The sequence below is a fragment of the Podarcis gaigeae genome (genome assembly GCF_964106915.1).
Source record: "Podarcis gaigeae genome assembly, chromosome: 6".
NCBI classification, from domain to species: Eukaryota; Metazoa; Chordata; class Lepidosauria; order Squamata; family Lacertidae; genus Podarcis; species Podarcis gaigeae.
The window spans coordinates 69,742,128-70,030,456 of record NC_139682.1 but is presented as its reverse complement, the minus strand read 5'-3'; the positions used below and the strand labels follow the sequence as shown (position 1 = coordinate 70,030,456).

At 42.2% G+C, this 288,329-nt stretch overlaps 2 protein-coding genes and 1 long non-coding RNA gene across 3 annotated transcripts; 2 read left to right on the top strand and 1 right to left on the bottom strand.

Annotated features, from left to right (window-relative positions):
* Positions 1-57,178: 57,178 nt before the first annotated feature.
* On the bottom strand, positions 57,179-58,439 carry LOC310847474. Its single transcript, XR_014565826.1, has 3 exons — positions 57,971-58,439; positions 57,500-57,594; positions 57,179-57,344 (listed from the first exon to the last, which is right to left on the bottom strand). It is a non-coding gene; the product is annotated as an uncharacterized lncRNA (long non-coding RNA).
* Positions 58,440-59,105: 666 nt separating this feature from the next.
* Positions 59,106-228,553, top strand: COL24A1 (collagen type XXIV alpha 1 chain). Its single transcript, XM_083743163.1, has 60 exons — positions 59,106-59,720; positions 74,816-74,880; positions 81,340-82,634; positions 87,707-87,760; positions 91,368-91,421; positions 94,841-94,894; positions 95,708-95,761; positions 100,817-100,861; positions 103,089-103,142; positions 107,259-107,303; positions 109,069-109,122; positions 110,306-110,350; positions 114,181-114,234; positions 118,136-118,180; positions 122,230-122,283; positions 122,390-122,434; positions 122,887-122,940; positions 124,051-124,104; positions 125,378-125,431; positions 132,158-132,211; positions 140,623-140,676; positions 141,491-141,535; positions 143,856-143,909; positions 145,590-145,634; positions 162,552-162,605; positions 165,407-165,460; positions 166,225-166,278; positions 168,746-168,799; positions 174,295-174,348; positions 174,997-175,041; positions 175,163-175,207; positions 177,886-177,939; positions 182,172-182,225; positions 183,015-183,068; positions 183,955-184,008; positions 186,922-186,975; positions 187,628-187,735; positions 191,383-191,436; positions 191,642-191,749; positions 192,850-192,903; positions 193,758-193,811; positions 197,224-197,280; positions 198,409-198,462; positions 199,808-199,861; positions 200,018-200,071; positions 203,287-203,340; positions 205,990-206,097; positions 208,116-208,223; positions 210,257-210,364; positions 210,454-210,507; positions 210,970-211,032; positions 211,885-211,938; positions 212,453-212,488; positions 217,182-217,217; positions 217,309-217,335; positions 221,137-221,202; positions 222,674-222,842; positions 223,659-223,768; positions 225,076-225,291; positions 227,418-228,553. The coding sequence occupies exons 1-60, from the start codon at positions 59,665-59,667 to the stop codon at positions 227,562-227,564; spliced, it is 5,070 nt and encodes a 1,689-aa protein (XP_083599289.1). The 5' UTR covers positions 59,106-59,664; the 3' UTR covers positions 227,565-228,553.
* Positions 228,554-233,133: 4,580 nt separating this feature from the next.
* Positions 233,134-273,857, top strand: ZNHIT6 (zinc finger HIT-type containing 6). The gene is made up of 10 exons (XM_083743572.1): positions 233,134-233,283; positions 235,525-235,590; positions 235,686-235,792; positions 237,373-237,458; positions 240,692-240,795; positions 247,042-247,110; positions 247,880-247,960; positions 248,154-248,234; positions 267,437-267,561; positions 273,456-273,857. Exons 1-10 carry the CDS (start codon positions 233,222-233,224, stop codon positions 273,518-273,520), a joined length of 846 nt encoding a protein of 281 aa, XP_083599698.1. The 5' UTR covers positions 233,134-233,221; the 3' UTR covers positions 273,521-273,857.
* Positions 273,858-288,329: the final 14,472 nt, after the last annotated feature.

The window sequence follows — 288,329 nt, the reverse complement described above, 5'->3', positions numbered from 1 at the left end:
AGCAGCAAGACCCTGGGGTTTGTTTAAAGCACTGGTTTGATTATACAAGGGCAAAGAAAATGATCTTTACGTGGTGCCAAAAAGACCACAAAGGAAGTGCCGCGAGGGAGGCTATTCAATCACCTGGGTATTCAATCATCAAGGAGGCGACCTGCCTCACAATTTATGTGAGAGTTTCTAAATATTTAAGGTCCAAGTCTGAACGTCTTCCGGAAATAGGAGACCTATGTGTTCAAACTGTCCTTTACGACTTGGGGATTTAACTAGGAAAAGATAAGAAACTTCTGGTGAATTTTGATCAAATAAGAAGGGTATTTTACTGCGGGAGGACGTTGCTTCTGTCACCTAATCTAAGACTTTCTCTTTTTTTAAGCTAGGTTATTCAGTTCTGTGTTGTGTTCTTTTATCGCTCCCAAATGGCTAAAGTCGGTAAAAAGATTTTAATGCTAAGCCAAGACATGGAATTTACTTTATATCCTCTGCCTGATGTGTTATCATAATGAACTGAAACACCTACTGTGTGAACAAAGCAACACAAGGAGAGTTTCTTTTCATTATTTTGTATTAACAATGGCTGGCATGTTCTGTGCTTTGAAAAGTACCTTTTAGTTGGCCTTTTTACTGTCACCTTACAGAATTCAAATGAGCATCCCTACCTGTATCTTTCATGAAAGATGCAATTCTTGACTGATAGGTAAAGGTAAAGAACCCTTTCTTTTACCTTTTTGTTGACGCCCACAGCAACAGAAATCAGTTAGGAACATTCATAGTTTTTACAGCAGCGGATGGCAATCTTGATACAGTTGTGAGCTACGTAGAAGGAAAACAAAATTGAGACGCTATTATCTTAGCGCTTAAATGATTTCCATTGCCTCTTTTTTCCAACCAAAAAAGTACAGCCATTTTCTCTCTCTGAGATCAAATGGATCCTTCATGTTAGACCCACAGGACTCACTGTATTTTGTTCATGGATCCTGTAGCTCTTTTAACACACTAAAGTACTTCTCAAACATTCAGAAGGCTCTTAAACTAACTGCTTTAAGAGGGCATAATCTCTGGGGGGAAAGACTGGCCTGAATAGATGGAAATTAGCATTTAGCCTAGTGTTGGGTTCTATTAGGGTTGTTCAATGAAAATTGCTTATTAACGATTACATTTCTTCCAAATTAAAATAATTTTAAGTTGTAACACTTGATGGAAAACAGGTGGTGATTCCCATCCTGTTCCTGTAGATATTTTGTTTAGTTTGCGTATATGAAATACAGTCAAACCTTGGTTGTTGAACGTAATGTGTTCCAGAAGCCCGTTCGGCTTCCAAAATGTTCAACAACCAAGGCACTGCTTCTGATTGGTTGCAAGAATTTCCTGCACTCAGCAGAAGCCGCATAGGATGTTTGGTTTCCAAAAAACGTTCAAAAACCAGAGCATTTACTTCTGGGTTTTCAGTGTTTGGGAGCAAAAACATTCCAAAACTGAGCCATTCGAGAACCAAGGTTTGACTGTACTAATGCATGTATCCACGAAACTTAGTTTTCCTTGAGGCTCTGTTGGCCCTCCGGAGGGTCTGTGAGAAAGCTATTTCACATTGGAAGAGAAAATGGGGCGACTTATTTTCTGGTTCTCTTGCATCCAGTGAGGGGGGGTTCCTAAGGAATGGGAATTTTGTTGTTGACTTCAATGGAATGCGCATTGTTGATATCCCTCTTCTAATACGACCCATCTTCTCATGGTAGAGGACGTACACATTGTTTCCATTGTTAGTTTTGTACGGCAGCCATAACATTGACTTCAACAAAATGGGCCTGCCCTCTTGATCTGAAATATTTTTAAACCATTTCTAAACTCGTCTATGCGGGCCTCAAGAGTGCATGGTAAGTGTTGAACAAACATAACTTCTCAAGAAAAGTGTGAGAGAGGTGCTTATGAAACACTGGAAGAGCAGACGAGATAAGGAAAATGTGTCCATGGGGAGAGATTTTGGACTCTTACTGAGTAAATTATGTTTCATACTTCTAGAGCAGGGATGAGGGACCTGTGATCTCTCCAGTTGTTGCTGGACTTCTCCTCTCATCAACGCCAGCCAACATTGCCAATGGTATAAGCTGGGCCAGTATTTTGCCCATCTTGTTCTAACTGATGATTTCAGGGACCTTTTGTATATGTAACATGTTCTGCCATCCACCTATGCAAACCCTTTAAGTGTTCCTATTTTCCAGGGACAGTCCCAGATTTACAGATTCTCTCCCAGTTTCTGATTTGATCCCAGAATGTCCTGCTTTTTCTTAGGACCTCCCTATTTCCACTGGAGAAATGCTGGAGGGTATGGAATTATGTGACCCTCGAGCCGAGGAGATAACTGTACAACCCTTAGAAGACATCTGAAGGCAGCCCTGCACAGTTTCATTAGGTTTTTATGTATGTTGGAAGCTGCCCAGAGTGACTGGGGCAATGCAGTCAGATGGGAGGGGTATAAATAATAATGATAATGTTGTTGAATAGGACGTCCCTATTTTCATAGGAGACATGGAGTGTATTCTGTGGCACCTCCACTAAATTTGTAGCTGAAAGAATATATTTCAATGTGTTCATCTGCCACCATGACGGCTAGAACTTCTTTCAAAATATATACAGTGGACGCTCGGGTTGCGAACGTAATCCGTGCGGGAGGCACGTTCGCAACCCACAGTGTTCGCAACCTGCAGCGCTGTGTCTGCGCACACACGGATTGTGATTCGGTGCATGCACAATTTAGCGCTTCTGCACACGTGCGACTGCGGGAAGTAACCCGTTCCGGTACTTCTGGGTTTCGGCAGGTCCGTAACCCAAAAAAAACACAACCTGAAGCACCTGTAACCTGAGGTATGACTGTACTAAGATTGGGATTATGGGGTTGCTAACATTCTGCAAAGCAATGACAGTCCGTTGTCCACCAATTGGTTGCAAATACCCGTCTACAAAAGGGTTTGCTTAGATGCATAGTAATAGAGTTTCCAAAGGCAAGTTTCGGATTTTCTATAAAATTATGGAGTTCTGTCTCTATAGTCTAGCAAACCCCCCCCCCCAAAAAAGGGAAAGACAGTGGTTGAAATATTTTGATTGGAAGAAGAGAAGTCAGCTCATTATCACATTGCTTCACCCTCTGCTTGGGAAGAAGGGAGTTTGAAGCTGAAGAATGCTCATATGATCATATGCTTTTGATTTGTTCAGTGTCTGGGAAAACGGAATTTAAAGCAGAAGCCCAAGTCTCTTACGGCAACTGGGGGCCCTGTCCTCTTTAATCCTGCCTGCCAAATAGACTATTACTAGTGTTTCAGGATTGATACGGAACTTTTATCTCTATTTTCTATCCGTGGCATGAAGCTGCTATAAATCTTATTGTAAGAGTGACTCCAGCCAAATAATAGAAACTTAATGGCTTCTCTCTGTAAATGTGCTGCCTCAAGGAATTTCTTAGAAGGCATACTAATCCATACTTGAGTTCCTTGCATTGAGATCATCTTGCGTAGACGATTAGCTCAAGGCTGCCAGGTTTTCCTTGAATAATCCGCTAAAGATTCTGAACATTGTCTGGAACAAAGCTCTGGATATTCAGTCAGATTTAAAGAGGACCTGTCTATGAGTAATTCTGTTACATATTACTGCAATGCATCGTATACGGGACTGTGTGTGTATGTTATCCAGAAACTTCAGTTGGTACAAAATGTGGTTTCTAGATTAGTAACTTGGGCAAGGCAATATGAACACGTTGTAATAATACTTTACCACCTCTGCAGCTTCTTGGTCTGCTTCCAGGAGTAATTCAAAGTTTGGTCCTATTCACTGCAGTTTTTCTAGAAAAAGAGGTGCCAGAACTCACCATGAACCCCTCCCTTGTTCTCTTATAATAGCAATGGTGCCCACCTGAGAGGTGCCAGAACTGAAAAAAGGCCTGGTTTTGACCTTTAAAGTCTTCCACAGTTTGGGTCCTTGATATCCGAAGGTTTCCATCGCCCCATAATTTATTGGTTCGTTTGTTTTCTTGCATTTATTTCCTTGCTTCCTTCTACCATGGATCCCATGGGGTGTGTGCATCCAGACCCAGACCTGCTACGCTTCCCCAAGGTAGTAACTTCTGTACCTTCAGATCATACCAGAGACCATACTTACCTGAACTCTGAGATACGATAGGGGGCTATAATACGAAGGCCTTCTCAGTAGTTGCCCTTTGGTTGTGGAATGACTTAACAAATCCCTGGAGCAGTTTTGTAACTTTTTGTATGTGTGTTCTTAATAAGGTGCAGAATAAATATTTGAATGATTGGTGCTTTTTAAAAAGGAAAACAGCTTCTTGAAGCACAAGAGATGATAAACAAAGCATGCAATTCATTGATATATACATGTCATTGTTTTTGAAACAGGAAAAAACAATTCGTCCCGTTGGCAAAAACTCTTGGTTTTAATTTTGCATCTAAATGTACCCTGTGTTGAAGCCACAACTTCATGAGGTTTTCAGGGCACAATGATGCAGAAAAGAGATTGAAAGAGAATAGCAAAGGAGACTAGCTATTCTTTGTTATCTTAGTTGAAAACAAGAGCTCCTAGCCATCTCCCAAAGACATGTTTCTTAGCTTATTTGTGCCCTGTATTGTTTTATGTGTGGCTTTTCACTCCCAAACGATTACTGCTGCTTCCTGTTATCAGGCGAGTGTTTCTTCACTGATGTCCTGAGTGATTGGGGCTGTGAGGATACTTTCTAGGTAGGGAAGAGACATATGGTTAACAGAACTAAAATTTTCACCACAAGGCTGGAAAGTCACTGAGTACAGATAACATAATAGCCCCACTACTGAGTTCCACCTCATAATCCATACTGACTTTTGGAAAATATCTGACTGTGATTGATGCCTTTCTCCTAGCTCAAGATTAATTTAGTGACGTTAACTTGACATCACTTGAAACTTCTTTATTATGGGCTAGGAGATCAAAGCCCATTAATCTAAGTTTAAAACATCCCATTCTTGTCCTAGAAACCAGAGCCTCTTGTATGGCCTAGAAGCAAATCCACATATGAGCTTCTAATTATCCCTGTGATCCCTGTGACGCAGGTGACGCTGTGGTCTAAACCACTGACCCTCTTGGGCTTACCGATCAGAAGATTGGCCGTTCGAGTCCTCCCAACAGGGTGAGCTCCCATTGCTCTGTCCCAGCTCCTGCCAACCTAGCAGTTTGAAAGCACACCAGTACAAGTAGATAAATAGATACCGCTGTGTCAGGAAGGTAAGCAGTGTTTATGTGCACTCTGGCACTTGTCACAGTGTCCTGTTGCACCAGAAGCTGTTTAGTCATGCTGGCCACATGACCCTAAACGTGGACAAACACCGGCTCCCTCGGCCTGAAAGCCTTTGACTGGACTTAACCGTCCAGGGGTCATTTACCTTTACCTTTTTTATCTCTGTGTATGTATGTTTATATGTATGCATCATGCTTTTCCATGGTAGAGGTTGGCTGTAACGTATGGAAGGAACTAGGAGGGCTTCCCTCCCAGGTGCTAACTAGGCCCAAATATATTTTAGCTTCAGAAATGAAATTGCATCAGGTGTCATTTTCTGGACCCCAAACTGGAAGTAGCCAACAAACACTGCTGAACCTTTGATTCCAAGTCTGTCATATAGAACATCAAGGACGATATGGGTTCTACATGGACTTTGAATTGCGGAGTTCAGTTATACTAAATCTGAACACTGAAATCCCATGAGAAGCTGTTGGAGGTACCTTTAGTGCAACATGTTGAGTACAAGCAACTGGTTCCATGTACAGTGGTACCTCAGGTTAAGTACTTAATTCGTTCTGGAGGTCCGTTCTTAACCTGAAACTGTTCTTAACCTGAAGCATCACTTTAGCTAATGGGACCTCCCGCTGCTGCTGCGCTGCCGGAGCATGATTTCTGTTCTCATCCTGAAGCAAAGTTCTTAACCCAAGGTAATATTTCTGGATTAGCGGAGTCTGTAACCTGAAGCATATGTAACCTGAGGTACAACTGTATTGATCTAGAAGGCCTTCAGGAACCTTCTGGTAAGAATAATATAATTCTACCTTCTCAAGGTGAAGGACAAAAGCAAATTTCATTTTTTTAAAAAAAGGATGTGTGTGTGTGATTTTAATAGCTCAGGGGGGGGGGGGTGGACCTAGAAACTCATGTGGAACTGCATTTAGTGCACACTTAGTTTTTAAGGAAATCTCTGGAATCCTTCATGGCTCATCCATACCATCTAATTTTTGAGTAGTTTTTAGACACCCAGCAGCCACCTGCACGACTTAAGGCCTTCTCCACCAAAACAGTCATGCCAATCCCTCTTTTTAATTATCACCGCGACCGCATGATTATTCTTGGTCAAGGCACTTCCTTACAGACTTGGAGTATGCTTATCTGTGGTAACAATCCACTCACCAATTTACCAACCCCACCCTGAAAAGCGGGGGGTGGGGGTGGGGAGGAAGCCATTGTGAATTATAAACTACAAAAAGTAAACATGTATTTTTAGCAGCTTTAATTTACAGTCCTGGTTTTAAAGGAGGGGAATGTGTGTGTTTTTTCGACAGAAGCTAAATGCTAGGTTGGCAACTTTTAGGTTATTCTGAGAAGGCCGAATGTGGTTGCAGGATATTTTGTAAAGATCCAAACACAAGGGTATGCTGGAAAATGGTGCGTTATTTCTTCCCTCTTGAAAATAGGTGTAAATAAACTGTAGAAGTCAAGAGAAAAACTAGGAAGGGGTACCTCTGTGTGTGTATGAGAATGAGAGGGAGAGAGATCAAAGTCAGTAATACTGCAATAATAATGCACTTTCTGCAGACTCTTATTTGCAGGGCACATAAATCCAGGGTCAAAATTGGGTAAATATGAGGCATTCATGTAGAGGCATTTGACACCTGCGCAGTCCACTCTATTGATAAGAAGTACTTTTTGCACCTGCCCTCTCTGTGGTGTAAAGAGGGTTTAGTGTTTCGCATACCAGTGGAAATCATTTCTAAGTAGGACACAGCCCTGAGACTTGGAACAGCTATGTGTGTCATTACCTGTCCCGATGGACATGAGTGATGGATGCAGGCACACCTTAATACCGGCCTGCTTACCTGAAGAGAAACAGCAGCGATGCAAGAGCTTGAGTGGTGCAGTAGCTATTAAGTCATCTTTCCTCCCACTGCAAATACGGTAATTAAGAGTTGAGAGAACCAGTAGGGTATAATATTTCATTTCATTTCACATTTAATTTGTATACCGCCTTTCTATCTTACAAAACACAAGGCAGTTTACCGCAACAACATGCACACGCATTATAATCCAAAACAAAGTCATAATAGAACATAACTTTAAAATGGAACGACTTAGATCAATTAAAGTAATGTTCAATAATTAGTATATAAAAAAATCTAGTACAGTGGTACCTCTGGTTACGTACTTAATTCGTTCCAGAGGTCCATTCTTAACCTGAAACTGTTCTTAACCTGAAGCACCACTTTAGCTAATGGGGCCTCCCACCGCGCGATTTCTGTTCTCATCCTGAAGCAAAGTTCTTAACCCGAGGTACTATTTCTAGGTTAGCGGAGTCTGTAACCTGAAGCATATGTAACCCGAAGTACCACTGTACACAATAATTCAACAATCTAGAACACAATAAAATGAACTCTCAAACCATCAGCAAATAATAAACTAAAATTCACTCTTAAGAATTACAATAAATAATTACTAAACTAATATCAATAAAAGTTAACTGCAAGTCACAAATGCATAAAATACCACAATAGATACAAACCATGTAAAAGAATCAAATTAATATGTAGCCTGTTGGACTATTTCTGGGAAAGCTTGCTGAACATGGGCTAGTCACACACCCTCACCCACATGTCCCTCACAAGGTGGCTGGGAGGATAAAAGGGGGAAACTCCTCTGAAGTTCTTGAAAGCAGGGTGATATAAAAACCTAGTTGTGTACTTGAAAGACAGGGATTTTACCAGTTCGGAAATCTGTTACAGTTCAGGTCAGTAACTTATTTTTTTAATTTTTGGAGCTGACTGAAGGCTGAAGGGCTAGCCCATTGACTCTTCATCAGGAATCAAGGCACAGGGAAAGGTCTTTTTTATTTTATTGTGCTCCTTCCCTGTGAATAGAAACAGAAGCATTGGGCAAGTTCTCCATTTACACACCTCCAGAGTTCATTCAGATGCACCTGTGTCTTAGCACATGGCCAGATGTTTTGGGGGCTACAACTCCCATGATCCCTAGCTAACAGGACCAGTGGTCAGGGATGATGGGAATTGTAGTCCCAAAACATCTGGAGGGCCGAGTTTGCCTATGCCTGCTCTGAGGTGTAAGGAGCAGCAGGAGTGGCGCTCTAGGAGGCTGAGGCAGGCAAGAGCCCCCAGCTCAGGCCAGGTGGGGCTCGCTAGCTCTGGGAGGAAGTGTGTGATTCTTCAGCTGGAGTAGGCTCAGCACAGGTGAGGGTCACCTGCCTCGTCAAGCCCAGATGCTGCAATCAGCATGCAAAGTACAAAGGGGAAGCAGAGATGAGGTGCTGTGTCTGCTCAACTGGTCATGCTGAAGGACCTTGGCTTGGAGGCTCCTGGACCTCTATGAGATGGTGCTTTGGGTTTGATTCTGGACTGTGTTTCCTGACCTTTGGACTTACCCCGAACTGTGTTTCCTGTCAGTGGAACTTGGGACTTGACATACTGCCTTGCTGCCAGGTAGGCCCCAGGGGTTCAGGACATTGGGAGTAACCAAGAGGGTAATTTGGTTGTGATTTGAGGAGGAAGGGGTGGGGTTAATGGGAGGCATTGAGGCACAGAATAGATGGGCAGAGTGCCAACCCTGTGCCCTGACGTCTACATGCCACTAGCTGCACCAGATACCTAAAGCCAGCCTAATCCTCTATTCTCAAAGCACTTTGCTGCTCTGTGCACTGTGCTATCTGGGACACCTCTTGAATTGATGCCCAGTCCAGTTCCCCCAAGCCATAACCGTGGAGAGGGAGGAAAATCCCTATGACTCCTCCACCCAAATCCACATTAAAGACTCCTAGCACAAAAGCCTCTTGTCCAGGGGCACCTCTCTCATGTCTTACTAGTTGCCAACACTAAAGGACGTAAATTGATTCTTGTTTTACCAACCTCATTGCCCTTGCTGCAGAACCACCACAGCCATCATTCTGAAATTTGGCAGTGTTCATCATCTGTAAATGTTAACCAGTTTTGCTCCAAATAAAATAAAAGTAATTGACATTTCCTTTTGTGTGGGGGAGGGGGGATCAAAATGTAAAACTGTCCAACACAACTCTTGCTTGATGTGTTTGCAATTTGGCTGGCTTCATCCAATCTGAAGGGTCCAGTATGCATGAGAATATATCAACTTCTGTCAAAAGTGGGGGGGGGGGAGTTAGTTTGCTTTGACTCCCCACTTTAATGGTTTCATTTTTCATGAAGTGAATTTGAATTCTGTCCGTGAGCTGACTCAAACATGTTACAGTGTGCTTCAAGATAAGGTGGGCAGCTTCCTGAATCTGGATTCAAACTAAATATCGTGGCTAGTGTACAGAAGGGTAGAGTTTTGCCAGCTTCCTGCTGCTGTGGTCGGCACTTCAAATCTGCACAATGGAGTGAGCTCCCATTGCTCTGCCCCAGTTTCTGCCAACCTAGCTGTTCAAAAGCACACTTTGTTGTTGTCGTTTAGTCGTGTCCGACTCTTCGTGACCCCGTGGACCAGAGCACGCCAGGCACTCCTGTCTTCCACTGCCTCCCGCAGTTTGGTCAAACTCATGCTGGTAGTTTCTGCCAACCTAGCTGTTCAAAAGCACATTAGTGCAAGTCAATAAATAGCTATCACTGCGGGAGAAAGGTAAACGGGGTTTCTGTGCGCTCTGGTTTCCGTCACGGTGTCCTGTTGCACCAGAAGCGGTTTAGTCATGCTGGCCACATGACCCGGAAAGCTGTCTGTGGACAAACGCCAGCTCCCTCGGCCTACAAAGTGAGATGAGCTCCACACCTCATAGTCACCTTTGACTGGACTTAACCGTCCAGTGGTATTGCCTTTTTACTTTACCTGTGCACGTATGCACAGGATTGTTTTGTTCAGGCATAATGCATTGTCGTTTTTCAGCCTTTTTTGCGACAGCTGAATCTTCTTTAACTGTTGGGTGGGGATTCTACTCAGTCGGTAGACTTTTTTATCTCGGGGTCGTGGGTTCAAGCCCCACATTGGGCAAAACATTTCTGCTTTGCAGGAGGCTTGACCATATGCTCCTCGTGGTCCCTTCCAACTCCACAATTTGATGATTCTGTGGTAAAGCTGTGAAAAGTATTGCTGGCAGAAAATTGTAATGTGGTCTGTGAGAGCATATAGATGGCAGAGGTGCTTAAAATTAGATAAAAGGCAGCTTTAAAAAAATACACGGACTTGCATTCTTCATTTGCTAACTAGAGTAAGTGGAACTGCAGTTAATACATTTAATGATGCTGTCAAGCTGTTATCCAAATGGTAAGATTCCTTGCTGAGCAGTTGAGGCCTATGACATCTTATTGTGAGCAGTGAACCCTATTGTACTAGCATGAATTTCCTGAGTTTTCCCTGTACAGTATGTAGTTTGTTAGCCTTGCACAAGCACAAGGCTTTGGTTTCGGGATCCAGAAGTCTGGAATACATCATTTTTGTTTAGCATTTCTTGCACTGGAGCTGATTAATCATTCTTTGAACTAGATTGTTCCCATAGCCACACGCTGCTTATAATTAATTTTCACATAACTGATCGAAATGCTGTTTAATGCAAACTTGTGCGATACTTAGCAAGCCTTTGGGTGGAATTTTGCTATACAAACCATTTCTCTTCTGGAATGCTTCAAACGCTAGGAAATATTTATATATGTATATGTTTTATTGTGAAGGGTGTCTGACATGGGAAGATGGATTTAGAAAAATTTCCTCTATATGCATATTTTTTTTTTATTGGTGAATATCCACGTACAGTTGTTGATTCTCTTGTAACTGTGCAATATTTTCTTTTAACCATTGTAGTGGTGGTTTTGTGGTCATTCCTCTGGCAAATATTTATGGTTGAGATAACTGGCAGTGCAATTTGCTACCATGTGCCACACACTGGTTGCTCCTACAAGTGCTCCACTTGTGTGCTATGAAACACTACTGCTTTGGGGACGATAACAGTATATCTTAATCAGAAATGTTCATATTCTAGAAGCAAACTCAAATTCTTTAAATGTCGCATATTTAAAAAGCATTAAAAAAAATATTAGGTGCAACAAATCAGTGCTACAGCTGAGCTGATGATGCTTCTGACAATTTAGTATTAAGTTATCTTATCAGTGTTGAGAATTTTCTACAAACTTTAGAAGGGGATGTGGCTGCTGATGCATACTGGAGAGAACATAGTCCCTTGGACTTCACATCCACCAAAAGATATTACACCATGATGGTCATCCTAAACAGGACTCATGCCATCAGAATCTCCAGTAACACATAGCACTTTTCAGCATTATTTAAAAGATTATTTGGTCAAAGCACATTGTGACCATCTGGAAGAAGACCTCTTGTGATTTCCCTCTTGCGCAAGGTGACCAGATAATGAACATACATAGTGGCACGTCCAAAATTAGGTTTGAACTACACACCTGCCCTTGGCCCAACTACCAAGTATGGCCATACTTTTGAAATTAGGAACAACATATGTACAGGGTTAGGTGAATCCCTTTGAGAAGAACATATTGCTGGCAGCTGTGTTATTATTGAGGCACGGAAACGTTAAAAGCTACTATATTTGGATCTCTCCTTTTTTAAAAAAAAGTATGCATGGGTGTTTTTTTTAATCTTAAGGCAATTTTAATCCATATGGGGTAAAATTGATATCTCCTCAGCATCTGTAGTTGGGTGTACAGTGGCCTTTTTTGTTCACACAAGGGAGGTTGTGTGTAGCTTATTTTCCCCACAGAGGAGTTTGGATTTGATATCCCGCTTTATCACTACCCTAAGGAGTCTCAAAGCGGCTAACATTCTCCTTTCCCTTCCTCCCCCACAACAAACACTCTGTGAGGTGAGTGGGGCTGAGAGACTTCAGAGAAGTGTGACTAGCCCAAGGTCACCCAGCAGCTGCATGTGGAGGAGCGGAGACACGAACCCGGTTCACCAGATTACAAGTCCACCGCTCTTAACTACTACACCACACTCTCTCTCTTGGAGAGAGCTTGGAGACATGACCGTGTGAAGATACTAGTGTGAGCTAGCCACACAGCAGCTGTCCTTTCCATGATAGCAAGTGCCCTTTTTAAAATTCTCCACAGAAATGGAAATTGAGGAGCAGGACAAAACTGATTATTGCATGGTTGGGCAGGGTGGCTGCAGTGAAGATGACTGAGTGAATATGGACTGAGAAGAAAACTCTTCAGCGTCAGCAAAAAAAAAAAACCCAACCCTGGTGAATGGTTTTATCAAGTCTCAGTTGAGGAAATCAACCCTCTATAGCAGGTATGGCCAAACCCGGCCCTCCAGATGTTTTTGGCCTACAACTCCCATGACCCCTAGCTAGCAGGACCAGTGGTCAGGGATGATGGGAACTGTAGTCTCAAAACATCTGGAGGGCCGAGTTTGAGGAAGCCTGGTTTAGGAATGCTGACTCTCTCATGCCAACTTAAACAGCTAATACCATCATAACCCCGATGTGGATTGGGTGTCCATTGAATTAGGTAAAGAGGGACAACCTTACAGAACATTTCCTTTTTGTAAAAGTAACACTGGGGGAGATAGGAAACACATTTATGCAGGCAGCCTTAAAAATTGGGAGGAAATACGTGCACATTTTGGCACCACAAAAGTTGCTGCTTTGACCCTTTCTGGACCACCTGTAATTTAAGGTATACTGACAAATATGCTCAGTAGAGAGACTAGGAGCCCAGGGGCTTACTTACACAGGATTTTGGATTTATTTTAAAATGGTTGCTTGCTTGACAGGAAGCAAATGAAAGGGAGGTGTGAACTAACTGGCTACAGCTGGTGCAGATCCAAACAGTTAGTCAGGCAAGGAAGAAGCCCTACATTGTCTAACGCTCTTTGAATGCCTTTCACAGGATAGGCCATCAAGGCTATCATGGCATAAGAACATGATTCACTTGTCTTAATATAAAACAGATTCAACATTTCTTCCCTTAAAAAATACCCAAAGGGCTTCATTTTTCATAATTTGGAGCATCTCTGGAGCTAAAATGAGAGGAATTAAAGGAACATTTTGTATTTTATGCAATCAGCAAGTACCGTATTTTTCGCTCTATAACACGCACCCGACCATAACACGCACGTAGTTTTTAGAGGAGGAAAATCCGTAGGCATGCCACCCGTAGGCATTCCCTCCATAACACGCACAGACATTTCCCCTTACATTTTAGGAGGAAAAAAGTGAGTGTTATGGTGCAAAAAATACGGTATATATCTTAATGCATCAACCAACAGTCTGAGAGGCAATACTAAGAAGCACCGTGCTATTTTATTGATATAGATATAGTGTAATACTTTACGGAACAGCATCTTATTAGCATTGCTAACTACAGATGATGCAGGAATTTGGTTGGATTCACATTTTAAAATGAACCTCATCTGCACTTCCCAAAATACTGTACGACCTGAAACTTGGCTATCCTCCTTTGGATTTTGCTGCACTCTGAATTTTGCAGTGCAGTCCAGGAACAGCAAAATGTGTGCAGAAAGGTGTATATTAAGGGGAAGTGTATATAAGAATGCATATGATAATGAATATAGCATACAAACATGCATTGTCCCATTAAAAAATTTCACTAAAATTTTGATAAATTTTCATGAGGGCTAAGGAAAAACAAATCACAAATTGGTGCAGAAATGGGGGAATTTAAAACGGGGGGAGGGCTAGAAACTGAAATACAGTGGTACCTTATGTTACATACGCTTCAGGTTACAGACTCCGCTAACCCAGAAACAGTGCTTCAGGTTAAGAACTTTGCTTCAGGATGAGAACAGAAATCATGCTCCAGCGGTGTGGCGGCAGCAGGCGGCCCCATTAGCTAAAGTGGTGCTTCAGGTTAAGAACATTTTCAGGTTAAGAACGGACCTCCGGAACAAAATAAGTACTTAACCTGAGGTACCATTATAAACCAAAATTGACAGATTTGTCTATCATTATTCCTAACCCTACACTTGCATTCTACATACATGAAAAGAATGACCTTTCCAAATGTATGCAATTTCCAGGAAAGAAAGTGAATGGAGGCGCATGTTTATGTGGTCTCCATTTTGCAAATAAATAAACACACAACATATTTCCATAGTGTGCTTCTTATTGCAGACCCTCTGCCTAGCTGCAATTTACATGGTCTTCATTGGGACCAGATGCCTTTACAGAAATTCCTCGTTTGATTATTATCGACACCCAATTCCTCCAGACTTCAGGCAGCCATTATGCACAATTAGAGACACTGATTTGTGTCTGTCCTGAAACTCATTTATGTGCTTCCCAAACTTGAACAATGGTTGCGGTGACTGCCAGAAGGAAAGCCTGAAGTGATCCGTAATATCTAAACATACTCATCAGCACAGGATGAAACTGCAGACTCTCCCTATACATCTGTTTTTGAAAATAAGTGATCTCACACATGTTATTTTGGAAAGTCTAAAATGGGCTGACAATTTCACATTATGATTTTTTAAAGTACAAAATAGGAGACCTGCTCCTAAGAATTAAATTCTGCCTCAACACACAAATGGCTATTTCTCCAATATGAGCAAATTTTTCCCCACCATCAAGACTAGTCCCTCCCCTCCTTATCATGTGGGAGCCAGGGATACAGCTGCATCCATGGGTTTGTCCGCACTTCCGCTGATCTGTTTCTAGAAAATAGCAAACCCAATTGTTTGTTCCAATTCAGCACTAAAGATCAGCTTTTATTGAAGAGTGTGCACTCTCTGTGTGTAGATGAATGGACATACATAGTCTTAGATGCTGAAATTTCATCCATGTAAATCTTCACGATGCCAGTTGAGCCATATTTTAAGGAAGCGCTTTCAGGACCCAGGTTTTGTAGCTATCCAGGACTACTGTACCCAATAATAGCAGCATTTTAATCTGGTGGCTAGTGCCAATTTCTGCCTTCTCTGAGCTTTCAACTTCTTCCAGTCAATAAAGCATAATGAAGAGGTTGTGATCTCATACTACTGGGAAGAACTCCAGATCAAAGAAAGCCTTTTCATGTTCCCTTCATTTTGTTATCCAAGCTTTTCATTCTATGTTCTGGGAGCCATAGACTGAAAAGCTTAAATTAACAGTTAAGTGAGTTACTTTGACAGCACCAAAATCCTTACGGCGCTTACTTCAAAGGGATGAGCTGTCCGATGGGCTGTATTTAAAAGTAAGCCTAGCATCCTCATCAACCTTTTAAGTGAGGTGCATTAAAATGTATATTATATACACAATGTGCTTTAGGAAGTTAGAGATATTCTCTTGGAAATTACACTCTTGTTACAGAGAGTAGGGTTGGGAAAATAAAATCTCACATCATGCTCAAAGCTGCAGCCACCTGTATATTATTCATACTACCGTAATTTATGTTTAGTGAATTGAAACTTCCTGACTTTTTGTTAACCTTCTGCTGTAGCAGTAAATAAATGTCTACTGGAAATATATTTCCCTCTTCAAGGGCCTTTATTGACAAGTGGCAAGGCATAGGACACACCCTGGGTTGACCTTTCCTGTGTAGAGGAGTCAGACCAATGAGGAACTGCTGCTATTAAAAACACTTGGATTGCATACAGATTGATAATCATTTACCACCTTCTGCTCTATACTATAATATTACTGGACCTCTCTTTCAGACCCTCCAAGTGTCCCTATTTTCCAGGGACGGCCCTGATTTAGAGAAGTCATCCTGGTTTCCGATTTGATCCTGGAATGTCCCGCTTTTCCTTAGGATGTCCCTATTTTCATTGGTGAAATGTTGGAGGGTCTGGAGTTATCTGACCCCCCAAACCATCTGAAGGCAATCCTGTATAGGGAAGTTTTTTAAAATGTTTAATGTTTTATTATGTTTCTATATATGTTGGAAGCCACGTAGAGAGGCTGGGACAACCTAGGAAGACGTGTGGGGTATAAATAGTAAAATGATCATTATGGAATGGGAAATTTTGGAGGGTATTCTCTTTTTTCTCTCAGATTTTGCACGTGTAACCATATTGTTCCCTCCATTTCTGGTGGTCAGGATTAGGGTGCTGTTGCTAACATCACCCATTTTCAAAACGGAAGTATCATAAAATTTGGGGGACACCCAAAGGTTGCAGAACTGCAATTATTTAGAAGGAAGAAGAAGAAGAAGAGGAGGAGGAGTTTGGATTTGATATCCCGCCTTTCACTCCCTTTAAGGATTCTCAAAGCGGCTAACATTCTCCTTTCCCTTCCTCCCCCACAACAAACACTCTGTGAGGTGAGTGGGGCTGAGAGACTTCAAAGAAGTGTGATTGGCCCAAGGTCATCCAGCAGCTGCATGTGCAGGAGCGGGGACGCGAACCTGGTTCACCAGATTACGAGTCCACCACTCTTAACCACTACACCACACTGGAAGGAAAAGACAACCTTAAATGGGGAAGAACTGCAACAGCCCAATGAGGACTGTGCATGTTCAGAGGCCACAGCTACCTGACTCTGGTTGGTGGCAGGACAAAACCAGGAAAATGAGGGGGAAAGGAATGAAATGGCTGGAATCCTAGGCAGAAAATCCCTCAGCACTGCAGCATTTTGTTTCAGATCCAGGTTGTATTGTCTCGTCTTTCCCAGGATTGTAGATGCATATTTTTGTGTGTTAAGTTCACTCTTATTGGTGAACTTAACTCGGTTTCTATAGGGGGGTAGTTTTTTTCTGAGCAAAATTGTGCACTTAAAAATTTTGCATTGTTCTAAATTGAAACAATTCAGTTTTGAATTTCCATAGATCTTTAAATGTATTGTTCCAACTTTGGAAAGCAAGACTTGGAGGAAAAGAGAACTTGCAAAGCCCCAAATGAATATTTCTTCCCTTCACATTTAAGCTGAAAATCATGCTGGTAGATAAAGGGTACACACACACACCCCGATGATGCAGCAGCAGTATATGCAAGATATAAACATCAGTGTAGCTCCTGCAGCTGGAGATAATTTTCTCAGTTTGGCAAAGTACCCATTTTCAAACTAAAGCTCTTCATTCGTGATCTTCCTTTATTACTCAGTGGAAAGTCCCCAAGGATGGATGGAGCTATGAAGAACATCAGGTGAATTATAAAACACTGAGCATACTTGGTCACCCGAGCGAACAATATTTGGTTGTTGTGTGTCAACAACTAAAAACATCTGGAGAACCACCAAGGATGGGTATTACAGGACAAGGGCAGGCCCTTACCTTAGGTAGAATGAGGCAACTGCCTCAGGCAGCAGATGCTGCTGGGTAGTAAGCAGCAGTAAGGAACTGAAGAGCAGACTTGCGTGTGGCATGTGGCTTGCCCTGTACCACCAAACTAGCCTGCTTCCCTCTGGTGCAATCCAGGATGCTGTTCTGTTGGCAGTACTGAAGAAATATTCTATCATTTTTGCTGAAGCACAACCACCACGGCTTTTGCGAGTGTGAGCCCTGTCTCACTAACCTGTGAAGGTTGTTTAAGGGTAGGGTCACAGCTCAGTGGCTAGAGCACCTTTTGGCATGTGGAAGGTCACAGGTTCAGTCCTTGGTATCTCCAGATAGCCTCCCCTCCGACTCACATGGGGGCCGGGAATGGAACTTGTTCTTCATTTCTGTGGTGTATTACTTCCTTATCTTCACTATTTTTACTGGGGGGGGGGGTGTTCTCCTTGCTGTTCCTCAACAGTACATTCCAAAGGGAGTGGTACAAAAAGCAGAGCAAGCAGTACATGACCCTCTTGCCTCGGAGTAGTGGCTGCTGGCCTAAAATGGCTTTTGTGTGGTTCTGATTCTCTTAAGTTTCCACCTGCTTATTATTTTTTTAATTGTTTATGCATTTTTACAACTGCCACATACATCATGCGATATTCATCATTTACCCCTTATCCTCAGACTTCCCAGTCCAGCTCTCCTTGGCATTCTAGGTAGTCTTTTGAGGGCTGCATATTCTATTCTTCCACACATTTTGGTCTCAAATCTTACTTTATTCAGTGCTCATATGTTCATGCCTACATGTAGGTTAAATTGACTTATTCCACCCTCTAAGATACTCTCCAAAACACTTCCGCTCATCTCTTATCCGTGACTGATCTTTATTTCTTAATTCTGTGGTTGTTGTTACTAATTCTGTGTATTCTATCAATTTCTACAGAATATAGTTTCCACCTGATTTTATCCCCCTAACAACAACCCTGTGAGATAAGTTAGGTTGTGACTGATCTAGTGTAATCCTTTCTGCTTACCCAGGTCCAAGGCTGAGGGAAATTATGGGCTCTGGTCTCCCCAGGCCTGAATTTGAAAAACTAATTCTGAATGGAAGACGAACAATTTAGCTATGTAAATATATGAGTTTAGGAGTTTCGTTCTCTTGGCCCTATCCCTTAAAATGATGTGTGCCTTTGTGAGTCTATATAACTTTTTCCACACATAGCAAGGTGGAATAATTATAGCCCAAAGACTGACGTATGAAATTGGAATTGGAACTGTTCCATATTTATTACATTTGAGCGAATAAAGGAGGACTGCCATGTTTGAGGTTGCAATCCCATTTCCCATCAATCTCGGGAAAATACCTTCCCTTTTAGAAATAAATTTGAATGTCACAAGCAATGCCTCTGTTTGAAGAAATGTGCATAACAGAAAATGAATTCTAACAACTTACTCGCCTTTCAAACCTGGAGTTGCATGTTGCGTTATCCTTTCTGCTCCCTGCCTCTTAGCTGGATAATTCCAAGCTATGGGTTCTCCAGTTATTAATCAAATCCCAGATGCAATAAAAGGGCATGTCTTACTAGTGGATTGTTCCTGTGCAAAAGGTCTAATCACAGAAATTGTTTGGTCTGAAAATGGTACATCAGAGAACATATGGTATAAATTATACCACAAGCCCGAAACCACTCTTACATTTTAAAATCTACTGGGGTCAGACCTTCACTTTAGAGATGCTCTGATGTTTCTGCCTTAGTCTGATGTCTCCACTAAACACATTACTTTACAACGAGAGGAGCTATGCCTTCAAAAAGGTTTCTGTAAGAAGTGGCATTTTTACTAGCTCTGCGGAGACAAGGTTGTGTTGCATAAATCATTGCACCTGTGACATGGATAAGATTCACTTGAAGTATTACAGATTTCTAATCACTTATCTGTTGGTGGGGGTGGGGGGAAGGGATCACTCCATGTGCATTGTAACATGTGAAGACTGTATGCATATTAAGGTAAAGGTAAAGGGACCCCTGACCACTAGGTCCAGTCTTCGCCAAATCTGGGGTTGCGGCGCTCATCTCACTTTATTGGCCGAGGGAGCTGGCGTACAGCTTCCGGGTCATGTGGCCAGCATGACTAAGCCTCTTCTGGCGAACCAGAGCAGCGCACGGAAACGCTGTTTACCTTCCCGCCGGAGCGGTACCTATTTATCTACTTACACTTTGACGTGCTTTCGAACTGCTAGGTTGGCAGGAGCAGGGACCGAGCAACGGGAGCTCACCCTGTTGCGGGGATTCGAACCGCTGACCTTCTGATCGGCAAGTCCTAGGCTCTGGTTTAACCCACAGCGCCACCCGTATCAAGCATGCATATTAGGGATGAGTGAAATGGTCAGTTTTGTTTTGTCTCAGTTTCTTACTTTTTCCGCTCGACTTCAGTTGTCTATATTTCCAAGGGCTTTTTAAGGCCTTGTGATAATTTAGCATGATTTTGGTTCAAATTTATCCTCATATATATTTTGCCCAATATACACATTTTTGCAAAGCCATTAGCCTTATAGGTTACATTTTGTATGCTGTTTTCACCAATATATGCCTTTTTATGCACACTTTATGCTAGTATATGCACTTTTCTACCCATTACCTGCCTGGAGAACTGCATTGCAACATTTGGAGAAGTGTGGAAATACTGTGCTTTTGTTTGCATATTGTTTTTTAAAGTGTGATGTGATATTGATGTGTATGCATTAATGAAATGCTGTAATTGACTGAGGGGGAAATCCTGTGGCACTTAGAAGGGTAACAAATTTATAGTAGCATGAGCTTTCACATGCAAGACTCTCATTGATTGGATTCATGCATCCCCAACTGATGTATGTGTGAACCTACATGGAAAATGCAACCTATTCAGATTTTACCTTACTGTAAACTTGTGGTCTAGGGACGTGGGTGGCCCTGTGGGTTAAACCACAGAGCCTAGGACTTGCCGATCAGAAGGTTGGCGGTTCGAATCCCCATGACGGGGTGAGCTTCTGTTGCTCAGTCCCTGCTCCTGCCAACCTAGCAGTTCGAAAGCACGTCAAAGTGCAAGTAGATAAATAGGTACCGCTCCAGCGGGAAGGTAAACGGCGTTTCAGTGTGCTGCTCTGGTTTGCCAGAAACGGCTTAGTCATGCTGGCCACATGACCTGGAAGCTGTACGCCGGCTCCCTCGGCCAATAAAGTGAGATGAGCGCCGCAACCCTAGAGTCGGCCACGACTGGACCTAATGGTCAGGGGTCCCTTTACCTTTTAAACTTGTGGTCTAGAGTCTTACTCATCACTGTTCAGGAACTATCTGCAACAGAGCCCAGAATGAGCTGAAATATCTGTGAGTTCTGCTGTGTTTGCTTCACAAAGTATATTTTGCATTAGACAAAAAGCATTTACAAATCAGGTTTCACAACCTGGATATTTTCATTAGGCTTCTGTAAACAGAAAGTTGATACGTCCTATTGATCACTTCACCAGGTGGTAAAATGGCACATTTGAATGCTTTTGCAACATAAAAACTCCATGCACGAGAAAGCGTCTTGAGGAGAAAGCTCTTAGTATTGTTCACTTCAGTTTCACAGATCTACCTAGAAGCAAACCATTCACCAGTTATAATCTGTACATCCCACTTTAAGAACCAGCGGTTTAGATAAATAGGTAGAATAACAGAAGCATCAAATATAAACCCAATTTCCCTAGTTTACATCTGTTCTACAGCCACAGCCTGAGGAACTACTTTTACAGAAATAATGGCATAAAATTATCAATTGAGAGCTCATTAATTTAGCAAGATGAATGTGCTGTTCTGGATAAAGGGCTGTTACTAACTGATCCGAAAGTATGTCCCTGGGTTCTCTCCTATTTTTTCCGCCACAGTAGCAGCAGCAACAACAAAGGAATTAAGTAATTGCATCAATGTTCCCCAAGCAGAAACAAAAAGAGAAAGCATCTGAAAAACCCAGGTCAAAACGAAATGTCATTTCCCCCCTATTCTGTTCAACAGCTTAAGTAAATCCACTTGTCCCTCACATCTGGTATATACAAATTCATAATATCTATATACACACACGTACATCCTATGAGACTTCCACATGTTACTTTGAAGATGTGAAAAGTGGGTGTTGGAGCATTTTCGGCTCTGCGACTGGCTTTTAATATTTACCACGTGTAAAGCACCAATCAAGTAGATAACCTGATGGAGGGCTCTGTTGTCTGGGAGTTGGTTGGGTCAGGTGACAGTAAATGTAATCTATTCCTTCCCCAGCATTAGAAATCCACAGTGCTGAAGAAGAAGAAATGATATCTAGGGGTTGTTGTCTACCCCCGGAAGAAGCCCTAAAGACAAGCAAAAGTACATCTAGTTCCCATGGTGAAATAGGTTAATGACTTCTGAATGTGTAAGAAAGGAATGGAAAAAGAGTTAAGGAACAGCTGCTGGCAAGTTACTGTTTTAGAGTTCAGCCACTTTTAGCCAGATAACCACCAGCAAACGAAACTACGATAGTATTTCAGAAGCGGAAAGGGGGCAATTAATCTACCAGTGACCGGAGTTCTCTTCACATCCACATGGGCTCTGAAGCAGCAACTACAGTGACTTTTGACTCTTTGTCAGAACCTGAAACTCAGTTCTAACAGGGCCAAACAACATGTTGACATTCAACACAATCCTCAATTTATCTGGTCTGCTTTAGTATTTTTTAAAAATAGTAGCTTGCTGCTTCCCTCCTGGAAAAATTAGCAGCTTTGCGGGGGGGGGGGGCAGTTTTAATTGGAAATGTAGCTTAGGAAAGGCTAAATCTTCCCTCCCCATTTGGCATTGTCCCAATTCTTACTCTACCCTTGCCCCGCTGCAACTTTTGTTAACACACCCATACAAATACCGTATTTTTCCGTCTATAAGATGCCCCCATGTATAAGATGCCCCTTATTTGGGGGTACTCCAATTTAAGAAAATGGGGGGAGATCTATCCGTGTATAAGATGCCCCCAAATTCTGGACATTATTTTTTAGGGGTGAAACCTAGTCTTATACACGGAAAAATATGGTACCTTACATGCGATCATACATTTAATGTTATGTAAAGTTTGGCCCTTGGTCAGATATGTGATCCTTTGTCCAAGATGTAGATTTGTGGGGCCTAAATTAACTGCATCTCTTAAACGTCGGAATTAGAAGTTATATAATATACCACCATTAGTGAAAATTAGATCTTATTAACACATGCCGATGAAAATGTGGTTCTTTTAATTTATATCTAGATGGAGAACAGGCTAATGTCTCAGGTGATAATTACAGCTGAAGCTAATTTGGTGGGAAAATATTTGGCTGATTCATGCACGCATTCAAAAAAATCATCTGAATTTCCCTCTTGCCCTCAGTTATGGATAATGTTGGATTTAGGGCTTTTTGTGGGAAGCAGCGATAGTTTTATTGTACTTGGCTGTAATCTATCAGGCCGGTAAACACCTTCATTAATACTTTTCCTGGTGGCATCTTTTATCAGTTTATTATTTTTTAAATAATGAGCATTGAATTGGTGTAAAGATGCCTTTTAAAAACCAAAACATTCGCAAAACAGTGCATAATAAAAGCAAATTAAATAGATTTCAAATGGTTTTAAAATGGGATATGAAGATAAATTGGCAGTGTGTCAAGTTCGTGGTCCTGAATCACCAATGTTTTTCGGAAAGTTGTAGCTACTCTGAAACAGCAGGAGCTTCTGAGAATGCTTCCACTCTATTTACTATGGAATAGCCGCAGTTTGCTCACTCAGTTTTTACAGGGCATCTGCATGATGTCATAAGCAAACCATTCATCTGTTGTGTCAGTTTTGTTGCGGAATCTGTCCTACTTGGAGGCCACAGTGGGATCCAATGGAATGAAGGATGGGGCTTTAGAAACACAATAAGTGATAATATTTTCTCTGTTCAGCTTCTTTTTCTCTTGCACACAACTTTAAAAAACCCCAACTTTTTGAACTCAGTGGAATAGCTGCATAATTCCTCCAGGTGCACATAAGTTTAAACCAGCCATGTCCTCCCACGTAGGGTACAAGTCTATATTCACCCTGAAGCATAAATTTGGTGCTTTAATATTCAAACGCCCAGTGTGGGATTCTAACTCTTCAGATGACTGTCTGGGGACGGAGTTGGAAAAGTAAGTATTTCTCAGTGTACTTTCTCAAACGCTTCCTGTGCTACAAGGCTGCCGTTGTGGATGGTGGGCTTTAGGAAACAGCTTTCCCGTTTTCAGAACAAAAATATCCACCATAAACTTTGCAGTAGAAAAAAAGGAGAGCGAAAACAGGAAAATGCTGGAGCTAGTTGTGTTTAGGAAAGAAGAAAGGATCTAGACATTACTTTTGGTACTATGGGTCCACATGGAATTTTCAAAAATGCCATGAGTGCCAGTCACAAAATGGCTGCCATTGGAGCATGGCATAATGCAAAATGGCTGCCATATGAGAGGCAGGACAACAGACAGGTGTGGGAACACAGCCCTCCTGCATCAGCCACCCATCCATAGGGGGGAAATGGACCTGCGTCAGCCACTGCTGTGCTCACTTACTGAGAGAAGCTCTTTGAACCGCCCCATTGTTCCCAACAGATGGGAGGATGGGTGGCAAATCCTGGCACCCAGTGAAACGTGGGGAAGCTTAAGGGGGTGTATTCAATATACAAGAGGTTGAGGCAATCCAAGTGGGAACTGAGCAGGAAGAGCAAACAGTTGCTTGTGCATTGTGGATTTTCTGAAGGGAATATTTACTGAGATTGTTATTTTGCGGACATCACTGGAGCCACCAATGGGGACACAGCTGACCTCTGGGGTATTGCCTTCATGCCTTGCTTGTAAGTTGCCCTGGACTGTCTGGCTGGGCGCTGACAGCCCTTTGCTTTTGATGCAACAAGGCTCTGGATAATTTGGCTTTAAGGTAAAACTAAGAGAACAGATCTCCTCTGAAGGTCAAAGGTGCCCTTAGGGCAGATCCCTAAGTAAATGACCAGCAAGCAGTAGTCCTCTGTTAGCTTCAGAGGCCACTCATTTTTACCCAGACTAGGGCATTTATTGTTGAGCTAAGGGGCAATAGATCACACCTAGCTATAGTATGCTCAGTTGTTCATGTGCTACATATTTCTCTGCTTTTGATTTTTATGCACCGGCACCTATGCCAACACACCACATTTGGACTCTTCACAAAATATCCAGAAATGGTACATGGTGCTGTCTATGTTAGCTAATGCTTGGACAGGGGCCAGGATAAAGATAAATGGGAGTATTATTTTCATAAATATGCCTTTAGCCTACAAAGGGAGCTAAAATGAACTGGGATAACCCCACTCCATAACAGCATTTTTTTATGATGGATGAATCCTATTCTGATTTACTGTTATGAGGTGCGTATGCCAGTAAAAAACACTGTAGGACATTCATATCAAATACGCTCAGATTAAGTGAAGTCCAATAAATCAACGCCACGCTACAACCCATGGGAGATTTATCCTCGGATTCTCCATTTCAGCCATGAATAGATTTCATTCACTGAAAAGATGATTAGATTGGGCTATTGGATATGTAGCCAAGGATGCCATAGACCAAGTATATCAGATGCATTAAAATATTCATTTATGGGGATTTTAGTTGGCTAATATTTACTTTCCTTGTCATTGACTGCTGCCAGTCATTCATAGCCGCCCGTTCCTGAGCTCGCTCAGTTGCTAATAAAAACGCGTCCTGCTTGCCAGTAGAGAATCTTCTTACATCTGCAGAAAGTTAGCTGCTGTGAAATGGAGAATTGTCATAAGTGAGTAAGTTGTTAAGAAAATTGTGGGACAGATAAATTGGCAAGGCTCACACATTTCATATGGATGAGGCATCGCAAATCTATTTGGAAGCTCTTCCATTGTCAGCTTTTCAAGGCAAAGATACAAACCCCCTTCTGAATTCATATTCTGACTGTGTGGAGGAAGAGCAGGATTGTGCCCTGTTGCCCTGCCCCCAACTCCCACATGTTCAGCCAGATGTGAGAAGGGGCTCTACGCATCTCCAGCTGTACACAGGAGGGGCTCTAAGCACAGAGTAAGCACACAGTAGGGCATGCCCCAAACAGCCACCCAGCTCACCCAATCCGTTGACAAATGGCAGAGGGAACATGCCAAAGGTTTGAGGTGGTGGTGGTGGAGGAGTATTGGAGCAAAACAGTATCTCGTTTCAGGGTGGCAGAGGGAGGGAGGGGGCAATTAAGGGGGCTTTCTTAACATAGCATCTGCAGGTCTTCTCCTTATAATAACACCACTTTCAGAGTGGTAGTAGTAGCCAGAGCAGAACTTCAGCCTCTATTCGCCCCACCAGAGGTAGATTTAGGGGAGAGTGACCAGTTCAGTCCCACTGGGCGTGGAGCCTTGGGGGTGCTGTAACTATTATTTAGAATGGAGCATGAGAGGCAGGGGTGCCAAATTTTGAGACTTCAAGGTCCGCCATTCCACAAGAACGCCTCAGTCCTCTGCAGAATGATGGTAAGGTAAAGGTAAAGGGACCCCTGACCATTATGTCCAGTCGTGACCGACTCTGGGGTTGCGGTGCTCATCTTGCTTTATTGGCCGAGGGAGTCGGCGTACAGCTTCCGGGTCATGTGGCCAGCAAGACTAAGCCGCTATTTATCTACTTGCACTTTGATGTGCTTTCGAACTGCTAGGTTGGCAGGAGCAGGGACTGAGCAACGGGAGCTCACCTCGTTGCGGGGATTCGAACCGCCAACCTTCTGATCAGCAAGTCCTAGGTTCTGTGGTTTAACCCACAGTGCCATCCGCATTCCAGAATGATGGTAGCATCAGCAAAATGAGACAACATGTTTCACTCCAGCCTCTGCCATTGAAAATTGCACCTGTTTTAGGCAAGACAGTGGTTTGGAATGGACTTACCCCAGTCCTAATACAGATCCTTTGTGTGTACAGTTGTTTGCATATAGAGTTTGGGGGGGGGATAGTGAGCGGGTGCAATCTCCACTCATTATGTGCACACATGGAAATGACAGTGAGAAATAGACTTGGATCTGATCAATTTTGAACTGTGCTTAATAAGAACTGTATTTATGAATCCCCCCCTGAATAGGTTATAATTGACTTTTATTACATGGAGACTTTGACTGTATTGCAATTTTATTAGAAAAGTTAATGATGTTTCCCACTTGCTGCTTATGGTGCAGTAGTTTTCACACTTTATTCCTGGGAAGGCCTGGGATTCCTTGGAAGCTTATCTCAAGATCTTCAATTAAGAGATCAACCACAACAGTTGATCACACAACAGAAACAATTTCAGCTCAGTAGAATTTCAGACAATGCAGAAAAGGTTCCCTGTAGGTGCAGCACTTGAAAACCTTAAAAATAAAACCAAACATCTAGTAGGACACAGAAGTAGCATGAATATCATACCTCTTTTGAATCCAAAGTACTGTCTTATTTCAGCCATGAAAAATAAAACAAAGGCTTGTTTATACGTTATAATCAACCAACTCCTAGACTCGGTAACATATTGTATTACCAAGGTCTGTTTATATATTATAATCAACCAACACAATACACAGCAAGACATTTTATTTCGTGAGCCAATCTCCACAGTTTTGGCATACAAATTTGGCATGACCACCCACAACGAGGCAGGAAAGGAGTTTGATTGTTTTGAAAGAGAGACTGAAAAGTATATAGAATATGCTCATACCTGCATGATGCTCTGCTTTATGTAAAGTATTATGGTCACCTTCTTAGTGGCAGACCCGTACCCAGTAACTAATGTGTAAATCTGTTCATGTTTTCAAGCTGTGATTCCACTTTCTGTTTATTAGAAATGTGTTCAACTTCAGTCACTGAGATCTACTTTGAAGTTTGCCTATCTATGGGTGTTCAAAGTGTGCCGTATCATTTTCCTCAATAGCACACATAAGGCATTACTCCGCTGAAGTGAAAACACTGAAGGCTGCAATCCAAGACATGCTTATTTGTGAGTAAGTTATGTTGAACTCAGTGAAACTCATGAATGTCAGAATGATTGCATTGTTCTGTGTTTGTGGGAGTGGTTTAAGAACATGCTGATGCTACTGATATTTTTTTAAAAATGCATATATAGTACTTGGCTAGACTGTGTGCATATTCCTCCCCCCCACCCAGGGTGATTTTTTTTGTATAAATGCTTTAGCTCAAGTTATTAATTAGTTTTATAGTATTTAACCCGATTCAATGCAAAAAATCTTCCACACTCTCATGGTCCCTTCCAGCGCTACAGTTCCATGAATCTATGTTATGTATTTTTTGTTTGTTTATTTCTATATTGTAAACCGCCCTGTGACTCTCACATAAAGGGTGGTATAGAAATTTAATATATAACCACCACCACCACCAGAATGTTGTCTCTCCCAGCTGTCTTTCCTTCTTATTTTGGGCTCATTTCAGGACAAGACCTGCCACTTGGCAGAGAGAGGTGACCACTAAAAACAGCAGATGCTGGAAGGTGGGGGAATAGTGTGGAGGAGAGAGCCTTGCGCATTTTGCAGCTTGTCCTGCTAGCCTGCTGTTGTCAGGAATGGCAGACACTCTGTACATGGAATTGCAGGCGGGTGTTGCCATCCTGTCCACCTCAAGGAGCCAGGCCGGCCCACTCACGAGGCAAGGTGAGGCAACTGCCTTGAGCAGCAGCCTCCTTCTAGCCACTGAGGAATGCATCACCCACAGCTACTGCAGCAGTGGCGCTCCTCAATGCTGCCTCTACTGCGGCCTCTTGGTGAATAGGAGGAGCTGCTGGTCTCCTTCCACCCCTAAGGCGGAAATTGCCAGGGGCTGCCCTATGGGGACTTCTGGGCTCTGCACCCACCCTGCATGATTCAGAGTGGGCCCCTTCCTCCCCCCTTCCCGCCCCTCGGTGGCCTTTGATTCTCACTTCAGCTCAACTGGTAAATTTGATTTCCCACCTTTTTCCTGATGTAGATCTTCACACACTGCTTTTTCGCTGGCAGGGGGTGTGCACCATTTTGTGGTTTGCTTCAGGTGCCCAACTGTCTTTTTTTTTTAAATAAATATTTATTAAAGTTTTTTGGTACAAATGCACAAATAATAAACAACATTACTTATATCAAAACGTGGTTTCATCACTTCTTTGGACTCCCTCACGTCTCCCGCTCCCACTTACATCGTTAAAAAGTTTTTCCAAGCAAATTATCAACTTGTTTACAATCTTATATCCACTCGTTTAAGTACAATCTAGCAATTCTCCAAAAGGTTTATGTTTTCTTTAATCTCACTTATCATCAAGTTCAAATCTAATTTAGTGGTGGCCAATTATTTATAATCTAGCATCCTTCTTAACACTCAACCAAATTACAATGTTTTTGTAAATACGTCTTAAATTTCTTCCAGTCTTCCTCGATCCTCTCTTCTCCCAGGTCTCGGATTCTGCCAGTCATCTCGGCCAGTTGCATGTAGTCCATCAGCTGCATCTGCCACTCTTCCAGTGTGGGTAGATCTTGCGTTTTCCAGTTCTTAGCGATGAGTATCCTTGCTGCCGTTGTTGCATACAAAAAAAAGTTCGGTCCTTCTTTAACACCTTCTGGCCGACAATACCCAGAAGGAAGGCCTCTGGTTTCTTAGTGAAGGTATACTTAAATACCTTTTTCAACTCATTGTACAGGTGCCCAACTGTCTTGGGTTGGCCCTGCAAGCAGCAAAACATCAAGAAAGTCTGCTTACCATTATCCCCATCACTGTGCTTTGAGGCAGCCGGACTACTAGATTTATTATGTAGTATGAGAAACTATCATAGTCAGCTACATTTACCTACCTACCTTTTTTCAAACCAAAATCTGCATTCTCATTTGGGCTGGTTTCTAGACACTCCTGCACCTTTCTCTGCCCAGGTAATCGAAATACATTATCAGAATTATGGACATATTCCAGCCAGGCAAAAACACTCAAGGAGGACATAAAAGTAAGTCTGGTGAAGGGTGTAGCCTGAGGAAAGTCCCAACAGCTGGATAGTGAGGCCTGTGGGATGTATTTGCCCCATGCTGAGCCTGAGGTTCCCCACCAATGAGCTACATTCGTGACTTTGCTTCTCTTTGAGGCAGAAGTCATGGATGCCACCTGTTGCTTCAGTTTGTTTGGCCTGGGAACTGACCAGTACCCTGGAGGGGGAACATATGGCATATTCCTCCTGAGCTGTTCCAGGTCAAAATGCAGGTTGAGGGGGTCATCTGTATGTCCGAATGCTCACTCACATGTTTAAAAAAATCAACCCTCTCTACGCAGAAATCTTGATGTCAAAGAGAAAGCGATGTCAGAGAACCCTTCTCTTTGAGCTGCTAGCTTTCACACAGTTTTTGACACGGAGATTTATCCCACCTTGGGGTCTTCAACCCATGTTCTGTCATGGTGCGTTCCTGAGAAGTGTGTGTGACATACTTCTTCCCACCCCACTCCACGTGCCAAATGACAAAAACATGAGGGACGGAAGTCAAGGATTTCTGCATTTTGAAATGTACGACAGAGAAAAGTTGGTCACCACTTTAACACTGAAGACTTGTGTTGTAGTGTTCCAAAAGAATCAATTGGCCCAAATTATTTTTTGTTTCGTGTGTGTGTGTGTGTCTGTGTGTGTAAATGTTCACCTTTTGGATGGTGGTAGAAAAATTCTTCCCCAAAGAGCTGCCTGGCAAGAGGCAGAATTTACTTGGACAGCATTTTAAAAAAATATATGTGAGAGAAAAACAGAAGCTGCCTTGTTGTTTCTTTTGTTTCAGTGGATGAACCACAGTCTTTTCCATTTCCTCTTTTAAGTGAAAGCTGGAAAATACATCAGGAAGATAAATTCATTCGTTTTAGAAGTATTGTTCAAGCAGGGAAATAAGATGGAAAAGTAATTTTGCCGAGTGTATGAAAGACGTTGTGCGGGCAGTTCTGCCGTTGAACATTCCAGTGGACTATTGTTTTGTATGTTTTATTGGTTTTGCAGTCTTGTTTCACTTGTGGAACTCCAGCAAGCATATATGGTTGGAAATGTTTTGTGCTGCATTGGTAATTTGCTGTTACAAATACAGTAGGTCAGTTTTTGGTTGAAGTTCCAGGTGTATATAAGTTCCATATGCAGGAGCCTGAAGGTCAGCCAGTTGAGTTCCTAAGCATTCGGGAAAGACATGGCATTTTAGACCTTGGTTATGCACATCATAATGCATTAGGTACACTATGCCAGTTATGTTTTTAGGTCGAATTACACATAAGGTAAAGGTAAAGGTACCCCTGCCCGTACGGGCCAGTCTTGACAGACTCTGCAGTTGGGCGCCCATCTCACTCAAGAGGCCAGGGGCCAGCGCTGTCCGGAGACACTTCCGGGTCACGTGGCCAGCATGACATCGCTGCTCTGGCGAGCCAGAGCCGCACACGGAAACGCCGTTTACCTTCCCGCTGGTAAGCGGTCCCTATTTATCTACTTGCACCCGGAGGTGCTTTCGAACTGCTAGGTTGGCAGGCGCTGGGACCGAGCAGCGGGAGCGCACCCCGCCGCAGGGATTCGAACCGCCGACCTTTCGATCAGCAAGTCCTAGGCGCTGAGGCTTTAACCCACAGCGCCACCTGCGTCCCTTCGAATTACACATATGGAGAAGCAAAATGGGATGCTTCAAGTAAGTGAGCTATATTTGCATTTTATAAAACAGCCTACTCTATCTTTGGACTACAACTCCCATCTTCCCTGATCATTGGCCAAGTTGAGCAAGGCACATGGGAGATGGAGACAAATCCCCTGTCCCATGAGGTTGCCAGCCAGCCTAATCTGGAGAACATAAATCCATTCTTAACACTGGATGGTTTCCTTAGCAAATTCTGTTGTGAAAGCATGATTTGTCTATCAAATACCAATAGAGAATTTCCACAGCATGTAAGTAGACTAGCATATCCTTTCTGCTGTTTGTTCTCTGTCTCTCTGTCTCTGTCTCTGTCTCTGTCTCTGTCTCTGTCTCTGTCTCTGTCTCTCTCTCTCTCTCTCTCTCTCTGTGTGTGTGTGTGTGTGTGTCAAATAATAAATACGGTAAATAAAATATTTAATACAAATGTAGCATTTCAGTTTCAGCAAGGCTTTTCAGACACCAGATTTAGTGACGTGTATTAAATGTGCGACGGCGCAGCAGCAGCAGCAGCAGCAGGAGGCCCCATTAGCTAAAGTGGTGCTTCAGGTTAAGAACATTTTCAGTTTAAGAACGGACCTCCAGAACAAATTAAGTACATAACCAGAGGTATCACTGTAATCCTATGCCAGACCCTCCAAGTGTCCCCAGTGGCGTAGCGTGGGTTGTCAGCACCCGGGGCAAGGCAAGTAATTTGCACCCCTAACCCGTGGATTTGCGCCCCCAACCCTAACCCCCAGATGTTGCGCCCTGTGCGGCCGCCCCCCCCTGCACCCCCCACGCTACGCCACTGAGTGTCCCTATTTTCCAGGGACAGCCCTGGATTTACAGAATCTGCTTGGTTTCTGATTTGATCATAATGTTGGAGGGTATGTTATTCACATTTAATCTGAAGTAAATCTTGTACATATTATCAGCTTGCATGCAGTTCCTTTAAAAGAAACAGCTATGACTCAGGAGGCCAGGCTTTGGAGAACCAAGTCAGAGGTGTGGCCTGGCTGGAGGAGTTAATTACGACTCTGTGCGGCCTCCCAGGCCGCATCAAGATCAAGAATAAAATTTGATTTACCATTAACTCAGCTTCTTGTGAGTTCATGCATAAACTGCAGAAGACAATACTGTACAGTGGTACCTCGGGTTAAGAACTTAATTCATTCTGGAGGTCCGTTCTTAACCTGAGGTACCACTTTAGCTAATGGGGCCTCCCGCTGCCACCACTGCATGATTTCTGTTCTCATCCTGAAGCAAAGTTCTTAACCCGAGGTACTATTTCTGGGTTAGTGGAGTCTGTAACCTGAAGCGTCTGTAACCCGAGGTACCACTGAGAGAGTTGGATTTGATATCCCGCCTTTCACTCCCTTTAAGGAGTCTCAAAGCAGCTAACATTCTCCTTTCCCTTCCTCCCCCACAACAAACACTCTGTGAGGTGAGTGGGGCTGAGAGACTTCACAGAAGTGTGACTGGCCCAAGGTCAACCAGCAGCTGCATGTGGAGGAGCGGAGACGCGAACCCGGTTCCCCAGATTATGAGACTACCGCTCTTAACCACTACACCACACTGGCTCTCTGTACAAGCCTCATTAATTTAATTGAGCTTACTCCCAAGTAAGTGTGTACGGGACTGCAGCATAAGGACATTGTAGAGTAAATCTCTGTCACTGCATCCTTTTGTTGTTTAATTATGGTTCTCTCATACTCATATAGTTTTATTTAATTGAATGTCTTGCTTATACATAAAGGCCTGCTATATTTTGTCCTGGTTGTAAGTAAATTATTCAGTTATTTTCCATTCGCAAGGGCTTTCAAAAAGAAAAAGGATGCTCAGTGAAGAAAACCTAGCACTAGAACCTGCTCTGAGTCCAGAAGAAGGTGTCAAAAACAACAAGGAAGTGTGTGCGTGTCAACATACATATCCTAATTTTTCTCACCTCCTGCATGAACAGAGCTCATAAGGTAGATTTGCTGCTCCTGTCAACTTTGAAACCAACGAGTAGGAAAACCATGTGTAAGTGTTATGCTTTGCCTAGGATTCTCATGACATAGGGCTCAGCCCAGCAATGAGTTAATGTCCTATTGAAATGCAACTGAAGCTAATAAAATGAGAAATGTACAAGATGTGCACAACCCATCCTTTCCCCATTTCCTCATCCCTCCTTTGTTTCCAGCGACTTAACGCAACAACCCCCAGGAGACATGTAGAGCAAAATTAGGCTTTTGAAAAGAAGGCTCTGAACTCTGTATTTGCATTCACCTCCTTCTTTTCAAGGACAAAAAAACCCCCAGTTCCTTTCTAGAAGATCAGCTGGTTTGGGGTGATGGCCAACAAAACATACTCAAAGTAGAGCCAATGAAATCAACATGCTAGTCAATGGGTCTACTCTGAGTACATGGAGACACACAAGTCAATGCACACATGTACCCAAAGCACTAGTTCAACTGTCCTAAGGGGGAAGCACATTCAGATGTTGGCTGAGAAGATATGGGACGTGATGCTCCTGAGGTCTCGCTGGATGCTGAAGAGGAGCCAGCACTGCACCAAGGTCCAGAATCTGTGTGGCATCATGGTCCAGAAATGCATCAGCAGGGATCTCTCCAGGTGCTGAAGGTAAGCCTACTGAAGCTGGGGTGGTGCAGAGGGAGCAAACATAGCAATTTGGTTTATTGGAGAAGCAAACTGGTTCCCGTCCTGTGCCAGGTAGGGGTCCATGCCAGAGGTAGGGGTCAAGACATTTGCAGACGGGCCACACTGGAGACATCTCCAAGACATCACGGGGCAAGTTCTTGTTGTGAAACGACTGGCTGTATTGAAAATGGCAGCCCAGGAAAACTTGCCACACTGCAATGCTTGGGGCATCCCCAAAATGGCAACAGCTACCACATACCTCCAGATAGTCTAAGAGGACATGGTCAAGAGCACTGTTCTGGATGTACCCTGATTATGTCATCACCCAAGATGCCCTCAGGATGTGCTTGGAAATGGCTGTAGCCACAGGACATCGCTGGTGGTTTTCTGACATGTCACTGATGGCAAAAGTATACCTGATATTCTGCTGGCATAACAGCCTTCTGCCACATCCTAATGCTTAATGTTTTACATTTTATTACATTTTTTTTTGTAATTTTGCTGGAATCTGCCCAGAGTGGCTGGGGAAATCCAGCCAGATTCTTCTTCTTCTTCTTCTTCTTCTTCTTCTTCTTCTTCTTCTTCTTCTTCTTCTCAGGAAGCAGATCTCAAGTATAGGGTTACATACTTAACCATCTTAACCAGTGTCATTTAAACTGTGTTTATATCGTTACCGTTGTGGGCTTAAAAAAAAAACTTGTAGCAAACCTGGGAGGAAACATTATTTTTGATGGGCTGGATCATTTCAAATAAATAACTTAAGGGCTGCAGTAGGATAGAATCTGGACCCAGTAGGGCATAAGATGGGGCCACAGGGTTTTGGGGGTCAACTTCCTTTTCTGCCGTTTGGCTAGAAGTCTCCAGGCAATCTGGTGAAGCTCTGTGTGATTCCTCATTGGTTCTTTCTTTTGAAGGAGGAATCCGAAACCAAACTGTATGCAAAATCAGCTACTGATTTTGAACTATGCAAAAATTTATCACAACGGAAAACAAGATTTCAGCAACCCATGAGTCTTCGTAGTCTCCAGACCTACAAAAAATTGTTATGCTGTGACCCATTCACATCCCACTATAGGAGTCCATCAGTTTAGTTTAGTTTAGTTTAGTTTAGTTTAGTTTATGAACGCTGAGCAGTCCAGATGCAAACAGATATGACACGCCTGTGCAGAAAATCTTGAAACGTCAGCCTCTTTTAAAATATACATATAAATAAATGCCGTAGGCTTTGAAAGATCTTCTATGCATCAAAGCACAGGGCAGGTTATTGCAGGTTGAAATACCTGTGGAAAGTGGATGTGCTTATTCAGTTCACTTAGATTTAGCTTCAAGTATGATGGAAGAGTGAAAGGGAAGGAGAATGAACTCCAAAAGCACTTTATAATGTCAAGGGGAAATTATTTCAAATTCGGTATAATTTGGGCTATTACAATAATTCATTCTGCCTTTGTTTATTGCTGCAATATATTATTTCTCAATTATTCATCCAGCTTAGCTGTTTGTTTATATAGTCTGTAACTATATATGTGTGTGTACCTTGCTAAGCAACTTTGATATCAGTACCTGGGTTCTGAATTTTCGTCCTTTGTGACACAGTTCTAAAACATGGCTAAGCTCATTAACTCATGGTTTTGGATGATCTTCCCCAGCTTTGTAAACCATGGTTTATGAAGCCAGGACTGAGCGAGGGCTCCTTCCCTCCCATGTCAACTTTGGGACTTCTTTCCTGGCAAGTGTAAAACCAGTCCCCCATCACGTCTGAATTGGGCTACTTCAGCTTAATGTCACTTAACCATGTGTGAAGCCCTAAGCTTTGGCTCCCTCCCTCATCACTGCAGTTAGAAGTGCAGGTCAGCAGGGCTGGGAGAAATTCCTGCCTAAGAGCAGGAGAGGTGCGAAACTTAGTTCACTCTGGTTCAACACTTTTGGAACCATGTATACAAATCAATGGTCTAAAATCATCCTGTGCATCTTGTGGACTTCTTTGGTCAAGCTTATTCTTGGGAAATGCTCATGAAAATTAGTGGCATGATTTCCATTTATAACTGAATCCTGGATATATGCAGCCCAAACATACCATCATGCATATTTATTCAGAGGTAAAACCAACTCTGTCCAATAGGTCTTATATCAGTTGCTGTGTAGGATTCTTGCCTTTGTTTCACTAGTGCGCATTATTGAGACATTATAAGATGTTAACATTACTTCCTAATTATTTGTAGTCCTGTACTATGGGGGCATTCAACGTTAATCATCCTTTCTCACCTTAATTTTATATTTCAGGGCTTATTTATTAAGACCATTTTTATACCACTTGATAAATAGAATGATGTCTAAAGCGGTGTGCAGAAACATTAAAAAGCTGTGTGGAACAAAACCCACAAATATTACAGGCACATACAGCAAAACAATCAATGCAAACTACTAAGAACAGCAGTGAAAATTAAAGTGGTGGTGAATACAGCACAAGACATCATGGGCTGTCCCCTGAGTTCGCTAGATGTCATTGCGGGAGACCGCTGCCTCAGGAAAGCGAGAGAAATTCTTAGGGATGACTCATATCCCGGCCAGCACCTCTTTTCACAGTATAGTCAGCTGCACCAACAGGTTAAAGAACAGTTTTTATCCATGGGCTGTTGGGCTGCTGAATGAAAAAGAAATATATTGGTGCAATAGACTTCTAACAAGCACACATAGTGCAAACAAGACTGAGAGTATGGGGGGGGGGGCTTGTTTAATTTCGTTTAATTTCACTGCACGCAGGTGGTGTAGTGACAATAAAGGTTTGTTTGTTTAAAGAAATGCAGTAAAGCATTGTAACATACAGAAAGCAGTGCCCAGTTCTAAGGACCGTCTTGGCTGTGAGTCCTGGAAGACCTGCTCCCTGCCTTGTAGGCCATTTTCCACTTGGCCTCAAAGGCAGGTCATCCAGCCTGAGCTTCCACAACCACCAGCCACCATGAACCACCATTGGCAGAACTGGCAGCAACAGCAGCAGGTATGTTCCGTGTTTATGGTAGTACCTTTTCTGCTTGTTAGTTGTGCTATTTTAAATGTGTATTCTGTAGTTGACCTCAAGTGTAATGTTTTATACTGAAATCTTTAAGATAAAAACTTAGTTTCCTGTTAAATATGTTGCTTTGAATGTATACTTTGACTTTCTTCAGTAAAGTTGTATGCTTGATTGTTTTATTTGATGTTTTAGTGTGTTATAAACTGCTTTTGAGATTTTTTTTCTGAAAAACAAAGAGGTATAGAAATGGCATTAATAATAATAATAATAATTGGGTAACCTCACAAGATTAAAGTTCTTGTAGCTCCACAAATCTAATAAGCACATTTTGGATTGAAATGCCAAAGGACCAGTGCTTCATAACACAAGCATAGAAAAAAATGATTTTGGTTTCGGAGCTACGTGGCAAAGTTAGCTCCTCGTATTTTTGGGGGGGAAGAACATGATGCAGTGTTCTCGTTGGCTTCTACAAAACCAGAGTTTCTCATTCAAAGTTAAACTTTGTAAATCAGTTAATCAGTATATAAGAAGCAGAATATGAACCATTAATTTCAAGTCAAAAAGTTCCCACATCAGTTGTGTTTCGCTTCAAATACAGCAATGGCATGGAAAACATGTAAAGAGAAAACAGCTTTTGGGAAAGCCAAAAAATACATCACTTGCAAGAAAGCCAGCCTGTGCATTCTGCTATGTTCACAAACTAATTTTAAAATTGTGAAGTGAAGAATATTGATTCTGAACACTGCAAGGTAATTGTTACTGTAAGCTCTCTTTTTTTGGCTTTAAATAGAGGAAACCAGGATGCCACTAAGTTCCACATGACAAAAGGAAGCCCTTATATCAGGTATAACCTGTGGCCCTCAGGATATTGTTAGACTACAGATGCTGTTACCACGTGGGCTGTGGTTGATGGGAGTTGGAATTCTACAACTCCTGGAGGGCCACATGTTCCCCAACCTTGCCTGATATTGGCAACCTTCAGTCTATGCTTGTGCATTTCAAAGTATATTCCGGCGAGTTTAATGAGAGTAAGTTCTATCTGAGCATGCTTGGCTTCACAGCCAGAGCGTGCCAAAGGGAACACTCTGAAAGAGCTTGATGCAAAGACCAGCCATAGCTTAAGAGCAAAGTAAGATTGCCAACTGACAAGAAAAAAATTAATAAATTGGCTTCGTCCTTTATTAGCACCTTGATCTACAGCCACCAGTCGCTGGAGCTTTGTACAGCAGGGTGATGAAAAGGATTGCCCGATAATGACTACAGATCAAACTGCTGTTTAAAAGACATAGGCGGGGGAGCCAGCTAAAAAGTTGGCAGCCTTGGAGCAGAGGCAGTTCCAAGTGTCAAGGAACATGGAATGGGTATAAGGTGCCTGCATGAAAGTAGAAGGATTGCCTCTTAGCAACTGCTGTTTAGCTCAGCTGTTAAGACATTCAGTAGCAATGTCCTAATGTGCTTCAAGAGCCGCTTGCTTACCAAAAGCTTCCAGATGAGTTCATAACGAAGAGATATACCATCCACAATTCACAAGTGGCCCCTTTGTTGTAGCTTCCTTTGATAGATCGGTCCAGCCACATCAGCATTCCGAACGCTTGCGCTGTACAAATGACCAAGTTGAAAAACACAGTAGTGGGAGCCAAGAAAATAACTCGAACGAAACAGCAAGGCAAGCAAAGGCCAAGAAACGTAAGACGGGCTCTGTGAAAAGTATATGGTACACCTAGTCAGGCACTAGTAGGGTTGCCTCTTCCAAAGCCTATGATCTATCTTGTACGCTCTACAGCATCTATTTGCAGAGGTACTTTTAATGGAACAAACGGAAGAGAGACAAAAATGAGGACATCTGCGTCAAGGTTGTGCTTAAAATATCTGCCTGTGTCATAAATGTGAAAGTGATCTTAAGAGACCAGCCCACATATGATGGGAAAACAGGCATTTTAACAAGCAAACACCCTGTCTTCAGAATATTATGAATACTTAATAACAGAAGTACTGTAGGCAATATACAGTATTCTGTACTGTAGGAATACTGTAGGAATATACAGTATTCTGTGCAGAAATCTGAAGACTGTGGTACTGGGGGAAACCTCAGCTTCATGAGAATCTTGATTTCCAGTTTGTTGGTTGGTTGGTTGGTTGGTTGGTTGGTTGGTTGGTTGGTTGGTTTTCAAAAGCCTGTTTCAAGTCTTTTGGTTGTAAAGAGGGGTTTAAAAATGTGTGCATGGCAGTGCCTAGCGAAACCTTAGAAACAAGAGATTCAGATTGCCAGTGTCAGCATGGAACTGCTCTCCACAGCTTACCAGTATTATCTCTCCCGCAATGCTATGGAGCTAAAGAAGCCAATGAGAGCAGAAACGTGAAAAACAAATGCTTAATTGACATCGGACATTCACGTCTCAAAAACAAACATTTCAAGGGCAGCACTTGTGCTATTTGGTGCAAAGTTTTGTGTAGCAAACAGCCTTAGATTATAGAAAAAGTATATGAATGCCCAGGCAGGAGGCACTAGGCATATGAAACTTTCAGATCACATTTCCAGATTGAGTCTTGGTGCTGAGCAAGAAACCAAGCAACTGATAGATAGATGTGGGTGGGGTTTTCCTGTTCCATACTGCGGCTCATAAGAATATAATGGGGGGGGGGGACACAGCATCTCAACTCGATCCTTGTAATTTTCACCCAAGGCATTCCCCCTAAACACCAGCAATTTCCCATCTTTTGGCCAGAAGTTCTTGTTTTTTTATGCTGAATGATTACTTGAAGCCATATTTATCCATTCTTATGAACCCGCCATATGGAATTCATTTGAAGCCGTGGCTGTATTTTGCACTGGCGAATGAAAGCTCTTTTGCTTAAATTATGGCATTTTATCTGCAAAGTAAATGTTAAGAGCGAACGCTGTGCTATTTTGGGGCTCTTCCTTGATAACAGGTTCTCCCTCTTACAGCGATGGTGGTGAGCAGATGTGGCAACCCAAGGGCTCAGCAGCAGCCTGATCCTGTACGTGTTTATTCCCAAGGAAGTCCTGAGCACAATGGACTGAATCTCCCATGTAAGTGTGCATAGGACTGAATGCTAAATCTTTGGGAGTGGGACTATATTGTGTTGAGAACAAGTGCAATGAAAGTATTTGCATTTCTTGGTAACGATGCCTCTTACCTTCTTAAAGGTAAAGGGACCCCTGACCATTAGGTCCAGTCGTGGTCGACTCTGGGGTTGCGGCGCTCATCTCACTTTATTGGCCAAGGGAGCCGGCGTACAGCTTCCAGGTCATGTGGCCAGCATGACTAAGCCACTTCTGGCGAACCAGAGCAGCGCACGGAAACATCGTTTATCTTCCCGCTGGAGCAGTACCTATTTATTTACTTGCACTTTGATGTGCTTTCAAATTGGTAAGTTGGCAGGAGCAGGGAACGAGCAACGGGAGCTCACCCCGTCGCTGGGATTCGAACCGCCAACCTTCTGATTGGCAAGTCCTAGGCTCTGTGGTTTAACCCACAGCGCCACACACGTCCCTTACCTTCTTACCCCATCCTATTTTGTAAATCAGCTAATAAAGGACCAGACCATTACTCCACGTCAGCTACAAGCCCACATGTCCCCTGATCTTAGATGCTGAAGTTACCATGGTGGGGGAGCAAGTTTAGCTCCCATCTCAGCTGTGTTCCTCAAGAGTATCACCCTTTACTTTCTTCCATGTAAGTGAATGGTTTCTATATTTCTAGAAAAAGAGGTGCTGGAAACCACCCCCCTCTTATAATGGAGGTGCTGGAACTAAGTTCCGGTGAGCTCCTGCTGGGGAAAAAAGCCCTGGTTGCTTTCTGTTCTGCAAGGGAAAGTAATGGGGGGAAGGTGGGGAACTGCTAGTGTAAGGACAAAATCTGCCTCTCCTCTCCTCAAACCAGATGTTCCTTTACTGATAGAAATCTCACAGAGGCATGCACTCAATGTGCCACTCTTCAAATGCCTGCCACAGACGAGAAGCCAATAAGGACAGGAATAGATCTAATGGGAATGATTGACAGGGCGCGAGACTTTGGTTGAGGATTAGGATAAATTCCTTGATGGTCAGAACAATTTGATGACAGAACCAATTGTCTAGAGGGGGTGGTTGTGGTCATTTCTGTCTCTCACTGGAGATCTTCAAGCAGAGCCAGGGCAGCCATCTCTTGGGAGGAATGCTCTAGCTCTGGATTTCCTGCATGATGCTGAGGGGGCAGGGTCAGACTAGCTGGCCCATAAGGTCCTCCAGCTCTATGGTTCTAGGATACCATCCATAGCGTCTGAGGGACCTCACGCTATTCGGGCCCTCCTCTCAGACACTTTCTGTCTGTCACAATGAAAACGTGATGCTGTTGCTGGTGATGTTGGAAGCTACAGAAGGTTCTGCAGCTGTGCATCCCGATGCTGGTTTCTGGGTTTGCTCTGCATGCCAGCTTGTGCTGCATGACCTTGCTTTAAATGAGCAGTTATAATAACTTTGACTTATGATAGCAATTTAAAAACAAAAACAAAAAACCAAGATGGTGCCAAAGGACCATTTTTTCTGTGCAGCTGCTTCGCTCTTAGCATTTCTTTAAATCTCATGAATACAACTGGGATTTTTAAAGATAGTGGAAGTTTAGAACTGAAGCACAAAAGCATTCTAACTAATAATATAAGAGAGGTAAAAATAGCAATCATCTGTTGGAGCTGTCTGCAGTCTGCTGCCTTCAAATCTAATAGTGAGTTGCCTGGGTTGTCAGCTTTAAAACAACAACAACAAAGACTGCTTGGGCTCCTGTGTCCTTAGCAGTAGCTCAACAAGAAGAAAGAAAACAGCATAATCTTTTCCCATCCCTTACATCTAGGTGTCAGGGACTTCTTCGACTACAGTATTAGATTTCTGTGCCACACGGCTATTTTTAAGGCCCGAAAAAGGGCAAGAAATTAGTTACATGCAGGATTGCTGGATTAGAAAGCCTGAAAACTATCCTGACCTGTTGCATATGCCCAGAACCACAATAGACATAGTTGGGTCTATGCAGGCTTATCTGCATTCCTCTTATGCCTCTGCTTTCCCCCAGAGAAAACAGCTTTTTAGCACTCAGTTGGAACAAACAGCAATTTGGGTTTTCTCCAGATTGATGTTTTCTCTGATTAAACACTAAAGAGTGGGTTTTCCCTGCGAAAGGAGCAGGGAAGGGGGAAACTACTTGGACCTGTGCTGAGAAAACAGGGGCATGCGGAAAACTGCATGGACTCATGTTTACTAGGCACAGGGGAAATGGAAGTGTGGCCCAATCCTTAGTTTCAGTTTCGGCTCACCCATACTTCCACAATCCTAGAAAACATGGGTCTGAGCAGTTTTCTGCTTGTCCCACCACTTCCTGATTTAACACTAAATTTGAGCAAGCATCAGTCTATGGAAAACCCAGTTGACATTTGGTTCAATTCAGCACGAAAGAGACTGTTTTCCCAAAGGAAAGTGGCAGGACATGTGGAAGTGTGGATGAGCCCTTTCTCCGTTTCTCATTTCCTAGTCTTCAGTTCTCCACATTTCCACATTGAGTTTGCAATTTTTATTTTTTTATTTCAAAACTCGCCTGAAAATTCATCAGTAGATTACTCATGGTATGCATATATGTGTGCAATTTTGCCCAATACACACATTTTTGCAAATAGGTTCCTCCTACTATAATGCATTTTTAGATGCTATTTCACCTAACTACGTATTTTAATTGCACACTTTACCTTCGTATATGCATTTTTTTACACGTTACTTGGCTGGAGCGCTGCGTTGCAAAATTCGGAAAAGTGCAGATTTTGAAAGGTGGCTGTGTTACTGATCACACACATTGTTTCCGAAAGTGTGAATTAAGTAGATATTCCTTTAAATGCAAACAGAATTGAATTTTATTCCCCATCCCAAATGCATTTGTAAGTGATATGGGCTAATAGTGAGAATGTGGGCTATATGATCCCAGAATCAGGGCCATTGTATGTTCGTAACTGCATATAGGAATGGATGGAGTTCATCTGCCTGTGAGTCCTCAAAATGTAGTCTTATATCTGGCCCATTTCCACCTGGCTTGGGGAAGATGGAGTCCTGGCCGACCAAATTTTTGTTAGTTTGCTAATGTTAATATAACTACTATATTTACGAAGCATAATACATTGCATTTAGATGGCTTTTGGTCCAACTCAGTAGAGATCTTCTTACATTTTTGGTATTCACTGAAGATTACTTCCACGTAAACTTGAATATTTACTAGGGAGTAAATCCTACTGAAGACTATGGCATTTGCTTTGAAGGAAACACACATGGGATTGTGGTGTTGCACTGTGAGTCTTTTTGGAACAGAAATTGCTGCTTCTGCTAAATCTGAAGAATGGATTCTATTAGCGACATACTTCCAACAATTTGCAAGAATCCTGTTGGGAATGACATCAGCCAGTGACTGTAAACACCACGAGGACATGAGCCCTCTTCAGGCGGAGTGTCCGTATTAATTTAACTCACAAACAGATTGCTGCAGGTGGGGGGTGAGCACTCCAGCTCTGCTCCCTGTTGCTATTCTTGACTTTCTGGAATAGGCAGCCTCTGATACACATGAAGGCTGCCAATGTGTTTAGAATCCTGTTTTGCCTATGTTCTCAAATGCACAGGGGTCCTTTGTGAATACAAGGTGCTCCCCATTTAAAGATGATTGTCTCAGCCCAAGCCACGAAGAGCCATGGGATGACAATGGCGGGCAGAGCGAGCATGCTCATTCCTGTGGTTCCTTTTACTTGTTGAGTTAATTTGAAGACTGAATGCCTGAAGAGATCTGTGGGGTGGGGGAACCTGAGCCACAGCACATGTTTATTCTTCCACGTGGAAGAAAGCATGCTCCGTGAATAGTTTTGAATAGTAAGGAAGGGCCATATCTCGGTGGAAAAGGACAAGCTTGGCATGCAAATGGTTTGAGGAACAACCCCCGACATCTCCAAGTGGGGTTCAGGAGACTCCTGCTGGAAGCTATGGTGAGCTGATAATGGCCAGGATAGATGATATTGAGCTAGATGGACTTCAGTACATGGTATCTTCCTACGTGCTGCAAGTGTTTGTTTTTGCTGTTAAGAGCACAGACTGGAAAAACCCAATGCTTGCAATGTCTTTGTAAGCTGCTCTAGTGCTGGAGGCATAATTTCTATAAATTATGGTGAACTTAGGAAGAAATCATATTACAAGACAGAAGATAAATTGACTAATGGATAGTAGTAGCATCTAGGAAAATTATGTGATGATTTACAGATTGTTATGATTAAACATTTTCCCCTTGGCATGCCTTACATTACATATTTACCTAAAGAGCACTGAAGTGCAAACTCTCTGCTTGCTCTTGGCTATAGGAGTGAGAAGCCCTCTCCTTATCTCCTTGGTATCTCAAAAGCTTCCTAGTTTTCTAAATATAAGGTTTAAAACGTTTTCCTCTTGCTTCCTGGAAGCAACAAACTTTGTAAAAGATGGAAAACTCATTAAGCATTGCAATGTGTGGCTAGAGTTTCTTCTCCTTTGAGGTCAGTGAATGGGCAAATCCTCTATAGTAGTTTATGAATATACCTACCTGAAATGCATTATACAGAAACTTGTTTTCGGGATCCGTTCCACCAGCCTTAAAACTAAGAGGCTCTGCAATGCTTAGAATTGAAGATAATTGTTAAGTGGCTTTAAATACAGCCAATGTTAAAACCATGCTTAATTGGAAGTGCATGTCATTGGTGTTCTAAGCCACTTACTGCCAAGTAAACATGCGTAGAAATGCTGTGCCTTATCCCCATATTTGTTAGCTCTCTCTCTCTCTCTCTCTCTGAGCTGCTGCAGTTGGCTTTTCTGCAGAAAGAAGTGAGGCAGACCTAAGACCCATCTCCTCTGTTCTCTCAGTGGCCAACCGGATACCAATGGGAAGAAGCACACAACCAGCACAGAAGTCCATTCCCTAACATCTGTTGTCTAGAGGCACATTGCCTGTGATACTGGAAGAAACACAGCCATCACGACTAGTATCTACAGGTAGCCTTATACTCTATGAAAGTGGTGCATTTAATGGCCTTATGTTCTCAACCAACGAATAAATTACCTTTGCTAAAAGCAAGACAAGTCATGTCCAAGTGTAGGGCTTCCCTCAGGAATTTCCAGGGTACAATCGTACTAAGTGTTATGTACTGAAGTTCTCACTCTGGGACAGCAGGGGGATACTGTAGATAGTTATGCAAATGAAGGATCAAAAGTGATGTTCAGTGATTGGATAGTTTTAGAAAGTTGTTACAGTAACGTGGTACTGGAGCTCTATATAAGCAGGCTGACTGAGCCCTTCAGTTCAGTACTGTTCTGGCCTCTGAATAAAGAAGAGCTGTTTGAAGAATCGCTGTGTCGTCTGATATGTTCACCCACAACTTAACACTAAGTCTCAGTCGCATGGCCTTCTGAAAAGGTTGGTTCCTTTTCCTCTGCTCAGCAAACTGACTCGCAAAGACACAAATTCAGCAAATTGTCTGTGATAATGCAAACTCAACTCCATATGGTAAGCCAGTGGAGTCATTTGTCTGCTGTAGACATCATCCTGAACAGTTGTTTCGGGACAACTCCCAGATCCTCTTCACATGTCTGCAAGAAGTTCGGCTTCCCCTTCTGTTTTAGATTAACTACAGCTGGCTGTGTGATCTGAACCTGGAGGAACAGTGGTTAATCTCAGCTATGGTTTGTTGGAAAAAGCCAACTTCAAACCATAGTTTAAGACAGTGTTTCCCAACCTTTGGTCTCCAGCTGTTTCAGACTACAATTCCCATCATGCCTGACCACTGGTCTTGCTAGCTAGGGATGATGGGAGTTGTAGTCCAAAAACAGCTGGAGACCAAAGGTTGGGAAACACTGGTTTAAGAAACTGAGTGGCTTTTAACAAAACCTATTGAAGATTAACCACTATTTGTCCATGTTTGGATGAAATGGAAGACGGAGGTAATCTAAAAGAGAAAGGAAAGCTTCTGAATACTTCCATGTGGCTGTACCAGAAAAGGGAAGGGGGTGTGTGGGAGTCTAAAGCTTAGCTTGTCCATGTAATGCTAAACCATGGTTTAGTGATAAGTGTAACGGGATAATTGTGTAACAACTGACTCTGAGCCCTAGTTTTCAATCTGCCAAATGGAAATAACAGAGGCAAACCCTATGGAGCTGATATTTGAGCATGGCTAATCAACTGTAACAACTTTGCAGCCTATATTGTTGTCCTGTTGTTTTGCAATTTTCAAAAGTTATGCAAAATTTAAATTTGCAAGTTCCTCAGGGCAAGGACACAATTTTATTTTATTTTTGCTTACTGTCGTGCACTATGTAGAGTCATGGTGCTAAAGCAGAATGCTCTTAAAATTACAGTACTGGAGTTGGCCACCCATATTTTCATAGTATGATTTCATTCTTTGTGTGAGCCGGGAATTGGTTCTGGATTTCCTAGTATGGCTACCAGGACAACACCCTGGCACAAAAAGTGAATGCCATGCAGTCGCAGCCAGGAAGAAATTCAGACCCACTAATAGAACATGCTTGTCGTGCCTAAATTTGGCATCACACCTACACAAAGACTTTGCTTCAACAATGCCACACTTTGCTTGAACCTATAGTTCGTGACTATTAAAAGGTCACATTTTTAAAAAAGAGGTTTTTTAAAAATTTCAGTCCCTCAGTTTGTGTATGTGCTCCAAAGTTACTTAACACTTGTTTACTCCTGTTTTCCTAGCGTGAAAATGCTCATCAAAACTTTTTGAAGTGTACTTTTGGGCAGAATCAGTATCACTGGTGCAGACGAGTAGGGCTTGCAGCAAAATGTTCCAGTGTATCCTACGCTAAAAGGAGTGTTTCTGCTCGCAGTTCCAGCCAACTATTCCACTGAAAATCCCCTTGTTTTCCCGATTTTTGTTTTCTTACTCACAGTCAACATTCCATGAGTACTCAGCAAGCTCAGTTTGCCCCTTGGGTTTCTTAAAAAAAGTTTTATTATTGTCATTATTTATGTAAACCTCAATGTTACTATTGAGCATGCCAATATGTCTATTTTGTTTCTCAGTGGCCCTGTTTTGATCCATTTCTGCTGCCACTCACCATCTGAGCTTGCTGTTAGGAGATATGATGCAAAGGCAGAATGTCAACGTATTTGGCTTCCACCTTGAGGCGTCAAAGGCTGGTTAAGGCTTTTCCTTTGCAAAGTGAGGCTGGAATAGCATGATTTCCAACAAAGAGGGGGGAGGCCAATTTTCCTCAATAGCTCCCCACAGCTGGAGTTCCAGAACCACCCTTCTGTTGCAAACATGGCCTGGGATATGAGCTAGGAACAACCCAGTTGACAGTTGTTGGAGCGGGGGGCAAGTGCCCTCCTCCCACTTACGCCTTCTCAACTGGCAGTTGTGCCCCCCTCAGCCCTACTTTTTAAATGTCTGGACTGTCACTGAGGGCACAGTGTGAAGTGGAATGTATATTTCTGCCCTTAGAAATGTGTTGGCTTTTCAGACTTTTTATTAAAAGAGCTGCCTAGGAAGTCTAGGATTTGAGATGATTATTATTATTCACAAACTTCCAATTGTCTGTCTGGTATTATGCTTGGAGGGGAGGGGAGGACCTTTGTCCCAGAAAAATCCCAAAAGCAATTAATTGATAATGGGAAACACATGGAAAGGCAACTTAAAAATAAAACATGACATCCATAAAAACAGAATGTTTGCTGTATTTACTCATTGCAGTTGTGATGTGGGTTGTTGTTGTTGTTGTTGTTGTTATTATTATTATTATTATTATTATTATTATTATTATTATTATTTGCATTACTAGCAACTGTAATCAGGCCTAATTGTCCTGAATGGTGAGACTAAGGCACAGAGAAACACTGGCTTAAAAAAAAAAAAAGATTTTAATTTTTTTTAAAAAGCATGTGCACCACATTAGTTCTTTTCACAGTACCCCTCTTCACAACTCGCTCCAATGTGGTAATCACGAGTGCCCCTCATAGTGAGCTGCCAGTTGAGCGAGCAAATGTGGTTACATGATGGATGCCTTCATTTGTGGTACCCAGCCTTGTCGTAAAAAAGTCTGTCACTTCAATTAGTTGTGGTTCCCAAACCTGCCTCCATCCATGTGTCTCCTCAGGAACCTTGCGAGGTATCTTGACAGAATCTTTGTGCTATAGGCGATTTGTGAGGCACTAACCAGGTCTGTTAGACTTTACCACTGTCCCCAGCGCTCTTTTCTGGCTCTGTAAAGGAAGGAAGGGATATCAAACGCTGGTCAGGATGTCTTTCGGAGTAGCTGGCCTGCCATTGCTGATCTGATTGAGGAACCCTCAGCAGGTTTGCAAAGAATGGCCAGAGCTCCTAGGTGCATTCTGAAAACAACTTTAGACCACAATATTATATGTAAATGTAAAATTTAACATGTTCTTGTGAGAGCAAAATGGGTGGACTGGGTTGAAATGAAGCACTCTATGACTGGGTTTTCTGTAGATATCCTGGAACCCAGGGCATAGGCAAACTTGGGGGAGCATGACCAATTCACCTGCACCGAGCCAAAGGACACCACAACAGAAGGCGAGAGGCACTGAACTGTGGCATCACACTGAGCCCCACTGATACTTGAAAGCCCAAAGTCCGCCACTGCCCTGGGGGCAACACTCATATATGTTCTTTGAATGTTTACCACGTATGCTCTTTGAACAGAGTCTGCAAACTTGTTTCTTGACAGTAATATTTTTGGGGATGGAAAATCTACAGTGGCATATAATGGAGTCACAGTCATCTAAAGGATGAATTGGCATTATAAATGAAAAACCAGGGAGTAGCCTCTATGGCTTATAGCTGGGAAATGGTTTAGCAGACTAATTTGAAACTTGGCAGCATATGTGAGGTAAATTTGAGGACAGTTCACACCAAACTGGGTGTAGAAAAGATAATAAATGACTTGTTATGAATGAGTAAAATGTTTCATGAAAGACTTTGGTATATGGAAAAGCAGTGTCCCTTTCAACTCTCTGTGTGGATGAGCCCTAAGTCTAACATAACCACACAATGTTTGTTGTAAGGATAATAGGGAAAAACAATACCTTGGGTTCACTGAAGAGAAGGCAGGATATAAATCTAATAGGATGATTATTCAGGTCCTTCTAGAAATCTATATTTGGGTGGTGTTGGTGTTTTGCCAGCTGCATTCCCTCTCCATTAGATGTTAACTTGATATCATGCTGTTGCCTCTGAAAAATTCAATGGGTATTTCTAAGGAAGGACTGAAATGTGATTGGGACATGAATTGGCTAGATAAATCCTTGCTCTCCTGCCTCATCAACATTCATCAGTTTATCATCTGGCAAATACCCTTGACCGACTTCTTTCTTCTTCTTCTGTGTAACTTGTTGGGTGTTTGCCTAGGTTTCTCATGGTTCCTCGTAAGGCACATACTATGTCATCTCTCAAATGAGATCTGACAGGTTTCCCACTCAAGCGCAGAGCTGCTTCCATGGGATGGTTTGCATTAAGGGCGCATCAGTCTTTCAGCAACGATTTTGTTTGTAGCTTTGTCATGGACTTCTCCTTCAGGAGCGGTTTTCTGAATGTATTTTGGGGGCAGCACATTCTGGCTTCCTTCTTCTTTCTCAGCCTGAGAAGCCTTGTGGCATAAAGCCTTCATTCCACCTCACAGTTTACTTACCCATCTCCCCCCCTACGCTTTCCCATTTCGCTCCCTGTCTACATTCCTTCATTTTCTGTAGCTGCTCATCTTACAACATTTCAAGACTGCATAGTTATTTGTGGCTTGGCCATTTTCTTGCGAGCTATACGCCACCTCAAGTTCAGGCCTATAGACGACTTCTATATTTGGGTTTTCAAGATGTTCTACTGCCCAGGCGGGTTGGCCATGCAAGTTATCGGGCAACTAGGTGATCAGTTGAATGGTTGGAGCTCAATTGAGGCAACAGCTTTTTGCCTTACTGCAACCACTTACAGTATGTTCCCCCAGGTGCCAGCTGGTCTCCAAATTGAAGCCAAGGCTCACTTGATCTCTAAATTAGAGCCACACCCACATGCCACTTGATCCCTAAATAATAACCATACACACAGAGACCAGCCAAGGCCTGGGTGGGCACTATAGGCAGATCAGATGGAGAAGTTGTTGGAAGTCTTGAGATGCATAGCTAGTGAGGAACCACCAACCTTCCTAGATGCTGCTTCTTTTGCCAAGCTATTGGTCTTCTTTCAGTATTAGACTGATAACTTTCAAGTTATCTGACCTACTTTCCTACTTCCTTCTTCATCTTTGTGTGTGCCTCCTGCTGAGATGAAAGATGGCTCTTTGTATTTTCTCCTTAGTTAGATAGAACTAGGATATTTCCTATGAAGGATGTGCTCCTGTAATAAACATAGTTTTCTCATTTCCCTAAATACAAGAGCCACAGTGCAATTATATAGAGAGCAGAGTGGGCTTCTTCCACTGGGATCTGGTATTCTGTTCAGCTTCTGTGAGCATGTTAACAAGTCAACGCCATGTAGCTATGGCTGTCAATGCATGAAGTGTTAAAATATCTGCAGAATGCTTCTCCTTTGTGCTCCAATGAAGTAAAGTTACTAATTGCTTTTCATCTGAACTGATAATGGTGCAAAAGTCTGCTTTAAAAATGGTAAGCCAGAAAGCTAAGAAGGGTGATAAAATCAGTGATCACTTGCAGCATTAAACCTAGCGCTCCAGAGAGGAGTTAGGAGTGCAAAAAATAGGCCAAAATATGAGACCAATTTGTACATGTTCGCTTATCTTTAAAGATGGGAATCTAGAAATAACCACTATACATTAAATAGAAATACAGTATGTCTGCACCATTGTTGGGAAGACTATGACTGCTCAGTCTGCTCTATAGATGGTCATTGTTGCTAGGCAACACCACATCCTCTGCTCTCCTCTTCTGATGGTTCTCCATCTTATTGGGCTTGGACCAGGCAGCCTTTCAAATAAACAGCTATTTCAAACTGAGGACTGTCCTTTGTAAAGTAGGATATGCAGTCACCCTAACTTGCAACCTTTCTGGATTTAGGAATAATAGGAAAATGCAGCTGTTTGAAAGCACCGCCTTTCCCTTCATTCTATGAAATACTAATACTAATACGAGCTGATGTAATCCATCAGAGCTGGTCTAACCCATGTGGACTGATACAGTGCAGTCATGTTAGGGCTGCACCTCAGCAGAATCAAATGATGCAAAACATCCATCCTGCAGTTCATAACTAGCAAACCAGAGAGAATTGGCCTAGCTCAAGCACTCTCCCTGATGTATTGGTTTCCTGTGTTTTGTTTATGCACCCCGAGGAAGTCTCAACCGTGGCAGTGTAAGGAACACTGGAACAGCTGCCATGACAGGAGATAAAATGCATAGCTGTGCAACGTATATGAAAATTTAGCTGAAAGAGGCCAAAGGGAAGTTGATAGGTTTTGGTTTTTTTTTTAATGCCAATAGGCCTTTGCAACTGTTTAATTAGCCAGTCACTTTAAAAATTCTATTTTTATTGGGGAGGGTTTGTACACTGACCTTATATTTTATGATATGGTAGTATAGAAATACTTTCATAAATAAATGAATAAAATAAATCCATCCCAATGGCACTTCCTTGACTGTAGGGAGAACATTATCTTCCTCCAGCTAAGGTTTTTCTAATCGTTTCCTTTTGCAGTTGGCTCAATTCAACCCCCAATACACAGGGTGGTTTTTTTTTTTTTGTAAAACTGAAAACATTCAGATCCATTAAACAGCAGCCTAACATGGTACAGTCCTACTAAAGGTGTCCAGCCAGATTATTCTGAATGTGCAGACCACTTTGTTGCAGTTTTCTTATTTCCACAAAGCAGTGAGTACGAGAAATATTTTAGGAACCCATATAAGCTTAGCGAGTTGTCATAAAAGACATGGTGTAAAGCTTTCCATTTCTTGGATTTCCTCAATCCATATTTGATAGACTGGTAATATTTTCTTTAACCAAAGCAATCAAATATAATTTCTGGCTTTCCCTTACATAACTTAAAATAAATATTGTGCTGCGTTACATTCCATAAATCTTGGTATATGGCCTAGCCCTGTATATTGCAGTATTCAGAGGAAATACTTTTTTTTGAAGTAGCTTCAGTTTCCTTAGGATTCCTCTGCCAGACATCGGAACTACAGCAAAAAAAACCCATACATGTCTGTCAGGGAACTGCCATCGGAAGAACAGGTGGTAGAAAGGCTCCAGGAGAATAGGAGAGACTCTGCAGCAGAAGAGGGAACCAGTAGGGGGAGAGCAGGAGCTCAAAGGGAAAGGGAGTCGGAGGGGAGGCTCTGGGATACTTCCAGTGAGAACAGTGAGGAGGTAACAAGACCCCCTTTAGGAACCCCCACCCCTCGCCGGAAGCTGTCACGCAGAGAGTCCAGGAGGCGCATGTCCGTCAAACAGCTTTTATGTTGGAGTAAGTTCCGTAGACGCCCACTGTCGGATTCTACCAGCGACTGACGGAGACATGCTTTGGGGGCTCCGTTAGAGACTCAGGTTGGCTGACCAGCCAAAACCCGGAGGGATCAAGCTTTACGCACAAGCAGCTCATTATCCCATCACAATGTCTATATAGAAGTCAAATATTTATTACATGCTTCTTGGACTGATGGGCTCTACCATTCCATTCCCAAAGGCGCATTATATTTTTGCCTTATTTAGGGAACTTGCAATGATTCTGACTATAATTTCCTACTGTAGTTTCTCATGTCAGTGATAATACTTTTCCACGAACCATCACACCTTAAAAATCTAATTACTTACAATGCTGCTTGTTTGTTCATTTGAAGAGAATATTGGTACTGCCTTGGCTGCTTTGCAATCCCAGGTAGATGGCTCGTGTTCCACAACTCTTCAAAAATATATGATATATGTATATCCAAATTCAGCATTCTTTCTTTTCCATTGAAAGAAAAAATTGCAATCCCAAGAAAAGGGATCATTTCTCATAAAGAAGAAGTACTAAGAGTGGCACAGTGACACTGGGGGCGGAAAGGAAATCAACCAAACAAATGAAACTAAAATATACGAGACACAGGATGCTCGTAGAAGCATATCTTAAATTCCGGTATGTGGAAATGGGCAATAATAGTCCCTTATTGAATTTCTGACATGGTTGTTGCTCTTTTCTATGGGAACATCCACTGCAAATTTCGCCAGGGCAAGCCACAATGGAACTTATGGGTGCTACCATGCTTTCAGTGGCAGCCAGCAAGGTAAGTGGTAGTGCCCGGAACTGTTGAATGGCTGCCCTAGTTGTGCCCTAGCACGGTGAATCGTCAGTTCTGTTGCTCCCCCGATGGCAGCCTCATTTACTGTCATGGTGTTTCCTGAGTTTCAGATGGAAGTGAGCGTTTAATGTGTGAAGTAGGAAGTAGGAGCTGAAATCTAGTACGGTGATTGGTCAGTTTTGTTGTTACCACCCCCAATGGCAGCTTCATTTCCTTTCCTGGTGTTTCCTGAGTCTCAGACAGAAGCGAGGGTTTAATGTTTGAAGTAGGAGTTGAAATGTAGCATGGTGATTGGTCAGTTTTGTTGCTACCACCCCCAATGGCAGCTTCATTTCCTTTCCCAGTGTTTCCCGAGTCTCAGGCGGAAGTGAGCATTTAATATGTGAAGCAGTGTGGAATGTGGATGTGTAGAGTTTTACTGATGAAAGTTTGGCCTCATTGAGGGGCAGTATTTCAGTATGAGTAGGAAAATTACTAACTGTTTTTTATCATCACAGCCAGCAAAGAAGTGTAAAGTTAATGATGACTCTATAAAAACAAAAGATGGGATAATGCTATTATGCATGTTCTCTCTACTTTTGTCCATTTACAGTATTTATTTCCCCCGATTTGAACTATAAAATGGTGATTTTCTTGAGTCAAAATGAGAGTACCCCTAAAGGTTTTTGTTTTAGAAAAAAAGCACTGCTGATAGTCACTGCAAATCAGGGTGTGCTTGTAACTAGTACAGTGCAGATGCACACCTACACTAAATCCTGTAAGTATTTGTGTTTTTACAGCATGCTGATTCAGTAATGTCCACCAGCAAGGGCTTCATGGGGCTTCCTCAGCTGCTTTTTTACATTCCCCTTGTTTCACTGCTGCTGTTGCATTTAACTAGGGTGTGTAGAGGAGGTCTTCCTAGTAGGTAAAGGTAAAGGGACCCCTGACCATTAGGTCCAGCCGTGGCCGACTCTGGGGTTGCGGGGCTCATCTCGCTTTATTGGCCGAGGGAGCCGGCGTACAGCTTCCGGGTCATGTGGCCAGCATGACTAAGCTGCTTCTGGCGAACCAGAGCAGCACACGGAAACACCGTTTACCTTCCCACCAGAGCGGTACCTATTTATCTACTTGCACTTTGATGTGCTTTTGAACTGCTAGGTGGGCAGGAGCTGGGACCAAACAACAGGAGCTCACCCCGTCACAGGGATTAGAACCGCCGACCTTCTGATCAGCAAGTCCTAGGCTCTGTGGTTTAACCCACAGCACCACCTTGCCCTAAACCATGAGCTGCCATGTTAAGTACTTTTAAACCATACTGATTTCAAGGAGATGTACAGCTCAATCCTATGCTCATACAGCAGGAAGCACGTCAAACCAGGAAGTGTATTTATGATTGCAACCTTCAAGATGTATTTAATTCTCTCCCATAAAAACTAGTGGAGATTAACTTGGGTGCACCAAATCCATGTTTTTCCCTTTTCCTTCCTGTGTTTCAACTGATTTGAGAAATAGCTGTTCTCATAACTCCTATAACGTTATTAGTATCGGAGGTTCTGTTTATATAAAGAATTTAGTATGTATGTGGTAGAAATATTTCGCAGTGGGAAAAATAACTGCGTTGCATGCAGAGGACATTTTTTAATGTTCACCATGCACATAAAATCCCTCATGCAGGAAAATATGCTGAAGTCAGTGGGAGTATTGTATTAATAAGGGTTTGTTATGAATATAATGTCTGTGGATTTGGCAATCTTTTTGTCACTACTGCTTTTATAATGTACACAGGGCCCTCGCTTGTATTGTTTAACTTTTTCCTGTGCATGTTTCAGGGGACAGAAGCCTCTGAGACAGAATTATATAGAGTTTCACAGTAAAGATAGAAGCACTGGAAAAATCAATTGAAGTTAAAGCAGCAGAAAGGGAGAGAAGAGTATTGTGTTTCTTTTGGCACAGTGTTACTCCCAAATTACATCTGTTCTTCGAACATTTTCCAGAAGGAAGGTTCTTAGATCGTACCCTAATTGTATTCAGTAAAAAACCTCCATTCCATCATCTTTTAAATTCCTCTCTACATTTTAGCGCCAAGCTTTGCTGGCATACCCCAGAAAGAATAGAAGCTGCCAGTCCTTTGGAATCACACTAAATAAAGAAGCCCACATTTTTAAGCCTCTTGTCTCTGTTTCTTGGCTGAGTGCAGCATTGCTGATCGAGATTAGCAACTTACAAACAGAATGTTCTATTTATGGAGAGCGGAAAATGCTGCTGGTGCTGGTACACTGAAAACTGAAAAAAGCAATAAGGATAAAATAACAAATATTAAAATACTGATTTAAAATGCAGAAAGGTGAAACCTGCAATAAATAAATAAATTTGGGGGCCAGTCCTGGGAAGTGAGCACATAGAGATACTAAGTGACTGTAGAGCAGGGATGGATAACTTGCGGCTTTCAAGACTCCAGTTCCCATCAGCCCCTGCCCATATGGCCTGTTATGTACTGAAGTTGTCACCCTGGGCCAGCAGGGGGATACTGTAGATAGTTTTCACTCAGGTCCACATATGCAAATAAGGGATGGAAAGTGACGTTCAGTGATTGGATAGTTACAGAAAGTTGTTACAGTTGCGTTGTAGTGGAGCTCTATATAAGCAGGCTGACTGAACCCTTCAGTTCAGTTCTGTTCTGGCCTGTGAATAAACAAGAGCTGTTTGAAGAATCGCTGTGTTGTCTGATATGTTCACCCACAACTCAACATGGCCAACGGTTAGGGATAATGGAGTTATAGCCTGACAACATCCAAAAGGCCACAGGTTCCCTGCTCTAGTTATAGAGATTTTAAGTATCTATATTGCTTCTTCCAGTTCCCTTAGGATCTCAAATTTCAGCAACACCCTGTGCAAGGCCAAAAGTTGGTCAACCCTGTCCCCCGCCTTTTGTCTTCCATTCTACATCATAGTTGCTTCACCCCTGAGACTCTGCACCCAGTGTGAATGAACTGGTTGCGCTCCCCTAAATCTGCCTCTGCAGTTCCTTAGAGGAAAAGGGCTCCCTTTCAGATTTGCAAAACTTGGGAGCAAGAGCAGTGTTATTTATTGTCCTTTAATGCTGGCAGTATCAGGGTATGTTCGAACCCATGTAAATATGGTAAGGGGCTGGCAGATGTTTGGGAATGGATGAGGTGTATGTTTCTCTTTGAATTTCTGTGGTAAAGTGTTCTTACAGCACTCATCCCTTGGTCATTATCTTCATGAATGTCTGAATGTGTTGCGAATGCAAGCAAGGTGGAAGGAAATTGACATGTTTAGCTTTGGGGAAAAGATGGACCTGTGTGGACATTGACAACCCAGACTTTTCCCAAGGGGTGACCTAGCTACGTTGATGTATAATCTACTGATCTGTGATGCATTTTGTACTTGTTTTATGAATGTAAACTTGTTGTTGATCTTACGCTGCTCACTGCTATGGTATTTTGTTTTCTTCGTGTTGGTGGGACAATACGTTTTGCAAATAAACCGTTTTCAAACATCTAAAAACTATCAAAGCAGAGTCTGTGCCAAGTACCAATGGGTCACAATGAAAACATAGGTTGGATATACATTTTCTAATTTTAGGAAAGGCTGAACGGTATAGTAGGAGCCTGTCCATATGGTTCTTTTAGTGTGTTAGATGAGCAATTTGAAGAGGCCGTGGTTGCCATTTTGCTTGAAGTGAGGTAGTCATGATTGTAATTTGTTGGTCTGAATGCCAGTGAAAAACTTCTGAAAGTATCTTGAATGATGCTATGTTGACATGTGATATAGTTTTATGGCGAAATGCTCAAACCAAAATTACCCCTGCAATAATGTCAGTCCACTTCTTGGCATACCAGAAAATTGGCTCCGAATTATGTCGAGAGCGACTGAATCTCCCGTTCTGCAGCTTTTAAAGAGGCAACAAAATGATTACCTGTCAAAAAATGGGGTTTAAATCTGGGGAGCCTTCACAGAGACCATCAAGCTTCACCCCAAAGTGCCAATTCTGTGAAGTTCACTTCTGTGACTATTTTTCAACTCTAGTTTTATTTTTGGACTTCTGAGAATATTTTAATAGGCAACAAAAAGAAAAAGCAATTCACTACTTTCAGGAACTTTTTGCCCCTCTAAAAAACTTTCTGGTAATTTTATACTCAGAAATCCAAGAAGTTTCTTCTACAACATTTAATGATAAAATTTACAACACAGTATATAGCTCATTTTTTTAACCATCCCACTTTTACGTGAATCGGAACATTTCGGAGGTGTTGCAGTGAGTGCACTGAACCTTTTAAAATCTCTGATTCAAAACACATCGAGAAGAACCATCTTCTCATCTCCCCAGTGGCGTAGCGTGGGTTGTCAGCACCCGGGGCAAGGCAAGTAATTTGCGCCCCCTAACCCGTGGATTTGCGCCCCCTAACCCTAACCCCCAGATGTTGCGCCCGGTGCGCCCGCCCCCCCTGCACCCCCCCATGCTACTCCACTGCATCTCCCTCTCTGCTGGAGATCCAACAGCTGCAATGAAAATTATTGTCAGATTTGCTGACACCTTTATTATATCGTGACATTTCCCCCCCCCCTGAAGTAAAACAAACACAGTAGTGCCTCGCAAGACGAAAAGAATCCGTTCCGCGATTCTCTTCGTCTAGCGGTTTTTTTGTCTTGCGAAGCAAGCCCATTGACAGCTTAGCGGATTAGCGCTATTAGCGGTCTAGTGGCTTCTAGCGATCAGCTGTTAAGCGGCTTATGAGCGGATCAGCTGTTAAGCGGCTTAGCGGCTTAGGAAAAGGGGGGGGAGCGGAAAAAAAACCCGCGGGAACTCGCAAGATTTTTTCGTCTTGCGAAGCAACCCCATAGGGAAATACGTTTTGCGAAGCGCCTCCAAAACGGAAAACCCTTTCGTCTAGCGGGTTTTCCGTCTTGCGAGGCGTTCGTCTTACGGGGCACCACTGCACCACACTCTAAGGTAGAAGTACCCCTTGTATACATTGAAAGTGAATACAGTATAATTTTCATCTTTATCTTTTAGAGATGTAAAATATTAACATGCTGAGTCTGACTTGAAATACGGATTGTTTATGTGCATATTTACCTCCACCACCCAAGCTGGGGGGGGGGGGGGACCCTGTGTTGACACACAGTGCTGTGAGGAGAGCCCTCAAATGGACATTTTTCCTTAAAGAGGGTGGCCTTTAAAAAGCCCCTTTCAGTAAAAAACAAACAAACGTGAGATACAAAATGGGAGGCTAGAAAAAGAACTAATTAATGGTAATTGCGCCCGGGCAATAAAAGTGCAACCATGGTTATACATATTCAGGGCTGGATTTAGGTTTGATGAGGCCCTAAGCTACTGAAGGTAATGGCGCCCTTTATATGTCCAGCTGTCCTTTGTCAACAACAAATTACTGCTGTTTTTTGTGTTGAATATATGCTATATGGTACTTTATAGACCTAATAGGTATCTAAAGCCATTTGCACATGTTGCTGTATGTAGGTTTTATTTTATTTGTTTTTGATCTTATATTTTGGAAATGTACATCCACTGGTTTTTTCCTTTAAAAAGTTTTTGGGCCTAAGCTAAGGCTTGTTTAGCTTATAGGTAAATCCGGATTCCTTAGCAGTTAAGACTCACTGACTGAACTCGGTGAAAAGGCGCTTTGGGGGATTGCAGCCTTAAAAAGGGGGCGCGAGCCATATCAAGGCGGCAGCAGCAGCAGACCTGGGCTGCTTCGCTTGCAAAAGCGCTATCCCTCCAAAGCGGGACACAAAACCGCCGCCGTGAGAGCGCGTGCGTCCAACCCTCTTTGGGTCCTGCAATAGGGGAGCCCAAAGTAAGCAGCAGCAGCTCCCGGGCTCCCCTCAGCGGCGGCGTCGGGCCGCCCACCCAAGCCATCCCGAGTCAGGCTCTTGTCTCTCGCTCTGCCTCCTCTGCTTGGCGGCTGCCGGGAGGCCGGGGGAAGAAAAGAGAGATGCGTTTGATGATGTAATCGCCAGTCAGTGAGCGGTGAAATTTAACACCGAGCCGCGGTGGGGAGGATTCGCTTTGCTTTGGGGTTGGCTGCTCGCTCTGCTCTGCTCCGCAGCCAGAGGCAGAGTCTCCTTTTCAGCTCCGGATGCCTGCGCTGTTGCCATTAGAAGCTGCAGAGAGAGCAATTTAAAAAGTTTGGTGGGTTGGGGTTTTTTTTTTGCCTGCGCGTTGCAGAGCTCCCCCCCCCCTTTTTTTTGCCAGTCTGGACCTTTGCTGCAGCTGTTCCCCCCCTTCCGTTGGCCAAGACCTCGTGCAAAAAGCCACCCCGCCGAAGCCCCTCACGCCAACCACCACGCGACACCCAAACAACAGCGCCCGGGCGGCCGCCGGCGAGGCACGCGCGAGGCGCCCCCTCTCGCGCCTTTGCCGAGCTGGCGCTTCCCCGCCATGCGGAGCGAGACCCGCTAGGGCGACCTTCGCGCAAGCAGCAGCAGCAGCAGCAGCTCCTCTCTGGGCGGAGCGGAGCCGAGGAGCGGCGCCGGCGTTTCATGGACAGTACCTGAAGCCCCTGGCTGTGAGGAAGCGCTTGAGGAGGAGAGGGGGCGCCCCGAGGAGAAGAAGAAGAAGACAGCCGCCTTCTGTTTTCGGTTAGAACTTCGCTGCCCGGACAAATGCATACAAATGCCTTTAGGAGCTCAAAGGACAAGGAGTGGAAGCATCTCTCCCACCGCGAAAACGTGAGTTTCAGGCAAGGGGGAGCGGGCGGCCGCTTGTCAACGCGGTGGCCGAGCTGCGGGTCCCGGCTGTTGCAGCGACGAGGGGTTGGGGGGGTGCCTGCTTATGATGGGGGTGTGTGGACAGAGGAACCAAGTCCCCCCAGTGAAATATTTTGAGGGCCCTCCCCCCAAAAGTTGATGGCCATTGGCATGGCCATTCACACGGTGTGCGTGCGCCCTGACTTGCGATGATTGTGCGGGGCGGGGCTTTATTTTATTCAAGTTGGCACGAATGAGTTGACAATGGTCAACAGCAAGATGCTCGTTTGTTGGAAGATCTCCGTTCTCCTTGCCCGGCGAGGCTGTTTCTGGACTTGATGTTTTAAAGCCCTCGTGGGGGAAGGCGGTTGGCGCGTTTCCCATTCCTGGAAGGAACAGGATGCCGGGACTCCCAGGTTTCCCCCAGCTGTCCCTGGGAGTTACCAGGTCCGCTCATCTGCAAGGAGACTCTAGCTTTCTTGGTTGACCTTTTCCCTCGTTAAACCAGAAGGAAACAGGGATCTTTTTTTGCATTTTTAAAAAATATTAATTCTGTTTTATTTCTAGCACCAGATGGGCTCTGAGTTGGGAAGCAGTTGATTGATTAATGATGAACTGGCAAGTATGTTTGGGTTTGCTGAGAGTAGACTTAGGGAGGAAGCATCTCTTTTAACCAGAGATGTCTCTGGTTGCCCTAACCACAGCATTCTTCTCCACAGTTTGCCAGCTCTCCTGGATAGTCTACAAGGACATACCAGCTCTGCAGAGAAGCAGCTCCCAGAATTAATATTATTCCTGTTGGAACTGGGGACAGACTTGTGTGTGTGGATTCCAGCTCCACAACCAAGGTCGAAAAGCCACCCCCCCCCCCCACTCAACATCTACCACTCTGGCAAGACCTTGCTTACATTGATCCCGTGAACCATTAGATTAGCAGATCTGTCCCAGTCACTACAATGGAGCATAATGATTGTCCCCTGATTTCTGAACACTGATGCTCCCTAGAGCCAACACATGAATTTTTTTAAAGAAAAATCTTTTTATCTTTGGACTTTCTACCTACCTAGGAGCAAAAAATTGCCCTTTCTTGCCCAGTCTGATGAGGAAGGGCCTATCAGGGTATAAGGACAACATGCCACCCATGTGGGGAGGCTGCACATCCCTGTGCATGTGTGAGATGTTCATGGTATGAGACATAATGAGGGTGAAGTTGTGCCTTTCTGTCCATCCTCCCTGGAAGGGCACAGTTCATGTGTGTTATTTTTAGAGAAGGAGCCATTTGGGTTCCAAGCAGATTTGGCAGCCTTCTAGGAGACTTAGCTGCCTGCAGACACCCGTCTTTCTTTCTTTTAAGAAAGAAACAAAACCCTTGTTTTAAACCAATCATTATTTTTATTTTTTTACTGGTGATCTGGGGCTATTTAAAGTTCCTGCGTTCATGAAGCATGACAGAAAAGCACTTGCTTTCCCATCTGTGCAGCCCGGTTTTGGGAAGGAAGCAAAAGGGCACCCAAGATGACTGTTATTGGGAGAGGAAGGAGAGGTTTGGAGAAGGGTTGCTTGTTTGTACATGTGTGAGAGAGAGAGGGAAAGAGAGGGGGGGCAGGGAGGCAGCTGACTGGAAAACCTCTCTCCCACCCACCCTCTTTTGCTCAATTCACAGGCAAGTGCTGCATTGAGAGGTCAGGTTGCCAAAACTTAGCTTCAATCCGCTTCCCTAGTTCATCTTTAGTAATAATCTTTCTCTTTCCCTGAAGGCAACAGGAGCAAAGAGGCATTTGTTGTTACTTGTGATGGATAGGACTACTTAGTTAGGTTTGACTTACAGGCATGAGAAATCAAGGTGATCTTCCTGGATGCAGTTTGATTTGCCCTGGGCTTTTGCTCATTTTCTGCTTAGAAAATCAACAGGCTCTGCCAAGCAGCCAATTCTTTTAATTTAATACAGCAGAGTCTCTTGGGGCAGCTCTCTGTAAACAAATCCCTTGGCGTGCGAGGTAGTCTTTCCACGGAAGAGCTGGAGAGCAATTTGCTTTGTTGAGATTTGCAAGGCTGACTCCTTTTGTTTTATGCTTCGCTGGTCTGAATTTATTCTTCGTCAGATGTGTCTGCTCTTTAAGGCCCAGTTCTCATTGAGGTAGTTAAACATGGATCTGAAGAGGAGCACTTCAAATGACTGAATGTCCTTTCAACCAGAAAAATAAAAAATTATGGGAGCAATAATTTTAGCGGAGAGCTCTGGCAATCATTCCATAAGCATAAGCATTTCAGCCCAAATAAGTACCTGCCCCTTAGGGACGTGGGTGGCGCTGTGGGTTAAACCATAGAGCCTAGGACTTGCCGATCAGAAGGTTGGCGGTTCGAATCCCCGCAACGGGGTGAGCTCTGGTTGCTCGGTCCCTGCTCCTGCCAACCTAGCAGTTCGAAAGCACGTCAAAGTGCAAGTAGATAAATAGGTACCGCTCTGACGGGAAGGTAAACTGCGTTTCCATGCGCTGCTCTGGTTCGCCAGAAGCAGCTTAGTCATGCTGGCCACATGACCCGGAAGCTGTATACCGGCTCTCTCAGCCAGTAAAGCTGTCTGCGGACAAATGCTGGCTCCCTCGGCCAATAAAGCGAGATGAGCGCCGCAACCCCAGAGTCGGTCACGACTGGACCTAATGGTCAGGTGTCCCTTTACCTTTAGACTTACGTGGGGCTTAGTCATACGGCCACATGACCTGGAAGCTGTACGCTGACTCCCTTGGCCAATAAAGCGAGATGAGTGCCGCAACCCCAGGGTTGGTCACGACTGGACCTAATGGTCAGGGGTCCCTTTACCTGAGTACCTGCCCCTTAGGAGCTAGATGTCTAATTTTCTACGAGCCAGTCTTCCAAAATGAACTTTAGATTGAATACTTGACTAGCCTAGCCCGGTGTTAGGCTAAGAGATGGTGACTGGCCCATGGTCACCCAATGAGCTTCCTGGCTGAGTGCAGAATCAAATCTTGGTCTCCGAAGTCATAGTCCCACACTCTAACCATTATGCCACACTGGCTCATTGCCTGCAGATAGTGCATGGGCCCAGCAGATGATGGTTATGATAGGATTTGGATGCAGTCTTATCCCACAAAGGCTAGTGACAGCAGGGCAGGGATTTCAGATGATGAGTAAATGCGAGGGGATCGTGTTAGCCCCAGCTGATGCACGTGCAGGGCGCAGGTTCAGCTGCCATGAGAGGGAGCCCTACATGTGTATGCATGCATGTATGTGTGTGTGCATGTATGTATGTATGCATGCACGTAGGGCTTCTCTGACTGAGAGAGGGGTTCCCTGGTCGGTCAGTATCCTGCATGTATGGGGGAATATCAGTATGCACTTAGATCTTGTTCTCATGGCCATGTGGGGGTCTGTCTGAACCCTCCCAAGGTTTTGGGAGAACACCTTGGACTCAGCTATACAGCTGCAAATATAATGTTTTAAGTGTGTTTTAAGTGCATTATACAAATGGGACACCAGATGGCGCTGATGAGCTAACGACAAATTCCACAGGTTTTTAAGAATGGTTATTTAAAAAAACATTTGCACAGTGTTTTTTATATGTGTGTTGTTTCAGCCCTTGTGAATTTCACCAATGATGGTAAAATTTACCCCCACTTAAAAAAACCTGTATGTATCCACACAATACAGGAGGGATAGCTAACATGGTGCCCTCCAGATGTTTTGGCCTACAACTGCCATTATCCCTGACCTTTGACCTTGCTGCCTGAGGCTGATGGGAATTGTAGCCCAAAACACCTAGAGGGCACAACGTTGGCTAACCCTGTATAAGTGCTTGTCAGGGCCGGCCTTACTGTTAGGGAGTTGGACAGCCATCCGTGGCAGCAACAGTCCTTGGCAGATCATGGCTTTGTCTGGGCTCCCTAAGCTGGTCTGCTGCCCCAGATGTGGTGGTGGAGCTGTCCTGTCACTAGTGTTGAAGTAAGATTCAGCTGCTAATTTATTTGGCTTCTGCATGTGGAACTAGGAGGAGTTGCTATCTTGTCCTTTGCCTCAGGTCACAAAATGTGTCTGTCCTGATGGTTGTGATTACTGGTAATGGATGCTTCCAGATAGGTCTTTATTATGGGATGGGAGCTCATCATGCTTACCTTTTTTCTATAACATCAACATAACATCATTGGCGTCAAAATGCCAACCCCTACTTTGCCTTTAAGGGTGGCGCTGTGGGTTAAACCACAGAGCCTAGGACTTGCCGATGAGAAGGTCGGCGGTTAGAATCCCCGAAACAGGGTGAGCTCCCGTTGTTCGGTCCCTGCTCCTGCCAACCTAGCAGTTCGAAAGCACATCAAAGAGCAAGTAGATAAATAGGTACCGCTCTGGCGGGAAGGTAAATGGCGTTTCCGTGCGCTGTTCTGGTTCGCCACATGACCTGGAAGCTGTACGCTGGCTCCCTCGGCCAATAAGGTGAGATGAGCGCCGCAGCCCCATAGTCGGTCAAGACTGGACCTAATGGTCAGGGGTCCCTTTACCTTTACCTCACTTTGCCCTTATTTAATCTGGATTTAACATTTCTGGGGGAAAGCTGATTGGTTAACAAAAAAGCTTTTGCCATTGACCTGCTTGTGATATCTGTCCAACTTTTTGCAGTATTAAGCTTCCATCTGGAAACACCCCCAGATCTATGGGGCAGGGTGTATTGTCAGCAGATACCAAGAAAATCTGTTTCTCACGCTTTCTGCAGCATATATTGCCAGCCCTGAGAATTACTGAAGGATTTGGTCATGTAAATGACTGTTTACGTTTTTGGCAGTGGCTAAAAATATTGGCACAGCTATAAAAATAGTAAAATACTGTTTATGTTATAACTTTCTATATGCAGGATGTTGTTTAGACAGTAACAGTCCTAAAACCTAGGAGCCATTGTGGACTGAAGACTGAATATATGAATGCGATGGCTGCAGCCAAAAAAATGGCAATGCAGTAAGCCCCTGCAATCTGCATGCATTTAACTTGTGCACATTCAGCTTTAGGCACTTGGCCCCCCAAAATGGGGGGGGGGGGTTAAAAGGCGGCAAGGCAATTAGGGAAAATGAATGTGGCAATCCACGCCCCCCGCCAGGAACCCAGTGAGTTTTGACTATACAGTGGTACCTCAGGTTACAGACTCGGCTAACCCAGAAATAGTACCTCGGGTTAAGAACTTTGCTTCAGGATGAGAACAGAAATTGCGAGGCGGTGGCAGTGGGAGGTCCCATTAGCTAAAGTGGTACCTCAGGTTAAGAACAGTTTCAGGTTAAGAACGCACCTCCAGAACAAATTAAGTTCTTAACCCAAGCTCTTAACTGTACATGCTTTTGGCTTTAGGTACAATCCCTGGAACGTAACCCCGACATAAGTTGCTGGCCTACTGTACTGTTTTGGGTTACATTAACAAATGCATTATTTAAAAAACAAAACAAGAGCTAACAGAAACTTGGGTAATTGGTGGCTTGGGAGCTCTCAAAGTTTTCCATCACACTTCCAATACTGGACCCACCCCACTGCAGTGCAAGCTGAGAGCTTTACAACAAAACAAAAGAAGCAATCTCCTTGCCTTGTGAATAACAAAGCTCTATGTGAGGAGTGAGGGTGTTAAAAAATCATTGACTTATGCTTAGCTTGTGCAGGAGTGAGTCAATGAGTAAAACCATCTCAGCAAGCACTAGCTCAGTTTGTTCCCATGTCATCCTCTTAGGACGCGGGTGGCGCTGTGGGTTAAACCACAGAGCCTAGGACTTGCCGATCAGAAGGTCGGCGGTTTGAAACCCTGCGACGGGGTGAGCTCCTGTTGTTCCGTCCCAGCTCCTGCCCACCTAGCAGTTCGAAAGCACGTCCAAGTGCAAGTAGATAAATAGGTACCGCTCCGGCGGGAAGGTAAACAGCGTTTCTGTGAGCTGCTCTGATTCACCAGAAGCGGCTTAGTCATGCTGGCCACATGATCCGGAAGCTGTACGCCAGCTCCCTCGGCCAATAAAGTGAGATGAGCGCCGCAACCCCAGAGTCGGTCACGACTGGACCTAATGGTCAGGGGTTCTTTTACCCTTTCCTTTACATCCTCTAAGTAAGGTGCACATATGATAAGCCCCTGGCTTAGGGTCATAATAGGGAGCATGCAGTCACAGCCTGCAGCCATTAAAGGCATCAGGGTCTCGACAGCCTGCTTCAGACACCTGCTTATCCTTTCCCGTCCCATGTCCTATGTCGTGTTTCCACATGCAACACATACTGCTAGCCATCTGCTAAATGCTCATGGCAGAAGCTCTTCATTGCTCCTTCTGACTTGCTACCTGTCCTCTGAGCACCCTGTTCCTGCCAGAATGAGCACTGTTTCATGATGGCAGGAGATCACAGAGGTGCAGCAATGGAAGGTAGAGATTTTTATTTATTTTTTACCAGGAGCATGGAGAAAGCCAGGAGTAGGCAAGTGCTGAAGCAGGCTCTCTTGTCTGCAGTATTTATTAGGGGGAGGGGGTCTCGTCCCTTACAGAGTCACAAAGAGGCAACATACGACCCAGTTCTCATCCAGGGGCTTTTTCCTATATACATCTATCATCTAAGTTGACACCATGCAGTTCAGTATTTCATAACTTGCAGCTGAAATGTGCAAACTACCTCCATTATATATAAAAAAAGAGGTGGCTGTTTGAAATTTGCTATCTTTCTATGGTCTTTGATCCATGATTATTGTTTCATACATACAGTTTGTGATTTGATGTTGCAGTGATGACTGTGCATACACTTCTCAGAGCGAGTATGTTCATCCAGTGGCGTAGCCTGGGAGTGCCCACTGGTTGGCCCGAGTGCAAAATTTGTTAGGGGCGCAAAATTTCAGCTACACGCTTCCATCGCTGGGCTCTGTTAAAAACAGCTTCTCCATGCAAACCAGGAAGTGACCTCTCCAAACAATGGAACAACTTTTCTTAGCTCTGTGGCTGCAATCTCCTGGGTGACGTGGATGCCGAAGGCAGTCGAATGTGTATATATACTCTGTCCGTTTCCCTCCCCCCTCTTTCCATGACCCAGGACACTGGCAACCCACACTACGCCCCTGTCCATCTGAGGGTTGAATAAACGCTATCAGTCACCTCAGAGTCATATCGTAAGTCCAAACGAAGAGTGATGGCATATAAAGCTTGGTTCGATAACGTTTCCATATAGCTTCATGAACATGGCATATGACCAACTACCATTTGTGGCAGTGTTGCTTTTAGGTATTTAATTGAGAAATAATGTGGCTAGATGCACAAGAGGACAGGGCTTCTAAACTCCTAGTAGCTGAATTCCCTTTTTCTGCGTGACTATTAATAGCGCAGGAGCCTTACCTACTTTCATATCTAGTTGCCCCGATGAGAAAGCATTTGGAAATCACAGTGAATTGGCAGCACAGTGCTAGAAAAGGTTGGGTTTGATATCCCACTTTATCACTACCCTAAGGAGTCTCAAAGCGGCTAACAATCTTCTTTTCCCTTCCTCCCCCACAACAAACACTCTGTGAGGTGAGTGAGGCTGAGAGACTTCAGAGAAGTGTGACTAGCCCAAGATCACCCAGCAGCTGCATGTGGAGGAGTGGGGATGCGAACCCGGTTCACCAGATTACGAGTCCACCGCTCTTAACCACTACACCACATTACTATGTATGTTTGCTCCTAAGCAAGTTGTGCTGTATTCATTCGGGCTTGTTTCCAAATGCCATTGCAGCCATATTGTGCCAGCTTGTTCATGCTTACTCAGAAATAGGTTCCATCCACTATGTTCACTGGAGCTTTCTCTCAAGTAACTGAGAACATAGGAAGAGCCCTGCTGAATCAGAGCAGCATCCCGTTCTCACAGTGGCCAACCAGGTACCTAAGGGAAGCCAAAAGGCAGGACATGAGTGCAACATCATTCCTCCTACGTCTGCTTCCTAGTGACTGGATTGCAGCCTTGTTTTACCTGCATTCTTGTTTTCTAGTTTTAGCATTTAGGCTAAAGCATTTTAAAGCGCATATCTGCAGCAATAACCGATTAAAACCAAAACCCAGACTCTTAGGTTGCTAGCAAAAAACTATGTGCTACACAGGAGGGTTTCCAGGGCCACATACTACCCACTTGTGTTTTGCATATGAATGTTGACAGCTAACCATTGGGGGGGGGGGAATAAGAGCCTGTATGGAATATTAGGGAAATGCTCTCTACAACTTTTCCAGCCAATTCCGGGGGGAAATATTAAGAGTTTATCACTTTAAGCAAAAACGCAAAGAGGCTAAACTGTAAATGCATATGAAGTGAAAGATGAAGTGAGTATCCTTTCCTATACAATCTTGCTTCAAATTGCATTCCCCTCCCCCTGTGCTTTAGAGCCCGATGGAAAAAAATGTTCTGTAGGTAGTGGGGTTTGAGCAACTGCTCACTACTTAAGTAGCTGTGATGGGATTTGCTCGTCATTTGTCTTTCTGCGTACATCTTTCTCCAGAGACCCTCTGATAGTTTCCTGGCTGGTTTTGGGGCCTTGCAAATTGGGTCCAGATGAGGAAAAGATTTTGAAGTTGGTGTGCAAAAGGATGTGTGTTTGTGTGTGTGTGGTGGTGGTGGTGGGGAGAGGAATAATCACAAGCGTGTTTATAGGAACTGTGAAAGAAATGGCCGGGATGAAGTTTGGCTTTTGGGTAAGCGGGTGAGGTGGGCTACAGCTTCTGAGAAGCTGCAAACAATTTGCAGATTCCAGGCAGGGAAACCATGAAGCCGAGTTTGTGAAAGGTTAATCTGGACCACCCTAAGCATATTATCCCATTGTTGATGTGTGGTCGTCATCCCCTGCTTCCCAGTTTTTTTCTGGGCTCAGTTCAAAGTGCTTGTCTTGACCTTGAAGATTTAAAGATCCTGAGACCTTAGTGTCTAAGTTTGGTCTAAACTAGGACCACTTTCCACACATGGATATGGCCATCAGCTGAAATTATCTCTGAAATTACCTTCTGAGATCAGGTGGCAGACTATCAGACAAATCTGCACAGATATAAGACTATAGAAAATGAACTGTTTTGCAATGTGTCACAGTAATTGCGTTCAAGTTTCATTCAAGCTATCAACATGAAAGGGACTTATTTTTTCCTTCTCTTTATTCCCAACTTACAACTGTGGAAAAAGAAATAATACATGTATTCATGGGAAGAGATCAGTTTTCTAAATTGATTCACCTTCTGCAGCTTAAGGAATGGATTGCCAATCTTTAGAAATCCCTGAACTGGCTACCTTTTGTTTGTTGTTTCTTGTAAGTTCTACCTCTGTTCTTTATATTAGGCAGAAAAAACTGCAGACCTTGAACATCTATTTACCTATCTTTCTTTATTCTAGAGTTGAGTAACTCATGGCCAAGTGAATTTTCAGAAACCTTACAAGGGATAGATAGATAGATAGATAGATAGATAGATAGATAGATAGATAGATATAGATATAGAAAATCAATTTTTTTCTGATAAAGATAACTCTGACAACAGGAAACAGATCAATATATCAGTTACGATAGGACATTAGGATTTTGTGGGGTTTGTTTATCAGATCTCTTTGATTGGTTTATTTTATAATGCAAAATGTAGCATTACTAATATTCAGTCATTCTTAAATCTGGCATGGGCTTTTGGAATTGTTTGATTTAGACTGCCAAGCAAAGTATGAGTTATTAACCAGGACTGAATCTTAATTACAGGGTAATCAGTATTATGCTTGTTTGTTTTTAAGAGGCACATTTTAGCAGGTGCCGTTGCCAATTTTGAAGTACTGTACCAGATTTCATAATTTCCTTACTGTAGCCTTGTTCTTCAGAAGTTCTGATGTTGCAGTCTATCTTTATACAAGGATAATAAATTTTTCCTTCCCTGCCGTATCTTGATAACTTATTTTTTAATAGCTGCTTCTCCACTGGCCCACCTTCTTTATTTCCAAAAAAATACATTGATTAGCTTCTGACCCTGGGTTTTATTCTAAATCACATGCCGTTTATTAATATTTCACCTAGTAAGGACAAGCAAAGTTCATATAACAGTTTGCAAGAGAGAAGCAAAGGATTCTGGGAGTTGACTCATGCATCCTGTCAGGCTAACACAGCCTTCTCCAGCCAGAGCCCCACAGATTGGCCAACAGACACCAGTTGCCATTTGAGAAGGAAGAAAAGAATGAGGGAGGCAGGCAAAAGCAACATCAGTCTGCTTCCGTCAGACTGGTTTTCAGGTATAAAACATTCTCATTATATTCAGTTTTGGAAGGCTCAGAAATATACCTATCTAGTGCCATTTTTAGCATAAAATGAACAGTTGCTTTTCTTCCAGTTTTCTGAATTGAGAATTGGCCGCTGAGCATAAAATATCATTTTCAGTGTTGCTTTCTCTCCTGGATTTTAGTAGGACGACTTTTGCAGCCAAAAGAGAAGGAGCTACACACTTGGTGCTGCACAGTTTCTTTCTTTTCTTTTTTAAAAAACCTTTTAATGTTGACTAGAGACAAAACAATGTCGAAGGAAACATTATTCAGAGCCTATGCCTTGGTAATTTGTAAAAAGTTCCCTCTGAAGTATAACATCTGCAGCAGGTGTGTTTTCTCATATCAGATGTCGAAGGGAAACCAGACAGAATGAAGTCAGCTGGAGCAGCCTCTCAGGAAGAACTTGTATAGTAAAAGTGAATTATTTACAGTACAAGAATGGTTTTTTTTATATTTCAGGTTGCCAACAGTTTTTCGGAAAGTTTTTGTTTTTTTTAAAGCTGTGTGAGGAATAGAAAGGTGAACTTGCATTAGCAGCGATAACTAGCAGAGCCCTCAACTTGAAAAATTTGCTAATACTTCTTGTATTTAGACAGAGGTGGTGGTGGTGAATATTGTGTAGAAGCAAACAACAAAACGTTTTCTGGGGAAGCCTCAAATTGTTATTTGTTTGGGGTAAACACTTATAAAATTATGTTGGCAAAAGATTAGAAGGTGAATCTTGCCTTGGCATGGAAAGACCCTGTTTGAATGGAATGCTAAACTATGGTTTATTGCAGAGTGGCTAACCTGTGGCTCTCCAGGTTGTTGCCGGACTCCCAAATATAATCAGCCCAAGCTGTGAACAGGAATGATGGGAGTTGTAGTCCAGCAACATCTGCGGGGCCACAGCTTAGCCACTAGAATTATGCACAGAAGTCAGTAGGAACCTCACTCATAGACTGCTCCTCTTTTCAAGATTGGACACTTTTGTTTTTGCTTGTTGTTACTTTAAAATGTGATTTCTTCAAGCCAGCCGCTATCAAGTTGTTGTTTATGATCCCGACTTGTTCTCAAACTGAAGTTTCAAGTAACCAGAGTTTCCCAGGTTTGGCTGCAACAAGGAACTGTTGTTAGCTTCACAGTGGAAGCAGATACTTCCTGTCTCCCCACCTTCTTGGGAGTGGGGAGGAAAAACTATCATGCAAGCCCATGCCTCGTGCATTTAATGCATTTGAACCTAACCATCTGCACTCTTGCTGCTGTTAAAGATGTAGGGACAAAGCCAGTTTTTATTCAGAATGGAAGCAAAGATAATTACAAAACGCAATATATGTGCAGCCTGATTTCATGCAGATTTAGGTAGGTAAGTATAGTTTTCAGTCAACTATTTTTCTCTTCACTCAGGGCTGATTCATGTATTACATTTCACCTTCCTTGACTAGTAACACTAGTATAAGATGCAGAATAACCTCTCTCTTGTGAACAGCTGGATGCATTTTTGTTTGATGTCAATTTCACTCCCCCTCACAGGTGTTCATTTTTGGAGAGTGCATTTCTTTCACTCAAGTCAGTCTGAAAGACAAATAATACGAAATTAATAGTGACTTGGTCATGCAAAAATAACGTTGATACATATCTTAGGACAAGGGGATTAGAATCCGCACTGATTGAAAAATAACAGGATAGATAAATTCAGAGCCTGTTCACTATTCAGGTAACCATCTGCGCAGGCAATAGCTACAGGAAATTTTTTACTCTGTAGACCTTTTGTTCATGGATTTTTATGGGACATAAGCCCTCGTCTGAAATGCCTCCCCCACTGCCTGCTTCACTCCCAACATTATTATCCTTGCTGGCTCCACCCCTTGACTTCTATAGGATTGGTGTGAGGTGTGAACAAGGAGCTTATTTACATTATACCTGAAGGTCCTTTATACCTGAAGGAGCATTCTCCACCCCTATCATCCAGCCCAGACACTGAGGTCCAGAGCCGAGGGCCTTCTGGCGGTTCCCTCACTACGAGAAGTGAGGTTACAGGGAACCAGGTAGAGGGCCTTCTCGGTAGTGGCGCCTGCCCTTGGAATGGCCTCCCAGCAGATGTCAAGGCAATAAACAACTATTTTACTTTTAAAAGACAACTGAAGGCAGCCCTGTTTAGGGAAGTTTTTAATGTTTAATGCTGTATTGTTTTTAATATTCAGTTGGAAGCTGGGGAAACCCAGCCAGATGGGCAGGGTATAAATAAATTATTATTATTATTATTATTATTATTATTATTATTATTATACAGCTGTTGTTATTTATTAATTTGATTTATATACTGCCTTTCATGCAAAAATCCTAGGGCGGTGTACAACATTAAGAACATGTTTTACAGAGCATCAAGAATAAAAACCTAATAATATAAACCATAACAGACAACGTAAATAACAAATTAATCATCACAACAGTACCTCCCCTTCTGCAAGACCCAGAGCAAACGGGGGGTGGGGGGCTGGATTCTGCCTTGGAGCACATTGCTGTCTTAAAAACGCAGCTCGCTGTTCTTTTTCTCCATTTGGATCAAAATCAGTTTGACGGGGGCGGGTGGTGGTGGTGGAGACAGTTGAATAGGCAGCATTCCCAAGGATAGTGCCAGACTGTGGTTGGCACCCAGTGGGTGCAGAGTCAAGGGGCTCTTGGGAAGGGTCCACAGCAACATGGAGCAAATGGGTCAGTGCGTCTGGCTGTTAACTGGAAGGTTGGTGGTTCAAGCCCACCCATGGATGGCTGTAGGCAAAAGATTCCTGCATTGCAGAGGGTTGGACTAGATCAGTGTTTCTCAACCTGTGGTTCCCCAGATGTTGTTGGACTACAACTCCCATCATGCCTAGCCAGCATGACCAGTGGTCAGGGATGATGGGAGTTGTAGTCCAACAACATCTGGGGAACCACAGGTTGAGAACCGAACCTCGGGTACCTTCCAATTCTACAATCCTATGATTCTATGAAATGCTTTGTGTGTAGCAGACCATGTGTATTCATTATAGTTTGCTTTGTACTTTCCATGGTATCAGTTGCCTTGGGTGATGTTAATCGACCAGGCTGGGAAATGGTCAGGGTATTTTGCCTTGCTGATGCTCATCCACACGGAACATAGCATAAGCAAGTGCTGGTCTCTTTCTTCTCCTTCTTGGATCATTATATGTAAGTGTTTGCACATCTAGCTGCCTTCTTCCTTATAGGAGCATTAAAAGAATAATAATTCTATGAAGGGATAGGGTAAATTAAGGTTTTGAAATGAAAATATAATAATAATGATTTGTGGACTTAAGGGCTGTCACACAGAAGAGGGCAAAGACTTGTTCTCTGCACCTACAGGGGTCAGGGATAAACCCGATGGCATCAAGTGACTGGAGAATAGCTGTCAGATGCTGATGGTGGTTGCTCGTGAGTAACCAGACAGGAATCCGACCTGTCTTTTACAGGTTTTATTGTGCAAACTATTTACAGTGCAGATCTACAAAGTTCATGTCCGTCTTAGTCACTTGCAGAATACGGGAGTGGCCCCTTCCGGCTTCTCCCCCAACATAAGAACTTTGGCACCCCAAGCCTCCTCCTCCCCTCCTTGCGTTTCACCCCTCTGTACAAGCTGAGCAACGGAAGTGGCGTGCATCCCTCCTGGCCAACCTGGCAAGGTGAGGTGCTGGGGCTCTTAGCAGCATCCTCGAGCCCTTTCCTCTCTTGGCTGGCCCCTTCCCTCTCTTCTCCACTGGAGGTGTGGCTTTTCCCACCGCTGAAACAGGAACTGCTCCTCAGGAGTTTTGGAGGGCCCCCCCCCGTATCCCAACAGCCCCCCTGCTTCCCTCCCCTGTTCTGATGGCAGTCCCCTGACAATAGATTTCAGTTGAACATTAGAGGAAACCTGTTTCCAATCCAGTGGAACCAATTACGTCAATGGGTGGTGGTCTCTCCCTCACTGGAGGCCTTCAATCAGAAGCCAGACACCCATCTATTGGGGATACTCTAATATTGGATTTCTAGAAGGTGGACTAATGGCTTTTTCGACCCCTTCTACCTCTGACTCTTTGGCTAAACGTTAACATTTTGTGTAACACAAACACTAATGCATATCACAGCTGGGGTCCCCAATGTCCTCAGCCTCAGACAAACACCTTCTTTGGCATCCACTAAGGCCTCTGTCCCTTTCAATTTTATACTGTATATCTCTTTAAAGAGATTGAAGGTTTGGGGGCTTATTTGTTTGTGGTGCTTACTGCTTTATCATTATGGTTCGTCTTGCGGTGCCACCTAGGTCTTTTGCCTTTTATCTGAGTGGAATTCTGAGCTTCGCCCATGTTTCTTCTATGAAATGGGCATTGTGTGACACGCAGAACTGTTTCTTAGATTTCCAAATGTGTCCCGGGCCCAAAAAGATTGGGGGCCCTTGTATTTAATGGTATGATGGCTGCGGGATTGAAAAAAGCCCTGACACAGTGTGTAACTATGGATATATAGCACACAACCTCACAATTCTGCTGTTCACTGTGCTTGTTCCAAATGAGGAATTCCAAAGAGAAGAAATATAAGAATAAGAGATGCAGGTGGTGACGGATAAAATGACACCTGTGAGAGTGGGGACAGCCAGGAATGGTGGTGGAGACGTAACATGTTTACCCATCACTAAACCAACATGTGGTCTTCTGGCAAAACTGGATACTGACCTGGAAAAGCCTAATAGAATCTGAGAATTGGGTGGTGAATAAATTGTTTCATACCTAAGGATTGTGCATCACTTATTAGGGATAAAACATATACTTTTCTGTGTGTTTAACCTGATATTATTTTCTTTTTTCTTTTAGGAAAACCCTCCTCCTTTTTTTCGCAACATGTATAGCTGTGGGTGCTACACAAATACGAGAAGAAGGTGAGACATGTTCCTGATTTTATTATAGAATATTTGAATTATTTTCCTTTAAAAGAGAGAGAGAAAAAAATATATATATGAAGGATTCTGGTAGTAATGACGTGAAATTCAGTTTTTCAAAGACCTCTAATGCCAGATAGTTACAATAGGAGCAAAAGTTTAAAGAAACCAGTTTAGGAAGGCTGACCTTTTCAAAATTACTCAGATTTTCTGTCTGTGAAATTGCATACATATTTAGGCAGACTCCTTGCAAAAAGGAAGTTTTGTACATTGTAAAGGCTTTGATTGTGACTTCATTGCACGTGGGTGTATTTGGGGGTGGCAAACCGAAGCCGGATTACCTTTGCACTTCTTGGGACTCTCCAAAACAAACTAGTTCACATAATAAGTACTTAGTCTGAACTTGCATTTTTAAGGCCAAAAAAGTAAACTTGCTTTTTTGGCTTATTTCCTCCACCCACAAATTTTCAGACGCAGCTGTTGGCTAAAAAGCAACTGATTGTGCTTTTGTTGTTGTTTGTGTTTATTCAGAGGACTAATGAATGGGACAGATGGCTGGGCACTTGTTCTAACATCTGAAGTTAGCATCTGTATCTATTTTAGCAGCGGCTAAAACCTGTGCTGGGGTTGTCATCTTTGAAACAAATGAGCTGGTTTGCATGGAACACTAAGCCCAGGACGGCGAACCTGTGACCATCCAGATGTTCATGAATTCCAACTTGCATCAGCCCTAGTCAGCAGGGACAATGGGTTGGAATTATGGGACTTGTAATCTAGCAACCTCTGGAGGACCACAGGTTCCCCAAATCTGTACTAAGCCAAGCTGAATGTTTGAGTGTTAGACTTCTAGGAATGAGGATTGTGGCTGCTGCATTCCTCCTCTAGTCTAGCTGCAGCTGCCCTGCCATGGTTTGTCTCATCATGTCTGAACCCAGACTCATGGTTTGTCTCACTCCAGATAAGCCACAAGGAAGTAACACATGTTTATCTGGAGGAAACAAACCATGGCTTCATTCAACAGCAGGACCCAGAGGAGGAGAAAAGTGGCTGCAGTCTCCTCTCTCTCAGAGCTTACAAATTTGCACTATCCTAGTTTGACTTAGTGTATCATCCAAACCAGCTCACTGTGAGGCTTCTGCTATTTTATGGTAGCTACTCAGGTAATAGTCACATGATGAAATACGAAGAATTTTAGAGGTGATCGAGAAAGACTCAAGTTCGCATGATAAAACTGTTCCTGGACTGTACAAAATTGGTCTTCTAGTAGTTTTGTTGTATGGAGGACAAACATAGAGAGCCAGTGTGGTGTAATGGTTAAGAGCGGTAGACTCGTAATCTGGTGAACCGGGTTTGTGTCTCCGCTCCTCCACATGCAGCTGCTGGGTGACCTTAGGCTAGTCACACTTCTTTGAAGTCTCTCAGCCCCACTCACCTCACAGAGTGTTTGTTGTGGGGGAGGAAGGGAAAGGTGAATGTTAGCCGCTTTGAGACTCCTTCAGGTAGTGATAAAGCGGGATATCAAATCCAAACGCTTCAAGCATCCTGCTCACTGAAAGGTTTCATGTCAGGGAGACACAACAACTAAGCTAGAACCTTTCTCCCTGACGGTTAGCTTTCTACATTTAGGAAGTTCCTTTCCCCCAACCATCCCTACCAATCTCATTTCTGTTTGTGCCATAGCTTCTGGATTTTAAACTTGAGGACAGGGACTGTCTTGTTCATGTCTTGAAGCTGCTCTGGGAGACTATTCAACTGCAAATTTTGTCATCATTTTTTGCAGCTTGGCAGCTCCAGGTTTTTAAAGTCAGGGCACGTAAGCAAGGTAGTTGGTTTTGGATATTTATCTTGAATTTATCACACGCACCTGTGTTGTTCAAAGCATTATTGCTTAGCTCAAGCCCTTTAGATGTGATGGGCTGAAAACCTGTTCTGTCATTGGGCATCTGGATTTCTTAGGTTATTTAGAATAGAAAACTTTCAAAATACAGGAAAAACTGGAGACATGTGGCACATATAGGGAGAAAAAGAGTTTGATGGCTTCCCTGACTGTACTTCCTTGACAATGCACGGGGTGTTTGAGGGATAAGATGCAGCCCTCTTACCCTTATCCCCCTATGATTTAGGGGAATGATTAATGGGAGTCTGCAGGCAAGCATAGAAGAAAGTCTCTCCTGGACTTGAAACAAGCCATTTTCAAGATGACAAATCATAAATATATGTTGCAAGGAGATTGCCTGTCCTTTGATTTCTTTCTTCTTTTTTAAATTTAGAGAGTAAATGAAATCAGATGCCGACATCTGTGTGCGGGAAGGAATAACTGATCATTAATGGGGGGCAGGGGGGGGGGATGGCCGCTGGAATGAGGAGAAAGCAAGTGGATTACATGTGCTGCAAAAGAATGCATTCTGTTAAGTGTCTTTGAACACTGTTATATTTAGAAAGAGCTTTTGAGCAGTGTGGATGACGTGGTTATAGCTTTCTGCACATTTGCCTCAGGCTCAAAGGCCTGCCCGAAGCAACAGTGTGGGTCGTTGCTTTGAGGTGATCGCCCTCACATCCCAAAGCTTGCTTGCGCATTCATAGCTGGCCACATGGAGGAATAATCTGCTTTCTGCATTTGCGGGATCGAAACACTGTGCTCTTAATCAGAAACATACCTGTAGTGGGGTGTATGGGGTGTTAGGGGACGGGTAGTACCTCCAGTGGGGGGCACATCATGCTCCTTCTGGGGTAGTTTGCCCACCTTTGGCCCCCACCCTGCACTCAGCTCCCACCTTTGTTTCAGAGAAACACCTTCCACCTTCAGAGAGGCTTATATCATCATTATTCAGGAAACCTCTGTTTGCCTCCACTACTGATCTCACAGTGATGTGAGGTGGAGAAAAATCTGTTTCATAAGTCCATCAGTAACAATGAATAGATGCCAGTTGCAAATAAATGCTAGGCTAGCTGGTAAGTTTGATAGTTTTTAGCTTTGTTGACTAAATACAAGTAAAAATAAACAGGGTAGATCAGGCCATCAGAAAATTTTCCTGTGCAGGTTACCCTAATTTGTATATGAAAATTTTCTGGAAACATTTTCTGGGGGGGGGGGGACCCTGTATAAATGTATTCCTGACTCTTTTGAAAATCACATTTTCAGTTTAAAACTTAAATTTAACCATATGTAATTGTTTACGTAATAATTTTAATTCTTTTGTTTATTATGTATTATGTTTTTGGTTTACCTTATTATTATTATTTTTTTGTAAACTGCCCTCTGACTAGTTGTGGTGCAGAGTAGTACAAAAAGATCTTAGTAAGTATCCTAGTCAATATCTTAATTGGATTTAAAATTGGTATTTATGTACGTAATTGGGTTTTTAAAAAATAGATAAAAGGAAATGCAGTTGTTTAATATCATGTTGTGAAATCACTTTGAGAGTCATAATAAGTGATTCAAAAATGAAATACATAATAAATAAAAATATACGAGGGGGACCTGCAACAAAATGTTGCAGCATGGGACACTCTTTCTCATGATGCCAGCCAGCTACTAACCAACGATGTCCCTTTTTTGTACTTATTTTTGCAAAGTTTGGTCCCCTCATCCCAAAACGTTTCTCATTCTGTTTCGTCTTGAATCCTGTCAGCACTTACTAGTGCAATTTGCTATTAGGAAGAGGGAGAGATTGGTATGTTAAATTTAGCATTTATTAGGGTTACCCACACCCCATAGAGCGGAAAATACCATATCAGACTTGGAACAAAACTTCTACTGAAAAACCCAATCTATGCTTGATTTGGCCTCCGTAAAACAAAACAAAAACAATTAAAAAAAAAAAAACAACACAAAAATAAATTGCAGCTAAGCCATGATCATGCATGGAAGATTTTGGCCTTCAACTTATAACATTGATTTCTCACTGTACCATAACCAAGTCTACAATTACTGCAGATTAGACTATAGCTTAAATAAATGAATTGTTTTGCAGCTGGACATCCAAAAGAGTTGGCAGATGTGTAACCCCACCCCCACCCCCACACCAAATGATAGGACTTCCTGTGCCTCAGGCCATGCCGGCTGCTTGCCATTTGTAAACTTGGCACCATTGTGCACTCCTTAACATGACTAGAACCACTGCAAGGTGTGTAACTAATTTTCAAGATGTACAGCACAGTCAAACGTATGCATTCTGTGCCAATTTTTAAAAACCTTTCCAGAAATGTCTTCGATATTTGTGTGCATATGTGCACATTTTTGCTGGAACCAGAGCCAAGATGTGTCTGCTCTTAACATTTGCTAGTAATATCTTTGGTAAACAGAGGGAAGGCAAGTTGGGAAATGAAACCTAATTTCTTGGTAAAGTCTGTGGAAATCCTTATGTTTCAAGGACTCTCTTGACTTAGCTTTGGCTTCGACTTGCTTTCATGCTGACAGAGACTTGACCGTTCATCAGCACTTTAATCCTGAGGTAACATCCTGCTGTTCTCAGAACTCAAAGAGGAATTGATCATGTAAAAACCCTTCCTGCTTTGATACTATGAGATGGCCTAGCAGCTTTTAGGATTAGGTGCCAGCTGCGATGCCATTTTTGGGACTTAAACACAGAGCTGCTACTCTGCTAACGTGAGTCAAAGCAACATTTAATATGTCTGGTCCAAACAAGTTGTGAGAATGGCAGATCCATGTGTCAGAAGCAGGTGGCCATTTCTTTCCTATGAACTAGGTTGGAGATAGAAGATGTCAAGCACAAGATCAGTGAGGGAGCTGGATTAGAGTTAGAAGTGACCCCCCCCCAAGAGCTATCTAATCCAATCCCCTGCAATGTAGGAATCTCAACTAAAGCATGACAGATGGCCATTCACCCCTTTAGCTTTTCAGTTTGTTCAAACATGTAGTACAAACTCATACTGGGTTGCTATAGAAATAAAGTTCTCTGATAAGAACCTGCTGGGCATGAGAGAGAAAATTTTCTTCCTGAGGTATTTCTTTTGGGGGGTGAGAGGATGTACCTTATTTTTTTGTGGTGGTGAGAAATCTTACATCGCTTCACAGCTTCTCATTCGGTGTCAGTGAAAGAAACTACGGTGCATATTTTGTGGAATTCTTAATGCAGTACAGTGGTACCTTGGGTTACATACGCTTCAGGTTACATACGCTTCAGGTTACAGACTCCGCTAACCCAGAAATAGTGCTTCAGGTTAAGAACTTTGCTTCAGGATAAGAACAGAAATTGGGCTCCGTCGGCGCAGCAGCAGCAGGAGGCCCCATTAGCTAAAGTGCTGCTTCAGGTTAAGAACAGTTTCAGGTTAAGAACGGACTTCCGGAACGAATTAAGTACTATTAACCCGAGGTACCACTGTATTGAAATCTGTCTTTAGTAGTAAAAATAATGGGCTCCCACTGGGGGCAATTATGGCCACCAGCTTAGATGGGTTTAAAAGAGGATTAGACAAATTCTTGGAGGACAAGATTATCAATAGTTACCAGACACAATGGCTATACTCTGCCTTCACACTCAGAGACGGCATGCTTCTTAATAGTAGTTGCTGGAACCCACAGGAGGGGGGAGTGCAGTTGTGCTCACATCCTGCTTGTGAGCTCTCCACGGGCATCTGGTTGGCTGCTGTGAGCCCAAGATGCTGGACTAGGTGGGCTGCCAGCCTGATCCGGCAAAGCCAGGCATCCCTAAACTCAGCCCTCCAACTGTTTTTGGACTACAGTTCCCATCATCCCTGATCACTGGTCCTGTTAGCTAGGGATGATGGGAGTTGTAGTCCTATAACAGCTGAAGGGCCGAATTTGGGGATGCCTGGTCAAAGCTATTCTTGCATTGTTGTTGTTGTTGTTGTTGTTTTCCTAGGGTTTAGAATCCAAAATTGCCTGTCAGTTTAATATTCACCAAATGCGGGCCTTTCTAGTTATGAAGTCAGATTAAAAATGTTGTCGAAAGACCAGCAGAATTCTGAAATTTTGAGGGCGGGTTACCCTGTTTAAAACAAAAACAGAATTGACTTAGATGAAATTTTAATGTTTGAAACTAGTCGGGAAGATCATTAAGTAGAATTGTTAGCCTTGTGCAAGGGTCATGGTTATGGTCAACCATGTGGAAATAACATATTGTGGTGGCATCCACAAAACCAGGAGAGATGCCTTCGTTATATGTATGAAATATTGTTATGAAATACTGTTAGGCATACATTATTCATATGAATTCATACCACACCTTCTGCCATTCTCTTATCCTGTGTTTGAGCTGGAAAACCCTCTCTTTGCTACTCACTTGGAACAAATGGCAATTCTGTTTGCTCCAATTCAGCTTTAAAGAGTGGGTTTTTGTGGCGCTTCAAGTGTGGACCATGCCTGGAAAGTGTGGAGGAAAAGAAGGTGTGGATAAGCACAGAGTTAATATAAAGCATTTGAGTAAAATTAAGAATGAAGTTGTCTCACCCCTTCCTTTCTCTTTCCTCCCCTAGGCATAGATATTCTTCATCATTTAGGCCTAAGTGGGCAAGCTCTTCATCAACCATCAACAGGGACTGCACAGCCTTTGTCACGTACTTCATTACCTCAGGGGGTTCACCTAAGTGCCTCAGGAGTTGTTTTGTCCACAAATGCAGCTATTGAGGTGCCTGTCTCTCAAGTGATAGCATCACACATAGGCTCCCAGTTCACCGTTTTGGTTAGCTTGCGTTCTTACGCAGTAAACAATGCCTTTCTTTTCAGTGTTAGAAATAAAAATAGACTGCAGTTTGGTGTCCAGTTGCTCCCAAGGAAGATAATGGTGCATACTGGAGGAAAGCAGTCTGTATATTTTGATTACACTGTTCATGATGAGCAGTGGCACACATTTGCTATTGACGTTACGGAAAAAGCCGTGTCCCTGTATACTCAGTGTGGAAGAAAGCACTTCAGCAGGGAGACTGTTTCTAAAGTACAGCCGTTCGATTCGCAGAGTTTGTTTACTTTAGGAAGGATGAACTCCCATTCAGTCAACTTTGAAGGAATAATTTGTCAGCTGGACATTATCCCCTCTGCACAAGCCTTGGCAAACTATTGTAAATATGTGAAACAACAGTGTCGTCAAGCTGACACATACCGGTCTCAAACAATTCCTCCAGACACATCCCTTGGGGTGCCGCCAAGCAAACCGTTGGATGAAGAAACCCAACCGGTTTCCATGCCATTGAGTACAAGGAAAGGAGAACCAAACCTTCGTAGCAGCAATGGCGCATCAGTCCACATGCCACCAGAACCCCTAGAGACAACCTCTCCCCTGACACCTCGTTTATTAGGAAATGGTACTGCATTGGAAATTATACCGGAACCAGATGACCAGGGAATTGTGAAAGCATCAAAAATTCCTCAGCAAGATGCCAGCAAAAAGAAAGATGGCTTCCAGGCTCTCACAAAATTGCCTCCAAACCTTACAGATAATGCCACAGGTGATACAAGCAGGAAGACCTACCCCGATCTGCTGTTTTCCATAAAGCAGACTAAAACCAAAACTGGCACATCAAAGCAGTATCCATATGAACCCGTGGAGCTGCAGCAAGTTTTAAACACAACATCATATAGGGCTTCTGATTCCACACCTTTCGATAACCAGCTTGGTTCAAGGGACGAAGGGACATTTCCGATTGATGACACTTACAATGCAGAAACCAGTTATGAACTTGATATTGACGGTTATGATTACGACTATGAAGAATTGGAAAGGATGTTTGAACTCGAGAATCTGAGAGGGCCTAAAGGAGACCCCGGGCCACCGGTAAGTTGTCTTGTTTATGTTCCTTAATAAAATGCAGCAGGAGTTCGCAGGTTATACACCATAGTGACTCAACAAATTGACGCAGGAATTTCCTGTGGTTTCAGTTTGGTACTTTAAGCTGGAGGTATAAGAAATAACCTTGAACTTGTGGTCCCTGATAAAAGTAGGGTTTGTTGCTGTGGATGCAGAAAAAGCATGTTGAGGCAGAGAACTAAACTGAAGGTTAGAGGAAGAGGCTAGAACCTTTCCTCATTTATGACATTCCACTGTTTGAATGCTAGAAGCCTTACGGTCAATGCCAAATAAGACACTTACTTGGCACTAGGAATCTGCCAACTTAATCTTGATAATGTTGTTTAATCTATAACATGGTTTAATACGTGGAGGGTACCTGCTCTAAGGGCTGGTTCATTACATTCTTAATGAAGTAACACCTATAATGAGGTTACTCCACTCTTCTTTGAGTAGTCTTTTCTTCTTCCAACTGATGAAGTTGCTTCATCCTAATGAAGTTGTCCCATGCAAGGAGGTGCAAGGAGCTGTCACTACAGGGAACAAGGGAGGAAAATAGGCAGGGAACCTTTTTTTGTTATTTTTTGTGGAAGATGAAAGTGCTGTTGTAAAGGTGAGTTTATAGTGGCAGCAGAATGTGCTTGCCCAAAGTTAGACGCAAGGTGAAAGCCGAAACAGGGCACAGAGACATGGTTGTCTAATTTGCCTGTAGTTGGTGTTGGGAATGAAAGTTATTTTAGGCATAAGGACAATTCAGTACACATGATCCCTCCTTACTGGATCATTTCTGAGATAGATATGTAACTTCCAGGAGTCTGCTAGATCAGTGTTTCCCAACCTTTTTTGGGCAAAGGCACACTTGATTGATGAAAAAAATCTCGAGGCACACCACCATTACAGCCCCGTGACGTCAGCGCGCAGCGTCACGCCGGGAGGGACGCACGAAAGTGTAAGTTTCAATTTTTTCCCCTCCCCCTTGCCGGGGAACCTCCAAGCTTTGGGGGTGGGGGGGGAGGAGGCAGCAAAGCGAGGGACTGAGGGACTCCTCCAACTCCTCCTCCTGCTCGTCCACGGCCAGGTAGAGCCGCTTGAGGCGCCGCTTGAGCTCCTTCTCCTGCTCGTTCAGGGCCGGGTCGCCGCCGTGAGCGGAGGCGGCGTGGGGGACCCCGCAGGTCAGGGCGAGTCGGCTCGTCTGCTGCCACGACAGGAGCAGGGCGGGCGGCGAGGGGGTGGCTGGGTGGGGAAGATCCCCCTCGGATCTGCTCCCTCTCAGGCTCGGTCGGCGCTGTCACGAAGCGAGACGAGGCTGGAAGGCGCCGCTCTCCTCCTCCCTCCGCAGCAAGCGTGGCCTGGCGCGAATCAAATCGCCGCTCCTGTCCCGTGCGCTCAGGTGGGCAGCTCCAAAGGGGCGCCCCCGTGCGCCGGCTTGGGGTGGCTGCCCAAGCGCCTTCTCTCTCTCGCCTCCTCCCACGAGTTCGGGGTCAGCCTCCCGCTCCTCCTCCGCTTCCTCCTGACAGCCGCCGGGGTCTTTGGTCGCCGCAGCCTCCCGTCCAAGAAGCACCTTCGCCCAGGCAAGGACGCGCGCGGAGCTGGCGAGCGCCGAGGGGTGGGGCTCTCGCGCCCGCCTCCCGAACCAGGAGGGCCGGGTCGCCGCCGTGAAGGAAGGGCGCCGGGGCGCTGCTGCTGCCGCCGCCGCTCCCAGCAGGCATGGGCCCAGCTGAGGCGGCGGCGGCTGTTGTGGTGGTGGCAGCGATAGCGGGTGGAGGAGGGAGCGGCGGCGGGGCCGAGGTGGCCGGCGGCGGCGGGGGAGGCGGCGGCGGGTGGAGCAGGAGGGCGGCCGAGGCCGGTGAGGGAGTAGGGTTGCCCGGGGCTTGAGGAGCCGTCGCCGGGAGTTGCTGCTGCTGTTGTTGCTGCTGCTGCCCGGACATGCCGGCCTCCTCCTCGTCCGCTGTCTCGCGCTCCTCCCTTTTGCGCGCGCTGCCCCGCCGCCGCCCCATTGGCCGGGTCCTGTCAGCTGATCCTGTGTTATTTCCTGTGTGTGTGTGTGAGGGGAGAATGGAGAGAGAAACCTCGGCACCACCACCGCGGAGCCGCCCCCGGCTCGACGCGGATCCTCGCCGCCGCCGCCCCGCCTCTCGCCGCCCGACTCGCGGCACACCAGGCAAGGTCTCGCGGCACACTAGTGTGCCGCGGAACACCGGTTGGGAAACACTGTGCTAGATCATGTATAGGGAGTCTTTTGCCCCCCCCCCCATGTTGCTGAACTACAGATCTCAGCATCCCTTTCCCATTGGCAATGGTGGCTGAGGGTGGGAGTTGTCGTTTGGTGGGGGCCAAGCTACCCCACACATATTCTAGGTTTCTAATTCTCTAGTTTTGTGTTCGGGTACTTTGTGCGGCTTTTGAGCCACTTGTCAGAAGTCTGCATTGTTTGATATCAGGACAGTTGCTAAATATATTTAGTTCCATGGCCTACTGGCCTACAATAAATTGCTTCCCATTCTACAATTGCCAGTAAATGAGTCCTTCTGTTTTCACTCCTTTTTGCTGATTCATTTGGTTTCTAGACTGCTAACAGTGTATCAACCTTTGACAAACTGGACTCTAGTTTGTGAAAGCTTATGCCAAAATGCATTTGTTAGGCTTTAAGTGTTACACAATACACTTTTTGTTGTTGCCAACAATGTAGTCCATCTCTGTTTTATGAAGATACAACTCTGTCACTCCTAAGTCACTGAGTGTGTACCAGTTTCCTGTGTACCAGTTTCCTATTAATACTTGTGTCAGAAGAGCACACCTTATAATGTGCAGTACAAGGTGATGTGTGTGTTTATGTACTGAGAAAAGTACAGAAAGTGGATATCCCCAATGGTTTCCCTGTGTTTTTATGCATGCAGACTGAATAAATTTAAGGGACAGAGGCTGCTTTTCAGTTAAAGTCTTTTTAGCATCATATCACTTTACAACCACAGGATGAAATCTCTAATTTGATCCACAGGCAACCAGAAAAGTGTCTATTTAAAAGTCAATGTTAAATGAACAGCAGCTATTTAAATAATCATTTTCAGAAAGCTTTTGTGATATATTCTACATGTAATTATGTTTTTTGTGTTATTTGAATTTCTCGACAGAATCATTTTAAAGTGTAGCAATGTATCTCTAAATATGAGAGAGAGAGATGTGAAGAATGTTTGTTTCAGTTCTAGGGCTTTAGTTTATTCAGGAACACTGAAAACAGAAACGTTTTAAGCTTGCAACTATAGCTTTTGTTTTGTATGTGATGTGTATTTGCTAGAAATCCAGACGGAATTCTGCATAGCAGTGTTACTTCTTGCAGCCACGTGCAGGAAGCATGATCAGAGATGTTCAAAAAATTAAAAGCAAACAAACTAATGGAGAAACCAGATGTTTCACTGAGATTTGTCGTGTACATAGCAATAGTACGTGATTGTTGATGGCCAAAAACGAATTTCAGCTCCCTTTCTGTTCCGCTATTGAGTTAAAGTAGCATAGCTAATTCAGTTCACCTTCCTCCTACTCTGTCAACATCTTTACCAAATGTTTGCAACACTAATCTTCGGCTAAAATCTGTTGCCTGGACATCCCACTGAGGAAGATTCAAGCTGGCTTTGTAAGAGACCTGTTACTGGTGTATGCATTCTAGCAGAGACCACCAAGGCTGCCCTAGTACCTGAAGCTAGTTGTGCAGACACGTAACCATGCCAGGAGAAGCAATTGGGTGGGGGGGGGGGGGAGTGGGAGAAGGAAGCAGTTTGCCTGGTATTGTTATAGGCTCTTGTCCTCTGCTCTAAACCAAGTCACACATGTGCTAGAATGGAAGGGATGGAGTTGGAGAGTGGAAGCCCGCTCTCTGCTGCTTGCAGGGTAGATTCCTGCAGAATCAAGCAGGTGTTTCAACTAGGAGGAAGCTGCCCTAGAGCAAGTCAAACCATTTGGTCCATCTAACCCACTACTGCTAGGTTTGTTTTGCTGCTGAAACCCTGAACCACCAGGGACCTTGCAGACACCCCTCCCTGGCAATTCATAAGACCTTCTGAGAAGACTTTGTGGTCATTTGACGACCACTGGATTGTCACTTGGTGACAGCACAGAAACACATCTTCTTGGTGGTAGCATCTCCCCTATGGAGACCCTCCCTTGCGTAGCTCCAGCTACCTACCGGTAATCCTTTTAGTTGAAGATGTCAGGGATTTGAACATGGGACCTTATGCAGGCACCGCTGTATTGTTGAGTTGCCACTTGCTCCCCATTCCCAGTTGGGGCCCTTAATCTCTGCTTCATCTTGCAGAGAGCTGCTGCTGCTGCTCAGGGATAGATCTCCACAAGAGTAAGAAGTGACCAAGAGTCCTAGGCAGAAAATGGCAATATCCCTCTTAAAGAAGGAACACAAAGACTGATAATGCAGGTGTATATGCACAGTTGTTCTTGGGCAGCTTCCAGTCATAGGTCCTTGTTTTGCAAGAGTGGGATTTGGGTCGGGATGAGAGTGGAATGTGATCTTCATTCTGTGGTTCTGTATTAACTTTCACAATTCAGAAATTTGATTTTTCTTATCCCTGTGGCATCTTTAAAAGGGGGGGGGGGTAGATGTTCACAGATTTAAAACCTGCAAATGGACCTTTTAAGCAGAGGTTGAATAGCCACCTGCCATGTATAGTCTAGTTGAGTTTCCTGCATTGCAGGGGTTGGACTAGATGATGCTCAGGATCCCTTCCAACTCAGTTCTGTGATTCTATGATTAAACATTTCACAATCTTAATCTCCATATGGTGGCCTCCAGATGTTTTGGACTATAACTCTCATCAGTCCCAGCCAGCATGGCCAATAGTTAGGGATGGTGAGAATCACTGCAGTGGTTATGTCCAGCAATGCCTTTTCCTCTTTCAAAGAACACACAGTAAAAATAATCTCATGCAATTCAATGTGTCTAAATGTTGTCGAAATAGGATGTGTTGAGTTACACTTGTTGCCAGAGTTCATTCATTTGTTTGATGTTAGCTTTAACCTGTTTGTTTGTTTGTTTGTTTGTTTACCTCTAGGGACCCCAAGGTTCTCCAGGATTACCCGGTCCAGCAGGGAAAAGAGGTCCGAGGGTAAGTAAAGGCTGATCTGTTGTTCCTAAAACATGATCATTAATGATCAAATGGGACGCTATAACTCTGACTCTTCTCATACGCTCATAACAAATTAAGTGCAGAAAACTTTGTTGTTAATTATCATGATATGGCATGTGTTGAAATAAGAAATATACAAAGCAGTACTTTTTGCTTTGCACTTCCACTGAACGTTGGTTTGCTGCTACACTAATCCTTATGTTTTTCAGTCTTCTCATCGTCTGTGACTCTGCAACCTAAAGGTCATGTTCATTTGGTTGTTGGAATGAAGGGGAGTGGGCTTCCTAGATCACTGCATTCCAGAGCTAGAGAGTAAAAAACAATGAAGGAGGAATTATCCACAGCTGGAGAGAGGAAAAGCTGCCTTAGGAATATATAGTGTACCTTCTTAGCAGGATAATGCAGTCATACTTTGAACGACTGCAAGAAAATTCTACCCCTTCTAAATACCCCTTGAAATACCCAGGATTGTACCCTTTCAAAAGAAAAGCCTAAATTCTGTTTCAACGCAGCTCATTTTGCAATTATAGAAATTAAGCAAAGTTCCATTAAAGCACATAATGTGGCTTACCTGACTTAATGCAATATTTGGTAGATTTTGTCTCTGAGAGCTTTGAATATTTGGGCAACACTTGGGGGCAGTGGTCAAATTATTAGAGGAAGTAGGCTCTTAATGAAATACATTTTCCATGGGCATCTGGTTTGCTACTGTGAGAAAAGGATACTGGATTGGAAGCCCCCTCTTATAAACTTATGCTCTTAAGTGGAGAAGGAGGGAATGAGGGCCTAAAATTTGGGGAAAGGAGATCCATTAAATAAGTATCCTGCTTATCCATTAAACAGTAATCTTTGATTTGTATCCTTTGCCCAGTTGGGTCAATATGCAGCCACTTTAGTAGTCCAGTCAATGTGGAGATGCCTTTAGTTAAAGTTATGTATTTCTGTCCATTTCTAACGTAAAATAAAACCTCACCGGTTTATGGAATTTCTCACATGAAAATGAAGTTAAAGAACGCTTTGATGATTTCACACAAAACAAGACAAGTCAAAAAATTCTGAAGCATTTGACAGCTGTTTACTTGATCTTGTTTTTTGCCTATTCAAGAGCGGCTGTTTTTAACAATGCAATTCTGAGTATGTTACATACTCCAAGGTTACTTTTATTTCAGAGTAACACTTCCCACTTCTGAAACTGCAAGTTATAGCACTTTATGAACCTTTTTCAGCAGTGCTTTTTCTCTTGTACATCCCTGGGTTATCCCTGAAATTTCCTTTAAAAATCCCTAAAATTTACCTGAATATGTCACAAATGGTGTGACCAACATTTCAACGTTCCAGTGGCAAGACCGTTAGTTGCAAATGAGTTGACATATTTAAGAAGTACCTTTCAGCATGTTATAATTAGCAAAAACTAACTCATCAAGTAAACAATGGCACTGATGCAGAGATTCCCACGTGTATTGGCAAGCTGCATGTGAAGATCTCCTTGCCAAATGACTGAAGGTGTCAATTTTGGCAGCCCTTATTAACTGCTGTAAGGAGAGGGAAGAGAAAAAAGATTCCAACAACGTTCAGCAGTATCAGAGTTGGCTGCACTGACTGATTATTTGGGCTGAGCATATGTGGTGCAGAAACGCACATGGCGCAGAACTCCACAGCACTCTCATTGCATTTGGACCCATTCCTAACAGGTGGCCTCTATACAAAGGAGTGTGTTTCTGCAATGGATTAATTAATCTTTCTGGATTAGCATAATGATCTGGAATTTTTGTGTTGCTGAAATCACTGGGACTTGATTATTTCATCTCATTTTCATAAATCAAGACTTGCACGAGTGTGTGGAAAGTTACTTGAACTAGCATAAGTGAAACATATCCAGAAACTGAATTGAATATGTTTGAATAGCACCTCTGTTCAAACATATACTTATATTTATATACATCACAAATAGAACTATGGGGTTCTACTTTTCTACATACTTCTATTTGGGTAGGAGCAGAACACTTCCTACTGACCCCTCTCTCTATTTATATTTTATTTTTACTGGGGGGAAATATACAACATGTTGAACCTCTGATAATTTATCATTATCTTGCTAATTGTGTTTTAAGTGCACCTCTTACATTTGACTTCCCGTAGTATGATTTTCTCTGAAATGTTAAAATGTTTTTTGTTAACTTGTGTTGTTTTGTGTTTGACTTTCTTCATTGATGTTTTATTCTGGCTTCTTTCATTTGATGTTTTAATGTAGATTGTAAGCCCCTTTGAGGTCCCCCCCCCTAAAAAATATAAAGCGGTATGATAATGATAATATATTACTATTTCTCAGTCCCGGGCAGTGTGGTGGGGCTGTGCCATTCATCTGACCTCTCTCTGACTGAGTTGGTACTACTTGGGCAGAGAAGGGGAGGGGGTGTCTCAGTGCCATCGTGCCAGTAGGAATGCTAGGTTGGCTCCTCAGGCACTTTTGCACTTCACTGTTTCCCCCTTTTCTATCCAGCTTTCAGCGGCGACTTAGCAATCCTACTCTCCCACCCACTACTGCTGCTACTTCATTATCTATTACTTAACGTGGTGGGGGCCAAGTTGAAAGTTAAATAAATCCCTAGGATCTTGCTGAGCAGGGTGATGATGCAGGGCCACATAAACCAGCCATTTGCGTATTGGAAGAGAATATGTAGAAATAGCTGAGGGTAGACTGAGAGACTGAAACAAGGGCTGAGCAAGAGGTTGGTCTCTCTACTGACTTGACAGTTGAGGGTGCCATAAACATGGCGGCCTCACTTAGGCCCTACTTTGTTAGTCAAGGAGGGCCAATTGTGTGAATGGAATAACCCCGCTTTGCCTGTTTTCCTTTTATTTATTGTACAGCTCTATTCACCAGTTAAACAAAGAATAGCTAACCAGTGGAAACTAACAATCTAAAACAAACAAACAAAATTCATTGTATGAAAATCCAACCCAATCAGGCAGCGGTAAAGAAATCATATATTGTTAAATCATACTCTAGAGAAGACCTCTGTGGATATGCTGCTATATATTTTTTTATTCTCTTCATCTATTTGTATTGCTTTAATACATGAAATATTGCAAATATTCAGCATGTCCGTTTTACTATGCTTATCAACCGAGGCCCTGAACCAGTTGCTCGTGCTGTAAGAGGCTCTGTGAATGGTGTATAGAAACAACTATTTCTCAGTGGTAGCTCTCAGGCTTCCCTCTCCAGAGACATTTGCTAGATGTCCTATGTTCTTTAAACGCTTAACTAGTTTTGAGTTGGCATTCAGTCTGAGAGGGGAGAAGGGAGAAGCTTTCGATAACTATTCTTTTGCTGCAGTTCACCTGATGTGTTTTATTAGGATTTTTCTTTTTAAATTTTTTATTATTACTGCATTTTTATTTGAGTATGTTTCATTGGCTGGCCTGGGTATTTGAGGTAGAAAGGTAAAGTAGAGAGTTTAAATGATTTTTTTTTTATTGAGAACTGTTTTATTGGGTCTATTGAACTAATGATCTTGTTATTTTTTACACAAAGCACTCCTTTACTCTTACTATTTTGTGTAACCTTTCCTCTCGCTTTCTGTAGGGTATTCCAGGTCCACACGGGAACCCAGGGCTACCGGGGCTGCCTGGTCCCAAGGTATGCTAACACATGAACATAACTACTGTGTGAATCCAATGCTCTTCCAATATGTCCACGTTTGGAATGGTTAAAACCTGCTTGTACTGAAATTAATGAGAGTCATGTATTTGGTTTATAAATGAAGTCCTGACTATAAATGGTTCTCAGCAAATATAGCTAGTAAACAGAAGTGTAGTAATAATAAGAAGAAGAATAAGAATAAGAATAGGAATAAGAATTTAGTATTTATACCCCACCCATCTGGCTGAGTTACCCCAGCCACTCTGGGCGGCTTCCAATCAAGTGTTAAAAACAATACAGCGTTAAATATTAAAAACTTCCCTGAACAAGTGCAAGACTGAGCGCAAACAGACAGTACTGTAGAATTCAAAAAAATGCCCAAAGATTTAAATATTGATATGGATTTTGCTCCTTTAAGTCATCATTAATTTTTGTAAGTGAGAACCGTTTCAGATGGAAAACGTCACCAAATTGCGTCAAAGATTCAGTGGCAGTTAAACTGGAAAGACAATGTTAAGCTTTGATAGATTAAGGCCTAGTAAGCGACTCCGAACTCAAACCAGAGGAGCGCAAGCTACGTAAATAGTTTTGGACAGATTTGTGCCATTGTGGAATGCCTTCAGCTCATATTTAGTTATAACAGTTTGATAGATACGTTGGAGGGGGTGGGGTGGGGGGAAACGCAGCCCCAACCATGATTTGTTTTAGTGTGATTCCTCATGGCAGGAATCTGACCTGTAGTGACAGGTGTTAAAAATTGCCCCGGGCCAAGAAAATATATCAAATAAGGCTCTCACAGTTTGACATTGTAAAACAAAGTAGCCCATGATTGTTGGGGCGCCCTCTTATTAGCATCTGGTGTTTTAAGAGCAGGTAAGTGGAATATGTAAAGTTCACTAGTTCTATCTGCGTGGGTTTTACGGTGAGTTAAAATATAGACAGACCAATCGGAAGCCGTTGAAAGCTGCTTGTTGGACATATGCTATGACGTTCTTTTTCAGTGACAAGGTCGCTTATATTTTGAGGCGAAACATTGGCTTCACCAAAACCAGTGTTTAAGGCTTTGTTGGTTCTAACATTACCGTGTGTTTGTTTGTTTGTTTGTTTGTACTTAATTAGTTCAGAAAGCAAGAATTGCTTTGTACTTGCTCCATGGGGTTTTTGTGTCTTTTGAAATTCCAATTCCTGCTGAATTCTTAGTCCAAGGGTATTAATCATTCACACATTAATTATTTAACACATTAATCTTCAGTGGCTATATATTTTATATGCATGGCAAATCTTTCGATAAGGGTCAGTATACAAATCTAATAAATAAATAAATAATGGCAAAATAGCAGCTGGATGGTAGATTACATGGATGATACATTAGCAAAGAATTGGAAGAAGAACCTACACACTAGGCCTTTCTGCACTTACCAATAATAAAAATTATAATAATTTATAATGGTATAGTTGCTGGTTGTTGATTTTTGGGAGTTTATTGGCATGGTGCCACACAATATCATCATTATTCAGCTACTATTAATGTGCTAAAAAAAAAACACACCCCTGTTTTTTCTTCTACTGCAAAAAATCCAACATTTGTGAAAGCTCAATATTTTCATTTCATTTGTACAAGCATCACGCCCCCCTTCTGTGTGAAGGCAATGAGAGGTGATAGCTATTGTTTTAGAGACATCTGTTTAATGCCGCTTCCCTTTGACTGGAGCAAGCTGTCAGTTTGCAAGCTATTTAGTTCAGAGAAGAGATACAGCAAATTGTGAATGGAGTTCAGGGACTAGCTGTCGCTCAGGCAGACACACATAGTTCCTCTCATCTGAACAAAACATTCTAGGGCAAACTAAATGTACAAAGAGTCAAGTCCCACTACCTTCCATTTCATTGCTGCCCCCTGTTTATTGACAGCGGACTGAGGTTAAAACTTTCAGGGGTTACTTAGGTCATTTGCTATCATGCATGTAAGATTATGGTGCATTGTATAGTTTTATTTTTGGTCTTATTTCTGGTCTGTTGCCTAAAATAAATAAACTGGTTAATGCGAGGTTGAAACCTGGATGTTGGCACTTTGCCTGCTATAGGAGGGAGCAGGAAGCAAGTTGTGTTGTTCCTTCTCATCCTTTACTGTTTTTTGATTGACATTATTACTATATCCTTCAGGGGTTTTTGTTCCTCTTTAGTACTGACAAAATCCATCAGCTGCCTTTTTTCAGGATTTGGACGTATACAAAACAGAACATGTCATGGCATATATATTATTAGAATGCAAAACAAAGCAACATGTACTCCTCCTTCTATGACCCAAACCCAGGAAATAACACAAGAAGAAAAAGTGAAGAATGGTGATTGAGTTAGTTAGTTAGTGAATGAGAGAAGGAATGGGGGGAAAACACCAGAGACATCAAAAATAGGCAGTGCTTTTTTGTGACAGTAGTCACTGTCAGCACCTCTAGTTTGGTTGCTCATGGCAGCCATTTCAGGCTGGCACCCACAGCACTTTTATCAATATATGAGTAGTGGCATCTTTAAAAAAAGCAAAAAACCCCAATGAGAATTAGAATTCGGACCAAACACCATTGAATGTAGTGCAGGCATTGTGCCTGTTGTTTTATCAGATGTTGCTTCTGCCTGGTAACTGGTGACTGTATCACCAAAACTCACATTGAGGAAGTTGTAGCTCCATGGAGAGCTAGTATTGCCTCAGTGCCAGTTGCTGCTCAAATTACTACTAATAATTACTACTAATACTGATTCAGGGTGCCGGACGCTTTTTAATCACCCCTGTTCTTCCAATTGTAATAATATGTAGAGACTTAATGGTGTAGTCTTATTCAGATTTACTTATTGCGTTCAATGGGGTAACTGTGTTTGGGATTGCAGTGTGTTCTTTTACCATGTTGCCTATTCAACAACTATGACGAAATGTGTGTTTCAGATAATTTCTGGTACTATATTGGTTAAGTTTAAACTAGTTTGCAGAGGCCAGAAATAAATACTTTGCAGCATTCTTGTAGGTGTGAAACCCAAGTCATCCATTAAAAAAAAAAAACTCCAGAAGTTCTGACAAGGTAAATGCATGTGTAAAACCATTGATGTATGGCATTAATTTTGGGACACAGTGGCCTACTTAATTAGTTGATTTCCATTATACCATAAAAAAAATATATCGTAATTTTATTAATCTAGATTTTCAAGGTATCTTACAAAAGAGAACCATGAAACAAATATAAAACAGATCAAAAACATCAGAAACAAAAACTATCATAGCAACAGTAAACATAAAAAAGTAGATATAAAATCAGTTAAAATCCTGGGGGGCACGTTTTAGACATTATAATTATCCGTATCTCCTAAGTAATGATAGCTATCATATGTTGTTGTTGTTTTCAGCTCTTTATTTAATTTCTCAACCACAGGGTCCCAAAGGTGATCCAGGATTCTCCCCAGGACAAGCAAAACGTGGGGAAAAGGTAACTAGTTTAATTTTTTGAGAGCCATCTCCACAAATGTTTGAAATCTTGCCGATATTCTTGTACTCATGACATAAAATTTAAGTCTCTCCTGAATGTTTTCAGTAATAAACTACAGGTAGCTTGTATATACTGGGTGATTTGCAGATTGGAGGAAAAGATTTATATTTTATTGTTAGATACAAATCAGAACTAGTGCCAAAGTCAGAGTTGTGTTAAAGCAGACATCAAAAGCAGGTGTGGAAATACCCTTTCTTGCCTCGAAGCTCCATCTGAATCTGTATCTGGAAAGCCTAATAACCCTAGCTACATTTTTCAGAAAAATGGTGCTAGATCAACTCAAATCTTGTTTCAATATGTTCAACGGTGCTCGTGTAAATCAGAGTTCTGAGAAAATAAGGTGGGATGGTGGGCAACCTAGCTAAGTCGTATAATGCATTCTTCATGTGCAGAAAAGCTCCAGGTTCAATTGGTAGTCTCTTGCTTGAATAAGTATCCAGGTAGCAATAGAAAAGAATTTTTTCCTCACTGGGAATGCCAAGGATTGAACACGGAACCTTCTGCATGCAAGGCATGTGCTGTATTGCTGATGATTTACACCGGTTCTGTGCATTCTGAATGGTGTTGTGTTGGTTTGCTTGTGTTGAACAGTCTGGGGAGGTGGGAGACTCCTGTGGTGACTGAATGGCTCTATCTTTAGGGAGGGGAACATAGTGGCCTTTATCCCGTCTTCCAGCCTTAGACATGCTATGATTTCATCCCTCCCCAATATTGTGACAGGTAACAATAATTGTTTGAATTCTGAAATTACAGGGCGATACAGGACCAATGGGCTTGCCAGGCCTTGTAGGCATCAAAGGTGAAAAGGTAAGGTGTTTTTTTTAAAAAAATATTATTATCATTATTATTATCATCATCATCATCATCAACTTTCAGTGCTATTACTAGAAGTCTACAAACAGAGAATGCTTGAGGCTTATTTACACACAGAGTTTCAGTGTGTGGAAGGATTTCCTTACAGATCAGTGAAAAGCTGTCCATGAATAAGATTGCTAGTAAACAGAGCTTTGGATCAGAGCTCTAGTTACAGGTAGGTAGCCATGTTGGCCTGTCATAGTTGAAACAACATTTAAAAATTCCTTCCTGTAGCACCTTAGAGACCAACTAAGTTTGTTACTGGTGTGTATCTGAAGAAGTCTGCATGCACACGAAAGCTCATACCAATAACAAACTTAGTTGGTCTCTAAGGTGCTACTGGAAGGAATGTATTTATTTTGGCTCAGAGCGTAATTGTTCAGTGACGATTGTGGCTCTCAAGTCTTGATCAAGATCTTTTTCCAGAAACCTTTTAAAAAATAATTTGCACAAAACCCAGTCTACAGAAATGTCAATTTTTTTTTAATGTGCCAACTTCGGAAAACATGAGATTGTGGGAATTCAGCAAGTGGAATTTGTTCTAATATTTGATTTTGCAGGGATGTCCCTTCTGTGACTGATTGCCATGGGATCCTCAAGCTTGTTCTGTTTTAGCTTTTGTCACAGAGGTTAGGTAAATGAACGCTTATGGAAGGCAGTCTTTCCACTGTACGCGGCAGCAAACAAGAAATGGAATCACGGTTGTTTTAATTTCTCGGCACTGAAATTTAGTGCTATAGTCATTCACTTTGTGCCACAGTTGACATGCTTTCTAGGCTGGCAGCATAGAGATCTTTGCCACACCTGTGTACTAATTTAGCAAATGATATCCATTAACTTTGCTATGAGGAGCTGCTTGTAAAAAGTGAAGCATTTTGAACTGAACAAAACTACAGTTCTGTCCTTTCCCATTTCCTCTACCATCTGAGTAGAAAATAGCAGGGCCGCCTGTAGATTTACTGGAAGTACGTGCTGCAGTGGTCCTTTAAAAGTTCCAATGTAAGTTATGTTCTAAAACCACAGGGGTGATGCATGTTTATCCATCGAAATAGCTTTCATACATCACAAGAACCAAAATCTTTTAAATGTGCTTTTATTCACTTTACCATAGAGTTTGAGCAGTAATTTCTGTAGTAAAATTCTTTCATGGTGCCTTGGCTACTGTAGAAAAAAAATTATGAAGTTCAAATATGAGGGGTGATGGGAAGATGAGGAAAAAGTTATTGGCTAAACCAAGAAAGTCCAAAATCTGTTTCAGGGGCCTAATCTGACTGGTTTTACCCGGGTCTTGTGGCAGTTTATTTATTGGTGTCAAATCCTAAAAAAGCTCAACAACTTTGGTCGGCCCTCACGCTTGTTCACTTCTGGCCCTCTTTGAAAAAAGTTTGGGCACCCCTGGGCTAAACAATAATAACGTACAAGGAAATATGTTCTTATTGTTAGGCTTAATGAATCCAATTAAAACATGTTGGTGACCATGCTTTTGTCTCAAGATCTGTTAGTCTGCTATTTATTTTGAGACATAATTTCAAAACTTCCTCACTTCCAAAAACAACGCATGTAGATTATCCCAAAATGGTGTGCGCTGACTAAGACTCTTTAAGTGATCTTAAAGAGAAATTTGATATCATCTCTGCCAGATTGAGGTATAGGCTGCAATAGTCACAAATGTGATTTTATGTGAACACTTCTCTATAGTGTCGTCCTATCCTTCAGTCAGTTTCAGAACCTAAAAATGTACTCCACATGGACAGATTTTTTCCCCCTCCAAAATCCTAACATGCCCATTTCTAGTTGCAAATGGAAAATGTGGATGAGCTGTTGATGACATGTTGATGAAGTGTATATACATAAATAGAGTTCATTTTCCATTCAGAGTAATGCAAGAAAACACACACAGACAAAAGTATCCTTCAATGCTTCTTTATATTGTTTAAGCCAATACATCTGCTCTATATTTTGGCAAAAACCGACCTACTTTTTCATGATTACAGCCACAGTAAACTGTGAAATTAATTAACCACGTTGCAATTAGTTTATTTTAAAGGTTGCAGACATAATGCAAATTGATATGATCATATTTGTCAGCACGTGCTCCTTTCTTTGCTGACCAAAATAGTTCTCTTAAAGAACCTAAAGTAAATTTAAAATCTGTCTCCTCAAAGCAGCTTTCCCTTGCCTCTCCAAAAGCTAGCCGTGAGAGTCATAGAGGAGACGTTCCCAGAGAGGAATTCAATGCTGCATTAAGGGCTGCAGCTGAAGTTCTACAGTATATGTGGAAGGCATGCATTTGGGGTTCTTTGGATGTAATTTGGGTGCACTTTTCCTCATGCTGGATGTGAAGTCTGGGCTCTATAGACAAAGTTGGGCTAGTTTGACTGTAAGAAGCATCTAAATCAATTCTATGGAAGCCATAAAGCAGCAATTCAAACGTACCGCTCCTCACTGTCACTTCTAGAATCTATTCCAGACACAGAACAAATATAATATGCTTAATTAAGCAGAACTGTAAGCAAGAGATGAGTTAGCATCTTGAAATATTACAAGACGGAAGCTTAATGTGCAATTGTTACATGGTGGGGGAAATGTTCAATTTGTACATTATCTTGTAAGTAAAACGTTTTAATGTAATTTAGATTTCTTTTTTTACATAAAATAATCATGAAATAGAAATAAAATGTTCACTATCAGTTGCATACATAGAGGTGTTTGGTTGTGTGTGTTTTTTTAAAGTCCAGAAAATTACAGCCCAAATTATCTAGTTTCAGGGACACTTCTGTGCCTGAATAGAATAGAAAAGTTCAGTGGATGTGCAAAATATACCTCATTTTACGTAATCCGTTTTGCAGTTCACACTTATTTGCATGTGTTTCCTGGTTTTGTTTCCTTGGGGGTACTCCAATGAGAAGGAGCTGAAACCTAGACCACTCACTTTTTTTTTTACCTATTGCGCTAAAAAAGAAACTAGCCTTTTTTATATTGTGGCTGGCTTCATGTGTTCTCACTTCATGTGTGTGTGTGTAAGGACTGGTTGTCAGCACCTGCAATCCTTGGGTGTCTGTCAGGGCACCGGTATCCTGGCGGGTCCCACTCCTGATGCCTGCCCTGGGCCCCTTGCTACATTTTTTCAAGGAGCACTGGGCAGCTGCCATTTTGATTTTCCACAGTGTCTCCCAATATAGCATGTAGCTCCAGGGCATCATGAGATGTGAAAGTGGCCCAGCCCCAGTGAGATGGTGCTGTTTCTGCTGCCTACCAGTGCTGCCAGGTATGCCTGCCAGGGTCACCAGTAGATGGGAGAGGGGTACATCTGTTGTAAACAAAAATTTGCCCTTTTCCCTTATGGGGTATCCAAGAGCCCATATAGAGTCCTTACATAGGTTCCCTATTGGTAGGAGAAAATAACAGAGGCCAGCCAGAGAATATTGAGAAGCAATGCAGCTAGTAAGCGTGATCTTTATTGATATGTTGCAACAGGGTGCTCCCCTCACACGCAGGAGAGGAGGAGGACCCAGAAAAATGGTGTGCAAGGCCTTATAAAGACTTTTGAAATTCCCATCCTGTAGATCAGGACCACCCCCAGAAACATCATACATTCATCACAGAAGGGGTATAACCTAAGACCACCCCTCAGATACATCACACCTACATCACAGAAAAGGCGGTCCAAAATAGAAATTTTAATATTGTTTTTCTCCTGTTTTGTTTATCTCCTGTCTGGCAGGTTAATTGATTGGATTTCCTGGGTAGCCTGGCCATTCTTTTGTAGTGATAAATATTTAGTTCCTGGGCCATGTCACAGGCTCACACCTTATTCAAACACAGACATACCCTTAAGCCAGGATTTGTGAAGGAAAAGACAATGGGGAGGCTTTTCCACTTTGACCATGCAGAGAAAACATTTACTCAGTTTAGGAATCAAAATGGTTCCAGGTTGGCCTTCTTGTGCTGATCTATGTATGTGCTTGGTTGGTACACTTATGAACATTACCATATATCTAACACCATAAAATTCCTATTACACATCCAACAGCCATTTTGCCCACCACTCCAAAGCTAGCCGTGTGTGTGTGTGCGCGCACACACACAGCGTGCATGCGCGCACAACACAAGGCAATTTTTCTACCCACAGTTTGAAAGGTGCTTACAAACAGAATGGATTTTGTGCTTTTTTGTGTACAACTGCTGCAACATACCTTGGGCTCTTTTGTATGGAAGAACAGGGAAATTCGTGAGATGAGCAGGTAGACCCTACAATGGAATGAATTCCTTCTATTCTATAAGAATAGAAATAGCAAAGTATTGATTAGAGTGTAATTTTGGTTTTTTGGGTGATCATAAACTTTCTCAACTCACATTATTTTCCCAAAGCCAGACAGTAAAATTTACAGGTTTAGTTCACTTTCTTAAACAGCAATAATTCTCTGTAATACAGTTTAGAACAATGCTATTTAAGTAGTGAGACAACAGCTTGCATAAGCTGGCTTGCTGAATATTCCAAATTTATTGGAATATTGATGTTTTCTTTTATGTGTGTAAAATTATCTTAATTAATCTCTTTTCCTAGATAGCTTTTTGGAGCTGTCTGTGAAAAACTTCCTTATAGTTACCTCACAGTATTACTCAGAGTGTTGCGAAAAGATTTGGAATGGGGGAAAACTGCCTGGACCAGATCCAGCATTCAGTAATTACAAGCAGATTGCTCCTGGAGGTCTTTTTCATCTACATGTTACTTAATGCAAACCTCTGCTTGATTTCAGGTTGGCATATCAAGAAGTTGATAAAGAGTATGGAGATACAAGTCTCTCCCCATTTCTTACCAGTAGACTTGTCTTTTCAGACGCCAGCTGTTAAAACTAAGCTATATTGATATCAGAGGAAAATAGGCTTGGCAAAATTTTATTTGCTTAAGGGTGTGGAGGGGAGGAGGAAGCAGAGTGCCGATACCTGATGTGTGTGCATGATCATTTCAGCATTCATTGAAACATTTATCTTTCATACCTGTAGGGTCCCATGGGGTATCCAGGACCACCGGGGCCACGTGGGGAGCAAGTAAGTAGTCCAGTCGCAATCTGATGCATCTCCTATAATGCATCTCTCGTTTAATAAGCACTTTGTGCCAGAGTTTGGGAAAGTGAGGCTGATACCATAGGCAATTTTTGGAGGAACCAAAGTTCAGTGGTAGAGCATCCTTTGCATGAGTAAGGGGCCAATTTGAATCTCTGGCAATGCCAGCTAGAAGGATTTCAGGAAAACAGGACTGGGGAAGATTCTGGCATCTGAGCACCACTGCTAGCCACAGTAGATAATATTGTGCTAGTTGGACCAACCTTCAGATACTTCAGAGACATTTTAGGAATACATGATGTAGCACAGTGGTAGCCAAACTTGGCCCTCCAGCTCTTTTTGGACTACAACTCACATCATCCTTAGCTAACAGGACCAGTGGTCAGGGATGATGGTACATGTAGTCCCAAAACAGCTGGAGGGCCAAGTTTGGCCACCATTGGTGTAGCAGATGATGTATTGTTGGGTGGTAACTGGAATACCACTCAGTGTAAAATGGCACTCAATGGGAAAGGCTGAACCAGTGAAGAGTAAGACCTTACTTGGATTGGAGACAGGGATTAGTTATGGTGCTGTTTATTTGTTACTGTTTTGTCCTCGATCGGGGGGGGGGGGGGATGACATTTTTCGGCCCTGCAGGTCAAATAGGACAGTTGGGCAGGGCTGTCCACCTGTCAGACATCTGATGTGACTGGGTGCTTTGAAATTCCAAATTTGGGATGTGCACTCAATCCATCAGGTTTTGTCTCTGCTGCCCATCAGATGGTTTCCCTAGCCATTGCACCATTGGGAGCACACTTTAAGCCTCCCAAGTGTGCCTCTTCCTGTGCCACATCTGATGTCATGTACGATGGCAAGTGTGGTTAGTTGGGGAAAAACCGCCTGGTGGGCCAAGCTTGCCTGTGGACCAGAGATTAATTAGCCCTGCCCTGGATGGAGGTGGCGAATGAGCTGGTTGTAAATTATGCTTAATTCTGCCTGGGTGGGCTATTACTATTATTATTTGTAGACCAGAATTTCTTTTTGCCTGAGAATCAGCTGTGTTATCTGTATGAGAATAAGGTTCATATGTGGAAAATTGGTAAGGATGTATCTGGGAGACGTCACTGTGTGTGAAACAGGTGAGATCACCTGCAACTATTACATATTACCTAGGTTCCCTTCGCAGGGCTAGACTGGATGCAGGGAGCACCTATCTAGCAGGCAGCTTCTATCCCCAGTTAGTCAAGTTAGAATATTTTCCTGTCTTTAAGCATTTTACAATCTTCTGAAACAGCATTTTCATCAGCGGCAGACAGTGTTCTGTGGCTGCATCACTCACATGATCTCTGTTCAGCTGAGTCACTGCAGTGTAGCAGGATAGAGGAGAGGGGTTCAGCGAAGTCAGCAAACTATTATGGTGTAATCGCTGTGTCTCTCCCGCTCTTGGTCCCAGGATGCTGCAGTGACTCACCTGGATGCAGGCCAGGTGAATGGTGCAGCCAAGCCATGTTGCCCCCCCCCCGGGGCGATTTTCATTTATTCCAAATTTACATAATCTGCGCTCTGTGTATTTTAGAATGATTTGAAGAAATGCAGACTCTGAACTGTGATGGGCGGTGGTGGTACTTTTGCCAGAATTTATTGCAAGTTCATTTCCCTACTTCCCTGACATCCTTGTCCACTTAGCTGCTCCCATGCAGAAATCTTCTCAGACCACCTCAAATCCTACCACCTAGTGGGGTTTTGAGCCGCAAAATAGCCATTTAACTTGGCTTCTGAACTTTCGCACTGGGGTACCTGACAGCAGACAGCGTTGACCAAATTCTTATGTAGATACTGAAAACCTTCTCACATGATTCCCCCCCACCCACCCCAGTGTAAATAGCAATCGTATGACCAAGCTCAGGCTCAGTTTCTGTAATCTGCATTATAAATCACTGCCCCCTGAGGGAATCTTCCATGTTTCACTTTTTCCGAAAAGTGGTCTAACAGTTTCTCTCATGAATCAGCCTGTGTCTCGCATTTCACCACTGAATGTCACGGCCCTCCTCTTCCGCCCACTAACTGTTGAGATACATGTTCCATTGCTTGGTTGAGTTATGTTGATGCACAGGAATGACATTTTCTGTAAGTTACGTGAAAGGCAGTCTTGAATTGAACGTTTAGACCTTACCTACAAGTGAGAAAATGCATTAATTCTTCTTTTCCCCACCCCTTTTCTTCAATTCAGGGAATTCTAGGAATGACTGGCAACCCTGGGGCTCCAGGTTACCCTGGCAGGCAGGTGCAGTAACTATACTTCAAACCTAAACTATCACTTTTTTTTTACTACATACCCAAATAATCAGATTTTCTTCTTTTTTTAAAAAAAGAATACAGTCATGAATACAATCCCACAATAATTTGTCTATTGCTCTGTTCTGTTTAAGTTTGTTGGTTTCTTTGCACAGTTTATTCACAGAGCAGTTATAAAAGAATGGACGGTGGTTGTGGCCCATCACCCCCTAGCTCCCTGGGGTGAAACACTCCCAACATGGCGGCCAGCTGTTGGGGAATTTTCCTGGCTGTCTGCAAGGGATGGTGGGAAATCCTGCCCCTCTCGAATTTAAACTGCCCAATTATGGGCAGGTATGTGTGTGTGTGGAGTCTGGGTGGTAGAATTGACTGGAGAAGTCTTTGTTCTGGTTTGCCCCCTGGGGATATAAGTTGTCTGCACCTGAGTATGGTCTAATTTGTTCCATAAGTGGAGATTAAAGGCAACATGCAATATAGGAATTAAGACCCCACCAAAGTATGACTGGTGTGTCATTTGTTCACTATGGCGGCAGAGACACATCACAGTTAATGGTTTAATCATGCACAAGGTGTTTGCACTCGCTTTCAGTTAGTCCAGCTTGCCCCTGGTAGAAACAAACCATGATCCCAGGATTAGCAATATGCACAAACCAGGGATCACAAGACACAGTCAATTAACCAATAACAAATCTTGGCATATCACCATGCTTTGTAAGGAGCAAAGCAAACTATGATTCTGGCTTTGGTGTATTGCAAAGATCCTTGAAAGAGATATTATACTAGGTAAAGTGCATATTGAAGAGATGTGGAGTTTTGTGTCAGGATATAGTGTGTGCATTTGTCCTTACACATCTAGAAGTTTTGTGTTCTGGTAAAGTTTATTGATATAAATTAGGCTGGTCACTCTGTTTTTTGTTTTAATCTTTTGGTTTGTCCTCTGCAACATTTGTCTTAACCTTCTATGCATAAAGAGATACATAGATGATAGGCTTTGATATATTTCCCCCATTGGAGCAACAACCATGTTAATATTTGTTTCCTGCTCTCCTTTTCTTTTGTTTACAGCTCTTTCTTGTGTTCCTTTTATGTTTTTGTTTCTGTGTTATTCTGAGACACACCTGCCTTCCATCAGAAATGTTAGAAACCAAATAACCAGCTCAGTAGACACTCAGAAGTTACAGAAACTCCTTCTCCCCCACTTTCCCCAACATCTGTCTTGATTCTTGTGGAGGAATAATTATGTGATAAGCCACTTTAGGACAGTAAGAAGCACCTGCTGGTTTTCAACCCCAGTTCTGATGGGAGTATATTTATCAGCACCAGAGTCTATCCAGAATCTGAATCTGGGAGTATGATACTAGCAGCTGCCACTAGCGTAGTTTTATTTATATAAAAGCAAAGAGGCAAAACTTGAGTCAGATTCTCAATTCTGGCCAAGCTGAAAGCCTGAAACAAGCATGAACCAAAAACATTTTTGTTAGGTTCTGTGCCACCCCTGTCAACTTCTTCCCCCAGGCTCTGTGGCATTTATTCCAAGAAAGCATAAAAACTGTAAGGGAGTCTTGGTTCTCACTGACTGAATCCTCTCTCAAAAAGGAGTTTCATGATTAAAAGAGAGCAAAAGACATTACATGGCAAGAACATCTGGCAAAATAACGGCGTACTTGTTTAAGCTGGCCTGTTGCGCTGCCGACTTAAAACTGGCTCCAGGCCTTCTTTGGCAAACCCAGTTACTATGTGTACACTGAAGGTGTACCAAATATGTAACATGTGCAGAAAATAAGTGCCCTGTGGATGACATACCCAAATCCTTAAGCACATCTGAGAATACTGGCGTCCAAGCCCATGAACACCCTTTGTAAAACATGAGATTAAGGCATCGATAGTGTCGGTGTTCCCTGTGGGAAACACCAGTTGTGTTTGTCATGCGAAGTGCCCAGATTGTAGAAAGTAAGCAAAGTAGTTACAGCATACAGTTATGTTATCAGTCTTCAGATCAAGCCATGGTCCAAAATATCCAAGATGGATGCTTCTGCATTACATTTTCCACAACTCTTTGCTTGGGGCCAGTTCCTATAAAGGACAAACAGGTCCTGCCGATTCTTAAAACCTAAACCACCTCAGCAACCAGATCAGTCCTCCACATGCCACTGCTATTGGCCAGCTGAAATCCAGTGACTCGTTATCAGGTGTTAGAGCTGGCTAACCATGCATCCTCCATGTTGTTAACATCTTAATTACAGGTGTCAACAGGAAGAACCAAGATTGGGGCTGTACTTTTCAGAAGCACAGCCATTAACTGCAAAGGAAGCTGAAGTAAATGAATAATATGATAGAGCATATCAGTTGCAACTGTCTTTGCAGGCTCATGGGGTGTGTGCAGGAAGTAGATCTGGGATCTGGATCCACTTGTAGATCTCTGGGTAGTTTTCAATGAATCCACAAAGCTCTCTGACTTCCAATAAGAAAAAAGCCTTCCTTGCTAAAAAATAATAATAATGAATAAGAGACTGCTGAGATGAAGAAAGCTTTGGGAGATAGTGTGGTTCAGGACTGGGTTTTTGTGTGAACTTTGTTCTGGTATCGAAAACAAATTCCTAGGCTGAGTGTATGCTCAACTGTTAAATGGGCCCACCCTCTTGAGTGGCTACTTTGCTCCTGGTTTCTTTTGGTGAATCTCAGAATTCGATCAGAAAACAAAAGTTCACCCAACAAGCTTGAATTCTGTCCACCTAAGAAAGCGTTGGGACGTGGGTGGCGCTGTGGGTTAAACCACAGAGCCTAGGACTTGCTGATCAGAAGGTCAGCGGTTCAAATCCCCAAGACGGTGTCAGCTCACGTTGCTCGGTCCCTGCTCCTTCCAACCTAGCAGGTCGAAAGCACGTCAAAGTGCAAGTAGATAAATAGGTACCACTCCGACGGGAAGGAAACAGCATTTCCATGCGCTGCTCTGGTTCGCCAGATGCTGCTTAGTCATGCTGGCCGCATGACCTGGAAGCTGTACGCCGGCTCCCTCGGCCAATAAAGCGAGATGAGCGCCGCAACCCCAGAGTCGGCCACGACTGGACCTCCTGTCAGGGGTCCCCTTACCTTTAAGAAGGTGTTATATACTTTTTAAAGTGTTGGTCATTCAGGTCAAGGAGGTTAAATATTAATCACCATGAATAGCACAGACTGAGGTCCCTCACAGTGGTCCCCAGAGTTTATGAGAGAGGCACAAAGTGGCTCGCCAATTAGATATGAAGAGTTAATGGTTGGTATCCTCACAGTTGGGCTACTGCCAAAAGTTAGCAGTAGGGAAGAAAGGGTTATAAATATGGAACAAGTCAAGAACTGAAGAGCCTGCTGAGAACCAGCCCTGGAACAACAAGAAAAAATACTACTTCAAATGCACTGTACTTTCCCTTCAATATTTGTGTTGGTTTCTTAATTGTTTTTAACCACTGGAACTTTCATAAGCTCGTTAATATGTTAAACGACTCTTTCCATTAAGTCAGTACATACAGAGAGAGAACCAACTAAAACATCCATCGTCATAGACACAGGATTTCCTTAATACACTTAATATCAGGAACAAAGTTGAATTCCAATGTACACATACGAAGGGGTCAGTTTTATCCCTTAATTTTGGCTTTTGCAGTGATTCTGTGTCTGCTAATTAGTTTCTAATAACTCACAGTCATGAATAGGGGCTATAGCAACAGGATAATAGCCTGCCAGCTCTTCCCAACTATCAAGCACTTTGAATGACTGGAATCAGCATGTTGTTCTGGGAAATGTCTGGAATTGCATCCGAGCTTAAAAGTTTATTAAAAAATTGTTGTGAAGTCATATTAAGCCAAGTCTCTAATTGAAAGGGGGTGAGGTGCAATCCCTGCAAATAATTAACTGAAAGAAAGAAAGTTGCACCCATACCAAGGGAACTACATGTTGTCGTTTTAAAAAAACCCTCTGCAAATTTGATCACATATAGAGAGTTCTGACTTACAGTCATAATTTTTGAAAAAGCGTTTTGCCAGTTTTGCAAATGAATAGCTATGGCATTTTAAAATATAGTATCTCTGTGTATTAAAAATGAAGTAAAAGGCATTTCTTCTTGTGCTAGGGTTTAGCAGGACCAGAAGGTAACCCAGGCCCTAAAGGTGTAAGAGTAAGTAAGCATTTTTAAAGGATTATGACATGCATGATTTTATTTTATTTTTTGCCCATTCACAATGCAGCATGGAACTGCAGATACTTCATCCAGATTTACTATTTTTTCCGCTCACTGGGTCACTCTGTGAGTTATTCACAAACTGTGTTTCATTGACGTTCACGGAAGGGTTTGTTTCATTGTGCTCACAGTCTACAGTCTATCCATTCTAGTGCTCCGTCTTTGATCGGAATACAAAGAGAGAGAGACAGACCCCGGAGGGAAATAGCATTGTGTGGATGTGCATGTATGGATGCTGGGCATTTTGTGCCTGAAACAATTGATTTAGTGTGTTAAGAAGACAGGATGGAAGAATAAAACAGACTTTCCCCACAGTTATCAGGTTTGCAAAACTAAAGGTGTCTTTGGACGATACTTTCCTGATTTCTCCTCTGAACGCAGTAAGGTTGTGAGGAGGTCTTGGGCTTGTGTGCTTCCACACAGTCCATCTGTAACTGACCCAGAAGAATGTGAACTCTCCTTTGATCTTGGATATTGAACTTGCTAAGCAGAAAAGGTCTAAAAGAGTTATGTGTGTGCCATCGAAATCGAAGCAATCCATTGTTCTATTTAGAATAGCAGTTTTAGCAGAAAGGTGTAACAGTGCAGGGACATGATGAGCGTTCAGTCTGTTACCATAAGGCAATCTGTGTCCCTCAAGCATTGCTGAACCACAACTCCCATTTGGCCCAGCCAGCATGGCTGGTGATGAGGGATGATGGGAGCTGTAGTTCAATATCTTAAGAGCCATGGGTTAGCTACGCTTGCCACTTGATCTAGGAACTAGTTTGCTCATTTCTTTTACATGGAAGAGGTTACTTCAGATTCTAACGAGTTACTACTGAACTAGTTGAACAGCTAGTCAAGCCAGGACAACAAACTCTGTAAAGTTAAAGGACTTAAGTGCTGTTTTACACTAAATTTGTCAGTGGCCCAACTTACTCAGCATTATCCGTCCTGTATTTTGGGTTCCCAGTATCGTTTTCTGATGTGCATGAAGTTTATTTTTAACTAGAGATGCTGGGAATAAAACGTGGGATCCTTCTACCACTAAGTATTCATTTTAATTGCCGATTAGTGGAATATTTTGTGGCAACATCTGAGAAATATGACTCTTTTTCTCAATAAACATTTGCTTGTCACCTTGGTTACTAATGCACAGATTTTGTTTTCCTTTGTGGGTTTTCTTTGTGTGTATATGTATCATGTGCACAATTGAGAACAGTTGTCTTTAGTTATAGTTTTCTGTATTTTGACACTATAAGTATAGACTACTTGGACATACAGATTCAGTTCCTGTTCTGATGCCATGTTTGAAAAATGCATCAGAATTGATACAATTGGCTGTTAAATTGGTGGGGGAAATTTAGTTATCTTTAAAAGACAATAGGCTGATTGGAAAAAATTAGTTTGGAAGAACAATTCACAAAGTTATAATTATGCAATTAAAGCTAGGTGTTTCATCAATATTTGAATTAAAATAACTTTATTCGATCATTCAGCCTTGGAAATAAGTATACAAAAGTTACTAGCCAATGACAGATTTTACTCTTTTGATCAGTTCCTTTAATTTCAACAATAGGGTTTTCTCTGCAACATGTTTTCCTCCTTAGTTAAATTGCATGTAGCATTTGGTGCTGGTCATCTATGAGCGTAGCAAATCGTAAGTGACTCTGCGCTGGAAAAACAATTTCTGATCTTCTTATTTCTTTTGTTTATCAAGGGTTTCATTGGGCCCCCTGGTGTGGCAGGACTGCCTGGACCCGAGGGAGAAAGAGTAGGTTTTATGGAATTTTTGCGCATTTATGATAAGAAAGTGCCATGAAATCTAAATGTGACATGCATTTCATAGGACTCTGCCTCACATACACCAAACTTAGGGCCAAACTATACATGGCATTAAATGGGTCATTTCTCTTAATGTGCACATTTCATAAATTGTAAACAGCTGCTGCAAGGGAACTCAGTTCTCCAGGAAGTGTAATTTGTCATGTCCTCTCCTTCCTTAATTTAACAACAACAACAACAAAATTAATGTGTTTATTCTTATGGCTTTTGGGGTCTATTCTAACCCTATTGACCGGAACAACTGAGAAATGAATGTGAGGTGCTTTGGTTCAAGTAATCCCTTTGGAAGCTGTTTAAATTTATTACTGCCTGCACACTGCCCAGGCTTGTGCCCCAGAAAGGTCACTTCAGTGCTGCTAATGCAGCAAAAAACAACAACACAGGAGGCAGCGCTTATGAGTTACCAGTCTCTGTAGCCACAGTGGGTGCTGTGATTCTCCAGCAGTTTGACTCCACCTCTGGAGGCGAACTCCATTGTCTTTCGGGACAGACAGATGCCAACATTTCTACATATACTTAGATATCTGGTCTTTCATTGTCCCTTGAGCACAGAGGCAGTAATTTGTCTATTGTGAAAATGGAGTCAATTAGGAGCCAATAGTACCCACAGGTGTATATCTCCACCCCTACACCACCTCACTCCCAAAAGATAGATATCATTTTGTGCACAGTTTACTAATTTGGCTTTTGGGGTCAGTATTTGCCAGCAGCCTCATGCTCTAAATCTGTGTGGAGTCATTCTTTCAGTGGGTCAGCACCTATGCTTTGAAACTGCTTGCCTATTAACGTTAGGTAGGCCCCTTTTAATATAATGTTTTAGATGCCTACTAAAAAATCTTTATTTCAGCAGTATGTATAGTTTAGTTACTCATACTTGTTTTTAAATTTTGCTAATTTTAGCTGCATATTATTGAAAATCATTATGCTGTTTCATATATGCCACTTAGATTTTGTTTTTTAAAAAATAAGCAGGCTATAAACGTTATGGAATTAACTGATTTATTAATTAAAGATTGTAAACAAATAACAAGAACAGTAATAGAAACAAACTGCACTAACAAGAGCCTGCAACTTTAATTCAAGGATTCAATTCTGTGACATTTTTGTTTCAGGGCATCCCAGGTTTACCTGGAAAAAGAGGTCCTAAAGGGAGACAGGTAAAGTGCCTCAATGTTTCATTCATTAATTCATTCAGCCTTTATCGGCATAATGGGCCAATGTATTCTAATGTATTCTGTACTTAGTTTGCTGCTTATTTAGTTTAATTGGTTGTTCACTTTTATATTCTGTCTTAACAATGTTAAAATGCTCAGCTTTTTTTTAAAAAAAGTTTTGTTCTGGAGGAAAGGAAAGGTTTCTTATTAAAAGGATGTTCTGTACAGAGACCTGAAAAAGAAAAAGAAAGGGAAGGGGAGTAGAGGACCGTATCAAAGAGTAGGAGGGCGCAGACAGAATGGAGGGGACCTCAGTAGGATTTTGGAAAGAGCAAATAACATTTTAACCTCCTCACTTTAGTTGTAAAACCTTGCTTCGAGAACAACTTAGCTTTATCAGAGTAGTGCTTCTTGCTGTCTCATAGACCTATGCAGTGAGAGACAGCATGAGAGGTAGTGCTCTGTGAAATTATTATTATTATTATTATTATTATTATTATTATTATTATTTATACCCTGCCCATCTGGCTGGGCTTCCCCAGCCACTCTGGGCGGCTTCCAACAAAATATTAAAATATAGTAATGCATCAAACATTAAAAGCTTCCCTAAACAGGGCTGCCTTTAGATGTCTTCTAAAACTCTGGTAGCTGCTGTTCTCTTTGACATCTGGTGGCAGGGCGTTCCACAGGGCTGGTGCCACTACTGAGAAGGCCCTCTGCCTGGTTTCCTGTAACTTGGCTTCTTGCAGTGAGGGAACCGCCAGAAGGCCCTCGGCGCTGGACCTCAGTGTCCGGATAGAACGATGGGGTGGAGACGCTCCTTCAGATATACTGGACGGAGGCCGTAGGGTTGCTCCTAAAGAAAGATTCAGCATTTGAAATGCATCAGGCTAGTTTAAATGATGGGGAGAGCCATTCCCATGCACCTTTCTCCATGGTGTGAATTACACTCCTTGAAATCCAAAAAGCAGCTGTAGTAGTTTTGTGGTGCCTGGCTTGCCCACCTGGGCCATAATAGCTCCTGAGATAGATCTGATTTCTACTCCCCGCCATTATATGGGCTGATGTACTGCTTTCAAAATGGTCTTGGCTCCATCTTGGTTACTCTTTTGCTACCGTTTCATAGGCAGTAGCATTAGAACGTCAGACTTTAGGAGAGAAAAAAGGGATTCTGCTAAGAGAGCAGTTGTGATTAGTACTTCAAATATTCTTGGCAAAAGTGAAGTGGAACAAAATATTAAACTGGTTAGCTTTATTATTAAGAAAATTATAGGGTCTGGGCTACAAGCGTTTTTAATATTCTGAATGTATAGTATGTTTAAATAAGAAACACTCTGTTATTCAAAACATATGTATCAAGTTTCTTTTCCACATTATGTATATTATATGAAAACTGGCATGTTTTACTGTATTTGAAAGTTATTGCCAATCGTATTATATTTGATACACAGAATTTTTGCAAACGTTATATTTGGTCGGGAGAATAAATTATATGAGGGCTTTCTTATACATGGAATTATTCTATACAGCTAGAAGTCAATCTGATGTAGAACACTTCATAAATTGGATTTACAGTTTTCACTGTAGCTGCAAGAACAATCAATCATAGTTCCTAGTAAAATATTAATAGACTTCCTCCTAGGGATGTTCTACAGAAGCCCAGCAACTGGTACTATTTAATGCTAAAGAACAGTGTACCACCTGAATTGTTACAGGGATGTTTAAAATGTAATGGGAAATAACGCTTTTAAAAAAGACAAATTCTGACAGTGGCTTATAGGAGATTTAGACTGGCATCTGAAGAGTTATTTTTGTATCTCCAAAAGTTTTTGGACTGTTATTGTTATTATTTTTTAAAGCAGAGGACTGTCTCTTTGCCTTATCAGATACTGCTTTTGAAAGCAGCCTCAGGTGTCAAAAGAGAATGGCTATAGTAGAGTATCGTTCAAGGAACACAACTTGAAAGCACCCCTGGGAACGCAGAGCTAGCAATGTAATTCTTTGGGTCCTGATTTTTAGGACTTCTCAGTTTTCTGAACAGTGTTGGATTTAAAACAACGCCGAGCGATATTTGAGAATTAAAGAATTGCCTTGCTGTAGCAGTTCATAGCAGTATGAATAGAATTGTGCTCTGTTCTGTTCTTAGCTTTGTTTTGTCTTGCTTTTTTATATATAATGCTGACTTGTTTTAAATTGGCATGGCGTGGAGTTGCAGTGGTTGACCGATTGCTGTCACGGTAAAAGTTGGTTCCCAGGGGGTCATTAACACAATAAGGATACAGATAATTATCCAGAGAAACACTCAAAAAGGAGTTCCTACTTCACCACTTGCTTCCAGTAGCAAATGCTGTGGTTTGGCAGTCACCTGACCTCTAGTTGGTTGTGTCATTACTGGTTTCCAGGAGGTAGAGGGGAAGAGGTGAGGCAGTGGTGAGGTCAGTGTGGCACAAACGGATATAATATGCATGGGTTGCTTGTTCATGCATGTATGCGGATTGTTTGATTACTCTTGAAGACTTTACACTTGAGGAGGATTCATTCAACCCCCTCAATGCACCGAAATAAGGTTTGTGCATTCAAGTTACATCAGAAGGAGAACCACTCATGTAATGCTCCTCCACATGAGGAGGAACCCCATTCCAACTTTGAACATGTGGATGTGGGGGCACTGGCGGAGGAAGAGGGGTGCAGGGGGAGCGCACTGCCCCCGGCAGCACGGTCCCGGTGGGGTGCAATCGCGGCTTCCCCCCTGCCCACACTGGGCTCCAAGCCTCTGCGGGTGGCATGCCACACCTCCAGGATGCACACCACGCCCCTGGGATGCGCGCCAGCCCCGCACCCACCTGCTCTGCATGAAGCTCCGCCACTATGTGGGGGGAAATGTGGTAGCAGTCCATGCAAGTCAGCACTGGAAGCTGCCAGCCTGATGATGTTGACTCAGTGTGCAGCAGTTGTGAACAAAGATGAATTCAATATTGGGGCTCATTAGGAAAAGGGTTTTTTTGTGGGTGGGGGGGGGAAAATGCCTATATCATGATGCTGTTCAAATCTGTGGTCCAACCCTATTTGCGTATAGTTCTGGTTTTCCTCACTTCAAGAATGATACGGCAGAGCTGAAAAAAGTTTGTCAAAAGGCAACCCAAACGATCAAGCAGTTGTAGAACTCCCCTGTGAGGAAAGGTGGCAACGTTTAGGAGTTTAAAGGCTAGAAAAAAGGTGAGCATGAGGCAGCAGAGGGATATAAAATTATGCTTCATGTGGAAGAAGCGGCTAGGGAGAAGTTTCTCTGTCTTGAAATGCTAACATCAAGGGCCAATGGAGCTGAATGTTGATAGGTTCAAGCCAGACGGCAGAAAGTGCATAGATAAAACTATGGAATTTGCTCTCACAAGAAGAAGTGGTAGCCACAAATCTGGACGGCTTTAAAAGAGTATTAGGCAAACTCATGGGGGATAAGGCGATCAGAGGTGTCGTAGGCTGCATGCTTCTGAATAGCAGTGGCTGGAAACCACAGGAGAGGAGAGTCCTGTTGTGTTCTGGTCTTGCTTGCAGGTCTCCCACAGGCATCTGATTGGCTACTGTGAGAACAGGATTAGACAAGATGGCCTGATATGCTGGGGCTCTTACGTTCTTTATGTGGGAATCAGGCTGTTAGAGCTGGAAAGCCGATAAGAGACTAAATTAGTAAATCAATAAATAACCTCCAAACACTATTCGGTTTGAAGATTCCTAAGAGCAAGTCCCCTCTCCCAGCTTACTCTCAACATATAATGTTAAATATGCACTCATATATGCTGTGACTCCTAACAAAACTATTGGTATGTTTTAACCAGGGATTACCAGGTGATATTGGAAATAGAGGCCCCCCTGGTCCTGATGGAAGTCCTGTAAGTATGATGTCATGCGACAGAAAACAATAAGGTGGAATTTTTGAGCTTATTCAGTCTCTGACAACCTGTAAGAGGCGTTGCTCCAGGATTATAACACATTCCTATTTATAAGAGGTTCCATTTACCTAATATGAGGTTAACCTCTCTCAGTATCTGGGTTGGAGAGACTGAGCATCCTAGGTCCCTGTGTTTTCAGAACGACATTTTAAGGTCAAGCTAAATGCCAAGTTAAATGCATGATTTTGTTTGTGTATCTTTAACCTAATAACAGCCTTGGAGTAATTGGCATGCAGTATGGGAGGAGAAAGGGACGCAGGTGGCGCTGTGGGTTAAAGCCTCAGCGCCTAGGACTTGCCGATCGAAAGGTCGGCGGTTCGAATCCCTGCGGTGGGGTGCGCTCCCGCTGCTCGGTCCCAGCGCCTGCCAACCTAGCAGTTCGAAAGCACCTCCGGGTGCAAGTAGATAAATAGGGACCGCTTACCAGCGGGAAGGTAAACGGCGTTTCCGTGTGCGGCTCTGGCTCGCCAGAGCAGCGATGTCACGCTGGCCACGTGACCCGGAAGTGTCTCCGGACAGCGCTGGCCCCTGGCCTCTTGAGTGAGATGGGCGCACAACCCCAGAGTCTGTCAAGACTGGCCCGTACGGGCAGGGGTACCTTTACCTTTACCTTTACCTATGGGAGGAGAAAGGGAACTTCACCTCACTCCTCATGCCATTCTTATTCTTCTTTTTTTTCTTTTCTTTTTTTGCTATGTGCCTTGTGACAGGGACACGGGTGAGCTACTGGGGATGCAAATAGCAGAATCCCCCCCCCCCCAATGCCAGGGGCATTGTTCAGGAATGGTCCAGAAGGCCCAAGGTGTTTTGTTTTGTGCCCCACATCTCATGTCTTTCCCCCTGCTCAACAACAACAACAACAAATTTGCATACATGCACACTGCAAAGAGCAGTGCTAGTGTGATCCCAGCCACCCATCATCTTAATTTACCCAGAGGCACTTATTTCCGCTTTAATATGTATGTGAGCAGCAGTTCTTAGGGGTCCAGAAATTACTAGGAAGGTCCAATTCACATACAGTGTACCAGGCTCAGAAAATCCTGCTAGCATTGCATAGCTCGGAGATAGCCCTGGTAGCCAGAGTTCATCCTAAATTTCCACATATGTGGAATTTGTGTCATGAGTCTGTGTGCAGAGTATTTTAAGCATCTGAAAGCTACACAACTGCTGAAGGTGAATGGCAGTGTTTTTCTTCAGGAGAAGAATTATTACGTGGATGTATTCGTCCCTTTTCTCTTATGTTGCAGTCCCAGTCCAAATCAGGGCCTCCCATGACTGTTGCATTATTATTATTATTATTATTATTATTATTATTATTATTACAGATAGACAGATTAGGTCAAACATTTTACTTCTTAGGGATGTCATCAGAGAGAAGGCAGGTGATTCCTTGGTTGTATTCATGATAGACCCTTATAACAGTAGCTGCTGTTGTGGAGCTGTGGACCCACGCTCCTGATCGCGGCATCATTGCAGAGCCAATCCGCCACTCCTGCCACTGCCTGACCTCAGTGTTGCCCCACTTCGGTCCCACCCAGGGAAGGTGCAGCAGTGCTGATATTGGGAGGGCATCTCTGTCACTCAGCTCCACCAAACCAGCCACTGCAGCTCTGTAGCAGCTGAACACTTGAACTAGGACTTATGAAGAATGTCGTCCTGGATGGCTAGGAATTCACAGCAATCTGAGTTTGTAGTCTGGGATGCTGCAAGCGCCGGACACTGTCAGAGCATTTTATGGGGGCTTCTTAAGAATTGCTTATATCAGAATTAGTTTGTTGTGGGGTTCGTATTGATAAGTAAAGAAAATACCTTGGACCTTCGGCCGTGTAAGAAGCCTGAGCTAACTGCTAGCAGCTGCTTCTTTATAAATGCTCAAATAAAATATTTTGCAAATGCTGCTGCAGAATAAACAGTTTAATTATAGAATCAAACTTGGCAGAACCTGGATTCTGAGAAAGAGAGAGACACACAAAAACTATTCAGTGCAACTGAGAACGTTTATATAGAAGAAGAAGAAGAAGAAGAAGAAGAAGAAGAAGAAGAAGAAAAGTCAATAAATCCGTTTGCAAAGGAGTTCCTTCTAATTGTCTGTGACAGCTGCTGCTATCGAACAACCAGTCAAGCCTGCCCCGCAGGGTTGGTTCAGGCAAGCTGCCAAACCTGCAGCTGCTGCGGTGGGGAGGGTTGCAGATGCTAATAAGATAGTTATTGCACCTACTGTAGGAAAAATGTGGGATGGCTCAGAAGCTAATGCAGGTTTCCTCCAAACTCTGACATTAGAACTTGAGCAGCTGGTAATGAAGAGAAACCTCTGTTTAAAACATACCTAGATGTCATACGTATACCCAGCACTTTGGATGAGACACAGATAAAGGCAACTACAGATCTCTCCTTGTACCATTTGCAAAAGTGCCCATAGGCCCAAAACATTGGCAACCCTTGCCATATGCTCTCCTCTGCCCCATGTGTTCTGCTATAAGAGAGCCAATGCTTGTCTAAAGAATAGTTTTAGGTATAGTTGCTTTTCTACATCATCATTTTTAAAATAGGAACTGGAAACGAGGGTATACCAACTCCATGATACAGATTTGGCCACCTGAGTAGCTTTTTAAAGTGCCAATGACTGACATGAATGGAGGAAACAAACAAAACGAAAACCCTCTCTGTGGTTCTTTGTGGCTTAATAGCACGTGAGGCTGCAAACCAATAAGTCCCTGGTTCGAAACACGCTTCAACTTTTGATGTCACTTAATCCTTTTAGATCTTATTAAGTCCCCCTCTACAACATGCCCCCACGTCAATCATCTGCCATATAGGCACAATACTATTGGTTTTTCCTGCAGGGTGGTGGAAGGGTGTGTGTGGAATGCTTTGAACACTTAAAGTGAATGTGAACTATCATTATTTGAAAAATAATGCTGATTGTGAAGTAGGAATTATTGTAACTGTGCAGCAGAATTGTCAGCCCCCCTACAGGTAAACCCCCACCACCATCACAGATCCTTGAGTGCAGCAGTGGTCTGCATGACGATAAATAAAAAAAAAATGATACATTTCACACATTAACAGCGAATCCTCAGAGCTGCAAAATGGAAATATGTGAATCAATAACCTCAATTCCGTTGCATACTGAACAGATAAAGCAGCATATAAATGGAAAGACAGAGCAAAGCACCTTTTTGCACTGAGTGTGGAATTTGCTGCCACAAAAATCACATGCCCAGATGCATGAAAGGTGGGGTGTCAGAGCAAGAAATGGCACGGAGACAAGGCCACAATTTTTATTTTGGGTTACAGCAACCTGGATGGCTGTATGGTACAGGGCAGGTCCTATTCATGCAGCTCACTTGCAGTCCAAGACCCCTTGCTCATGTGCTGGCGTCTGTCCACAGGGTGTTGGCCTGAACTTAGAAGTCTACTTACAAGCATGGACCAGTCCCTGTGGTCTCCTTAGGAAACCTGTGAGCGTTGCCAAGCAGCAGCCCCCTGGTTGGGTTGGCTGTTAGAAGGCAGACTCTCTTAATCCCTTATTGTGGGAGATCCCCATTGGGGAGCTGGGAGCCAACCCTCTGCTTTGCATGGTAATTACACAGATTCGTGGAGAATCAGCTGCTTGTGATCATGAGTGCTGTCTGTCACCTGCAGGAACAGAGGCAACATGCCTCTGGATGTTGTGAGCATCTTTTAGCCATCTAGCCACAGTTCTGATCCAACGGGTCTCTTATATTCTTTTTCCCTATGCCGAACTCATATCCTGCAACCTGTGCCCTGTATTTGAACTTTTGCTTATAAACATATGCAATTCTAATTGCTTTACGGCCATTTTTTTTATTTTTCAAAGGGAATTGTTGGTGGTGTTGGTCCTCCTGGATTTCCTGGACTTCGAGTGAGTAGATATGCTTCATCCCATAGACCTTTTTTCAAAAGTTCAATTAATTACTCATGGGTGCTGTGCCATTCATTCACAGAGGTTTCTGCTAAATATTGAGGGGATTTTAGGGATAGTGATTTGCACAAACCTTCTGTAGTTCACTAATGTACATGCAAGTTGTACATGGCTGCCCTGATCTGTGGTCATTTTTGTTGTGATCTTATGACTGATGTGATTGAATTGTGCCAACCTGTGCTGTGACACCAGGGCTTGTGCTTGAGTGGTAGTGATTCCTGCTGAAACCGTACACAATGGCAGATTTGGCTGAATGGGAGCTGGGGCAAGACGGAAATGGAACAGAAAGCAAAAGGTTGTGGGGTGGGGGAGGTTTGCAGCCAGGATGAATGAACTTGAAATAAAGAGCAAAGTAGGTCATGCTGCAACACAAACTATGCATGTTTATTAGAGAAGCTTTTTCTTTTTTAATTCCGGGAAAAATACCAGTGCTTAAATGGGTTGGAATAGAGAAAACATGGCTTGGAGATATATGCCTATATGCTATTTACTGAATAGGAAGAAGTGAACTGCAGTCTTTTAGCAGGTAACTGAAAACATGAGCCACCTACACAGATGCATGGCAATGCTAATTCTCTCCAGAGGAAACATGCATCAAGCAATCAATAAGGAGGGAGGGATTGTGATGGCATTTTGTGGCCAACCACCCCATCCTCTGTGCCACAACCACCCAGGCAGATGCATGATAGGAGTATGTGCTTATCAGAATGCAAGGCTATAGCACATGTGTAGCATCTGGCAGTGCTGGTTCACTGCCAAACTTGTGTGCTCTGTCTCTGGCCCCCGAACAAAATTAACTGCTCTGCCATTAGAAGCAGCTTTAAAAATTTGATTCTTGATTGGAAAAGTCTTTTTGCATCTTAATGCATTTGAGAAAGACAGTGGAAAGCTCCACTGCATGTTTAGTTATGTGAAAAGATGCTCTCTCAGCCAGAAACTCTTTTCGTGCACGAGATCCGTAGCCATTTCACATCAGTGGCAAAAGTAGCTGCACATTTGTTGCAAATTTGTTCATGTATGCTGTTTGGCCATCCATCCTGAAACATACGCAGCGACACAAAAATGATAGGATGTTGATTCAAGTATATTGTTTACGTTTTGAGTTCGTAAAGCCTGCTCAGACTTTTGACAAAGCTCCTTACAAATTAAAAGTAGTCTCTTTTCTTACTTTCTAAGTAGCAAAATGAGTTCTTATGCACAGCCACGCTTGTATTCTTTAGTCATCATGTTACATGATCTGCCTTTCAGTGCCATAATTTTGATTCTTCACAGCATTCTTTTATTTTGCTTCCTAAAACAGATTTTTTTTTAATGTGTTTTTCTTGGATGTTGCTAAGGAGCAAGTAGCACAAGTATTTCTTCCCTTCAGTGGAAACATATTCCCATTCTGTGCTTGTAGAAAGCCTTCGTTTCCATCCAAGCTCACATGTGAGTCTACTCTAGATCAACACACCGGTCCTTAGTTATTTTCTCTTTCTTATAGCTGGAATAGTTTCAGCTGGCTTTCAAGTCGGCGCAGGACTTTGCCATATGGATATTTCCATAACATCAACATTGGCTTGGCTGTTTCTAGACAAAAGTACATTTAGCCATTGCCAGTTCAAGGCTTCCAGGCTATGGCTGAGATCCTAAGCACACTTGCTTGGAAGCAAGTCCCAGTGAAATCAGTGATGAAATCAGTTCCAAGTTGTGGTTAAAATAAGGTCCCAATATTCTACTGTTTAAAAAAAGACCCAAACAAACTCCCAAAAAACCCCCAACTATAACTGGAAACGAAACCAAGGTGGACTTTGCCAGAAAATACTAAGACTAATGGTATGGTGGCTGCTTTTGATTTCTAGGAATAAATGATGTGACAGAACATGTATGCACATTTAAATGAAAGGGTAATTACACATCAGAGCAATCTAGTCCAAATGTCTGCTTCAAAACCTACAGTAAAAAAGGCTTTTAAAAAAGTTATCTGCACTCATTTTCAGGGGAATATTTACTTACTTTACTGTCGGTTTACTTAGTCCATTTCTGTTTTGAAAAATACACAAGTAGCATTCTTCCCTTTGCCTGTGCTGGGACACAACCCATTCTTTAGAGGAGTTTTGGCCCGGGTGATTACTCAGAGTTGATCTACACCCTCATAATAATCACGAGGTATGAGTTATTCAGAAGTGACCCGCTTTAAATTGTTCTAAAAGTTCTATATGTTCCCAGTGTTCCCTATGAATGCCTTGTGTTTAGAAAGCTAGCCCTCCAAAACATTCAGATCCTGAACTGATGTTTGAAATCAGATGTAGGAGAGCAAGCTGAGACTGAGACAAGACAGAAATGCTCTTGTTGATAGGATGGTTGATGTAGCATAGAGATATAGCCTGTTTTGGACAAAGTTGCAGTGCCCTTGAAGAATCAGGTTCGTAACCTATGAGTACCCCTGGACTTCGACTTCCCATGGGAAAACCGTATTTTGGCTGTGCTTGGAGAGCTTTAGTATAACATAAGCTTGTGTCCCAGCGGCCACTGCAGAAAGAGTACATGGCCTGGGTCACTCATACTTTAATTTTATCAAGGCTAGTTTGCTGTTACAGGCTGTACTAGGGCTGTCTTTGAAGTGTGTGCAGAAATTTCAGCTAGTACAAAATGCTGCAGCTACACTTCAGACCAAGGCCAGTTTTTTAAAAAAAATAAGAAATGAAATGAAAACATTCACTGTGTTGTTGTTTTTTACCAACTTCACTAACTCCATGTTGTATTTTGAGCTTAGTTCAAAGTGTTGGTCATTATTTATTTGTTTTGTAATTGTTTTCATTTTCTGATACACAAAAAGCAAAAATAACAACAATAAAGAGAAACTGCCAAAGCAAGATGAGGGGAAGAAAGGAAGGCTATGAGAAGAGAGGAGGGAGTGGTACTATTCTTAAAAAAACCAGCATTATAGTTCCAGACAATTGTCCTTTACTGGCATATTATCCCAGAATGTGGTTTTTTTTCATGAGAAGAAGGCTTTTCCTTTACTTTAATACATTCAGTAAATGGATGCCAAACTTTAGAAAAGTTGTCCTTCGTTTTCGGATGCCATACCAATAGTCTTACATGTCCCCTGTAGCTGACTTCCATTGTCTGGCCACTATAAGCCTGGCAGCTATGAACCAAAAGAATCAAAGTACAGTAGTTCTTTATTGGAAAACTCTGCTTCTGAATTATCAAATAAGGAAAAAAGGGCCATCACTGGGTCCATAGATTACATTTGGAATGTAAGATAGGCTTATTTAATAAAGACTTGAAAGACTGAATAATGGGGCAAGGCCACTGCATATGGTTGTATGTACCCATCCCCTCCCCCTCCTCCAGCAAACTGAGCTTGTTGTTTTAGTAATTCTGCTCAGGGCATGGGGGGATAGGTACCACCTGCAGATAACCTTATGTTCATTCTCCCAAATGCACGCTAATAGGGTGTGAAATCGGTTAGCGTGACCTTCCACACTTGCGAGCAAATGAGTGGCACTTCCTGATACTTCATTTTTCATCCCGTCCTTCAACATAGACATTTCCCCATCTGGAAAGAGCAGAAAAGTTCTGCCTGGCTGTATTGTTCAGCCCTTTTCCAGTCTATCAGGCAGGCAGGATATCCTTGCAATGTATTTTCCAGCTGAGGAAAGAGAATGGCAATATCGTGATTACACGCACATCTTGGATGTTTTATTGTTGTTTAATTAGCTCTCAGACAGGTTAGCGTGGATGGGTCAGAGGAAAACCAGCACTCAAGCAGCAAATACACTCTATTGTCTTATGACAGAGGTGGCCAACATGTTGTTTTCCAGGTGTTGTTGGACTACAACCCACATCTTCCCTGGTTATTAGCTGTGCTGACTGGGGCTGACAGGATTTGTAGGCCAAATGCATATGTTGGATACTCCTATTATACAGGCTCTCTGTATGACTTAGTTCCCTTTTAAAAGTAAACACACAGAGCAGCCATGTTCTTTATTGTCTTTTAGGGTGTTGTAGGACCAGCCGGACCATCTGGCGCACCTGGGATTCCTGGACCTCTGGTACAGTGTTTCATAGCTCATACCCAAGTGTTTTGCTGAAAGCCCTTTTCTGCCAGACAGTTGAACAATTGTGTTTTGTAATTTCTTTTATCTTTCTTCTGCATAGGGTCTTCCGGGGAGTATGGGGCAACCTGGATTGAAAGGTGATAAGGTGATCTAAATAGTTCCATTATCGGTGCACTTTTAACTTTGAACCTTATCTACACCTCCTAATGTGATTCTACAAAGAACCCTTTCTTACTTTTCTTTTTTTTTGGGGGGGGGGGATCACCTGCAATAAGGTTCTGCATTTTACCCGCCGCTTTGTTTTGTACAAGCTGCTCAGGGCTAAGAATCTCTGCCAACACACACTTCCTGCTGCTGTAGCTATTACTACTGTGAATAATCTCATCAAATGCTGAGACATGTTTTAGCCATTAGAGGCTCTGAAATCATATTCATTTGTGCAGCAGTGCAATGCACTTGGGCTGTGAATAACAAGCCATACTGACACATTTCTATGTCTGTTGGACTTCATAAAACTTTCTATTAAAGTGTCCCTTCTCTCTCTCTCTCTCTCTCCCCCCCCCCAAATGTTTCTGAATATACTAATACATTGTTTAGGGTGAACAAGGCATTTCAGGAGAGATGGGGGAGCTGGGATACCCAGGAGACAAGGTAACTCATAACAGCTCTGTTTTGACCAACTTCTATAAGTCTTAGTCTTCTTGGAAATGTGCTACACTTTATACAGAGTGGTCTTGTGTTCTTCACTGCTGTTTTTATCAGTCATGGGTGGTATCCAAATAACTCATTCTCAGCTCTGCTGACGTCACTTCCTCTTCCTCTGGCTGCACTGACTGCTGGGGCTCGCCCCTGGTTTCATCCAGATGTGGGCGAGCTTGGGGGCATGATCTGGGGGGCAGACCAGAGGGAAGACTTCATCTCTGACTTCCCTCTGATCCTCTCCTTGGCTGTATAAGCCACCCAGGCCCAGGCACTGGGCAAATCGGTGTTTGGTATCCGCACCCACTCAGCACTCTGTGTGCAGGACTGCCCGTGGGCAGGCCATGCATAAGACCTTGCTACGGATGCCTTCAATCACTGTATTCGGGGCCAGGGAACATTTTGCCTGTGATATTTTTTGAGGCAGATTGATTCCAAAGGGTATATTGCTGCCTTCCGGAAAACAACACCATTGGCGGAATTCAACATAGTGCTAAGGCTAACATTGGGTTAGTGCAAGGATTTTTCCTTGCTCAACAGAACGTTCTCCCCTTCCCCGTATGCCCGCAAACTTTGTGCAAACGAATCAGGATGGTTGCTCAATTAACAGGTTGCCTGGAAGCAACCTATGTTTCTCTGACAGAATGGGGAAGGATAAGCACAGGAGGGATGCAAGAGGTTTTGTTTTGCTTTAAAACCCATCTAGGTGGATTGGTTTTCAAAGAAAAATGTTTCGTAGCAGTGGCGAAAAGAAAGAGAAAAAGAATTAAATGTAAATGTCTGTCTTTTATTCTTTTCAGCCCCCACGTAGCTTTGTAATGCAAAATACCTATGGGCACAAGCAAAATAATCATTATTTTAGCTGAGTTGCAGGGTTAAGATGTATCTGGATAGGATTTTCCTATATTTCTATGGGAATGCTTTATCCCCAAAATGGAAGCATAACAAGTGCTCTGACAGATAATTTATAAAACCATCTCCTCCCTCCTTCGATTTTTAATGGGAATGTGCTGCCATAATTTTCACTTAAATTCTAGCCACTCTTTACTGTGTTTCTCAAAGGGTACAGCTGGTTTGCCGGGACCACCAGGAATCAGAGGAAAACCAGGACCCCCGGTATGCCTTAACACTTGAATTCATTTGCACTTTGACAGTAGCAGCATTCATTTGAGTTTGGTATCCAATAATATCTAAAAGGGTTGCTGACCAAATCTTATCTGGCACATTGCCATACAATACATGTTATTTATAAGAAGCAAGGAAATAAATCATTGGGCAATATATTTGGATTGTGTATGTGGTTGGGGAGCATTTTCAAATGTTCAGCTTTGAAGAATGTTAATGGGGGGGGGGATTCTCTCCGACCAAATTAATAACAACAAGAAACCAGGGAGAAAGAGAAACACCTACAGAATCTGATTGGCAAAATAAGAACCCAATGGATATGAAAACATTAACCTATTTGATTCATATAAGAGAAAGGACAGTCCAAAAGGGGGGGGGGGGTGTCATGTGACAGGAACTGAACTGTTTTTCAAATTGCAGGGTTATGATGCATCCTAGTTATATTTTCCAATATGCATGCATTGACATTATTTTAATCACAAAAAAATAAATTAATAACCAGCACAGAGTGAACATTGGTAATATCCAAATTGATAATAGGAAACTTTATATTCCTTGGACTGTGTGTTGGTGAAAATATAACAAATGGTATATTAAAAATCACTCCAGATAGATAGATAAAGGGTTTGTATCCAAGACTAGTCATACTTAGAGTAGAGCCTTTAGGTAAAGGTAAAGGGACCCCTGACAGGAGGTCCAGTCGTGGCCGACTCTGGGGTTGTGGCACTCATCTCACTTTATTGGCCAAGGGAGCCGGCGTACAGCTTCCAGGTCATGTGGCCAGCATGACTAAGCCGCTTCTGGCGAACCAGAGCAGCGCACAGAAATGCCATTTACCTTCCTGCTGGAGCAGTACCTATTTATCTACTTGCACTTTGACATGCTTTCGAACTGCTAGATTGGCAGGAGCAGGGACCGAGCAACGGGAACTTACCCCGTCGCGGGGATTTGAACCGCCGACCTTCTGATCGGCAAGTCCTAGGCTCTGTGGTTTAACCCACAGCGCCACCCGCGTCCCTCAGTAGAGCCTTTAATACACCTCTATTTTGAAATTAAAAATTTACCAAAAACGGGAGCCATTTCACCATAAACCCTTAAAATCAAGATAGATAGATGATAGATGATAGATAGATAGATAGATAGATAGATAGATGATAGATACAAACTTTTCTTTTGATAATTGTTCAGATGTACGTTTTTGTTAAGAAATAGGAAACGTCTTATGCAGAAAAACCTGAATTTATAATGGATGCTCTAATTTTAGGGTAAAACAGGAGATCCAGGACCCCGGGGACCACTGGGACCTATTGGACCTGAGGTAAGGAACTATTTAAAGAAGTAAATAATGCATCCTATTTTGCACTGAAAACAGCACAATTAGGCCAAGCTTCCGCTGCTCATGCATGGCTGATTTGGCTCATGATGCAGTAACTGTACTGAAGCTGAGAAGGGCTGGATTTGGTCAGTGCCTGAATGGGAGACCACTTGGGAACTTTGGATGCCCCAGAAGAAAGGAGGTGTATACATGTAATAAATAAATAGCCATTGGTGATTCTTCGTTTAATGCAGATGTTTTTCAGTACCTGCTTAGAAAGCAGGATATACAGTTTGGCTCTAATCCGGTAAGCTGGGATCCTTTTAAGATCCTCGATAAGAATCTACATTCATGTTTTGCAATACATAAATATATTTAAGTTAGGAACATAATTGCTTAAGAGCCAATAAGTTGTTTAGAAGAAGCAAACCCTTTAAAACTGGTTTATTTGCCTTAACCAGGTGTCATATTTGGTTAATACATTACAACCTCAGTTCTCAAACGTCTCTGTTGACGAATGATTCGGAACCCAAACGCCAAAAACCCGGAAGTACCCTATTTTTCCATGTATAAGACTATATTTTTTCCTACATTTTTGAAGTTTAAAATAAGGGGTCATCTTATACACGGATAGCGTATAGTGCATTTTCTTAATTTTGTTTTTTTTTTTTAATAAATTTTTATTGAATTTTAAAGAAAAACAAACAAAACATCTCAAATTTCATACCCTTATTTTCATTACCTTCTTTCATTGACTTCCCCACACACCCCTTCCCACCTTCCAATTTCGTTAATTATCTCAGCAAGTTATTTCTTCTCATCTCTTAAATACAGTTCCTTTCTTACAATTTGTCCTTTTTACTTGATCCGGTTTTACTTATCCAATTTTACACATTTAATCCTTTTTCTAAGGTCGGCCCAAATTCTCTCCCACGAATTCCTCCCTTTTTGTATTTAACCAAAGATCATAATATTTCAATTCAAAATCTCAGATTCTTATTACTCTATTCTCCCCTCCCCCCCCGGCCCGGTTCCTGTCCCTTCCCAGACCAATGTCCTCAAAAGAAAAAAACAGTTTAGCCCGGATTCCTCACATCAGAGGCCCTTAAGCCCCAGTTAGTCTCTCTCCACCAGTTTTGTTGGTAGTCCTTTTTGTTGGCCCTTTCTTCTCGAGGAAGTTCTGTCACAAGCCCCTCATATTTTCCTCCTTCCAAATCAGTCAAAAACAATTTCTGCCCAGGATCCACCGATCTCCCATGCTCCAGTCTAAAGAAGAAGTCCCCATCATACTTATTTACTCTTTTATAGTCCATTATTCCAATTATTGCAGGGGTTTCTTCTTTTATCTTTCTCTCCTTTTGCAGATTTGTAGTCCACTGGTCATCTTCTTTATTTCCTTTGTTCCCAAAGGTTACAGGCTCTGGATTGATGCTCTCCACCTGGGTTTCCTCTTCTCCTTCTTCTTCTTTTTCCCCCAGTTCCAAAGTTATCTCTTCTTCTGCAGCTGCAAAGTTTTTTTCCATTCGCTTACTGCCATCAACAGAGTTGTTTAGTTTAAGATTGAAGGTCACCAGCTGTTCACTCATAGCCATACTCTGCTCTTGTAGAATTCCCACAAAAGAAAACATTTTCTGTATCTCTGCCAGTAATTTTCCTTCAGCAGCCATTGCAATGTCTTTAGTTTCCTCCAGGGGGATTTCCATCATGATTCTTTTCCAACAGTCTGTTACTTTATTAATCAAAATTACTTTGTTTCCAGTCAATTCAGTTTAGTTGTAACACTTTTAATCCAAAAAGATATTTGTTACACAGTTCCAGGCCTTGGCCAGCCGTTTGACAGCTCTTTTAACAGCTGTCAAACTCTTTATTCCTTTCCTCGGGCTCACACGCAGGGCACTCCCGGGATCCCAAAAAGGTGGGGGGTTAGCCAGGCAAGGAAAACTTCTGAAATTTCTCTCTCCTTCTCTCCAGCACAGTAACTTCTTAGTCCAATTCGTAAAAGTTATATGTTTAAACACCAAAGTCTTTCCGCCTTAATACTCCTCTCCTTGCTTTAAAACTTTTGGTGGGGGGGGGAGTGTGGACTTCCTTTTTAACACGTCCCCCGATCGTACTCGAATTCAAGGATGAAAACTTTAGTGCCGAAATTTCATTTTACTCACGGGTTGCTTATTTCAGTCCAAATTTCAGGAAGAAAGACAGCGCTCTCCGGCAATGGCTCGCGGCTTCGCTCCGCCGAGGTAGCGATGAACTCTCAGCACCGCGCCACTCTCCAGTCCACTCCGTAGCCTTTAAAAAGGCTCTTCGCGGGTCGGGGAGGGCGCTTAAGGTGCCCACCGAGTTACCAGGTCCGCAGGCTTCCGCGCCTGCGGTTTTTAAGGGTCCCCGTGTCGCCGGCACGGCAAGACCCGTCCTCGACGGAGCCGATTCCCTCCGGAGCTCGGAGGGAATCCGCCATTACTCGTTCGCGCTATCCCGGAAGTCCCATTTTCTTAATTTTGAGTCCCCCAAAATAGGGGGTGTCTTATACACAGAAAAATACGGTAATTGCTTCCACTTTTGAACACGCCTCGAAAGTTGAACGGCTTCTGCTGCATGTTTTTCCATCTTTTCAATGGATTTTGCCGACCTCCCATTGCTCCTTGGTTTTCGAACGTTTCGGAAGTCGAACCGTCTTCCAGAACGGATTACGTTCGAAAACTGAGCTTCCGCTGTATTGCAGAAATACGTTCAAAAGTTCATAACTATAATCTAAGGCTCATAAATATAATCTAAGGCTTGTGTTGCATAGCAAACCACTGTGTACTTCAACAAGCATTTTCTCATGTAGCTTGTGTTCGGTGGTGGGTAATGAGGGTCAGCTGACCGAAAGCAGGGAAAGGGAGAAGTAAAATAAAATAATGCCAACAGGCGCACCTATTCTCTTGGGCCTAGCTACAGTATATTTTTGAATCTGAGTTTAAAGACTTCATTTTTATTTTTGCTGTGAAAATGGAATTTCATGAGAACAGGAGCATTGTTACTATTGTCTGCATTGGAAAGCCATCTGATTAAAACCACTATCCTGTGTATGGAAAAAGGATTCCTTGCCAACTCCGGCAGACTGAACTTCTCTGTGTCTTCGTGGGGTTCTTCCCCCTTCGGTGGGGAAGTCCCTGCATTGCATCCCACAAACTTCTTTCAAAGCAGAATTTATTGTTTCCTCAAGGGGCTTTACTCCAGACTGCATCTGGAGTAAAGAAAACATAAGTCATTTCTTTCAATAGATACTTCATTGTATCCATAAATTGTTTTGATCTGAAATTGCGCACTTAATTTTTTTCAGGACGGTCAGCCATATGGGAGTCGACTGCCATATGTTTTGTGCACAGAGCTTGGGAATTACAAAGGAAAAGGGGCACGTTTGATTTGAATCATGCTTTGGTGGCAGCAAAATGCAAGTTTCTTATGCACGAATCCCTGATCGTGCTCCCAAAAGTCTACTTTCAAGCCATGTTTCATCTCAAACTGTGACGTTTTGAGGTTCTGCAGACGATGCTGTAAGCACTGATGGAATCCAATAACTTCTGTTTAGTATTACTTATATTTAAAAAAAACCCAACCTCATAACAGCTGGTAGTTAGCTATCAGTGCTTCTGCATAATTTCCTGCAACATGAGAGTGCTTTGAATCTCTTGATTCTCAAGTGCCTTTGGCCAAGAGTAATTTAATTAATTAAGGTGCTTCGACCTATATTTCCAAAGCAAGGCTTGTTATTTCAGGGTTGCCAGGTGGAAATTCCAATCATAAGAGACACCAAGGAAACTATGGAGCAGTTCAGTTTCAGTTATCTGAAATTAGACACATACTCTTAAAATAAGAGACATCTGGCCACTATACAGTCATACCTGTGGGTTGCGCATTTTCAGGCTGTGGACTGTGCTGGAACGGGTTACTTCCAGTTTTCAGCGCATGCGCAGAAGTGCAAAATGATGTCATGCACATGTGCAGAAGCGCAGAAGCGTGTCACGTGCAGATATAGTGCTGCGGGTTGCGAACGCTGCGGGTTGCGAACGTGTGTGATAATATATCACTGTATATTATTTCCTCCATGCAGCTACAGTGACAGAACTGCATAGCATGGGGGATTTTGAATATAGGAACCATTATTGGATATACAGTGGTACCTCGGGTTACATACGCTTCAAGTTACATATGCTTCAGGTTACAGACTCCGCTAACCCAGAAATAGTACCTCGGGTTAAGAACTTTGCTTCAGGATGAGAACAGAAATTGTGCTCTGGCAGTGCAGCGGCAGCGGGAGGCCCCACTAGCTAAAGTGGTGCTTCAGCTTAAGAACAGTTTCAGGTTAAGAACAGGCCTCCGGAACAAATTAAGTTCTAAACCCGAGTTACCACTGTATGAACTTTTCATTAATTCCAGACCTGGTCACAAGAAACACGACGTGTTCTGGTGCTTACATGTTTCCAACAGAAATGTGCTAGCATCGCTTAAGTTCTGTGTTTGACATTCAGAACACCTGAAGATTTTCTTTTGCAGAGCAGCTCTAGTAAAATTAATGACATGTACATTAATGGAATATTTTAATGTTGACTTGCAGAAGTGAAAATAAAGACTTGCAGAAAAGCAGTGACTGAAGTGTGAAACTAGGATTATAACAATTACACACATACACTTGGAGGCTTTAAACTTGTTTTTCCTCAAACAGTAACTTCCTTTGTCCTTTTAAAAGCCATAGTACGAACCACTTTTAAAACTGAGGGAAGTTTTTAAAGCATCTTGTTATGATATAGGAGGCCTGCTGTTCAAAGAAAAGCAAACACTCAGCTAGGCTAACATGTGAGCCTAAACAGCTCTTTGGATTATTTCAAGCAATGGTTTTATTTTGGTTGTTAGGCTGTGTGCGCGCGCGCGAAGCTTTATTTAGTTAATGGAGAAATTAGCTGATGTTTGTTTAGACACAAAGCAGTTGCGTTACCATTCTGAAATTTCACGGATTCTTCTGTGGTTTGGATCTCCTAGAATGTGGAGATATTTTGTATTTTTACAAAACGGCCATAGCACTGTATTAGAGCACATACTCTTGGTTTTGCTTCAGAATGTATAAATCTGTCACCTTTTACTAAAGTAACAGGGCACGTGATTTGCCTGCAAAAGTTCCTAGGTTCAATCCAAGTAGAACTAAGAAAAAGGCCCATGTGAAACGTTTGTTGCCAGTCACTGCTGCTGACCTATAGAACACCAGTGGTCTCACCCAAGGTCAAAGGAGGCACCCCTTGTTTCCTTTAACAGATCTGTTAGTTCTGCAGAGGAAGATAGTTGATGATGAACTTAAGGTAGCTTGTGAACAAAAAAGGAAAGGGTGGAGATAACTAGGGCCTTTTTTTCAGTCGGAACTTACCAGAACTCAGTTCCGGCACCTCTCAGGTGGGCATCATTGCCATTTTCAGAGAACGAGGGGGGTGTTCATGGTGAGTTCTGGCACCTTTTTTTCTAGAAAAACAGCATTGGAAATACAGTGGTGCCCCGCAAGACGAATGACTTGCAAGACAAAAAACCCGATAGACGAAAGAGTTTTCCGTTTTTTGATGCGCTTCGCAAGACGAATTTCCCTATGGGCTTGCTTCGCAAGACGAAAACGTCTTGCGAGTCTTACGATTTTTTTCGCTTTCCCCCCCATTTTTCTAAGCCGATAAGCCACTAATAGCCTTTTAGCCGCTAAGCCGCTAATAGCCGCTAAGCCGCTAATAGCGCTAATCCGCTAATAGGGTTGCTTCGCAAGACTAAAAAACCGCTAGACGAAGAGACTCGCGGAACGGATTATTTTCGTCTTGCGAGGCACCACTGTAACTTTGTTCCTTGAAGTAGTTCCTTCCTTTTACTTGTGCCTAACCTGCCACAGGGGACACGGGTGGCACTGTGGGTTAAACCACAGAGCCTGGGACTTGCCGATCAGAAGGTCAGCGGTTCGAATCCCCGTGACGGGGTGAGCTCCAGTTGTTCGGTCCCTGCTCCTGCCAACCTAGCAGTTCAAAAGCACGTCAAAGTGCAAGTAGATAAATAGGTACCGCTCCTGCGGGAAGGTAAATGGTGTTTCCGTGCGCTGCTCTGGTTCGCCAGAAGCAGCTTAGTCATGCTGGCCACATGACCCGGAAGCTGTACGCCGGCTTCCTCGGCCAATAAAGCGAGATGAGCGCCGCAACCCCAGAGTCGGCCATGACTGGACCTAATGATCAGGGGTCCCTTTACCTTTAACCTGCCACAGAACTTTACAAACTATTAAAAATGCAAAATCTTCAGATTCTTTGAAGGAACATTTTCATTTCTGAAATTGTTGTTTTCAATACCTTTGCAAATGGCTCGCATAATGTGGCAGAGCAGTTAAGCGTTTAAAGTCGGTTTTGAGTCTTTTGAGGTAGGTTGGTTTCTCTCTTGTAGCAAAATAGAAGAAACCATTACAATATGGGCTGGGGAACAGAATGTGAAAAGATTTTCAAGGTGACTTTTACATTTCATAGGTATTTATGTGTAAGAGTGAATGGTTTGATATAAATTAAGTTATCATCAGATAAATAAATAATATAATAAATAAATTATTGTATTAACTTGATCTAGAAAATGTGAAATTAGTAAAGTCTTTCTCGCATCACCCACATTTTCTCCATAGACCTGTTGGATTTTAGAACTGAATAAGCAGAATAAAAGCGTTATTTATTTCTTGATTTCTAGGGTTTTCCAGGCGATATTGGTGTTCCTGGTTTGAATGGCCCTGAAGGCCCAAAGGTAAGCAAATGTGAAGTACTGTTGTAAGGTCTTTCAGAGTGCAGGATAATATCAATATTCCTTGCTTAGAAAAAGTGTAACTTTTTTTTTACTTTGAAGTCACTATCCATTTGCTTCAAATAACTTTTATTCAGAGGTCGGTCTGTGAGAAATCTTTTAGATCTTGACATAGGTAAACTTGCTGCTCTTTAAAATACAATTGCATAGTTCTCTCACAAAAGCACAGTAGGAGAAGAAAATGGAAGAAAAATAGGCACAGTTGTTGGATCCTACCAGTTGGATGTATGAAGGAAGCAAGGGTAAAAAGATAGGCAGGTACAGATCCTACCTCAGTTGTTTTCACACTTCCCTTACCAAGGGATCCCTGAAGCCAGAAGGGAGACTCCATAGACTTTCTGGCGCTGTTCTAGGCATGGTCAATGATCAGCTTACAATTGAGACTGTGAGTCATAGACTACCTAGTCATAGGCAGGGCTAGATCTCTTCATCATTCATGGATGATGAAGACAGCAGTAAGATGATTGTGCAAGGGAGCTGTAAGCCTGAATCCTGAATTCTCTGATGCAGCTATTAACATTTCCTAATCCACTGTTACCAATAATTTTGGACTCTTAACTAAAACAGGTTGTCTAGAACAAGGGCAAGAACGTGGTTTCCCTAGCCATGATCTAGTATCCTTGCTTTGTGGTTGAATGACTAACACATTGAATCATAAACAGACAGTGCTATCAGAACTGTGACAGAGTTGGGTTCAGGTCACAAAACGCCTTGTTCTCAGCAGCTTCTTCCTGCTTCTTCTTGGATAGGCTTCTGGAACACTGGATCCAGTGTGGATAGGGAAACCAAGGTAATGCTAGTTGTATCTTGATAAAGGTCAGTTGGGAGGGTCCAGTGGCACAGAGTCCACTGAATTTTGAGGGTACTCTCTGAAGCTGCCTCAAAGGGCCTTTGAATTTCCAAGTGGTTGCAATCAGATGCCCAAAGACGAACTGAATGTATGGTGTCAGCATGCATGTGACCACCTAGGCCATGGTGAAGAACAAGCTTTGCTGAAACAGAGTCAGCATGGATTATACAAGGGCAAGTCCTGTCTCACGAACTCATGAGAGTTCTTCAAGAGCGTCAGCAAGCGTATAGAGAAAGGTGATCCGGTTGACATAGTGTGCTTGGAGTTTCAGATACCTCACCAAACACACCTGAGTATGCTTAGCAGCCATGTAGTAAGAGGACAGGTCCTCTGGTGGATCAGGAATTGCTTAAGTAGCAGGAAGCAAACCGTAGGAATACTGTAAATGGACAGTTCTCTGAATGGAAGGCTGTAGAAAGTGGAGTACCCCAAAGACCTGTGGCCTGTATTTTTTAACGATCTAGAGTTAGGGATGAACAGTGACATGGCTACATTTGTTCATCATACTAAATTGTTCAGGATCATTCAGACAAAAAGAGATTGTGAAGAGGTCCCAAAGGACCACTCCAAACTGAGTGGGTGGTCAAATGGCAAATGCAGTTCAGTGTAAACAAAAATTTATTAACTTCACATATATGCTAGTGGGGTCTGAACTGGTGGTGACTTACCAGGAACAAGACTTTGGGCTCAAAGTGGATAGCTCAATGAAGATGTCGACTTAGTGTGCCGCAGCTGTGAAAAATGCAAATTTCATGCTGGGGATCATTAGGAAAGGAATCAAAATTAAAACTGCCAATATCATAATGCTGTTAGCTAAAGCTATTGGTGCGACTGCATTTGGAATACTGTGTGGGGTTCTTGTCACTTCACGTCAAAGCTGATACTGTAGAGCTGGAGAAGATTCAGAAAAGGGCAACGCAAATGATTAAGAGTGACTCAATCCATGAGGAAAGGTTGCAGCATTTGGGACTTTTTTATTTTTCACTAAAGCTTGTTGATATCCAATAAAGCTGAATGTTGGAAGATTTCATGACAGATTTTTAAAAAGGGACTTCTTCATGCAGTGCATAGTTAAACTATGGAGCTTGCTCCCACAGAAGGCAGTGATGTCCATCAACTTGGATGGCTTTAAAAGAGGTTTAGGCAAAATCCATGGAGGAGAAGATTATCAGTGGCTATTACTTATGACAGCTATGGTCTGCCTCCATGATTTGCAGCTGTATGCTTCTGAATGCCATTTGAATACCATATGACTTGTTTAGAAGTTGGCAGATGCTGCTTTAAAACATGGTCGCCATTGGTTGAAATTTTTGTATGACTATGCCCCAAGTTCTGCTAAAACGCCTATCAACTCTAAATACACCTTGTGTGGACTATGACATTCTCCCAAGCCTAAGACCTAGAAAAAGCACCTCTCCTGCAGCAACAACTTTGATTGCAATCATTGTCCAAGTCCAATGACACATGTTGATATGAATGTTGATGTTATGTCAACATTTCAGCCATTTATTTGGGTACAAATATCTGCAATCGGGAAGTATGTTCACATTTCTCCCTAGTAAAATATACTGTCACAACCCTCACTGCTCTAGTTTATTGCTATTTGCTCAGATCCCTGCCAAAATGCTGATTAGTTAGTTGGAAACTTCAAATGTTGTTTGCTATAATAATAACTTTTACGAAGAGACTTTATGGTCTCCATAGATTTTTTTGGCTCTTGTACATGGAGAGCTCAAACAGCCATCTCTAATCAGAGAAAATTGGTGTCTTAACATTTGAGATGAGCGTTAGACAAAATGGAAAAGCTTTTACACAGTCTATAAGACCAAGAGTTGAGGCCTACATGACACTGGAAATGTTCAACTTTAGCACTCCCAGCTGCTTTGTGCTGACTGCGGTTTTGAGAACTTCCCTCTCCCTTTTATTTTTGGAAGAAAGCTTTGCTAAGCCTCTCTTTTCCTCATTCTTCTGTTTTTATGCTTCCACAGAAGTTAAATGTATGCTAACTGCCAAGAAAGCGTTACAGAACTTTTGTGTTAACACTAGTTTAAGATATCCATGTTTCATACTGCCTGCAAACACTAGACTGGTTGGTTCATTATTATTTTTTCTATTTCTTTTTCCAAATCCCTACAGTAATCAACAAATGTAATTCCCTGGTATATTTGAATTGTATTATTATGGACCATGATCTGAACATACAGTTCAGCTTGTAAACAACATTTTTCTTTTGACCTTTGGATGTGATTAACATCCAAACATGGTTGGAAGTATTTTCATTTCATTAGTTTTAGAAGAACCTATTGGTGGTTGATTTTGGTATGAGTGCTTTCCCTTGAGTTGTGTTTGCTAATGATATCTCTGGCCTTTCCATCACAAGAGCAGCTGACGTAAGGATGCTAATTGGTTAGATGAATCAATTAAAAACATTTTGAATATAAAGGCGCCTCCACAATTAACAGATTTAAGCAGATTTTATCTCAAGTGATTTTTTGATAATTAATATTAATTACTATACTTAAAAAAACCTACAGGTAGCAAATGCTATCTTCGAAGAGGCATTTTGCCCTATGTGTACTAAAAGTGGCAATGTGTCATCTAAGGATCAAAGTATGTGCAACTTTAGCTGCATTCTCATCACAGCTAGTTTGGCCTTGGATGCCACAACCATCAGGACAAAGAGAGAATGTTTTCCCCCGTCTGAAGATTTATGCAAATTTAATAGACTGATAAATCAATTAATCGGCTCATATTGATATGATTAATGGTCTACAAATTGTCTATTCCCATATGAACCTGCACAATAACTTGGCTCAGGTTCTGAAGCCCTTCCTGTTGACTCTGACAAAAGTGCGCTTGGTGGGGATATGGGAAACAGCATTTGCCATTATGGGCATCCAGTCCCATTTAACCATACACCCAAAAGCAGAGTTTGTGATGGGGCAGAGCACCAGAGCACCCTTTCTGATGTTGGCATCTCTGTGGCCAACCTAGACCAGAATGGGCAAGGCCATGGTGAGCTTGGGGCCACGTAGCTGTGGCAACAGCAGTACCAGATTGTTAGTCCTACTGGTGCAATTGTATGTCCCCGACCTTGCTGCCATCCTACTCCTGTCCCATAAAGCAGTGTTGGGAGGCCAACTCCATGGCTGTGCCCACTGCATGCATTGCCACTGCGCTTTCCACAAGCTGCTGAAAGGCAAGGCTGTCTTATTTCCAATGTAAACCTGGAAAGATGCTTTCTTTTCCACCCGAAAAGTGTATTGTAAGAGTAAGAACCGCCTGTCCTCAGAGGACGCTGCCACTCAGGTTTCTACATGTCAGCGATCTGGACATAATAATAATATAATAATTTATTATTTATACCTCACCCATCTGGCTGGGTTTCCCCAGCCACTCTGGGCGGCTTCCAACAGAATATTAAAATACAATAGTCTATTAAACTGTAAAAGCTTTCCTAAACAGGGCTGCCTTCAGATGTCTTCTAAAAGTCTGGTAGTTGTTTTTCTCTTTGACATCTAGTGGGAGGGCGTTCCACAGGGCGGGTGCCACTACTTAGAAGGCTTTCTGCCTGGTTCCCTGTAACTTGACTTCTCACAGAGAGGGAACCGCCAGAAGGCCCTCAGTGCTGGACCTCAGTGTCCAGGCAGAACAATGGGGGTGGAGATGCTCCTTCAGGTATACTGGACCGAGGCCGTTTAGGACATGCCTCCTGATTGAAAATGGGCAGGCCCAGAGCACTAACTCAGGCCAATAATGCAACATGCAGCCCCCTCTGGAGATTTTATTGATTACACAGCCCCCTCTGGAGTAATTTTATGATTGAATGATCCAAGTATGCCCAATGCAGTGGTATCTACCTTCTAGCAGAGTTGGATTTAGAAGGGAGCGAGCCTATATCAAGTATACATTCAGATAATCAGAGCAGGACCTTTCATCCGTGGCTCACGGGAGCCTTTAATTATTTAATTCATTTATGTCTTTCAGCGCACTTATTTGAGAATTAACTGCCACGCATGCTGTAGAATGGAAATAGCTGGTAGCTTCTTTCCATTACTTTCTGGTGTTTTGTTTGGACTGCTTACATGATATTAAGAACTTCACTAATCCTGTAAGAGAAAACTAATGGGGAAGTTGCATAGCAATGTGAAGTATATATGACTCTTTGTAGACTCTCTAGATTCTTTCCTGGCATGTTTGATAAATCTCTGAAAGACCTTCACCTTCTTTTTTTAGTTGAAACTCCTATAAGGACTGGAAACTTCAGTTAATTATCCTGATAGTGTCTGGAAACACTTTTTGCAAACTGGATAAGTCATGTCTCAAGATCCGCAGTAGCAAAGAAAGTTGCTGCCCATCTGCATCACATTAATTAATTAATAGTGAAAAGTATATCGTGTTCGTTGACAGGCATGCGGGAAAGAAAACCAACAGCCGTTTAGTAATATTTATATTTCCCCGGTACAACGTCAATGTTTGAATGTGTTTTTTGGCCCTTTCCAAGAATTTTGGATCCGGTATGTGCCATTTCTGGCCCTCTTCAAGCCATTCAGAAATTATTTTAAAATTATGCTGAATGTAGAAGCAGAGGCTGCATTGTACAAACCACAGTCTAGCAGATCTCATTGGCAATGTGGTTCATTAACTCAAAGGGTCACGTAGGACCTGAGGATCTGTTTGTCCTTTTACCTACACCTTGCATGATTGGGTTTAATGTATGTTTGCAGGATCATTTGGTCCAAGAGGAATAAACTGGTAATCCACTAGACGGGTGGTTTAGCTGGGTCAGCAGGATAAATCATAGTCCAAGACCAGGGAGTATTGAGGGTTGGCTTGAGAGTGGTTCCAAGGAGAAAAGATGAAGTGGCAACAGAGGCAGGGCAGCCAAACTCCACTAGGCTGGAAACTGGAGATGTGTTCAATTAAAAAAAGTATATGCTGGCACCCATCTGTCTCAACAGACAGTTGAGGGCGCCTCCGGAGGAGAAGTTCACACTGTTGGAGAATCACAGCACTTTGGGCTGCAGAGACTGGTAACTTGTGACTGCTGCATCGCCCGTTGTTTTGGCTGCGTTAGCAACACTGAATAGACCTCTCTGGGGCGCAAGCCTGGGCCGTGTGTCTGGAGGTCTTGTGTTGCCCAGACAACAAGCCCTCCCTCTGGGCCTAGCTGATGTGGTCCAAAGGAAAGTAGAGCAATGCATTTTGCACCAAATTGGCTGCAGGAGTTGCCAGAAGGAGACGCCATCCAACTGTCTTAGGGACTCGACTCGGGATTTGTGTAGGGTTTACTCCTTAGCCTTTTCTTGAGAACGAAGATTTCCTGCAAGGGAGTGAGTATGGATTCTTCCTCAGGGTTTACTCCCGAAACCTTTCTTATGATTGAGTATAGGCGCAAGGCAGCGGAGATTTAGGATCAGAATTTTCACAGCTGTTATAACAGTGGTGGTTGTTCCTAGATGATAGCCCTGCCTATGAAGAAAAGGACTGTGTCTCAGTGGCAGAACAACTGCTTTGCATGCAGAAGGACTCTGATTCAATCTGTGGCATCTCCATGAAGGGATGGGGATGTTCTCTGTCTGAAACTCTGGAGAGCCGCTGCCAATCAAGGTAGACAATACAGAACTAGACGGGCCAGCACCGCTCATGCCATCGTTGTGTTTCTCAGTGAACATTCATGGTTTTTGGGGTGGCTCACACAACCTACTTTGCACAAGGGAGCAAGCAACGTGGCGAGCTAACGATTGGTTGATTTCGGTTCTAGCCTTATAAACGCTTCTTGAAATCACACGTCTTCCTATCGTAAGAAGTTTTTGGAAATGTAGCTTGATTAAGGAGGTTGTAAGCCAGTTACCATACTGAAAAATCACGTGAAAAACTGATTGCAGTAATTACTGTTAGTGGTTTTAAAGTAGACCTCCCCTGTGGTGAATGCAGTTGACCACTTACTGAGTAGTAACTTAGTACAGTTATGGTTGTGCGTGTAATTATTTGAGCAGTTTTGTAACACCTGAACCCAATCAGAAATGTGTGAGGGTGGGACTTACCTCTGAATATATCCCTGAATATTAGGGTAGCCCTGCAGAACAGTGGTGAAAGTGGTGAAGCTAAACATCTGGCCTCCATCTACAGCTTGGTTGTGGTGTAATATGAAATGGCAAAGCTGTTGCCATTTATTGTACAAGCAGTAGTGCTTCACTAGATCCAGACATCCTCACAGTGCTGAACTTGTTCCTCAACCCTTGTTTTCTATCCTGAAGTATTCCGGAACAATATAACAATTTCCCCTTAAGAAGTCACATTATTGGCTATGCTATATTGCGATGCTGGATTATATAAAACAGCAGTTTCCAAATTGTACACAGGGGCACACTGGTCTACTCTGAGAGAACTGATATGTTATAAGAAGAACATTAATTAAGTAAGGCACCTGCAAGGACCCATCTCCCTGGAGTACTCCCTGGGGGAGGAGGAGATTTGCATTTTTGCATGATTCAGTGCTCAGGGCTTTCCTGCTTCCTGTCAGCTGGCAGACGTGCCACATATCTACGTTTGGTGAGATCAGGCATCTAACTCAGTTACTTCTAATGCATCAAAAGAGGTTTTTCCTTGTCTCTCTGTATGATTAACTGCTCCAGCCTTGCCTCATTCCTATACGTTTCTGCTGTAGCAGTACTTCCATGTCTCTGGCAAGTATTACTGGATTGTTCAGCAGTTTGCAATGCACAAATGCAGCGTAATTATCCAGGTCTAGAGGTAGCTGTCTCTTGCATCTCTGCATCTCTGGACTTGTCTCCTTTTGATCATGACTTATGCTCAGAGCAGTTGCTTGCAGAAAACAACATGGAACAGGGTTTCTCCGGTGGTGGGTAACCCTAGAGGGTGGGTTGTTTGTGTATTATTTAAGTAGCGTTTTAATAACTGAATGCATACAGAATATATAGCAAAGGCTATTTTGTGATTCTTAAATGAGACACACAACTGGATATTTTATGGTTGAGTTATGGTTGAGTAAGGCCAACTTTAAATAAATTGTGCAATGTACTCCTCTCATTCCAGGCTGTTAGTGAATTCATACTGCAGTCTTGAGAAGTTACCACTTTGATTGCTACAGCAAAACTGTTGGAGACCCTTAGCATGGAACTATGTTTGTGTCCGAAACTCCTTTCCCCAGTTTCTTTCTCACCTAAAATAGGAAAATATGGATTCATTCAGATCAGTGCCTTCAGCAGGAAATGCTTATCAGCTTTCCCTCGCTACAACCAGTTAGTTTCCCATTGTAGGCTGCCTTGTTCTGCACAACTGAAATGCATATGCAGATAATTGTATACATATTGTAGTTTTGCTAAGAAATTCAAATGGTCACAAGTTTGCTTCCTACGGAAACACTTAAAAGAATAAAATAGAGTGAAGTTTATTAGCTTTTATGGCATCACTCTTTCTAGGTTGTCTAGACTAACATGTTCATTCATTAATTTAAATATTTTTTGTGTGTGTTACTTAGGGATTTCTAGGTGACAGAGGACCTCCAGGACCACCAGGCCCCAAAGGAGTTGAGGTAAGAAAGCTACATTGTTCCCTTAATTTCACACCATTTTTTCCTTGAAATTGGACTCCATTTTCACTAACGTGGTTGCTTTTGTTTGCAAAGATATCGACCTTCTGTTTTGGCAGGTGCTGAATAGAAATTGTTACACATCGCTGTGCTATTTATTTCTTTTGATTCCTATGCACTGTTTAAATGAGCTGAATCTGGCAGCTTGCAGATATACTGAAGAATTAAGTTTCACATTCTGAAGAAGAATGATCTGGATGCCTAAATAAATTGAATGAAGTTGTTGAGTGCATACATTTTTTTTTCTTTGTAAGGTTAGTTTTAAGAGGTATTAACGTTAAAAGATATTTCACTTGCTGTGGAGACAGTGGAGATATCTTAACATTGTGACCATCAGAAACATAGATATAAGTAGCATCAACATAGGGTTTAATGAATATCTGTTTACCTTGGGAATTCCAGTAAATACAGCCAATCAAATACTTGGCATGTGAATTCTAGATGGTGGGTGAGATAGAGATGGAGAACCTGTTGCCTTCTAAAGGTTGTTTGACTACAGCTTCCATCAACCCCAACAATTGGCCACACTGGCTGGGGCTGATGGGAGTTGTAGTCCAACAACAATTGGAAGGTCACAGGCTTCCATCCATTCTGTTTCTAGATCTCTGACTGCTGGTTATTAATTATTATTTTTAACTCTTTCATGTTTAACTGCACACAGACCCATTTGGGTATTTAAGAGAATAGTACACCATGTGCTTAAAATAAACACAGCATTCAAGAATGGAGAAGAATGGCTAACCTGTTTTTATTTCAGGGAGAAGAAGGACCTGCTGGACCTATTGGGGGAGCTGGACCAAGGGTAAGTAACTTCATATTTTAGAACTGCAGTTGAAGACCTGTTGAAAGTGAAATTCTCCAACCGTTTGCCATTGTGGACTAGTGGACATGAGTTGGGTTTGTATTTCTGTCACTGACTTTTTAGAGAGGTCACCCTGTGGCTAAGTGAATCAATAGGGCATAGGAAACCCTTCTTCAGATCCTACTTGGTTGTGATGCTTGCTAGGTAGTCTTGGGCATGAAACTCTCTCTTGACATCCCTGCCTCATAGGGCTCTGAGAAGTTCAGATGAAAGCTGGGATGGAAACGTAGTCCGTGTTGTCCAGTTTTCTGCTTCCATCAGTGACCTGCCAGGTGCCTCAGGGTCAAACTGTGTGATGCACTTACTGCACCACATGCAGCTGTCTCTTTGTCTTCCTTAGATTAGTTACAGCCATGTCCCCCATTGTTACTGGATTGCAGTGTGCAGGGAGGGGAGGGTTATCCCTTTGCTGCTCAGCTGTGATCCTTCTGAAAACCACCCCTTTACACACCCTGTTTTATTTATATACTTCCATCTCATGAGGGTGCCGTTCAACAATAGGCAAACAGTAAAACATGGAAAAGCTTTAAAAACAATATTACGCCAGGAGGCCTAGAGAAGAGAAGAGGAAAAGAAAAGTAAAAAGAGAAGAAAGAGAAGAGAAGTTCTTATTGGCATCAAAGGTTACTTCCTTTTCTTCTTTTTGATAAAGACTCATCACCACTTTGGGGAGGCAATTTTAGGAGGTTGCAGTTGGGAAGAAGGGATAATCGTACCTTCTCTGTGTGTTTTGATCCCAACACATCCAGCATGACATGTAGCTTGACCCTCAGAGAAGCTCAGAGAAGTTGGGGATAATGGAAGCAGCCATCACTTGATGTTTGTTGCCACCATCTGGTCATCAAAGGTGTACTGCATCTGGAAATGAAAGTTGCATTGAAATGGGAATGGTATTATTGCAAGCAGCAGTAGTTCATGTTTTCTGCTCTTCGCCTTCCTGCCTCTTATCTGAGGGCCAAAGTTGACAGGACAGTGTTCACATAACTTATCAATTGGTAGGTCCAGTTTAGATCTGCGGACATGGGTAGGGCTTTATTCCTTTTCACCTCTCTGTGGTCCAGGCGGACACACATCAAATTTCTATTTACCTTTAAACAACTCATTGCATAGTTATTAACTGCATGAATGGTGTCACTTCAGGTTTGGCTCTGACAAGGCACCAGATGGAAAACAATATGTAAAACATCAAGGTTTATGAAAGCTGAATGATATCACTCTGTCTTGGTTCATCTGTTTTTATTTATTTGCTTTTTATTATTTTTTGAAAATATATGCTCTACCGAAATGTATATACACTTAATTAATTAAACAAGTTTTATATTCAAAATACAGTGCTTGTTTGCTTTTTCCTCTGAAGACCCAGGATAGATGTGGAGTTAAAAAAAAGAAGAGGCCCAAGCAAATGCTTTCACCAATAATATAAAGGAATATATCCCCAGTTTAATCTCTTCTGCACATACAACTTGCCAGAATCTCATAACACTTTTTGCATCTGCTGATTAGACGTTTTTCTAGAGCTTGATAAGAAGACACCTTTATATTATTTTTGGAACCTTGCTTGATGAGGACGCTAAACATGTTCCTCTGTTATCTAATAAGTTGATAGTAATGGTGCAATTGCTGGAAATTCATTCTCTTAAAATTTGTCTGTGCACGTTTGATGGCAACAAATTTCCCATATTCCATTTCTTGTCTTTCACTATAAGAACATCCCAGAATTCAGTATGATTTTCAGAAATAAATTCAATGAATTTTAAGGAATAATTTTAATGAATAAATTCAAGTTTTTATTATGTTTATTAATTTTTAATCCATTAAAATACTTTTAAGGAATAATTTTAATGAATAAATTCAAGTTTTTATTATGTTTATTAATTTTTAATCCATTAAAATACTCTGCTAATACGACCTTTTTGTAAAAGTAATATTTGAGGTCCTTCTGCACATTATTTGTTCTGTTCCCAAACCTGGCACACATCAAATTGCCCAGGTTGTTACTGTGTGTAATACAGCATATTCTGTGTTAGTTTAAGCTTCTTTTGTTCATATAAATACAAGAGCCTCTATATGTTCAATTTTCAATTCTAGCTAATCAACAGTGGCAAAGTTTAGCTAAGCATTGCTTTTACTGTGTCAGTGTAACTCAGCTCAGTCTATTGAAGCATGGACAGGTATTTTGTGTCAGGCATGATGCAACTCTGGTGCATTTCATGATTCCAAAGCCATCCAAAAGCAGAGGTGTTTTTTTATTTGAATGCAGGGAAAGCCTGGTCGAAAAGGTTATGCAGGTGAACCGGGACCAGAAGGCCTGAAGGTAGGGTTGACTTTTTTCTGAATTTATTGTTGTAAATATATATAAAGTATTTATTGTATAGCTAATACTAGGTTCACAGATGAAAACTGAAAGCTAGTAAAAAATATATCAATTTTTATTTTTATTTATTGTTCCTTTTTTCAAAAAACTGAAACTCAAAGCGACTTACAAAAATGAGCATTCAGAACAAGGATAAATCAACCAAAAATTCTTTCTCTCGCTTCCCACTCTCTCTGATTCAACTTCACCCCAACATACCCAAGGATGAGCAGAAGACCTTCTCTTCTCCAGCAGCCTTTCCTATCTCCACCACCATTTTCAGTATGCCCCTTGATCCACCCAAGAGGCTTTTTGGGATGTAATGAGCACCTGAGGGAGAAGATGATAGGAAATTTCCCTTCTGTGGCTCCAAGCCATAAGCTCCAAGTGTGAAGGACTTTGTGCACTTGTTGGCCACCCCTTCCCTGCCCATAAAACACACAGCAGTGTCTACTCTTATCAAGAAAGTCCAAATGGTGAAGCCACCCATAATTAAGAGACCATAGTCAGCAGGAACAAATCATATAATCGTAGAATTGTTCAGTTGGAAGGGACCCCAAGGGTCATCACCCATGGCAATGCATGAATCCTGCCCACAGATGTCCCTTTGTGTCACTCTAGCCCACCCCAGCAAGCTTTGGGTTGAGGGTTAATATGATGAAATGTTTAAGGCAGGGGATTGCTTGTATTGCTTTGGCTGTCCCCAACCCAGGACTTCAAGGCAGGCAACCATTTGCCAATTATTCTACCCTATGCAGACCAGCAAACCACTATCTAGACCACTTTGAGTAAAAAGAACTTCACCACTTCTCAAAAATATACAGGCTTCGGCTGTGGCAGGTGTCTAAGAGAAGAACATATTGATGCCCACAAGAGATGCCATTGTAGATCTGACCTGGTGCATTGATGGTGTACTTTAAAAAAAAGAAGAAAAAAAGGTGTCCCTAGACATGGTGGAACATAGGTAGGGGAAAATCTGCCCAATACGCTTGGTTTTTTAGTGGTTTATGGGTCATCAAAATTACCTCTGCTTGAACCTGGAATGTAGTTGGGAGTCAGGTTGGGAACGATGGTGCAGTCTGCTCCTTATGACCAACTCCTTCAGGAGGCTAGTCATTTTGCACCAGTTGAAGCCTCTGAATGTCTCTGAAAGCTTCCCCACAAATGACCTTACAGTTTTACCTGGAATAGGTATATTGAAGGTGCACATAGGCCTGTTTGTGAGTAGCGTCTGGTGTGGCGCAGTGTGTGTTCGTTCACCTATGGGCCGTGGAAGACGGAGTGAAAAGGCCTCCTGCCAAGTGCACAATTGCATCAGTTTTTGAGTAACATGTATGCATTACTTCTTCCTGAGCTAATCAGCCTCATCTGACAAATAATCAATAAATATATTGTGCTTTTAAAAAGGGGCTCTGGCCAAGTAACATTATTACAAAATGCAAAATATAGCCAATTTATTTTAGCATGGCAAACCTGTACTGGAAAGGCAAAATAATAATAATAATAATTCTGTGCATTGATAAAACTGCCTTAGGAAGAGGAAATGCACTAAGCTGTTAGAGGTAAGTAAGGATTGAAAACTTCCTCTCTGTTAAAATGAAATTGTGTGCTAAATTACTAAATCAATTTTTAAATTCACAGGGAGAAACAGGAGATCAAGGAATTATTGGGAAAACTGGTGAAACAGTAAGGATAAATTTATGTTTTATTCACAATATGGTATATTTTGTAATGATAGCCAGTGATTTGGAATGGGAAAACTTACAACTTATGATAAATAGTGGTGCTGGGGGCAGGGGAAGAACTTGGCATGTGGCTGCAGTTTTCAGTGGCATCCCAACACCAAGTATATTGTTCCACCCTCAGCAAAAAATTAAACTTTATCAAATAGATTAATATTAATACATTTATTATTTATACCCCGCCCATCTGGCTGGATTTCCCCAGCCACTCTGGGCAGCTTACAGCCTATATAATAATGTAATAAAACATCAAACATTAAAAACTTCCCGATACAGGGCTGCCTTCAGATGTCGTCTAAATAATAAATTCAACCTTCAGCACAGCTGCTTCTGTTGAGATGCTCATTTATCTTTGGGCTGCTCCAAAGTTTGAGCAGGCTGGGTTCCAAATGAAGAAGAAAAACGGAATTAACTTGTGTCTAGACTTTAGCATAGAATATCTAATTAACTATCTCAAATAGGTTTGCATATAGCCTATTAGATAAGCATTCACTTACATTGGTTGCTTTGATTGCAATGCAAATAGCAGCTTAGGAAGAGCAATTTTCTTCTGTTTTCTTAAGAAGTATTAAACTCCTGCTCCCAATCTGCTGCAGTCTCAGTAATTATCAGCCCCTCTCAGGAGCTGCTATTTGTGTTCTTAAAAACCTGCATTTTACATGCAAAGATGCATGCAATATCACATTAATTTGGTTTGTATAAAATGGTACAAAGGTGCTCACTGTTGGTATTAGGACCTCCTTGACATCTTTTCACAGAATCTGTAGGAGCACTTTCTTTCAATAGTTGACCTACAAACCTAACTTCATTGTAGACATGTTCACCTTTATGGTGTCCATAAACAATATCAGTTTTCTTGTTCCCAACAACTCCTACTAAGGGCCCTCAGATCCCCGTAACACTTTCTTACTTCAGATTCTTCCTGTTTCAGCCAAGGGCTGAAGTTTGAAAGGAACCAGGGCCATCTTACCCATAGGCAGTAGGGGTGCGGGGCACTCGGGCACCATGCTCTCAGGGACACCAGGCTGAGAGTTGAGTCCGGGGAAGAGCCCGCCCATCGGTTGGAGGGCCGCAAGAGGCTCTTCTGCTGTGGGCAGCTGCACCGCTAGTTCAGGGGCGACCAAGCCAGTGAGATGCTGAGGCGGCCGGCTGGCTCCGCCCTCCTGCATGCCTGGGACTGGGTAACCGGGGGGGGGGGGGCACCGGGCAGATCTTTGCACCCCTGCGCCGCATATTCTCTGGAAGGAACACAAAACAGAATAATTAGTACTGACTGTGTAATGTGCCTCTGATCCACTGAGGGGAAGGAGCTTGTATTTCTCTGGGGACACAAAAAAAGAAAGAAAGAAAGAAAGAAAGAAAGAAAGAAAGAAAGAAAGTCTTGATTAATTTAAGATTGGGTGGGTATGCTGATTATAGATGCTATTCTGCATTAGCTTTGGTATTGGGGTTTGGAAATAATTAGATCATATTGCATCTTGCTACTCAAGATGAATATCATTATTTGCTCACATTCACTCTATTTCTTCCTTTGTCCACCATAGTGGGCTCTAATGCTATAATTCTGAGAAAAGCAAAATCAAACACATGGGTACTAGACATGCGCAGAGTTTCTAAACCAAGCTTCTTGATAACAGTGTGAAAATGTAGCTTCAAGTGTGGCTCAAAGGAATATATATATATATATATATATACACAAAAACTTAAGCGCATGGCCATGTGCACACAATGAAGTTTACTGAATTTGGATTTTTTTTCAAGTTGCCGTTGATGCTTATGTTTTTCCATAAATAATTTTTAGGGCAATGCCTATATTTCATATGCAATAAAGAGGAGATCTAGTTACAAACTCTAAAAATATTAACACAAGACACTACTAAACATGTTCATCTGCTGGGGCACAGATTTTGCATTGGAGCTAATAAAATATGGAGAAAAGTATTTTAGATGGCATGCCTTGCAATACTTTGAAACAGATGTTGGAGAATATCACCACAAGTGAAATAAATTTTGGAATAGTGGTTACACACAAACACACACATACACTTTATCATTTCATTCTTCAAAATATTGGCAGACATTCATCCCTGCTTCTTGTAAAGACATAGGTAAATATTATTGCCCTTCATTTTACAAATCAAGAATCTGAGGTAGACATTAACCAAGATGAACGGGGAGGTCCAATCCAAAATACCAGTGTGGCATACTATCTGGAAAGAATTAGGGAGAAATTTTCATGGCTTCATTGGTATTCTTTTGTAAGAAACTGTATGCCTTGCAATATAAAGCAAAACGGGGTTAAAGTTTAGCATCTGGTCTGAGCCTGTTTATTGAATCCACTGTAATTAAATTTTACGGATATTTTGTATAGGTAATCCCAAAGTTGTCTCTTGGCCTAGTGGAACTACTGAGCTTTTTTTAAAAAAAACAGCTGTCTCTGTGTTGCATCTCACTCAGTTTGTGGCATTTCAGTGTTTCCTTGAGCTATGTTATGTAGCCTATGTCAGTGATTACAGTTTCCTGGAGCTTTAAAAATAATTCTATGGTGGTTGTTCACAAGGTTCTTAAACTGTGATTCCATATATGACTCAGGGACAATCTGGGACCCCGTCTTCCAGGGCTGCACTCCCATGTGAGTCACATGACCCATGCGAGATTGTGGCCCTCCAAAAACACTTGGGGGGGCACAGTGGCCAAATGCATTTGTTTCGGGGCACCATGTGAGATCACAGCCCTGAAAAAGTGTGTGGGGGAGGGAGAGATTGTGGCCAGAAATTGTGCGAGAGCACGGTGCCCAAAATGGCTGCCATGCTCTCACAATAAAAAAGGGAATCAGGACAGCTGAGGCATATGATTCATGTGCATGAACTGATTGACAGCTATTTCCCAGGGGCTGATGACAAGATTAATCTTGCTAAAATTTGAGAATTTTTCAACAGAATTGAATGTGAAAGTATAACTAAATGAATTGTTTGTTGTAGTTTAGTCGTGTTCGACTCTTTGTGACCCCATGGACCAGAGCACGCCAGGCACTTCTATCTTCCACTGCCTCCCGCAGTTTGGTCAATCTCATGCTGGTAGCTTTGAGAACACTATCCAACCATCTCATCCTCTGTCATCCCCTTCTCCTTGTGCCCTCCATCTTTCCCAACATCAGGGTCTTTTCCAGGGAGTCTTCTCTTCTCACCTCAAGAGAAGAGGTGGCCAAAGTATTGGAGCCTCAGCTTCGGGATCTGTCCTTCCAGTGAGCACTCAGGGCTGATTTCCTTAAGAATGGATAGGTTTGATCTTCTTGCAATCCATGGGACTCTCAAGAGTCTCCTCCATCACCATAATTCAAAAGCATCAATTCTTCGGCGATCAGCCTTCTTTATGGTCCAGCTTTTACTTCCATGCATCACTACTGGGAAAACCATAGCTTTTACTATATGGACTTTTGTTGGCAAGTTGATGTCTCTACTTTTGAATTGTTTAGTTGAGTCTTAAATGTTTGTGCTCTCCTACTAGAGACAAAATAATAGTCATCCCCTTAGGAACACATAGACACTAATACAGAATATTGGAACAGTGGTCCGTAGGATGAAATACAAAGAGAGAGGGATAACTCACTTTAAAATAGAATCCCTGGTTATTTGCTTCCAAACCACAGATATATTTGTGTAACCTTTGTCCCTACTTGCAAATAAGTATTATGTACAGAAGCGGCCTTAATTCCCTCTAAAAATATTAACGATATTGTATACAATGTATGTCAAATGTATTGTTTGTTTGATTTCTTTTCATGAAGCAAAGCTGTATTTACACAATCAAATATATAACCAGACGTATATTTATTGTAAAAACTCATCTTGCAACTTTACTTCATTAGAAATGATCAAATAAATAAACAGCACATTTGGCCTATATGGTGCAGTAGCCCAAAAAGAAAAATGCTTTAAAAAAAACAAAAGTAGGAGTAGTTACAGATAGGTAGCCGTGTTGGTCTGCCATAGTCAAAACAGATACTGAAGAAGTGTGCATGCACACGAAAGCTCATACCAAGAACTGACTTAGTTGGTCTTTAAGGTGCTACTGGAAGGAATTTTTTTTGTTTTAAAAGTAGGAGTAGTGGACTATGGTGAATTGTGTACATAGCACTTAATTGTAAATTTGGACCAAATGTTGCAATTACTGAATTTAAGGAATATTTTTTGAGGTAGATGATAACATAGAATAGTAATGGAAAGAACTTTTTGGCTTTGGTTCAGTATTATCATAAGTGCATAAACTTGACGAATCCATGGACCTGAACAACTGAGCCTCCTCATTCTGTTTATAGCCCTCCTGGCCAAATTCTGTACCAGGTGCAGCTTCCAGACCAAGGGTAGACTGAAATAGTATATTTGGATTTTGAAATCCTTTCTTGGCTTTTATAAGTGATGCATGCATGAATGTGGATGGTATCTATAGTCCCATTGATTGGAGATTATTAGGTCATAATTTTCCCACAGTTTGAACATTTTTATCCTACATTCATGTTGGAGTTCCAAACTGCCCTCCTCTTTATGCAGAAAATACTGCTGGTGGTACTTGTACAGGAATTTTTTTTAATTTTATTATTATTATTATTATTATTATTATTATTATTATTATTATTATTATATTTCTATCCCGCCCACCTGGCTGGGTTTCCCCAGCCACTCTGGGCAGCTTCCAACAGAAGGTTAAAAATACATTAAAACATCAGTCGTTAAAAACTTCCCTAAACAGGGCTGCCTTCAGATGTCTTCTAAATGTCATATACAGTGGTACCTCAGGTTACATACGCTTCAGGTTACATACGCTACAGGTTACACACTTTGCTAACCCAGACATAGTGCTTCAGGTTAAGAACTTTGCTTAAGGATAAGAACATAAATCGGGCTTCGGCGGCGTGGCAGCTAAAGTGGTGCTTCAGGTTAAGAACAGTTTCAGGTTAAGTACGGACCTCTGGAACGAATGAAGTACTTAACCCGAGGTACCACTGTAATTGTTTATTTCTTTAACATCTGATGGGAGGGTGTTCTACAGGGCAGGCGCCACTACCAAGAAGGCCCTCTGCCTGGTTCCCTGTAACTTCACTTCTCGCAGTGAGAGAACCACCGGAAGGCCCTCGATGCTAGACCTCAGAGTCTGGGTTGGACGATGGGGTGGAGACACTCCTTCAGGTATACAGGAATAGTTATACATTTGAATAGAAGATAAATGTATTTAATGCTCCTTATTTGGATTTATGAGTATGAGCAATACAGTGGTACCTTGGGTTACAGACGTTTCAGGTTAAAGACTCCGCTAACCCAGAAATAGTATCTTGGGTTAAGAACTTTGCTTCAGGCTGAGAACAGAAATCACGGGGCAGCAGCAGCAGGAGGCCCCATTAGCTAAAGTGGTACCTCAGGTTAAGAACAGTTTCAGGGTAAGAATGGACCTCCGGAACGTATTAAGTTCTTAAACCGAGGTACCACTGTACTCACAAAAGTAATAAAAACTTGGTAACAATCTCAGTCAGTTTATTACAGTCATAGATCAGTTTAAATCTGATAACAATTTTGCCTGTTAAATTATATCTGAGTTCTAGATGGTCCATTGTTGATGACACTTTTTTAACAAGCTATATTCATCTCCCTGAACTTGTTTAGAAGTTTTAGCAGGGATGTGTAGAAACACACATATATGGTAATAGAAATTCCTGAAGCAATTTAGACAATATGCTCTAAAGCTGTCCAACAATGTCCTCATTACAGGTAGGGAGAATGATTAGATTGATAGCTCTAATGTCTGGGGGGGTTTTCCTGTTACTTGTACAGTTCTTTGTTATGCAGGATCTCCATGTGCCCTTGGCAAACATCAGTTTATACTCCACATTTCCACAGTGGTGGCTTACAACACAGCAAATGAACAATAATGAACATAAAAAATACACACATTAAGAACAATTAGAAGTAATCATAATGTCAGTGAATACAGAAAATCCACACAGAAACAATGGAAATAAGCTAACCAAATTGAACATCTTAAAACTCAACAAGAGAGAGAACAATAGCCAACAAGGAAATAAAATTAGCACATACAAAATAGACGTTGGTTACTGGGGAAACCGGGACGCAGGTGGCGCTGTGGGTTAAAGCCTCAGCGCCTAGGACTTGCCGATCGAAAGGTCGGCGGTTCGAATCCCTGCGGCGGGGTGCGCTCCCGCTGCTCAGTCCCAGCGCCTGCCAACCTAGCAGTTCGAAAGCACCTCCGGGTGCAAGTAGATAAATAGGGACCGCTTACCAGCGGGAAGGTAAACGGTGTTTCCGTGTGCGGCTCTGGCTCGCCAGAGCTGCGATGTCACGCTGGCCACGTGACCCGGAAGTGTCTCCGGACAGCGCTGGCCCCTGGCCTCTTGAGTGAGATGGGAGCACAACCCCAGAGTCTGTCAAGACTGGCCCGTACGGGCAGGGGTACCTTTACCTTTACTGGGGAAACCCAGCCAGATGGGCGGGGTATAAATAACTATTATAATTATTATTATTATTATTATTATTATTATTATTATTATTCCTAAGGGAATAGCATTAAATGTGTGCACAGTTACCTCTCTCTGGTTTTTCCAGAGTGAAAGAGCATCAAGGCAGCTTTATAAAATGGGTATCTGATGTGCTGAAAATCATGACACTTTTGAAGCAGCAGAGAAAAGTTGCGGAAAATTCCACAGGAATAATGGGAATGCCTTGCTAAAATGGGATTTTAACAGGCACAGCTGGCCATAGTTCTTTCCTGTTTGAAGGCTACCCATGTAAGTTGTTTTTGCCACAGTTATTGCTTACAATGAGTCTGCAGACACTTCCAAGCAAGCCAGTATCTTGGTTCCCCCCTCCCTTCATTGTTGTTGTGAGCCTTGGAATGCAACAGGCTTTTTTATATAAGGGGAAGCTAATTTGTTTAAGATCCTTATTAGATCCATGACTTTGAAAGAATAGAATTTAAAACCTGAAGTGGAATTCTGCAGCTTTCCCTGGCTGGTAAGATTAGCCACCTCTTACAGAATCAGCAGATCCCTTTAGACAGCATTTGATTAATTTAATGAGAACTAAAGGAGTTCAGCCAGAGCAGATTTACAATGCTGATGAGACAAAGTGTTTTTTGGGTTGGGGGTTTTTTTTGTGTGTTTTTTTGGAAAGCGATGCCAAGAAAAACATTGGCTTCAGCTACTGAGAAAATTGCCCCTGGATTAGAGGGAGAAAAGTCTCAACTGTGCTGGCATGCACAGTTGAGTTTCAGATTTTTAAATTACTAGTTGGCAGAACTTTGAAACCACATTGTATTACGCACAGACGCATGTAACCTGTCTTGTCCATTGCTGAACATAATCCACTGCATGAATGGCTTTAGACATTTGAAAAAGATGATTGAAAGATGACATTCTTTCACACATGAAAACTTTTGTGACCTACAAAAGCGTTATGTTTCTTGGCTGCCATTATTACTTGGAAACATAACTCATTGCCAAGGGGCGGAGGAAACACCCTCTGAATATTTGATTTATATGGATGTGGGTTCCTCGCAGAGAAGCCCAATATAAAATTCAGTCTGTAGACAGTCAGACCAAGATAGAAAATGTCAGCAGCAGACCAAAGGACCATAAACAGTGCCAGAATGTTGAGCTGTTATCAGAAGGGCAAATAAGAATGTCATGTGAGCATATGAAGCTTCCTATTGATCTCTGCAGCCCAGTACTGCCTTTTCTGATTTGCTCTTTCAAGCCTGAAGCAGTGGCTCTTGCTAACCCAGTGAGTTATTTAAACTGGAGATAAAACCCAGGATCAACCCTGGGATCTTTTGCATTCAAAGCATGTGGTCCGATGCTATAGCATGGGATACCACCAATGCAAAACTGTATTTAAATACATATGTCTGTTGGTAGACAGGTATTCATTACAAGTATATGTATTCTGTTCTAGCAACAAACACAAAGAGGGTAACTAAAACAATGTATGGGAGTTCTGCTAGAAATGATATGCCTGGTTGAGCTATTGCAGGCTCACATTTAAGAAAAAGCATAGCCAATCTTTTTTGTATAGACCTGCCTGCTTGGAAGCTTTGCACTTAACTGCCTCGTTGCTAAACTTGTTTTAGGCCTTGAGGATACCTAATTTATCTAAAAGAGGAAATCATAATTGCCTATGCCCAAAATTAAAAGGAAAATTGAAATTGCTTTAAATGATTGAGGACTTGAAGATGCTGAGTAGAACAAATTCTTCAAACTTTGTAGAAATGCCTCAGGTTTGGAGATAAGGAGCCAAAAAACAGAAGACAAGGCAATAAAACTGCAATATGATCGCAGAAGAACTGGACTGCTAATGTTTCATTAGCACAAGATGTAACTATCTCAGCCAGTTTTCAAAATTAACATCTGTGTTGCAAGAGCTGTGAGTTTATAGCATCACAAGGGTCATAAGTCTCTGAGCCATGCCTTCCAAGGTAACTCACAACAGGAAAAAAGAATTGCAACAAAACACATAGGGGCAGTTCAAATGTGCGGCCTTGTGGTTGAGCACATACCTGTCTATTTGCATCATCTGGAGGAGGAGACAGGAAGCACCTGTTTCCTGGTTTAAACTAACCACAGTTTGTTATGTCTGAACCGGGATCTGTGGTTAGTTTAAACTACAGTTTATTCGAACCAGCCAGGATCACAGACCACAGTGTATCTTGGTTTGTTTAAAGAAACAGGTTAAACCCAGAAGCAAATGCTGGTGACGTCTGCCAGAGAAATGGGGTAATTGCTTGACCTAAAGCTTGATCCTGTCCATTTGTCATATTTCAGTGTTCTGTCCAAACGACATTACATCAGAAACAGGCCTCAACAAATTAAATTTACAATTAAAGCAGCAGGAGCAAATCCAATTTAAAACAGAAGACTTTTTTTTATTTTTTTAATCTCATTAAATGGCTGGAAAAGCAACTGCATTTTTAGCTGACCTTTAAATGCCATCAAAGAGCGTGCTAATGACGCGGACAAGAGAAAGGTGTTTCTCAGACTTGGAACAACTAAGTAGGCCTTGGCTTCACCATCACCTCACCTCAGAACACCAACAAAGAACTGGGCAAGTTTGGGTGAGAATAGGCAATCCTTCAGGTGCCCTCAGCCCAGACCATTTAAGATTTATAGGTAAAAATCAGCACTTTGATCCGTGTCTGAAAAATAAGTGGTAGTCTGTGATGATTTTTTTCAATACTGAAGGTGGCGGGAGAAACTGGAGGAAATGACACTGAGGGAATTAAGCCTAGAGAGCTATATAATTTCTATGTATTAAGTGCCATGTGTTAATTCCTATGGTTGTTCCAGAAATTCAGCCACTCCTCACTTGGAGTGCTTTTCAGGGCTCCTAAAACACTTCCTTGCGGGAGAGGCAAGCTTTTATGAACTCTCCTGAGCAACTCACAGCCTTATTTGGATCAGAGCAATGCCTGGATTAGAGATGGGTGCATTGCTTCCACAAACCCCTTGCTTCTCCCTGCCAGCCCCCAAAGGACCCTTTCCTTCTTTTCCCTTCCTGTAGCTCTTTCCAGGGATTGTGGCAGCAACAGCAGAAAAGGAGACATAGAAGTTCTATTTTCCTTCCTCCTCCCAGCTCTCAACTATTGCTACTACCAAACAAGAACAAAATAAACCAGGAACCCCCACTCTCCCCCCCCCCAAAAAATCCTAGTTGTTTGCGTTTGGGGAGACTTGAACCATCTTTTCATTTGCTTAGGTTGGCTCTGGAAAGAAATGAGAATCCCTGCTTGAGAATCCTTGGCTAATCCTATATTATTTCAAATGCACATTTGAAATGTGGACGCCATGTGGTTCATCTTGCAAAATGTACTTAACCCAGCGGTGGGTTAATGACACAGGTTTTTACCCTGACTCACGAACCTTTGATTTGCTACCCGGTTAAGATTTCACAAGTCAGAAATGTTAACACAAACATCAACCAGACTCAATTCTTTGGGAACTTTTAGAAGGAAAACACACCTTTATAATCATATTCCCAACGTGAGTGAGTTTCTGTGGATCCTGGTGCTCCTGCCACAACATTCTTAGTACTTCAGCTAAGTGGCAGGAAATTGAGTTTGAAGTATGAAGGTGAGGCATCAACCCAAAGACCACACACAAAAATTCCGGCTTGCTAGTCTGATGGAGTGAAGCAGCTCTTACTCTGTGAATTGAGTATTGGGTTTGGTTATAACTCAGTGCCAAATGAACCATGTTCCATCCTGGTTTTGTTAGGTCTGGAAAACTCTACTATCTTCAGATGAAATGCTTGTGGCAAATAGCTACTTTACACAGAAGTACGACCTGTAGTTTGCTTACTCTCTAGAAATTCTGTATATGACTGCTACCTTAATGGGGTTTGTTGGGGTGGGCACTCACATGCATGTTCATTCTTGTGTATTTAAATTTAAAGCAGGCCAATGAGGACTGAGCATGACCAGTAGCCATGAAATGTACCATGGGGTGTTGGAAAAGGAAAAATGGAATGGGGCAACAGTATGGGATGATTGGAATGCCCTTCTTGGAGAGAATGGGTGACTAAAACTCTGAATAGGAGGAAAGATATACTGCAGGCCTTACTAGTAGTTTCATAGGTAGCGATTACAAAAGACTTCAGCTCTCCTTTTGAAAACAATAGGCTGGACAAGATAAGGAGACTCAGATTATATCCAAATAGTACTGTACTGTACTACTGTGAGTTTTTATCCATATAGGAAAATCACGGTACATACTACAAATCACTTGTGAAACATCATTTCAACAACAACAACAAATTAAAGTTCCTATAAACGAACCGTTCTTCCTGATTCATTGATTCCATCTGGAATGATGAAATGCACTAGTCTCTCCAGAATAGTTGTGTGTTGCAATTCTTCAAATTTGATAGATCTCCTTTTATAGGGAAATTACGTCTTGTGCTTCAGTATACAGAACAAGCTGTCTGAAATACTTTTATAACTCTGCTGCCTCAAGGAAATCTGTGTTTCTTTTTCTTTTACCAAAAAAGAAAAGAAAAGAAAGTTATCAGGGTTCTGTTACATATGTCCTTAATTCCATGCTAGTCATTTTCTCTGGAATTACCATCTGTTCACTTAATTTTTTGCAGAGGATCCATGTATTGTCAAATTGTTGCAGTCTGGTGTTTCGTGTGTTGTCTTCCCCCCTCCAGGCCTGATGTGTGATGATCCCCACCCCTCCCCACATTTTGGCAATCAAACACTGTCCAGTGTGGACAGGCAAAGTACTATCAAGGCTTTTGGTGGCCCCTGTGTGTTTAATTAAAGTTTCTTACTTGCAGATGCCATCCATTTAATTGTTTTCTGTTGATAATGTTTCGCCATAATTGTATGCCGCCTTTACAACAAGGAGAATAGCGATACATCTTAGTTGGGGGATTAGTGATTAATAGCTTTACTTGATATATAATAATTTCGTTATTTATATCCCACTCATCTGGCTGGGTTTCCCCAGCCACTCTGAGCGGCTTACAGCATATCTAAAAACATTATAAAAACATCAATCCTTAAAAACTTCTCTAAACAGGGCTGTTTAGCCCTGATAGCCCCAGCATTGCTTTCTATTCATGCTGCGGGGTAATGGAAGGGTTTACCTTCTCATATATATTTTTTTCTTTTATATATAGTGAAACATTGACATAAAAATGGAAAGAAAACCAGTAATTAAAGCTCCTCACCCTTGCAGGAGCAGAAACCAACAATGGTGCCATTAGCAGGCTGATGATTAGTAATCCCCAGCTGTAATAAACATAAATAAGGAAGGAAAAAGCTGAATCAGGAAAGTATTAATTGACTTTGTGAAGGACCTTTGCCCAACAAGCTGTGATTGTAAATAAGCATTATAGACAAATGTTGGCCACAGGGAAGGGCATTTTGGGGTAACATGGTGGTTCTCTCTCTGGCTGTATGGACTCACTTGTTTAATTCCACTTCCAGCTAGTTACAGAAAAGTAATGCCTCAGCAACACTAAGACTTGTTTGGATGCAACATTAGCATAGCAAGATGATGCAACGGAAACACAGGCTTTATTAATTTGGGGATGAAATAGCTAACTACCAGTATGGCTTTCCACCAAAGAGGCAACACTGTCCATCTGCTAGTTCCGAACTCTTCCTATTCTTAGTGCTCCACCCCTTAAACTCCCTGAATTTGAGGTATTTTGTGCCTGTAGGCATTTTCTTCCATTGCTAATCTGTTGGAAGCAACCGCATGTGAAAATTTCAGCTTTCTCAAATGAGGCACAAATTTCAGCTTTCTCAAATGATAAGTGTGCATATCAGTAGTGGGGAAATGATAAGATAAATGTAGATGAAGTAATTGTTTTGAGCATCCCATCAGAAAACTGGTTGGAGGTACAGGAAGAAGTAAAGTGTTTATAAATATATGCGATAAGTAACTGCTTGTGCAGGGAATTCATGGAGCTACCTAGTTATAATCTTCTTTCTAAAAGGGTCTACTGAAGGATTATTATCGTTGCTATTACATGCTCAAGTGCCCCCCCCAACTAAGCACATCATGTTTCCAATTATTTTACTGTAGTCCAACTTTTTAACACATAGCAGATGCCCTGGCAGAAGCTTTGCCTGCCTTAAGCATGTGTTAGATGTGGGATCTACCCTCTGATTAATTTTCCAGAAGAACGCATGTGTCAAGGAGGCTTCTAAAAAGTCATCTTTGCCGTTAGAGAGAGACAAACAGAAACCACAGCACAATATTTTCTGTAGTTGTTTTAAAAGCGCATTCCACTTCAGTTTGAGATTGTCCTTCGTTTTCGTTTGCATGTACAGTGGTACCTCAGGTTACATACACTTCAGGTTACAGACTCTGCTAACCCAGAAATAGTACTTCAGGTTAAGAACTTTGCTTCAGGATGAAAACAGAAATCGTGCTCCAGCGGCGCGGCGGCAGCGGGAGGCCCCATTAGCTAAAGTGGTACCTCAGGTTAAGAACAGTTTCAGGTTAAGAATGGACCTCCAGAATGAATTAAGTTCTTAATCCGAGGTACCACTGTATGCTGTTTAGTGTATTGATGGTGTGGCATTTTCTTTAGTATGATATTGCACAGAAAATCAGTTGTTTCAGGAGACAGTGACTTTACCAGCATCCAGTAGCTTCTGGTTTCCACCCTGTGCTTACATTGTGATAGCCTTTGGGAGTGCTGAAATGATCCCTTTTATCTTAAGGTAGCCCATTGTTTCTGACTCAGATGCTGGCTTGTATATTTTTGTGTTCAAACCCTACAGTTTTGCCTTTTTGTGCTTGTTATTTCTCAGCTTTGTTCCTGGCTCTCTGATCTGTCTGTGCTCCAGTCTTGATTCTATTAAAAAGCCTAATTTCTAGCTTCAAACCTACCTGATCTGAATCTCTGCTTGTCCTGGATGGGGTTTCATTAGGGTATTTTGTCAACTGCCTTTTAATTAGACTTTTTCTGGATACATTTCATCCTGAACTTTTTAATCCCCCCCCCCAGTTTAATTTATAGCTTGTCACTTGCCCTGGGGGCTGGACCATGCCAGTCAGTCTTTGGCACTCATGGGCCTTGGGAATATTTTTTCAAGCAGAGGAAAACAACTTGGCTTTTAGCCTTTATAAATATAGAGTGCATAATGCAGTACCAATCTCCAACTTCTCCACTGTGGAAGAAAAAAAACACCTCACCCTCTAATTAAAATGTTCTCAGGAAAACATCTGAGAGTAGCACTTTTTAGAAGTCCAGATGATGAATAAAAAGATTAGGCTTGCTGCGCATGTTAAGATGGATGTGAAAATATACCCCAATTGGTTTTGTGATGTCTATTAAATGGGCATTAAATGTGCTGAGGCAGGATGGTGGTTGCCAGGACATGTGTGCAACCAATGCCTTTTCAGCCTGCAAAGGCACACACACACCACCCGCCAGAAGAGGCCATTCACTGGCCAATTTGAAATGCAGCAGCTGGTGGGAACTCAACGCTAGCTACCCAGGCGGCCAATGAGAATTCCCCCTGTGGCCGCCTGGCCATGTGCATTCCTTTCTCACTGTCTGGGGATGGCGACTGAGCTTGAGGGTCTGCAACAACTGCCCACCTGGAGGAAGAGATAAGTGTCCATTATGTACCATTGATGATAAGCAGGCAGTTGACTCGTTCACCACATTCACACCCTGACTGTGAGCATTACCCCCTTCCCCACCCATCCATGAGCCTTTGAGGGCAGGTATATACTGGTCATATTTTCAATAATCTACAAGGAATAAAAATAATATTCAGATAGACTAATTATCCCAATATAGGTAAAGGTGAAAGGTAAAGGACCCCTGGATGGTTAAGTCCAATCAAAGGTGACTATGGGGTGCGGTGCTCATCTCGCTTCAGGCCGAGGGAGCCGGCATTTGTCCACAGACAGCTTTCCAGGTCATGTGGCCAGCATGAATAAATCACTTCTGGCACAGTGGAAGCCAGAGCGCATGGAAATGCTCTTTGCCTTCCCGCTACAGCAGTGCCTATTTATCTACTTGCGCTGGCGTGCTTTCGAACTGCTAGGTTGGCAGAAGCTGGGACAGAGTAACGGAGCTCACCCCGTCGTGCTGACTTGAACCACCAACCTTCCAATCTGCAAGCCCCAGAGGCTCAGTGGTTTAGACCACAGTGCCACCCGCTCCCGATAAATATATATCCCAATATATTGGCACCCTGATAATAAAAATCAGTGCCACTGCCAACAAAGCTATGTGTTTTCCATGATTCTGAGATCACCCAAGCATGGTCTTTGAGTCCCCAAAATTTCTAATTAGTGAAACTAGAAGATACTTGACTTCCCAAATGCCATACATAGCTAATCTCAAATACCAAAACAGTGAAGGGCTTTCACCTTGGCCCGTTGTCAGGCCCTCCCTTCAGCAATTCAGGAAGGCCGTTATAGGAAGATACCATACAAGGAGAGAAATTGCCCATGTGGATCTGGGCAGCAGGAAACAATGGAGCATGCCCTTCTTCATTGCCAGTCTTATATAGACATTAGAGCCAGGTTTATCCAGCCCATCCTATATAAATTCCCAGGGCGTTCAGAACAACACAACATCTCCCTATTACTACAGGACGAAAACCCAGAAGTCACATATTCCATTGCCAGATTCTGCGCTGCCATGATAGATACTCGTTGAAGGATGGTCTATGCTACAAATCAGTCCTAAAATGAAGGCCCATATTGTTAGGTCTGTATCATTGAAGCCTCACCCCATATAGCTGTTTGAACTGGTCTTTTTAATTCTTCTTATTACCTGGGGATTCATAGTTTGATGGCCAGTGCTTCAATAGTTTGATACTGATGAATCAATAAAGCTAATTTGATATGAGGTGAAATTGATTTGTTCCTATTTTCCAATATACAGAGCGAATAGCCAAGTTATGAGTTTTTAAAAATTAAATAGCAGTGCTATTTTTCCAGAAAAAGAGATGCCGGAACTCACCATGAATGCCTCCCCTTTTCTCTTATCACGGCAATGGTGCCCATCTGAGTTCCAGTGAGTTCTGGCTGAAAAAAAGCCCTGCATATCAGTCTGCTACATTGCATTTCTAATACCTTGTTTTAATCTTTTGAAGATTGTCAGCTTCTGTTAGCGGTATTTGTGATCCCGGGCTCTTAACGCTGTTTCATCTAACACCAATTTTAGAAGCTCTTAGAAAGACTGGGTGTTTCCAATAATACTTGCTTTACAATTACAGCATCTTGAGTCTCCTAAAGTTTGTGTACTGCTATTGTTTGAAGTCTCGAAGGTATTTTCCCAGGGAGGAAAATCTTGCAGCTGAGAGCCATTTATACACAGAAACACATCTGTATTGCAACTACCCTTTATTCTTGGATGAGACTCCCAGTACCTAAGCAAGAAGCTTCAGAACTTGCACTCTTTTTTGCTCTTGTCCTTTCCTTCTGCTCTGAAGATAGCCAGAATTATGACCTCCAGAATACTTATTTGGCAGTTGCTAAACTTCCTCTGTAGAAATATAGCATGCAAACAGTTTATGGGGCAGGCAGAAAGCTCTGTGCTTTCGTTAGCCAAATTAGTCTTGGGTGAGGCTTATAAATAGTTGCTTGTGGTTCATAAGGATTGCCTTAAAGGCACCATGCAAATAAGCTTTTTGTAATCTTGAGAGTCTCTCACTCATATTTTTTATGGTTTGAGACATTGGTATTCTCCCCTTCCAAAGTCTTGAGGCACCTTCCAACAAAATAAACAATAATACAATAATAAGAAAGCACAGTTTAAAGTAGAAGACAGTCTTCCCTTCCAAGCTGAATAATTGTCCAGACTGATTGGAGTTATTAGTTATATTAATATAGTGTTGGCAGCCCTAAGTTCCCCACTCCTAGGCCAGAAATTCAGATAATGAGTGACAGTTCAACAAAATTAATTTGGGCTAAGCTCCCCCCACCCCCCACAGGGAACACTAATGAGTTCCATGAGCTCGTTTAAAATAAAGATTGGACCCATTCATTGTAGCGTCATTCCAGTGACACACTTGTGATGAATTTATGGTAGCTTGACTGGGGCAAGGATTAAAGTGATATTAAAACAGCTGTGCCATTAGGATTCATGCTCTTCCAATATTAATCTCAAAGTTGAAATGTATACGAATGAAATCACTAGAAGACATGAGGAAATAATAATTAGCTCCCACTAAACCCCAGTGGACCAAACTCTGTATCTTTGAGTGTAGGGAAAAGCACTTACATTTATGATTCCGGTAACACCATTAGCATGAGTTGATGCTCAAATATGAAGATACGAAATTAGAAACCCCTCTACTTTTGTTTTCCCTGTAGGGTCCCATCGGCTTACCTGGTGAAACTGGATCATCCGGAGGACCCGGCGAGAAGGTGTATAATGAGATGCTAGTACTGATAATGTAATAATCACTCTGGCACACGTAATGTTCCAAATACAGTAAAATTGCAAAAGCTGCATGTGAGGGTTTTGATCTTGGTTAATCTTGCCAAACTTGACAAGATGATGAAGACCTGTGCTTGGACCTCCCACCTCTTTATCTTTTTCTCTAAAATCAGCTGCTGCCTCCTTCCAGTATGGAGGATAGGACTTCCCCTTGTGCCATTTCCCCAATTATAAAGAACCCTCCTTCCCCTGAAGCAGTTAATTTTCTTGTTAGGGGAAGCTTACATTTATTTGAAAGTTTTCCTTAATGGGGCAAATAGCACCTTTGAGAGTTGACTTTCATCAGAAATGTGTAGGAGGGAGGGCGGGTTTTGGAGGGCATTGTCCAATGCCCGTGTGACCCCAGTTGAGATTAAAAGGCTACAGCAGCTGCTTTCTGCTAACAATTGAAAAATGGAAATCTACACCCTTGATCTTTGCTGTCTTGTCAAGTTTGGTCCTAAGTTACAAACTAGACACCTTTCGGACATGCACACATATTAGTGGTGTTTGCCTATGGTGTCTGTTGAATTGTAAAGTCATTATTATTATTATTATATTTTATTAAAGTTTTTTCTTTGATTACAAGAGTACGTACATCATCTCAATTTTCATAAATTCTTTCCTGTAGAACAGTCATACTCAATGTGAGACTTTAATGTTGTATACATTATAAGGTTGGGGCAGAAGAGAACTGCATGGAAATAAAAGACTGGCAAAGCAAGAAGTTTTATTCAAGAGCATTCGGAACGTCTGGGAGATTAATAGCCTTATCTAATTTTAGAATACACAGTAGGGTTAAGTTATATTTCCAAATGTCCTTATTACTAACAGCCCTTTAATGTTCTGAAGAATTCTCCATTATTCCTTTTCTTAAAATTGAAAACAGGAAACTATTATTTAAATGGATGTCAGGTTTCATTATGCTAGAAACCTAAATATTTTTCAGTGTGATCTAGCATATTTGTTATTTCTACCCTGAAGGGGGAAATTATTTCAGCCAGTTTAATGGCAGGAATTCAAAAGGAAATTCTAGAGAAAGAGAGGGATTCAGCATAGCGCTAAGTGGGCAATGTATGCAGGGGACGGGGTTTGCTCACGCAATGGGGCTGTCCCCTATCTCTCCTCCCACCACTCACCCCCTAAATCAGAGCAGATTTGGGAGGAAGATGGGGGGAAGTCCTGTTGCGCAAGTGGACCTTGTTCTGTGCACACAACAACTTAGTGGCATCCCACCCTAAAATTTTATTCTATGATGGTATTGTATCTGACATGAAAAATGTGAAAAGTCACTTTTGTTATATGTTAACATCAAAGTAAAATAACTGAAAAATAAACTTATTTCCTCTCTTCAGGATATAACTAAGAGATGGATTTTAATAATGCCAAGCAGTAGTAATTGCAATTGGTTGCTACTTAAGGATAAACTGACAAGATTATTTTCAGATAAAATGAAAGTTTTGAATAAAGTATTGGGGTAATTAATCGGTTTTCAAATGGAATGAAACCCTTAAGAGGCACTTATCATTATCACACCCCATTTGCTTATTTCTCTGTAACATATAATTTTACATGGAGTGCTGAAATATTTTTCTCATAAAACTATTTTACACACATGAAAGTAATATTGTAAGGTGTATTTTAATAGCGTAACACTTTTTTGGGGTCTGTTGTTGATAATTGTGCTATTTCAATACACATTCCATTAGGGCTACACAAAATGTTTGTATGCCAATGTTGTTGTTGTTATTTAGATTGGTGCACCACCCTGTACCTGTAGATCTCATGATGTTTCACAGCATAAGAGTTTTTCAATACTTGGAGGGCAGTGGTCAGCCAGAAATATGAAACCATTCCCAAAGACTGAGAGCAGGGTCAGAGGTTTGTTTCCAAGGCAGGGAAATCAGATGATGCAAGCTTATAGTACTTTATTAACCATCCAAGGCTGTGTTTTTAATTTTGTTCCCCACCCCCTTAACTTCTAAATTAAAATTATTGGTTCGGCAGCAGAGTATACAGCAACAGAGCTGCAGTGCCCTTGGGAAACAGACCTACTAATGATCTGGGAACGATGATACATAATAATACGGCATCATTAGCAGGAGAAATTTATGGAAAATATGGCTGCCCCATGCTATGTTCTCCTTCATAATATTGCCATGTTGATAAATCTGATTGGCGCCTTGTTCCATAAAATCATCACTTCTCTCTTCAAGTAGAGGAAGACAGTTAGTAGGAAAAGGGTCCCTTGTCCAAGGCCAAGAAGACAGTTTCCAGTTTGGGGTTCCCTCCTCCAAAACAGGCAGATTCCTTCTTACCTTCATTGGAGGCAGGCAGAGCTCAGTTTAAGCCAAAAGAAAAGAGAAAAGCAGTAACAGGAAGAGAACTTCCGCTAGCCAGAAGACCATGCAGCAGTAAAGATGTCCCCTCATAGCAGCATTTTTCTTCCAGCCAGTGGTGGTTCTTTCTTCCAACCAGTATTCTGAGCCACACAGGAACCCACTCAGGAATACGTTGACAAACTGAGCGCTTCAGCTTCAGGACCTATAACTTTCTGTAAGCAAAATTTTCCAGAAAACTAGCAGGAGTCCAACAACATCTGGAGGACCATATGTTCTACACCCTGGCAGAAGAATTATATGACCAGGCCCCATTCTCCCACAACTAACCTTGTATTTTCTCACAGAGAAAGAAAAATGAAATGACAACGTATCACAAAGTTTCATTTTTGTTGTTGTTTACCTTTTAGGGAGAGAGGGGTAGTCCAGGTCCAATGGGCCCTCCTGGGGAAAAAGGTATCATGGTAAGTAATTAATGGGAAACAACTTTATATGCATCTTTATTTTATGTTATTTATGGCATGAACAGTGAGAAACCTAGTACTTAGAAACTTACTGGAAATTTTCTGCTTCGGAAAGAACTCTTGCAAGAAAAAGAAGGAAAAGCCATGTTAGTTAATCCTTTTTTAAGAAGCATTTTAGGACCAAGTCACATGTTAACTTCAAGGTGTTAAAGTCATGATTGCTTGGAGAGGCATTTGTGTGAAATAGCCTCTACCTAATACAAAATGAGAAGCTGTCATATCAAAGAAAATAGTAGACACATGTATTTTTCAAGAAACAAAACCTGTTGCGGCCTGATTTTTCAAGAAGCAATTTACAACTTGCCACTTTCACTGGGATAGAGTGTGTGTCTGGAGATAATCGACAGGGCAACACATGAAGTCTCAGAAATGATAAATTAGCCAGGCGTATGAATAAAAATCTAAAGTATCTGAAGCTCTGGGAAAGCCAACTCTCCTACTTCAAAAATAAGCATCTGGCCAGAGCAATTGGCAATAATTGTTTCTGATAATAGACAATCTCCTCCCTCATGTGAATATTCTCATGTGTTTGTGAAGACCCAGTGGTTAAAGCCTTGAGTCTGTTGGGTTTTCCTGACCTGCAGAATGAACATGGTGCTGGTAAGTTGCTGGTAAGGTGTTGAATTGTGAGCAGTGGGAGAAAACACATGAGAGCATTTCGGTGGCTGCCTTTCAACCAGACTAACCATTTCCTTCCATTTCAGGGATATCCAGGTCCTCCAGGTGGCTCTGGGGGTATAGGGCCACAAGGATTGCCTGTAAGTGAAACTTATTTTTGTTTGTTGGGTGCAGTGTATTACACATACAAATCACCCCACAATTACATATTAACCCTAGCTTTGTTAGTATACTGTGTATCCTTGCAGAAGGCTGGTGAAAATTCACCAACTGCGATGTGCGGTGGGATGCAGATACAGCCAGATAAAACCAGCCATACTATTCAACCAAAATTAATAATCAGCAAGTGTCAGTTCAGAAGACATTTAAGCACATGTTTAACAGAAGGGGCTTTGATTTACTACTAATAATAAATTTTTATTTATACGCCGCCCTCCCTGACCAGGGCTGGGCTCAGGACGGCTGACACCAAATGTGAATGAATTACAATAAAACGTAATATGGGAAGGGGGAAAAAATCACACACAACAACAAACGAACAGTTAATTAAAATACGGCTTAAAATGCAGCCTCATTTTAGTAGTAGCCCAAAAATCAAGACCATAAAGGGAGGAAACACCAGATATTCATCCAAGCCAGCTATCCATGCTGATCCTACATGGGCGAGCAAAAAAGCCAAGGGAAAATTTGTATACCAAATCCCATATAAGGGGATCAGTGAGTCTAAGCCGAAGGCCAGGCGGAATAGCTTCGTCTTGGAGGCCCTGCGGAAAGATGTCAAATCCCGCAGGGCCCTAGTCTCTTGTGACAGAGTGTTCCACCATGTCGGGGCCAGTGCTGAAAAGGCCCTGGCCCTAGTTGAAACCAATCTAACCTCCTTGAGGCTTGGGACCTCCAAAGTGTTGTTATTAGGCCCTCCTTGGGCCATACCGGGAGAGGTGGTCCCATAGGTACGAGGATCCTAAGCTATATAGGGCTTTAAAGGTCAAAACCAGCAGCTTAAACCTGACCCTGTACTCCACCGGGAGCCAGTGCAGCTGGTAAAGCACTGGATGAATGTGATTCCGCTGCAAGGACCTTGTAGGAGCCTTGCCATGGCATTCTGCACCCGCTGGAGTTTCTGGGTCAGCTTCAAGGGCAGCCCTGCGTAGAGTGAGTTACAGTAATCAAGCCTGGAGGTGACCGTTGTATGGATCACTGTGGCCAGATCAGGGCGAGAAACGTAAGCGACCAACTGCTTAATACGGCAGGGATGGGAAAATGCCACCTTTGCTGTGGCTGCAGCCTGCGCCTCCATGGAAAGGAAGGCGTCGAAGGTTATACCCAAGCTCTTGACAGAAGGTGCTGGCACTAATTAAGCCCCTGCAAGAGATGGGAGTTGGCCCCCCAACCCCATGTCGTCCTGACCCAGCCAGAGGACCTCTGTCTTCGAAGGATTTAACTTCAACCAGCTCCCATGCAGCCATCCAGCCACAGCTTCCAAGCATCTGGTCAGTGTGTTAGGGGCCAAGTGAGGATGGCCATCCATCAACAGATAAAGCTGGGTGTCATCAGCATATTTATCAGCAGGAACATTGATATTTTAATATTCTCTCTGTGCTTTTCCTCTCAAGAACTGGGGGATGCCCTGGAAAAGTGTGATAGGTTTGTGGGATGGGCTGAAGGGGGAATTGGCCAAAATCACTTAACCAATTCTGTTATATGAAAGTTTCATTTGAATTGGAGCTTCTTCCATGAAATGAAGGGCACCATTACATCCAGCCCGACAGATTTTATCCTTTGCCATGATGACCTGATAGTGACTTGGAAATGTATGTACCTGTTAGTAACTCATTTAAAATTCTTGACCTTTCAGTCAAGTGGGAACAGCACGACTGATATGTTATTGTATTGTGCTTCTTGAAAAAAAGTTAAAGAAACTTCACAGAACATATTAAAATAATAACAACTTGACTCTCATACAAGAAGTTTTCCATAATCTGCTTGCTCAACCAACATCAACAAATCTTTAGAAGGTGATGGAACATCACTAAAAAGCTGTGTAGTGGATAGATGATTTTCCTTGGGAAATCCGGGTGTGTGTGTGTATATTTGTTCAGCCATTAAAAAATATGGGTAGCTTTACATAAGTCTTAACCTAACCTAGAGAGAGCCCTCATATCAGGGCTGCTATAAAGTGAGTTTTTTATAGGAAAGTTTGGAAGAAAATATAATAATAAATGCAGTCTCCTACTCAGTTAACAATAAATGACTTTGTCCTTAAGTGACCTAAAGGCAATCTAATCAATTTTCTTTCGTTTAGCAACGTGGTTCTTAAGAAACCGCTGTGTGCAATGCTATTTGGATAAAGTTAGAAACAAAATATTAATGTGTTTAAATCATCATCACTTCCCATCTAGGAAAAAAAATATATAAAATGAATTGGTTAAGCAACTTGGAATAGGCATGGGAGGATTATTGTTTAATTGATTGGTTGATTGCCATTGGCTGGTGTTGAAGCACTTTGGAATGCACTTATCTATGCTAAAAATTAAATTGTATTCACTAGTTGCCTCAACTGGCCTTCTGAAATTATTAACGTTGAACAATCTTCTTTTTAATTTCTAGGGTCCTCCAGGGGCAAGAGGATCTCCTGGACTACAGGGCCCCAAAGGTCAAAGAGTGAGTAGTAGGATTTTATTTGTTGTAAGATAGATTTGTAGCCTATATATATATATATATATATATATATATATATATATATATATATATATAAATATCAGATCATCTGAAGATATAGTCAGCTGATTATCTGTCAAGGTAAAGGAGAAGAGCTCTGGAATATGATTCCAATCCCTACAGCTGTAATTGGTGTTTTGAAAGGAGCTCAGGCCAATAATCTAGGTAGGATAAACACACTGAATACTCCTGGGTTCTGAATCCACTTTTCCCCCTCTCATTTCTAATACACATAGAATACACTGTGCAGGGCAAATCACAGGTGAAGGTCTGTTTCCACATGCAGATTTCCTTCCTGGGTATGGATAAAGGACCAGTAATACACCTGTGTGAGCTTTTTAAAGAGTATTTAAGTGATTTTAAAAGCTTTTATGAGCAAGCCCAAGATGGGTGACATTTCCTCAAGCTGCCCTGCCCATAGCCGTGTTCCATTAAGCTGCACTCTGCACATCCAGTTGTCATATGTTCTGAGATTTTGGTGGGCTGCTCAATGGTTAGATGGGCTATCTGGCTTTGAGAAAATGAAAATGCAAGAAGCTGCCTGAAACACAGTTTTCCAAAACTAGAAAAAACTGCAAGAAAGAGGAATTGTTCTTTCCATTATAAAGAATGATACACTAGCACGTTATCTTTATCTTTGCATGTTCATGCTAAGCCATGACTTGGCTTTGCATTATGTGCAAACTAGTTAATACTATCCTCCATATGAGAAACCTGTGGAGAACGAAACTCATGCAGTTGTTGAGAACTTTTGAAAACAATAGGAATTTGAGTCAGCCGAAAGATTGTACTATCAAATCCAGTTTTGCAATTCATGTCGGAAATGTAGCGGAAAAGCTTACATCTGGATGTTGGTTACTCTGAAGTTAAGTAATCTGAACAGGATCAGAAGGAAATAATTTATTATGTAAGTTTTATTTATTTTACAGTGCTATTGCTTCCAATTCACCGATACTAGTATAGTGCATTCTAATAAGCCTTTGCACACATAGGAGCTGGTGTTGACATTCAGAATTCTTTTGCCAAACTTTAAGAACCACTTGACCTCATTTAGTATACAGAAAAGATAGAGAGATGATACAGAGAGGATACTGCTAGCCTAATATTCTATGTCTCAATTGTTGTCGTCCATGGAAACATGGTCTGCCTGATTTCTGGTTCCCTTAGACCAGGACTCCTTTGCCATCATCCTGAGCCATCATGGCCAGGAGTCAAGGATGGTGGAAGTTGCAGTCCAGAAACATCTGGAGCACTAGAAATACACCTATTCCTTCTTTAGATTTCTGCTGCCCCACTTGCCTTTCAGTATTCTCAATTGTCACCAAGAGTATAAGCTCACAAGTGTTTGTCGGGCCATCCTGATATGGGGTTTTTATATATTCATTTAATATACTGAATGTAGACGAAAATAATAGGTTTGGTGTAAATATGCATAGATGGGGCTTACACAAAGATACAGCTGTTAATTCATATGATTTGTTTTTCTGCAAAAAGCATAAATAAATGAAATAACCGTCATTGTGCTTCAGGTATATGTTTCTGCATACCTTGAGGGTCCTCTGAGCACGTAGAAAACACAGTCTTGTTTTTAGTGGCCCTGTTTCCCTTCTAAACTGAAAGGCATTCGGACGTCTGAGTTCTCTTTATTAGAGTGGGCTACCCTTAGTGGCCAAAATACACTGAGCAACTGTTTGGTGGAGGTGGGGAAGGAATGGAAAAATGGGACAGGGGGGAAGGTGTTGTTGGACTCACCAAGTCAACTTTAGGTAGCGTGGTATCTCTCAGCCCCACACTTGGAATGTGGGAACAGTGAAGTCAATCTACCCTAGAAGATCGTTGCAACATTTCTGGATATTAGATGTGTGAATTCTTCTTACAACTCTATATAAGCACTAGATTTAAGTGTGTAATATGCTGTTAACTTTTCTTCGAAACAAAGCTGACTCAATGGCACTGGGCGGGGCAGGCAGTAGCTGCCGTTTGGCAAAGTTACGCTTTTGACTTCTTTGTTTATATGGAATCGTACAGCAGACAGCCCAGCAGAAGTGACCACAGCCAAGTAGCTTAGAGCATCCATTGTGCACTCCCTGAAAATGCAGGATGCCAGCAGTGAATCACACTGTGCTATTTATAGAAATACTACAACTCTGCTTTTTGCTTTTTTTTTTTTAGGGAAGTCCAAGAGTCCATTCCAAATAAGGCCTATTATTATTATGGTCTGTTATAGCAAAGGGGTTTATACTCAGTTTCAAACTCCTGGTACCTTCTGGTGTACATAACCAGCTTGTTTGTTTTAGAACGAATATGTGGGGCCTTTTCCCATTGCACCTGAAAGGTTTAGAAATACTATCCGTGATTGTGGCTCCTGAGAACTAATTTGGAGTGACTCTCCTCACTCTCCATAAAGAATTCCCAGGCAGCGGTGATGGCTGATGGTTTAACTATCTCTTCAGGATGTTTCCTCTATAATGTTATGGAAGAGCATCATTGGTTGTTCCTGAGTTGGCAAGACTCGCTTGATAACAGCAAGAAACAGCCTTTAGCATTATCATCCCAGTACAGTGGTGCCTCGCAAGACAAAATTAATTCGTTCCGCAAGTTTTTTCGTCTTGCGAGTTTTTCGTCTTGCGAAGCACAGTTTCCCATAGGAATGCATTGAAAATCAATCAATGCGTTCCTAAGGAAACCGCCTTCAGTCCAGGTCCGGGGACAGTCTGTCCCCCGACCTCTTCTGAAGGCTGGGGGGGGGGACAAGGGCTTTTCTTCCCACCCCCAGCATTTTAAAAAACCCCGGGACAGCAGAGACTTCTCCGCTGTCCCGGGGCAATTTTAAAGCCCCCGGGAAGGCAGGGGGGAGCAAAGACTTTCGCCCCCCGCCAGCCTTCAGAAGAGGTCCAGGACCTCTTCTGAAGGCCGGTGGGGGGCGAAAGTCTTTGCTCCCCCCCGCCGCCTGCCTTCAAAAGCCGTCCGGGAAAGCGGAGAAAGCGCAGCGCTTTCTCCGCTCTCCCGGGAAGGCAGGCAGGGGGGAGCAAAGACTTTTGCCCCCCGCCGGCGTTCAGAAGAGGTCCAGGACCTCTTCTGAAGGCCGTGGGGGGCAAAAGTCCTTGCTCCCCCCCGCCGCCTGCCTTCAAAAGCCGTCCGGGAAAGCGGAGAAAGCGCAGCAAAGACTTTTGCCCCCCGCCGGCGTTCAGAAGAGGTCCAGGACCTCTTCTGAAGGCCGGTGGGGGGCGAAAGTCTTTGCTCCCCCCCCCGCCGCCTGCCTTCAAAAGCCGTCCGGGATAGCGGGAAGCGCTTCCCTGCTATCCCGGACCGCTTTTAAAATGCTGGCGGTGGGGAGCAAAGCCTTTCGGCCCCCGCCGGCCTTCCTGGACCTCTTCTGAAGGCCGGAGGGGGGGGAAGGCTTTGCTCCCCACCGCCAGCATTTAAAAGAGGTCCCCGGAGATTTCCCTATGGGCTTTCTTCTTGCGAAGCAAGCCCATAGGGAAATTCGTCTTGCGAAGCGCCTCAAAAAACGGAAAACCCTTTCGTCTAGCGGGTTTTTCATCTTGCGAGGCGTTCGTCTTGCGGGGCACCACTGTACAGTCGTACCTTGGAAGTCGAACGGAATCCAAAGTGCGGCTTCCGGTTGGCTGCAGCAAGCTCCTGCAGCCAATTGGAAGCTGCGCCAGACATTTGGCTTCCAAAAACCGTTCAAAAACCTTAACACTCACAACCAGGTTTTGATAGCTTGGGAGCCGATTTGTTCGGGAGCCAAGGCATTCGAGAACCAAGGTACAACTGTATTGTGGAACACTTTGTCTGCAGAGATTCAGCAGGCTCCTTCTATTTCAACTTTTAAATACTTGCTGAAAACCTTTCCATTCTGCCAAGCTTGTGCAGGCAATTAAGAATACATTTTTTCCAATACAATAGTTAATTGATATCTGATTTTAACTATTTGTACGGTGTTTATTGTATGGTTTCTCTATACTGTTGTAAACCACTTTGATATTTTGAAATGAAATAGCAATATATAAATATTTTTATGAGTAAATATCTTTTTGCCACCTTTCTTTTTTTAATATGGATATTTTATAGAACCTCTGGGAGAAAGTGTGCAGAAACCTGGGAGGTGCAGCCAGTGTGCTGCTGCCATCTTGCATTTCCTCTCTACCCTTTTCATCCACCCAAGAATCTCCTATCCTTGGGTCTTTCCAAATAAACAGGTTTTTGTTTTTTGCACAATACATGTTTCTGATCTAGTATACGCATTGTCCACGTGTTCCCTCAAGCCTGCATTTTTGTGGATGTGAGATAACTCCCCCCCACCCCACCCCTCAATTTTATAAGAAATAATGTTTTGGACACGGGAAAATACTGTGCTTACTACATAGTGCAATCATTGCAGTTATGGCTACTGTTTATAATGTGGTTACAGAAGTATTTCTGACCCATGATGGAATTTGTGTTTTTTGTTAATTATTTGTTTTTGGAGGATGTACACTTCATTGCTATACAGCTCCTGTACAGAAGCACTTTGCTTTTTTAAAAGTGAAAAGCAGAAGTGCTGTGCCATTTTGTGAACTTTTTATTTATATTAAATTCTTTGTGAGTGTGTGGGTATAGTTTTAGCCACAGTGCAGTTGCTTTGAATAGGGTGGGGGGGACAGAAGGATGCTATCCATCTGCATGTACAAAAAAATGGTATTGTGGCATTGACGGTTCTTGTTTTCTTTAGTCCATATACATTGTATAAATAATTACATTATCTTCTGCCTTGCTTTTGACATTCCCCTTCCATGTAAATGAATTGAAATTTGGGCCATAGCAAATAACAAGAGGGATAATGTAATTGCAGTGGAACTTCTTACCCTTTCCTGCATATTCATTTCCACATTTCCACATTAATTTGCCATTTTTTTATTTAAAAAAAGTCATTCTGAAAATTCATCAGCATATTAGTGTTGATTTGTTGTCTGATGTACACATTTTTACAAAACTCTTTCCCCCAATATAATGCATTTTAAAAACTTATTTTCATGAGCATATGCATTTTATGCATTCTTTCCCTACTATATACATTTTTGTACACGTTACTTGGTTGCAGAACTGCATTGCAAAATTCAAAGATGTGTGAATTTCAATTCACATATTGTTTCAGAAAGTACACATTAGGTAGGTTCGTTTTCAATTTCTCACCCCTCTCTATTCAGGACCACTTCCTCTGATTTCAGTGGGCCTTGCATAGGATTAAAGCCTTTGGGTTATTCTTAAAATGCCAGCAGCCATACAACTTGTTTTTATGAAAACAATAAGAGAGCTATTGCTGGAAATTCTGCCAACTTGAGAGAAGCCTTTCTCCCTAACACACACACACACACACACACACACAAACACAATATTGCACCAGTACTGAAATGCCCCTTTCATATACCAGAAATTTGTTTCTTAATTTGTAGGGACCAAGAGGCCAGGATGGTCCTCTGGGAGAGCAAGGGACACAAGGTATTAAGGTAATATTAACTTGTTCTTTTTTGCACTTCAGAAAGTTTGTCATCATGCTGCTAGAAGGTGAATGAAAGCGAAGGCTGTTGAGATGTTGTTGCTTTCGGCTCTGTGTGGTTCCTGTGATAAGCATTCTTGTCAGCTGCTCGTGTGAACTAGCGTGGAAGTGATGTATACGTTTAAAAATAGATAATGGGGTACTTGGTGGAATTCAGCATAGCACTAAGATGAACATTTCACCAGTGCAAGGATTTTTCTTTCTGCACAAGAATGTTTTTCCATTACCTCCCCCAAATCTATTCTGGGGTTCCCACATACAAAAGCAGGAGAGGGAAGGTCCGATGGCTCAAGCAGAATTCCTTGTGCTGATGGGACTTATTAGTAGAATATTGATCTCTGCATTTCTCTGTCTATGTACATGGTGACAAAAGGCCCATAGTTTGGGACAGGCATAGGCAAATTTTGGGCACTCCAGATATTTGGGACTACAATTCCCATCATCCCTAGCTAATAGGACCAGTGATGATGGGAATTGTAGTCCCAAACATTGGAGGGCTGGAGTTTGCCTATGCCTAGTTTGGGATTTAAAAGACGAACTGAAGAAACTGGCAACTTCTCATTGTAAATTTACAATAAATTGGCTTTTTTTCCCCCAGGGAGAGAGTGGTGACACAGGGAAGAAAGGCATCCCTGGACTCATTGTACGTGCCAGAGAAGTAGTGTTCTTTCAGCATTTATATTTACAGTTGCAATTGTAGCAAGATGCTTCTTAGATTTTTTTTTTTTTTTGACATTACCATTCTCTTAATTTTGTCTGAGCAGGGCAAAGCTGGAAACCCTGGAGAAAGAGGTAGCCCAGGAACAGCAGTAAGTTCTTCATACTTAGGCAGAAGAATTCTTTATATTGCCAAAAACTAATTATGTGTGCCTGTATTGTTTTTCATTTTTCATCTGAAGGACTTCAGTTGATCAGTTATGATCTAACTAAGCTTCCCTTCTATATTATTATCTGCTACTGAGGACAGAATATCTGTTCCTTTTTGGTGTGTGTGTGTGGCCGCTGGCTTCAGATTGAGCAGAGACTTGACAGGAGGGTAGGGGACTATTTAACGCTTTCATTGACATCAGTTAACCCCCTTCAGACTTCAAGCGACACTTTTCCCAATACAGGGGTGCGTCAGGTTAAGAACTTAATTCGTTCTGGAGGTCTGTTCTTAACCTGAAACTGTTCTTAACCTGAGGTACCACTTTAGCTAATGGGGCCTCCCGCTGCTGCCGCGCGATTTCTGTTCTCATCCTGAAGCAAAGTTATTAACCCGAGGTACTACTTCCAGGTTAGCGGAGTCTGTAACCCGAAGCGTCCATAACCTGACGTTTCTGTAACCCGAGGTACCACTGTACGGCAAGAGCATTGGAGCAGCATATTCTTGCCCCCCCCCTGCCGGGGGGGCAGGTTTGAGCAAAGCATTTGGCAAAGAAAGATTTGAACAACCACTTCCCCTCTCCTGCCAATCCTCTGCTCACACTGAAGCCATCAAATTCTGCTTTGCACTGTGAAACAAAACCTTGGGAACAGAAGGGGACAGTTGTGACGTTGCACTTTAACAGAATTCAAGTGGTTTGCTCAAAATAATAGTAAAAAGGCATATAAATTTCCTAGAGATTTGATTTTGAAATGTTATAAAAGTGGCAGAAGGAGCAGACAGGAAATGATTTGTTGATGATGGAACGGGTGACAGAATGGCAAACAAGAGGCAATGTTAGCAGAAGCAGCTGTTTTTCCAGCAGGAAGGAGAGCGGCAGGGAGGTGGGCATGGTGCAAACACACAGATGCCGCCAGTCTTGCACTCCTTCCAGTGCGTTTGCACTGTACTGACCTCCTCCGCCTCCGCCTCCTGGTCAGTAACAGGGGCCCTCAGCAGAGAAGCTTGTGTAGCAAATCCACCCTATCTGAAGAGCCAATTCTGCAGTGTAGGATCTAAACTGGCTGTCGAGTACCCTATGGATAGGAACTCCACTGTTCTACGCTTGTGAGTATCTGTGGCTGATTACCGTTGTACGCAGAATGCTGGACCTTGGCTTGATCGAGCAAAGTAGCTTGTATTTCTTTTTACCAACTGTCTTTCTTAAGAGAATATGGCAAAGTCACATGTGGAAACGTGGGGTTTTCTTGGAGAGTCATTTTAAAAGGATGAGAGCACTTCCAAAGAATATAGGTTTTTTTAAAAGGTGAAATAAAAATCTAGAGAAACTCAAAATTTCTTGGGAAAAGCTGGTGTGTTTGCAATGCACTGTGATACTTCAGTCATCCTGATTAACATTGCCATTGATCTACTTAACATGTTTGCCTGCTGTTTTATTGTTGTTGTTTAATTTGGAAATCTGCTGCCCCCTTCCTGTTGCTTTCTAAAGTGCCACAAGCATGGTTTTTATTGTACAGTGGTACCTCGGGTTAAGTACTGCAAGTGAGCTGCATGAATGGGACCTGCCCTGTACCATACAGCCACCCAGGTTGCTGTAACCCAAAATAAAAATTGTGGCCTTGTCTCCGTGCCATTTCTTGCTCTGACACCCCACCTTTCATGCATTCGGGCACGTGATTCTTATGGCAGAAAATTCCACATTCTGTGCAAAAAGGTGCTTTGCTCTGTCTTTCCATTTATATGTTGCTTTATCTGTTCAGTATGCAACGGAATTGAGGTTATTGATTCACATATTTCCATTTTGCAGCTCTGAGGATTCGCTGTTAATGTGTGAAATACAGTGGTACCTCAGGTTAATTACTTAATTCGTTCTGGAGGTCCATACTTAACCTGAAACTGTTCTTAACCTGAAGCCACCACTTTAGCTAATGGGGCCTCCCACTGCCGCTGTGCCACCGGAACACAATTTCTGTTCTCATCCTGAAGCAAAGTTCTTAATCTGAAGCACTGTTTCTGGGTTAGCGGAGTCTGTAACCTGAAGCATATGTAACCTGAGGTACCACTGTATTCATTTGAAGAACATTTGAAATACACAGTTTACTAGAAAGTAAGAAAACCTACAGAGAAGAAACACCTGAGAAGAAACACTTTTCAGCAGGATAAAAGAGGTGCATTGTTTTGCCGTCTAAACTCGTTGCTGTACTCATCTGCTGTAGGATATTATTGCTTTCATTTTGAACTTTTAAGAATGCGATGTAAAATCAAGCTACAGCAGGCACAACCAGGTTTGATTTGGCAAAAACCATCATTTTATTATCAGTTATCATGGATAGTATTTGACTCAGAATAGACCCGTTGAATTTAACGGACCAACTTAGTTTTTGTGTGCATTCATTTTTTCAAATACTATTAAGGATCCAGCTTTTTTCTGTTTTTAATTGGCAAAGCAGCTAACCAATTAACCACAAGAGTTAATTTGGTAAGAGCTGGGAAGAAAACCATAAATGTCACGGAAGGGATTTTGTGAGCAGTGTTTTGATTGTGTAGGCCAAGGAATGTAATGCCTTTTAAATGGAATTTGAAACAACCTTTTTTCCCCCTCTGTTGGCTTTCTGCTTTTAGGGTTTGCCTGGTCCTCCAGGAAACACAGGAGACAGTGGTCCTATGGGTGAACCAGTAAGTTGATCTCTATGATTTCTCCTATAACACTTTTCCGTGCCATGCCAAATTTCGTGGAAAACCGATGTTGCATTTTGCACTGTAATTAAGTAGACCTTGTAAAAGAAGCTACACTGAGGCTTCAGCCTTTTGCACACCCTTACCTTGGAGTAAGTCCTCTTGTATTCAATAGGACTTGCTTCTGAGTAAGCATGTATAGGCTTGCGCTGCTAAACCTGTAAACCCCACCTACTAATTTCTACTTGCAGTCTGTTTACATGATTATTTTAGCCTGAGAAAAATCTCCTCATGTTGGTCCTTAGCTACTTGAGCTTGTAGTAGTCTAATCATTTGCACCCACCACCAGATGAAGCAGTCTGCTTTTTCTGGCACCCCCACATATAACTTTGCAGTGCCTGCAGTAATGTTACAGACACCTAATGTTGCTTGTGGTTGGAAGATACATACAACTCAGGCAAATGGAAGAGCAATACAATTGAGGATTTTCACATCGCTGCTGTGCATCCCTGCTCATGCCCTTTGTTTCTCCAACTCTACCTTTCTCACGCTCCCCAAATTCCATGGTATCCTTAAATGACTGCATCTCTGTTCCAGCAGTGCCCCTTATGGGAACTCTCTCCTAGAACACTTAGATCACAGATAGGGAAACTATGACCTTCCATATATGGCTGGACTGCAGATCCCATCATCTCTGGCAATTGGCCGTATTGGCTGGGGGTGATGGGAATTAGAGGGCTACAGCTTCCTCCTCCCTGAAGTAGGCGATATCAGTGTTCTCTCCTCCTCCCTTCCTCCACACTCGCCTGTCATATGTTTGTGTGCATTGATACTGCTATATAAAATACTGTTTGTGTTATTATGCTGTTCACCCACATTATTGGGTGAAGTTGTCAGCATGCATAAGCAGTTGTTCTGAGTTGAAGAGCATCGCTTTGGCAAAACTTACCCAACAGAAGTTAGGTTGGTACAATCATATTTCTTTTCTTATGCAACTCTGTGTTGCTTGGAGGTAGACAAATCTACATTACATGTTTATATAAATAGTTTTTAAATATTAATGTTAGTGGCTTCTGTGTTGCTCTCTGCCTCTAGACATTCTGTAATGTTAGAGCTGCATGCAATTGGCCTGTTGGTACTATATCAAAAAGTACCATGTTGTAAACACCAGACATTCTTTTGCTAAAGAATGTCTTCTTGTTCTCATCTCTATACGGATCTTCATTTATGTTTAAAACTACTGAAAATGCAATATAATGTAGAATCAATTGAAAGGTGTAAACACAATGAAATCCAGAAAAAAACGAACAAATGTCATGCAGTAATATGTTGCTTCTTGATTGAGGCAGCACTGGAGCTTTTATTTCACATGTCAAAAAGTCAGCATTACTTCTGGGATTTCATTGTTCTGAAAAAAATACCCTTCCCAGTAAGTGATGAAAAAATATTGCTATGTTTCTTTGCATCAGCAATATAGTTCTAAGGTTTACACCACTGTGAATTTTTCAAGGTCTGGCTTTGCGCCTACTTATCTCAGAAGTGTGCCTGCAGGCATTTTTTGCATAACCTTTTTTTGGCTAGAAATACAATATATATCTAGCAAGCAGAGGGTGAGAAAAATCATATCTCACAGCACAGTGGGGGAGAAATACAGATAAATGTGTGTGAGTGAGTGTGTTATCTATATATCCTGTGGGACGATTCCTCACACATATTTTCACTGCATGAGCTCAGGAGGAAAATGTGAGCAGCTAAAGGCATGAGGACCGTGAGGCCTTCCAGATGAATGTTGGACTCCAGCTCCCATCATCCCTGACCATTGACTATGCTGGCCTGGGGCTGATGGGAATTGCAGTCCAGCAGCATCTGGGGAGCTACAGGTTCCCTATCCCAGTGTCAGAAGGTTGAAATGGCTTTGCTAGGGAAATTGCACGTTGCAGATGAACACAAAAAGCAAAGAGGTGCTTATTCTGTGTTCTTAAAAACTTGGGCAAGATGCTCTAAGCCCAGGGTTCTAGACTTAGCTCTTTACCTGTTGTTGGACTACAGCTCCCATCATCCCTAGCTAGCAGCACCAGTGGCCAGGGATGATGGGAATTGTAGTCCAACAACAATTGGAGACCCAAGTTAGAGAAACCCAGCGTCTAAGCAACCAGTCATAGAATCATAGAATTGTGGAGTTCGAAGGGACCCTGAGGATCATCTAGTCAAACTCCCTGCAATGCAGGAATCTCAACTAGATCATACGTGACCGATGAGCATTTGCTCTGGAATTCTCTGCCTTTTTTAGTGCATAACAAAGATCCTTCCATTAAGGTTGCAAGGTAGTACTGGCTATACTTTGAAAGGGATTTCACCTCAGTGTCACACCGCCTCATTAAAATCTGTGCTGGTGACCACTTGTGTTCTTGGTTGCACCTGAGCTTTCCAGTATTGTTCACTTACATGCTTTGACTTCTGGTTTTCTACTGGAGTCATGAGAAAAAGGTGTCTGTGCCAACCCTGTCTGAGCTCCGTGGGAATAGTATGGAAAAAACATTTGCCTGTTCGATCAAACCCTAATCTGCATGACACCCGAAGCAGCAGAATACAGCGGAGGTGCTCAAAGCGCTTAGGTTGCCATATGGATTTCTGCCTAATGGTGAAATTCCAATTCCTTGAAGTAATTTGGACCTTGTTTTAAAATTCAGGAAGGCACCTGTTGATAAGTTCTGAGCAGTATCCTGTTTACTGTGGTGCTAGGGGAGAGGAATTTCCTCCCCCACCACTTCAGCTTTATCTGTGATTGCTACCCTGCCTGTCTCTCTGCCTTCTGTCAGCTTTTCCAAGGGTTCATTTCCTTTCCCCACCAGTGGCGTAGCATGGGGGGTGAAGGGGGGGCCGGCCGCACTGGGTGCAACATCTGGGGTGTTAGGGTTAGGGTGCGCAAATCCACGGATTAGGGGGCGCAAATTACTTGCCTTGCTCCGGGTGCTGACAACCCATGCTACGCCACTGTTCCCCACTTTGCGACATAGGCTTTCCTTCTCCTCCTGCTTCAATGTGGCCTAGTGGTTAGACTAGAACAGACGTGTAAACTCCTAGGGGCCAAAGCAGTTTCAGCCCTCCAGCCCCAATTTTTTTTGAGGGGTCTGGGCACCCTCAGTCTTTAGAGGGCGTTCAGCTCTGCCCTCTGGCTCCTTGTGACATCGGGATACAGTGTTGGGCCCCCTCAATTGTCTTGAGACGATGGCACCTCTGGGAGACCATAGTTCACATCAGTCAGGATGCTCACTAGGTAATCTTGGGGCAGTCACAGCCTTTTAAGCTAGCTTACTTCACAGGCTTATTATGGGTATAAAATGAGAGAAGGGGAAAACCATAAAATGCCACCTTGAACCCTTAGGAGGAAAGGTGGGGTAAAATTGTAAATAACAATTAATAAATAAGATACAGGGTTTCATTCACCCTTGGTGGTTTGCATCGTTTTTGTTTTTTGTAAATATGCAGATAAAACTGATAAGGGTCCCCTTCCCCATCTTGCATGTTTTGTTGGGTATCAGAGAGGAGGGATGGTGAAGAGAATAATGGGGGGAAGTATGCAGATGGCAAGGAAAGGCAGGGGTTCTTCCACAAGATCACCCTCCCATGTTATTTAAAAAAAAAAAAAAGCTTCCAAACTCTGGTGAAAGACTAGCACTAGTGAATTTGCATGTAAAAGTTTCCAAACTCCCACTAGGCTAACATGTATTTGTTTTGCAGCATAAAGGGAGCCCCTCTTTTTTTGTAAACTGCTTTGGGGTTTTGTTTGTTTTTACAGTCAGTATATATAATAATAATAATAATAATAATAATAATAATAATAATAATACAATAATAAATGCTCACTCTTTTCTTTGAACTAATGACTAACAAGGCTGTTATTTGTAGTTACTTTAACTTAATTAAATTCCAGGCTGCCCTAACAAAACAAAGCAGAAAACAAATCACGTCCTATCTAAACAAAGTCTGTATTAGTCAAAAGGAGGACAGAATAACAGAGACAGAAAGCTTATTTCTGGTCCAGGTGGGAAGAGAATAATCCTTAGATGGAGCAGACTCATTTTCGTATTTATTCTGATACAGGTATAGATCTATAAAAGCAACCCTTCCATTCATTTCTTATGAGCAGAGCTGCTGTAGTAAGTAATTGTACTAGTTTGTACAAAAGATAACTGAATGGCATGCATACATAAACTTTTGTTTAATACTAGGGACCAAGGGGACAACAAGGTGATGCTGGTCCTGTAGGAGAACCAGGCTTTGAAGTGAGTATTGCACAGGAACACCTTGTTTTATTGCGCTTCGAGTTACTGCGCTCTGCAGATATTGCACCTTACAAAGACCTGGGTGTGGCTGGCTGCAGGCAGCCCGGTCACTCGCTGCCCCTCTTCTGGCCCTGGGAGGTGAGCTGGCTAGCGTTATCGTACACTTCATAATGTGTGCATTCTGTACATGTGTTTAAAAAGAAATAAAAAAGGCTGGGTCAAATTTGCCCCAATGGTCTAAGGACAAAGAAGTGCCAGGAGTCTGGCATGAGTTTATTGAAAAGAGAGGAAATGCATACAATTTTAGGATAGCCACCTTCAGCAAAACTGAGCGTTCCAAGGCGACAGGTGTGTGAATTAGAATGGTGCCGATGTAAGCGTGCCCATTGGCTATCACACAGGGAAATAGTTTTGCTTGGAAAGAGATTGGAAGTGTGTTATCAGATGTTCAGCTATGCAACACATAGGGAAGGATGTTGGGATGTGAGCAGGACACATGTCTGGAAGGAAAGCAGGTGTAGGGGATCATCAGTGGCCATTGTTGACCTGGGCAAGGTAAGAAGCTCCAAGACCTGTAGAAGAGATGGCATTCAAGAACCTTAGAGAGGTTTTTATGGGACATTGTAGAAGCCCCCTGTTAACGCACAAACCTGCTGGGAGAAGTGTACCTCCAATTTTAATCCCTCCCCCTCTAGCTGTATGATCCTCTTTGAGTGCTCCATCTTGCTTTTATGGTGGGAAGCATTTAGTGCTGGACAGTGAATAAGCTTGCTTATGTTTTCAATTCAGGGACCACCTGGCCCAGAGGGGGACCCAGGGCCACAAGGAGAACCAGGCACAAAGGTAATTGTTGGCATGCTGTTTCAGGGAGACCTTCTGGGATATGGGGAGAAAGAGGTGGGGAGTTGCCTCTCAGGCCACATTAGATTAGATCTCAGGTGCACCTGAGTATGGCATGTTCTTGCTGAGCTGAATGGCTATTGTTAAAAATAAAATGGGCCTGTGTGCTAGGTATGCATGCCAGGAGCCCAAATCCCTGTGGTTCAAAGAAAGAAGAAAAGCTGCCAATTTCTCTATTGATATAATTGATTGAGCGAGTTATAAATAAGACTAACAAATAGAGATGCTTGCAAAATTCTAAAGTACTTGTTGCAAATCTATCTGCTTGTCTTGCTGCAAAATAATTTTTCTTTATTTATTTATCACCTTTTCTCAGTAAGAGCCCAGGGCAATGTAAATCAAACATACGAACAAAATGCAATAAACCAGCACTAAACACACACACACAGCATTTGTAATAGTTTAATTTAAAAAGAAATATGTACATTATCGGTGTACATTATTGATGTACCCCTTATTAATTTGTGAAAGCCTGGGCAAATTTAAAACGTTTCGAATTGATGTCTGAAGCCCAGCAATGTGGGAAGCAGACACACCTCTAAGTAAGGATGAATGATAAAATTGATTTGTTACCATTTTAATAAAATGCTGCCTGATTTTCACTTCTTGAACCAACAAACTAAAACACTTCAAAGTTCAGTTCTCCGATTTTTCCAGTTTAGTTCTCCAACCCATCAATATATGTTTACGGTTTGCATGCAAAACAAAATGTTGTTGTTGCTTGAGTTTATTTTGTTACAAGACTTCTGCCATGTTAGATATAATCTTTTGTTCTGTTGCTCCTGCTATGTAGTCCATCGGCTTCATGTATTTGTGTTGTATGTCACAGGGAGATGCTGGACCTGTTGGCAATGCTGGAGAATCAGGAGAACAAGGTTTAAGAGTAAGTGGTAAATATGAAACATATTTTGGAACTAAAGAGAGCCCTGAATTTTAGAAATGCAAAGTGGTATGCAAATTATGAAAGCAGAGAAGGGATGAAGGAGACTCTTGGATTCCTATGCCTGGAAAATTCTCAGCATCATCAGAAGCAGAGGCTTAAATATGACTAGTTATGATTAGTGTAGTGTAATGGTTCTAGGGGTTGCTCGTGCATAAGTTGCCGCCACTCCTGGCTAGGTTGCCTGGTTGAACCCTTTCTGTCTGGACAGCCTTTCACCCGTGGCTGTCTCAATCGCTGGCAGAATCCATCAGTGGGCGTTTCTTGAACTTCTTCCAGTAAAGAAGTTCTTTGACGCCAAGTCTCCTCCTACTCTCCCTGCGCGGAAGTCTTCCGAGCAGGTAGGGTGTGGGCAGCGGAGTACCCGTGCTCTCCCCGCTGGTCTCCGGCGATGAGTCCTAGAGCCTCCTCTCTGATTCCCCCATCTGCCCCCCTTCTCCACTGGTGTTACGCTGATTTCCTTCCCCAGCAGAGGGGCTGCCTCTCTCCCTACTGGGACCCTCTCCGGCATCCCTCCGGAGCCTTCCCTCCGCCTCTGGCTCCGATGGCAGTTCCCTGACATGTAGGTATCTTATTTTTGAAAAAGACAATAAACTTATGTTAATAGGACTGCAGTAGGTATAAGAAGGCTTTAGGTCAGCCTTATCTAAACTTCTCATAATGGAGACATGTTTCTTTCCGGAATGAAAAATGGAAACACACTTCATTCTTACATCTGAATAGGATTACTTTTTAGAGCATTTTTGAGTAAGATTTACCTCCTTCCCCCATCAGTTTCTACTTCAGTGATCTGGGTGTGCCTCTTTATTGGAAGAAGGTAAGCCCATAGCAATGGATGGCAAGATCCAGTCACACCTGGTAATATAAGAATAACTTGTTCCCAGTAGAGATGCATTGGAAGCAAGGGAGGCTAGAGCAGTAAATCCTGCAGAGAAACAGGTTCACAAGAAACCTTAATTAATCGTATTTCTTTTTCCTTGTAGCATACTTATGCCAGTGCGGCCTTGAATAACTGCAATAGGCATTTTAATTCATATCAGAGTTGGTTTTATTTTCAGTCTTGGCTAATGTGAGTCAAAGACCACTGTTGGGCCTTGTTCCTCATTGAAAAAGATATTAATATTGGTCCAAGAAACCTGAACACAATGGTTCACTTGTCAAACTTAGTGTTACATGAATTAGATTTGCATGTTCTTTTCCTCCCCTCCCTCCTATCCTTGTGTACTGTAATCCCATTCACATCTGCCTATTTAGGGCAAACCATAGTTCATAATTACAGCAAACTATTGTTTGTGCTTGCCTCCAAACCAGAATTGGAAATCACAGTCAAAATATTGGCTTTCAGTTATGGTTTGGAGGTCAAGCGCCAACCATAGTTTGATGATTTGTATGCAGTGGCAAACTGTGGGTTGGATCGGATTGAGTAAGAGGAAGAGACATAAATCTAAGGCAGTAGTGGCTAACCTTTTTCGGCATAAGGACCCCTTTGGCCCCTTTGGTTAACCCTTCAAGGGCTGCAAGTAAAAATGAGTGTGGCCAAAGTATAAAAGTGCACATTTGGATGGGTTTTGATAGGGTTACAAAGACATTTTGTTATTAAAAATAGCTTTAAAAATAATGTAAATATTTTGTGGGGCACAAAATCTTTTTGGAATCATGACATCACAGCAAGGGACCCATAGATAGAGTATAAAAAGGACAAAGAGGAGGGAAACCTAATGGCAAAATATGGTGGCGATCGCTGCCTCGTGGTGTGGCATGGTATGTTTATTATAGCTCATTTTCAATTGTGTAGGCATTTGACAGTTTTGCTGCATTCTAAACTTCTATAATTCTGATTTCTCTTCCAACATGAAGGCAACAAAAATACATGGTCATCAGTGGAGACACTAAAATAATGTTGTTATTCAATCCAAGCAAAAACAATGAACTCATCTTCAGGCTAGAAAAAGACATTTCTGGTAGAAGACATGATAGAATAAACAACTATTTTACTTTTAAAAGACAACTTAAGGCGGCCCTGTTTAGGGAAGTTTTTAATGTCTGATGCTATATTGTTTTTAATATTCGGTTGGAAGCCGCCCAGAGTGGCTGAGGAAACCCAGCCAGATGGGCGGGATATAAATAAATTATTATTATTATTATTATTATTATTATTATTATTATTATTATCATTGAAACCCAACTACAATCTTAGAATGATAATGACAGCATAGCTTTGCTGATTAATGGGCCCGATTTTATATATATCTTAACAATCTCAGGTTGCACCAGGGCATTCTGTGAAAAAGAGGCAAATACCAATCACGCTTTCGAAAATACGAAAGCCAGCGGTCTGTTGTCATCAACCTAAAACCATTTCTTCCAGAATGTTAAGTTGTTTTGAATAAGTGAAAGGAATATGCTGCTTGCCAATAAACACATTAGCTCTTTCGGTTCAGACATATTTCAAATTATGATGTAAGCCCATAGAAATTTCCCATTTTGCAGAGGGTGCTAAGCCTTGCTTTAAAAGTTCAGACCCCTGTAACCCCCTCCTTCCCTCCTGCTCACCTCCTCCAGCTACACACATCTCAGGTATAGGGAGCTGAAATCCCTATTGAACTGTCATTCACAGCTCACTCTGCCAAGATATGCTCAGGAAGTTTGTCTCTGTTTATCCCCTCTCCTTTTCAGGCAGGTCTTGGCGTTGTGGGAAGACAGTGGCAACCCCCCTTAATATGTTGTTTGTTCTAACCCCTCACATGGTGTTCCTTCTACTGTTGTTCCCTGGGCTAATGTACCTCGATTTTAGGTATTTGTACACCACAGTTTTTGAAGGTGACAACGTTTGGATTTATTTCTTCTGAAAAATAGGGTGTACCAGGACCACCGGGGGAAGATGGTGTCCAAGGGAAGGATGGACCAAAGGTACATTTTAACAACTGAACAGCCCCAGCGTTGTCTTTGTACCGTGTTTCTTTAAACAAAATATATAACAAAATACAGCATTGCCGCATTTGTGTGCATAGAAGTTGTCCAGCAATGTCACACTGATGCTGCAATAAGAAATCACAGAGACAAAAGGCACAGAGAATTTGCATCTTTGCACAATTCCTGTCCGAAAGAGCTGTTGTCACCACTCCTTCACTGTATTGCGGAATGTATTTCAAGCTGGTTTCCTGTGATTGGTAAAGCAGGCTTCATGCAGACATTGCAACAAAACGGAAGGAGTAAGATGGTGATTTAGAGGGGTAGGAGAGGTTGAAAAAAGTAATTCACATCTGGCAACTGATTCGACCCTTTGGTTTCAGATAGTACATGGGTAGACGAGTCTAAAAAGCCTGGGGCAGAAATTTTCATGGCCCTCTAGCAGCTATGGTGGCTCGTGTACCAGAAGTAGTGTGGTTAGTGTTAGCTCTGTAAGTGTATGCTCGTTTCTGACCAAACTAAGCCTCCTATGTATATTTTGCTTTAAGGGGCTTAGTTTGGTCAGAATCATGTAAACACTTCCGAGGTAGTTGAACTTGATAAACAGATCCCATCCCCTCTTGACCTTTGCTTATGCATGTAACTGTTTTAGGGCAGTGTAGGAGACCGAGGGCTTCCTGGAGAAGATGGTGAAAAAGGAGAGACCGGAATCCCAGGAATCCCAGGCCCTTCAGGTGCACCCGGCATAAGGGGCATTCCAGTAAGTAATCTTGGAATTATAGTGCAAATAATAGTGATGTGACCTATTCACTCCAATGGAACTTGGCAGATAAACACGCTATATGAGTGGTCTCTTGTGCGAGTGGTATATAAAGAGTTAAATACAAAACCCATGAAACAGGTGGGAGGGGAGTTATATTGCTTATTGCCTTTGATCCCATAGGTGCCTCCCATGACACTGCAGGGGGACGACTGCATTTTCCCAGGAACAAAATGTGGTTTGAGTCCTAGAAAATATGATTTCCTACACATCAGAAACACTGCTTTAGGGGGAAATGTTGGGATCCTCTCCAATGACTACCCCATCAGAACTACACATTTAGTGTACAGAAATTGCCGATATAGGCCTTGGAAGCCATGGCCAAAGTTGCAACAGCTGAGTGGCTCATATGGGGGGGGTGTTGATTCCAGTCCAACTCAATTTGGATAGGTTTCTGTCTCACAGCTAGCACTAATTATCACTTCTGCTGGCAAGCACAGTAATGGGACCACCACTGTGGATGGTTGTGGCGAATTAACTGTGTCTCAGATTGACTTCACATAATAAGCAATGGCACTTATTCTCCCAGTTTTCATTTCTACACATCTGTGCTCCCGCTTCAGACATTACACAGAAGCATGAAAACAGAAAGTGCGTGTTCACTTCTCCTTCCTGTTTCCATTGCTTGTTGAATGCTTGTTCAAAGCCCCACCTAATCCTATGGGAAGACTCTGGTCTCAAAACAAACTTTCATCCTAATGGTTTAATCCAGCAGAACATTACTCATTGCATGGAGTTGTTTGTCTTAGAATGAAATGAAGTGTGGAAATCCTGCTCAAAATCAGAGCTTTCCACATGTTGACTTCTTTAAAAAAATATATGCTTGAAGAGATGTAGATCTTCAAGAGACAATGCATAAAATCAGAAGATTTGAGACTGCAATTCTATACATATTTACTTGGGATTAAGTCTCAATTAAGTCATGTTCACTTCTGAATAAGACGTGTAGCTTACATTCTAAGCGTCTCTTCCTTGCGGTATGATTATTGTTTTGCTGTAAAATGTTCTGGTGCTATTTCTCCCTGATTTAACTCTTCTTTTTATTATGTAGCATGTATCTTCAAGGTTTGTTAAAACCAAATGTTTGATGTTGGTGTCAGCTCTGCTACTCATTCTTTGCATATATCTAGGTAAAATGTAGTAAATCATATCCACTTCCTTCACATTATTATTATTCACACATTATCACATAGTAACTTCGTACGTGAATAGTAGGTTTAGAGACCCCACCCATTGCTACCCTGGACATCACCAGAATTTTCCAGTTCATATAGCAACCCTATCCTGGTTACTCAGAGTTTCGTTTTAAGTACATCCCAACAGATATTAATGCCAGTATTTTTGATTGGACCATGAGATAGATTTAGCATGTCACATACCATTTCACTGTATATTTTTATATCATAAGAAGGCACAATGTATTCCAAAGATGCTCCATGCAGCTCCTATTCTGTCTCAAATTTTGCAGGACATTTCAACAACATGGTGTAATCAGAACACTTGTTTGCCACTATCCATTTAAGATGTCATTTATAATATAGATTTCCCCTAAGCTCTAGAACATATGCACGGGCCATTTTGTCCAGGGACCAAACTAAATGAGATTGTTGCTGTTGTTAAATTTCTGTTCCGTCCATCCTCCTGAAGGAAACCTGGCTGATAAAAACGAGATGCATGCTGTTCATTCGGCTAGCAATTATTGCATGAGCAGCTTTCGAAAAGTAAATAGTGGGCACAGGGAGGGAGCAGCAATCTTAATTGGGACTCTGGCATGGTCTGTGAGGTCACAGATGTTATTCAGGAGCTGCTAATTGCATGATTGGCATCTCGGCTAGCTTGGCCTTTAATGCTGCTGATCTTTCAAGATAACCACACAGTTTGGAACAAACCAGAAATGCTTTTGCTTTGCATAATGCATTGGCTAGAAAAGCCAAGAACGAAACAAACAAAATCTGGTCAGCTGCAACACGTTGTCCTCTAGTTATTTTTCTTAGTCACCAAGCATATCCAAAGTGTTATCAGTTAATGAGTCTAATCCGGAAGTCAGCTGTTGATGAAAATGCCTGCTGAAATCTTCTTACTTTGGATGTGCTGTTTGTTTTTTTGTAGTGTGGCAATCAACAGCTTTCCTCTATTCCTAAATTACTGTTTCTTGTAGCCATAAAAACATTGGTGATGGGGCTGCAAAATTAAACAGAGTGATGAGACATCCACTTAATGTATGCGAAGAAAATCAGTGAGACAAAACAACAACAAAATTGTTAGAAACACAGGAAAGGAAACTGTCTTCTACTGAGTCAGACACAGTGGTCTTTCTTGCTCAATAATATCAACACTGTGTAGCAGTGACTTCCTTGGATTTTAGAAGCAAAGCAGATACTCTACTGCTGAGCTATGGCTCCTCCACCAAGTCCTGCCATGCGGTTGAGAACAGGTACACAATACTGTTCACGCCTAGGCCAGGAACTGTGGCTTCCAGTTTTAAGCTGTAGTTTGTCAGTGATAATTGAGCTATAATTTCCTGGATGAGAGAACAATCTTGCTAGAACTGTTTTAGGGCTGTCATACGTCCAGAATTTCCTGGGCATATCTGGGATTTTTTAGGCAAATTTCCTAAGAGAACTTCATTTTCCCCCCGGAGATTTTGCAAAAAAAGCTGAACAACTTGGCCTGCTCCCCTCTCCAAAAAAAAAAACCTCAACAACTTTTTGAAATATGGCAACCCTAATTTCCTCCTACATTTAATATAGGTGCATATTAGTGCCATGGAAGGTGTTTGAAAGCGCTGGGTGGGACAAAGAGAAGGAGAGTTTTCAGGACCAGAGGGGAAATTTCTCTTTCCATTGTGCCAAGTGGTAGTTGGGGCTTCTATCCCTGACTGCCACATAAAAGGGGAGCACTAACTTGCTCAATGAGAGGACACTTGTTGACCTCTGCGCTCTTTCAAAACACTGGGAATATGGGGGCGGTGGCTACATAATATATTTAGTATTAGTGGACTACATATTGCTTCAGTTGTGGTGGTTCCTAAGCCTTTGATTTGCACCGTGCCAATGCAAATCCAGAATATCTTGTTGTATCCCAAAAGTTTTCCCGATCAAGTACATGTAGGGATGATTGAACATGTCCTGTGTTGCTTAAGAGAAAAACTTGAAGCCTGGACATGTGTCTGGCCCAATGGGCTTGATCCCTACCTTAGTGAGTAACTGGCCTAGTCAGGAACCGTAGTAATGCAAATACATCTACTTTCACTGGAGATACTTCTCTGGCCTGAATCTGACATTCTTTAGTCCTTCCCTGGTTGAATATAGATCCCTACTAAATGAAGTGTTTGGCTTGAGCACAAAATTTATTTTAGTCTCCAGCTGTTGTTTTCTGTTCAGACATGTAAGATTTTTGTGGCATTTTCACTGGCTTGATAAAAATCACCAGCATTATATCACTCTTCTCCAAAATAGAACAGTCGTACTAATGTTTAATAAGAGTTTCCCATAACCCTCGTTATAAGACCTTGCTAAGATTATGCAGTTCACACCAAAGTTTAAACATGTTCTCAAAGCTCTCTTCCTTCATAACAAATATTTCAGGGGCCCGAAGGAGCTCCAGGAAATCTAGGTCAAAGGGGCCGCCCAGGAAAAAAGGTAATTCATCTTTGTTCTTCTGTCATGTATTTGTATTAATTGAGGGCCTAGCATTGATTTATTAATAATGGACAGGTCGTAAACAAACAGTTTTGAAACAGAATGTTAACAGGATTTTGGGACTCTTGTCTGGCTCTCCAGTGCAGTTTGCATTTGGAATAACATCTTTTATTGTCTTATCTTTGACCGTTAACCTCCCCAAAAGGGGGCAAAGGGACAGCATGGCCCCCCAGGAGAGATTGGTGCCACAGGTGACCGCGGGCAGCCTGGAGAAATTGGTCCCAAGGGTTCAAGAGGAACTAGAGGCCCAATGGTTGGTATACAGTTGTTCTCCCTATTACCTTCACGACAACCCTGTAAAATAGGTTACACACACACACAGAGAGAGAGAGAGAGAGAGAGAGAGAGAGAGAGAGGGAGGGAGAGAGAGAGAGAGAGAGAGAGAGAGAGAGAGAGAGAGAGAGAGAATGTGATTGGCTAAAGAACCCCCAGTCGGTTTAATGGCTGAGTTGGAATTTGAACCTTGATCTTCCTGCTCCACGATGCCACACTGACTCTCTGTTCATTTGTTTATCTAAACTCTTATAGAACTTGTTTGCCTATATTTTTAGTTCATTAGGGTATAGGGTTTTTTTTTAATGCATGTGCATTTTTTGAACAACAACAACATTGTGCTGTACCTATTTGCAGAGATATATTCTGAAATGGTGTATTCAAAGAAGCAATCTGCATCTGCTTTCACCAATTATTTATATCTATATTATATGTGTTTTCATTATTTTTATTTTATTTTGTAAATATATGTTTATTAAAGATTTCGTCATTTACAGAAATACATGCATTGTCTCTTTTTTCAAGTTTTGTTTTCTACAGATGAGTTTCATTTGTTGTGAGACATTAGTGTTCCTTACAGCATTATTTTTATGTAAAAGTTCTATTTCTGGTTCAAATATGCTGAAGGTAGACTTTTTAATCTAAGCTGCATTTATTCTTGTTCCCTTTTAGGCTATTTTTTTATTATTTTAAAAAGTAGTTAGGAGAATCTGCATGCTTATACCTTTTTAGGTGTGTTTCAGCAGAGAACACCATCAAACCTCATGCTTGCATTTTTTAATCGTATGATTTATCAACTTTTTAAATGTATATATCCTACACCTTCAAACACACGGGTTCCCAAGGCATTTGGTTATATAAATATTACTACATTAAAAGGAAAAAAAATCCTTTGGCATGAGCCAGCCACTATGAACATATGTTATGTTGACAGTATGTGTTTGACTCTCGCAATTTGAAATCAACGGGATTTATGTCTGCTTAACTTGGGTGAGGGTTATGCTCTTTGTGTTTTTCTGATCGAGATAGAGCTTAAGTAATTAGAAATTAAATTGTGTTTACTGCTGTTTATACATACAGGGACATTTAGGGTCAATGGGATCTGCAGGAGAGCCAGGAATTCCAGGTTATGGGGTAGGCTGTACTTTCTGTTGAGTTTGTTGACTGTGTACCATCTTTGTACATTGCGCTACATTTGTTATCGCCCATTGACTTGTGCAAAAAAATCTTATACACCCTCCCCCCCCATTTGGGAGCTTTGCTGTCTCCCGCTGGTGGGGGCCACTTGCCCACCCATTCATTAGTCAGAAAGGGGAGGTTGGTTACCATTGGCAGGAGGCCAGCTTAGCCATGAGAGTCGGACAGAACTACACATAATTCGCACACGCAGCCTGGTATCAAGGCATGTGTGTGGATTGCTCTGCCCATTTGTCCCTTGTCTGCTTCAAGATGGCCATTCTGAACGAAGCCTATTGAAAGCTGCCATTCTTCCCACAGCTATACTCAAGTTTCTCTTTTTATAAGTTATTTGAATTAACCATCAAATTTCCATTTTTCAAAAAAAAATTATTTTAAATAATCGAAATGATACACACACATTAGATAGCTCCGTTTTATTTATTTATTGTTGGGAAACTTTTATTTTTCAAGAAAATTATCAAAAAGGCAAACTGCCAAACACATGTTAGATTTTATTTACTTCTTGTTGTGATTTTTTTTTTTTTTACATATATATATATATCTTACCTTTCTTCCATCACGGATCAAAGGGCATCCTCCATCAATCCCAACAAGACCAGAAAACACATGTGGTAACTAAAACCGAATCTGGGCCTGTTGAAAACAGGTTTCTGTTCCCAAATGTTGTGATCTATTGTCTTCAATTGTCCAACTACACCGACATGTCACCTTTGACTGCATATTGAATACATAACAATGCAAACAGGTTGCACACATGGCATGGCGTTTATGTTTGTTTCTTTTCCTAGGGTCACCAGGGTCAGCCAGGCACTCCTGGCCCACCAGGAGCCAAAGGAGAGAAGGTATGAAGAGTGGTAGCACATACTGTACTTGACAGAGGTGGTTGCTGTTGGCTAGAAGTCTCAGAGGCTCACAAAATAAGCATATATCTTACACATGCCCCTCCATCCACTTAGAATTGTAGAGTTGGAAAGCACCATGATAGTCGTCTTGTCCAACCTTCTGCAATGCAGAAATCTTTTGCCCAGCATGGAGCTCGAACCCACAGCCCTGAGATTAAGTGTCTCATGCTCTACCGACTGGGCTATCCCTGATTTTTACACATGCTTATTTTAAAGCTCTGAGGGAATAATATTGTGTGAGGAGAAACCTCTGAATATTATTAATGAAATGACTTGGGTTGGGTTAATCCTCAGGTTCGGTTTATAGCACAGATGCACTGATGCTCGGCCATTTTGCGTGACTGATGACATTGTGCTGGGAGCAGGGCATGTGCTGATTTTTCTAATCCGTGTTGTCCCTTGTTATGTACTGAGTTGAATAGGACCCAGAATGCAGCAGTCTGATTGGTCCACAGGAGCCACCCAATCCAGCTCCAGGTGGAAGTGAATCCACAACCTGATTGGCCTACAGGAGAATCCCGGAATTAGCCAATCACGTGGGGCCCATTGTGTAAATAATGTATATAAAGCAGACTCTTAAAAGAAAAACTGCTCCCTTTCCCTTATGGGGTATTCTGGAGTCCTTAAGTGGCTTTCCTATCGGTAGGAGAAAACAGAGGTCAAGCAGAGTATATTGAGAAGCTAAGCGACTAGTAAGCCTGATGTTTATTAAAGGAAATGTTGCAACACGGTCCCCGCTCACTACACACAGGAGGGAGGAAAACGCTGAACAATGGTGTGCAAGCCCTTACATAGACTTTTGAAATTGCCCATCCTGTAGCCCAAGACCACCCCTCAAACCACCATACATACATCACAGAAGGAGGTGGTCTACAGCAGAAATCCTGTCTGCCAGGATAGCTGATAATGGTCACCAATTGCATTACCTGGGCAGTCTGGCCATTCTTTTGTGATGGATAATACTTTAGTTCCTGAATCCACGTCACAGGCTCACCCTATTCATACACAAATATGCCCTTAAGACAGGATTTGCAAGTAAAAAGGCAATGGGAAGGCTTTCCCCATTTGCCTCCTTTACTGCAAAGGAATATTTGAGGCCATTGGGATAGTTAAAATGGCTTCAGGATTGCTCTCCCATACTATTTTAAACACATGATTCATATATTTAGATATATGTGCATTTATGAATATTCTGTATTTGAGACCTTAAAATTCTTATAACAATACCTTTGGCTCCCAGCAGTGCAGACACTTAAGAGTTCATCACATAAGATTCTACGCTTCTTGTACTTGCTAGGCACTTCCACTGTTCTAATTTGTCCTTAGGGTACATGACTATCTCTTTGTTCATTGTGAAAGGGGGCAGGGCTTTACACAAAATAGGAGATTTCCCCCATGGTTTGTAGCAACTGCAGCTTGTCTTCTCCTTCCTTGTCCCCTGGCAGAAAAAGGGGGAAGCAGGCGCGGTAACAGCCAGAGGTTGCTTGCAGGCGTGCGATTTCCAGTATGCACAACACATACAGCTTTTCCATTAATTTTGGTGGATACTGATGACACTTGCAAATAAAATGTAAAATACCGTATTTTTCACTCTATAGGACGCACTTTTTCCCCTCCAAAAATGAAGGGGAAATGTGTGTGCATCCTATGGAGTGAATGCAGGCTCCCTGGCTTCAGCGACAGCTTTGCGTTGCTTTCGCTGAAGCCAGGAGAGTCTGGTCTTTGATGCTGGTGGTGGGGGAAAGCAGCGCTTCCCCCCACTGCCAGCCCCAGAGGCTCGGGGGCAAAGGGAAAGCGTGTGATGCCTTCACGCTACTCTCCGACCTGGTTTGGAGGCTGGCGGTGGGGGAAAGCAGCGCTTCCCCCCACCGCCAGCCCCACAAGCTCGGTGGGAAAGCCCACAGGAGCCGTGCGCTCTTTAAAGGGTGTGTGGCTCCTGTGGGCTTTTGCGGGAGATGGGGGAATTACCCCACCTCCTGAAAAAGCCCGCAGGAGCCGCGCAGCCTTTAAAGACCGTGCCGCTCTTGGGGGCTTTTCCCAAGGAGGGAGAAGGGACTGACTGGCCGAGTCAGTACCTTCTTCCTCCTGTGGGCTTTCCCCCATCTCCTGGGGAATTCCCCCACCTCCCGCAATAGCAGGGAGGTCTTGGAGAAGTGCACAGGCTGTGTGCAGCTTTCTGCTGCTCCCAGATCTGGGGGAGGGGGGGGGATCAATGTTTTCCCCTTGATTTCCCCCTCTGAAAAATAGGTGCGCCCTATAGAGCGAAAAATACGGTACATCTTTCAATAAGTGGGCAGCTTATTAGGTCCAAAGGGATGTACTTTCAGACCTGTCTCTCTACAATGCAGTTGGTGGGAAAGTCTTAATTCTGAAACTCCCAGGTGTTCCATTTGTGCATTGGAGAGCACATGGAGCTGTGGCTCAAATAGATGGTTTTCTGCGAGCAATTCTACTTCTTTTTTGTACACTCACAGGATAGCATCCAACTGAGGCTGAAAATATCTAATTTTACATGTTTGTGTTTGGTATTGTGCCCTTACAAAATATGCTTAAACTTTTAATTTTAATAAATTATTGTTCTATGCAATGTAGCTTGCGTAATGGCAACTGATTTTATTATTAAATTGTGCTTCAGATATTAGCTGTTTTACTTTGCTGTGCCTATATAATTAGATTGCATGTCTGTTTGTAACAGTAGTAATTTGTACATTTTGGTTTATATCTCTTTATGGAAAGAGAAAGAATGGAAAAACAATTTATACAATACTAAGAATGGACACACAATCTCATACTCATCTACCTGGGAGTGGTACTTATTTCTGGGGGGCTGTCTGTTTGGAAACTGAACTTACTACTGGTCAGCCAATAGATTTGCTGTAAAGCAACAAGTACAGTTGTACCTTAGATCTCAAACGCCTTGGCTCCTGAACAAATCACGTTCAAAACCCGGAAGTGAGCTTTCCAGTTTTCAAACGCTTTTTGGAAGCTGAATGTCCGATTCGGCTTCTGTGGCTTCTGATTGGCTGCAGGAGCTTCCTGCAGCCAATCAGAAGCTGTGCTTTGGTTTCCGAACATTTTAGAAGTCGAATGGACTTCTGGAACGGATTCCGTCCGACTTCCAAGGTACAACTGTATATGGTTCTTCAGAATAATAACTTATAAAATCTGTTTGCTGAGGGGATGCTACAAGTATAACTATCACAAACTACTAAGTCTTTTATGTAAATGGCTCAGTACCTCTTTGCGTACGTATGGCCTGCATAGGGAATATATTTCGATTTTTCATGCATAGTTTACTAACAATACCCTGAGGCTTCATGGCCAATAAACCATTGATTTGTCTCTATTTCAGGGTTACCCGGGGGAAGACAGCACAGTGCTGGGACCACCTGGGCCCATAGGTGAACCAGTAGGTCTTTCTTTATCCAGAAAACTATATACGTGATTCAGAATTGAAAGTGTTCCCAAAAATTATACAGTTGCCTCCAGAGACTACACTCATGTTGTGCAAAGATGTGTGGAATTGGTGTAGTTGCTTTGAAATACGTTGTGTTTAGATTTGTACAGGTTCCAGCTTTTTCATTGCTACCAGCAATTGCATGTGTGTTCTTTTGGAAAGCGGCAAACATAAGGGGTATCAAGGGGCTAAACTAGAAGTGGCACTAAATGTGTAATTAGAAACTGTGTCAGGGTTTGTAAGACATTTAATAATAGGGGTGTGAGGGCAGGGGTAGGGGTAGAGATAGCAGGACACAGGGAGATGAGGTTTAATGTTTTCCTCCCCAGTCACAGTTCTCATAAAAATCAGACCTATTTTCAAAGTAAAACAAACAAACAAACAAACCCAAAACTCTGTCATAGTTTTTAACACTTTTAGTATCTCATCTAGTTTGACCCAAAGGTCAAATGTAAGGTTAAATGTAAGATTTTAGAGCGTTCGAACTTCTGTATAAATGCTAATTCCGACAAAGATTTTTAGTGTCAGTAGCACCAGTAATTTAAAACATTGTTACTACAGAAATCAGGCAGGTACCTACAATTCTATTTCATCACTTGCTCAAAACGATTTTGTTTTGCCTTTGTTTTTAGACAATTAATCTGGTTCCATGATGATAATCGGTTTTGCATTTTGTTATTTCCTAATTTTGTGGCATTTTGATAATTTATTGTACACAGAATGTTATTTTTTTAATGAGTTTGCAGTTTTAAAATATTCTTATCAATAACTAAAGTATGATTAGTCCTAATTTCTTGAAATTACATTTTCAATTTGTTTGTTTTTGGTTTAACATATATGTGATTCAAAACCTCAACTAGCCATAGTAAAAATAATTTTAGACATCATTTATTGTATTGACTATGTTTGCTTTGCTTTCTTTTTCCTTTCTTTCTTTTTTTTCTCTTCTCTCGTTTCCTGCTCCCCCAGCCTGCTCAAAGTTACTTTTGAATATAAGTTCCCGTTTCTTTTTTTATTCTAAAGCAGCCATATTTCAAAGAAATTTTAAACCATCTGGACTTCTTGTGGTTATTTCTCTAGGGCCCTATTGGTGAACGTGGAGAGAGAGGAGAACCTGGTGATTTTGGTTACAAGGTAGAATTCTGCTTCCATTTGTATTGATATGGGGCGTACTCTGTAGTTTATTCTAAAACAGCAATAGAAAAAATCACTCTTTCGTACATGTGAATGCATGTTAAGTACAATATCACTAACATTATACTAACTTACCGGGGAGTAAATTCCGTTAAACTCAATGAATCTTTGTTCTGTCTAGACAGGGCTGTAGCTAGGGGGTGGCGAGGTGGGCCCTCGCCAGGGGCGCAGGCTATTGGGGGGGCGCAAAATCGGCTAAAAAATATGTCCATAAATATTTATTATTGCCTAATAAGAAATTGTTTTAAATAGAGGGTGAATTGAGTGGGTGGAGGGGTGGGTTGGAGGAGAGGCGGAAAGAAGAGCTAATTTGTCTGTGGCTAGGGGGTGCAATCTGGATAGTTTTGCCAGGGGTGCAAGATCACCTAGCTATGGCTCTGTGTCTAGATATGAATAGAATTTCAGTGTCAGTGATATTGCAAAAGACAGGGCTAGAGTTGACTACTGCCAGAGAAATTATGGACAGGATCTGATACTAGAAGCTAATCAGAATTCAGGTTCAACTGTATCAAGGTCACCACTGGAAAACTGGGTAAAGATTTGGGAACTGGCTGGATGAATAGGGTTAAAACTTGTTGGGACATCTGTGTCATTTCTAACTGCCTTGCCCTGATCCTGAACCGCTTTGTTTGCTCCTGACCCTATACTGCTACTTGTCTGAATAGAGATCCCTTTCTTACAGGTTAGAGCCTCTGCCTGTATGCGTTGGGCAGGAGCCAATAGGATGAATAGGATCAAAGCCCAGGCCAAATGCTATCTGACAACAACGCCTCGAGATTGTGGGCAGTAGCATGGCTTTAAAACTTAGATACAGTAGTGCAGATACAGACCAGAAATAAGGATGCATAAAGGCATGTGAGCATTTTTCCACTGGCAAAAGCCAGATGGGTGAACAGGTGGTTGTACAGAAGGCAAGGGCAAGATTTAGCAGGCTATGAGCCAATAGGTGGAGCAAAGGATTAACAGATTAATGCAATATGTTGCAATAGATGCTTTAGGACAAAACAGGTTGAATGGGGTGTATCTGGGGTATCTAATGCTATGGGCAACAGCTCACATCATCCCCAGCCAGCATGGCTGGTGGTCAGGGATTATGGGAGTCCACAACACCTGGGGAGATGGACTATATCTTGAAGACCAAGTTCCAATAAGGTGATTAATATACTGAAATATATTGAAACAAACATGTTGGAGTACACCTTGGCTCCTCTCAGGCTTGTCGTCTCACCAGAAACTGATAGCATTAGTTGCCTGCCCAATAATATATTGCACTTCCTATTTCTAGGGTCACATGGGGCTTCCAGGACTTAGAGGTGCTGTTGGACAACAAGGGCCACCAGTAAGTCTCTTGTGAAGTAGGTTGACTTTGTGCTTTGATAAATATAATAAAATGAATGGTACTACTATATTTGTTACCAGCTGGGAAATCCCTGTTCCTTTGCCTTGATGTCTTCTAGGCTTTATTCATATTACTTTTTTTTTGCTTTTTCCAAAGGGTGAGCCAGGTGAACGAGGTGAACCAGGACTAAAAGGAGAGAAAGGATCTCAAGTAGGTAGAAAAGAGCAAGGCACATTTTTTGTGATATTTGAAATTAGAACTCTGCAACACTAGACAGACCAGCAGTTTCATTTATAAGCTTGCTTGTTTTGTTAGCTTGTTTCTGTCTCCATTAACTCTAAAAGAAATATAATATATTGCTGAAACTGCTCTGAAAGTGGGATATGTATTCATAAGGAGGATGTCATTTGCTGGAAAGTCCTTCTCCTTAACCCCATCTGTCTAATTTTACATAAAAAGGGCATTTTGAAAGAGGTACCTGTGAGTTTTCAGAGGCAACTCTTCATCCACTGTTGGTGAAAAAGCCTTGGGCAAGATGATGCAACAAGGCAGTTCTTATTAACCCCATTAGCTTTGCATATCTCATTATGTCTGGGATGAGGAACCTGTGGTCATCAAGACTCCAGCTTTTCCCATTAGATGGTACCTGCTGCACTTTTCAGCAGACAGTGGCAACCTGCAGAGGTCTAGGGTTGGGTGCTGGAACAAGAACTCCAGGTGTTGATCTCAAGTGCAGCGAGCTTAATTTTCATTGTGCTGTGATATCTTGAGAGGCAGTTCCTAGAACGAAGCTGTTAGAAAATAAGCAGATGAAGATCTTCACTGCTGACATCAATGATACATTGGGCAACAGCATTTATGGACAGCTGCCTTTCTGGCTTCGTCTCTGTGGATATTTTTAACCATTATATTTTTGGTTGTGAAAATATGCTTCTTCCTTTGGGAGGGGGGAATCCTTTTATTTTGTGACTTTAATCCTTGAATCCTTTTATTTTGTGACTTTAAAAGTAAACTCGGGAAGCCAGATCTGGATGAGCATTTGGGCTGATAAAGGCCACCATCAAAAGAACCACACAACAAACTCTGCATACCTTGCAGAGCTTTTGCCTTGTCTAGTTTTTACCAGCAGTTCCCCCTTCCTCTGCCCTCCAGCACATTTGGAAATAAGGTTAATTTCAAGAGCAGTGATGTGGCATTTGGGGGCTGCTACTCTTGGGCATGGGGAGTTTGCTATCCCACTGAGCATGCACGAGATCCATAGGAGCTCTCTGGATTCTGGCCATGGTACAAATCCATTTGAACTCATTTGTAAAGAAGGTCCAGCACATACATGTTTGGCGTAATGTGTATTGGGCAAGTTCCAGAGCACCAAGTATAAATGTTCCACTTCTGAATAATACTTTGAATTGAGGCTGCAGTGAAAGCTGCCAAAGAAATGCTCTGCTCTTCCACAGAGTGACTTTTAATATGTTTTTAAAGGATTACATAAGGAACGGCTTTTAATATCCCCATTGCACCTTCATACTTCCACTTTCCACCAAGTCTTGCTGCAATAAAGTTGTTTTCTGAAGGGTATGTGATAATCTGTGACTCAAAGCAAAACCACATTTTATTAACTTGCATATCTCAGTAGTTCTGTAAAGCCTACACTGTGATCACAAGCCGCTTTGGCAGGGTGTAACATAGAACCCCAAATCCACAGCCTCTTTGGGCTTCTTTCAAACTTTCTATGATGTCCCTTAGGCTGAAATTTTATATCAGAGTTTTATTCCTAAAAATAGTTTTAACAACCAAAAGCCTAGTGAAAAATGCACATCTTAAGACTGCAGTTAAACCTGTGTCCATAACTTGAACCATACTGTGCTGCAAAGTTCTGCAAAATGCATCACGTAGAACAGGAATCCAAATAAGAAATGAACCACTTTTCTTTCACATGGACTCCAAATTGGTAACAAATGTAAAATTGTGTAGGAGGGTTCATATCCAGTGTTCATAAGAGCCACCTTGATCTGGTTAATAGCCCGTCTAGTCCAGCATCCTGTTCTCACAGTGGCCTATGGGAAACTTGCAAGCAAGACCAGTGTACAAAGAGCACACTCCAGTAACTGGTATTCAGAAACATTAGTTCCTCCAACTATGGCTCATAGCCATGGATAGACTTCTCCTCCATGAATTTGTCTAATCCTTTTTTTTTAAGGCGTCTAGGTTGGTTGACATCCCTGCCTCCTGTGTGAGCGAGTTCCATAGTTTATAAACTATTGGTTCAGCAAACCTTGCAAATTCCTCTCTCCCCTCATCAGTGCAGCCATGAAGAAGAGATAGGAGTATTTGCTTCTTTTTTAAAAAAAATAATAACTGCAGATTTGCGTTTAACCTAAAGTTAACCATCACAGTGTTTTATTGAAACAAATCATTTTCTTAAACTCTGGTTTTAAAGTTGGCTTGTTCCATCAAAGCCTGGTTAATATTAACCACAGTTTGTTGGGTTCAGATGACCCTGCAAACTGGGGCCGGTCAAAAATGGAAGCAGAAGCTTGCAAACTCACAGCCATGAGGCTCACCTAGGTTTGTCCTTAGAATGCACTGGGGTTTAGCATTACCTCCAAAGCAGAGAGGGACATGTGTATAATCCTATCCCCCCCCATAAACATACACACAGATTTAGAAATGAGATTGTGTGACCCAGCCCAGCTTGCTTTATTTTCTGTTTATGAATATTGCATTTTTAACATCAGGCGGGCAGCAGCAGTGATTCAAAAGACAATGATGCATAATAATGTAGCTTACATTTATAACAAAGAAGCTGCTGTAGAAATTAATGATTGTTAAATGACATTGTCCTGGTTCAGACTGAATGAACCATGGTTTCAGTCCTGGTTAGTAAGCAGATATTAAACCAGTTTTCCTGGCTTGGATGACACAGGACTCTTATTTTACGCGGTCTTAAGCACTGAAGCAGTATGTATTCTGGCAGGGGCACAATCTGTTCTTGGGCTAATATAGAGCAGTTAAAAGCTGAAAGTACTCCAGTGATGCTTTATTTATTAATAGGAAATACCACAAATCCTATAAATAGGGGACATTTTTTTAAAAACAAAAACAAAATCCATTCTAACTGACCTGTGAGCAACGAGGATGCAATTCTGCCTGGCCCATTCATGCTCTTTCATAAATGACATGTTGCTGAAACAGAATAATCTTGGGGAAATGATAATGTGCTTTTCTGAATGAATGCGGTGCTTTGACAGATTTTGTACTCAAGAAGAAAGAGTATCCAGCCGGTTTATGATCTTAGATTCCCCTGAAACTGAAGTGATTCTTGTGTTCTTTGACCCCAGTGCTAGATAATAAATATCCTCCTAGCTTCTATTCTGCTTTTATGTTTCATTGGCTTTGTCAGTGAACACATGTTTTGAAATTTCTAGGGTCCCGCTGGGAAAAAAGGAATGAGTGGTCAAGCTGGGAAACCTGGGATGTCTGTAAGTAAGCAAAATGTTTTATTAATAGCACACTAGATTTCAGGTATCAGGTACCCACCGCAAATGCAAGTATCCCTGTATTGGGAAGTTTTAAATGTTTGACATTTTATTATGTTTTTATATGTGCTGGAAGTCGCCCAGAGTGGCTGGGGAAACTCAGTCAGATGGGTGGGGTATAAAAGAAGAAGAAGAAGAAGAAGAGGAAGAGGAAGAGGAAGAAGAAGAAGAAGAAGAAGAAGAAGAAGAAGAAGAGGAGGAGGAGGAGGAGGAAAGCAGTGACATGTAGTGATGAAAAACAACTAATCAGATGGAATTATATTCACTAACATGCAAAGTTTAAATTGTACCATGTGTATATTTCACCTTTATATCTCAGTTCTATGCATGTTTACTTGGACTGTGCTTAATGGGGATTTCTGCCTAGTTAGTGTGTTTGGGATTGCAGTCTAATAGAGCATTATAAAACCACACTTCATAAAGTCTCTATTGTAGTCCTAGACATGCCTACCCCTGCCCCTGCAATTTTTCCTACAAAAGCCCACTCTTTATCACTGAATCAGAACAAATGGCAGTTAGGGGTTTCTGCAAATTGCTGTTTGCTCTGATTCAGTGATAAAGTGCAGGGAAAACACTAGGGCCTAATTTTTTTTTTTTAGCATGCTTGGACGCAGTGCTTTAAAGCATGAACCTGTTCTTAGATACAAAAGGAAGCCCTACGATTTCAATGGTAATTTGTAATGAAACCCACAAGTGGGGCAGGGGGGGGATCTCCCTCGCATATTTTCAAGTATTCCACACCCGCCCGCCCCCCCGGAAAGTCCTCTAATATAGATATTTCCTCTTTTCTGATTTTTTTCCATAGTTGCATAGTTGTGTACAACATGTTTGTTCTTCTGCTACAGAAGCTGAATGGCCTGGACGGAAAGAGTGGTTGTAGTTTATGTTGCTAGGTGTTGTACTTTAGCAGTCCTACTGATTAAAAAAAAAAAGGCATTAGCCAGTATTATTTCCCTAAAACAAAAGAAGCAAAATCCAGAATATAAAGTGTCTCCATTCAGAGACAAAGAATATCTAAAAACAAATTAAAAGTTGTCTGCTCTCAGACTTAAGTAACTTTCTCAAGGTATAAAAACAAAAAAAATTCCTTCCAGTAGCACCTTAAAGACCAACTAAGTTAGTTCTTGGTATGAGCTTTCGTGTGCATGCACACTTCTTCAGATACACTGAAACAGAAGTTTCCAGACCCTTCTATATAGTGAGAAGGTGGGGAGGGGTATTACTCAGAAGGGTGGTGGGAATGGGTGATTGGCAGGTAGCTGTGATGAACCTGTTGACGACTCTTAACGACTGCAATAGGTCTTACAGGAAAAAGCAAGGGGTGAGAAGGTGAAAAATGGCTTTGTCATGTATAATGAGATAAGAATCCAAGGTCTTTGTTCAGACCAGGTCTCTCCATGGTTTTAAGTTTGGTGATAAGTTGCAATTCAGCAGCTTCTCTTTCCAGTCTATTTCTGAAATTCCTTTGTAGTAAAACAGCTACTTTGAGATCTTGTATAGAATGTCCTGGGAGATTGAAGTGTTCTCCTACTGGTTTCTCTGACTTGTGATTCCTGATGTCCGATTTATGTCCGTTTATTCTTTGGCGTAAGGTCTGGCCTGTTTGTCCAATATAGAGAGCTGAAGGACACTGTTGGCATTTGATGGCATACACAATGTTAGACGATGAGCAATTAAATAGTCCCGAGATGGTATGTGTGATGTTGTTGGGGCCAGTAATGGTGTTGTCCGGGTGTATGTGGCAGCAAAGTTGGCATCTGGGTTTATTGCAGGCTCTGGTGCCAGTGTCCGTGTTAGGTCTGGTTGTAGTATTATTGTGGGTTAGGAGTTGTTTCAGATTGGGTGGCTGTCTGTAGGCAATGAAAGGTCTTCCTCCCAGAGCTTGAGAAAGAGAACTGTCATTGTCCAGGAGAGGTTGTAGATCTCTGATGATGCGTTGTACTGTTTTAACTTGGGAGCTGTATGTGATGACTAGAGGTGTTCTGTTATTTTCTTTTTTGGGTCTGTCTTGCAGCAAGTTCTCTCTGGGTATCAGTCTGGCTCTGTTGATCTGTTGTCTAACTTCATCTGCTGGGTATTTTAGTTCTAAAAAGGTTTGCTGTAGATCTCTTAGGTGAGAGTCTCTGTCTGTAGAATTGGAACAGATGCGGCTGTAACGTTAGTGCCTGGCTATATACAATGGACTGTTTGGTATGTTTGGTATGGTAGCTAGAGGCATGTAGATATGTTTGTCGCTCAGTTGGTTTACGGTATAAGGTGGTGTCTATGCGCCCATCCTGTATTTTTATAGTAGCGTCCAAAAAATGTATTTCTTGCATAGAAGGGTCTGGAAACTTCTGTTTCAGTGTATCTGAAGAAGTGTGCATGCACACGAAAGCTCATACCAAGAACTAACTTAGTTGGTCTTTAAGGTACTACTGGAAGGAATTTTTTTTGTTTTGACTATGGCAGACCAACAGGGCTACCTATCTGTAACTTTCTCAAGGTATATAACTGTACTTTTTTTAATTGTGTAAAATCATGTTTAGCATAGCTTAGTTGCAAATAGTGTGCTCTTCAGGGTTGTCCTAATACATCTGAAATTTATTTCAGGGTATGCCTGGTCCTTTGGGTCAGAAGGGCGTACAAGGCTATCCTGGACCAGAGGGCATTCTTGGGAATCCTGGAAAGGCTGGCTTACCTGGACAACAGGGCCTTCCTGTGAGTAGTACTTGCATGGTTGTTTTCCACATGAAAAAGTCTTTAAATATTCTCAGTGCATCATAAATACCTGTAAACAAGAACCATATGGAAGAAGGGAATTCCATAATTTCCTCTTGCCCTATTGCCACCTCTCCCTCAGGGCCAGCAGCACTTGTTTGAGAAGTAGCTACATCATTTGTTTGCCAGTATGGTTCTTGTTCCATGCCATTGTGGTGTAGGGCCAACTATGTCTCCACCTCCGTTGTTCTGCCCAGACACTGAGGTCCAGCGCCGAGGGCCTTCTGGCAGTTCCCTCGCTGCGAGAAGCCAAGTTACAGGGAACTAGGCAGAGGGCCTTCTCAGTATTGGCACCCTCCCTGTGGAATGCCCTCCCACCAGATGTCAAAGAGAAAAACAACTACCAGAGTTTTAGAAGACATCTGAAGGAAGCCTTGTTAATAATAATAATAATAATAAATTATTTATACCCTGCCCATTTGGCTGAGTTTCCCCAGCCACTCTGGGTGACTTCCAATCGAGTGTTAAAAACAATACAAGATTAAATATTAAAAACTTCCCTAAACAGGGTTGCCTTCAGATGTCTTTTAAAGATGAGATAGCTACTTATTTCCTTCACATCTGAAGGGAGGGCGTTCCACAGGGTGGGTGCCACTACCGAGAAGGCCCTCTGTCTGGTTCCCTGTAACCTCACTTCTCGCAGTGAGGGAACCACCAGAAGGCCCTCGGAGCTGGACCTCAGTGTCCGGGCTAAACGATGGGGGTGGAGACGTTCCTTCAGGTATACAGGGAAGCTTTTAATGTTTAATAGGTTATTGTATTTCAATATTCTGTTGGAAGCCCCCCAGAGTGGCTGGGGAAACCCAGCCAGATGGGTGGGGTATAAATAATAATTTATTATTATATTATATTATTATGCAGAAGCATCTGACATCCTGCAATGGGAACATATTGATCAGATTCGGCCACCTTTCTGCACAACCTTAGTGGCTTTTTTTTCTGCAATAGCAAATCAGTTCCAGGAGCCCCAGTCTGTTTTAGGTGCAAAACACACAGAGCTTCTGTAGCTTCACAACACCTGGATAGCTCAGCTGGTTAGAGCATGGTGCTGATAATGTCAGGGTTGCAGGTTTAATCCCCATACGGGACAGCTGCATATTCCTGCATATTTGCAACCCACTTTTCGTCAGCAGACATACCAGGGCGGGATACAACTGCTGAAACACCACTTTCTATGTATGCAGGAACCCTGGCCAGTTTTACACCCGATCACCCTAGTCTGCTTTGATTTGGGGCCTTATTTCTCTAAGTCATTGGGGGTTGTGAACTTAGTGCTTATTTATGAAATGCTAAAAGTTAATTTCTAAGTAACAATGTTTTTCAATAGACAGCATGTCCTCATTTTTAAATAGTATTGTTAATATCACCATCATTTAATCCCGTTTCCGAGCACAATTCAAAGTGTTGGTACTGAAGGAGCATCTCCACCCCCATTGTTTAGCCCAGACACTGAGGCCCAGCGCCGGGGGCCTTCTGGTGGTATCCTTCCTGCGAGAAGTGAGGTTACAGGGAACCAGGCAGAGGGCCTTCTTGGTAGTGGCGCCCAACCTGTGGAATGCCCTCCCATTAGGTGTAAAAGAAATAAACAACTATCTGACTTTTAGAAGACACCTGAAAGCACCCCTGTTTAGGGAAGTTTTTAATGTTTGATGTTTTATTATGTTTTTAATATTCTGTTGGGAGCTGCCCAGAGTGGCTGGAGAAACCCAGCCAGATGGGCAGGGTATAATAATAATAATAATAATAATAATAATAATAATACCATAATTATTTAGATAACAATTTATAGGATGCCATCATTGTACTGATGTTGTGTAAGAGTGTGCATGCAGATAAATGTACGAAGGTGTGTGTATCAAGCATGGCTACTTTGTAGAAACAAAAGCATGTGTTTGGCATATTGCTCAAAAAATATGGAACCAGTGGTTGATGTGACTATGTATAACTTGCTTGTCAAGGGTAACAGAGGAAGCGTGGGACTAGCTGGACTGGCAGGATATCCTGGAACTCAGGGACCAAAGGGGTTACCAGGTATGCCAGGAAACACTGGACCACCAGGACTAAAGGTACTTCGAATGGGGAGCTTCTCAAGCCGGCTGGCACTGTGTTTGAAATCTTTCTGCCCGCTCATTCAGAAGTAATATCAAAGGCAGAACTGCAGCTTCTACCAAAGCTTATGCACCTGGTGTTGTGGAAGTGTGCTCCTTCCCTCTCTGAAAATGCATGTATGTAAGTTGCCTTAAAACAAAAGGGTTTTTCTTATAGGGCTTCCCACTTAATTAATTTTTAGGCTCTTTACAAACTTTCGCAGTTCACACTAGCATTTTATAGGATCACAAGGGTGACCTGTGAAATCTGAAAGCCCTAATTAGTCTAGGAGCGGTACAGACATTTCTTCTGCTCCAGTGCAAACTGAGCTATCTCTCTGATTTTACTTCAGGAGCAAGACAAGGCTTTTTGAAAGGGTAAAAATAAAGGGGGGGGGGAGCATTTAATTTCCCAGCGGTTTGGAAAGAAAGATAGGCACAGCCTGCTCTCTGTACCAAAGGGAAGGCCAATTAGTTTGTACTAATTGCCTTGAAAGAGACTGCTTTCTGTTTTTATGATAAGTGAATCAAACTTAAAGCGAACTACTGGGAGAGGGGAGGGGGTAATTATAACTGTCATTATAATTGCATTTGTTAATACTGTGGAGGAATGTGGGGTTGTCAGTTTATTGGTTGCTAATATTGCCAGCTGGGAACACATTAAAACAGCAGAGTAACCCTAACTCCCTGCTTAGGGGATCCATGGGACTTTGGATTCTTTGGACTGAATGGCACCATTGCTCCCCACCCTGAAACACCCCATATCAGGGTTCTTTGCTGGCTTCCATCAGTGGCAGAAGACCCAACAGTGTTTGTTTCCCATCTGGTTGGGCATAATAAGGGTTTCTGCAGCAGTGAAGCCCACCCAGTTCCCCAGGCCAGAGGCATGTCGATTCCACCACATCCCAACCCCCTCCAGCAGTAAAGATCAAGCTGGGGTTGGTGGAAAGGAATATTCCTACTGAGTTTACATGCCTGGTGGACTGGGTATTAGGGTGTTCTTCATCCAGGTTTGAAAGGAGTTTTTATTTTATTTCAGCAGCGTTGGCTTTGCTTCTATGAACACGCAATGCAAGAAGTCTCACCATTCAATCCAAATTAGCTGATAATTTTTTGCTTTTTTTCAAAATTCACCAACAGAAAACGAGGGGCCAAAATTAATGACATCACACAAGCAGCAATAGTTGTCCAGCATGATTACCAAGATCAGGCTGATAAGCCGATAACTTATTCAAATCCTAAGCACAGTTTTGAAATAATCCTTTAATCACTGAATCTCAGAATCAGAGTGAATTCCTGTCAGGAGTAAACATGGACCAATGGTACCAAATAGTAAGGGAAACAGCCTTACTAGAAAAATTAACCAATAAACTGAAACTGACACAGGGACAAATAGAAGAAGATGCCTTCACCCCAGTTTGCTCCCCTTTATCACATACACAGCCCAACAAGATAATGACAAAAATCCACCAACAGCATACAAATCAGTATGGCTAGCCTGATCCAAAACACCCACCCACCCCACTCACACATGAAAAGAAAGATCACCACAGCCAACCACAAATGAACAACCTCACCCTAGGCCAACCCCAACCTCTCTCACCACCAAAGGAACACAAGTGAACAGCAGAGAACCCGCACAAGCGACGCTAACACAAAACCTCACATATATTAAGTAAAATAGAAACATCACCACCTGACCCCACCCCCACTCATCTTTCCCCCCCCCTCCACCTCTTTCCCCCTATTCTTCCTAATGTCTCAACAAATGAAACTGATTTGGTTTTTTTAAAAAAAGTGTTACGTGGAAAAAAATATGAGAGAGAGACATTGCACATACCTTTGTAAATCAAGAAAATCTTTACTAGAAATACATTTTTAAAAAAAAGAATCGGGGTGAATTCTGCATCAGCAATCATTATCTATGATTTCTTCATGAAGAAATTCCAAGGCACTGTATGCTTCTCCTGTATAAGAATAGTAATGAGTGCGTACTTTCCCTCTTGTTGCAGGGTGAACAGGGGCTTCGGGGTCATCCAGGAAAGCAGGGTAAAAGAGGTCATCCTGGGACCCAAGGCGATCAAGGCCCCCCGGGAGATCCTGGCCTCAAGGGTCATGCTGTATGTACCGCCTGTTGTATGTAAAACAGTTCTTAGTACCATTCAGGTGCAGTTTCATATATTAATCTTCCTATCTGCTAATATTCCAGGGACAATCTGGAGATCATGGTTTGATGGGCTTTCAGGGATTCCCAGGTCCCAAGGTATGTGCTCACTCTGAGCCCAGTCCCAAAGCTAAGCATCTTTACATCCCATTAAATGGGAAATAGTTAAGCATGTCCTTAACCCTCCCATTGGAGCGAATGGAACTAACATGTTCTTAAACTTTGTGTGGTTGGATCATGTCCTTTTTTCAAGCTGAACTGTAAGCCATCTGTCGTTCGTGAAAGATCTTCAGCGAGCACTTCTTAATTGCCCTGAGATTGGAGAGCAAAGGATATTTCACTTTATGATACAGCTACAGTAATTTGACTGGAAGTTCATTTTCGGTTGAGGCTTTTTCACTGTATCAGAGATCTAAAGAAGAAGATTGCAGTACATAACATTTCATATTTTATATTAGTTTCACTTTCATTTACTTTAGCTTTTTCTTTTTTTTAGACAAATGCTTTTTTTAAAAGTGTATCAGATGTACTATGACTAAGCTTTTACTTTTCATTTTTTAGGGTCCCGAAGGTGACCTTGGTTTAATTGGAATTTTGGGACCTAAAGGCCCGGTAGGACAAATAGTAAGTGATTCTGTCTATTAATAAACTTACTGTTCACTGTACAATCTAACTGACATCTCTGCAGTTCCCATGGGTTTATAGTGAAAACTCAGACCACTTTCCTCCTATGCCAGCAGATAAGTAGGAACAACTGAATTTGAGGACAGGTGACCCAGAGCAGAATTTGTGAGTGTTGTACTTACACCTTGGTTGACCCTGGTTGAGGCAAGGTCAGGTGACCTGCTTCTGACAGAAAAGTTGGGGGTTACCAAGGGAGGGCAGCACATTGCCAGTTAAATACTTTAATTCTAATCACCATGGAGGCAAAATTTGCTTTTCTGCAAGATTTAATGAATTAATCAGCACCATTGAAGCATTAACCATAGATAATCCTGTTCCCCCACAATCCCCAGCAATTAACTAGCCATAACATTTCAAAACTTGCCGAATAGATCACTGTGCAATCTGCACAAGCATACCAGTTAAGGATCACTTTCTCTTATTACTTACTACAAGTAATGGTATTGTTTGTCTTTTAAGCTGAAAATTACATCACATATAGATAGGGCTCTTAGATAAACAGCAGAGGTCAAGTTCCTTTCAGTATTCAGGTGTTCATAAATGCATGTTCAGAAATACAATAGATTTGGTATGCAAATGAAAGGGAAGCAAACTTATCTTGTCTATTTGCCCTTCTTATATCCAGAAACAGAACTGGCCTTCTTTGAACATGAATTTCATCTCATTTCATTTCACTATTGTTTAATTTTCACCGAGCACGGAATTGTGTGTTCTTTAAACAGTCAAATGTCACACAACACAGTACTGTTGTTCATTTATTGCTCTGAAAATTTATTTGCATTTTGTTTTTAGGGAAACATTGGTCCTGTTGGTAATGAAGGCATCATAGGTCCAGCAGGCAAACCTGTAAGTGCTTAGTCTTTCCCAGCATTGCTTTTCATTGCATGAAGGTTTCCACACTTTGAACAACAAATAGACGAGAACTCTTTTGCATTGTAACATGCATGCAAGATAAAAGACTAGTTTTGTAGACAAGAACATGAGAGCACTGATTTCCCTTAATAATCCAACCTTTGCCAACCTAGTGTCCTCTGGACAGCCATCAGCCCCAGCCTAAATGGGCAATAGCAAGGGATGATGGGAGTTGTAGTCCAAAACATCTGGAGGGCACACCAGGTTGGCACAGGCTGCTATAATTCGTAATGATTGCTGCTCGGTTCGTTCAGGTGGTATGGAGCCATTCCAATATACCTGCACAAATGTTATGCATAAGTGAAGTAAAGTTAGATATCCTTCTGTTCTGTAGAAATGAATGGTTTGTTCACAGTGTATAACACATTGAAATAAATGGTTTCTGGAGTCACTATAATTCACTGTATTTGGGTTTTTTTAAGATGACATGTATTTCTTTTAATTTCAGGGACCCAGGGGTGAAAAGGGGTCCAGAGGTGAAATGGTACGTGAAAATAAAGTTTGTAATGTTAAAAATAGGGTAGGATGCACAATATATGGGACACGGCATGTTTGGGGTGATTTCTGCTCCACCCACATCCTGCAAACGTACCAAGTTGGGGGGAGGGATCATAACTTCCTTACTAACTCATTGTTTTCAAGAAGTTGTGGGCTGTGTTTATCTGCATCTTTCCAGCTGCTCAGGTGAAAGAAATCTATGCACTTAGAGTGAGTCAGTTCTCTAGCCTGTCTGGTTCAGTATTCTCCACACTGATCAGCCACAGCTTTCTAGGGTTTTAGGCAGGGCTCTTACCTGGATGCCAGGAATTGAACCTGGGAGGTTTACATGCAAAGGATATACTCTACCACTCACCTACAGTGCTTCCTGCAACATCATGATTACATAGCTTCTGGGGACAGAAGTGCAAGTGGTAGATAGATGTGCCTCTGCGTAGCCAGGAATTGTAGAATGTCACCAGAAATATTAGTTATGCTTGCAGCTGCAGTGTAGTAATATGGGCTTTTTGTTGAGAGCATCTTTAGGTGACACTTGTTAATACGTTCACAGAATATGTTAATACGTTCCCTACCTGTATTCATTGTATACATACGATTGTGTATCATCTGATTCGTCTACTGCAATTCTTAACTTTGCAGATGACACCACCATAATGGGTTTAATAACAGGTGGAGACGAATCAGCGTATACAGAGGGTATCCAAAAAATATCTACATTGTGCCTAGGGAACAACTTGCACCTTAATATCAGCAAGACAAAGGAGATGGTGTTGGACTTTCAGAGGAAGAGAGGAGAACTAGCCCCACTGTACATTGGGAGGGCTGTGCGGGGAGAGTCTCTTCCTTTAAATTCCTAGTTTATCTCAGTGAAGACCTTACTTGGAAAATAAATGCAACCCAGGTGGTTAAGAAAGCCCAACAGAGACTCCATCTCCTCAGAGTATCGCAGAAGAATGATGTCAATCAACATTTGATGATCTCCTTCTATCGGTGAACAATAGAAAGTGTCCTTTCATACTGCATCACGGTGTGGTATGCTGGTTTGACATCATCTGATAGGAAGTGCCTACTGAGGGTGGTGAATACAGCACAAGATATTATGGGCTGTCCCGTGAATCCGCTGGATGAAATAGTGGAAGAACGTTGCCTCAGGAGAGGGAGGAAAATTCTCAGGGATGATTCACACCCTGGCCGGCACTTTCTTGATCTCCTGCCCTCAGGCAGAAGATATAGAAGCATGATTAGTCGTACTAACAGGGTAAAGAACAGCTTCTATCCGTGGGCTGTGAGGCTGCTGAATGAAAAGATAACAACAGGGCAACTGACTTTTGGGTTTGGTGGGTGTGCGTCAGTAAACGAGAGGAATTAAGACTAAGAGATTTAATGGGGGGGTGTACTCGTGTAATCTCACTATACAAGTTGTACAAGTGACAATAAAGTATTTCAATAGTAGCTAAGTCCAGCAGCCAGCAGCACTCGGACTAATCATGAACTCTGTTGTCACTGAAGTGACTGGAGTGAAGATCAGGACCAGCCCAACTTTAAAAGCAACCCGTGAAACTCAAGATTTGTTCAGGGGTCTTGAGACACTTATCTCGGATCATAGCATAGATGACTAGAACAGCAAAATGTCTTGGGCCAACCCTGGTAAAGTGACCTTATTGAGATTTATTTTAGTACTAAGGGATGGAGCAACATAGGCCAGAGAGTACAGACTTTTTCCTTTCTCAGAAATGTCATCTTCAATGCCAAATCCTTGCAGCTCAATCTTACTTGAGAGCAAAGCAATTATCAGAGACCTTTTGGAACCATGGTCCTAATAACTTTCAAGTTCGTGGCTAACCTTCAAAACAATCACTGGTTTCTGTGATCGTTCTCGTTTGTGTTTTCAGAAGCAGACATGTTCCATGCATGGTTACCAGAAGTAAATTCTTCTGTGTTCTTGATATTTTTATGGATGTTCAGTGTCCGAAGATGCTCCTCCTCCTCCTCTTCTTCTTTTTTGCCTGATAGTCTACTTTGCTGTCACATAAACATGTCTTCCTGTTAATGGATCTTTCCAGGGCGTTTCTGTGGAAAATAGGCGTCTCTGTGTCATTTAAGTACTCTTTTTGCCTTTGAAATTGTGCACCGCTGGCAATTAGCAATTTCCTTCCATCACGAATTCATTGCGTGAGCCACTTGTCAGAAAAGGGGAATGCGACTGTTGGCAGCACAAAGCAATTAGCTTTGCCTTTACATCCAGGGTGAAAGTTCTATTTCCATGTATTTTCACAGACATCAAATAATTTTCATTCAGCTCTGTACTGAGTCTGAACACATTGCTTTGAAGCAAAGAAAACTGTTGGCATCCTTCCTAGATGCCCGATTACTTTTAACACGGAATGGTATTAGGATTTCTGAGCAGAGCAATTAAAAATAATAAATAAGAATTATAGTCTTCTGCTCACATTTTTTTTTTGGGGGGGGGACCAAGTACATCAATAGAAAATGGTAACTGATTCTGAAAAGGCTGGATACAAGGAAGAGGGGAACAAACTATAATGGAGGTCCCAAAAGTTCTATAAGAGGTATAATATATCTCAAACCTATCTCTCTTCTTCTCAGAAAGTCAGGCTGCATACACAATATACATTTAAAACAGATATTTGACTTCCTCCAAAGAATCTTGGGAAATATAGTTAACTCCCTTGCAGAGCTACAGTTCCCAGCACCCCTAACAAACTACAATTCCCATGATTCTTTAGGGGAAAGCCATGTTCTTTAAATTTATGCTGCATACTCCGCATCACATAGCTATCCTGTTCTGGACCTGTGGAAGAGCCTGCAAAGCAAAGCTATGGCAAAATTATTCTTCTCTTGAGTTCAATGGCATTGCAAGGCCAGAGGAAAGGCCCTATTGCTGCCACCTACTGACCTGCAGTGTTGTGGTTTTATTATTTTAATTTTATTAAATATTCTCTGTGGTTTTTGTTTTATGGTTTGTATCTATGTCTGGAGAGCACAGAGACTGCAGCCAACTGTCATGCTGCATCCCGGGTGGTCCTATCCCATAATAGGGTTGGACAGACCAGAAATGAGACTGCAGAGTGACACTGAGGCTTCTGAAGCCTTGCGATGCTTGTACAGACAATCATTTGTGGGTTTCTGCGACGTAAACAGGGAGGCAGAGCAGATAAGGGAAACTGGTGTAGCAGAGAAGGTGATAGATAAACAGAGGAAATAAGACTGACAGAGGAGGAGGAGGAGAAAAGGGGGAGACTTGAGGGGAAGTATCAAAGAACTGTAGAATTGGAAGGGACCCCAAGAGTCATCTAGTTTAACCCCCTGCTATGCAAGAATTTCAGCTAAAGTATCTAGGGGTCTTGGTATGGACCACAAGTTTAACATTAAAGTGTGGTGCTGATGACGCCAAGGTTTCAGGTTTGGGACAGGTATGGAACAGCTGCATATTTCTGCATTGCAGAAGACTGAATTAGATGATTCTCAGGGTCCCTTCCAACTCTACAATTCTATGGTTTTATGAGCCAACAGTGTGATACAGCAGCAAAAAACAACTAATGCTATTCCAGGCTCCATCAACTGACATATAGTGTCCCAAACAAGGGAAGTCATAGTCCTGCTCTATTCTGTGTTGGTCTGACCACACTTGGAATACTGTGTCCAATTCTGGGCACCACAGTCTAAGAAGGATATTGACAAGCTGGAACGTGTGCAGAGGAGGGCGACCAAGATGATCAAGGGTCTGGAAACCAAGCCTTATGAGGAGCGGGTGAAGGAATTGGGTATGTTTAGCCTGGAAAACTGGTTGGACAGTGTTCTCGACGCTACCAACATGAGTTTGACCAAACTGCGGGAGGCAGTGGAAGACAGGAGCGCCTGGCGTGCTCTGGTCCATGGGGTCATGAACAGTCAGACACGACTAAACGACTAAACAACAATGGCCTGGAAAACAGGAGAGTGAGACGAGATATGACAGCCATCTTCCAATATCTGTCTCCGGGAAGATGGAGCAAGCTGGTTTTCTCCTGCACTGGAGGCTAGGACCCAAACCAATGGATTCAACCCATCCCATGGCACAGGATGTAGACATTATATGGGGAGGTGTTGCTTCTCTATATGACATGCTTATTTAATTTTCTGAAAAACACACACAGTGTACATTATGCATGACTAATAAATTAATAATACCAATTTTAATAAATGATATTTTTTTGACTAATGGGTTGCCTGGTCGAAAAATACGTAGAATTGCTTGCTCGTGACATGCTTTAAATCCTTTATTAAACCGTTTTAAAATGCTAAATGCACCCACAGTATCCACAGAGGGTAGGACTGGATAAACAGAGAACTCCAGTAATTGAATCGTATTGGGCTGACACCTTCGACAGAAAGCTTACTCAGTTTTTTAAAAGTACACAGACTCTCTTTAAAAAGTATACAGAAACTCAGGCAAATGGTCTACAGTGCACTAAGAAATCTTTGTGTAGGTCATAGCTAGTAGAGAATACCCTTTGTCGTCCTGGTCCATTTTACAACTAGTTTAATATATGCATTAAACATGTCAGTCTTCTTTGTAAACTGCATTTCATTCCAAGGTGGTGTATAGAGATTTATTTTACTTTTTTTAAAAAAGAAAAACTATATTTTATGCATTTTTATCATCTCTTTTTACTCAGGGACCTCAAGGATCACGAGGCCATCCAGGTCCACCTGTAAGTGAATATACATTATTTTAAAGTTTGCACAACTGCATAATTGTATGAACCACTCTTATATGGTGTTCCCCTCTCTCCTACCTTTTAGGGTCCACCAGGGCCACCTGGTCCAAGAGTAAGTTGGATATGTTTTCTATGATGGTTTCAGCATTGAATTGTAAAAGAGTTGGGGCACTATCCTCTAGAACTATTAAGAAGGGGTGGTGGTATTAGGTTGTTGTTGTAAGATTTATATACCGTCCGTCATTAAAAGATCTCAGGGTGGTTGACAAGGTAAAAATTCAGATAAAACACAAATAAATAGTTTTTTTTAAAAAAAACCAATAGCCCCACCTCCCACAAACACATTTAAAAGGCATTAATCACCCAAAGGCCTGGTATTGAAAATGCCAGACAAACATTCCCTGGGGAGAGGGGTGTATTTCGTGTTCTCGTTTTTGTATTTCTATGTTGCAAACCGCCCTGTGATCTTTGGATAAAGGGCGGTATACAAATTTAATAAATAATAAGAACAATGAATGGCAGGTGGACAAGAGTAACCTTGCCCAGCCACCATCCCTTTCAATGGAGCATGCCTAGGAGGAGATTCTGCAGGAGTCTGCCCACTGAGCAGGGGCAATGCGGTGTAGTTGGCGGTTCAAATCCCCGCAACAGAATGAGCTCCTGTTGCTTTGTCCCAGCTCCTGCCAACCTAGCAGTTCAAAAGCACATCAGTGTGAGTAGATAAATAGGTACCGCTGCGGCGGGAAGGTAAACGGTGTTTCCATGTGCTGCTCTGGTTTCTGTCACGGTGTTCCATTGTGCCAGAAGTGGTTTAGTCATGCTGGCCACATGACCCGGAAAGCTCTCTGTGGACAAACACCAGCTCCCTCGGCCTGAAAGCGGAGATGAGCGCCACAACCCCAGAGTCGCCTTTGCACTTAACCATCCAGGGGTCATTTACTTTTCCTCCTAGACATGTTTACTTTCATGGGACTGCATTTAGGATTGTAGCCTCAAGCTGATTCAGGGCTTAGAAAGGTTTGCCTTTCACTTGTTTCATGTTCTGTGTATAAGGTATCATATTTTTCGCTCTATAGAACACACTTTTTCCCTTCCAAAAATTAAGGGGAAATGTGTGTGCATCCTATGGAGCAAATGCAGGCTGCTTGGCTTCAGTGATAGCTCCTTGGTTTCACGTTGCTTTCGCTGAAGCCTGGAGAGCGAGAGGGGTCGGTGTGCACACCGACCCCTTTCGTTCTCCAGGCTTCAGGGATAGCCCCCTGCAGGGGCGCCGACTTATAAAAAATATTGGGGGGGCCCATACCGGGGTCCTGCCCCGGGAAGTTTTCTAAATTTTAGATGAAAATTAGTGAGTTTAAAAGTTTTTAAAAAGTATTTTAGAGTCATATGATCAACATTAGAACCCCGAAAACTCATCTCTCTATAACTCCACACTCCGGGAAACTCGACAAGCCTGAAACACTTTTTGGCTTTGAAAAAAGAAACAAAACATAAACACGCACGGTATTTTCGTAAAAAGCTAATTTAATTTACAGTAACAATTATGCTTATAGACTATTACAGAGCAGTGAATATATAGCTCTGAAAAGACTGAAATGATATTTAAATAAATCCTAAACTATCATTAAAAGAATAAAACATAAAATATTGCTGTCGCACAGTAATAGCACTTTGATTAATAAGTGAAATAGCTAATTTAAGCTTACTTTGAATAAGGCTGAGGGTTCATTAAATAAAAATAATATCTCAAAGTTAATGCTTTAATACAGTTAATAAAGTTAATACAGTATGCCTAATACTGTATGTAAATACTGTAATACTGTATGTAAATAACAGGCTTTAATTGGGTCTTACACCCTAAAAATATTTAAGTATTTGAAAATAACTAATACAGTACTATAGTAATATAGAAATACAGTACTAAACTAGTACTAATATTTCGAAACTGAAAATTTAACATTCTGTATGTATTTAATTCTCTATTTTATAAAGATTTTTAATATCTGACAGTGAGTTTGGAGTAGCCCAATGCAAAAATCCTGAGGATCCATGTGGATCCGTGCTTTGTAACCACGTTTTTGCACCACTGTGACCCTAGGCAACAGTGGGTGCGTAATTTTTTTGGTGCAAGATGTAGCCATGGACATGCTATGTGATCTGATGGTGAATTTGGGGTGACCCAATGCAAAAATCCTGAGGATCCATGTGGATCCGTGCTTTGTAACCACGTTTTTGCACCACTGTGACCCTAGGCAACAGTGGGTGCGTGATTTTTTTGGTGCAAGATGTAGCCATGAACATGCTATGTGATCTGATGGTGAATTTGGGGTGACCCAATGCAAAAATTCTGAGGATCCATGTGGATCCGTGCTTTGTAACCACGTTTTTGCACCATTGTGGCCCCAGGCCACAGTGGGTGCGTGATTTTTTTGGTGCAGGCTGTAGCCATGGACATGCTATGTTATCTGATGGTGAATTTGGGGTGACCCAGTGCAAAGATCCTGTGGATCCATGCTTTGTAACCACGTTTTTGCACCATTGCAGCCCCAGGCAACAGTGGGTGCATGATGACCACACATTCGCTCAATAACACGCACAGACATTTCCCCTTACTTTTTAGGAGAAATAATCTGCGTGTTATAGAGCGAAATTTACGGTAATAATTTTCTTAAATTATTGGGGGGGCTCAGCCCCCCCAAACGAATTTTTGAGGGGGCTCGGGCCCCCTCAGGCCCCATGGAGTCGGCGCCTATGGCCCCCTGAAGCCTGGAGAGTTCCCGCTGCGCTCCGGAGGCTTCAGCTTCCTTTCGCTGAAGCCAGGAGAGTCAGGGATAGCCGCCTGAAGCCTTCGGAGTGCAACACGAGTTCCCGCTGCACTCCAGAGGCTTCGGGTTCCTTTTGCTGAACCCGGGAGAGCAAGACTCTCCCGGCTTCAGCACAGAGGGAGAGCTGTGTAGCGCTCTTCAGCCAAGTGGGAGGAGAAATGGAAGGGGCTCCGTTTCTCCTGCCGCTTCGCTGAAGGGGCAGAGAGGGGGAGAATTTTTTTTTCTTGTTCTCCCCCTCTAAAACAAGGTGCATCTTATGGTCAGGTGCGTCCTATAGAGCGAAAAATACAGTATATCTTGAGTCTTTATAAAATATGACACATCATGCTGTTCCTAGGGATCCTTCCTAAAAGGTGATATCTGACTAAGCCATGCTAAGGATAGGTAAATTGAAGCCAATGGATTTAAGTGAATCATGGTTGACTTAAGTCCATTGCATCTACTCTGAGTATTGTGGAAGTGTGTCCACCTAAAGTATTTCATGCTTTTAAAAAAACCTTTCTCCCTTCTTTGCCACGTTTTGCTCATTTTAACCAGTATCCACCAGTCCCCAGTCACAACTTCACCACAAGCCTTAATGTGTGATTTATGGCAGTTCCCTGCATTGCAAGGCGCAAACTACCTTGAAGCATAGAAATGGCAATTGTAGGAATTGCAAGCAAGCCTGGAAGATTATAGTAAAATTAGCACACTCTCTGCACTCCCTCCCCCAAAGAGCCATCTATTTTTTTATAATATTTTTAAATTAGTTTTCAATTACAGTCAAATGATAGCCTCATTATAACAATTTCTAATACAATTATTAATACCAATCATTCAAATACCAAATTATATAATTTAGATAAAGTGGCATGCTAGATTTGCTAGTTTGATGATTTTCTTTATTCCTGCATTCCAAAATCTTTTTAATTTGAATTGCATTCCGGTCATAATAATAATCCCTTTTACAACAACAGCAATATTAATACTCTTTGGCAATAAGTATTTTAATTATGTGGCAGGAGCCAAAGAATGTGTGTAATTAATTTCTGATGTTCTTATGGTTTGTTTGTTATGCTGCTGATATTAAAATGTTTGATTATATACAGAAGCAGATTGACATCAGTGTTGCTATTCAAGCCTTGATTGATTCCAATACTGCATTACAGATGGAGGTAAAAATATTTGCATGTTTCGCTTGTCACATGTATACATGTTATAAAAGTCGCTTCACTGATAAGCTGTATGTCTTCACAAATATTTAATTCACCACACATTTACAAATATCATACTACCTGGCAGGGGTGGGAATAATGAGGGGGAAACTGTACATATAAACACACCGCAGGATATAGAGAATAAATTTTGCAGCTGAGTCTTTGAGACCTCTGGCCTAAATGCCCAGAACGTTATGCAATAGCGGTCTGCTTAATTGGAAACACATTATATGAATGAAGTATTGTGTTTTTTGTGAGGCTGCAACTTGAGATATGCACACAGTGCAAAGCGTAATTTATAAAATGTACCGATGGCTTTTCTTCAGACCTTACCACTCCATCAGAACTTGTTTCGCCGCTGCCGTTCATGTAATAAATGTGCTTGTGGGGTCAGTCATCGTTGTAGGGGGCTGAAATGATGTTCTTCTGCAGAGAGTTCCCAATCCGTCAGAAATCAGACCACAAGGTTCGGTTACTGGGAAACGCTGTTTTTCCAAACAGGCACACACCATTACGATCGCTGTGTGAAATAGTTAAATAAATATCTCAACCCCTGTGCCTATGTCATTCCTGAGCCATTTGATGATTTTTTAAAAGGTTGTTTTTTTTTAATTCAACCTACTTTAAGGGACAAAGCACCCATCTAACCTTTGAAGAAGTGGTGGTTTCTTTCCCTTCTTCATTTCACAATTCTTATTGCCCTCTCTAGGATAGGAATGCAAATCTGCATTATTAATATTATTATTCTTTTCCTTGAAAGGGAAAGCAATATTCCTATTTACTGCAGCAGCAGCATCTAGTCTCTTGTGCAGGGAGCCAGTGTGGTGTAGTGGTTAAGAGCGGTAGTCTCCTAATCTGGTGAACCGGGTTCGCGTCTCCGCTCCTCCACATGCAGCTGCTGGGTGACCTTGGGCTAGTCACACTTCTCTGAAGTCTCTCAGCCCCACTCACCTCACAGAGTGTTTGTTGTGGGGGAGGAAGGGAAAGGAGAATGTTAGCCGCTTTGAGACTCCTGAAGGGGAGTGAAAGGCGGGATATCAAATCCAAACTCTTCTTCTTCTTCTTCTTGCTTCCATGCGCCATTATGTATGGGAAGGATCTCATGCTATTGCCTTAGAATAGTGATTAGCTATTTTGTCTTTCAAAGACAAAAATGTCATTGGGGTATACTTGTTTGAATTTTTTTTGGGGGGTAGCATGTGTAGATTTTCTGCATATATGAATCATTTTCACTTAAAAAATTAAATTCCCTCTTTATTACATATCTTATACCTCAGTGTAACTTTCAGTATCTCTCGTGAATACGTTGCCCTTTCAGTTGAAAATCCAGCTTTATGATCCAGTTTGCCATTTGGCCATGTCTCGGTACTAAGGCATTTTTTTGGTGATGCCATAAAATGTCAATTGTTGTTTTTTTTTCCCTTGGCAGAGCTACCAAAACACTGAAGTAACATTACTGGATCACAGTGCCGAGATATTCAAAACATTACATTACCTTAGCAATTTACTGCACAGTATTAAGAACCCTCTGGGAACTCGAGATAACCCAGCACGTATCTGCAGGGATTTGCTTAACTGTGAACGTAAGGTGTCTGATGGTAAGTACCCCCCCCCCATTGTTATTAATTGCTCTGAAATGAATCCTAATCATATCTGTAGCGACCGTACACAATCTACAGTGCATTTGGTTTTGGGTTTAATTCAGCTATCTGGGCATTGTTGGCCAGTTTGAGGTACTGTTTCTAGGTTGGATGGTGACTATGGTTGAAGAGCCAGTGTGGTGTAGTGGTTAAGAGCGGTGGACTCATAATCTGGTGAACCGGGTTTGATTCCCCACTCCTCCACATGCAGCTGCTGGTGACCTTGGGCTAGTCATACTTCTCTGAAGTCTCTCAGCCTCACAGAGTGTTTGTTGTGGGAGGGGGGGAGGGAAAAGGAGATTGTTAGCCGCTTTGAGACTCCTTAGGGTAGTGATAAAGCTGGATATCAAATCCAAACACCGCCTCCTCCTCCTCCTCCTCCTCCTCCTCCTCCTCCTCCTCCTTCTTCTTCTTCTTCTTCACTGCCTCTGCAGCATGGCTCTCACACTCCTTGAGTGTTCTCTTGAGTTTCTACCGCTGCTGCAGGATTCGGCTAGCATAAACATATCACCAAGAGAAAAGTTACTCTCACTACTCTCACAAGATGATTGTACAACCCTTTGGCTGTTGTCACTGTGGAGCCAATTTTAAAAAGGAGTAAAAAGTGTAAAACACTTTGTTACACCTTTTCCCACTTCTGAATTTCTCTGTTGAACATATTTGAGCCTAAACCCGCACCTATTTCCCCCCTTCCCTCTCCATCTTGGAAACTGGAAACATAGGCTGGAAAATTCTATTTTCCTTTCTAATTTTTCTGCCTTCCCCAACTGATAGGAAAATACTGGATTGATCCGAATATTGGATGTCCCTCTGATGCCATTGAGGTTTTCTGCAACTTCAGCGCTGGTGGCCAGACATGCTTATCACCTGTCTCTGTAACTAAGGTATATTGTTCTTTTCTGAAAGGCCCTCATTATAGTCTTCTGGATTCTACTTATGCATTTTTTTTAATGTAACCTCACCATATGTGCCTAAGAACAGGAAAATACCCTGATAGTCTTTGTTAGCACTGGATTAGATAGTTTTCTGAAAATCAGTAAACTTCAACTCCACATTAGGGCCAGTGAATATTTGCAATACATACATAGGAAGCTGCCGTGCAGTCAGACCATTGGTTCCGCTTGCTCAGTATCGTTATTGTCTGCACTGGCAGGCAGCTTTCCAGGGGTTCAGGCAGTACGTCTCCCTCACCCCTATCAAGAGATGCTAGGGCTCTTCTGCATTCAAGGCAGATGATGTTCCACTGAGCCCGTCCCCAAAAGAGGGTGCTTTGCAGCAGAGAAGGGAGAGGAGAAATGTGTGCTTAATCAGCTACTTTTCTCCATGCAGGGTTGCAGGCTCATGTTTGCAAGATAAATCAGGTTCAGAACCCTAGCAAAGGGAGGAGGGAGATTGCTTTGCAATTAGCAGTGAAGTTTTAGGCTAATGTTATACGTAGCTGCAGTGAAAGGTTAGTTCAGTCATCAATTACGGGATTGTTCCTTAGGCTGGATGTCCAAAAATAAAAGAAAAAAATAGGTATTTCTGAGTGACTGCATGATAGTAAGCTCCACTTATTGTCGTCTGCAGCCGTCGTAACATTGAAATGCAAGTGGTTAATTTGAGTTCTCAAGTTACACAGAAGACAAAACTCTTTACTTACTGATAAAAAGACAATTATCAGTAATTTCTCTTGTTCAATGTGGCACTTTACCCTGGCTCCCGGAACGTTTGGTGGATTTAATGGAAAATTTGGGAAAAAAACAAGAACAGGAGTGTCTTAAAATGCTGTTACACCCTGGGACATAGACTAATGTAAAAGACCATGTTGTACACAGCTGAAGAAACATTGGAAAACACTAGCAAAGTGTCATATGGGAGTGACATATGGAAGAGCAGGCATTGCTTCAAAGAATGTTGTCTTCTTTTCCCCCCATTAACATTATGAACGGCACACTGTCATCTTCCTACTCATATTTATATAGTGCACGTTTTCTGTAAGGAGGACATATTTCTGTGGAGAGCGGTATGCATGTTTTGTCTAAATAGTTTACATTAGCAGATTAAATGTCAATAGTTTGTTATACCAGTGGAAAGAAATGTTTATGAAGCCTTTGTAAAGGTATGTCTAAATTGCATGGGATCACTGTGCTTTTGTGGCTATAAAGTGCAATCTGACTTTCCGCACTAACGTGTGTTTTTGTTAAAACAGTTGGAGTTTGGCACTGGAAAAGTGCAGATGAACTTCCTTCATTTACTGAGTTCAGAAGCAATCCATACCATCACAGTCCACTGTCTAAACACCCCGGTGTGGGGAACCAATGACTTACGTGCTCAGAGGCCCTCAGTCAGCTTCAAAGGATGGAATGGCCAAATGTTTGAAGCAAATGCTCCACTTGAACCCAAAGTGCTTCTAGATGAATGCATGGTAAGCCATCTGCTTGCATTGTTAAAATTTGCTGTGAAGGTATTTAGTTTGAATTAATACAGATGAGAGTTGAAATTCTGGACATTTACTTTACCCACTACTGTTAACATTTAAGATTTTACTTCAGAGATTCTTATTTCTTAAGGATACCAACACAGAGACACACCTAGCACTCATGCAAAATCCAAACGTACGTCTCTCCCAAAGTTGCATGCAGCTGTAGTGCTTAGCATCAGACTCCATGTAACCACAGAGTTGCTAGCCTTGGTGTTCTTAATTACTCACTGGGTAGGTTACAACATTTCTATCAAACTGTATTTAGAAGCTTCTGCTAGGGAGAAAGCAATAGCGCTTCATAGGATGATAAGGAGGGATGTGGACACCGTGAACCCTTCTGCAACAGTGCACAAGTGCCACAAATCCCTCTGTCTGCACTACTGGTACCCATGCCAAAGATGGGTCACCCATGTCCTAAATCACGAGTTTTCCAAACTTGGGTATCCAGCTGTTTTTGGACTACAATTCCCATCATCCTTGACCTCTGGTTTTGTTCGCTAGGGATGATGGGAGTTGTAGTCCAAAAAACAGTTGGGGGACTCACTTTTGGGAAACACTGTCCTAAACGAGTGACAGAACTCAAAAAGTCAGAACGTTTCAGACTATTTGATGAAAACTTGAAAGAGCTCCTTTCCCCTCCCAATCGCTATTGAATTGCCTCTGGTTTATGAACAAGCTGTTGCAATCCAAATACTTCATGTTTTTTTATTTGAGAAAGCCAAGAAGTATCCATTTACACATGATCTGGTCTTGTCATCATTTGCTCTCCCTGACCTCAAAGAGCAGAATAAATGTCAGCATGACAAGCCCTTAAAGAACTGGAAGCTGTGCAAAGTAGGTGCTAAAATGCTATCAAATCAGCATTTTCCATTTGGTTAGTTTTCTAGCTCTTTCCACTCACAGCTATTAAACATATTATGTACTGTATTTATATCCTACCCTTCTGCCAAACAACTCAGGTTAGTCTACACAAGGGCATCCCATTTTATTCTCATAATAGTCCTGTGAGGTGGGACTGAATGATAATGTGTTAGTCCAGTGTCAATAAATTTAGTAAGCACAAAGGAATCTGCAAACAGATTTCTGCAGTTCCCCAAACTATCCACTAAAACACACTGGCTCTTAATGAACTGTGGTGAATGCACGCTGGAAATATAATATATGATAAAGGTAGTTCTGTGAAGTTACTGAAAAGTGCAGTTTTTCTGTGAGATTCTCTGAGATCTTTATCTCTTTCTGCAGGAAAGAGATTCCTACAGAATTTCACAGATGCCTGTCTGCAGGGACTTCACTTTTCAATGGCTTCCGCTGTGCTCACATCTTTAAGTGATTGGGCAAAAACAAAAATTGCAAACTTCCAAAGCCCTCTTCAACCCAGTACACTGGGTTGTGTGTGTGTGTGTGTGTGTGTGTGTGTATAGATATAGATCGCACAAGGTTTTGATTCAAACGTTATCAATCCTTAAGTGTGTACTAAGATATAGCTTTTAATTTATTTATAACATTTTTTTTAAAGAGCGTTTTTAGAACTGAGCACGTTACACCAAAAGGAGGTACATCAGCTCACTTTCCAAATCCTTTCTGGATTATCCCCATAGTGCTGTTTTCCACACAACATTAAGAAAGCATAAAACAGGGGTCAGCAAACTTTTTCAGCAGGGGGCTGGTCCACTGTCCCTCAGACCTTGTGGAGGGCCAGACTGTATTTTGGAGGGGGGGAAATGAACAAATTGCTATGCCCCATAAATAACCCAGAGATGCATTTTAAATAAAAGCACACATTCTACTCATGTAAAAACACTCTGATTCCCGAACCATCCGCAGGCTGGATTTAGAAAGCGATTGGGCCGGATCCGGCCCCCCGGGCCTTAGTTTGCCTACCCATGGCATAAAATAATGTACCAAATCCTGAACACATTAATATACAAGACCAAGTGTAATGAATAAATAATTGTCCTTCGTTATTGTTTTTCTCTCAAAGGCCTAGAAAATATTAAAATATTAAAAAACCAGCATAGGGGCTGATTGTTAATGTGTGTTAATTAACACTCTTGTTATATGCATTGCAGATTCAAGATGGCAGCTGGCACAAAACCCAGTTCCTTTTTCATACTCAAGACACCACTCAGCTTCCAGTTGTTCAAGTGCAGAAATTTCCTCATCTCAAACAAGGACAACAGCGTTACATAGAAAGTGGCCCGGTGTGTTTTCTCTAGACTTCTGAATGGAGTGGAGTTTCTCACATGGAATTGCTGCAAGTAGTGGTTTTTTTAAAAAATAAAAACAACTGCAGAAGAAATATAAACAAAAATGTTGGTGCTTTCTAAATGAATCTCAGGAAGAAAAAGACTTCCTCCTAAGAAGGAGATATTGCTCTTAAATAAAGAAGAAGAAGAGAGAGACCTTGACAACCTTAATAAAGTATTTAATTTTCCATTGGTGCTTTTTATATTATTCGCTGGAACTGAAAACACTACATATATCTGGAAATTCTTCAGAAAACCCAGTGTTTTTTAACCTCCGTAACAGCATTGTCCCTGGACACCTTAAGGAAAGATAGAGGCATGCAGTACTAGGAGCAACTCTGGCTAACGCTCCCAAATGTGCAATAGCTTGTATTATAATTGTATGACAATGAGTTATGCCACCGTAAAACAAATGGTTCCCTTAGACACTTAAGTTGTATTACAGTCCTTTGTGGACACAGACATCTTAACAGATGATACACTACCTCTTATGTGTTTCCTGTTTGTGTTGCCTGGTGCTCTCTGTACAACTCAAAAGTCTTTGTGGCCTTGGTCAAGATTATTTGGATCATTTTTTTATTACTTTTTATTTTTAGACTGTATGTGCTGGTTGCATTCATTGTAAAATTGTGTCTTTAAAAAAATATTTGGTCACATCCTTCATTATGAGTGAAAACATTATTTATGTGAAAAGCTTGTTTAAAATGTTTAAAATGTCTGTAGACATGGAAATGGTACATGAGGCAGAACAGTATCTGGTGCTTATAAGAAGAACAGGATTTTGTAGTTGTAGGACGACTACACACGGTAGTCTTTTAAGAAGTTTTTGGACTGCAGTTAAAGATTTTATCTATCAAAGGCCATCTACAATGATGTATTGTGTAAATATTTTGTAACTTGTTGAAAATGTTAATACAGCATATATTTAAATGGCTGCTATTAAATTATAATAATCTTAATTACTTCAGCATCCCAGTAATATTATACTGTTTCACATATATATTTATTTCAGCCCAAATATTTTGCGGCTTAGGACCGCAATACCTCAAGGACCACCTCTTCCGATATGAACCGACCCAGACTTTGTGGTCATCATCTAAGGCTCTCCTTCGTGTGCCTCCTCCTCAAGAGGTCCAGAGGGTGGCAACACGAGAACGGGCCTTCTCTGCAGTGACTCCCCGTCTGTGGAATGCTCTCCCCAGGGAAGTTCACCAGGCGCCTTCATTATACAGTGGTACCTCAGGTTACATATGCTTCAGGTTGCATATGCTTCAGGTTACAGACTCCACTTAACCTTGGGTTAAGAACTTTGCTTCAAGATGAGAACAGAAATTGTGCTCCAGCGACGCAGCAGCAGTGGGAGGCCCCATTAGCTAAAGTGGTGCTTCAGGTTAAGAACAGTTTCAGGTTAAGAACGAACCTCCGGAATGAATTAAGTACTTAACCCGAGGTACCACTGTACACCTTTACGCGCCAGGCAAAAACATTCCTTTTTAACCAGGCCTTTGGGTGATCTGAGTTATATCCTATGCCCTTTTAAAAATGTATTTTTTTGGGGGGGGGAGGCTGTTGGGTTGCTGTATTTATCTTAGGTATTTTGTGGTTTTAGATATTGATTTTATTCTGTGAACCGCCCTGAGACCCCCAGGTGCAGGGTGGTATATAAATTCTAATCATAATATATTTTATCCATCAAACTGTCAGAAACAGTCTAGCAACTTGCCCTTTAAAAGTTCCTTTCTGTTGTCAACAAGGTTCAATCCAATATTATCTGCACCTCCTTGTATTTGGGGAGGGAAAGTAGTTGTTTTTAAACAGTCTATCAGTTCCAGGCCTTCCCTCTGGAGCAAAGAGAACAAGCCTGTGCCATCTTTTGCATAATAGGCTTATGAAAGCCTTTTCCAGGCTTAAATGTTTATCTTTCAACCATTCCTCATAGATCTTACTTTATTGACTCCTCACCATCTGGTTTTTCTCCACTAGGTACACACATTTGTCAATTACCTTCTTAAAAATCTCCTCAACATGACCATTAAAACCTGATGGATGCTTTTTGGACAGGCATTAAACAATTTATGCAGTTTTTCCAGGTAACAAGATGTCCTGCCCTGCAACTGTTAGATCCTATGAAGTCTAAGATCTGACGCCTAGTTTCATGAATCAGAATTGTAAAACTTATGAAGCATATACCTCGAGTATGCCCACCAGCAGCAGAAAGCCTTTGCTTGGTGTTCTGTAAGCTTGTCAACTCATTAATGTAGCCCTACTCCCATAGCTTCAATTGTAAGATCTGACATCTATAAAAGGAGATGTAAAGGTTTGGCTACAGAAAAAGTCATACACATAGGGCTTTGTGGCTTAAATGTTCAGAAGCAAAAAAAAAAAAACCCACAGATGTTTAAAATCATTCTTATTTGTTGTGATTTAAGTGGTAAAGATGGAGTTTGGGACCTGGTTCATATTTTTTTATGCATCTGGATCTCAAAATACAGCTACTGCATTTGTTCAAAGAAATCTACACCCTTCCTGGATTTATTTTTTTTTTTTAATAAATTTTTATTAGGGGTTTTTACAAAATAAAGTACAAAGATAAACAACCTTTCTTTTATCTCAACAGAGTTTCATGACTTCTTTGGACTTCCTCACATCTCCCGCTGCCATTTTCATCATCATAAATTTTTCCCAGCAATTTATCATCTAATTTGCAAATTTTATAACCACTTATTTAAATATAATCCTCTGTAAATTAATTTCTCTTAATCTCACTTTACATCCCATTTCGATCCGATTTTGTGGTGGCCAATTATTTATGATCAAACATCCTACTTAACTTTCCACCAAATCACAATATTTTTGTAAATAAGTCTTAAATTTCCTCCAATCTTCTTCAACCCTCTCTTCTCCCAGGTCTCGAATTCTGCCAGTCATCTCAGCCAGTTGCATATAGTCCATCAGCTGCATCTGCCATTCTTCCAGAGTGGGTAGATCTTGAGTTTTCCACTTCTTGGCGATAAGTATCCTTGCTGCTGCTGTTGCGTACAAAAAGAATGTTCGATCCTTCTTTGGCACCATCTGGCCGACAATGCCCAGGAGGAAGGCCTCTGGTTTCTTAAGGAAGGTATACTTAAATACCTTTTTCAGCTCATTATATATCATTTCCCAGAAGACCTTCACCCTGGGACAAGTCCACCAGAGGTGAAAGAATGTTCCTTCATTTTCCTTACATTTCCAACATTTGTTGTCTGGCACATGGCATATTTTGGCTAGTTTAACTGGGGTCATGTACCACCTATATATCATTTTCATTACATTTTCCTTCAGAGCATTACATGCCGTGAAGTTCATCCCCGTGGTCCACAACCTTTCCCAATCCTCAAACATAATATTATGCCCAATATCCTGTGCCCACTTTATCATGGCCGACTTAACCATTTCATCTTGTGTATTCCATTTCAACAGCAAGTTATACATTCTTGAGAGTACTTTAGTCTTAGGTTCTAACAATTCTGTTTCCAGCTTCGATTTCTCCACCTGGAATCCTAGCTTTTTATCCTTTTTAAAAATTTCTTGAATCTGAGCGTAATGTAACCAGTCTCGCACTTTGTCTTTCATTTTTTCCAAACTCTGCAATTTCCAATTGTTGCCCTCTTTCTCTATTATTTCCCAATATTTCGGCCATTTGGCCTCCATATTGGGTCTTTTTCGGGCCTTAGCCTCCAGAGGTGATAACCATCTTGGAGTTTTATTTTCCAATAGGTCTTTGTATTTTGTCCAGACATTAAACACTGCTTTCCTGACAATATGGTTCTTAAAGGCCTTATTGATCTTAACTTTGTCATACCATAAGTATGCATGCCAGCCAAATGCATTGTTAAAACCTTCTAAATCTAACACATCAGTGTCCTCTAGAAGTAGCCAGTCCCTTTACCAGATAGCCCACCCTTCCTGGATTTAATGCTTCATCCATTGGTTAGTAACATCATTATTGCAGATGTTTCCTAGGAAATATACCAGGGTTAGGAAGCAAACAAGTAAAGTGTCACTGTTTCACAGATCCACCCAAACCAACGCCTCATAAATTTGTCGGTTGCTGTCCAAAAAAAGAGAGGATTGCATTGTAAACCCGAACTCTAGGGTCAAGTCTGTTACTTGAGAGTCTCATCAAAGGTATCATTCTAGCATAAAATGACTTGGAAAATGTAGTTTGCTTATACTGCATTGTAATTTCTATCTGCTGAAGAGTTTAAGGATTTCTACTGAAGTGCTTAGTGCTCTGTTTCAACAGATCCTGAAAATTTACTACCATTATATATGTACAGTGGTACCTTGGTTTAAGAACAGTCCTGTTTATGAACGATTCCGTTTACGAACTCCGCAAAACCAGAAGTAGTGTCCTGGTTTGCGAACTTTACCTCGGTCTAAGAAAAGAATCTGAACAGTGGAAGGGCACCGGCGGCAGGAGGCCTCATTAGCACACCATTTAAGAATGGTTTCGGTTTAAGAATGGACTTCCGAAATGGATTAAGTTTGAAACCAAGGTACCACTGTATAATGTTATGCTGGTGATAGCTGGACCACTGGGTTGCTCTGCCATGCTACACAGATATGATAATTGAGGTTAATCCGAGACAAGCTCATGAGAATTCAGCTCTAAAACCTGTTGTCAACACCAAGCCTCCACAATGTAACATAGGAAAAAAGGAAATACATTTGCACAGGTGCAGAGTGCCTTTCCTGGGCAAGTAACAGTATAGTTTTTTTAAATTTCTGAGACTAGAAGGGTTTCTATGGCAGAGGAGGCGGCTTATAAATTCTAGACAGCGGCTGCCATCTTGTGCTACATGTTATCAACCATCCTGGGTATAATGAGAAAGCAGAAAAAGAAAAGAGGGGTTTCCTTTCATATCCTAAGCTTCTCCAGGTACTCTGCACATTTGTATGTGTAGATGTGTGAGTGTATACATGGTGGAAGCATCAGGAATATTAAAAACCCATGTACGCACATAGTCTTGCATCAGGAATATTAAAAACACATGTACACACATGTACATTCGCCTAGAAACAATTGTTTTCATGGTTATAGGATGTGTTTTTAGGATTTTTGAGAGTAGATTTGGAAGAATCTTCAACGGGGCTTATTCACTAGAAAGAACGTTTATGGAATTCGAAGTGTGACAAAAATAAATGAAACGAGGCGCCGTGGGAAAATTTTAAAACAAAAAACAGAGTTTTAAAACAACCCAAACCCAAACCCGGCACTGCCTACCAAGGGCAGGGAGAAGACCCCCCCCCAAAAAAAACCAGCAGTTCAAATGGGTCCGCCAAGCTCCCCTCAGCCGTTTTAAACGGGGAAAGTTTGGGGAGACACCCGCGCGCGGGACTGCGCTCCTCCAAACTGCGCACAGCATTCCCAAGGCTGGCGCTTTAGCTCCGCGGAGCGAGGATGGTCCCTGCCTCCTCCTCCCACCTCCCAGGTTTGCCTCGAAGACATCCTTTTCGTTGCAGTTCCCCAAGCTCCCGCCAGGGGTCAGCAACCTCCCTTTCACCCGCGCGCCGGCGAGGCGACTGTCTAGGATTTCGGAAAAGAGGAAGGGGAGCCACCTCGACGTGCAGGCCGTTTGCTGAGCATGGCGGCGGCGGCGGCGGCGGAGACCGAAGGGAGCGCGAGGCGGAAGATGTCGCTGCGAAGGTGTGTGTGTGTGAGTCGGGGAAGAATGTCTCCTTGGCCTCTTTCCCCTCTGCCCTCCTGCCCCAGAGTTATTAATATTAGGTTGGCTTGGGAGGCGGGAAGAAAATGGGAAAGGGGGGGGGGGGAGTCCGACACACGCGTCCACACATTCACACGCGCACCCTGGAGGCGACGCGGGGCGCGCGCGCAAAGCCAGAGGGTTCCTCGCGGCGTTGAGAGAAACGTGACTGGAAGGACCGGAAGGCGAGCAAAGTTAACAGGATAATATTTAAGGAGCAGCGTTATTATTATTATTATTAGTAGTATTATTAGTAGTAGTAGTAGCAGTGTGTATAATAAAATAAAATTTATCATATTATTATTATTATTATTATTATTATTATGTGGGGGCGGGGGCAATATGTTGTGATGTCCTTGCAGGCAGCGGATTGTAGTTTTCCAGAAGTTTTCTTCTGTCGAAGGTAATCTGGGGCTAAATTAGCTTTTCTCTTAACTTTGGGTCAAGGCAACTTATTTTAAAAGGGATACCAGATAGCCGTGCGCTGCTGTGGTTTGCCAGAGCACGCTGGCCACATGACCTGGAAGCTGTACGCTGGCTCCCTGGGCCGATAAAGCAAGATGAGCGCTGCAACCCCAGAGTCGGCCACAACTGGACCTAATGGTCAGGGGTCCCTTTACCAGATAGCCCACACCTTTCTTAATATGGATTTAAAAAACAACAACACCTTATTTGTTACATATTTATTAAATTTGTACATAGGCCTGGGCAATGTAACGATACATCGCCCAGGACAGGTTTGAGGGTCAGAGCGTGATGGTAAGTATATCGCGGGTATAGGGCTTGCCTGTGCCTGACTCTCTCTGCCACCAGTGCCTGGCATGTGGAGGGAAGACCCAAGCTGTATTGGTCCCAGTCCAGCAAGGCCCTGGGGTGAAACCGCTGCTGTTTCTGAGGTGGTCTATGCTCAAACAATGTGTGATTTTTGTGTATTTAGACTTGTTCCATATCGAGTACAATAAAGTAGACAGCACTAACTAAGACACTTAAGTGATTAGCTGTGAAGGGCATAGAAACCCTGTCAGGAGAGGAAAAAAATGGCAGCCCCAAACCAAAGTCCCAGAGTTATTAGCTCACTGTTGCCTTTTGGCTGATCTGTAAACCATTTCCTCGAATTTACTGTGTTAAACCATCGCCTGGGTCAGTCTGACCTAGCTTTCCAATTTAATTTCTAAAAATGTTTTTGCGAGAAAAAGAGGGACAGCAGTTAAACCAGAAGTTGAGATGACTGCGCATAAATAAGGTCATTGTGCTCTGATGGGAGTATGAGAAGAACTTTGTGGATCATAGATATTTCTTGTGATCGGGCACATTCTCTCCCCAAAGGATTCATTTCAGAGCACACATGCTCCGATCAGACTTTCCCCCACTAAAATAGGAACTCTGATATAAAATCACTGACTTTGCTATTAAGATGTTACCATCATCCATCATAGGGCAGGAAGATCACTTGCTAATGAATAGAAGAGGAGAACTAAAAAGCAAGTGCAAGCTTGGTGTTGGGGAAATACTTGTCCAACCTTTTCAGAATAGTGGCAGCTCATTAGAGGAGCGTTAGTTCATGTTTTGTTGTTTCTGACTGAAGGCTCTGAGCTACTCATATTACTTGTGTCTGAATCCCAGAGCCTTTTGCTGGAAGCATATCGATACTACTTAATCCTTGTTATTGAGAGATGTTCTAGGCCACTAATATAAGATGGGTTCTTAAATACTATTTGTATGCAACAAAAACATTCTGGAGATATAGATAGATGATACATAGATAGATAGATAGATAGACAGACAGACAGACAGACAGACAGACAGACAGAGTGGTACCTTGGGTTAAGAACTTAATTTGTTCTGGACGTCAATTCGTAACCTGAAACTGTTCTTAACCTGAGGTACCACTTTAGATAATGGGGCCTCCTGCTGCCGCCACCCAATTTCTGTTCTCATCCTGAAGCAAAGTTCTTAACCCGAGGTACTATTTCTGGGTTAGCGGAGTCTGTAACCTGAAGCATCTGTAACCCGAGGTACCACTGTGTGTACATACACACACACACACACACACACACTTACCAAATACATCTATTGCTTTTACTGCTTATTAGCATGAAGGGATGCTTTCTCAAAATGGTGTTTTAGCACTCACCCATGTTGTTCCAATGTAAAGATGTCCCTTCATTTTTCTCTCTTTTCAGTTGTGAAATCTGCAATACAGAAGAAGCAAAATATCGATGCCCCCGTTGTATGAAATACTCATGCAGGTAGATATAAACTGATGGGCATCCCTTGCTTATATTTTTCTTGTGTACTGAAAAGAGAGTGACAAGATTGCTTTGCTTTCTCTGTGTGCTTTCAGTTTGGCTTGCGTGAAGCAACATAAGACTGCATTCAGTTGTAATGGAGTAAGAGAAAAGACAGCATTCGTTTCCATAAATGAGTTCAGTGATTTAAATCTTCTAAGTGGTAAGAGAGTCTCTAAAAATCTCAATTGTTCTAAAGCTCCAGGGTGTTATTGCGATGGGTGGGTATGGAGGAGGCAGTGTTCTATACCTACAATGTTCTATACCTACCATTGCCGTATTTTTCGCTCCATAAGACACACTTTTTTCTTCCTAAAAAGTAAGGGGAAATGTCTGAGCGAATGTGTGGTCCCTGGAGCCGAATTGCCCAGGGGCAAAAAGCAGTGCATGCCTCGCCCCCCCTTTTTTTTTTTGAAAGAAGGAAGTGGGTGTTGAAACAAAGCTGCTGATCATTTGCCGGCGACGCTAGAGATAAAGGAGGCTGCCTGGGAGGGGGGAGGTAAAGACAGCAAACTTGCAAAGGGGGGAAACAGGAAAACTAAAGCAATAAGGAGAGAAATTAGAAGAAAAGGAGGAGCAAAAAACTTCTCCAGCCAAGGAAAAGACACTAAGGCAAACAAGAGGGAAGGGAGTGTTGAAAGGAAACAGCTGATCGGTGGGATCGGAAGAGAGATAAGGGACGCTAGCGGAAGCTGCCTGGGAGTGGGGAGGTAAAAGCCTGTGGATTCTCAGGATTTTTACATTGGGTCGCCCCAAATACACCATCAGATCACATGTCTGTGGCCACAGCATGAACCATAAAAATCATACATCCACTGTTTCGTTCAGAATATTTTTTTTTTCTTGTTTTCCTCCTCTAAAAACTAGGTGCGTATTATGGAGCAAAAATATGGTATATAGTGTTGGAGTTTCCTATCTGCATTGCCAGCAGGCACAAGGCCTTGGGTGGCACTACTGTGTTTACATATAAATAAGTTGCTTTGAACTCAGGGTTTAGGACTGCAGCCTAAGTATAGCCACCATCAGCAAATGTATAGTTGCACAAAGCTGTTAAATGGCACATTAAATACAGCTTGTGGGGTGAATGAAAGAAAACAGGTCCTTCTGCTCCTTGCTACCCTACAAACTGTGTCCACCTTAGAGAAATCTGGCCCTGTATGAAGCAAGTGAGTAATGCACAGTAGGTAAGTACCGTATTTTTCGCTCTATAAGACCACCAGACCACAAGACGCACCTAGTTTTTGGAGGAGGAAAACAAGAAAAAAAATATTCTGAATCTCAGAAGCCAGAACAGCAAGAGGGATTGCTGCGCAGCGAAAGAAGTGATCCCACTTGCTGTTCTGGCTTTTGGGATAGCTGCGCAACCTACATTCGCTCCATAAGACACACACACATTTCCCCTTACTTTTTAGGAGGGAAAAAGTGAGTCTTATAGAGCAAAAAATACGGTAGTTAGGATGGTATTAGCACAGGCATTTATTTCATTTAAAACATTTTTGTCCTGCCTTGCTGCTTCAGATATGGTGGTTCACATTTTTAAAACCCCATCAATAATATCACATATTTAAGCTTTAGAAAGCACAGCAACCAAACGACAAATTTTTGATGCACACCCTCTCTTATTTGCTGTGAACTTATGCTAAAACCCATCACTTTCGTACGATCCCTTAAGAATCACGTTGTAAAGGGTATTGGGAGCTAATTTCATTTGAGCCTTTTCCCCGCTGCCCTTCTCAATTTCAGATTACCGGTTTCTGGAAGATGTGGGAAGAACAGCTGATGGCGCTGCTCGAGACGACACTTCACATAGACCAAAAAGCAATAAATTTGTAAGTCTTTCTAGCTACCTTGAGCATACTACAGAAAACAAATGTTCATTGCCTTTTTAAAAAACAAAAGGGTGGTATTAGAAACTTAAATGACAAATACCAGATGGGGCAGATGGGGGTGGAAGGAAGAATTTGATTCAGTCACAGTAGTTGCTTATTATCCTTCAAACTGAGAAACATACTGAACCAGATTCAAAAAGTGATCCCTCTAATTGACGGTTAATGTTTTAAAGAAATTTGTCAAAGAGAATCACTTAAGTACACTAATACACTAGTGTGCGTATTTAACACACACATACACACACACCTGATGTGTGCAAAGGTTTGTATTCATTTAAAAAGCCACAAGAACAACAAAAATGATATCCAGCTGTTTTGAGCAGAGAAATGAGTGGGGAAAAGATTTAAGTGCCCCTTTCCCCCATTGCTTCTTCACTTTCAGTCACCCCTATTGATAGCAGATTTTCTAAAAGCAAAGAAACAAAACCTCATTAGCTCAGTGGATGCGTTTTTTAAAAACCCATCTCTTCTGAATTTTGTCATTTGTAAACATAGCGATATTAATTGGTGACAGGGCTTAATTTTGTTTGTAAGTCAGACAATTTGGCTGCTTTTCTGTGTGTCAACATCCCCCCCCCCCCCCCGTAGTAGCCAAGGTGTTGTCCTCTGGATCTTGCTGTATTTTAAGAGGTTGGAGAGATTGGCATCTCAAGCCAGCTTTTGTAGAACATTGGCTTCTTCCATTCCGCCCCCTCCCCTGTCCACCTTGGTAAGTTACATTAACTTTAGTAAGGGTTTGGGGGACTGTTCACTTTCCATCTCTTGCCAAGCCTGCCTCCCCTTCTGGATCCCTGCAGCTGCAAAGCAGCCCCAGTGAAACCTCTTCTGGAGACTGGTCCAAAATGAGCTGTGTACCTGGGTTGGCCAAAGCTAGATGGCCTGCGTCAGGGTTCACAGGGACAATTGCGCAAGTTTGGGGAGTGTGATACATACGGTACATCAATCTACCCTCAAAGTGGAGGGCAGCCTTTGGACATTATAATGTAATCTAATGACATTATTCATTTAGTTCCTTTTGACACTTAAAGGTTGCAGTGTATGATACAATGAGAGATTGTGTTGTTCACACTTAGTTTTCCTCCAGAGATAACACATTTAGTGAGTAATGCCACGCTAACTCCACCATCAAGATCATCTCAGTCTTGTGCTTTCAAAAACAGCACTAATAACTCTTTTTAATAGCAGTTTTAAAATATTTGTCAGATTGAAAAGAATGCGAGGAACGAAACTACAGCATTTGCCTGTATTAGCGGGAACAAGATCCAATCCAGCTTATTACATTATGTCCTGATAGCTTGATAATGTCTAAATTTTATGGGTTGGATCAGGGAACTGAGTTTCATGGGTCTAAAAGAGCGCAGGAACAATTTTGGTAAAAACTTTCTTTACTCATTTAGAAGGAATGTGCCCACGTTTCTATCCTGTGAAACTGCAACGTGAAAGAATCTCATCTCAGCCTCTTGGTTGCTAGAGGGTCGGAACATTTTTATTTGTTTATTTTTATTTAACAGAACTTATATACCACTAGATTGGTATATGTGGCTTACATAAATATGAAACATTAAAATTATTGCTAAAGACAAGTATTTAAAAATATGCAGAAGGTGATTAAAATATACAGTATCTGAAAAGAAATAGAACACATGTAACACATAAGCTTAGGTGTGTTCCTGGGTGCTTGTTTTTGCTTTAACAAAATCACATTACTACTTAGCATTGTATTTCCAGTACATGATTTGCAGTACCATATCAGTATTGTAGCTGTTATAGAGTACATATGTTGTGCACTCTTTCCCTCTCTCCATTTGGTCATACAGGTAGATTACTTTCTAGCACAAATACGCAGTGATGGAAAATGCCACCTGTTGAATTACTTCCTGCTGGGTTACTGTTAAGGAAGAGGAACCCTGCAAAGGGAGGGAAATTGGCAACTTGCCACTCTCAACCTGGCTGTACACTTAAGAATTTGTGGTGCTATGAGAGAAGCATTTTGTACACCAATATACACTATAGAATTGTTGCTGGTAACAAAATTATAACATAGAATGTATATATGCATGCACACCTTAGCAAATGTCTTCAGAGTTGTGATGAGACCTGGAGGCTGTAATATGTGGTTGTTGGTATCTGAATTTAAAGCAGGAGGATCTCATATTGTGGTCTGGAATATTAATGCAGAAGTAATAGTTTTTATTTTAGTTGTGTATAAAACCAATCAAACATCTTCTGAATCTTAAGGGGACAACGTGGGTGAAATTTGTTTTAGAGTTCTGATGTATTATTTATACAGTAATACATAAATAGTTCTTCATCAAGTAGTGGCATTTATATGCTACTAAAAAAGGAACATTGATGGGCCTTTAAACTACAGCTTTAAGTATAATTATGCTTTTAGTTACATCTTACTGAGACATAAATCCAAATGAAATTGATGGGATTTACTTCCAGCTATATATGTGTTATATTAAGCCATTAATGAGAGCAGCTACTTGTGTAGCTTGTGAATTGCACTTTTGGTTATTTATCTGATCTCTGTAAAGACTACTATACTAAAATAGTATAAATCAATAATAATGTTAACTCATGGAAATTAAGCCCAATACCTATCTGAGCCAGCGGGGTTTAGGTCCTCATGTAGAAATTGTACTTGCTCTTTAGCCACTGCTCTGTTTCATTGGTTGTGTTTGGATGTAATGTTAAACCACAGTTTAGTGTTTCACGAACAAGCTGCATTGGGCCTTGGACTCAAACATTCCACCCTCTCTTCCTTTGGTATATCTGTAAGGAGGAGATCAGAAGTTTCCACTTCTGTTTTAAATTAACTACATATATGCAAACCTAGATAAACGGTGGTTAATCTTAACTATGCTTTGTTGAAACAAGCCAGCTTCATAAACTGGTTTGCATTTGGGTTGTTTCAGTAAACGATCATTACAATAAGCTATGTTTCATCCATGTTCAGTTATCTCAACAAGCAACGCTAAATCAAAAACCAAAGCAGCAGTTTCCAAACTTCTCCTTATGGTCACAGCATGCAAGTGCAAAGCTTACTGCAGCTCATTCTTGTAACACTTACTAAACCATGGCTTAGCATTGCATAAAAGCAAGACCATTAGCCTGGACTTTGAAATTGTCAGTAATTATTTTTTCTGTCTTTTGAAATACTCAATCAGGTGAATTTTTTGAGAAACCGAGCTCGAAGGTACGACATCTGCCTACGAACTTTGCCAATTGGATTCACAAAGAGACGAGAGAATTCTACGTTCTTTAACAACAAGTAAGTTTCTAGTTAATATTACTGTGGGGATAATGTCATCAAAGGTTGTTATTCTGAATAACTTGCGGCCCACCAAGTTAAAGCTAGACCGTCAGTCAGAAAGGGTGACTTGACCAGAAACTCAATTATACCTGTTGAAAGGTCCCATGTTATACAGATCTGTTCTAAATGTCATTCTCATGCATTAAATTTAAGCCTATACGTCACAATTTAGTATTAAGCCCACTGAAATAAAAAGGCTTCTGTATGCTTAACTTTGTGCTTGATTATAGCCCATGGTGTTTTACAGATTTTTTTTCTTTAATTAATTCCTTTACTGTGTGTTAAACTTATGCCATGGCGATAGTTGGACAATAGGAACAATCCCTTGATGGATATTTAGGTTATATAAACAATATAGTTGACATTAATGCAATATGTTCACCAAACAGTTTCCGTACATTCTAATGAATATTTGATGAAGCAAAATTTTGACGGAGGGAGTAGAAAATAACTTGCATTTCTTCTTTTTGGGAGAATATAGGGTAGGATTCACCTAAGTAACCCCATCAACTTAAGCCCGGGACAAAGACGTCTGCTTGGACAATGGGACTCCCCACCCACTTTCTCTCCTCCCTTGCAGTTGGCTCCGGAGGATGTCCAAAGAACACTGCACTAACAGTGTGCCTGGGGAGGGGAGAGGGGGCTCATTCCATCTGCAAGCTGAAGTTCAACATTGAATTCCATCCCATAGTATTTCTGAACTACAATGCATATTTTAGGAAATACTGGGATTTTTCAAAAGGGTGTGAATTGGTCAGCATGTTAACTGTCAAGTGAAATTAGAAATATACTTTCAGTAACATAATGCACCTACAGTCGGTAGAGCATGAGACTCTTAATCTCAGGGACGTGGATTCAGATGTCCCTTACTTTGCAATATTTTTGTTTTGTTCTGTATGAGGCAATCAATAATTTTGGGACCTTTTAATGAATCCACTTGTGTTTCTGTTAGTGGTAGGTAGAGGCTTTCTGTTTACTAGTGACCAGGTACTTATGGGTCACTTGTTTATGTGTGTGTTTTATGCCAGAGGAATTGTTTTTTTTTTCCCCCTGGCAAACAGAAAGTCCTCAGAAAACAATGATAGAAATGGAAGGTGAGAAGCTCTAGAGTAATACATTGGAAGGAACACTAGAAAATCATCTCTCATTGACAGACAGTGATGGAGGGGAAATGTGACGTTTCACTATAAACCAGTAGATGTCTCTCTTGCAGCATATTAGCAAACAGATTCTCCAACACTGATGTGCTTGCAAGGAGTAATTATGAAACCAGCCCAAATAGTTCTCTATTGAGCATGTATTTTCTGAACTAAGCAGCAAAGTATCACAGGAATTTGCAAAAAGGTTACCTAACACATCTAGGATATAAAAGATAGTGCCTGTATGCAGCTTTGCAAAGCAAATGCAATATTTCTTTCTTCCAAAAAATATGATGCTGCATCTTTTCTTCCTAGCAACAGGACTCAAATAATTATTAAGTCTGACAACTTTTTAGCTTGCAGCAATTTTGCCCTAAGTAAATCCAGAAAACCATTTGGCCAGTAATAATTTACAATGATGTGCATGTAACCACTTGGTATGTGCAGTTGTTGTTTTTAATAAGCTACCCACCCTTCCTGCAAGGAGTTCCCTGTTTCCTCCATCCCATTTTACAGTGGTACCTCGGGTTACTTATGCTTCAGGTTACATACGCTTCAGGTTACAGACTCTGCTAACCCAGAAATAGTGCTTCAGGTTAAGAACTTTGCTTCAGGATAAGAACAAAAATCGTGCTCCGACAGTGCGGCGGTAGCAGGAGGCACCAATAGCTAAAGTGCTGCTTCAGGTTAAGAACAGTTTCAGGTTAAGAACAGACCTCCGGAACAAATTAAGTACTTAACCTGAGGTACCACTGTATTCTCACATCAACTCAGTGAGGTAGGTTAAGCTAAGAGATAATGACAGACACAAGGTCATCTAATGAACTTCATGGATGACTGCAGATTTGAACCTGCGTTTCCTTAACATTTTTTCCAGTGCTCTGCACTATAGCACTCTACTATGTATGGTTCTGTTTGGGTCACCATTCCAAGGCAGAAAAAATTGCAGGTGCCTGGCTGGTATTTGGGTAGCAAAAAAAAAAAAAGGGAATATTATTTCACATGCAGAATGAGGTTCCAAAAACTGATGTTGACCCCTTAACATAACGCTGCCAAAAATATAAAATATCTCCAAGCCTTAGCTCGGGGTGGAGAACTGGAACCTGCCAGCATGCTAGATCCTTATGTTCCCCACCAGAGTGGGCCAATGTTGACAGGTGCGTAGGACTGCAAGCATGTCACTCACCCTGCATCATAATGTGATCAGGTAACTGACACCTGACACAGATCAAGGGAGGTAGTTGTAACCCCCAATCAGTTGACTGTCAATTAGATCAGCATCCTTTGAAGATGCATTTTCAACTGCAATCAGCTGATTGGCACTGGGAACAGGCTTTCAAAAAGGCTTACTTTAAATTTTCATCCCTTGAACTGATTGTCGGTTAGGGGAAACCGCTTTGAAGTCCCTGCAGAGGGGGAAATGCTTCTTTTAAAAACTGCATTCCCCCTGCCCTGAAAGCTTACAAAACACCTAGTGCAGTACGTCCAAAGCACCAAGTTCAGCTGATTGTCAGATGCTTGCAAGAACCTCTGGTGAGCCAGTTGGTAGTGCCTGCAAAGCCCCTTGCATCCAAGACCTGCCCCTTCAGCTGTAGTGCACGTTGCCATGGCTTGGTCAAAATGGCATTGTGGGACAAGTGTGAAGGCCTGATGGTCCTAGTTTGGCATGTGGGCCAGAGCCTCCCTTCCTCCCTGCCTTTTAGATTATATCACTCCCCAGCTGTATGGCATATAGACTAGGCAGATCAGATCAAGTTTTTGTCTAGAATTAAGGTACATTGGGTACATTGAGATTTCTTGCATACACTTTGAACCATTTTTGTTCCGCCTCTAACAAAAATAGATTTAGCTTGGCCACAAGCTGTAAACCAATATCATCATGGTCTCTGTTCATTTGGGTTTCTCCTCCAGTCAGCAGAATGCAGACAAAATACTATCAACAGCAGCCATTTAAAAACACACCCATTATGCTAACAGACCCATGTAGTGCAAATCAAGCAGTACAGGTGCAAAGCAATCAGGGGAAACAAAAACATGTAAAGTGTAGCTTTAAAATGCATTATTCAGTGGTTGTCAAGCCATGATGTCTTGCCACAATGATGGTTGAACTCATGTTTCAGAATCCATATTAAGCTCCAAGGCCCGACGTGTAAAATTCATGTTGATGTAGATACATGTTAACAATACAGTTTAGACCGACAGTTAGAATTGTGTACTCTGTCAAATGCTGCAATGCTATTTGTCTTCCATGTATTGAGAACAGTAATGTAGCTTTTCCATTCTGATCATAAAAATGAACTGAAAGAATGACAGCAGTTGCATGTCAGTAAACCATAAACATTGGCTTACCACACACAAGAAAATTTGTTCCTTTGAGCTTGTGCTGGGAGGAAGCAAACCATGATCCCTAGCTTAATGTTATGTCCGAACAAGGGGTTTGTGATGTTTTCCATGGTCAGTAAGCCAAGACCAAACTTTATTGGGTCATTGTTTGTTGAGAGTAATGGGAGCAAAGCAACCAGGGATTAGTGCTTCAGATGCAGGTGCATTGAAGCAGGGAACAGTTTGCTTGTGTGTAGTAAGCCAAGGTTTATGTTCAAATGTAGCCAGTATAGTAGACATTGTTTTCAATCAATGAAGAATCTTGAGAATTTTTAAATTGTTACATGTTTAGTCGCCTTGGAATTATCCTTCTTGTAAATTTTAAATCTGCTGCATCATGCTTGAGCAAGAGGGCCTTCTGGCGGTTCCCTCAATGCAAGAAGCGAAGTTACAGGGAACCAGGCAGAGGGCCTTTTCGGTAGTGGCGCCCTCCCTGTGAAACACCATCAGATCTCAAAGAAATAAACAACTATTGGACTTTCAGAAGACATCTGAAGACAATGAAGGCAGCCCTGTTTAGGGAAGCTTTTAATATTTGATTAATTATTGTATTTTAATATTTTGTTGGAAGCCACCCAGAGTGGCTGGCAAAACCCAGCCAGATGGGCAGGGTATAAGTAATAAATTATTAGTATTATTATTATTATGCACCTAGCAAGGTAGTTTTCCTGCTCTTGTGAGGCCTTTCTGGTAAGCCATTTGTGTACCATGAAAATGGACTTCAATCAGTTCTAGGTGAATTGTCTTGTTATACAAATTATAGGGATCAAAAAATAGTTGAGCTTGCAGTAAAGTTAGCACAACTTTCTTGCTTATATATCAAATCTCTACTGGGTTGTTACTGATGCTTAGCTACGCTTCAGGAAAACAGAGGCTTCTCTGGTGCCTTACGTGGTTTAGGACCTCAACTATGTCACACTGGCGCTTCAGTGGTCGGTGTGTCATAAAAGGCTCAGCATTCATGTACTTTAATGAGATTTCTAGGTGGGGGCGGGGGTTCACAGGAGACTATAATCACTTAATTAGTCTGGATCTGTGTTGTTTACAGAAGCTTATGAGACATATATAACACTGCAGGGACCTCATTTACTGAAAAGTGAATTAAGCCTGCCTGTACATGCATTAAGGTTCAGGAATGAATGCTGCTTCACCTTTGCAGACCTCCTCTACCCCCCCCCCCCAATTTTTACTGGTGCAGGACAAGCCATCTTGGAGGCTCTGTGAGAAAGGTGGGATATAAATTTCTTAAATAAGTTTAAGGTCTGTATTAAAGCAGCAGTTGGGTTGTTTGAAAATGCTATTGCATATCCCGGTTCTCATTTCCCCTCCTTAATGTCTAGTTCTGAACAGAATGAAGTAATGCACTTACGTATAATTATGTTTGGGTAGTAGCTATTGCCCTCCCATGCCTGTGGTTCCACCGTTCCTCTTAACATACCTCAGCGGTATTTTTTGCAGCCTTGTGGACAGACCCCCTCAAGGACTCATGATTAGACTGGCTAAAAAGCAGAAGCTTAGCATGTGGTGGCCCCTATCCAGTGGACAAACAAGTAACCACTAGTTAAAGAAGAATAAACCTTTTCATAATTACTTTGGCTTGATTTTGCCCCACTTGACATCCATGTCAATGCAACAAGTGGTTTATATAACTTGTTTCCAAAACCTTAGCCCATTTTTCTTTCTCATAACTTGCCTTTTGATTACTCTTACCTTTAAAAAAAAAAAGGAAAGAGCTACAGCTAAGCGTGTTATGTGATCTTGTGAATTCTAGTAAACTAATTCAGATTAAATTTCCTACATTCATGGCAGTGAGATTCTTCAGGGGTAAGGGAGAATGGGGCATTGGACATGAAAACAAATAGTCTCAGGAAATCCATTTTCAGCTGCCATTTATTCTGTAATCGAGTGGATCCCTTGTACAGCAAGGGTGGCTATCCTGTGGACCTCAAAATCCCATCATTGGACTGCAAATCCCATCCAGAATATGTTTTACAGCATACTCGATTTCTGCCTGGTCAGCTTCTAAAACATGGCATCTTCACGCTAGCGAAACTTGCATCTTGCTTACTGTGTAAATATTGCAAAGTGCTTTGCTCGTTACTATACTGATCAATCCAACAATATCTCAAGTGAATATTTAATTGTACATAGCAACAGATTTGTCTACTGTTTTGCTACTGTGCATGTTTCTGTAGCCAGTTGGACTCAGCTGAATGTTTTATCTGCCCAATAGTCAAAGTAACTTTGCTATGGCAACAGTGCATTGTTTCCAGTCACTGATATCAGAGCCTCTTAAACTTGATACTTGTATTTATATATATATAGCCTTGTATAATAAAAGAAGTATTATCACATCTTAAATATCAGGGAAGCAGCAGTTCATACATTTTAAGCTATACAGAATGTAAAGGCACCATTGTGCTTTGAATGATGCAGTAGTCATTAGTTCTGTTCAGTGTTGGGTTGAATTGACTTGTATAAACAACCCAAGGTGGAAGTGATTTTAAGAAGTTTGTTACCTGCATAAGTGATCATGTGAGCAATCCTTTCGTGATGATATTGATCTACCTTTTCCTACCACCTTGTTTATTTTGGACTCTCTGCCACATTGCTCAGGCAATTGCATTTGTGATTAATAGTTTACATAATGAAGTATTAATAGTCTGCGCTGGTTTTGTTTCAGGGAACAAAAGTTCTACTGGCACTTGAAGCTTCTATTTCCTCATAGTCATGCTAAATTCACAGAAAAAAGGTACCGAAATGTTTTTGTTAGCCTCTGCTTACCATGAAATGTAAACCGCTACCGTTGTATTGTATCACAGCTTGTTTTCCTTTTTGTTTCATAAAAATGATTATTGCAGCCTTCTTGGCTAAACAATAAACTGAATTCATAGCATAAAATTTAAATCTTGATTTTAAGATACTGTTTCTGTGGTTTGGTTTAAAACCTATTGTTTTAAAATGTCCATCTTTACTACTGAGAAGTGTAACTGATCTGTTATAAAACTGAATGTGTTCCATAGTTTTTAGTTTTAATTTATCCATTCACCATGCAGTCAAGGGCAGGTCTGATCATTATATTTTGCCGACCCTGTTGTAACACATAGATGTTTCTTGAATTATTACCATCCACTTTGTATCTTGCTTGGTGACTATCATTACTTAGTTAGGCACTCTCCCAGCTATAATTTCTTATCTAGAAAAGGCGGGAGAAAGCTTGTCTTCCCATAGAACAGATTGAAAGATGTGGAAGATTTCTTTAAAATTAAAGCACCAGCTCATCTCTGTATTATGGAAATGAGACATTTAGAACAGGAAAACCTTTCCTCAAAGGCCCTTGGTATTCTTGTACCAGTGTCAGAGAAGTCAGGTACTCTTTTCTTCTTGAATGTGCTCTTGTGCTATAGCCTTCCACAGCTCTGACACTGGGGCTTATATAACTAGTTTCACACATGTTAACCTGATTATTCTTGCCAGTATTAAGCTTCATGATTGATACACTTTTGTCTTTTTGTGTAAAGGGTCGCAGATGATAAGCCATTGTATGACATTCTAAAGCGGTATGTTGATCCTCAAGATTCTGATCCTGTCATTCATCAAAGGTACATGCTTCTAAATATTTAGCCTCCTAATGTTCTGTTGAGATACAAATCAGTCATTAAAGCATATTGGGCAGTCTTGTGATGCATCGTGGCTTACACCCAACAAGCACATTACTTGGTCTGGTTTGTTTTGAATGAAACAGATTTCTTGTTACGTGGCAAGGTTTATCTAATGTTACGCCTTTCATTTCAGATTAAAAACCTATGCAATGTCCCCTCAGTCAGACATACAAATTTTAATGAAAGTGGAAAACAGACCACAAAACTCCATCAGGTAAGAGATTTTTGTTTTACAAAGCAGCAAACTCTGTATCTCCATATACCTTTTGAGTAGTAAGGCAGCTATAAAATGGCCAGCTTAGAAGAATGTGAAGCGAAATGTTGTCCCTTAGGTCCAAAACGCAATACATGCATGGAAGAACGCAGTTACTTTCTTTTCACTTGTGGTACTTAACGGACGCAAGTGGCGCTGTGGGTTAAACCACAGAGCCTAGGGCTTGCTGATCAGAAGGTTGGCGGTTCGAATCTCCGTGACAGGGTGAGCTCCTGTTGTTCGGTCCCAGCTCCTGCCAACCTAGCAGTTCGAAAACACATCAAATTGCAAGTAGATAAATAGATACCGCTCTGGCGGGAAGGTAAATGGCCTTTCCGTGCGCTGCTCTGGTTCGCCAGAAGCGGCTTAGTCATGCTGGCCACATGACCCGGAAGCTGTACGCTGGCTCCCTCGGCCAATAAAGCGAGATGAACGCCACAACCCCAGAGTCAGCCACGACTGGACCTAATGGTCAGGGGTCCCTTTACCTTTACTTTAGGGAAGAGCTGCTGCTCAGTGATGCAGCACATGTTTTGTGTGTGAAAGAGCCCACATTCATTCCCTAGCATCTCCAGGTAGGACTGGGGGTAAGACCACTGTCTGAACCCCTGGAGAGCCACTGTGGTAGATGTAGACCGAGAATGGGGAATCTGCGCCACAATCCTGTATCACCCACTACAGCACCAGCCCACTCAGTGGCTTTTAGTCCTTTTCAGTCCTAGCAGGTTTCCATTCCTACCTTTCTTTCTTGCTCTGGGTTTGCTGACAAAGAGAAATCCACAGATCTACACGCTTAACAGCATCCGCAGAGGAAGTCCATAAATAGACTCGCCTACCTCAGAAACAACAGATGCAGCACGGGAGCTGAACTAATTAAGTCCCAGGCAAAAGAGAGGGTGGAATGTGAAAAGGAGAAGAAAGACGGGATTGTAAATTGCTCAGAGGTTAGGAAATGGTTATGTAGTGTTGCCCTTACTTTAGAGTCAGTTCCATTGAAAGCATTAGGATCTGCTTCTGCGTAATCATGACTGGCTCCAGTTCTGTGAGGGTATCTGAATTGTGTGTTACCCAGAATTCCAAAAATATAATATCTGAAACGCCAATAATGCAATCATATTGTACAAATCAGATATAGGTGTTCAGGGTGATAACAGCTAGGTATCAGTAAAGAAATACTATGGCATAAAAAAATGACAACAGGCTTGCTAAATATTCTAAATTCTAGACTCTGAGTAGGATGCAAAAGCCAATGATCAAAATCTGGATAAATCTCTAAAACAAATTTGCCATCTGGTAACGCAGTAGGTGTTTTTTTTGTTTTTTTCTGTTGTTTTGGGGGGCAGTCAGTTCAAAGTGAGGCTTAGCTGATGCATACTCAATGGTTTTTTTTGCAGTTCATTGCGTTCCTTTTAGAAATATCTATTTGTCCTCTTCAGAATAAATTAATAACTTTGTCTAGTGCTTTATGTTTGGGATGCCTTCAGAATGACTTCATGCAGTAGGGGATATTGCTTTTTCCAGTAAAGGAAGGAAAGAAACTGCTGCCAAATTATACAATCTAGTTAGGGAAGTTCACCTTCTCCTTTTCCCAGGAGAGTGGTCAGACAAGTCTTTGTAACCAAAGAAGTTGATATTAATTAACAAAATGAGTGTTTGAGATACTTAATTAATTACTTTTAATTCAAAGTATAAAACTACCTTGGTGATAATTCATGAATGACTGGTATGACTTTCTAACACTTGACTGTGACAAAGTTTTATTGCAGGACAACTTTTCTCTCGAGCTATTTCTCATAGAAAGCCAGCATTACCTGGTTTCAAATGCTCAGTTAGGTGTGTCTCGAGGGTACAGTTAAGCCTGGTTAATATCAGTGCAGAGGTTAAACCATGTGGCCTGTGCTAGATCTTTAAACCAGTGTTTCCCAACCTTGTGCCTCCAGATGTTTTTGGCCTACAACTCCCATCATCCCTGACCACTGGTCTTGCTAGCTAGGGATGATGGGAGTTGTAGGCCAAAAACATCTGGAGGCACAAGGTTGGGAAACACTGCTTTAAACAGTTGACTAGCATGACACCTGCGCTAGCCATTAATGATATATATTTTTTCTTTTGTGAAGAGTCTCTGCTTTATGTTCTTAGGACCTAAACACTGTTCTAGGGTTTTGCTCCTTGCATGGTGGGGACTCCATCAATTGACTGCTGGTCTAGTGCTGTAATTCTGTGGATCCCATTGTAGTAGACTCCAGCCTGAAAACTAGTATTGGAGCATATGGGAATTCAGTGGGTGTAACTTCACTGGTAGAAGGCATACATCAGCAGAATAGGGAAGGAAGCAATTTTCAGCCATTCATCTTCTCTTCTGCAGCCTTCCTCAGGACGATTCCCTAACCCTTCAGTGCAGAGGCTCCATGGAGGAAGAGGTTGCTGAAAAGTGTCTCTTTGTCCATTCTGCTGATAGATGTCTTTCAGCAGCAGAGCAACACCCATTAAATTCCACCTTACATATTTTTCTTTTGCTACAGAATCTACTTCGATGGTTGCATATCGAAAGCACTAATTTGCCTGGATCACACATAATGCTAAACCATGTTTTTAGCACTGTTTTAGCAGGCTTGAACAAGTCTGGCCCAAGTGAAGCTGTGGGCTTATGCATATCCTCCTCCTGCTCCTATTGCACTGAATTTAATTTTTATGAATCTGGTCCTAACATTATACAGTGGTACCTCGGTTTAAGAACAGTCCTGTTTACGAACGATTCAGTTTACGAACTCCACAAAATCCGAAGTAGTGTCCCAGTTTGCGAACTTTACCTCGATCTAAGAATGGAAGGCCTCATTAGGGAAAGTGCACCTCGGTTTAAGAACAGTTTCGGTTGAAGAACAGACTTCCGGAACGGATTAAGTTCGTAAACTGAGGTACCACTGTATTTGACCCAAGGTTTCATAACCCATGTCTGATGTTGACTTGTTACAAAATATACTAGAATTTGTTTTAAACTTGGATCCCAGGCTTAAATGTAATGCTAATACATTAAAACTGAAACTGAACAAAGCATCAGTCAGCCTCTCAGCTGCAGGGGAGCAGCAAGTGCAATGCTTCATTTGGGCCTATTGAGGCATATGGTGCTAAAGCAATAATCCATGGTTTATGCGTGAACCAGGCCATTGTGTACCAATCACGATATCTCAAGATGACCTTACTTTCTTTAAAGCTAGTGGTAGAACAGATGTATTTGGCGACTTGTTTCAAGCATAGTGTGGCAAAGAGACAGACTGCAAGTGAGTCTTGTAAGACTTTTTTGTGCTTAATGCTCTCTCTGTTTGAAGTCTTTGTTCTTCGTTGAGGTAGTATAGTCCTTCTCCTTACGGGAAATCTGCAATAAAACGTCAGTCTTAAGTTTTACTTTCAGAACGGATGCTTATTTCAGCTGTGTGATATCCGTTTTTGTGCCAAAATAGACACTTCCTAGTTCAGTTTAAGGATATGTAAAGATGATGGTTACCTTTTGGGTTTCAGTGCCTTAAGTTCTATCAGTGCTATTTTCCTATATATAACTTAAAAGTTGCTAACTATTTTTATGACATTGGTGGGGATCTTCCAGACTGTGGGCCAAATTTAGGCCCATAAGGCCACGGAGATAGGCCTGTCAGGATGTTTTGGGTGAGCCACGCCCACATTTCCCAGGCTTGGTGTCATAAGAAGTTAGGCATGGGAAAGTTAAAGCCATGGCCCCAAACCTGAAGCGGCTGCTGTAAAGGAGAAAGAATTGGGTACACTGAACACTTCCAGTTCCTTTGCAGCTGCAGAAAGCAGGGATGGAAAGCAAGTATTTTAAGGATTGCAACTTGCTACCATTCATTTTAGCACTTGCATGGAATATAAACCCAGTAGCTGCAATCAAGTGGGCAGTCCTCAACAACAAAAAATTGCTTTTAAAAATGTAACCATGATCTGTTGAACTTCATCCAAGCATAACAGCTTAGTTTATAGCTGTGGCTTAGAAAACTTGTGGTCTATGAGGAGAGTTCTTGAGAAGCTTTCTACCTCCTGTTCCCTCACCACTGTTCCAAGGGAAAGTAAACTTTTGGTGAAACAAATTACTCTTTAAGTACGTCATTTTGTGTGATCTTGACAAAGCTTTGCATACCTAAAAGTCAAAAAGGGTTTAAGAGTCATTGCTGTAAAATCTGCTTTTGTTTCTCATGTTATGTCGGTTTCCTGTGGGTATTTACATTCTGCTGAAAAATAAGCTGGCTTTGTCTCATATGCTTAGTAAGAAAACTCCTGCTTACATTAAATACACTTTGAAATAACCATGAATACAGTGGTACCTCGGGTTAAGAACTTAATTCGTTCTGGAGGTCTGTTCTTAACCTGAAACTGTTCTTAACCTGAGACACCACTTTAGCTAATGGGGCCTCCCGCTGCTGCTGTGCCGCCACTGCACGATTTCTGTTCTCATCCTGAAGCAAAGTTCTTAACCCAAGGTACTGTTTCTGGGTTAGCGGAGTCTGTAACTCGAAGCATATGTTACCCAAGGTACCACTGTAGTATGTTAGCAAGGGTGGCTTGTGTCATTGTATCAAAAATCTGCGAATTGGCTAGTAAATCAACACTGGCTCTGTTCTAGGCCTAGTTGCATATTTAAGAAGTATCTACCTGTGACTAATAGGGGTGCCTTTTTGTATGCCCATGCACTCCATCAAAAGCGAATGGATGCAAATAGGCAACACTTACCTTCAGATATAAATCGGATTTGCCTCTGAAGTTCCTGATCCAACAGATAATCTGTGTGTGGACATCTCCTTCTGTGGCTGCAGCTCAGTGCCATTCAGAGCATCTGCTATTCATTCAGAAAGTCCCAGGTTCAATCACGTTCTACTAGTGCCCAGATTGGGGGCACGGGAAGAGGAGAGGGTGTGAGGACTCCTTGTCCTATTAAGTCCTATTAAGGACTCCTTGTGCTGGTGTTGATAGTGCAGCAATTTAGTTGCCATTATGATGATGATGATGATGATGATGATGATGATGATCATCATCATCATCATCATCATTGCTTTATTAATCACCTTCCAAAACAAACATCCCAGTTTAATTTGCCCCTTATGGACTAGAAATGAATCAAAAAGTTTGCCAAGTTATTTCTTGTAGTATAGAAGCAGTCAATTAGGGAGCAGTCAAAATGTTGCTAAATGCAATAGATCCTCAAATAAATATGGGGGACCTTAATATCAAAACGTGTCCCACGTTGAATGTTCGCATTCCAACATTGTAATGTTTTCATTAGTTCACTGATTATCTCCATTTACTTGTGATTCAGTCTGCCAGACCACCTTAAAGGAATTAGCCTGTGTCTAGTCAGTTCTTAGGGACGCAGGTGGCGCTGTGGGTTAAAGCCTCAGCGCCTAGGACTTGCCGATCAAAAGGTCGGCGGTTCGAATCCCTGCGGCAGGGTGCGCTCCCGCTGCTCGGTCCCAGCGCCTGCCAACCTAGCAGTTCGAAAACACCTCCGGGTGCAAGTAGATAAATAGGGACCGCTTACCAGCGGGAAGGTAAACGGCGTTTCCGTGTGCGGCTCTGGCTCGCCAGAGCAGCGATGTCACGCTGGCCACGTGACCCGGAAGTGTCTCCGGACAGCGCTGGCCCCTGGCCTCTTGAGTGAGATGGGCGCACAACCCCAGAGTCTGTCAAGACTGGCCCGTACGGGCAGGGGTACCTTTACCTTTACTTAGTCAGTTCTTATCTCAGGTTAACAGCTCCAGAATTTTCAAAAGTATAAAGAAAAATGCTGTATATCTGAAGACTTGCACAGAGCAAACAGTGCGTTTATAGGGTGTTGATAGTGCCTTAACTCAAGGGTCTATTCTGTAACCATCTTGTTGAAATCACCTTAACCGTTGTGACCTGTAACTGTTTTGTAAAAGTTCATACAACCCACAGACATTCTAGAAACTTTAGAATGGAGCAATACATATGTCATAGTATACGGATGTAGCTGAATATGAGCTGGTGTTTTGAGGTGAAAAGGGGATAAAGGCATAGCTGGGAATAGTATTCTTAGGATTGTTTCTTTCACTGGTTTTGAGATGGGAATCTTACATGTTGCTGTCGAAAAGAATCCCCAGAATGATTTTCCATTTTATGTTGCCAAAAGGGAATCCCTCTGTTTATCTCTTTCCGACAGTAATGAACTAGAACTGTTCCTCTGACCTTGTCAGGAGAGGTTTGACCTTCCTTCCTTGGCAGAGAAGAGGGAACATGTTTGTTTTGCAAGGGTTAGTGAATTTTTGGCAGGCAGCAAATACAACCTTTGTAAGAATGTGAAGACCTGTGATGGGAATGTTAAAAGTACGGAGATTAAGATACTTGTGTTTTATAACTCAGTGCGTGTTAATTGGGAGAATAACCTCAACTTTCTCTTATTCATGGAAGAAAACATGTCAAGTAAAATGAATACAGTACATAGAAGTAACTATTCCTTTTTGTAAAGTTTCATTCTCTCCACAGTAGATTAAAGAGTCCGTGTTTCTGTTCCCAATGGCCTTGTCCAGAACCACAAATGACTACATAGAGTTATGTAATGCTTGTTGCATCAGCTATTTATTTCCACTAGGTTTTGTCATAACTGTAGTTAGGCAAGAAGACCACTATTGTGTGTCTGTGTGTGTACACACATAAGTGCGTGCGCACACACAGGACCTTATTTTGGGGGGTTTGGAGGACACAGTGGTGGGTCAAGTGGAGATTATATGGCATTTGCAGATCTGAAATCCATGACCTGGATCCAAATCTCATGGGAGGCTCATTGTTGCTCAGAACTGGCCAGCTGCAGAAACCAACAAGGGTCAGCCAGTGTGCAGATAGAACTCTATATGATTGCACCATCAGTATTGTGATGGGATAATGAGCTGCTTGTGCGTAAAGCTTGATCCCTCCGGGTTTTGGCTAGCCAGCCAACCTCTGTCTCTAACGGAGCCCCCAAAGCATGGCTCCGTCAGTCGCTGGTAGAATCCGACAGTGGGCGTCTACGGAATCTATTCCAACATAAAAGTTCCTTGACGGAAACGCGTCGTCTGGATTCTCGGCGTGACAGTTTCCGGCGAGGAGTGGGGGTGCTTATGGGAGGATCTGAAACTCCTCCGCTGTTACTGCTGGAAGAGTCCCTGAGCCATGCCTCCATCTCTCTCTCCTTAAGACTTCCCGATTTCCCCCTACTGGTGCCTTCCTCCGCTGCTGACTCTCTCCTGCCTTCTGAGAGCCTCTCCACCTCCTGTCTTTCCGATGGCAGTTCCCTGACAAGTATCTTTGACTGCCCCTGAATCTACTCATTGATCTTCACATACCCCTAAAAAAGAGACAATGTGATTCTAGACCAGTGGTTCCCAACTTTTTTGGGCCATGCCCCACCTAAGCATCTCTAAAATCCTGATACCCCACCCCACCCCAGTGACATATAATTCTTATTATTCAAAATGTGAACTCCTATTCACGTGGAGGAAGCCTAAAAGGCCATTCACTGTTAATAACTCATTCTCAAATTGCCCCCCTTAAATATCAAATTGCCCCCCTGTGGGGCGTGTGCCCCATGTTGGGAAACATGGTTCTAGACTATCATTGACTATGGTATAGTGCTCAGTCAATCAATATAGCTTTCGCATTCAAGGTTTTTCTATGTCTTTCAGCTATTGGCCAGATGATCCCATTGGGATATTTTGCAGGAGGCATCCCATACTGGTGTGATTTAGTTTGGGCAAAATTGTACATTATGTAGCACAGCAGAATCTATTTGTTCACATCACAGAAATGTCCCACTTATATCAAGATCATGGACTGGCCAGTATCAATAATATACATCTGATGTTGGACCTGATGGAATGAATCTGCATGGGAATTGGTATAAGTAACAAGGACAACTCTTCAACAATAAGCTGTGCTTAATCAATACTTATTTTTGTTTATATATGTGGGATTTGTACTATGTGCCTTCAGGGCCACATTCACATTTCCAGGGCAGCTTACAATTTCATAATATGAACCCAGAAGTGGTGTGGACTCTGTTTAAAAGACATCATTGTGTAAGCAGGTTGAGAATTTGTATGCTGTGGTTTGAAACGGTGCCCTAGTTTGCTCTGTAACAAGCTTCATAGAAATCTCTGGACAAAATTGTAAGTCAGAGCTTTCCATGCTATATTGTGACATGTTCGTGTGTCGGCTGCAGTGTGTAGGTGTGTTGCGTGAACGATCCCCACACTCCTCCCGGGGCTGGAAAGGGGTTACTTTAACCTCCGGTTTGATAGAAACTGAATTACTGTGTCACGAAATGATGCATGTCTAAAAAGTGTGTCACCAACATGAAAAGTTTGGAAAGCTCTGTTCTAAGGTATAAGAGGAAAAAAACTGCTGGGACTGCACTGTTTGTAGCAAAACAGTTACTAGGTATTTCATAGATGGAACATCTTTGCCCAAATCAAAATTTAATAATTTTGACCTATTTCCCCAGAGTCCTGCTTAGGAAATTGGCAGATACAGTGGTACCTCAGGTTAAGTACTTAATTCGTTCCGGAGGTCCATACTTAACCTGAATCTGTTCTTAATCTGAAGCACCACTTTAGCTAATGGGGCCTCCTGCTGCTGCTGCGCCGCCGGAGCACAATTTCTGTTCTCATCCTGAAGCAAAGTTCTTAACCTGAAGCACTATTTCTGGGTTAGCGGAGTCTGTAACCTGAAGCGTATGTAACCTGAATCATATGTAACCTGAGGTACCACTATATAGGGTTTGTGGCAAATACTTTTGGTTAAGTCTCAATTTGGTGGAGACTTCCATTGACAGGCAGCCCTACTGCTCCCAATCAATTTGCCATCAGTAGTGATGTTTAGCTGCCAGAGGTTAAGCTCCTGAGTGTATGCTTCAAGCATTTTTTGGTTGATATAAATCCAGATAACATTTGTGGCACATGTATCATCTTTCCTACACGTAAATTACCAGTGCATAGCAAAACAATTATGTGAAAGTTTTGCATGTATCTTTTGCCATGGTAATTCGTTTGTACAACTTGCATCTTCATCAGCATGTAACACCATTATACAGCAACAAGATATGTTTTGAACTTCCATTTGAAAACTAAAGTTCTCATTTGGTGTAGGAGAGATGATTTAACATGATGATTCTGTATGTGCTACGCGGTTCCCGCTTCATAGTTAAGTTCTGCGTTTGTACTCTTTGAACATCTGTGTATTAAATTAGATCTCTCTTAGCTACAAAATTACCAGATATTTATGAATTTCATTTATGTTTAAGTTAATATCTTAAATTCCCTCAATGTTGGTGTTTTGTAACTAGACCAGGAATCACCAACTTTTTTTTGGACATTTTGAGTTCTGGAGGCTGTGGTAACTTTAACCACCTATCTTTTCCCCTTTTAAGTTCTAGACTACCTTTTCAAGCCTTTTCCTTTGGATCATTGCACTATGGAGCGTCACTGAACAGTGTTACACTTGGAAACTGTTGGGGGGGGGGTGTGCGCTTGTTTTCGGGGATTCCCTAACTACCTTTCATATTTCCTCCTATTGTGCCTCACTTGTTGCATATTTTCCTACCATCTGCTTTCCTGAGATTTGACTGCCATTGTGCTGCTGCCTTCTGTAAACTTACAGAGACGCAATGCGGCTGCACTTACAGGACAAACACTGATTGTTGCTAAGTGAATGGCTGTTTGTTGGATTAGGCTCTGAATTGTTTGCACTGGGCACTGTACCTTTACACCCAGCGAGTCCTTTCAACAGAAATCAGGGCCCTTGCCTTGTGGCCTGTAGCCCCTATACATCTATCCCTCCTAGTTCCTAGTTTGGTTCGTTCTTATTTTTATTATGTATTTTGTGGCTTGTATATTGTAATGCTGTGTTGTGAAATGCCTTGAAATCTACAGATGTAGGGAATAAGAATAAGAATAGTAAGGTCTTAAGGTTTACTGGAGTCTGTAGTCTGTTCCTACCTCAAGCTAGCAAACAACCACCAGCTCATTGGTTTCCGTTCCAAGCTTGTCAGTAAAACTTGGGTCTTGATACATAACTTAACCCCATGAGCCTCAGTGGGCTATTATCTACTTCTTGCCTGTAGTCCTTTTTCCTGTGCTACATGAGTACGGCAGAAAAGAGAAGAGTGCTGAGAAGGGAAAGTGGCTTCTGTCTACTGCTGCATCAAAAGTGCTCTCTTGCTGTTATGCCTATCGGTGTGGTTGCTCGAGAGCGATCAGGCAAGGTCCCTCACTGGTCTTTTCAAAGGCTTTATTATTGGTGCAAACATTTACAATGCAGAACGCCTCTATTCCATGTCTTGGTCACTCACTAGCAGAATCTGAGAGTGGGCGGACCTTAAACTTTCCCCTAGTCTCTTGACCCCCAGCTGACACCTCCCCTCTCTGCGCGAAAGCCTACTGCGCAGGGAAGGCTTGGGTAAAGGAGGACCTCCCTCCTCTCCGCTTTGCTCAGGCACGGTGTCCTGGCTCTTTCTTGCATCATCCGAGCTCTGCAGCTCTTCCCCACTAGAGGCGGAGCTTCCTTCCTCCGCTGAGGAAGTGCTGCTTCCCACTATTTTTGGAGGCTCTCTGTAATCCATCTGCCCTTCTACCTCTTCCCTTTGAGCTGATGGCAGTTCCCTGACACCTGCTTTGAGTGTCATCTCTTCTTTTTATTGTCCTCATCATTCTCTTGGCTGTTTCTCCTCGATCAGTGCAGGATTCAAGCAATCATGATTTCTACATATCAGGTGATTTAATCGCCTCAGTTTTTGATTCATCAGTTGCCTGGACATGATGGGGGTGGGGGGAGGACTTGGTCATGGGTTCTGTTTCCCTTTCAGGATAAGTTACCCAAAAGCCATGCAATTTTGAGAGTGTGCTCCTAGCACTGGGTTCTTGAGACAGAATCGGTGTTCCTTTGATGTAATTCCAACTCCACAGTCAGCTCAAGCAGGAAGACACTTAGCTGTGTAAGGGACAGCCATCATTTAACATTGATACCAAGATCTCTTTCTCGGGTGTGGCTCAGAATTCCATGATTTCTATAGCAATTGTGGATCAGTCATATTTGTGGCAGGGCATGCTCTTGATCTGGTATTTTATCCAGGATACGAAGATGATCAGGAATGATTGGCAGCTTTGTGCGGCTCCTTTATCATGGACAGATCTTTATGTAGCAGGACTTACAGAGAATCTAAAACTGTATAGGCATGGGGGAATCTTAAATTAAGATAGTCCATCGCCAGGTGGATTCCGGTGGTTTCCTGAAAGGTCTTGGGGTTTTCCTACTGCAAGCTAGAAGCTAGGCAAATCCGTGGCCTATTAAGAGTTTGTGTAATGAAGTGACAGGAATGATGACTAGAACAAAGATGCTAGGCTAGACCAGACCTGACCAATTAATCACAGATAAGATCTGATCTTTGACCATACTGCATAGCAGTGATTGTGGTGAAGGTACTTCTTTCCAGTTGTTGCATCTGCCATGTGGTGGAGCTGTCCTAAGTGACTACAAGTGGCATGTTTTTAAGACAAAAATGTTCTTCAGATGTCAGACACAGACTCTAGGGACTTTCTCTTCATATATTGTCATGTCCCCCATTTTGGTTTACATAGGCAAAGATATACAATCCGGTTTACAATTCAAATGATTATAGTTATATAGCCTGACCTCTAAATAGTGGAACCTATCCCCCACAGAGGTATGTGTGGCCTCCATGCCACTTATTTTTGAGTAGACCTTTAAAACCCATCTTTTTCAGAATCCTTTCTCCTAAACAACACCCATTCTCTTGTGTAGCTAGTGCTTCCATTGCTAGTTTTAGGCCGAAATTGTAAGCCTCTTTGGGTCAGCTATATTCCAAAAGGTGGACGGTGGCTGCTTATAAGTAAACAAACGTTTATGTAATGAAGCATTAAATGTAAAGGATATGTCCTATTAAAAGTCAGGCTCTCATGGTGAAATATGCTTCATGAGGCAAACAATTGAAACTAATTATTTTTTGTTAGCTGGGCAAAATGTCTTAATTATAGCTAAGTAGCAGTGAAGGGAAGATAATTGCTATCCTTCCTAAAAATGCATCTGAAGCAGCATCTGGATCTTCAGCTGGCAAATACACAAGTGACTGGTACACACAGACACTTTTGGTTAGCTGAGGTGGAATATTTGATAATTTCAGTGTACAAAGCATATCTATTTTCAGGAAGTTGCATTTTATTGCAGTGTTGTAATCCTTTTTATGGGGACTTAAACCAAGTTATAGTTCAAGTGCCAAAGCTCTTTATAAATCCTTTCGGAAAACATTAGCTCCCTTAATACTTCACAAATCTGAATGATCACATTAGTAACGAGACAAACATAAGTGCAAAGTTTAAGGTATGCTGTAGTTGTAGGTGGAACTGAATTTTATAATCCAGAATGTAGTTTTCCCCCTTGCTGTATAACTAGAAGAGCATTTCACTATTTTCCCGTTCACAAATCATAACCACAAGGAAGAGTTATTCATCACTTAGGAATGAATGTCCATCTGTTAGTTATTATCTCTGCAGCACTGCAGCCCCTCAAAACTAGTACTTGAAAGGATTCTTAAGTGCAGTGGACATCTCCTCTGTTCTAACTCCCCCTCCTGAAATGGGGTTAAACCTTCTGCATTATTAGTAGCAGTAGTACCAAAATTCATTTATATTTTGCATTTTGGCAGTAATATTTCTGTCAAGGAATGCTTCAATAAAATGGGATGGTGCCCATAGCTGCTTCAGGAAGTACTTCCATTTTTCATTGTATGCTGATGTCAGCATGTTTTGTGGGGGGATTTCAAAGCCTGTGTTAAAAGAGGTTTTTTCCTCACGAAGTACAAATACATGGTTCCAGTGAAGATGCTTCAGTGGAGCAGTCATGCTTTATCATGGGAGAGTAGACTCAACGGGATTTTCGTTTTTATCTTTAATCACAGACTACAAAAATGTCATTATTAAAACGAAAGGCTGTGCAGATGACATGCAGGAAAGACTGATCTTAGCAGGGAATTTCCTGCTGTCTGAGCTGGCAGGGATGACTGAGTTCACCACTAAGATAATAGCTAGAGGCTCCATTGGAGAGGTATACATTTATGATGGAGGGTTCTGTAGAATGCAGCAGTTTTCAGAAGGATTAGTTGGCTGCCTTTTTGGCCTTCTTGCAAGCCAGTAGGCTCTTTCGGAGCTTATGCGGCTTCTGGTCAGTCATAATGGACAAAATTAAAGTATTAAAATGCAGGCGCAAAGCTCTTGCCAATATTGTCTCTCTTCAGCATCATCGTTTTTCTTGGGGCACAACAGGTAAATCCATTCCATCCTGTTGCACTGATGATACTTGTTCAGATGCTGTTTAATATGGTAGTCATCACAGGGTAATTCTAGAAAATGCAATCTTTTTACACACACACAAACATAAATTGCAGGTGTGTACACCGTGATCTTATTTGTATGCCACTTTCCCATGCTAGAACCATGCTCGAAAAGAGTGGCTCACAACAACGCACAGAATAAATGCAACATTCCGTGATGATGCTTTAACAGTTACAAAGCAGAACACAAAGTCATGCTAATATCAATAAGGGCAAACAAACATCTCATGTTAATAAACACTGAAATAACAATAAAATACAAAACATCCAAATAGCAGCAAAAACGATACCACCAACCCCAGTTGGCGTGAATGCTGAGCAGGGGGGAGCTTGCCCTTGATGATCCCAGAAGACTGTCCCCTGTATCAAGGCACTAGAGCCTCATATTCCTTACAATGGTATTATTGCTTAATTGAGAGGGTGGTGCTGTGGTCTAAACCATTGAGCCTCTTGGGCTTACCGATTGGAAGGTCAGCAGTTCGAATCCCCACAACAGTGTGACCTCCCATTGCTCTGTCCCAATTCCCGCCAACCTAGCAGTTCAAAAGCATGCCAGTGCAAGTAGATAAATAGGTACCGTTCTGGCGGGAAGGTAGACAGCGTTTCTGTGCACTCTGGCTTCCATCACCGTGTTCAGTTGTGCCAGAAGTGGTTTAGTCCTGCTGGCCACATGATCCGGAAAGCTGTCTGTGGACAAACGCTGGCTCCCTCGGCCTGAAAGTTAGATGAGCATCGCAACCCCATAGTCGCGTTTGACTGGACTTAACCATCCAGGGGTCCTTTACCTTATTATTATTATTATTGCTTATCATTAGACTTGTTATCTAAAGGTCTCCAGGCAATTAATACCCATTTTAAAACATGCAACAGCCACACAAGGAAAATAATCTCAGTCCATCAATGTTTCACCTGGTGCTAAAACAATGTCACCAAAGGTACCTGGTGGACCACAAATTCCACTAAAAGAAGAGCTCCTGAACGTGTCGCTAAGGAGACCACAGCCTCTGACTTGTGAGAAAATATCTTCACAATCAATCGATCAAAAAACCTCCCACCCTCAAGGATAAAATTCAAGAACGCCAATTACATTTGCACCCTCTTAATCGCAAGCCCTGATGGACCACAGACCAAGGGCCCATTTTGACCAGCACAGATGCCTGTAGGAATCCCACAAGCAATGGCAGGAGCACAACTGCCTTCTCCCGCTGTTCTCCCCCAGTGACTGCCATTGAGAGGTGTGTTGCCTCTGATTCTGGAGCCAGTATACGGCCATCATTAACAGTAACCATTGGTGGGTTAGGCTGAGAGAGTGCAACAGGTCCAAAAGTGGACTTAAGGTGGGATGGGTGGGATTTGTTCATTGAAATACATATTTTGGGGGAGGGAACAAGTTTGTTTTCTCCTGCTCTGGGGGGTAGGGCTTGAGCCAGTGGCTTCAAGTTACAAGAAAGGAGATTCTGACTAAACAGGGGGGAAATTTCTGACAGTAAGAGGCGTTTGACAGTCTTCCATGGAAGGTGGTGGGCTCTCCTTCCTTGGAGGTTTTTAAGAAGAGGTTGGATGGCCATCTGTCATGGATGCTTTAGCTGAGATTTCTGCATTGCAGGGGGTTGGTCTAGATGGCCCTTCCAACTCTACGATTCTCTGAGTCTTTGTTTTTGTTTATTACTGGTTTTATATGCGGTTTGTTTATGGGATTTTGTAAAATATTAAGTTGGTCTGTGCAAAAATATGATCAATAGAAGTAATAAAATGGTAAAATATTGGTCTAACATTGTCATTTACTTTGAAACATTTAATATTTGCAACAGTTTTTTGTGTTTGAAGTGCTGTGAAATGTGTTGATAGATTTTATAAATGGGACACTCTTTAATTTATAAAAGCAAAGCAAAGCAAAGCTGTATTTGAGAGAGAGCAGAATACAGTTAACAGTTTGTTTGTTTTTATGGGGAGAGGGAAGCCAAGAAGGTAAAAGCAAAATAGAATAGTAAGTTCCAGAGATTTAGTTAGATCACTACAGGAAAAAACTATTCTCTTAAGATTCTTTTGCTCTTCGTACTGCACCAGAGTCTTGGCTATTTGCCAAAAGCTGTCACTGTCTGTCAACCAATAAAGTTTACTTAAAGCTATGCCTTGGTGATCTAACACTTGAATAATTTACTATCATAAAATAGTTTAAAGTACAAATGTTTTATGCTATGCCAAGCTGGACGCTAAAGATGTTTTGTCTAAAACATGAGATAATGGAAAGTGTATTGTGGCATGTGAATGACTTTAGCCTTTTGGTGGTAGATGTTTGCTTAACCAGAAAAGAATGTGTTGAGACTCTTGCCAATAGAAAGGTATTGCCATATTTTGCATTAAAGTATTGTAAATAAATCAGTAAATATGGTTCTGTTCATGTGTTAATCCACAACTTATGAATGCATTCATTGAATAAGAAACACAATATACTGTTATCCTTTTTAAAAGGTTTCAGAAAGAGCTGGTCATAATTACTCTGGGTTGAAAGAAACATGAAACCAAATATTTTCATGATGATTGAAGTTGGATTTGAGGGACATAACCATCGCTTAAAGTTGTTTCTTCCAGAACCAGAAAAAGCAAGTTGCAAATTTTTAACATCTTGACTTTTAAAAATCTGACTCCTGATACAGTGTTATGCAATAAGCAGTGAGGTATACCAGTAATATCAATTTAAAATATTGTGGTAACTGGTAAGGAATTCTACAATAGATAATACAGTTGGTGGAAGTCAAGGCTAGGCAACATACTGGGAATCTATTTCAGGCAAATACTTTATATCTAAACTTTTTATTCACTGGATTTAGTAGATTGGTGGCAATTGAGGAATTACCACTTTGCTATTTTTGTAATAATTGCTGAGATAGTGTTGGCTATTAATAGCCTTAGGAGTTGAAGTTTTCTCTGTTTTTTTTTTTTTTTGTTTTTTTTTTTTGCTCTTGAAATGTATAGGTCTGGAAGGACCGTAGCTTGCTTATGTAATAATTATTAGGAATAGGCACAGTTAAGTTCTTAGGATTACTTCAGTTATTTAGAAATGCTATGATGATGCCTGCTCCTGGCTTTGAATGCATCCTCCTAAGAAGGAGAAAGTCTCCCTTATATGGAATTGGCTGGCTGATCCAAGTCACATGGATGAGCCAGAACACACAAATAAAATGAGGTTTTCTTTTGGGAGTTTAGTTTGGAGCTGCTGGTGTGAGTAGCTGTGGATTATACTATGAAGTTATGACATTTTAAATTCTATCTCCACAAACAAATAGTTCTTAATATCGTCAGTTAGATTTCTGGTTTTGTTTTGCTACATAATTCGGCCGTTCTGTGACTTTCAAAGTTTTGCACATGTGTATTGATATAATTTTATCCTACCTTTGCCATCTAACTACAATAGTTCTTAATTACCGTATTTTTTGCTCTAGAAGTCTCACTTTTTCCCTCCTAAAAAGTAAGGGGAAATGTGTGTGTGTCTTATGGGGCGAATGCAGGCTGTGCAGCTATCACAGAAGCCAGAACAGCAAGAGGGATTGCTGCTTTCACTATGCAGTGATCCCGCTTGCTGTTCTGGCTTCTGAGATTCAGAATATTTTTTTTCTTGTTTTCCTCCTCCAAAAACTAGGTGCGTCTTGTGGTCTGGTCCGTCTTATAGAGCGAAAAATACAGTAATGTCATATACACTAAGGTCAGATAGAAGATAACCTGATTACTGGATTTTTTTTTTTAAAGGAAGCATTTATATATCTTCCTCAAATGACTGAGCTATTTGTAAATGTGTTCCCAACCTTTTTGAGCCCAGGACATATTTCTTTACAGAAGAAAAACTTGCAATGCCCAGATCACGCAAAATACCTGCATCCCACTAAAACAAATAAAATGGATGAAGAAGCGAGCATTCCCCAAAACTGGTAAACCCCCCCCCCCCAATTTTTTTAAATAGAAAATGGGAGAGCCTTGGTGGGCAGCAAAGGAGGGTGTACGGGTGCCATGGCTGGGAAGTTGCAATTTTATATAGGCTGCAACCATTTTGCACAGGGAATGTGATGGCCTGGGATTTGAACTTGGAGGCTGAACCTGAGGAATCCCAGCCTGCACAGGATTCTCCGCCTCCAGAACCAGCTGAGCCAGGGCTGGGGCTTGAGCCTGAAGGGTGCTCACCTGTGCTAGATCCTCAGGTGCAGGCACCAGCTGAGTCTGCTCTGGCTCCTGAGGTGATGGAGGACCCATTGCCTGCAGGTGCTCCACTCTCAGCCCTGTCAGGGGAAGAGGAGGTTGCCTCTGGGTCCGGTAAACCTCCAGCCTCTCCTGAGCTGCAGAGGCTCAGGGCAGAGAGGCAGAGGGAACTAAGTTCCCGCAGGAGGCGTGCTCGTCTCCACGCCAGGAGAGGCGAGTCACCTGAGGACCGGGACCGCCCTATGCCTCGGGGCAGATAAAAGCCAGCCAGCCCCAGTCCCAAGTTGCAGCAGCAACATTGTTGGTAGCCAGTTCCTGCCTGCACCCTGTTCTGCTTTTCTGCCGGAGCTCCTGACCTCACCCGACTCCCTGCCTTGGACCCAGCTTCAGCTTTGACGGACTGCCTGCATACTGCACCCTCGACCTAGGACTGGACTCGGACCATGCCTCACGGTTATCCCACGGGACCAGCAAAGGGAATCTGGCTCCTGTGCACATCGGTGCAGCATGCATTATCGCCCCCTGTTATTCCCCGCCCCCATTATACCCCCATTTTTCCATGTCCCAAAGGACCCTCACGTTGCTTGGACGTGCCTAAAATAGTTGAATTATTTATTGGGTTTAATCAAGTCACTCTTGTTACTGGACGAATATAAAAAGAGTCATAAAAGGCTTGGAGGTGATATATATCCACATCACTTGCAAAACCAAAGTTTGATACATGCCTGCAGCCCAAGTTATATCGAAGAGCCTAAAAATGAACCATTTTTTCTGTTTGTGTCTCGAGGCAGAGGCCAACAACCCAGAGGAGAACTGCACATTGGTACGGAATGTTGAGCTGTGGGCATGCAATTGCTGCTTCAAATACTTGAATGAGCTTTGGGGGATTTCCAGTGGCAGCCTGGAATGTGCCTCCATGTGTACAGCACAGCATACAAACTGAATTACTAGAGAGAGAGAGAGAGAGAGAGAGTATATATATATAAACAGTGGTTTCGGTTGACTGGCTCAACAGGTTATGAAATGTTTGTTTTATTTCCAGGAAGCTGAAATTTGGTTCACATCTATCCCAGAGTACAATGATAGCCTCCCTTTCAAATTTTTATTTTCTAACTCTGTCCCTTAAAATGGTGGACCTAATCCTCAATGGCCATGGTACTTCAGCACTATCAAGGGAAGGGAAGTCTGAAATGGGAGGTTTTTATGACGTAATCAACAAAACGAGACCTGGAATTACTTATATAGGCCCGTATGCCAGCACAAACTAGCCACACTTTGGACACAATGTTAGATTGCAGAACTGCCCTTTCCTTTCTTGGATTTGACCAGTGCAGAGCACAGCATGGCGTGGGTGCCATAGTGAAGCCAATCCAGCACCTCTGTGCTTCTTACATTGTCCCTCTTGGTAAATGGCAGCAGTCATTCCCGTTGGCAAAACAGCTGTGCCACACCGCCTATCGGCCGCTACTGGGTTTGGAGGAGAGATTTGTCACGATGCCTGTGAATAACTTTGATTTGCTAACACTTTCAAATATCTGCTTGCTGATAAACTTTTGCAATTACTTTTTCAAAGGTACGAAGAACTGGATGCTAGCAAAGGCCTTCGAGACAATTTGAAAGGGAAGGTTGTCATAGAATACCCAACTTTGCATATTGTTTTGAAGAAATTCCAGACAGATATGGTGATTCTTGGCCACGGTAAGAAACTATACATTACAATGCAATAACATTTTATGCAAACAAGAATTAAGGCTCTTTATCCTGTTAAAGCCAGGAATGAGCATCAGCTTGTAAATAATAAAGCATTTCCCTCTGTTGCAATTACTTGGATTATATATATTATCAGTGTATATGTTGATCCTTTCTAGTTAGGTTTTAAGTAATTTAATCACTGTAATACCGTTAGCATTTTATTTACCAGTTTATGATAATGTAAAATAGATCTAAAATGCCTCAAAACCATAGTTCCGGGTTTTTGAGCCATCAAATTTGATATGGTAGACCAACACATACCTGTTATATGAATAACCTTCCAGACAATTTTGCAGCGTAGTGTTTGTTAACATCTGCAGCTGATTTGTTTTACCAGATCAAATGCCTGCTTGGTAACTGGAAGTTTGAAGGCACCAGGCAATGCTTGAATATATCTTACAAATCATGGTTGGTTACATCACTGAGAAAAGTTTGCTTCCTCTACTGTGAAACCTTCAAAATACCTTGGAACAGAATTAATCCATTTCTTTTTCTTGGTCATATCCTATATTCCAGAGTCAGTATGCTAGGTAGAAATAATATTTTAATATTCTGCCACATAAATATGTTAATGTTTATATTGGACATGATGGCTATATGCTGCCTCCAGGCTCAGAGGAAGCATGGTCCAGATATCAGTTGTTAAGGCATAAAAGGGCTAATTCATGCGTACGCAGCTTGTGGATTTCCCATCGGATTCTGAACTAGGTGGGCCTTAGGCCTGATCTAGCAAGGCTCTCTTACATTCTTATGACAAATAAGGCTTCTGCTTTGCAAACTGCACAGACCTGAACATGCCCAAGTGTTTTATAGCCTATACATTTGGCCAATATTTCTGGGTAGAGTAGATGCGAAAGAAAAAGAACGAATGCATCTCAGAATGCTACCTGATTATCAAGTGCGTCTTTAAAGAGCCCAGTGTCATCTGGGCGGCCAGCTGTTTTGGAGCCAGACATATTAGTAATTGGCACAGAAATGTTGCTTGGAGTCAAAATTGAATTAAGAATCAAGGGCGACATGAAAAGTACCAAAAAGTTGTGGTGGTGGGGCTCTACACAACCTTACCTCTCTGGTTGCTGCAGTAACTTTCCAGTGTGCATAAGCAACATATTTTCCTACCATAGACTGACTCCATGTTATACCTAGATACCACACAGAAGAGGCAGCATCATACGCTACCTGCAGACTCCCTTCCTCCTTTCGCTATGTTTTTAGGAGTTGAGGGTGCTGTACTTAATGGAAGATGAGCTTTTAAATGCAGCTGGAACAATGTTTTAATCCCGTGCATTGTATTTTAGTTGTATATCATGGTATTTTAGCATAGCTCTTTTCTGTGCAGCAGTTTTTTGTTCCTGAATTTTTAATTGTGCGTGGTACTTTGCAATGGTTACGCTTTTGCAACCCACCCCGCAACTATTTGATGGAAGAGGATGTTATAAATACAAATAATAATTAACAAATAACAAAGATCAAACACATCAGGGTAGGCTTCAGTGGTAAATGGCTACAGTGTTGCACTGGCAGTGCTGAGCAGGCACAGTAATGGCATACATTTTAAAAAGGGAAGATGCCATCGTTGTCTTCTGGAATAAGTTTGGGGCTAAGGAAGTTTTTCTGATATCCCTCTTCGCTTGCTTATGTTTCTATGTATACATATGTCCTGTATATATAACCAGGGTGCAAGGTGGTTTACATCAAAATAACCTTTTTTCAAAAATCTTGCTCTATAAGTGTGTTCAGTAAGGTAAAGGTAAAGGTACCCCTGCCCGTACGGGCCAGTCTTGACAGACTCTGGGGTTGTGCGCCCATCTCACTGAAGAGGCCAGGGGCCAGCGCTGTCCGGAGACACTTCCGGGTCACGTGGCCAGCGTGACAAAGCTGCATCTGGCGAGCCAGAGCCGCACACGGAAACGCCATTTACCTTCCCGCTGGTAAGCGGTCCCTATTTATCTACTTGCACCCGGAGGTGCTTTCGAACTGCTAGGTTGGCAGGCGCTGGGACCGAGCAGCGGGAGCGCACCCCGCCGCAGGGATTCGAACCGCCGACCTTTCGATCGGCAAGTCCTAGGCGCTGAGGCTTTAACCCACAGCGCCACCTGCGTCCCTCCAGTGTGTTCAGTAGCTTGAACAAAAAAACAACAAAAAAAACAGAATTTAATCTAGCTGCTAATAGCATAATGTGGATCACACCTTTCCATTTGTAGAACATGTGAGCGCTAGCTAATCTGAATGGGAAACTGAACCTTACAAAACCTTCTCGCTAAGAAGCTGCTGTGAATTGTGCCTGATTGGCCGTTTCTTAGCAAGCTTTTGCGCTCCCATGGTATTTTAGTTGCTGCCTATGTAGAATTTTTCTATTTTATTTTACATAGATAGATAGTCAGTAGTAATGCGGATATAAGTGCAGGTCACAACCAAACACTTCTAGAATTGAAATACCTGGAATGTTTTTCCTTATGAGATCCAAAAACTTTGAAAACATTCATGAGCCTATTGAAACAGCAGATTCTTTCTGTTCTGGTCACCTTGGAAAGATCTTACAATGGGCCTTGCAATGAGATCACCAAAATTCTGGATTTATATTCTTGTCTTTGAATAAGATTGATATGTCAGAGTTGCCTCCAGGTCCCAGCTCACAGAGGACCAACGCTAGTCAGTAATAACGTATAAAAGTCTTTATTGAAGATTAGTTTCCATTTCCAAACCGCAGCGTGCAACTCTACGTCTTAGAGCTTAGATCGGCGAAGCTCCATCTGAGTCTCCGCCTCTTAGACACCAGTTTAAGACTCTAGCCTTACTCCACCTCTTCCGTTGTTCTTTCCTCCTCTGGGTCCTTCTGCCCCCTGGGGTTTCCTCCTTTCTGGACTCTTCTGACGCTGACCCCCCTGAGTCTTGCCCCTCCTTCCGGCGGGCTTTAGGACCTGGCTCCCTATCCGGGCTACCTGCTGTGCCGCTCGCCTGTACATTTGAACTTGGCGCGCGCGCCCAGCCAGTAACTTTCCTCTTGACAGTTTCCCCGCTCTCCGATGGAGGCGTGGCCAATCCTGACTCATCTCCTCTCGCTGGTGGTGAAAACACTGGTCCCGATGCCTGGGACTCCTCCCCCCCACTGCGCTCTGGTGGGGAAGCTGGTCCTGATTTCCAACTGCTGCTCTGGGAGTCCCCGCTGGCCCCTTCCTTCTGGGGTTTCCCCCTTGGCACCCCCCTTCCCCTGGCCATCGGCGCTCCCTTCTGTGAATCTTCCGATTCGCTGGAGAGGCTCATGGAATCCCTCTGATCACTGTCACCGCCTACGCTCCCTTCGGATTCCTCCCCCTCACTCTCCATTTCCTCCCTCTCCTGTGCCTCTGCTCCTGAGCCCCTGACAGTTACGTTTGTAACTGAGCAATATGTTAGAAAGTATGTGTTTTTCTCTGCACAAATTGACAAAAGACGCAACCTGAATTTATATATGCATACACAATAAAATACAGTATTCCACTTAAAAAGCAGGCAGTGTTGTGCGATGAAAGCATAATAGAAAAAGGGCCCTAGCCTTCAAGTTAAAAGTAATTTTAAATCAGATTGTTTACGCTGCTTTATGGGGTTAGTATGGTTGGTCTTGTTTAAAGAAAGTACAGGTGTTCGCCATTCTGTCTGCAAGCATAGTCACGGCTAGAATTACTAAAGGATTATAGAAGTTATTACAAGACTTAGGGACAAAAACATTTCTTTCTATCTCAGTACTCAGTACATATCTGGCATATAGATGTTAATTGATTATACACTAGATTTAATGTAGACAAAATGTGACCTCAGCCGTTTCTGGGTGAAGTGCTTTTATTTTCTTGTCTAGATTCCATTGAAGTTATACAGGTGCACACTTGATCCCAGTGTTACCCCTGCTGACCATCTGCTCAGCATTTCATGACTACATAGCAATTCCCCATTAACTCTGTCTTAGTAATATTTCTCTAATAAGAAGCCTTTGGCCTCATATGTACAAAAAAGCACATTGGTGTTAAGCAATGTTAGTTAAATGAAAATACCCATAAGAAAAATTATGTGTATTTCCTTTGCAAACATGCATTTTGTGTGTGTGTGTGTGTGTGTGTGTGTGTGTGTATATAATCTGTTGACCTCATCTGAGGAGGGGTTGGTAGGGCTGTGGCAGGAAGATTGGGGTGATCTGGAGGGTGGGAGAGGGAGGGGAAGGTTGACAAACACTTCAGGAAATGATGACATCAGTCAGTCCTGGAACTCTGGACAGCTTGAATCTGTAACATCTTCGCTTTGGCTCAGATTTGCAAACGCTATGTTGAAATGTTGAACTATACAAAAAGGCAACATGTATGCGTCATGTCTTAGTTTCGTTGAAAGGGTTCCAACATGAAACAAGACCAATTCTCAGTAGTGCTCTGTGTAAATCAGAAGTTTTAATGAAATGCCAAATTCTGTTCTGCCTGACATTACAAATGATGGCTGTCATGTTGAGTCTTTCCACCTAGTGATACATCACCACACCCTGTGTTCCACGAATCCAGTTTTGCTTTATAAATACGGTTTCTTATGAGAGCCAGTATTCTGAGAGTGCCAGACTAAGATTGGGAACACCCGGGTTCAGCTTTAAAGCTCACCGGGTGACCTTGACCCAGTTGCTATCTCAGCCTAACTTCTCACGGGGGGGGGGGGGGGATATGCTGCCTTTATTCCTTGAAGGAAAGGCTAGGTAATAGATACTGTAGTATTGTTCCATCATTTAGGTGTTACATTGAAGAAAGAAAAAAATGCATCCTTTTGTCCTATGAACAAAATGTTTAATGAAATAGAAAAGAAACTCACTCAGGAAAATTCCCTCTCAGTGGTCTTCCTGGCCAACGAATTGCTAGAAGCACTCATTTGAAACTGCACCCATGGTCTCTGACAGCACATCAGAAAGGAACACTTTTATTATATTTTCATATTGTGATTTGAATTGTTGTGAGCCACCTTGTGCATTAGAAAGGAAGGTATACAAAATTTTAAAAAAGGAAAAAGTCTATTGCTGTGCAGTTTTTGTGGTAGATGTGAGGCAGCAGTCACAGGCATCCCGTTTTAAAGAAGGTAGCTCTCTGAGCACCACTTGGAAGCCATCCTCATTGGAACTAAGGGCAAGAAAAAAAGCCTGACTGCTCTGTCTAAGGGAGATGGAGAAGGAATCAGCCAAGCAATCTTTTACCCATACATAGCTCTCCTACACTTCCAAACAGAAATTGCAAGCCTAGGTGGCTGCACCTCCAGAACTATAAGACCAGGTCTAGTCAATAAACACAATGCTCAGGCAAAAAGTCCAACACCACATGGCAGTCCTTCTTGGATTCTGACTAGGGGTTGGTTTAGGAGTAACTCCATGAACAATTGGTAGAACTTCCACCTATTAATGATTAACATCTTATACCCCTTTTAAATGTGTTTGGGGGGAGGAGGAGGTTTATTGGTTTGTGGGATTTTTTTTGTTCTTGTTTTTTATTGTGTATTTTGTAGTTTTATATTGCGTTTTTATATTGTGAACCACCCCTGAGACCTACAGATGAAGGGCAGTATACAATTTATAAATGAATGAATGAATGATAGTTACTTTGCAAGTAACTATGTACTGTGGAAATGTGCATTTATTATTCATTTATTCCACCTATTTTTATACCACTTAATCACCAAAGTTTGTAAGTGGTATAAATAAAAATACAAAAAAGCATATAGTAGATAAGAATCCATTTAAATCGAAGCGAATAATAGGAAACATTTGTGGAGGGTGCAAAACCAGGGCTGGGGTTAGCTTAGTAAATATATAAATATTGTATTTTTCCCCTTCTCTCCTTTAGATGCCAGTAAATCCAACCAGGAAAACTCATCTGAGGAAGAAGGGGAAATCCATGATAGCTCCTGACAAAACAAAATCGGATGTGGAGTTGGAGCAACTTGCTTTGCACCTGACTTGTTGAACATATATTCAGCAAATTAGTCTTGAGCATTGCTTTTTATTAATAGTATCCAAAACCTACAGCTATTAAAAAGCACTGCAATCTGTTAATGTATGTTCTGCATTATGTTCTAATCTATGTTTATAGATTAAGGTGCCTAGCTCTAGCTTTCTTGTGTGAAAATCACTGATGTAACAATTACAGTTTTACAGGACTCTGTTGTCAATCTTTGTACACTTGACTGTTTTTTCCACTTATTGATGTAGAAAGCTATAAATACTTTTAATAAAACACCTAACTCTCCTTTCATCTGTACAAATATCTGGGTGTGGTAAAGAACATGAAACAGAAGCAACCAACTCATAAAAGAAACAAATATTTGTTGGAATAAATCCCTGCTTTAATATATTGATCTGGATTGCACATAAGCAACAGCTTGGGGTGAGTTTGTGGGCTCCTAGAGAAATCACAGCCACTTGCTCCTTCCCAGTTGTTCTGCTGCTACGCTGTGCTTAGACATCATTAGGCTTAACATGTCATCCAAATCTGGGCTTCCAGTTTAGTTCTTTCCAAACCAATCATGAGCTGCAGCCAAGGTTCGGTCTATGTTCTACGGCTCATGGTTTGCAAAGGAGAGCTAAACCACAAACCTGGGTTTGGATAACGTACTGAGGCTTAGTGCAGTGCAGCAGCAGATTGATCAGGGAGAAGCAGAGCTCCTCTCATCTCCTTGAGCATGCATGCTCACATGCTCATTCTAAGCCAGTCTTTTTTGTGATGCACAAACCAGGCCATTGTTAGAAAGAATTGTGCGAGGTTCAGCCCAGGGCACATCTCGGTAAAAGAATTTCAGGTAGCTTGGTACGGCGAGGCCACTGAGCCCTTGGAAAGTAGCTGTCAATCCATGTTGAAGTCAGAGAACTAGATGGACCAGTGGTCTGACTCAGTGTTAAGCTACCTTAAAATGTGTGCGTAATTGATTTAGCTTTTAAAAAAACAATGCAGGCAATGTAAATATTAAGGAGAGATTAGTGTTGAATTTCCCTTAGTGAGTTTATTGAAAACAAGAAAATGAGAAAAAACCAGAACTCAGCGACATTTGCAAAGAAAAAATACTTTATATGCATTGTTTATGCATTCTAACACTATGACACAAGATGGTGTTGTGGAGTTCCATTTTTGCTAACCCAATTTCTCATACAAAGTTCACAACTCGTTTAACTGAAATGCTTCTTCGATGGGTCTAGATCCAGCCCTACTCTAACATGCTATTGAAAGATTTTACCACATAGTGATCCAAATCTGTTGCTCATGATGGAGCAGGAGTGGATGGAATCTAGAGAAATTTTGCCCCATCATGTGCTCAGAAGAGCACCTGTCTGGCAAGATGCTGTTATCAAGGACTAAACTGGCAAGAACTTACCTTACTGTAACTGATGATGTGGAGTCGGGTTCATAGGTAATTCAAACAAGCTTTTGATATTGGGAAGACCCTACAGGTTGATTGCCCTTCTTTTTACATTGTAACTGGTCTCTTCCTGTGCTGTGTGTATATGTGGTAAGATCACAGCCCAACTAGCTTTTATAAGGTGGTGAACAGCAATCTTTTTGTTTCTCTCTTGATTTATACAAAGCACCTGAAGATCAGCTGCTGTCTGCCCTCAAAATAACACTCCATAGTGGATTGGTGATGACAATTGAAGCGTGAAGTGAGATCAGTATCTGAAGTCAGTCTTACTTTGGCCGGGTTATGCCCGTCAACAGCCTTAATGGTTCATTAAGACTTCAGTTTCTGCCCATGAGGACTGAAAACTGAAACAAATAGATGCTTCCCAGAGGACACGTAACGTACTCTTCTAAACATGTTCCTGGAACTTTGCTTGAATTGGGCTTCAAGAAACTCTGGGATAATAGGTTTGAGAAGAGGGGATTGCATTGTGTTACATAGTTTGCATGATGTCAGGCTTCAGGGAATCAGCCCCCCCCCCCCCGCCGCCCCCGCCCCCGCCGCCCTTTGGCCGTAGATAAGCAGAACAAAGAGAAAGGTCTCTTCTTACCAGTTATAACCTTTAATGATCACGGTGAGAGGACAAAGAATCCATTCCTAGGAATGAAGGTGTTCCCAATTAGGGGTTACACCCACTTCCTCCCTAATCACCCACATCACTACCACATCTTGTAACCTGGTCTTGTAACCACTGTGCTTTCTGTGCTGCCACCTTATCTGCGTTTCTTGACCTTGGGCAGAATGGGTGAATGCTTTCCAGAGACAGTGCATCTGTTAACTCTCTCCCGGTGCTTCTCTTCCTAGCTGTTCCCCCTCCAGTACTTTCCAGCTTCTGCCTTCTGAACTATGTCCTTCTGCAAACCACTGTTCCGAATTGATACTGTCCTCCTGCTCCTGGAAGCAGCAGGGCAAGGGGGGGGGTTCCCACCATTCCTCCCCAGTGCAGTCCTCCTCAGCATGGTCCTGACTCATGAATAGTTTAATGACCTGTTGAATTCTGAGTAATAAATCCCTGGTCTTCTTATGGATGCAATTAAACCTGCCCTGGATAGATGGAACTTCTGACAAATTCAAATGTGATTGTAATGTTATATAGTGGAAATGATGCCTCGGCAAGGGGCTTATCTCTCCCTGACCTAAGTAGATAAATAATCACTTTTCAATGCTGCGGTTTAGAGAGCTAGATAGATATAAACAGAACAACACAGAGCTGCCCTAAGGAATAACCATCATTGTAAAAGATGGTGTCAGAACTGGGAATACTTAAAATAAAGAAGCTTTCTGTTTGCATAATAAAGTAAGAAAAATACAAGCAACTATAATTATTTGCAAAGGTGCAATGTGCTCCTTGCTAATTTGTAGTTCTGAAATGAGCTAATGTATTAGTTAGAAGCCAAACAGTATATGCATTTGAAGCTGTTCACTATAACATTTGGCCATGGATAATTGCCTGAACTTGAATATTGCTAGCTACCTGATCCATTGGGCTGACCTTTTGCCTCCTTTTATGCTATAAGGAAGCTGTAGACAGTGGTGTGCCATCACTGCATCAGCCAAATAGACCAGGTGGATCGGGATGGACTTCAGTTTAAATAAGAAAACACAACAAAATCAAGCAGTTGACAGATTTTGGATGAGTACCCTGAAAGTCTTGACAACTTGTTCAACTGCACTGCGCAATGATCTCCCTGGGGAAACGGTGAGCATCTCATTAACTGAGTCATTTAAAGCTAGATTGGACAAAGCACTGGAAAAAGTGCTGCGGCAATAGCAACTTCAGCTCATGTGTTGGTACATTTGCAGCTTCAAAGTACTAAATAAACATTAGCTCATTGTCCTCGCATGAAAGAGTGAGTAAGTATTTATTACAATGACTTTATTGTCTTTGTTTTACCAAAAAAACAACACACAACCCACAGGAGGTGGGGCGGTGTAGCAAACCCCATAATTTCAGGGCACATAGAAAATTGGTGCAATACCAAAGCGACAGCCAAACAATTCATGTGGTCTGTTTACTAGATTAACTGCCTGTTCAGAGGACCCCAAGGAATAGTCTATGAGAAGCTGACTTATACTGAGAGAGACCAACAGCCTGGCTGGCCAAGTACTCTCTGCAACTGACTGCAGATAGCTGCCCAAGATTTTAACTAGTAGTCTTTTCTAGTGGGGGGCTCTAGTAGGACAGGGAAGGAAGATTGACATTGTGACTCTGTCTCAAGCCTACTTCCTGAACAAGTGAATAAATTGATACATATGTTCCTGAAAACTACTTTTTCATTGACAATGAGAAAATGATTAATGGTCTGATATAAATTGGCTGAAAATTGGGTCACAAAATTATATCTCCTTATGTAATATCTGCCTTAACCTATAGCATGATCTGTTTTATACTTGGGAGCAAAATAATACAGTGGCACCTTGGTTCTCAAAATTAATCTGTTCCAGAAATCCGTTCCAAAACCAAAGCGTTCCAAAACCAAGACGTGCTTTCCCATAGAAAGTAATGCAAAATGGATTAATCCCTTCCAGACTTTTAAAAACAACCTCTAAAACAGCAATTTAACATGAATTTTACTATCTAACAAGAGCATTGAGCCATAAAATGAAAACAATAAACAATTTACTGCAGTCACACAGTCTATCTATCATCTATCTATCTATCATCTATCTATCTATCTATCTATCTATCTATCTATCTATCTATCAGCAGCTAAACTGGATTCCACACAGTCACAAAAACAAAACGAAAAAAGAGCCACAAAAATAGCAAAACAAATAGCAAAAACAGGCAGACCTCAGTGTAACACTCAAAATGGAAGTGTGGCACTCAAATCGGAACCGTAGCATTCAAAATGGAGCACGTTCGGCTTCCAAAAAAAGTTCATGAACCGGAACACTCACTTCTGGGTTTGCATTGTTTGGGTTCCAAGTTGTTTGACTACCAAGGCATTTGAGAACCAAGGTACCATTGTATGTTACATATCAATAAGGATTGGCACTGGGGCTGGATATAGATTCAATCATGTAGGTTCACGACTGTAGTGATAAAAGCTCAGGAGGCATAGGCAGAACTTGGAGAAGGGCTAGTAGGTGGGGCTTAGTCATATTTTGCACATGCCCACCCAAACAAAATGTCTTACCAGGCTATGAAAAATCCACATTTAAAGGGTGAGCCACATCTGGCAAGTTGCCAGGTGTGACTCAGCAACCTTTTAAAACAAAATGGATTCGCAACACCCTGTTTGCTTTTCCAGTTTCCTGAATGTGCACAAAGAGGCAATTCTAAAAACACTTCTACATGAATCTGTATTGCACCCTTCCAGGAAAAGGTGTGGCTGGTTGTAAGCAATGACAGCTGCAGCAGAACAGAAGGGAATGTGCGAACTGATGAACAATTCCTGAAGTCTGCACTATAGTGAACCACTAGAGTTTGAGATGGGACCGGCATTTGTCCGTAGACAGCTTTTCAGAGCCATGTGGCCAACATGACTAAACTGCTTCTGGTGCAATGTAACACGGTGACGGAAACCAGAGCACACGGAAACACTGTTTGCCTTCCTGCCACAGTGGTACCTATTTATCTACTTGCACTGACATGCTTTTGAACTGCTGGATTGGCAGGCAGGGGCAGAGCAAGGTGGGTGTGGACCGCCCTGGTGTCATCTCCGAGGGGGGTGATGTCATCTCCGAGGGCGTGCCTACCCCGAGTTGTTGGGGGAAGGCGGAGCTGTGCCCTTCCCCCTTCATTTTTGACAGGCCCGTGCTCCCGGGCTGCCCCCCAAAAAGCTCAACAACTTTGACCAACCCTCCCCTAAAAAAAATGGATAGATCACAGGCAGTCTTTTTATACTGTGAGTAGATCACAGTCTCTAGGGAGTCCAAGTAGATTTTGATGGGGGGGGGTATGACAAGAAATGTTCTGCACCGGGTACCACCTGACCTTGCTACACCACTGTTGGCAGGAGCTGGGACCGAGCGAAGGGAGCTCACCCTGTCTCGTGGATTCAAACCGCCGACCTTCTGATCGGCAAGCCCAAGAGGCTCAGTGGTTTAGACCACAGTGCCACCTGCATCCCTACATGGCAATGGTACACAGTGCTGCCTGGTACAATATATTACTACCACCACCTTCTGAAAACAACCAACATGCCCTGGGTATTTGGCAAGCATAATCACTGGAAGCTAAAATTTCAAATGCAGTTGGGAGTATGGATGAATAGGCATGGAAAGGATGCTTTAAAAGGCAATATACTCTTGGGTCTTTTTAAATGCTCCAGATAACCTTCAGGAATGTTTCAGATGCTTCCTTGTCCTAGGAAAAGTCTGCGAGTAACACTTGGTGCTGCTGCCTCTGACTGGTTTTGCCTCCTTCTCATAAACTGCATATAAAGGCAAAAGCAAGGGAAGCTCTAGCATCCAAAGCATCTATTTTCAGTTCTTCAAGCCACATGCAACTTAATAAATCCCACTAGTTGCAGTGGGATTTGCAAGTAATTTCAGAAATAGAGCTTTATTTGTTTAGCATTTTCCTTCTGCCTCTGCTGCTTCTAATAACAAGTATAAGGTATATTAGTATAAGAGACACTCTTTTTCAACATATTTCTAGTTTATAGAAGTCCTCAACTTGCAAGAAGACAGACAGAAAAAAATTATAGTCAGTAGTGCTACCCAATTCAAGCTGCATTTGCTTACAAACATTGCATTCTGCCCTTTTAAGTTCCAAGCTATTTCCCGGAAAACTTTTTTTAAAAACCCCCAAAAACATTAATTTGTATTTGTGTGGTTGCTATGGAATTTGGGTGAACTGTATGCAGATGCAGATTGTGTTAATAAGAAATAAAAAAGAACTGTGTACTCTAGTGAACAAAGATTAGTCTGTGTTTGTATTAGAATGTTGCTATGGCAGAGCATATGGTTTTATTTCGTGGACGTTTGCAGTGAAATGGAAGGAAATCGGATGCATGCAAGACAAACAAACAAGAAATTGCAACAAATACAGCTCCACATACATGCACAAGTTGAATGGGTAGTCACAGATGAGGAAGGGAAGGTAATTGCCGGACATGTAAGGTAGACTTCTTTCCTGCCAAGCTGTATTATTTGGTAGGAAGCCAACACTCCTACTCTCATAGAATCATAGCGTTGGTAAGGATCACAAGGATCATCTAGTCCAACCCCTTGCAATGAAGGAATCTCTTAATGCCATAAACTGAATGCTATGTTCTTTTCTCTGTGGAGACAGTATTGCATAATAATTCTTTTTTTAAAAGGAATCTCAAGTAGATCATGCATGACAGATGGCCATCCAATCTCTGCTTAAAAACCTCCAAGGAAAGAGTCCACCACCTCTCCTGGCCGTGGAAAACCTTAAGGGCTCAAATTTCAGCGGCGACCAGCATGTGCGACGCCAAAATTTGGTGCCCCATTGCCTCTCGTACTCCATTCTAAATAATAGTTGCAGCATCCTCGGTGGTGCCCCCAAGACCCAGCGTGACCAAAGTGGTCATGCTCCCCTAAATCCACCTCTGCTTGTGGGAGTCTCTTCCACTGTCGAACAATTCTTACTGTCAGAAAGTTCTTCCTGGTGTTTAGTGGAATGTCCTTTCTTATAACTTGAAGCCATTGCTTCAAGTCCTACCCTCCAGAGCAGGTGAAAACAAGCTTTCTCCCTGCTCCCTGTAGAAGCCCTTAAGATATTTGGCTATCATACTTCCTCTCAGTCTCCTCTTTTCCAGGCTAAACATACCCAATTTGTTCCTCATAAGGCTTGGTTTCCAGGCCCTTGATCATCTTGGCTGCCCTCCTCTGCACACGTTCCAGCTTGTCAATCTTAAATTGTGGTGCCCAGAACTGCACACGGGACTCCATGTGTGGTCTGACTACTACATCCCTTGACTGGCACACCTTTTGGATGTGTAAAGGATGACACAAATAAGATAGCTGTGGTGGTTAGTGGGGCCAGAGAGGAAGCAGGTATTTCTAGCTTTGAGGAACAGCGAAGCACTCATGTATTGTTCTTAGGTGTGTTTTGAAAGATACTGAGATAAGGGGGTGCAGTTGCGGGGAGCTTGGTGGGATTTTGGCAGGTTAGGGTACAGCCTGGGGTTTGCTTTTGGGGTTTTTTGGTAGATAAGACCAGAGAGTGGGGGCTAGTCAGATCAAAGGGAGGTATAGGAAGCAGCCTATTGGTCCCTCTAACTCAGGGCTATCTGCATTGGCTGGCAATGACTTTCCAGAGTTTCAGACGGGACATTCTTAGTCCTACTTGGAGATACCTGGGACTGATTCTGAGACCTTCAATATGCAAAGCAGATACTCTATCACTGAGCTCTGGCCCTTCCCCTGAAGGTGGATCAGAGTGTGAGAGTGGGAGGAGATCACTTCTTAAAATAAATATTAATTTTTTTCTTTAAAAACCTTAATCTGAAGTTGAGGCAAAAGTCCCAACTGGGCAGATAAAATATCTTAACGGTTGCCAACCCTAACTGGCAGATAGCAGCCACCCCACCCCCCGTATCAAGACAACTGCTTTCAGAGAATGCAAGCAATGAACTTGATGTTGCCTCTAATAATTTTCCACAGATGTTATGTGCAATATCTTGAATGAGCATCTTTCCTGCCCTCCCCCCTCTGCTCAAGCCCTTTCTCCTATACTACAATACTGGGGGGTTTCTATGGGTTCTACCAAGCTGGGATGCTGGCCAGGAGCTTCCTGATGCCTCAGAAATGCAGGAAGCTGAAAGGCTTGGCTCAGGGACTTGTATGGCTTCCCAGCGTTGGCTAGCCTCCAAATTCCCATCTACCCTGCTGTGCAAATTCCACGGATCAATGTTCAGGGGCAGGCGGAGTTCCCCTGGCCTGCCTACCTATAACCTTGTCTGCCCTCTGTTTAGAAGGATGGCTGATTGACTGTCTGCTTTTGAGGCCTTGACGCAAAGAGGATTAGCAGTCAGCCAGGCCTTGATTTTAAAATATTTTTTAAAAATCAGATCACCGTGTTGCTTACTTTTTCTTTTACCAGTAAGCATGGTTATGATTGTGCCTTTTTGCAGTCTTTTGGACTGTGCCTCTCTGTGGAGTTTATGATGAGAGCAGAAGATAAAACGAGCCCCGCCGCTAACTTGGACTCTTCTTGGCAATCCGGGTCTTCATAGAAATCCAGAGATTTATAACGCTGACAAACTGCATTAGCTGCCTCGTGAGCAAATTGGATGGGACTTTGCTTGGCCTTTCCGTGGGGTTTTTGTTTGTTTGTTTGTTTCATACCATCGTGGCTTCTTTGGTTCTGAGCAGCTCAGGACTCTCCTGTGTGTGCACAGTTACAAAACACTTGCTGGGGTTACAGAAGGGTGATTAAGCAAAAATTGTTGATTTGGGGGTTTGGAATGGGGATATCTTCTTGATATGGAAATTGGCCTGAAGCATTAAAAGAACAGGCTTTATTTCTGGTGGTGCCTATTTTGTAGACGGATACCCCTTATCCCAGAGATCAAGTGGGCACAGGTTGTTGGGTGCTTCGGCCAGAAATTGAAAGCATACCTCTTCATGCAGACTTTGCCTGATTATTGTTACCTGCTCCTGGCATTTCTGGGTGTTATTGCAACTAATGTTATGCTGTTTTACAGATAGTGTCTTTATTGTTCGGTGTGGGTTTGTTGGTTATTCTATGTGGATTTTTTTTAAATCAAAGGTAAGGTAAAGGTAAAGGGACCCCTGACCATTAGGTCCAGTCATGACCGACTCTGGGGTTGCGGTGCTCATCTCGCTTTACTGGCCGAGGGAGCCGGCGAACAGCTTCTGGGTCATGTGGCCAGCATGACTAAGCCACTTCTGGCAAACCAGAGCAGCGCACGGAAACGCCGTTTACCATCCCGCCAGAGCGGTATCTATTTATCTACTTGCACTTTGACGTGCTTTTGAACTGCTAGGTTGGCAGGAGCAGGGACTGAGCAACGGGAGCTCACCCCGTCGCGGAGATTCGAACTGCCGACCTTCTGGTCAGCAAGTCCTAGGCTCTGTGGTTTAACCCACAGTGCCACCCCTGTCCCTATCAAAGGTAGTGTACCAATAATTTTCATAAATATGTTTTTATGATGGTGATGGGAGTACTGATTCAGGAGAGTGGAGGAAACAACTGCCTCTAGCAGCCATTCCCAACTTGCTGCCTCCAAGTCAGTGCCTCAAATTTCAACTCCTTTCAGCTTCTGCTAGCACAGCTGTGCTAGCTGAAGCCAATGGGAGTTTGTAGCCTGAAACATCTGGAGGACACCAGCTTGGAGAAGGCTTCTCTACAGGAAATGCATGTTCTCATCCAGGAGATGTTGAAATGTCAGTAGTCACCTGAGTTTAAAAGGATTGCAGTGAGCGGATTGCGTTGGCAGGGGAGAAACGTTTTCCTTGCCCTCATTTCCATCACTTGGATTTGTGTTGCTGCTCTCTTTTGAGGGGAAGGCAGTCGGCAGTTTGACTTCTGTATTCGGGGTCAAGAACAATCCAAAAGCACAAACTTTAAGGTTGGGAAACCCATTGCTACTGTCCTTGCTACATGCCTGCTTGCCTAATCATGCTTTGGACATGCCACCAGGCTGCTATAAAAACCCAAATAGAAAACGAATTCAAAAGCCAGGCACTTGAGCTTCCCAGGTGGTTTGTGTGACTAATTTGATCAATGTTCAAACACAAACACACACAAAATCCTATGCAGTCTGCTGCTGTACAGCCCCCTTATGTGTGGTGTTTCTTTGGTCTCCTCTCACCTTGTCTCCAATGGAATGTGTGATGCAGGAGCTGTAGCACACACTTTGCACCAGTGATTCCTACATGGTGGGGCAAGACCCACTTTTGGCACAAATGACCTTTAGACTAGTCATTAAGCCAAACCTGGTTGTCCATGCAGAGTTCCACCAGATTCTGACTTCATCAATCCCTTGACGAGCCTATAAAGTTGTCAACGACCGGACTCAGGAATGTCAGGAATGTAAATGTCATAAAGTCCAGCAATCCTAATGCATGCTCAGCATTTATTAATCATCAGACACCATTACTAGGAATCGTACCTCCTTACTAGGTTCAACTGGCTCTGGTCCTCCACGTTGGTTTCTTTCTACATCTGTACAGCAGATGCCACCAATCCTTGATGTTCCCAGAAATCATCTGATTGTGTTGAGTACTGCCAGTTTTAATTCTGTTTCTCCAACACTTCCAACGAATTAGAGCATTTCTCATCTTTTTCATTCATTTCCGAAGCGGCTTCCCTGCCATATGCCATATTGTTCATTTGGTGAGAGTTCAATAGCCCACATTTATCCTCATCATTTTAAATTTCTCGAGACACCTTTCTCAGGACGTCTCAGAGCAACTTCCACAAATATAAGATATACAGGATTTAAAACAAGGTGGTAAAAACACCAGTCATCCATATACAGTAGTAATAAATTCACCCCAGCTCATAGAAAAGTAATGCAGATAACATCAGCAGAAATAGCAACAGCATCATAGCTCATCAGATGCCTGAGAGAAGACTTCTCACCCATGATTTCTATAAACACAAGGGGCCTTATGGCTTCCCCTACTGCCAGTAGAAATATAATGTTAGTATTTGCTCAAAGCAACACATAGTATATTGGGGAGCTAAGGCCTGGTAACCGCTCCCTTTTGGATGATGGCAATGTTGCCAGTTGGTGCCCTCACTCTAATGCATAATGTGCAGCTAGGTACATCAGATACAGACAACTCCTTTGTAGAAACTCCCTCAGTTCTAGGCCTTCACCACCACAGCAGTCCCAGAGGCAGCAGGAAACAAGCCAGCCCTGCTCATCTAGACAACTTTATTCTATATTTCTAAGCTGACAGAAGGAACTGTGCAACATAGCTTTATTAATTCCTTCAGCAGAGTATTAGCTAATTGAAAAGAGATCTCCATGTGGAGACAACTGCTTTAACCAGCTTCCAAATTGGTGTCATGATGCCTCGTGGTGTTGCTGTGTTGCACCTAAAACCAGACCCTTGGCCCAAGGGTAAAATATTGAAGAATGGATTATACTTACCCCAATCAGGACATTCTGAGCAATTACTTTTCCAAGAAGAGATGTATTGCCACTTTCTTTAAAACACTTGGAACATCACCCTCCCTCGGTGATGCATTAACAACCTCTGGCGACCCATCGGTCCTTCCCAGCCTTGCCGTCCTAATCAGCTGGGATGAATAAGGGTCAAACACACACATAGTTGGCTGCACTCCAACAAGAATCTTGTCCGCATTCTCAGGCGAAACAAGCTGAAAGATATGAATAGAAACCTGATAACAGAGAGCAATAAATACCACCGGCACACTTTGTAAACAGCCAAAGCCGGAAGAGATGCAAGCCGTTATCTGGGAAGTGCTTTGCAGGCTGGTCATAGCAAACTTCCTAAGTTCTGTGTGTTCCTTAGTCTTCCTCCTTGGATTCTGTACCTGGGTTCAGTGGTGGGATTTAGAGTCACGTGGAGCAGGGCAGCAAGGCTGTAATCCTCCCCATCCGCTAAAATAATGAATTGGGAGACTACAGCTCCCATCTTTCCTTGCCATTGGCCATACTCAATGGGAGTTGTAGTCTAAAGACTGAAAGGCACCACCATATTGGCTACACTTGAGTTGGACCATCTAGTCAAACCCAGTAGTAGCATCATCATCATCTATAAAATTGATAGAAACAGGAAGTGACGCCATATTGAGTGGAGCAGGGAATGGAGTGGGAGGGATAGAGCGAAGAAATGTGTTAGATCTGAACTTCCAGTAACACACTGAAACACTGTACTGCAAGGAATGTCCATTGGGAATTCGGGGCTCTTTGTGATGATCCTGGTATTTTGGGGGCAGTTGGAGGGTATGCGAAATATTTCAGAGTGTGGAATATTACAAGTATTTCAAGGTTTAATATGTGCACACAGAGAGTTGTCATGTTTGTGAGCAAGACGTTTGAGACAATTACTGCATTGCCGAAACCAGGGTGGGCGAAGGCTGGGCTTCATGTTTTTTCCTGTTTATGACAACATAAAATTCTTCGTGTAATTTGTAATCTCGGAAGAAGGAAACTGCAGGGAGTGGGGAGCATCCTTGTTTTTTACTTATGGATACCGCATTGACACCCAGTAATAAATCATTGTGCTTCTTGAGCTGACATAATCTAGCATACTCTCTCGAGAATGTTTCCAGGCTTGCCTGTTTTGCTGTAGCACAAGGGTGGCTCCTTGTGACTTCCAGCCAATTCAGTAAAGGGAATAGAAGTTCACAAGAAAGATGGGTGAAGTAATGTTCATATTATTTTAATTCAGCCTTCGCCAACCCGGTGTCCTCCAGGCGGTTTTGGACTACAACTCCCATCATCCCTTGATATTGGCCATTCTGGCGGGGGCCGGTGGAAGTTGTAGTCTTCTGCATCCTTTCTATCAACCATTTACAGATAGGTAGCCATGTTGGTCTGCCATAGTCAAAACAAAAAAAATTCCTTCCAGTAGCACCTTAAAGACCAACTAAGTTCTTGGTATGAGCTTTCGTGTGCATGCACACTGTGTATCTGAAGAAGTGTGCATGCACACGAAAGCTCATACCAAGAACTAACTTAGTTGGTCTTTAAGGTGCTACTGGAAGGAATTTTTTTGTATCAACCATTTACAGAGTCATAGACTATGCCAAGTTAACTGACATGAAATCTGGGGATAACCTCTGAGCATGCAAATCTGAGCACTGTAAAGTATGCCAAGCAACCCAATATCAGATGTGATAATACTGTAGCTATTTTTTTTTTTTTAAGGCATGAATCAGGTTGGAGGGAGGGAGGCTAAGGGACTTGGTGTACTGTTCTATTGTAATACGGTAAATGTGAAAGGCCCTAATCAACCATGGATAAAAAGTAAAAAAATATACATGCTCACTTAATAACACACGCAAACAAACCCAGGAAATTGTAGTTGGGAGAAGCTGCTGATATAATGTCAGGGACTGGGTGGACGAAGAGGAGTGAAGGGAGACACCAGTCGGGGAACCCCCAAGGGAAACCCTAGAGGAGGAAGGCTCAAAGCCAGGGGATTGGTGGTGGGACACTGAGGAGAAGTCGGAGGAAGAGGATTGGGAGAAGGTGCTGAAGGGGCAACAGGGTTTAGTGAGCAGGAAGAGCTGGTGAATGGGAGCAGTTCAGACTCCAAGGCTGAAGCAGAGGAGGGGGCTTAAGAGGCTGCTGAAGAAGCCAGGGACTCTCCCGCTCCTGCTGTGAAAAGCTCCCTCCCCGGTCTCTAAGAACACGCAGAATAATGAGGACGGCAGAACAGAGACCAGAGGTGTGCAGACGCAGGTTGAAACTGCTTGGGAAACATCCAGGAGAGGAGGAGCCTTAGAAAGAATGGAAGGTGGGAGCCTTCAGTCCTGGCAACTGCTCCACAGGGGCAAGACTTGCTGGGAAGTGTTGCCGTTTCCTTGAATAAAGACAGAGATATCCCCCTGTGGCTGTGGAGGCAGACGTTTGGGGCTTCTATACTGCCTTTTATGGTGTACCCTGACTGGGATGGAGGAGGTGCCTCTGTGGTGGCTGGAGGCGGGTGGGGAGAAACAAGTGATGGAAGGGGACTGCATATTTCACTGGAAAGTCCCTTAATTTTGGAGGGTATTTTAAGCCCAGTGATGAATGTAAATGAAATGTCTCTCTGGGACTCCACAATGTTCTCTGCGTATTCGCAGCTGACCTCGGAAGGGACAGAGCACTAGTAGAGCTAAGGGATCATTTAGGCACCGTGAGAGCAGAAGTAGCATCATGTCTCTCATCTGTAAAATGGGAGTAATAATCCCCTACAACACAGACTGTTGTGTGGGCCAGCACAGTTAAAAACTGTGAAGTGTTGTGCAATCTAAAACTGCTGTATAAATAATTAGCTACAATCACAGTCCTAGCTCAGAATAGATTGCTTTTTCCTCTCTCTTTTCTCCGTTCTCAGTTTTACCATTGAAAAGGGGACCTTGCAATTTGTCAGGCAACTGGAAGATTAATAGGATCTTCTGCCCACAGTTATGTTGCTTTCACTCCTTATCTCATTAGCCGGGGTTGCCCTTGGTGTAGGGGGGTATAAAAAGGCAGGGAATTTTTGATATCTGTAACCCATCTGGAAGCCACTGAAGATATTGACACTGCTGGGTCTTTGGCTGCATAGAAGACTTCAGGAATGGCAATCGTGAGAATTTTCCCGACGAGAGGTTACGAAAGAGCTTGAGCAACCAAAGTTCGGCAAACTGCAATTTC

Coding starts and splice junctions, on each gene's coding strand:
- COL24A1 (XM_083743163.1), top strand. CDS start 59,665: ATGCCTTTAGGAGCTCAAAGGACAAGGAGTGGAAGCATCTCTCCCACC. Junction 100,862..103,088: donor CGGGGCCACGTGGGGAGCAA/GTAAGTAGTCCA, acceptor TCTTCAATTCAG/GGAATTCTAGGAATGACTGG. Junction 210,508..210,969: donor AGGGATTCCCAGGTCCCAAG/GTATGTGCTCAC, acceptor TTCATTTTTTAG/GGTCCCGAAGGTGACCTTGG.
- ZNHIT6 (XM_083743572.1), top strand. CDS start 233,222: ATGGCGGCGGCGGCGGCGGCGGAGACCGAAGGGAGCGCGAGGCGGAAG. Junction 247,111..247,879: donor GCTAAATTCACAGAAAAAAG/GTACCGAAATGT, acceptor TTTTGTGTAAAG/GGTCGCAGATGATAAGCCAT. Junction 248,235..267,436: donor AGACCACAAAACTCCATCAG/GTAAGAGATTTT, acceptor ACTTTTTCAAAG/GTACGAAGAACTGGATGCTA.